The sequence below is a fragment of the Oryctolagus cuniculus genome, chromosome 9 (assembly GCF_964237555.1).
Source record: "Oryctolagus cuniculus chromosome 9, mOryCun1.1, whole genome shotgun sequence".
In the NCBI taxonomy this organism is placed as follows: Eukaryota; Metazoa; Chordata; class Mammalia; order Lagomorpha; family Leporidae; genus Oryctolagus; species Oryctolagus cuniculus.
Genome location: NC_091440.1, coordinates 31,613,666 through 31,902,023, shown reverse-complemented (window position 1 = coordinate 31,902,023; position 288,358 = coordinate 31,613,666). Strand labels below are relative to the sequence as shown.

General features: G+C 38.4%; 2 long non-coding RNA genes and 1 pseudogene across 4 annotated transcripts; 2 read left to right on the top strand and 1 right to left on the bottom strand.

The window, feature by feature from the left end:
- Positions 1-125,829: 125,829 nt before the first annotated feature.
- Positions 125,830-145,909, top strand: LOC138843638 (large ribosomal subunit protein eL6-like; annotated as a pseudogene).
- A 4,150-nt stretch (positions 145,910-150,059) lies between these two features.
- LOC138843685 (uncharacterized) lies at positions 150,060-282,149 on the top strand. Of its 3 annotated transcripts, none has more exons than XR_011378617.1 (4): positions 150,060-150,147; positions 173,537-173,760; positions 177,465-177,551; positions 212,808-215,453. It is a non-coding gene; the product is annotated as an uncharacterized lncRNA (long non-coding RNA). The 3 variants fall into 3 exon arrangements; XR_011378616.1 differs by lacking the exons at positions 150,060-150,147; positions 173,537-173,760; positions 212,808-215,453 and adding exons at positions 175,083-175,131; positions 240,028-240,072; positions 282,019-282,149; XR_011378615.1 differs by lacking the exons at positions 150,060-150,147; positions 173,537-173,760 and adding an exon at positions 175,083-175,131 and having other exon boundaries at positions 212,808-212,945.
- Positions 239,847-244,068, bottom strand: LOC138843686 (uncharacterized). The gene is made up of 3 exons (XR_011378618.1): positions 243,725-244,068; positions 240,446-240,556; positions 239,847-240,206 (listed from the first exon to the last, which is right to left on the bottom strand). It is a non-coding gene; the product is annotated as an uncharacterized lncRNA (long non-coding RNA).
- Positions 282,150-288,358: the final 6,209 nt, after the last annotated feature.

The window sequence follows — 288,358 nt, the reverse complement described above, 5'->3', positions numbered from 1 at the left end:
GAAGCCATTGTAATCAACATTCTGTACTTTGGAAATTTATATTCATTAAATAAAAGTTAAAAAAAAAAGAAAAATAAATAAATAAATAAATAAATAATATGGTAAAAAAAAAAATACAGTAGCCACTAAGGGCATGAGGCTATTGAGAATTTGAACATGCTGAAGTATTCATTGTATTTCAAAGATTTGGTACAAAAGTAATATGAAATATCTCAATATTTTTCACATTGAATGTATATTAAAGTGAAATTTTGTGGGCTAAATTAAACACTATAGAAGCCGATTTCATTCATTCTTTTTTACTCTTTCATTACTCAATGATTTTAAGTTGGAGTGGGTATTTAAACTAGTGGTTATAATACCTGTGTCCCAAACTGGAGTTTCTGGTTCAATTTCCAGTTCTGACTCCTAACTCCAACTTTTAGCTAAAACAGACCCTGGGAGGCAGCAATGATGGCTCAATAATTGGGTTCTTGTCACTTTCATGGGACACATGGATCACATTTTTGTCTCCTGGCTCATTGTAGGCATTTGTGGAGAGACCCAGCTGCTGTTGTGGTGTAATGGGTAAAGCCTGTGGTGTTGGAATCACTTATGGGCACTGGTTCCAGTCCCAGATACTCTTCTTCCAATCCAGCTCTCCGCTATGGCCTGGGAAAGTGGTAGAAGATGAAGTGGGAGACCTGGAAGAAGCTCCTGGCTCCTGACTTTGGATCGGCCCAGCTCAGGTTGTTCTGGCCATTTGGAGAGTGAACCAGCAGATGGAAAATCTCTTTCTGCCTCTGCTTCTTTGTAACTCTACCTTTCAAATAAATAAATAAATCTTAAAAAAGAATAAAAATGAAAAACATTAAAGATTTGTAAGTTGCTCATGTGGCTTACATTATATTTCTATTGGAGAGAGCTTCTCCAGATCAATAGTACTTAAACTTTCTTGAATAAATCATAGATTCCTTTGAGAATCTGATAAAAGCTCAATAAATCATAGATACAGATAAATGCTGTTAGTTTCCGCACACCCAACATGAGTTCCTAAGAATGATCATGCAATGCAAAATCATTCAATAGAAATTACAGGACCAGAATGAGGGGGAGGCCATAATAATTTGGTCATCCATATGTAAAAAAGATAGAAACATAATGAAAATGGTAGCACAGTTTTATCCATGGTAAGTGATGAAGGTACAAAGCAATATCACAATAATGATGACATTTTACCTTGAAAAGTGTCTTATTTGTTTCTGGGAATGGGTACTTGCTACTATTCTTCCCAGGTGTATGCCTTCTGACCACCCTTGTGAGAAGAATGAGAAAAATCGGGAGACAGTAAACAAATGAGGGAAAGAGAGAACAAAGAGGAAAAATACAGAATAGGCTAAGCAGAAAGGGGATAAAATTTAAAAAGGAGTGTATTTGGCCATATGCCAATCCTGTAGGTTTGCAGGTTGTAAGTTACCCTAAGAAAGATGATCTGAAATATGGCAGTGAGTTTTAAAAGTAGATGTGGAGGAATGGTGGTAGCTCATTGTCTCCATTCATTCTTGTGGATCTGAACAGTTCCATTGGGTGCAGCTGTCTGTGTTGGCTCAGTGATGAGATTAGATGAAATTGGCATAAGCAAATGTGAATTAGCACTGTGCTAAAAGTTTCCCTAATATATTAGTCACATTGGGACTGATTCCCATTTTCAAAACAAACATTATAGCACAGCAGACTATAGATACACAAACCACAGTAGATTTGTTGGCAGTTCTTGTTGGCGGTCTCCAGTCTGGGGAATTTGAGGAAGGCAAGCATTAGGCATCAATGCTGAAATGCCAACCTTAGATTTTTTTCAAGATCTTGTAGTCACCAGGAACAATGACAGTGGCAACCTGAAGAGTGATTTGCAGAGATCAGTGGAGTGTAGAGAGTGAATATGTGTTATGGAAGTGGGATCCATGCCCCAGGTAAGATATATTAGCTATCAGCCCAGAATGATCTATCTACTCTAGTCTTTCTAGTCTATGTCAAAGTTGTCCAGGAAAACCCATTTATGAATAGGAATACTAAATTGTTTCCAGTGACAGTGAATGAATACTTGGTGAGTGGGGAAATTCCAAGAGGTACAAGAGAAAAGAGCATATTCTGCCCCAACTCTCTTCTACCTGGTTTTGGATTTAGTTGTAATGCATAACATTTGGTTTTGTTCCTGTGGATTTTTAGAAATAGGCCCAAGTTTTTTTCAAAGGGAAGTGAATTGAGAGATCTTCAAGTCACTAGCAACAGTGAAGTAATTTTGAAAATTAAATAAAAACCATGGGAAGTGGTTTCCACTTAAACCTAATGATGTTAAATGATCATTTATTTGGTTCTTGGTATATGCTAAGAATAGCATTATGTGATTAAAACTAATTTTTGGGAGGGGATGTGAAGAAGGCTGTCCTGTCTTCTTATTCTCTACCCAAATGCCCACAATGGTGAGGGCTAAACTGGCACTAGAGCCAGGAGCCAGGATCTCAGTCCAAGACTCCCTTGTGGTTGATAGGGACACAAGAACTTGAGCCGTTACCAGCTACATCCTAGGAATGCAGAGGCTTTAATCCACTGTGCCACAGCACAGTATGTAGGGCATGCATTGTCAGGAAACTGGAATTGGGAGCAGAGCTGGGAATTGAACTCAGGCCTCAGAATTGGGTAGCAGGCATCCTAACCACTAGGCTGAAGACTGACTCTCACCACATGATTTTTGTGGACTATTCATGACAATTTGAGGTAGGTTTTATTGTTATCTCTTTTCATGGCTATAGGTAGCTCAACCAATATCACATTGGAAGCAAATAGATTTGGGACACGAACTTAGTAGTCTAAAGTCAATGTTTGCATGGGTACCACTGAAATCTTTGGCTTTGTATTGTTACTGGGAGCTTTCATACTCTACCATGTACATGTTCCCATACAGTTTTAATGGATGTAATGACTCCAATTGCTTTTTTTTTGAACAGGAAGAAAATATTGAAAAACAAATTTAAACAAGGAAACTTCCAAAATAATTTTAAAAAGTAGATGGGAAGTTTAAAATTTTATTCCAACATTTCATAGCACATGTATGAGGAATCTTCAGAATATTCACAGAAAATGCACATTATATATTTCCAGCAACTTTTTTCTTTTCTTTTTTTTTTTTAGTTTGGATATGACTTGTACTGAGTTTACCACCTAAGTGGAAATAATGTCTCTACACAACCAAACATTTGTTGGGGCCCGTGCTGTGGCACAGTGGGTTAAAGCCTCAGCCTGCAGCGCTGGCATCCCATATGGGTGCTGGTTCAAGTCATGGCTGCTCTACTTCCAATCTAGCTCCCTGTTATTGCTCCTGGAAAAGTAGTGGAGGATGGCCCAAGTTCTTAGGTTCCAGCACCCACTTGGTAGACCTGGAAGAAGATCCTGGCTCCTGGCTTCGGATCAGCTTAGCTCCAGCCATTGCAGCCATTTGGGGAGTGAACCAGCGGATGGAAGAGTTCTCTCTCTGTCTCTACCTCTCTTCCTAACTCTGTCTTTCAAATAAATAAAATAAATCTTTGAAAAAAGCCCAAATGTTTGTTACTGTAACTTCTGCATCACAATTAAAATCCTAACAGTTTACTCTTTACTTTGTGTAGGATAACTTTATGATCATTAAGTGAAATGAAAGTAGATCTTTGTAATAATTAAGAGTGGGAATGGCAGAGGGAGGACAAAGAAGGATTGGAGTATGGGTGGGAGGGAGTGTAGGGTGGAAAGTATCACTATGTTCTTAAATTTGTATATTTGAAATACATTTAACATGTGTAACTTACATACAATTAAAAATAAATAACAAAAAATAAATAAAAAACCTTGAAAACAGTCAACTCAATCAAAACATACTACTTCAGAATCAATGGCTTCTATGAAGCCACAGTAACACTTGAACATGGTTAAGATTTGATTGCAGCTATTGTGTTGGGTTGAAAGCTATTTAAACTTCCAACCTGCTCAAATAGAATTGGAAAAAGGCAGAATTGTGTTTTTCACAGAGATACAGTCCACTGGAGTCACCATCACTGGGAACCTGTTAAAGTATATAGAATCTTGGAGCCGGCGCCATGGCTCACTTGGTTAATCCTCCGCCTGCGGTGCCGGCATCCCATATGGGCACTGGGTTCTAGTCCCAGTTGCTCCTCTACCAGTCAAGCTCTCTGCCGTGGCCCAGGAGGGCAGTGGTGGATGGCCCAAGTGCTTGGGTGCCTGCACCTGCATAGGAGACCAGAAAAAAACACCTGGCTCCTGGCTTTGGATCGGCACAGCACTGGCCGTAGCGGCCATTTGGGGGGTGAACCAACGGAAAAGGAAGACCTTTCTTTCTGTCTCTCTCTGTAACTATCTAACTCTGTAAAATAAAAAAAATAAAGTATATAGAATCTTGAGATGATAAAAAATTTGGGTATCCTTAGTCTCTGCTGGTCTTTCTTCACAATCAGAGGATTTGTGGATGTATGACACCACAACCAGCATTTTTTTTAAGTGGAAAGGAAAATAGCAAGGTTTATTAAGGTAGGGACATTCATAAGAATGAATGGGCACCTCTCCAGATAGAACCTGAAAGAGAGTGCCCAGTCGCTCAGACTAGGGGAGAGTGAGATTACATGGTTGAGTGGAGAGACTACACCAGGCAAGTGGCTCAGCAGAGAGGCAGAGGGCTGAGCACACAGTCCGGTTGAGGCTGGGATTTTTAAGGGGATGTTTCTTATCTTCCCGCCTCTTCTCCTCCTGGAACAAAGGACTTTTGGATGTATTCTTCTTCTTCTTCTTCTTTTTTTTTTTTTTTGATGGGCAGAGAGAGAGAGACAGAGAGAAAGGTCTTCCTTTTCCGTTGGTTCACCCCACAATGGCCGCTGTGGCCAGTGCACTGCAGCTGGTGCACCGCGCTGATCTGAAGCCAGGAGCCAGGTGCTTCCTCCTGATCTCCCATGTGGGTGCAGGGCCCAAGGACCTGGGCCATTCTCCACTGCCTTCCCGGGCCACAGCAGAGAGCTGGACTGGAAGAGGAGCAACGAAACAGAACTGGTGCCCCAACTGGGACTGGAACCCCGGGGTGCCTGCGCCACAGTTGGAGGATTAGCTAAGTGAGCCACGCGGCCCTTTTTGGATGTAGATACGAAAAATTCCTTTCTGAGTTTTCCCCCTGAAGTTTTCAGACAGGGGGAAGCCTGGCTGGTGTCATCCTACTTTAGAGGAGCCTTAGAGGAAGGATGGTTATCAGGTAGAAGGGGCAAGGGGTTCACCTGGAAGGTTATTGGGATGACTTTGAAATGTAGATGCTGGACCTGGATGTCAATGCTTTAGGCCTTTGTCACACACACATAAGCTCATTTCTGACTTCCTACCTAACATTCCCCCTCAAGAGGAACACCCATAATTCTTTTTGGGATAAATGAATGGAGTTCCATCTTCTATAGCTACTTCAAAGCTGACAGACATATGGGCGTTGAGATGGATAAGGGCATTTCCTCTAGCTATCTGTCCTATGGTGTGTGACAGTGGCCTTGGAAAAACTGTCCTGCTCAGTCCAGAAGGCTGCTCAGGTCGTCCAATGGAATGGGCTGGAACCCTTGTCTGATGACCTTTTGGAGTTTGACAGCCTTTATTCTGTTAGAGACAAAACAAACAAGGGTATTAAAAACACATGGTGCAAAGAGAAGCAGCAAGATTACAGAAGTTATAGGGCCAAGGAGTGGAAATATCCAGGATTTCCATGACCAGATGTCAGGCCAGAAATCTCAGCCCGCTTGGCCTGGTCCTGGAGCTGTTTGGCTTTGTCCAGGAAAGTACGAATTTGGGTTTGTACTTGTCCAGTCTAATTGACCTAGAAACAACATTCTTCCTGGAACATGGCACAGATACCTCCCTGAGTGGCAGTTAGCATGTCCAATATTTCTTTATTTCATAACCTTTTGTGACTTCCACATACCCTCTTCAACTTACTTGAAACATTCCATCATTTCCATTCCAGTCCAGAGTAAACTAGCCATCAGGATGAAGTCATTCTCAGAAGCCATGTCCTTTCTTTATTCAAAAGAGCTCTTTCCTTCTTAACCTTTCTTACCAAGTGCACATTTCTATACTTGTGATGTTTTCCATAGAGTCTGGTTGGCTCTTTCTACCTTACTGGAAGACTGAGGTCTCCATGCACAGTGAAAGTGCTGGGTTATTCCTAGGGCCTTACAAATCCCTTGTGTAATTTGGCAGATGAAGGAAGACCCCTTGTCACTTTGTAAAGATTTTGGGAGACCAAAGCATAGAATAACTTCCTTCAGGAGAATTTTGGCCATCTCCTGAGCTCTTTCAGTTCTGGTTGGGAAGGCTTCTACCCATCCAGTAAAGGTGTCTATAGGTACAAGCAGGTACCTATAGCCTTGACAGAGGCTGTGTAAAATCTATTTGCCAGCCTTCCCTGGGGTAAGTTCCCTTTCACTGCATAGGTTTAATTAAAGGTGGAGATAGAGACCCCTGGGAGTTATTTTCTCTTGTCTTTACCTAGTTCTAGAGCTCTGGTTAAGGTGATCAGTTCTGCTAACTGAGCAGAAGTTCCTGGGGGCAGAGCACGAGCTTCAGTAATGTGCCAGGCCGTAACTACTGCATACCCTGAGAAGCAGGTTGCGTCCCTGACAAAGCTGCTTCTTTCTGTGAACCAAACTTCATCTGTGTAAATCAGGGGGTTGTATTTTGGGTCCCTTCTGACAACTAGCATTTGTATTCTTGATGAGTCCAGTTCTTCATCTCCATGAATAGCAAGTTTGCAAGTGCCAAGGGGTAAGATGCTTTACCTTAAGTCTTTTGATGCATCTCTTGCCAGTTCAAGCACCTCTGCAGCGAGGTGCTCCAAGATGGCTGTGCTGTACTCAGTGATAGTTGTGTCCAAGCATCCATGGTTGGTAGTCCTATATTTCAGGTGTAGGTGAATGTGGCACACTGGGAACCAAAAGCTGGCTCACTGTGACCAAGAAATCGCTTTTGTCTTGGCATTTCTGGAGTCTTTCCCATCTTTCCCTGTCAACCATTTAAAATTCTGCTGAAGCTCAGATAAATAAGGGAGAGAAAGGGCTAATCAGAAATGCAGCAAGATCCCATCACCTACTCTTTGGTTGCTCTGTGATTCAAGCTGTTTCCATGAATTTTTTGAAGTACTTTTGTGTTTGAATAGCATGACTAGGAAGTCAGACTATTTTGTGCATGGAACAGAAATTCCTCTATGTGTAATCTCCTAAGGGAATTCTGTTTCCCATTAAATGGATGTACTGTTGCCACCTTTAAGTGAGTAACTGCAGGTAAGAGAATCAATTTTATATTGCTGTTCAGTTTATAGAATATTTGAAGTTAGGCGAAAGTTGTCAAATGCTATTCTTTGTTTTTTCAGAAATGTTAGAATAATCATATTTTCATGTATCCAGTTCAATTTGGATGTGTGATAAAAGTGAGTGTATCAAAGGAAACACGATATCCTCATACCCTAAATTATATGTTTGTTGAAATTATTTTCCATTTTATTATCTTTGCTCTAGACTATAATTTACAGTAAACATATGTAACAAAAGATTTCATATTCAAACTACATCTATTTCAAATGAAAAGATTTTTCCTCAAGTAGCTACAACTGATAACTCCTTTCATTTCCTTTGTTTTATAAATCTGCCTTTTTTTCTAGATAGTTGGGTCTTGTGATGGATCAGAAATGGGTGATTCAGAAATTACAGCAGAAAATCATTCTTTTTCTTCCTTCCCTTTTAATCCATAGTTTCTTATATTACCTGGCTTGGACATATTATTTCACAACGTTTATTGTTTTGTCTGTTGTGTGAGAGAACTCGGAATGCACAGTTCTTGATGAGATTTATGAGATTTCCTTAAGGCCCTCTCTCTGTCTTCCTTAGAACCTCAGTGGGAGCATGTATGCACTTATGACTGGACAGCAAATGCCTATGGAGGCATTCTCTTTCACTTCCTTGGACGCCTCCTGAGATTTCCCTATAGAAGAAACACATACTTGATTTCCTCTGTGAATCCCCTTTCTTAACTCCAAAAACACTCTTTTTCATACTTCCTTGGAAGATGGAAGGTCTGGGACTACTCAAGGGAAACTCTTAGGTGCAGCTGCTCTCCGCTCTAGTACTGGATACAGCTCAGTTTCCCTGGAGGCGATATCCCTGGCTTCCCAAGTGGTGTAATGGAGCTCTTCTGCCAGCAGCCTTGGCCAGGAGCCGAAGGAGAGAAAGGAGGAGGGGGTGAAGAGTCTGTAGCTACCCTAGAGATATTTTCCTATCCTGAAGGCCTGAAGCCAACTGAGTTCATCTCATAGTACTTGGATGAAAAACAAGAGTGGTAGATGTGGGCTAAGACTTAATAAAGGAGGATGCCTTTTTGAAAAATAGAATACTGGCAATTTGAGATAAGATTTCAAGTGAAATAAAGGTGATGCCCATGTATGAAAGTTTTTCAAAAATTTCATGGAAAATATATATTATGAATGAACTACACATGGATTTCAATTTTTTGTACAAAAATCAACTTATTTTTAAATTCAGTTTCTCCATAAACTTTTTGAATTCCTTTTTTCCTGTGATCTCAAGCAAGTAGACCTCAGGCTTCCCGTTTTCTTGAGAGTCTTGGAAGTGCTAGCATTTTTTTTCAGAGTCTGAGCCTCCTTCTCCAGCTTCAGCATGAACTGAGGCACTCCTTGGTCACCCTGGCAATACAGTTTATCTTGCCCAGAAGACTGAGAAACTGTGTGTTGCCGAACTCTCCCCTTGACAAAGGAAAACAAAGCTGGTAATGGAGTTGGAGGGTAGATATTCATCTCTGGACCACCCTCGCCCCCTAGCCTCTCCTGTCCTTTTTTTCTCTTCCACAGGCTCCAGTGGATGTTCACCTTTAGGATGAGGATCTCAGGCTCTAGGCAGACAGACAAGCTTATGTATTCTTATAATCATCTTTCCCATAATGATCACACGGGGGAAAGGATGGGGGCTTATGCATTTCTCCAATAGCTAAATAATGATAAGTCTCAGCATTGTTGGAAAACAAATTGTGGGGTCGGCGCCCCGGCTCACTAGGCTAATCCTCCGCCTGTGGCGCCAGCACCCTGGGGTTCTAGTCCCGGTTGGGGTGCCGGATTCTGTCCCGGTTGCTCCTCTTCCAGTCCAGCTCTCTGCTGTGACCCAGGAAGGCAGTGGAGGATGGCCCAGGTCCTTGGGCCCTGCACCAGCATGGGAGACCAGGAGGAAGCACCTGGCTCCTGGCTTCGGATTGGCACAGCACGCTGGCCGCAACGCGCCGGCCTTAGCGGCCACTTGAGGAGTAAACCAATGGAAAAAGGAAGACCTTTCTTTCTGTCTGTCTCTCTCTCTCACTGTCTAACTCTGCCTGTCCAAAAAGAAACAAATTGTGGAAACAGAGTAATAACTAGTACAATCTTCCTGCCAGCCCAGAGCATGCAATCAATGAGTGGAGTACGAGGAGGAATAGTTTTCTGGGTCAAATTTTGTGTTCACCAGAGAAAATAATAAGACTGCTATGTTAATGCAAGGTCATTGAACATGTTGAACATGTAAAAATAGATACTGTAGAAGGCTATGAGTATTTGTTAAATTTCCATCCTGCATGTTAGCCACTAAATAAAGAAAGCTCTTAAATAAAGCAGAAGAATGTGAGCTTCTGAGACCAACTTCAAAATTTTGGACTATATTTAGGATAGGCAGTTTGTAGACTTCATTTGTTATTGATGTTTTCCCATAAGAAACTATCCATTTTTCTGAGGGAAACTGCAGTCGTGGGTATCCTTCAAGTCACAATTAAACTAAATGTCTGCTTTTAGTTATTTTTAAAAAATATTTATTTATTTATTTGAAAGGTAGAATGACAGAGAAGGAGGGAGGGAAGGGAGAGAAGGAGAAATCAAGAGAGAGAGAGAGAGAGAGAGAGAGAGAGAGAAAGGTATCTTCCATCTACTTGTTCATTGCCCAAATGTCTGTAACATGCAGTTCCAGGCCAGGCTGAAGCCAGGAGCCAGGAACTTCTTCCAGATTTCCCATGTGGGTACAGGGACCCAAGGTCTTGAGGCATCTTCTTCTGCTTTCCCAGGTGAATTAGCAGGGAATTGGATTGGAAGTGTAGCAGTCAGGACTCAAACTGGTGCTCTTATGGGATGCTGGCATCACAGGGGGTGGCTTAATTCACCATGCCATGATGCTGGACCCAGAATGAATTTTTTTAAAGGTCTTACATATGAGGAAGAAAATGTATTTGTCTTTCTGTGCCTGGCTTACTTCACCCAGCATGATGCCCTCCAGTTGTATCCATTTTGCTGCCCATGACGGGTTCTAATACGTTATGATAGGTGAATAGTATTCCACTGTGTATGTACCACATTGTCTTCATCCACTCATCTGATGATGACACCTTGGCTGATTTTATATTTTGCCTATTGTGAACAGTACAGCTATAAATGTGATCATGCAAATATCTCTTTGATACAATGAGTTCATGCCTTTTGAATATGTACCCCATGTTCTAATAGATTATACCCAGTATATTGGATATATATCCATAGATAGTTTGACAGCAATATTTCTAATTTTTTAAGATTTATTTTATTTATTTGAAACTCAGAGTTACAGAGAGAGAGAGAGAGAGAGAGAGACAGACAGACAGACAGACAGACATATATTCTATCTCCTGCTTCACTTCCCAAATGGCTGTAATGGTCTGGATTGGCCCAGGCCAAAGCCAGGAGCCAGGAGTTCATCTGGATCTCCTACATGGGTGCAGGGGGCCTAAGCACTTGGGCCATCTTCTACTGCTTTCTCAGGCAGATTAACAAGAAGCAGCATCAGAAATGGAGTAGCCGGGACTCGAACCAGTCCCATATGGGATGCCAATGCTGCAGGCAGAGGCTTCTATTCCCTACACAACAATGCCCACCCCTATTTCTAGTTTTTAAAGAAACCTCCAAAGTGTTTTCCACAGTGATTACACTAATTTACATTCCCACAAACAGTGTGTAAGTGTTGCCCTTTCTCCATATGCTCCCCAGCATTTGTGTTTTGGATAATAATATTCTGATAGCGGCAAGGTGATATCACAATTTTGATCTACATTTATATTTTGATGGCTAGTGCTATTAAGCATTTTTTCATTTATTTATTGAACATTTGTATTTCTTCTTTTGAGAATTGTCTATTTAGGTCCTTTATTCATTTCTTAACTGCATTGATTGCTTTTTTGTTAAGTTTTTTGAGTTGCAGGTATATTCTGGATATTGATCTTTGCCTGATAAGGAAGTTTGAAATACGTAAATGTTTTCTTTCAATCTGTCAGATATCTTTTCAAGTTATTGATTGTGTCCTTTGCTGTGCTGAAGTTTGTGAGGTTGATACAATCCCTTTTGTCTAGTTTTGATAGAGATAAGCTCATGGCTGGGTAGGCAGGGACCAGGGGATCCCTTCCCACCATCTGGAGATGAATCTTGGAGGACCTGAACAAAGCCAAGAAGCAGTTTCTGTGAAAGAGTTTTGTGATTGGAGGCTTAACTTTCACTCAATTAACCAACCAAAGCTATCACTTCTCAATGTCTCTCCTGGACAAATCATGAGAACTTCTTTCACAGTCTATAAAAACCCCTGGACTGTCACCAGTCAATAGTTCCCTCCTTCAGGGATCACTCCCAGCTGCTGTGAACTTTCTCTGCTTCTTTGAATAAACTACTTCTTCTTTTATAGTCTTCCTTGTCCATAATCCTAAAATTCTTCGTGGTCATGGGACATGAGCCTGAGCTATCAGAACTCTGATGATCCAGCATAAGAGTTGTAACATGTAAGAGCTATAAAATTTGGTGGAAAAGAGTGAGAAGAGGTGCTGCTTCTTTGTTCAGCAATTCCTGTTCTCCTCCACAGTCAACCATCAGTGAAAAACCCCAGGACTCTGTCAGCCAGTTAAAAGTGATTAATGTGGCTGCTGGCCTTAAAGACTCAGAGGGCAGTCTTGCCTGGGCAGATCTAATTCACCCCCCTCCACCTTTTGGTGATGTGAATGTTGGTCTCGTTCTGCCTCAGTTTCTTTACATGGAAATTCATCCAGTGCATGAGACTGGAGTAAGATCTTGAAGGAATTGAAGGTTTTTTTTTATGGCTAGGGCTTCTGCCTGTATTAGCTCCTGAGCTAATCCGGGTATTGAAATAAAATCTGCACTCCTTGCTCTATCTTTCCCCTTCCTGTTTACTATCCCTCCTCAGTCAGGCTCAAATGTCAAGAGTAGAGGCAGGGGATGCCTCTGGCTACATCTGGCCAGACTGGTTTCCCCACCTAAACCAGCAAGAGAGAGGTTTTAATCCATTAACCCTTTTAATCTGATACATTTATTTCTCCCCTCTCTGCAATTTACATTTTGTTGATAACATTTTTTTCAGCTCTTGACAACAGGACTACCTGATTCTCTACTGCTTTGTTCTATTATGTATTAAACTGCCCTAAATAATGGGATCATATGTTAATGGTGTGCCCTAGTCCATTTGGCTTATTATTTTTTTAAGTTTTCATTTAAGTATGCAAATTTTATGTATTTCATGTATACAGATTTAGGAACATAGTGATAGTTCTCATCCTACTGTCCCTCTTATCCACACTTCCACTCTTTCTTCTCCTTCCTCTCCTATTCTCTCTCCTAATTTTTAAAATGATCTACTTTCAGGTTACCTTATAGTTATAAGATTAACTATATACTAAGTAAAGAGTTCAACAAATAGAATAAAATTATTGTTTCTCAGCACTAGAGACAAGGGCTTTAAACAATCATCAGATCTCAAAATGTCTATTTCACTCCAATATATTACATTTTTGGTACACTATTAGTTACCCCAGATCAGGGAAAACATGATAGCTGTCTTTTGGGACTGGCTTATTTCACTAAGTATAATGGCTTCCAGTGGCATCCATTTTGTTGCAAAATGCAGGATTTCATTTTTTTTTTTTTACAGCTGAGTAGTATACTATAGAGTATATATACCATATTTTCTTTATCCAGTCATCAATTGATGGACATATGGGTTGATTCTATATCTTAGCTATTATGAATTCAGCTGCAATAAACATGGGGGTACCAATAACTCTTTCATATGCTGATTTCTTTTGCTTGGGTAAATTCCCTGGAGTGGGACTGCTAGGTGAATTGGTAGATCTATTTTCAGCTTTTTTTTTGTCCTTTTTAAAAGAATTTTATTTAAGTTATACCAGTTTTATGTGCTTGATATATATAGATTTAGGAACATATTGATACTTCCTACCCTACCCTCCCTCCTGCCCAAGCTCTAAATCTTCTCCTGCCTCCCTAATTCCTACTCTTAATCTTTTTTTTTTTTTGACAGGCATAGTGGACAGTGAGAGAGAGAGAGAGAGAAAGAGAGAAAGGTCTTCCTTTGCCATTGGTTCACCCTCCAATGGCCGCCATGGCCAGCACGCTGCAGCCGGCACACCTCGCTGATCTGAAGGCAGGAGCCAGGTGCTTCTCCTGGTCTCCCATGGGGTGCAGGGCCCAAGCACTTGGTCCATCCTCCACTGCACTCCCTGGCCACAGCAGAGAGCTGGCCTGGAAGAGGGGAAACTGGGACAGAATCCGGCGCCCTGACCGGGACTAGAACCTGGTGTGCCAGCACCGCTAAGCGGAGGATTAGCCTATTGAGCTTCGGCACTGGCCCCCTACTCTTAATTTTTACAAAGATCTATTTTCAGTTGACTTAGTGATCGTAAAATTACCCTACACTAAGTAGAAGAGTTCAACAAATAGTATAAAGAAAAATAGAACACTGTTCCTCATCGGAAGAGAGAACGGCTAGAAACAATAATGGAATCTCACAACGTCCATTTCACTCCAATACATTACATGTTAGGTACTCTATTAGTTACCTCATGCCAGGGGAAATATATGGTATTTGTCTTTTTGGGACTGGCTTATTTCACTAAGTATGATGGTTTCCAGTTTGTCCATTTTGTTGTAAATGACAAAATTTCATCTTTTTTTCTTTTACAACTGGGTAGTATTCCATATTTTTTTATCCAGTCAACAGTTGAGGGACATCTGGGTTGATTCCATATCTTAGCTATTGTGAATTTTGTTGCACTGAACATGGGGGTACAGGTACCTCCTTAATACGCTGATTTCTTTTGGTGTGGGCGAATTCGCAGGAGTGGGATTGCTGGGTCATATTTTCAGCTTTCTGAGGAATCTCCATACTGTCTTCCATGATGGCTAGCTATAGTAGCTTGCATTCTGATCAACTATGGATTAGGGTACCTTTTCCCTCATATAATTGGCAGCATTTTTTTTTTTTTTTTGATTTCTGTATGAGAGCCATTCGAACTTGGGTGAGGTGAAACCTCACTGTGGTTTTGATTTGTATTGCCCTGATGGCTAGTCATCCTGAGAATTTTTTCTTGTGTCTATTGGCCATTTGATTTCTTCTTTTGAAAAATGCCTTTGCCCATTTCTTAACTGGAAAGTTTGCTTTGTTTTTGTTGAGTTTCTTGGGCTCTTGTAGATTCTGGATATTAATCCTTTATCAGATTCATACTTTACAAATAATTTTGCCCATTCTGTCAGTTGCCTCTTCACTTTGCTGAGTGTTTCTTTTGCAGTGCAAAAGCTTCTCATATTGATGTAATCCAATTTGTCTGTTTTAGCTTTGATTGCCTGTGCTTCTGGTGTCTTTTCAAAGAAGTCTTTACAATGACAATGTCTTGCTCAGTTAGCCCAAAGTTCTCCTCTAGTAATTTTTTTTCCTCTAGTAATTTGATGTTATCAGGTCATAGATTTAGAATCTTGCTCCATTTTGAGTTGATTTTTGTATAAGGTGTAAGATAAGGTTCTTATTTCATACTTCTGCATGCAGAGATCCAGTTTTCTCAGCATCATTTGGTGAAGAGACTGTCATTTCTCTAGGGATTGATTTTAGCTCCTTTGTCAAAGATTAGTTGGTGTAGATTGATTTCTGGAGTTTCTATTCTGTTCCATTTGTTGACATGCCTATTTTTGTTTCAGTACCAGCCTGTTTTGATTATAAATGCCCTTTAGTTTGACTTCAAATCTGGTTTTGTGATGTCTCTGGCTCTGTTTTGTTGTATAATATTGCTTCAGCTATTTGTGTTCTTTTGTGTTTCCATATGAAATCATGTTTTCTAGACCTGAGAAGAATGTCCTTGGCATTTTGATTGTCATCACATTGAATCTATAAATTGCTTTGGTAGTATGGACATTTTGAAGAAATTCTTTCAATCCACAAATGTAAAAGATCTTAACATTTTTTGTTGTCTACTACTATTTCTTTCCTTAATGTTTTGCAATTTTCATTGCAGAGATCTTTCACCTCCTTGGTTAAATTTGTTCCAAGATATTTAATTTTTCCCCTGTAGCTATTGTGAATGGGATTGATCTCGGAAGTTTTTTCTCAGCCATGGCTTTGTCTGTTATACAAATACTATTGATTTTTGTATGTTAATTTTATTTCCTGCCACTTTACAAAACTCTTTTTTAACTTCTAATAGTCTCTTAGTGGAGTCTTTTGGTTCCCCTATATATAAAATCATGTCATCTGTAAACAGGGGTAGTTTGACTTCCTCTTTCCAATTTGTATCCCATTTGATTTTTTTTTTTTTTTTTTTTTTTTTTTTTTTTTTTTGTGCTTAATGGCTCTGGCTAAAACTTCCAGGACTACATTGAATAGTGATGTTGAAAGTGGGCATCCTTGTCTGGTTCTGGATCTTAGTGTAAATGCTTTCAACTTTTTTCCCATTTAATAAGATGCTGGTTGTGCATTTGTCATAAATTGCCTTGATCGTGTTAAGGAATGTTCCTTCTATACCCAATTTGCTTAAGATTTTCATTGTAAAAGGATGTTGTATTTGATTAAATGCTTTCTCTGCATCTATTGAGATAACTATATGGACTTTGTTCTTCAGCTTGTTAATATGATACATCACATTTACTGATTTTCAAGTGTGGAACCATCCCTGCGTACCAGGGATAGATCTCACTTGGTCTGGCTGAATGATCTTTTTGACGTGTTGCTGGATTCGATTAGCTGGTGTTTTGTTGAGCATTTTTGCATCTATGTTCATTATGGATATTTGTCTATAGTTCTTTTTCTCTATTGTGTCTTTTTCTGGTTTAGGAATTAAGGTGATGCTGGCTTTGTAGAAATTTGGGAGGATTCTGTCACTTTCAATTGTTTTGGATATCTTGAGAAGAATTGGAATTAGTTTTTTTTTTTTTTTTTTTTAATAGTCTGTTAGAATTCCACAGTGAAACCATCTGGCCTTGGGATTTTCTTTTTTGGGAGGGTCTTTATTACTGATTCTATTTCTGTCCTGATTATTGGTCTGTCAGGTTTTCTGTGCTTTCATGACACAATTTTGATAGCTTGTATGTGTCCAGGTACCTCTTTATTTCTTGTAGATTTTCCAGTTAGTTGACATGTAGCTCTTTGTAGTAATTCCTGATGATTCTTTTTTATTTCTGTGGTTTCTGTTAAATTCCTTTTCGTCACTGATTTTATTATTTTGGGTCTTTTCACTTTTTTTTTTGTAAGCCAGGCCAGTGGTGTATCAATTTTGTTTATTTTTTCCAAAAACTAGGTTTTCATTTCACTGATATTTTGTATTTTTGGGGGAGGGTCAATTTTGTTTTATTTCTTCTCTAACTTCAACTATTTTGTTTCTTCAACTAATTTTGGGCATGGGTTGTTGTTTTTCTAGGTCCTTGAGGTGCATTCATAGCTCATTTAGCATCTGATGCCTTTCTAATTTCTTGATATAAACACCAATTGCTATAAACTTCTCTCTTTTTTATAGAAAGCTTTTATTTAATAAATATAAGTTTTGTAAGTACAACTTTTGGATTATAGTGGTTCTTCCCCTCATACCCCTCTGCCCGCCCCAACCATCCCACCTTCTACTCCCTCTTCATCCCATTTTTTCATTAAGATTCATTTTTGATTATCTTTATATACAGAAGATCCACTCTATACTAAGTAAAGATTTCAACAGTTTGCACCCACACAGACATACAAAGTATAAAGTACTGTTTGAAGACTAGTTTTACTGTTAATTCTCATAGTACAACACATTAAGGACAGAGGTCCTACATGGGGAGCAAGTGCACAGTGACTCTTGATGTTTATTTAACGATTGACACTCTTATTTATGATGTCAATAATCACCCAAGGCTCTTGTCATGAGCTTCCAAGGTCATGGAAGCCTCTTGAGTTCACAAACTTTGACTTTATTTAGACAAGGCCATAATCAAAGCGGAAGTTCTCTCCTCCCTTCAGAGAAAGGTACCTCCTTCTTTGATGGCCCCTTCTTTCCACTGGGATCTCACTCACAGAGATTCTTCATGTAGGTCCTTTTTTGCCACAATTTCTTGGCTTTTCATACCTGAAATGCTCTCATGGGCTTTTTAGCCAGGTATAAATGCCTTAATGGTTTATTCTGAGGCCAGAGTGCTGTTTCAGTCGTTTGTCATTCTATGAGTCTGCTGTTAAACTTCCCTCTTAACATTACTTTTGCTTTTGTACCTCGTATGTTGTATTGTCATCTTAATTCATTTCCAGAATTTTTTTGACTTCTCTTTTGATTTCGTCTATGACCCACTGTTTATTCAGAAGCATATTGCACAGTCTCCATGCTTTTGCCTGTGTTGTAGAGATTCCTGAGTTATTAGCTTCCAGCTTCATTCCATTGTGGTCAGAGAAGATGTATGGTATGGTTTCAATTTTTTTGTGTTTTGAATTTGCTGAGGCTTTCTTTCTGGCTTAGCGTATGCTCTATACTAGCAAAAGTTCCATGCACAATGAAAAGAATGTGTACTCTGCAACTGTGTTTTGAAAAGCTCTGTAAATATGTTAGCTCCATTTGCTCCTTAAGTAGATTCGCTCTGTTGTTTCTTTATTGAATTTTTGTCTAGTTGATCTGTCCATCGATGAAAGTGTGGTGTTGAAATCCCACATTAGTATTGTATTGGAGTCTATGTCTTCCTTTAGATCCATTAACATGCACTCTGGCATTGGTTTGATATAAATCTTCCTGTTGAATTGATCCTTTCATCATTATATAGTGCCCTTTGTTATCTCTTTTAGAAGTTTTTGTGTTTAAGTCTATTTTGTCTGATACTACTATAGCTACATCTGCTTGTTTTTGCTTTCAATTAGCATGGAATATCTTTTTCCATCCTCTCACCTTTATTTGGCAGGTATCTTTGTTAATTGTTGATGATGTGTATCTTTTGTTAGCAGCAAATAGAAATGTCTTTTTTTTAAAATCCATTCAGGGCTGGTGCCACGGCTCAATAGGCTAATCCTCTACCTTGCGGCGCTGGCACACCGGGTTCTATTCCCAGTCGGGGCGCCGGATTCTGTCCTGGTTGCCCCTCTTCCAGGCCAGCTCTCTGCTGTGGCCAGAGAGTGCAGTGGAGGATGGACCAAGTGCTTGGGCCCTGCACCCCATGGGAGACCAGGATCAGCACCTGGCTCCTGCCTTCGGATCAGCGAGGTATGCCAGCCGCAGCATGCTGGCTGCGGTGGCCATTGTAGGGTGAACCAACGGCAAAGGAAGACCTTTCTCTCTCTCTGTCTCTCTCTCTCACTGTCCACTCTGCCTGTCAAAAAGAAAAAAAATCCATTCAGCCAGTCTGTATCTTTTAATTGGAGAATTAAGCCATTTACCCTCAAGGTTACTATTGATAAGTAATGACTAGGCCCTGCCATTTTCCCATAAACATTGCTATTATTTGCTTTGGATTTCCTTTGTAGTTTTATTGGGATATTTTCTGGCTTCACATTCTTTCGTAATGATAACTATCCTTCTGGGTTTCTCTGTGTAGCACATCTTTAAGCATCCTTTATGAAGCTAGATGAGTGGTGACAAATTCTTCTAATTTCCATTTGTTATGTAAGATATTTATTTCACCTTCATTCGTAAATGGGAGCTTTGCAGAGTACAATATTCTGAACTGATGATTTTTTTCTTGTAAGACTATGTCCCTCCATTCTCTCCTAGTCTGTAGGGTTTCTGATGAGAAGTCTGCTGTGAGTCTAATTTGAGATCATCTGGCAGTAATCTGGTGTTTTTCTCATGCCCATTTTAGAATCTTTTCTTTATGTTTTACTGTTGAAATTTTGACTACAATGTGTCACTGTGAAGATGTTTTCTGGTCATGTATATTGCTTTTTAGGCATTTCATCAATCTCTGTCTTCATAGTCTAATACTGAAGTGTTATTGTGTTTCTTTGGAGTAGTCATACCATCTTCCTTGTTCTTGTTTCTTGTATTTCTGCATTTTGTTTTAGGCATTTGTGGTAATACTTGTTGGTTTTGTCTTCTGATGGAATTCATCTTTGAACTACTCCTATGTGGCTTAGAGGAGTATCTGCTCTTTCAGTGACTACCCAAAGGCATGTGTGGGGTATGGCCAGGGAGCTCTGGTCAGTGCTCCAGGGTAGGGCAGGTATCCAGGGTGACACAACCAATTTAGGCTTGGTAGATGGGCTCTGTTGTCAACAGGGTAGAGGGCATGATCACCTCTACTGGATAATCACATCCTCACCTCCTCTCTTTGAAGATGATCAACGCCTTGGGTTAGCCCTCAGTGGGTACAACGCTCTCTTGCATTGCCACAGGAACTGCACAAAGGGTCTTTGCAGTTCTTATGTGAAAACGGATCCCACTACAATGGTCCATCCCAGGCAAATCAGAGAACTCTCAGTTTTAAGAGTCACACACAGTGATTGCCCAGAGACCTGAACCCTATCATGCAGTCACAGAGTGACTCAGCCCTGCATGGGTTCCGAGCCCCTTGTCAACCCTCCCAGTCAGACTCAAAGTCAGTGGGGCATGTGGATTCTTCTCTTTGGTAAAATCCCTGGATTACACGCATGCAAAAGAGCTGCTGCAGCTGCTACTCATTTCAAAATGGCAGCTTCTCCCCAGCAGTTGCCACAGCCACTGCTGTTGTCAAGATTGTACTTTATCCCTGTCGCTTGCTGGGCATGTGCACAGGAGCCAGCATAGTTGCTACTGATGTAACAAATGACATGCTCTCCCAATTGGTTTTCATGCACTGTTTTTTTGGGAATGGAGAGAGAGAAACTTTCCCTTTTTTTCACTGGGTTATGTTGGTACCCCATCCCTCTTAGTGCTCTGGGCCAGACTCAAAGAGAGTGTACTTCACCAGGCTCTCCCTCCAGCAATATCACCAGTGCCATTTGCTACTGCAGTCTGATGGTTTCCCTGGCTCTTGCCTGTGGGGGTCTTGTGTTGTGTTCAGTACTCATTGCTGTGTGTCCCCATTTTCCATGCTGATCCATTGCTTCCCTTTTCCATTTATAGAACTCCCTCTGCAAATTTTTCTCTAACTCTTCCCTGGGAATACACTTCCTCCATTGTTTTGCTGCTACTTTTCCCCAGTCTGAAGCAGTACATCATTCCCCTAGTCCTCTATATTGGAATAAGTGTTCAAGTCTTTTGAGTTTATAACAAGTTATGGGATTGCTAGATCATACGGTAAATTTATTTCTAGTTTTTAAAGAAATCTCAACAGTGTTTTACACAATATCTGTACTTATTTACATTCCCACCAACAGTTTACAAGTGTTCCCCTTTCTCCATATCCTTACAAGAATTTGTTACTCTGTATGCTTTGGAATTTTTGCCGTCCTGACAGGGATAAGGTGATATCTCACTGTGGCTTTGATTTGCATCTCCCTGATGGTTAGTGATGTTGAGCAGGTTTTCATATATTTATTGGACATATGTGTTTCTTCTTTTGAGGACTATTGAACTCTTTTGCCTATTTCTTAACTGGATTGGTTTTTTTTGGTTGAGTTATTTAAGCTGCTGATATATTTGGGATATTGATCCTTTGTCAGACAGGTGGTTTGCAAATATTTTCCCAATTCTGTTGGATATCCATTTGCTGTGCAAAAGCTTCTGAGTTTGATATAGTTTTGTTTTGTTGTATGTGCTTTGAGGGTCTTGTCAAAGACGTCATGTGCTACACCAAGGTCTTGGAGTGTTTCCCTTACATTTTATTCTAACAATTTCATAGTCTGAAGTCTTAAATTTAAGGTCTTTGTCCATCTTGAGTTGATTTGTGTTAAATGGTGAGAGGTATAGATCTAATTTCATTCTTGTATATATATATATGTATATATATACATATATATGTATATATAGTTATATATACAGATATATAATATATACAGTTATAAATAATTATATATATTATATATACAGTATATATATATAACTGTATATACATATACAGTTTTGCCAGCACAATTTGTTTAAGAAATTATCTTATTCCATTGTACCGTTTGAGCAATTTTGTTAAAAATCAGTTGGCTGTATGTATATGGATTCATTTCTTGTGTCTATTCTGTTCCACTGATCTATGTATAAGTTTCTATGCCAGTACTAAACTGTTTTAAATGTTATAGCTTTGTAGCATGCTTTGGAATCAAGTATTGTGATGCCTCCAGCTTGGTTTTTTTGCTTGGAATTGTTTTGGCTATTTGGATTTTTTTGTGGTACCATGTGACTTTTAGAATTGATTTTTCTAACTCTATAAAGAATGCCATTGATATTTTGATAGGGCTTGCATTGAATCTGTAAATTGCTTTCAGTAGTGTGAATATTTTAATGATATTGATTATTCTGAGCCATGAGCAAGGAATAGCTTTCCATTTTTTTGTGTGTGCTTGATGCTTTCTTTCATCAATGTTTGATAATTTTCATTGTAGAGATCTTTCACTTCTTTGGTTAAATTTATTCATAAATATTTGAGGTTTTTTGGCTGTTATGAGTGGGATTTCTTTTTTGATTTCTTTTTCTGTGAGTCCATGATTAACATACAAAAAAGCTACTGCTTTTTGTATGTTTATTTTGTAATCTGCAGCTTTACTGAATTAGCTTAACAATTCTTGCAGCTTTTTGGTGGAGTGAAAAACCAGTTTTTAATTTTCTTTAATCTTTCTTATTTTTAAAATTTTGATTTCATTTAATTTTGTCCCATACCTCTCTATTTTTTAAAGATTTATTTATTTATTTGAAAGTCAGAGTTACAGTGAGAGAGAGAGAGAGAGAGAGAGAGAGAGAGATGGCTGCAACAACCAGACTGGGCCAGCCCTTCAGGCCAGGGCGTTAACCCACTGTGCCACAGCACCAACCCTAGATCTTTCTACTTGTTAATGTAAGCAACTATTATAATAAACTTTCCTCTTAATGCTGCTTTTGCTGTATCCCACAGTTTTTATATGTTGTGTTTTCTTTTATTTGTTTCAAGAAAGTTTTTGATTTCCTTTTTAAGATTTTTGAGGGGCCGGCACTGTGATGTAGCTGGTAAATCACCTCCTGCTGTGCCAGCATCCCATATGGGCGCTGACTTGAGTCCTGGCTGCTCTATTTCAAATCTAGCTCTCTGCTATGGCCTGGGAAAGCAGTGGAAGATGGCCTAGGTCCTTGGGCCCCTGCACCTGCATGGGAGACTCGGAAGAAGCTCCTGGTCCTGGCTTCGGATCTGTGTAGCTCTGGCGGTTGAGGGCAACTGGGGAGTGAACCAGTGGATGGAAGACTCTCTGTCTCTTTCTCTCTCTCTCTCTCTCTGTCTCTCTCTCTCTGCCTCCATCTATCTTTACTGTAACTGTGACTTTCAAATAAATGAATAAATCTTTAAAAAAAATAAAAAAGAAACCTTATAAAAAGATTTTGGATTATCCACTTGTCATTCAGAAGCACATCATTTAATTTCTATGTACTTGTAAATTTTCTGTGGTTCTTGTTGATTTCTAGTTTTATTCTTTTATGCAGAGACTATACATGATATGATTTCTTTTTTTTAAAGATTTATTTATTGGAAAGACAGAGTTACAGAGAGGCAGAGGCAGAGAGAGAGAAAGAGGTCTTCCATTCACTAGTTTACTCCCCAGCTGCACTGATCCAAAGCCAGGAGACAGGAGCTTCTTCCAGGTCTCCCAAGCTGGTGCAGGGCCCAAGGACTTGGGCCATCCTCCACTGCTTTCCCAGGCCATGGCAGAGAGCTGGATAGAAAGTGGAGCAGGTGGGACTGGAGCCTATGCACCCAGTTCCCACATGGCATTCAAAGGTGATGCTGGGGCATGAGACCTCTTCACCCAGCATCCTGTGCTATGAGCTGCAGATGGAGATTGACTTTATCATGTCTGTCCTCTGGGATTATGTTTGGACTGCTGCTGGCACTGAGTCCCAAGGAGCCAATGAGAACTTCCCTAGGGGCCAGCACTGTGGTGTGGCTGGCAGAGCCGCTGCATGCAATGCCGGCATCCCATATGAGCACTGGTTCAAGTCTCAGCTGCTCCACTTCTGATCCAGTTCTCTGATATGGCCTGGGAAAGCAGAATAAGATGGCCCAAGTCCTTGGGCCTCTGCACACACGTGGGAGACCTGGAAGAAGTTCCAGGCTCCTGGCTTTGGATTGGCCCAACTCTGGCCGTTGCAGCCATTTGGGGAGTGAACCAGTGGATGGAAGATCCTTCTCTCTCTTTCTATCTCTCTCTTTCTCTGCCTCTGTAACTCTATGTTTCAAATAAATAAGTAAATATATTAGAACTTCCCTAGATCATGAAGAGTGAGTAAGTATAGTGCAGAGTTTATGCTCAAATGTCTTGCAGATGCAGGATTAAGAGGGGCCTACTTCTGCCCTGAAAAGTGCCCCTGTTCTTGTTCTGAGTGTTTCTGGTAGTTACAGAACTGCTTGCTGTCTACTAAGACAGATGGAGTTTAGCAGCTCTCTAGTAGCAATGTTGGAATGGCACTTTGGGGACAGTGGATTCCTTTTTTGGAAAAAAAAAACAAAACTAGTTAGTTGGACCAGTCAGCTTTTAGATGAGACCTAAAGTCAGTGAGCACTGCGGAGTTTTCCCATAGTTAGGCCTGCCTATCTGTGGTGGCAGAGCTTCCTGCTTACCATTTCTGGGCAAGATGGTGCCCCCAGGACCAGGATGTTGGGATAGGTGCTGCAGCATGCTTTGCTGCTTTCTCTCTGCTGGTTTTCAGGTCCCATTACTTCTTTACTGAAGTTTTCCTAAAATGAGATTTTTCCTTTGTTGTTCTGGAACTTATCTGTAGCTACCAGTCTTGTAATCATCCGTCTTGATCTCACTACCAGGGTTGCTTCTCCTGAGGTCTCCCTCCTTGGTTTTCCAGTCGATGCTTCCTTCCTGGTCCTCCCAAGGTTTCTTTCTAGTGTATCCCTGGTGTCATTAGATGTGTTGTAACCTCTTTTAAAGACACCAGTCAGATTAAATTAGGGCCCATCCTAATGGCCTTATTTTTAACTTAGTTACCTTTCTAAAGGCCCAGTCTTCAAATACAGTGGCATGCTGAAGGCCTGGAGGCTAGGATTTCCACATGTGGATTTATGGAGAATACAATTCATCCCTAGCAGGAATAATTTTCCTTTATTCCTCACTCGGACCACCCAAGCAGTAGTAGGCATGGGCACCAGGCCCTTGCTTTAAAAAGACAGGATGGAGCATGAACTTTGAAATTAGACTGTTGTGAAATTCTGATTTGATTGTTTACTCTATTCTTCACTTTGGGCTCTCCTGGCCTCAATATTCTTATTTGTAAAATCTGTGAAATATCTACTTGGGTATAACCTGTGCAACATGCCTGGAGCAGCAGGGAGGGCAATAAGTTTGGTTCCAGTTCCTTGTCTTAAAAAATAGGTAAAGGTTTCTGTTGATATGAAGAAAAGACATTCTTCTCTGGCTCCCTGTGGGAATGCAACACATTTACCTGAGGGAATGAACAGATCCTAGGAGGTATTACGCTTTTGTTGGTTGGACTGGAAACTAATAATCACATCATGTAGAGTATTTTGGGGAATGGTATTTGGTGTGAGAATGAGAAATAAAGTATTTGGGCTAAAGATGGGGCTAAGGGTTGGCAAGAATGGATAGGAAATTAAGGATCCAGATAAATGGTTGTTGTACAAACTAATGTAGAAAAACCAGATACTGGGCCAAATGTTGTGGTGCAGCAGGTTATACTCACATTATATATCAGAGTGCCTGGTTTGAGTCCTGGCTGCTCCACACTTTCAGCCCAGCTTCATGTTAATGTTTCTGGGGAACAGCAGATGATAGCCCATGTACTAGAGTCTCTGTGATCTGCATGCAAGATCACAGTAGAGGTCCTGACTTCTGGCTTTGGTCTGGTCTAGACCAAACTGTTGTAGGCACTTGGGAAGTGAACCCATGGATGAAAGGTCTCTCTTTCCTTCACCCCTCCTCAACCCCCCACCCCTTACACTGCTTTTCAAACAGATAAATAAATCTTTAAAAAGAAACAGGTATTGGGGCAGAGCATACAAGGTGTGTTTAAGAGACAGCTACAACTCATGGATTTCAAAGAATTCTACTTTTGGGATCATAAGACAAGTTTCAGCTTGAACCTATTGGCAGAGCGAAGTTTATGATATGCTACTCACAAAATCTGGGAATGCTCATTTTGCAGTAGTAAGGGTCTAGAAATTGTTTGAATAAGGCCAAGGAAGACAGGATTTGGATAGTGGTTTTCCATTTGAGGACAAGAAACAGCATTTTTGGAGCATAATTATCCTTCTCACACTTTGACTTTTTATTTCATTGTAAAAACAACAGATGGGATACATAACTTACAGTTTATAATCATGTTTTCTTGCCACTCAGATTACTTCCAGAAAATATTTCTGATGATAGCTTTTTTCTCCTATTAAACCTAGTGGTTTACAGCAAAACAGCATGAAGAAAAAATAAAGGAAGTAAGTAGAACATGCAGGCATCCTATCTTCTGGTAATTTTCCACTACTTAAGAGGAAATGTCTTTTTCTTCCAAACAATCCAGTTCTTCTCTTATCACCAACGTACATAAGATAATTGATATTGCATATCTTCTACATAAACATTGCTTTAATTTTTTTATTACTTTTGCCCAAGTGACCCTGAGTGAATGTAATATCTGGCACAAGGTGCTAGAGTTATGGCATTGTTTCAAACCCAGTGGCTTTGTTGCACAACATGAATCCCTCAGAGCTTTGGCATAGCTAGAGTTTTTTTCTTTTAAAAATATTTTTTTGAAGATTTCACCTTTATGATTCGTAAAGCTCTATTGCTTAGTGATCAAACCTTGAAGACTAAAGGGAGCCAAGCAAATGATTTATCTCTAATTTTCTAATGGGGGCAATGATTTAAAAATAGCAAGCATATGCATGTGACTAGCACCCAGCAGTTGGCAAAAGTATTTTCACACACACAGATACATACACACACTTCCCTTAGGGTAGAAACAGGATTAAGAAGAATAAAACCACTTTTAAAAAGGGGGAATGCCATCCTTTCATTATCTTCCCATAAGCGTCCTCATATTAACTGATATTAATGACTGGAGAGAATTTCTAACCCCCTAAGTCCTCTGCACTCTGGCTACCATGACAGGCAGATTGCAGGAATGGGTTTCATGGAATCAAAACATATAATTCATTTTTTTTTGGTTAAAGTGGGAAATTAAATAGAAAATGTTCAGACACAATTTTTAACAATCCATTTTCTTTTTTTTTTAAGATTTATTTTATTTGTTTGAAAGACAGAGTTACAGAGAGAGGTAGAGACAGAGAGAGAGTCTTCCATCCACTGGTTCACTCCCCAGATGGCTGCAACAACCAGAGCTGCACCGATCAAAAGCCAGGGGCCAGGAGCTTCTTCCGGGTCTCCCACACAGGAGCAGGGACCCAAGGACTTGGGCCATCTTCTACTGCTATCCCAGGCCATAGCAGAGAGCTGGATCGGAAGAGGAGCAGCCGAGACTAGAACTGGCACCCATATGGGATGCAGGCACTTTAGGCCAGGGCGTTAACCTGCTGAGCCACAGCGCCAGCCCCTTTGAATTTTTTTTATAGGATGATTTAGTATTGAGATCAGGCTTGAAACAGGATTTGAATAATACTTTCTCAGAGAGTAATGCTAGGGAGAGGGCAAGATTAACAAGGAAATTAGTAACTAACTCCATTTGGTGCTGGTCCTGGAACTCTCTTGTGAAAACTAGGCAGAGAGGTCAAAGATTTCTTTGTATGAAAGACTCAAGTCTAGCTAATTAAGAAATTATGCGGCAGGTGTTGTGGTGCAGCAGATTAAGCTATCATTCCATATTGGAGTGCTTGTTTAAGTACCGGTTGCTCCACTTCCAATACAGCTTGCTCATGCACCCAGGAAGGCAGTGGATGATGGCTCAATGTACTTGAGATTCTGAGATCCATGTGGGAAACCCAGATGAAGTTCCTGGCTCTAGATATTGTCCTGGCTCTTTCTGACTGTTGAAGTCATTTGGGGGAGTGAACCAGAGGATGGAAGATCCCTCTCTCTCTCTTTCTCTCTATCTCTCTTTCTCTGTTACTATGCCTTTTGAAGAAATGAATAAATAAATAAACATCTTAAAAAATAAGTGACCAGTAAAAGTATAAACATGTTAGCGAGAAATTAAAATTTTTAAAATGTATTTGAGAGATATAGAAACAGGAAGAGAGAGAGGGAGAGAGAGAGAGAAAGACACACACACACACACACAGAGCTTTCACCTGCTAGGTCACTCCCAAATGTCCACAGCAGTTAGGGCTGAACTGGGCTGAAATTGGGATTTGGGAATGAAATTCAGGTCCCCTATCTAATTGGAAGAAACCCAGTTACTTGACCTATCACTGCTACTTCTCATTTGCATTAGCAGAAAGTTGGAGTTAGGAGCCTGAGCAGGAAGTTGAACCCATTAAACCCAGGTACTCTGATGTTGGACATGGTTTTCTATACACTAGTCTGAACAAACCCTTCATTAGTGACCATCTTTAACTCTTATTTCTTTTAATTGAAGCATATTTAAAACTCAGGTATAAATGACTTCTAGAGAACATAATATGTGATTGTTGATAATATAATCCAACACAGCAGCTCTAAATCTAATACTTAATTCTTACTAACATCTTTTTTAAAAAAATTATTTATTTGAGAGGTAGAGTTACAGACAGAGAGACAGAGATTTTCTATCCACTGGTTCACTCCCCAAATGGCCACAATGGCCAGAGCTGGGTTGATCTGAAGCCAGGATCCAAGAGCTTCTTCTGGGTCTCCCACATGGATGCAGAGACCAAGCACCTGGGTCATCTCTACAGCTTTCCCAGTCCATAAGCAGAGAGCTGAATTGGTAGAGGAGTAGCCAGGACATGAACAGGCTTCCGGATGGATTGCTGGTGCTGCAGGCTGAGGCTTAACCCATTGTGCCACAGTACCAGCTCCTGATATCTTTTATATCAGTAAATTTTTATATTACTAAATCATTGATAAGGTTGTTTTTATATGAAAAATCCAAAGGGATTATGTGTCAACATTTTGAGCAGCGCCATACATTTGCACTGATTTTAAACAGTTACAAAAGATACAGTGATTTTTGGATTGTTTAGTTTTCCTCAGAAAGTAGTTACCCTAGCTCTCTAATTCTGTAATCTTCCTACTTCAGCTCTTGAAATTACTTTGTGCAAACAACAAGTTTGTTTGGCTTTTGGCATGTTTTAATAAATATTCTGCTCTTTAGCAATAGAAAGCAGGCAAGGAGTCAGAAGACCTTCAACCAGATAGCCTTTTATGGTTGTGAAAAATATTACCCTGCATTTTCTCTCTATTCTGTTTCCGACAAAAACTGCTAAATGGAGGATAAGATTATAAGGGACTCAACAGATTCAGAACCCTTATCCCTGAAACTCAGTAGAGAAGGGGAGGTGCAGTGTCTGAAGAGGTTCAAATTTCCTTACTTTTCATTATTCAGTGAAGGCAGTGTGTTTGGTGTACTTGTGACTGGCATTCCATCTGAGGCTCTGTGTTACCCTTTCTGACAGGTAGAAAACATTAACATGATCACAAATCAGTAGTTGGAGAGACTGAAGAACAAGTACAATCCTGTCATGGTATTCACGAGGAATGGGTTCCAGCGCTCCCTGAAGACAGCAAAATCCATGGGTGCTCAACTCTCTTATATAAAATGGCATAGTTAGAGCAAGTATGGTGGTGTACTGAGTTAAGCTACCACTTGGGATGGCCATAGCCCTTATTAGAGTGGCAGTTTGAGACCTAGATACTTCATTTATGATCCGCCTTCCTGCTAATGCATCCTTAGAGGAAGCAAACAATGGCTTTAGTGTTTGGGCTCCACTCAAGTGGGAGACCTGGTTGGAGTGCTGGACTCCTCACTTCAGCCTGGCCCATCCCTGGCTGCTGCAGACATTTGGAGAATGAACCAGTGCTCCTTCCTTTTTTCTCTGTCTAAACTTCTGTCATTTTGCCTTTCAAGTAAATAAATCTTTTAAAGTAATAAAACTACATTAGTATTTGCATATCACCAATATACAACCTCCTAGAAACAATAAATCATCTCTAGGTCACTTATACACCTAATGCAATGTAAATAATATGTATATAATTGTTATACTGCATTGTTTAGGAAATAATGACAAGAAAAAAATCTCTATATTCAGTACAGATGCAATTTTTTTTGATATAGTGTGGTTGAATACACAGATACAAAACCAATGGACAGGGGAGGTCAACTCTATTTTCTTTATTTTGAAGTATATTGAGCTCTCCTAAAGAGAGTGTCTAAAACAGTCAATATCAGATAATGTTGACATTTTTAACTTGGAAGGATATCTCCTAATCAGTAACTAATTGAGAAAATTTTCTTCAATTTTTTTTTTTTTTTTTTTTAGAATTACAGAGAGAGGTAGAGACAGAGAGAGGTCAAACTAGAACCCGTATAGGATGTTGGCACTGCAGGCCAGGGCTTTAATCCCCTGTGCCACAGTGCCAGCTCCAGATTTGTTTAACTTTTAAGATTGCCTCATCTTGTGGTAATAGCATTTTAACTTTACAGGAACCTTCCTTTCATCTCCTCAGTTAGTCTGTATGGATACAGTGGGCTAATGCTACCTTGGAGTGTAGGGGTATGTTTGACTATATCCTTGCTAATTTGCATGACAAAGTGATTGAGAAAATGTGCATATAAACCAAGTGGGAACCAACTGAAGTCAGGAGGCAGGAACCAGGAGCTTCTTCCACATCCCCTTCACAGGTACTCATAGCCAGGAGCCAGGAGCTTCCTCCGCATCTATCACATATGGATGCAGGGGTACAAACACTTGGGCCATCCTCCGTCATAAACAAAGAGCTGGATTGGAAGAGGAGCAGCTGGGACTTGAACCAGCTCCTAAACGGGATGCCGGCATTGCAAGTGGAGGCTTAGCCTACTACTCCACAGCACTGGCCTCTATCAGTGTTTTATAATTTTCATTGCAGAGATCTGTTAGAAGCTCAGTTAAGTTTATTTCAAAATATTTTGTATTAGACTTTGTAGCTATTATGACTGGGGTTGCTCTTAAAATTTCTTTTAAAGTGAGTTTATTATCGATGTATAAAATTGCATGCATGTTGATTTTGTATCCTGTAATTTTAATGAATTAATTTATCCTGTATCCTTAATTAATTAATTAATTAATTTAACGAGTGGATTAAAGTTTTTTTTTTTAAAGATCCATTTTATTTATTCAAAAGACAGAGTTACAGAGAGAGGTAGAGCCAGAGAGAGAGATCTTCCATTCCATTGGTTTACTCCCCAAGTGACCGTGATGGCCAGAGCTTAGCTGATCTAAAGTCAGGAGCCAGGAGCTTCTTCTGGGTCTCCTACGTGGGTACAGGGACCCAAGCACTTCGACCATTGTCCACTGTTTTCCCAGGCCATTAACAGAGAGCTGGATAGGAAATGGAGCAGCTGGGGCTTGAATTAGTGCCCATATGGGATGCTACCACTGCAGGCAGAGACTTAACTACAACATAGCACTGACACCAAATTTATCAGTTCTAATATTCTTTTGATGGAGGCTTTAGGTTTCTCTGTCTGTTGAATTTCTCTGTCTGTTGAATTTCTGATCTACAATCAGAAATAATATGACGTCTTCTTTTCCTACTTATTTCTTTCTCTTGTCTAGTGATTCTGTTAAAACTTCCAGTATTATAAGGAATGAGAGTAGTGACAGTGGACATGCTTGTCTATTTTTTGATCTTTTTTTTTTTTTTTTTGACAGGCAGAGTTAAACAGTGAGAGAGAGAGAGAGACAGAAAAAATTCTTCCTTTTCCGTTGGTTCACACCCCATATGGCCGCTACTGCCGGCACGCTGTGGCCAGCGCACCACGCTGATCCGAAGCCAGGAGCCAGGTGCTTTTCCTGGTCTCCCATGTGGGTGCAGGGCCCAAGCACTTGGGCCATCCTCCACTGCCTTCTAGAACCACAGCAGAGAGCTGGACTGGAAGAGGAGCAACCGGGACAGAATCCAGCGCCCCAACTGGGACTAGAACCCAGGGCGCCAGTGCCACAGGTGGAGGTTTAGCCAAGTGAGCCGCGGCACTGGCATATTTTCAGATCTTAAAGGAAATGCTTTTAGCATTTCCCTGTTTACTATGATGTTGGTTGTATGTTTATTATATATGTCCTTTTTTGTTTAATTAATCATTCATAATTTCTTTTGATGAAATAAAACTAATGACATTGTGACATCTAAATATTTCGTGTGTAATTGTAAGATAATAATTAAGTTCATTTAGATTTTAAGCCATTTTCTCTGAACAGCTTATGCACAGGAATAATTACGTAGACAAAGACACAACAAAAGAAAACAGTAGACCAAATATCCCTGAAAAGCATAGTTGCAATAATTCTCTATAAAGTACTAGCAAATCAAAACTAATAACATCACAAATATCATCATCATAATCAAATGGGATATTTACCATGGATGCAGGTATAGATCAACATATGAAATCAATACACAGAATATATCACATCAGATTGCTGAAATAGTAAAATGAGTTTGGAAAGTTTGTTTCCCTTTCAAATTTTAAAAAAGATTTATGGGACCATCTCTGTGCCACAGCAGGTTAACACCCTGGCCTGAAGCACTGACATCCCATATTGGTGATGATTCTAGTCCCAGCTGCTCCTCTTCTGATCCAGCTCTCTGCTATGGCCTGAGATAGTAGTAGAAGATGGCCCAAGTCCTTGGGCCCCTGCACATGCGTGAGAGACCTAGAAGAAGCTACTGGCTCCTGGTTTTGGATTGGCACAGCTCCAGCCGTTGCAGCCATCTGGGGAGTGAACAGTGGATGGAAGACCTCTCTCTCTGTCTCTGCCTCTGCCTCTCACTGTAACTCTTTCTTTCAAATAAATAAAATAAATTTTTTACAAAATATTTATTATTTATTTATTTGAAAGAGAGAAAGAAAGAGAGAGAGAGAGGAAATAGGGAGAAAGAGAAAGACACAGACACACACAGAGAGAAAGAGATCTTCCTTCTATTGGTTCACTCCCCAAATGTCTACAATAGGCAGGTCAGGGTCAGGGCCAAGCCCTCTATCTGGGTCTCCCATGTGGGTGGCAGGGAGCCAAGTACTTGGGCCACCATCTTCTGCCTTTCAGGTGCATTAGCAGGAAGTTGAACTGGAGGTGGAGGAACTGGGACTCTAATGGGGACTTGATCCAGGTACTCAAGCAGTATGGGATGTGGAGGTCCCAAATAGTGACTTAATCTTTTTGTCACAAGGTCTGCCTCCCTTTTTTTTTTTTTTAACTTTTATTTAATGAATATAAATTTCCAAAGTACGACTTATGGATTACAATGGCTTCCCCCCCATACCGTCCCTCCCACCCACAACCCTCCCCTTTCCCACTCCCTCTCCCCTTCCATTCACATCAAGATTCATTTTCGATTATCTTAATATACAGAAGATCAGCTTAGTATACATTAAGTATGGATTTCAACAGTTTGCTCCCACACAGAAACATAAAGTGAAAAATAATAGATGATTTTTTTTTAAATGATGATGAAATCAGATCAGACCTATTGTCATGTTTAATCCCAGTGAGAGTCAAGTTGGGAATTGATAATTTCTTTTTTTTTTTTTTTTTTTTACAGAGGATCAGTTTAGTATGCATTAAGTAAGGATTTCAACAGTTTGCACCCCCATAGAAACACAAAGTGAAATATATTGTTTGAGTACTCGTTATAGCATTAAATCTCCATGTACAGCACATTAAGGATAGAGATCCTACATGAGGAGTAAGTGCACAGTGACTCCTGTTGTTGACTTTACCAATTGACACTCCTGTCTATGGCATCAGTAATCTCCCTATGCTCCAGTCATGAGTTTCCAAGGCTATGGAAGCCCTCTGAGTTCTCCGACTCTTATCTTGTTTAGACAAGGTCATAGTCAAAGTGGAGGTTCTCTCCTCCCTTCAGAGAAAGGTACCTCCTTCTTTGATGACCTGTTCTTTCCACTGGGATCTCACTCACAGAGATCTTTTGTCAGAGTGTCTTGGCTTTCCATGCCTGAAATACTCTCATGGGCTTTTCAGCCAGATCCGAATGCCTTTAGGGCTGATTCTGAGGCCAGAGTGCTATTTAGGACATCTGCCATTCTATGAGTCTGCTGAGTATCTCACTTCCCATGTTGGATCACTCTCCCTTTTATTTACTCCATCGGTTAGCGTTAGCAGGTACTAGACTTGTCTATGTGCTCCCTTTGACTCCCAGTCCCTCCACCATGACCAACTGTGAACTGAAATTGATCACCTGGAACAGTGAGATGGCATTGGTACATGCCACCTCGATGGGATTGAATTGGAATCCCCTGGTATGCTTCCAACTCCACCACTTGGGGCAAGTCAGCCTGAGCATGTCCCAAATTATACATCTCTTCCCTCTCCCATTCCCACCACCATGTTCAACAGGGATCACATTTCAGTTAATTTTCAACACTCAAGAATAACTGTGCATCAATTACAGAACTAAACCAGTCATATTAAGTAGAACAGATAAAAAAACTACTAAGAGGGATAATGTATTAAGTTGTTCATTAACAGTCAGGGCTATGCTGATCAAGCCACCGTTTCCCATAGTGTCCACCTCACTCCAACAGGTTTCCCTCTTGGTGTTCAGTCAGTCGTCACCGATCAGGGAGAACATATGGTATTTGTCCCTTTGGGACTGGCTTATTTCACTCAGCATGATGTGTTCCAGATTCCTCCATTTTGTTGCAAATGACTGGATTTCGTTGTTTCTTACTGCGGTATAGTATTCTAAAGAGTACATATCCCATAATTTCTTTATCCAGTCTATCGTTGATGGGCATTTAGGTTGGTTCCAGGTCTTAGCTATTGTGAATTGAGCTGCAATAAACATTAGGGAGCAGACCTCTTTTTTGTTTGCCAATTTAAATTCCTTTGGGTAAATTCCAAGGAGTGGGATGGCTGGGTCGAATGGTAGGGTTATCAATTTTTGGAATTGTTTGAGAAGAAATAGTATTAAATCTTCTTTAAAAGTTTCATAGAATAATGAAGCCATCAGGTCCCAGGCTTTTCTTTGTTGGGAATCTTCGATTATTGATTCATGTCTATTTCTACTTGTTGTTGGCCTATTCAGATGTTTTACCTTCATGATTCAATTTTGGTGAGTGATATATTTCCAGAAATTAATCCATTTCTTGTAGGCATTCCAATTTGTTTTTCATAGACATCTCTAATGATCATTGAATATTTATGGTATCAATTGCAATAGTATTTTTATTTTATTTCTGATTTTATTGACATGAGTCTTCTTTTAACTTGGTTAGCTTATCTAAAGATTTATCAGTTTTGTTTATCTTTTCAAAGAAACCAACTCTTCATATCATTGAGTTTTTTTTTAAGTTTCAATCTCATCTTTTTTTTTATTATTTATTTCCTTCTACTGAATTCTTGTTTGTTTGGTTCTTATATTTCTGTGTCCTTGAGATCATGTTGGGTTGTTTATTTGATATTTTCCTATTTTTAAATTTTATTTATTTATTCATTTGAAAGGCAGAGTGACAGAGAAGAGAAAGGAAGAGGAGAGAGAGAGAGAGAGGAAAGAGATGTTTTCTATCAGTTAGTTCACTCTCCAAATGGCCAGTACATCCTGGTCTGGGCCAGCTTGAAGCCAGGAGCCAGGAACTGCTGCATCCAAGCTTCCCATGTAGGTGCCAGGGAACCAAGTACTGAATTCATCATCTGTTGCCTTTCAGGATACACTTGAGCAGTAAGCTGAGTCAGAAGCAGAGACAGGGCTTGATCCTAGGTATTCTGATATGGAATATGGGCATGTCTATTGGTGAGTTAATCTGTTGTGCCACAAAGGGCACCCTAAGATTTTTCTATTATTTTGATGTAGGTAATTATTGTTATAAAGTTCTCCTTTGTATTGTTTTTGGTGAATCCTTTAAGTTTTGATGTGTTGTGTTTCCACTTCTATTAGTTTTAGGGAATTTTAAAATTTCCCTTTTGATTTCTTCAATGAGCTTTTATTCATTCAGGGACATGTTTTTCTTTTTTTTAACTTTTATTTAATAAATATAAATCTCCAAAGTACAGCTTATGGATTACAATGGCTTCCCCCCCCATAACTTCCCTCCCACCCGCAACCCTCCCCTTTCCCACTCCCTCTCTCCTTCCATTCACATCAAGATTCATTTTCAACTATCTTTATATACAGAAGATCAGTTTAGTATATATTAAGTAAAGATTTCAACAGTTTGCACTCACATAGAAACACAAAGTGAAAAATACTGTTTGAGTACTAGTTATAGCATTAAATCTCAATGTACAGCACATTAAGGACAGAGATCCTACATGAGGAGTAAGTGCACAGTGACTCCTGTTGTTGACTTAACAAATTGACACTCTTGTTTATGGCATCAGTAATCACCCTAGGCTCTTGTCATGAGTTGCCAAGGCTATGGAAGCCTTTTGAGTTCACCGACTCTGATCATATTTAGACAAGGTCATAGTCAAAGTGGAAGTTCTCTCCTCCCTTCAGAGAAAGGTACCTCCTTCTTTGATGACCTGTTCTTTCAGGAACATGTTTTTCAATCTTCACATATTTATGTGATTTCTAGAGTTTGTTTTGTTGTTGACCTCCAGTTTTATTTCATTGTGGTCAGAAAAAATGCACAATATGATTTCAATTTTTAAAAATATCTTTAGGGTCCAGCATTGTGGCATAATGGGCAAATCCAGCAGACTATGTAGTCTAGCTTAGAAAATATTTTATGAAAAGAATGTGTATTTTGCAGTTGTTGGATGGAATGTTGTTGTTGAATGTCTGTTACATCCATTTATTCTACAGAGTTGCTTTTTTCTGGATGGTCTATCCACTGATGAAATTGAGATGTTTAAGTATTCCACTATTAATGTACTAAAGCTTATCTCTTCCTGTAGATCTAATGTTTATTTCATAAAATAGCATTAGGTACATGCAGATTTACAATTGTCATATTTTATGGTTGAATTGATCCATTGATCACAATATAATGGCTTTCTTTGTCTCTTTTTTACAACTTTTGTCTTACAATCTATTCTAAGTTTAGCCACTCCTGCTTATTTCCTTTTTCATATAAATATTTTTCCATCTTTTCACTTTCAGTTTATGTGTGACTTTACTAGTGAAGTGAGTTTCATGTATGCAGCATATCATTGGGCTATTTTTAATCATTTAGTCAGTGTCTTTTAATTAAGTAATATTGGCTATTTACTGACAAATAATGAGCCCTGCCATTAATTTTTTATTCTGTTTATTTTAAATATCCTTTATTCTGATTCCTGTAGGTTTGATAGATGTTTTCATGATGGTTGCTATTTTTCTTTTGCTTCTGTATGTAAGGACTACCTTTAAACAACTTTTGCAAGGATGTTTTGATGGTGATTAATGCCTTCAGTTTTTACTAGTTATGGGAAATTTTTCTTCCTTCTTCATTTACGAAAGTTAATTTTACAAAAAGAAATTATCAACTCCCAACTTGACTCTCACTGGGATTAAACATGACAATAGGTCTGATCTGATTTCATCATCATTTAAAAAAATCATCTATTATTTTTCACTTTATGTTTCTGTGTGGGAGCAAACTGTTGAAATCCTTACTTAAGGTATACTAAGCTGATCTTCTGTATATTAAGATAATCGAAAATGAATCTTGATGTGAATGGAAGGGGAGAGGGAGTGGGAAAGGGGAGGGTTGTGGGTGGGAGGGACGGTATGGGGGGGAAGCCATTGTAATCCATAAATCGTACTTTCGAAATTTATATTCATTAAATAAAAGTTAAAAAAAATAAAAAAAATGAAAAAAAAAAAGAAAGTTAATTTTACAAAGTAAAATATTCTTGATTGGCAGCTATTTTCTTCCTGAATTTGGGATATATCATTCCTGTCCCACCTTGACTGTAGGTTTCTATTGAAAAGCCTAGTCCTTTTAATGGGTTTTCTGAGTGCTAGTCTCTTGCAAATGTTAGAATTATTTCTTTGTGTTGTATAGCTGAGAGTTTGGCTATCACTTATCATGGGGTGGATCTTTTTGGGTTATATCTGTTTGTGTCCTTTGGCCCTCCTGTACTTAAATGTCCATATCTTTCTTTAGATTGGGAAATTTTGGTGTAGGTTTTCTAAGGCTCTAATCCTTTCTTCACCCTCAGGAATCCACATTATTTGAATATTTGTTCACTTAATGCTATAAATGTCACAGAGGCTGTCTTCATTTGTTTTTATCTTTTTTTTTTGTCTGATTGGGATATATCAAAGGATCTGTCTTCAAGTTTAGATGTTTGTTCTCCTGCTTGATCTAGTCTGTTGTTGAAATTTTGCTATGTATTTTTATTTGATTTATTGAGCTTTTCAGTTCCAAGTTTTCATCTTTATTTTCAACATTTCTATCTCTTCAGTGAATTTCTCATTCATGTCATGCATTGCTTTGATTTTGTTCAACAGTCTGTCTGCTTTAACATTTCTTTGAACATTCATATAATTATTCTTTCATCTCATTTTTTAGATATTTGATTAATCTCTTTCTTTATGGAGCCTGTTATAAACCATTATTGTATTGATTTGGGGGCATAATTTTCCCTTGCTTTTTTATACTCTCTGGAGGGTTAGTTTCTATTCTTTTAAAATGTGGCTTTTATGGATAAAAACTTTTTCCTAAAGATGTGTCGTCAGGTGTCAATTTAACAGCTATTTCGGATTTATTTCCATTTGGATGTTGCAGTACAGTCTCTGTTCATTTTCATCGACACAATTGATGGCAGCAGCACAGCCCTTGTGTGACTCAGCAGGAGTATGTGGGTCTTGGTAGCACCCTGTTAGGCAGAGTCTCAGGTCACAGGGGTGCTGGCCTTCAGTCCACTGTGGCTGGCTTTTGGCAGGCTGTGCCTGGAATCCTGCAGGGGTTGCTCAGAGACCCACATTGGCAGGGTGTGGTCAGGGTCATGTTCTTGCAGAGGCATTTGAGTCCCCACAGTTTCTATGCAATTTCTTGGCACCTACTTCCTTCTTTTTCTGCCAAGAAGATAATTACTCTCTCCATATTGTGTTGAGGTTGGGCAATTAATAGAGTGACCTATTCTGTGGCTATCAGTGCTAGATTCCACCTGGAGTTCATATCTTTTCTTTTCTTTCTTTCTTTCTTTCTTTTTTTTTTTTTTTTTGACAGGCAGAGTGGACAGTGAGAGAGAGACAGAGAGAAAGGTCTTCCTTTGCCGTTGGTTCACCCTCCAATGGCCGCCGCAGCTGGTGTGCTGCGGCCGACGCACCACGCTGATCTGATGGCAGGAGCCAGGTACTTCTCCTGGTCTCCCATGGGGTGCAGGTCCCAAGTACTTGGGCCATCCTCCACTGCACTCCCTGGCCACAGCAGAGAGCTGGCCTGGAAGAGGGGCAACCAGGACAGAATCCGGCGCCCCGACCAGGACTAGAACCCAGTGTGCCGGCGCCGAAAGGCTGAGGATTAGCCTGGTGAGCCGCGGCGCTGGCTGTTCATATCTTTTCAAGAACAGTATAGCATGGGTTAGAACCAAGGCCACTTTGCTACTGGCTGGTTGCTTCTGAGCAGGTCTTATAGCCTGATGTTACTGTAACCTATCACATGCTGGTGGCTGGGATATAAGCCCACTGAGTCAGGTCACAAGTCTCTACTTGGAACCAGTGCAAGTTCAGTGACTGGAAACCATGACTGGGAAGTTCTGCCCTGTGATGATTTTACCAGATACAAAATGCCAGTCTTGCGCCCACTTAGGTGCCCTATTCAGCAATGGCTGGAGCTCATTTCTCACAGTCCGCTCACATTGGTGGAGGGTAGCTATAGAGGCTTTTGGGGTTTATCTGGTGCTTGATTTCACTGTGGAGCTCTGAACTTCAAGGGAAAGCCCTAAATTCACTTTACAACTGTATTGCTGAGCAGCTAGAGTCTTGCTCCTTGTTGGCCTGTGGTTGATAGAGAGATGGTGTAGAAAGTCCCCTGGTTTCCAAGGCTGATGTTAAACTCATTCACATCTGAGTTTCATAGTCACTAGGTCCTATGCCATCTCGATGTGTACTCCAGGCTTATATAATGTTGGTGGTAATACAGGCTGAAACAAGTCCATTCCACCGGGGTGCACATCTCCATCTGATATGGGGAATGAATTTCATTGCAAAGTCCTAAGTTCACTTTCCTTCTCTAATCTCCAGGGATTGGAATTTTGTTCCACTGTCTGCCAGAGTTTGTGGAGGGGTCATATGGGTGGACCATCACCCAAAGGCCTAGTTGCAGAGGCCATGGGGCACTGTCCTACTCTAGGTTTCACTGTAGCGGGCCTGGCACTGGCTAGTCTAGGGTCTGATCTTTATTCCCTCTTCCTCTGCAAGATGGGAGATACCACTCTTTCCATACTATTCTACTCAGATTTGGGGTGACATGAAAATCTTTCTTCTTTCAAAGTTTTTTTTTTCTTATTAGCATACCAAATCCAGGCAATGTGGTCTCTCACCTGGTTTCCCTGATGTTGTCATGGTGACTTAGTACATGGATGGCTATAAATGTTGGTGTCTCCATGGAGAGATTGCTAGAGCATCTTGCTCAGTGGCCATATTACTTGCCCTCTTGTTCTTCCTTCAAAGTACTTTTTGGTTATAAAATATCCTTTTCACTTCCACATCAATTTTATATTTAGTATGTCAAAAGAGAAAAGTGTCCTAAAAATTTGATAGCAGCTACATGTGACCTATTGATCAATTTGTGGAAAATTGACATCTTAATAACATATGATTGCAGAGTCTTTACTTTCCCTCATTAGTGTGTTTTATTTTAAGACTTTTTCCTAATCACCTAATTTTTTAATGTTATTATGAATGGTACTACTTCAATGACAATTTGCAATTATTCAACTTACTGTTTAGACTTACAGTGATATTTGCTTATTATCTTAATACCATGCAAACTTGTTTAGGTCATTTATTAGTTGTGGTGCTTTTTTGTTTATCCCATTCAATGTTCTTTAACCAGGACATTTGTGAATGACAGTCTTTCTTCTTCTTTTCCAGTTTGATTTCTTTTTGTTTCTTTTTTTTGACTTTTGGCACTAACTAGAAGCTAGAAAATGTTGAATAAAAGGTATGAGGCTAGAAATACTTGCTTTGTTTCTAATCTTACATTGTAAACATAGCTTTCTTTAAAGGCAGTTTTGGTGATATATTAAATCTCTCTCTTAAACGTTCAAGAGTTACCTTATATTCTTAGCTTGTTGAGATTTTTTTTAAAATCAAATGGGCATTGATTTTGACTCATTTTTTCTGTGTCTATTTAGATAATTATGTGGTTTTTCTTTTTTGTTTGTTAGTAAATTATATTGATCGATATTTTAATGCTAAACCAAACTTGCATGTCTGTGATGAAAACCACTTAGTCACGAGTATTATTATTTTAGTACACTGGGTGGTCTAAATAATGGAATACAAAAGTATTCACATACTAAATCTTAAATCCTATACATGTTGCTTATGACAAAAGAGACTTTCCAGATGTGCTCAAATTCAGTATATTGAGATGAGCTAAATAATTGTAATTACAAGCATCCTCACACAAGGAAGACAAAGACAGGTTTGGCTACAGAGAGAAGAAATTGATGTGATGCTGGACATAGGCTGGAGTATTATGCTTTGAAGATAGAAGACGAGTCCACACCAGGAATATGGGTAGCCAAAAAAGCTAGAAAAAGGAAAGACATGGATTTTCTTTCAGACTTTCCAGAAGGAGGAAATCCTACTGACACCTGGACTTTGGCCCTGTAAATCTTATTCTGGACTTCTTACCTCCAAAAGTTTATGAGATATAGTCATATTTTTAAGCTACTGAGTTTGTGGTAATTTATTACAACAATGTTAGGAAATTCATATATATTTGCATAGAGAAATGAAGTGCTAAATCAATACAAATGTGGCATTGGAATTAGACAATGGGTAGAGACTGGTAGAATTTTAAGAAATGTTATAGAAATGTGCTATATTTCCTTGAATAGTCTTAGTAGGAATATAAATATAAGAGGCTGTGCTGAATTGCTGAACTCTTTACTTAGTTTAGAGTTGGTCTTCTGTGTATAATATTAATTGAAAATGGATCTTAGTGGAGAATGGTACTGGGAATGGGAGGAGGAGGAGGAGGAGGAGGAGTGGGAATGTGGGTGGGAGGGCAGATATGGTGGGAAGAATCACTATATTCCTAAAGTTGTACATATGAAATGCATGAAATTTGTATTCCTTAAATAAAAAGTTTCTTTGGGAAAAAAAGAGGCTGTGCTGGTGAGGACTTATAAGGAAATGAGGAAGTTGTTATTAGAAATGGAATGAAAGTCAAAGAAGGAGGTACCTTTCTCTGAAGGGAGGAGAGAACTTCCACTTTGACTATGACCTTGTCTAAATATGATCAGAGTTGGTGAACTCAAGAGGCTTCCATAGCCTTGGCAACTCATGACAAGAACCTAGGGTGATTACTTGATGCCATAAACAAGAGTGTCAATTTGTTAAGTCAACAACAGGAGTCACTGTGCACTTACTCCTCATGTAGGATCTCTGTCCTTAATGTGCTGTACATTGTGATTTAATTCTATAACTAGTACTGAAACAGTACTTTACACTTTGTGTTTCTGTGTGGGTGCAAACTGTTGAAATCTTTACTTAATATATGCTAAACTGATCTTCTATATATAAAGATAATTGAAAATGAATCTTGATGTGAATGGAAGGGGAGAGGGAGCGGGAGAGGGGAGGGTTGTGGGTGGAAGGGAAGTTATAAAGGGGAAAAAGCCATTGTAATCCATAAGCTGTACTTTGGAAATTTATATTCATTAAATAAAAGTTAAAAAATTAAAACATTAAAAAATTGGATTAATACAAAAATATGTACAACACTTTCTGTTAAAGCTGCTGTTGATATGGCAGTATTTCATAAAGTTCATGAACAAGCTGAATGAAAAGATACATTTATTTTGGTGCAAACAATGAAATTCATGCATGGTATTTTCATAATATGCATTTTCCATGAACAGTTTGAAGGTACCTCATACTCATGGATTTCACATTGCTTGTATGAAATTAAATGTGTCTTTTAATTGCATTTTTCTGTTAGCTTTTTGCAATTGTCTCATAGAAGAGACAACTTATCTTGGGTACCTGAAGTCATCAATCTCATTTGTAACCTCTATTCCATGCCTGAAGTTTCACATTTTATTTTTCTCTCATACTAGTCAGAAATAAAATAATAGTAAAGGTAGGAGCAAGAATTAAAGATGACAATATGTTGGACATTTACCACTTTCCAGTTTAAAAGAATAGTGCTTTAAAATCTCACTTATCTAACACCAAAATCTCTTTACACTTTAGAGTCAACCATTGGCTGAATTGTTCATTTACTATGTTTCTTAGAGTTTTACTACATAGATCAGTGTCACTACAAAGTCATCATTTCCAAAAAATTGTATTTGAGGCTTCATAGACACAGAATAATGTATCTGTAGTCTTCTTTTTTCTTTCAGTAATGTTTTTGATATTCAACCCATTGATTGAATGCAGTAATTATTATTCATTTTTTCAGATATATAGAACAATTTCGAGTGAGTGATTATACTACTCTTTATTTATCCAAGGTACTCTGTATTGATTTCTATTTTTACTTTCATACAGATTTCTATTTTTATTTTCATATTTTGTGAACTCTAATTCAATAAATTTTTATTTTTTTCTGTAAGTTTATATCCTTCCATAGTGGTTTTATTTTCTAAACCTGACTTGTAGAGAAATATGGAGGAATAAAAGAAACCACTGTAAAAATGGGAAAAAAAAAGAAATGGAATGAAAGAGTACCCTTGTTATACAGTGACAGAAAGTTTAACTGTTCTTAAAGTTATGCAGAAAATAAAACTTGTAAATGATAAACTCAGATATTTAGCTGATGAAATTTCCAAGCAAAATTTTTGAGTTGTGGTATGGCTTTTTTTTTTCTGCTTAGTATCAAATGGTAGAGGAAAGATAAATTGAAGGAAGGGTCATTAAAGAAAAAAAAAAAGAATCTAGCAAGTGATGATTTTGGAAACAGTCTATCTAGATTGTGAGAGAAGCTAAAATGAAGAGTGAGGCAAGAGTGTGCTCAAGAGCAATCAAAAGGATAGGTATTAAAAACTATGCAGTTGGCTGGCGCTGCGGCTCAATAGGCTAATCCTCCACCTTGTGGTGCCGGCACACTGGGTTCTAGTCCCGGTCGGGGCATCAGATTCTGTCCTGGTTGCCCCTCTTCCAGGCCAGCTCTCTGCTGTGGCCCGGGAGTGCAGTGGAGGATGGCCCAAATACTTGGGCCCTGAACCCCATGGGAGACCGGGAGAAGCACCTGGCTCCTGGCTTTGGATCAGCACGTTGCACTGGCTGCAGCGCGCTGGCCATGGTGGCCAGTGGAAGGTGAACCAATGGCAAAGGAAGACTTTCTCTTTGTCTCTCTCTCTCACTGTCCACTCTGCCTGTCAAAAATAATAAAAAAAAATAAAAAAAACCACAAAAAACTATGCAGTGTCTCAGAAAGATCAAAAGACTAAAGTATTAAGTGACATGGTGGGTTCTTTGAAAAGATTAGGAATGAGACATTTGGGTCCTAACACACCTATAAGAGAACCACATGCTTTTCTGAGAATACTGTCAGGAGAAACTGCCAACTTTTTCTGAAAGGGCAGGTATAGGGATGAAGGAGGTTGATGAATGTCCTCAGTTGCTAGCATGTGACGCTCTTCATATAAAAAAAATGGACAGCACAAAAGATAGAGCTTTGGCCTCCGAAATTAGATCTTTGAGCCAAAGAAGTTTAGTCCCAGGCCTTGAAATCTAATGGAGTTTTCTCACTTGTCTCCCTTGCCCCATTAGGTGAGACAGGGAGGTTAGAGTGGACTGGAGAGTGAGAATGCCCCACTCAACACATCAGGTAAGGTGCTGTTAACATCTTTTGCACTGTTGAAGAAATCTTTAAAAGGAGAATTTTCTGGGTGAATCTCACAATGGTTATTTTTCTATCCCTGTCTGAGCTTTTTTTTTTTTTGAGCTCTTTATATATTCTGGATATTAATATTTTATCAGTCGCATGGTTTGTAAATAATTCTCCCATTCTGTCAGTTGTCTCTTCAACTTGTTGAGTGTTTCCTTTGCAGTGCAGAAGCTTCTCAGGTTGATGTAATCCTAGTTCTCAATTTTGGCTCTGATTGCCTATGACTCTGGGATTTTTCCCAAGAACTCTTTGCCAATGCCAATGTATTGCAGGGTTTCCCCCAATGTTTTCTAATGATTTGATGGTATTTGGTAATAGATTTAGGTCAATCCATTTTGAGTTTTTTTATATAAGGTGCATACATAATTCATAATTCTGCATATAGAGATCCAGTTTTCCCAGTCCTGTTTGTTGGAGAGACTGTCTTTGCTCCAGGGATTGATTTTAGCTCTTTTGTCAAAGATAAATTGATTGTGGATGCCTGGATTGATTTCTGGAGTTTCTATTATGATCCATTGGTCTATCCATGTGGTTTTGTGCCAGTACCAGGATGTTTTGATTATAATTTCCCTGTAGTATTTCTTGAAATCCAGTGTTGTGATGCCTCCAGGTTTGTTTTTTGTTGTATAAGTTTGGTTTACCTATTTGGAGCCTCTTGTATTTCTTTCTCAGCTGGGCCATTGTCTGTATACAAAGACTGTTGATTTTTGTGTGTTGATTTTATAACCTGCCACTTTAACAAACTCTTCCATGAGTTTCCATAGCCTCCTTGTGGAGTCTTTTGGATGCCCTATATACAGGATACTATTTTCTGCAAATGAGGGATAGTTTGACTTCCTCCTTCTCAATTTGTATCATTTTGATTTTTTTTCTTGCTTAATGGCTCTGGCTAAAACTTTCAGGCCTATATTGAATAGTAATGGTGAGACTGGGCATCCTTATCTGGATCCAGATCTTAGTAGGAATGCTTCCAACTTCTTTCCATTCAATAGGATACTGGCCATGGGTTTGTCATAAATTGCCTTGATTGTGTTGAGGAATGTTCTTTCTATACCCAATTTGCTTAAAGTTTTCATCATAAAAGGATGTTGTATTTTATCAAATGCTTTCTCTGCATCTATTGAGATAATCATATGGTTTTTGTTCTTCAGTGTTTTAATGTGATAAATCACGTTGATTGATTTGTAAATGTTGAATAATCCTTGCATATCCAGGATAAATCCCACTTGGTCTGGGTGAATGATCTTTCTGATGTGTTGTTGGATTTGATTGGTTGGTTTATTGTTGAGAAGTTTTGTGTCTATGTTCATCAGCGAAATTTATCTGCAGTTCTCTTCCTCTGTTGCATCTTTTTCAGGTTTAGGAAATCAAGGTGATGCTAACTGCATAGGAGTTTGGGAGGATTCCCTCCCTTTCAATAATTTTGAATAGCTCAAGAGGAATTGGAGTTAGTTCTTCTTTAAATGTCTGGTAAAATTCAGCAGTGAAGCCACTCAGTCCTGGGCTTTTCTTTTTGGGGAGGGTTTTTATTACTGATTCAACTTCTCTCCTGGTTATTGGTATGTTTAGTTTTCTGTGTCTTCATGGCTCACTTTAGGTAGGTTGTCAATCAATTTCTTTTAGGTTTCCATGTTTGTTGACATACAGCTCTTTGTTGTAATTTCTGATGATTATTTTTGTGCTGTATCTGTTGTTACATTTTCTTTTTCATTTCTGATTTTGTTGGTTTGAGTCTTCTTTCAATTTTTTTGTTAGTTGGGGCAGTAGTATGTCAATTTTCTTTATTTTTTCAAAAAAACCAGCTCTTTGTTTTGCTGATCTTTTGTATTGTTTTCTTGGTTTCAATTTTGTTTATTTCTTCTCTAATTTTAATTGTTTATTTTGTCTTACTAGTTTTGGGTTTTGTTTGCTGTTATTCTTCAAGGTCTTTGAGATGCATTGATAGATCATTTCTTTTTTTTTAACTTTTATTTAATGAATATAAATTTCCAAAGTACAGAATATGGATTACAATGGCTTATCCCCCATAACGTCCCTCCAACCCGCAACCCCCCCCTTATCCACTCCCTCTCTCCTTCCATTCACATCAAGATTCATTTTCGATTCTCTTTATATACAGAAGATCAGTTTAGCATACATTAAGTAAAGATTTCAGCAGTTTGCTCCCACACAGAAACAGAAAGTGAAAAATACTGTTTGAGTACTAGTTATAGCATTAAATCTCAATGTACAGCACATTAAGGACAGAGCTCCTACATGAGGAGTAAGTGCACAGTGACTCCTGTTGTTGACTTAACAAATTGACACTCTTGTTTATGGAGTCAGTAATCACCCTAGGCTCTTGTCATGAGCTGCCAAGGCTATGGAAGCCCCATGAGTTCACTGACTCTGATCATATTTAGACAAGGCCATGGTCAAAGTGGAAGTTCTCTCCTCCCTTCAGAGAAAGGTACCTCCTTCTTTGATGACCCATTCTTTCCACTGGGATCTCACTCGTGGAGATCTTTCATTTAGGCTTTTTTTTCCCCCCAGAGTGTCTTGGCTTTCCATGCCTGAAATACTCTCATGGGCATTTCAGCCGGATCCGCATGCCTTAAGGGCTGATTATGAGGCCAGAGTGCTGTTTAGGACATCTGCCATTCTATGGGTCTGCTGTGTATCTCACTTCCCATGTTGGATCATTCTCTCCCTTTTTTATTCTATCAGCTAGTATTTGCAGACACTAGTCTTGTTTATGTGATCCCTTTGGTTCTTAGTCCTATCATTATGATCAATTGTGAACAGAAATTGATCACTGGGACTAGTGAGATGGCACTGGTACATGCCACCTCGATGGGATTGAATTGGAATCCCCTGGTATGTTTCTAACACTACCATTTGAGGTAAGTCAGTTTGAGCATGTCCCGAATTGCACATCTCTTCCCTCTCTTATTCCCACTCTTATATTTTACAGCGATCACTTTTCAGTTAAGTTTCAGCACTTAAGAAGAATTGTGTATTGATTACAGTACTCAACCAAAAGTATTAAGTAGAACAAACAAAAAAATACTAAGAGGGATAACATATTAAGCTGCTCATCAACAGTCAGGGTGAGGGCTGATCAAGTCACCGTTTCTCATAGTGTTCATTTCACTTTAACAGGTTTCCTTTTTGGTGCTCAGTTAGTTGTCACCTATCAGGGAGAACAAGTGGTATTTGTCCCTTTGGGATTGGCTTATTTCACTCAGCATAATGTTTTCCAAATTCCTAATAGGGATCACTTTTCAGTTAAAATGTAAACACCTAAGAATAATTGTGTGTTAATTACAGAGTTCAACCAATGGTACTAGAACAAAAAAAAATACTAAAATGGATAAAGTATTACAGTGTACATCAACCATCAGGACAAGAGCTGATCAAGTCACTGTTTCTCATAGTGTCCATTTCACTTCAACAAGTTTCCCTTTTGGTGCTCAGTTAGTTGTCGCCAATCAGGGAGAACATATATGATATTTGTCCCTTTGGGGCTGGCTTAATTCACTCAATTTTCCAAATTCCTCCATCTTGTTTCAAATGACTGGGTTTCGTTGTTTTTGACTGCTGTATAGTATTCTATAGAGTACATGTCCCATAATTTCTTTATCCAGTCTACTGTTGATGGGCATTTGGGTTGGTTCCAGGTCTTAGCTATTGTGAATTGAGCTGCAATAAACATTAATGTGCAGACTGCTTTTTTGTTTGCCAATTTAATTTCCTTTGGGTAAATTCCAAGGAGTGGTATGGCTGGGTTGAATGGTAGGGTTATATTCAGGTTTCTGAGGAATCTCCAGACTGACTTCCATAGTGGCTTAACCAGTTTGCGTTCCCACCAACAGTGGGTTAGTGTCCCTTTTTCCCCACATCCTCTCCAGCATCTATTGTTGATAGATTTCTGAATGTGAGCCATTCTAACTGGGGTGAGGTGGAACCTCATTGTGGTTTTGATTTGCATTTCCCTGATTGCTAGTGATCTTGAACATTTGTTCATGTGTCTGTTGGCCATTTGGATTTCCTCTTTTGAAAAATATCTATTGAGGTCCTTGGCTCATCTCTTAAGTGGGTTGTTTGTTCTCAAACTATCCCTCTTTGCATATGATATGATTCTTTATTTACGGGACCCAAAGAACTCTACTAGGAGACTTGGAACTCATAGAAGATTTTGGCAAATAGAAGGGTATAAAATCAATGCACAAAAATCAACAGCCTTTGTATACACAGACAATGCCATGGCTGAGGAAGAACTTCTAAGATCAATCCCATTCACAATAGCTACAAAAACAATCAAATACCTTGGAATAAACTTAACCGAGGACGTTCAAGATCTCTACGATGAAAATTACAAAGCCTTAAAGAAAGAAATAGAAGAGGATACCAAGAAATGTAAAAATCTTCCATGCTCATGGATTGGAAGAATCAATATCATCAAAATGTCCATTCTCCCAAAAGCAATTTATAGATTCAATGCAATACCAATCAAGATACTGAAGACCTTCTTCTCAGATCTGGAAAAAATGGTGCTGAAATTTATATGGAGACACAGGAGACCTCGAATAGCTAAAGCAATCTTGTACAACAAAAACAAAGCTGGAGGCATCACAATACCAGATTTCAGGACATACTACAGGGCAGTTGTAATCAAAACAGCATGGAACTGGTACAGAAACAGATGGAAAGACCAATGGAACAGAATTGAAACACCAGAAATCAACCCAAACATCTACAGCCAACTCATATTTGATCAAGGATCCAAAACCAATCCCTGGAGTAAGGACAGTCTATTCAACAAATGGTGCTGGGAAAATTGGATTTCCACGTGCAGAATCATGAAACAAGACCCCTACCTTTCACCTTACACAAAAATCCACTCAACATGGATTAAAGACTTAAATCTACGACCTGACACCATCAAATTATTAGAGAACATTGGAGAAACCCTGCAAGATATAGGTACCGGCAATGACTTCTTGGAAAACACCCCAGAAGCACAGGCAGTCAAAGCCAAAATTAACATTTGGGATTGCATCAAATTGAGAAGTTTCTGTACTGCAAAAGAAACAGTCAGGAAAGTGAAGAGACAACCGACAGAATGGGAAAATATATTTGCAAACTATGCAACTGATAAAGGGTTGATAACCAGAATCTACAAAGAAATCAAGAAACTCCACAAGATCAAAACATACAACCCACTTAAGAGATCATATCTTTGGTACTTTTCCAATTTTTTGATGGGGGTGCCAATTGTAAACTTTCCTACTAACACTGCTTTTTTTGTATCTCATAAGTTTTGACATTTTTATTGTGATCTCCATTCGTTTCCAGAAATTTTTTGATTTCTTCTATGACACACTGTTCACTCAGGAGTATGTTGTTCAGTCTCCATGTGTTTGCATATGTCCCAGAGATTCTTGAGTTGTTGATTTCTAGCTTCATTTCATTTTAGTTAGAGAAGATGCATGGTATGATTTCGATATTTTTGAATTTGCAGAGACTTGTTTTATGGCCTAACATGTGGTCTATCCTAGGAAAAGTTCCATGCACTGGTGAGAAGAATGTGTATTCTGCAACTGGAGGACGAAAAATTCTGTAAATATCCATTAGTTCCATTTGGCCTATAGTATCAATTAACTCTATTGTTTCCTGGATTATTTTCTGTATTGTTTATTTGTCCATTGTTGAAAGTGGGGTGTTCAAGTCCCCCAATACTATTGTATTGGAGTCTATGTCTCCCTTTAGATCTATTAACATTTCTTTTAAATAACCAGGTGTCCTATAATTAGTTGCATATACATTTATTATAGTTACATCTTCCTATTGAGTTGATCCCTTAATCATTACATAGTGCCTTCTCTGTCTCTTTTAACTTTTTTTTTTTAATTAAAATCTATTTGTCTGATATTAGGATGGCTACTCCAGCTCTTCTTTGATTTCTGTTAGCATGGAATATCTTTTTCCATTCTTTCCCTTTCTTTTCTTTTTTAACAGATTTATTTATTTGAAAGTCAGAGTTTATACAGAGAGAAGGTGAGGCGGTGGGGGGGTGGGTTGGGCTTCCATCTACTGGTTCACTCTCCAACTGGTCACAATGGTCGGAGCTACTCCAATCCGAAGCTAGGAGCCAGGAGCTGCTTCTGGGTCTCCCACATGGTTGCAGGGATCCAAGGATTTTGGCCTTCTTCTACAGCTTTCCTAGGCCATAGCAGAGAGCTGGATCAGAAATAGAGCAGCCAGGGCTCAAACCAGTGCCCATATGGGACACCAGCACTACAGCTTTACCCACTATGCCAAAGTGCTAGCCCTGATCCTTCCACTTTCAGTCTGCAGATATCTTTGTTGGTTAGATGTGTTTCTTGTAGACAACAAATAGATGGGTCTTATTTTATAATGCATTTAGCCAGCCTGTATCTTTTTATTGGTGTGTTGAGGCCAGGAAAACAGGATCTTGACAAAAGTACTAAGACCCTAGCCAGTGGGCTACGAATGGTAATTATCATGTGAAATTTTGCAGGTGGCTGGAAATACTCCAGCGAGCAGATTCCATGTATAGTGTTACAATAACAGAATGAGAAAGCTTCTTCTGCAATCTTAACCTTTTCTAAACACATTAACTAAGATATTAGGCATTAACTCTGTTAATGGTCCCTATTGCCTCTTTTATTTTTTCCTGTGATAGTGCCCTCTCACAGGGATTCCAGGATTGTCCACATGACTTTCTCTGGCCAATAGAACAGTGGCAGACATAACATAAATAGAACTTTGAAAAAATACTTGAGTGATTCTGCTTCTTTTGCAATCATGATACTTGCATGAAAACAAAACTGTGTAGTTTGCTAAAGGATCAGACCATGTGAAGTAGGAATATCATCCCAATGATACTAGCCTAGATTTTTTAGCCCATATTACTTCAACCGACTACAAGCATATGAAGGAACCCAATTAAGAACAGCTAAGTCCAGCTCAGATCAATAAAACAATTCAACTGATTTGTAGACAGGATTCAAATTCCAAAAATAGGGGAAACTGGTTCTTTAGAGGCCAAAAAGCATTTTTGGCTGCCCTCTAGCTCCACAATTGGTTCACTTAAACTGTAAAGTGAGAGTTTGGCTCCGTGTTCTCACTTTCAGACCCAGGTATTCCGTGCTAGATAGACTGGCACATATTCAGTGCAATCTCTCTGAGAGGAGAAGAAAAAACACACTTGAGAAGAACACATTGTAGAAATACATGATTTTTGAGTCCTGAAACACTTCTAATCCTCTATGGACTCATTCTTAAGAGATGTCATTGGCTGCTTCAGATTAGGAATCTCTTAAGGAGATTTTTTTCAGTTAAATGTGAAAGCAGAATGAAAATTTAACTTGGAGGCTTTTTAAAATTAATACTTTAAAAAAATTTATATAAAGCAAATAGATATATATTTTATATATACAATTTAAGAACATAATGATTCTTCCTAGCTTCCCTCCAACCTCTCCTTTATTTCTTATTTTTATTTTAATTTTTGCAATGACATACTTTCAATTTGCTCTAAATCACAACCTTAATATTTAACTTGGAAGTTTTAAAAAAGTTCCTAAGCCATTCCACAGTGAAAACAGTATAAACTGAGTATAAAAACTGAAAATGCATAATCACAAGAATTTGTGGATTCCAGAGAGAATCCATATTAAGTTTTACATTGATCCCGAGAGAATCTATATTAAGTTTTACATTGAATTGAATGAAAAGTAAGAGGATTTGAGTATTTTTGAAAGGAAATTAAAGGGAGATCAAACGAGATCAGGGGACCAGGGCTGCCTCTACTGTAAATTTCTTTCTTTGCAAGGAGCAGCATACACAACAGGATGCACTAGATAAGACTTCAGCAACAAGCAACCCCCAGTTTCAGTGGCTCTGACAATACAATCTTATTTCTTTGCCTTGCCACATGTGCTATGTGGGATGGAGGGACTTTGCTCAAGAGTCTTTCCAGGACATAGACTGGCAGATGCTCCATCTTAACACTGGTTTCTGTAATCACCAAACTAAAAAAAAATATAAGAATAAAAGAGAATATGGAGAATTGCATACTGATGCTTAATGCTGCCACATGGAAGAAACATATGGCACTTCCATTCACATTTATTGGCCTAAGAAAGTTATATAGAGGAAGGAAATACAATCCTTCTGCTTGCCTGGAAGGAGAGAGGAAGCAGAACATACTCTAATAACTTCCACAGTCATTCTGTGCAACAAAATATTTGGTCAGTCTCCATTTTGTGTGCAAAATACATTTACTTCTACCCCAAGGGAAAAAGCTCACAAATCTCCATAGAGTAATAATACCAAATGAAAAGTCAAGATATCTTTCAGTGTGCTGTTGTCTCTACAGCAATTCCCGATAAGGTGCTTTTGGTCCAGAGACTTAAAGTGGTAAGTTTTCTCTATTTTACACATTCAATATAAAGTGATAGAATTTGTGGGACAATTTCAATAACCAATAAAATTTGGGAAAGGAATAATTGGGAGATGCAAAGTAGAACGCTTCTAAAACCTCATTGTAAATTTTGAGATTTTCATTCAGAGTGAGCTTTGACATTCATTCCCATGAGTGTTTAATTAGTATAACCTGTAGCATTTATTCCACCCTCTTTTCCTCACTGTACCCCAAGAAGGTATAAATAATTTTGGAAAAATAAATAAATTGAGGATGTTTATATCACCTCTGTCTCTCTTTCTCATGGAAGTTTACAGCTTTAGGGAACAAACATTCATCTCTGATTTTCTGTGCTCTTCTTTGATACCCCATGCTTGGCCCCTAGGTGGATGAATTACCCTGATTCAGCACTGCCTAGCAAGTAAGGTAAGCATCCTGAATGTTGTGATTCAGATAGTATGTCTATTGAGCCACACAATCAAACATCCTTGGCCTTCAAAAATGGAGATAGTTTGTCTATCACTGATCTGTTTTTAAAAATTTTTATTTTATGTATTTGAAAGGCAGAGAGACAGAGATAACAAGGAGACAGAAACAAAGATGCCCCATGTGCTATCTCATGCCCCAAATAACTACAACAGATAGGGTTGGGCCAGAGCAAAATCAGCATTCAGAAATTCAATCCAGGTGCCCACATGGGTGACATCACCTGCCACTTCCCAGGAGTCACATTAGCAGGAAGCTGAAATTGGAAGCAGAGTCAGGACTCAAACCCAGACACTCCAATACGGGATGGGATGTGGGCATCCCAAGTGGCATTTTAATCACTGTGTTAAATGCCTGCTCCATCACTAAGTGTTTTGCTTCTTATTTTATTTTTAGATAACAGTGTTTGTATAAGTTTATTTTAGATAATTCATCAACTGGGCTTTCTATTTTAGCTATATGTTGGAACATCTTTACCAACAGTGTATATGTTCTTTTCCCTAATTGCTTTGATATGTTTATTGTATTGTACTCTCATCCATGATCATGCTGGGAATTATACTTTTAGCATGCCTATTATATTTCTGTTTTTAATTTTTTTAGTTCTATGATAGTGTTAATTTGGTACTTAATTTTTTTGCAAGCCCCTCCTTTACAGTTTCCTGATATTTGAATCATGGTCCAGGTATAGAAGAGAGATGAGATAATTTCTGCAAATCTTGACAAAATGAAGAAGGACAACAAGGGAGACGGAAGCATAAAGATACTCCTAGATGTCTGGCTTCAATGACTGGGTGGTGCTGCTCATTGATACCGAGGTTTCAGCAGGGGGAAAATATTTTGATTTTTATAAATAAATTTCTTTAGAACACTGGACTTAATTATTTTCCCAGTAATGCCTTAGACCTGAAGAATAAGGAATTTTGATTAGTGAAAGAGAGGGAAAACTGGATCACATGCCAAACATGAGTGAGTTGCTTCAGTTACAATAAAAGTACTTAAGGCCGGCGTCGCGGCTCAATAGGCTAATTCTCTGCCTAGCGGCGCCAGCACACCGGGTTCTAGTCCCGGTCGGGGTGCCGGATTCTGTCCTGGTGGCTCCTCTTCTAGTCCAGCTCTCTGCTGTGGCCCGGGAGTGCAGTGGAGGATGGCCCAAGTGCTTGGGCCCTGCACCCCATGGGAGAACAGGAGAAGCACCTGGCTCCTGGCTTCGGATCAGTGCGGTGCACCGGCCGCAGCGTGCCAGCCGCGATGGCCACTGGAGGGTGAACCAATGGCAAAAGGAAGACCTTTTTCTCTGTCTCTCTCTCTCTCACTGTCCACTCTGCCTGTCAGAAAAAAAAAAAAAAAGAATAAAAGTACTTAAGATATCTGTAGACACTGAGTTCCTAAAGAGGGACCCTAAAATGTTGGTAAGGGGTGTCAAAGTGATCAGAAAAGTGCTAAAGAATAACTTAATATATCTCCCACAATTTAAATCAGTTTTTAAAATCTTGCAGTTTGGTAAAAGAAACCTCCTCCCTCTTTTTTTGTGTGTGTGTTTTCTAATTTGTGTTCAATATAATTCCAAGCTCCCAGAATCTAGTATTTCTGTAATAACATAATTTATTCCACTTGTTACTTCTAATAACAAGTGGCTAATATTTGAGTCCAGGAACTATTTCTAAAATAGAAAAAATGAGTTTCAATGTCAAGGCAGCCAATGTAAAGGAAATTGCTGCTGAATTGCATGGAAGATGAGCCAAGAATTTAGAAAAGGAGCTTGAGGTCTGGTTGTTCTGTTTGTCACCTCCGCACCTTCCCATATTTTAAATCGATCGTTATGTGTTAAGCTGGGGGTGGAGGAGGTGGTGGTAGTTTTCAAAGTGTTATGAAAAATCATGGAAAAATATTAAAGAAAATTTAAAGAAAAAACTCATTGATAGTCCCCATCACCTTCATGCATTATTGGAATATTTTACTCATTTAATTCTAGACATTCTTGGTGGATTTATATTTTTACATGGCTGCAACTTTAGATGAGTTCTCCTCCCTTCCCACGCACTTAATCAGTGATATAAGTATTTTAAAAAAATACTGCATAGTCTCCATACTTACCTCATAAAAGTGCTTTTAAATATTCTTTTGAGTGGAGCTATGGTTGGACACTAAGTTGGTGATGTGAATACCCCAAATTTGACACATTGGTATTAAAGAAGACAATAGAAACAGGCAGGTCTTTCCAGCTTTCTCCTATCTGCTTGGAAGCAGGGGATAAAACCCAGGCAGGTCTCTCTGATCATCCTTATCCCTTCTACCTGGAAGAGCCTCAGTTGTCAGGTATTGGTGCTCTATACCCGCAGTGAAGGAATGTCACAGAGGGATGCCGAAGAAAATCTGAGCAAGCAGGTTTGCTAAGTTCCCCCCAAGTTATTACCCTTAGATCATACCCTTTGTCTTCTAATCATACTTTTGAATTATCGCTTACAAAAATGTGTCACATAAAACTTAGATAACTTTGTATACTTCTTTCTGTCTGTCTTTTGTTATGGGGATTTCAGTCATGAACCTTGTGATAAGTGAGGAAACTACATTGTTTTTCCTCTCCATTTTCTAGTATCTGGTGGAGGGTGGCTGGGACACCCAACTTGCCCTGGGTCAACTGATACAAAGTTGGCAGAAAGGTAAGAATTCTGACCAATGTCTGTTGTCCCAGATCTCTCTCTGTAGTGACCTGTTGCAAGTGGATGGTAAAAAAACTTTCTTTGTCTCTTCCTTTCCAAATTCAGATTAGCAGGAGGAAAAAAAAACCCCTTTTTTTAAAATTATGATTCTTGTGTCCTGTGCTGCATGTGCTTTTCTTTTGTTAGTCTGTCTTTTTTTAAAGAAGTCTCATCTATGAGCCATGTCATAGATAAGGAAATGATACATTTGTTATCCTCTATAATACAAATACAGAAAGGCCTTTTCTTCTCTTAGCATTTTACACAGAATAAAATTACCACAAGGAAGGCACAGAATAAAATTACCACAAGGAAGGATTACTTGGAAGAACAATGGGTATAATTCTTTTTACTATGTTCTGGCAATTTATTTCCTTGTATGTTTTCTTAGAATTACTTATTTAACTTTAAAAATACATAATTGATAATTACCAGGCAAAATTATTATATAACTGGAAATATTAGTCTTAAAATGTTGTTGTTAGAAATGATTGCATAATTTATTAGTGCTGAGATAAATCCCTTAATATTATATTTATTTATTTATTGTATTTTCCTTTTTGTCAATTTCTCATTCATATTTTTGTTCAATTGTCTGCCTTATTACTTAATAATTTGATTATTGTTTACTAAAATGTTTCGGGTTTTGTGTGATTCACTGTTACTTCTTTTTATTGTTTCTACTATATTTAAATTTGTAAAGTCATTCTCTTTCCAATTAACTGAAAAAATATTAATATTAATGTATTTTCTAGCTTTATATGATTTTAATGGATTTATAAGATACAGCACTCACTGATACAATTGAAAATATTTTTGAGTATAATATAAAGCGATCTCTACTTTTTTCAAGCCCAATTTTTACCATTAAAAACTATGGACAAACTTTGGCAATAATTTTTTTTTTTTTTTTGACAGGCAGAGTGGACAGTGAGAGAACAGAGAGAAAGGTCTTCCTTTTGCCGTTGGTTCACCCTCCAATGGCCGCCATGGCTGGCACACTGCGGCTGGCACACCACGCTGATCCGAAGGCAGGAGCCAGGTACTTCTCCTGTTCTCCCATGGGGTGCAGGGCCCAAGCACTTGGGCCATCCTTCACTGCACTCCCTGGCCACAGCAGAGAGCTGGCCTGGAAGAGGGGAAACCGGGACAGAATCCGGCGCCCCGACCGGGACTAGAACCCGGTGTGCTGGCGCCGCAAGGCGGAGGATTAGCCTAGTGAGCCGCGGTGCCGGCGGCAATAATTAGAATTGTAGAGAAATGGTGTGGTTTGCTGTTCGTCAAGGGAGACCAGACATCTGCAGTGGGCACTAATCCTATTGTGGGTTTCAAAGATCAAATAGATTGAGTTGGAAGATGTTTTAAGAACTCATTCGAATGGGAAATTCAGAATCAATGTGAGTATAGAAGCTAAATTAGATGTCTATATTGGTTATTTGTAGATTTCCTAAGAAGAATACATGTTAGGGCTGACATTGTGCTATAGCAGGTTAAGCTTCCAACTGTGACTCTTCCATTCCAAATGGGAACGAGTTTGAGACCCACTGGCTTCATTTCTGATCCAGCTCCTTGCTAATAATGTGTCTATGAAAGTAGAAGAAGATAGCCCAGGTCCTTGTGTCCCAGCACCCACGTGGGACACCTAGATGAAGCTCCTGGCTCCTGTCTTCTCCCTGACCCAGCCTTGGCCATTGTGACTATTTGGGAAGTGAACTAGCAGATAGAAGATCTCTCTCTTTCTCTTCTTGTCTCTCTGTAACTCTGCCTTTCATACAAAAATCTTAAAAATAAAACGGTGTTTGACATATGTAAATATCTAAAAAGAAGAAGAAATTTTTTATTGCTGTCAAGTGAATAATTCAAAGGCTTGTGAATTGCAAGATCAATTACAAAGCTAAATGATGGATTTCATTTTTTTTCTTTTGACAGGCAGAGTTAGAGAGAGAGAGAGACAGAAAGAAAGGTCTTCCTTCCATTGGTTCACCCCCGAAATGGCCGCCACGACCTGTGTGCTGTGGCCAGCATGCTGCGCCGATCCCAAGCCAGGAGCCAGGCGTTTCTTCCTGGTCTCCTATGTGGATGCAGGGCCCAAGCACTTGGGCCATCCTCCACTGCACTCCCGGGCCACAGCAGAGAGCTAGACTGGAAGAGGAGCAACTGGGACAGAATTCCAACTGGGACTAGAACCTGGGGTGCTGGCACTGCAGGCGAAGGATTAGCCAAGTGAGCCGCGGCGCCAGGCAAGATTTCATTTTTTTTTTTTTGAAAACATTTTTTCTTCAAAAAGAACTATGCTGCCTAAAGTCACAAATCTAAGACTGATCTGATGTCAGTGTTCACAGGGACTGCCTTTAAAATGCTCACTAGAACCCCTGCTGTTGGATTTGCCAGAGAAAAAGGCAGTGATGTAGGTTGTGGACATTTATTGGGAAAACTTCTTTGATCCTGCAATGAATTCTTTCTCTCATGATGAAGGGGGTGGTCAAACTGCCTGGGGTATGTGTGTGTATGTGTGTGTGTGTGTGTGTGTGATGCCCCTCATGAGGCTGCCCACATTCACTTCTGAGTGTGTACTGTCTCTTTGGTCTTTTCAAATGAATTATGCTCCCTTTCTTGCACATTGTCTATGTCTCTGCTTTGAATTCATTTCTTATGTACAGACAGGAACGTTGGAATCAATACATCTGGGGACATGATGCTTCCCCAACTTAACTATGAGCTAAATACATGTATTTTGTGTATGAGGTACCCAGATCTAACTATTTAATTATAGAAATAAAAAACAGACTGTTATAAGCTTTCTTTGAAATTCCCTTATCTGACCAAGGTAAATAGTTCTAGAAGGAATACAGTTATCTTGAACCCCTTCTCTATAATCTCATCAAACAGAGGAGATTAACTCACAGGAAAGGGTATTAAGGTTGATGTTGCTGATTCTTATGAGGACTCCAACTGACAGACTTTATCTGCATAATAAGGGAATCTTTGTTCAACATGTGTTCCCTTTCCTCAACTTATGTTGTTGCCACTTTCCCACCAGAAATTCTTATTTCTTTTATAACTCAAAATGCTGTGTAATTTACACCACATAGTCCCTTGAGTTCCGTTCTTTGTGTGGCTCCTGTGCACATTTATGTGTAGTAATATCTATGCCTATTTCTGCTACTAGCTTGTTTCATTGATGTAATAAGTAGTGATTATTATTTCTATTTGCAGTAATATATAATAATATTATATATTATATTATGTATTATATAATATATAATATTATATATTAATAATAAAATGAGCATAAGAAGACCAAAGTTTGACTTTATTCTCAGCAGAAGACTAATTTATTTTATTGAAGTAACATTACATAGTTATTATTATGTGCCAGATGTGTTGCAATCCTGTATGGTGGGCCTTATTTTTATACCTACTTTAAGATGAAGAAACTAAGGTTCAAGGAACCTAACTCTCCTGTCACTGAGTCTGGTTCCAGACACACTGTGGTTCACCAATCAATAAAGCTAGAATTAGGAATAATATACTTTAATTTGTTTAGCTACTCTTCTTTACAGTAAAGTAAGTGTTCCGTCAGTAATCAATTGAATAACAAAAACTACATTCATAATGTACATACATACATACATACATGTGCATACATACATACATGCCTAAAGGGGGCCAGTGTTGTGGTACAATGGGTTAAGCTGCTACCTGCAATGCCAGCATCCCACATCTGTGCAGTTCAAGGATTCAAGTCCTGGCTGCTCCACTTCTGATCCAGCTCCCTGCTAATGCACCTGGAAAAGCAGCAGAAGATGCATGGTCCAAGTCCTTGCTCCCTCCTTCCACCTCATCATCACCACCCCTTTGGAGATCAGGATGGAGTTCTCCCACCCAAGTACTAACCAGGCCCAACCCTGCATAGCTTTGGAGATCAGACGAGCTCTGGTGTGTTCAGGGTGGTATGACCATAGACCAAGATGGAGTTCTATTACTCTGGATTCCTCTTGGCCGAGCCCCACCACCCATTGCAGCTATCTGGGGAGTAAACTAGAGATGGAAGATTTCTCTGTCTCTTTCAAATAAATAAGAAAAGAAGAAGAAGAAGAAGAAGAAGAAGAAGAAGAAGAAGAAGAAGAAGAAGAAGAAGAAGAGGAGGTATACCTTGTGCAGTTGTGTGAGTACAACCTGTTGAAATCCTTGCTTAGTATATACTAAGTTGATCTTCAGTATATGAAAGTAATTGAAAATGAAACTCGATGAAGGGCGCGATGGGAGAGGGAGTGGGAGAGGGGAGGTCCACGGGAGGGAGGGAGGTAGGTTGGTGGGGGGAAACCACAACAATACAAAAGTTGCACTTTGTAAATTCACATTTATTAAATAAAAAAACTATATAGCAAACAAACAAAAAAAGAACTTTATCCTTTTAGTATTTTTTATGTTCTACTTAAAACTACTGGTTGAACTCTGTAATTAATACACAATTATTCTCAGGTGTTTAATTAATGCTATAACTAGTACTCAAACAGTATTTTACACTTGTGTTTCTGTGTGGGTGCAAACTGTTGAAATCTTTAATTAATATATGCTAAATTGATCTTCTGTATATAAAGATAATTGAAAATGAATCTTGATGTGAATGGAAGGGGAGAGGGAGTGGGTGAGGGGAGTGTTGTGGGTGGGAGGGAAGTTATGGGGGGGAAGCTATTGTAATCCATAAGCTGTACTTTGGAAATTAATGTTCATTAAATGAAATAAAATAAACATAAAAAATTAAAATAAAAAGAAGAGGAGGAAGAAGAAGAATGCATTTGTCCAATGTACTCTTTGGAGGAAAATTGCTTCCTTCTACTCTTCTAGGTTCTTTGGCTGGTGTATGAATTAAATTTACAGAAGACAGATTAACAGGAGAGAACAGGTTTAGTTAAGTATATGTGTATGGGAGTCCCACACATACATGAGACTGAGTGAAGCAGCTAAATGACTGAGGCTTGTGCATCATCCTGAGACACAGGAAAAAAGGAACTTGGGACTTCTGGGGGGTGCAGGTGGTAGAGGTAAATGTGAGAGGGTGAAAGGAAAGCCCAATAAAGAGAAGATGGTAAGGAAAAAAGCATCATAAAGGTAAAATGAATTATGCAAATTTCAGTAGATCTCTTCATTATTGGTTTCCAGTCTAGTCATTCAGTCATCCCTGCCCTTCAGGTGTAGACAGCAAGAGAAAGGGACGTTTTTCTTTATAGATGTACATTTTCCTAAACAGCATTCGCTTTTCTGGAGCTGGTGTTGTGAAGCCACTGCCTACAATTCCAGCATCCCATATGGAAGTACCTGGTTCGAGTCTTGGCTGCCCTAATTCTAATCCAGCTCCATACTCATGTACCTGGAAATGCAGTGGAAAATGGCCCAAGTGCTAGGGACCTACCCCTGTACGCGGGGGACCAGGATGGAGTTCCTGGATCCTGGTTTTGGCCTGGACCAGCCTGGGCTGTTGAGAGCCTTTAGGGAGTGCAGGGATGGAGGATCTCTCTCTCTCCCCTTCTCCTCTCTCCTTCCCTCTCTCCCTCCCCGCTCCAGTCTCTTGTCATTCTGCCTTTTAAAGAAACACAATAAATCTTTTTTTTTAATTAACTTTTCTGAGCTTCTCCAGTTTCTTAAGGAACAAGTTTAAAATAATCAATGTGCCAAAGACCATATCCTGGTCTCTTACAGTCACATTTGGGGATGGGTGTCCTGTACCACTTCAGTACCAACTCTATCAGTTTTCTTTTAGTCAAGTATTTTGGCCAATCATAGTTTTAGTTGATCTACTGTTGGCTTTATACATGACTTTATAAAAAAAGAAAAACAAAATCAATTCCCTTCTATAAAGAGCTGAATCACTGGTACATGGAGTCAAAAAGCACTAAAATGTTATACTGGAAACTGGGTTTTTTAAGGATACATTTATTAAAGCAGAATTTCTTGGTTGCCTGAATTAAAGAGACAAAGGAAATGAAATACAAATGTGGTCAGGCTGAAAGGAATGGCGTGCATTCCTTTCTATGGGTGTTTGGAAGAGGACACTTAAATCCTGTTTGCATGAAAGTACTTATTCAAAAATGATACAGTGCAAAGTTAATCTCTTGACAACTAAAAAATAGACTATGAAATAGCATGAAGGGAATAATTCCAATGCTTTTACCTATTTCTACATTAATCTACACTTGATTGCTACAACTATAAATGGTCAATAAAATTTGCTTTGATTAATCTGTAAGAGAAGAAATCATGAGCTTATGAAAATAATCCTCAATTTTCATGCAGCTGGATCTCTCACTTTCTTCTTAAATGAGTGTAAAACTTAAAGAATGTTGCAAGAAATGATCATTTCAGGTTTTTTTGAAATATCTAATTTTTAGATTTTTTTGGTTTAAAAAACATCAGAGAAAACTAATCACCAATTAAAAATCAATGTTTACAACAGAGCTATCAATATTGTTATTACTATACCATTTCCTCATAGTGTGATATTTAAAGTTTCTGTATAATAAACACAAATCTTTCTTTAACTAGGACTTTGAGCTGCTTTCTTACGAGAATTGCAACATATGGTTTTCCTCTTCCACTTTTTAATATTTTGGTCTCCGGTGAATCCGCATAAAAAGCCTCCTTCCTTTAGCTGGAGTCCACAAATGAAAGGCTTTTCTTTTCCTGATTGTAGATTAGCCTGCCAAGAAACAAACATGAGCTGGAGAACATCACTTTAATTTATTGATGGGATACAGATGACAAGGAAGTCAGTCCTCTTCTTGGCTTTTGGGAACGCTTCAGGCTGACCCAGCACAGCTGAGTTCATACGGCAAAGAGAGACTTTGCCAAAAACTGAAGCCAATAGTCATTGCAAACCTCTGAACCAAAGCATTCCTTTAGTGCTTGAATTTCCCTATAATTTGTGTATATTCCCTTTTTGTCAATGAAGCTAGTAGTGGATAACTAGCTTTGTGCAATCAGACAAAACAACTGCACCATTCATTCAGTAATTAGATGATGGCGGCACTGCATGCTTTATGGTTTCTGTTCTTCATTCTTTCCTTTTTTTTTTCTTTTTTTCCTTTCCTTTCTTTTTAAGTCTTTGGAGACAAACTCTGGGATGTTTGGCAAAGCAGAGGTTCTTGTTGAAAAATATCCTGTCTTTTTTATTTTAGGATTGCTAATAAGTTCTATCCTCAGAGGCAAACCATTCGATGCACATAGCTGGGGACAAACAGCCAAAGGGTTCTTTTATTTATTTATTTATTTTTCACTTTTGGTTCTTATATATTTTACCTTGAGCTTTTACAGTTTTGTTACTCAACAGAGAAGAAGGTTTCTACTCTTCTTGTATCTAACAGCACATAAATGAACTTGATCCTTAAGTTAAACATTATGAGCAGGCCTTAAATAAATTGTTGAACTTTCAGATGTGAAAATTTTACAAAGAGTGAAGCAGACAGGGAAGTAGGACAAATAAATGGAGAGGAAGCCTGAGTGACTGAAGAACACATGACAGATTAAATTTCTGCATGCTGATACTTTTCCTTCTTTTTCAAACTGTTTTTTATCTTTTACACTATTAGGAAAGAAGGGAGAGGAAGTTTCTACAGTCAAGCAGTAATAGTATTCCGGTTCTGTTGCTTCCTTTTAAAGGCATTGCATCCACAAAGTTGGTGTGGTTTGCTGCCTTCACTGGAGACTGGCCTGTTAGCTAGGAATCTTGTTTGCAAGTGACACAGCTTTAGTTATTTGAAGGAAAAGAGGTTAGTTTCCCTGTTAAAATTATACATAGGGCAGAATGCAGCTATCTTTAGAGATGTCTGGAATCAGAGAACTAGATCCTTGTCAAGAATCTTCCGCCTTTTCCCATCTCTTGGCTTCTTCTGTAGCCTGACCATTTTTCTTTGACCACCTGGAACCAAAAGTGGAAATACGGCTAATGAAATTCAAGCTCAATTATAATTCTGAGGTCAAAAGTTTGAACAAAATTCAACTGTTTAGTACACAACTTGGGACATGTGCATACCATATCAGGGTACCTGTATTTGAGTCTAGATTCTGTTCCCAATTCTAGGTTCCTGCTAATGTGGCATGCTGGAAAGCAGCTGGCAATGGCTCAAGTAGTTGTATTTCTGCCACCTGGAAGACCCGGACTGAATTCCTGGCTCCCCTCTTTGGCTTGGCCCAGATTGGCCCTTTGCAGGCATTTAGGGGTAAACTAGCAGATTGGGGATTTTCTGTCTCTGTCTCTTCACCTTTTAAAAAAAATTTGAAAAAGGCTAGTCTGTTCTGAAACTCCACTTCTCCAATCTCTACTTCAATTATTCAACTTTGCTCTTGAATTGGGAAAGTAATGAAAGGTAATATATAAATAAATGACCATGTTGCAATAAAACTTTATTTACTAATACAACATGTGGATGGTAGCTTGACAACTTTGACATATACAAAGTTATTTTTTTTGACATGCAGAGTGGACAGTGAGAGAGAGAGAGACAGAGAGAAAGGTCTTCCTTTTTCCGTTGGTTCACCCCGCAATGGCTGCTGTGGCCGGTGCGCTGTGAATGGCGCACCGCGCTGATCCAAAGCCAGGAACCAGGTGTTTCTCTTGGTCTCCCTTGTGGGTGCAGGGCCCAAGCACTTGGGCCATCCTCCACTGCACTACCAGGCCATAGCAGAGAGCTGGGCTGGAAGAGGAGCAACCGGGACAGAATCCAGCACCCTGACTGGGACTAGAACCTGGAAAAAATAGAATTAGAAGATAATGTACTTTTTTTCTTAAATTTTTTTCAAGACTCCTTGTACAGCAAATGTTAAAGAGGTGTTTAAAAGAAAATATTAAATAAATCCTAGATATTATTATTAGAAGTGTTCTTTTTTAAAATTTATTTGACAGGTAGAGTTACAGACAGTGAGAGAGAGAGACAGAGAGAAAGGTCTTCCTTCTGTTGGTTCACTCCCCAAATGGCCGCTACGTCTGGAGCCAGGTGCTTCCTCCTGGTCTCCCACGTGGGTGCAGGGTCCAAGCACTTGGGCCATCCTCCACTGCCCTTCTGGGGCACAGCAGAGAGCTGGACTGGAAGAGGAGCAGCCAGGTCTAGAACCCAGCGCCCATATGGGATGCCGGTGCCACAGGTGGAGGATTAACTTACTGCGCCACGGCGTCTGCCGTGGAAGTGTTCTTGAATGACCTTAGAGTAGATTTACAAAAATAGTTTGATTAGAAGAATGTCTATTAAATATATTAAACAGGTATTTAAAAGAGTAAATCTTGGGTAAAAACATAACCTCAAACTGTTTCCATTATTGAAAAGTGCTTACAGATGCACTGCTTATTTTATATTAAACTGTTTTCAAAGAATGTACATAACATTGATTGAATATAAAATCTTATATAAATCTCTGGAATCAGATGTGCTTTTCCCAGAGAGTGTGCATACCTAACTTTTTACCTGTTTTACTTCTGGGACAAATGGTTCCTGGCAACATATATTGTGAGCAAATTTGTTCATTTACTTGTAACGCTTGTGAGCTGTGTGTGTACTATTATTATTTGACATTTGAAATATGTCTCAATTGAAACCTGAAACTTTTTATGAACTGAAAAACTTGGAAATCCTTCAGGCAGAGGATTATATTTATAATATAACATTTACTATTTTTATTATATCCCTTTATTTTTAAGCATTTATTAGGTAGCTACAAAAATCACTTTGGGATCAATCTTGATGGTTTTTCTGAATGTGATGATTGCACCAAATAAAAAATGTGTTTTCCATATTTTATTAATTTTTAAAAAATATTTACTTATTCATTTGAAAGACAAAGTTACACACATATATATGTTTTATATATATACATGTGTATATATATACATATGTATATATATATACATATGTATATATATATATATATATATATATATATATAGTGGTCTTCCATTAGCTGGTTTGCTCCCCAAATGGCTGTGATGGCCAGAGCTGAACCAATCTGAAGCCAAGAGTCAGGAGCTCCTTTTGGTCTCCCACGTAGGTGCAAGGGTCCAGGGACTTTGGCTGCCTTCCGCTGCCCTCCTAGGCACATTGGTAGGGAGCTGTGTCAGAAGTGAACAGCCAGGACTCAAACCCACTTCAAACTCAGGGCTTTAACCTTCTTCACCACAGCACCAGGCCCCATATTTTATTAATTCTAATTGTCTTATTTTTTAAAGATTTATTTTATTTATTTTGAAAGACATAGTCACAGAGAGAGGGGGGGAGAAGCAGAGAGAGAGGTCTTCCACTTACTGGTTCACTTGTTCACTTCCCAAGTGGACATAACAGTTGAGCTGGCTGGGCCAGGCTCGAACCAGGAGCTAGGAGCTTCTTCCAGGTCTCCCATGTGGGTGCAGGGGCCTAAGGAATTGGGCCATACTGTGGATTAGCAGGGAGCTTTATTGGATGTGAAGCAGCTGGGATTAGAACTGGGTTGATGGTACTGCAGGCTGGGGCTTTAACCCACTGGCATAGCACCGGCCCAAATACTTTTTCATCTTTTTTAAAATGTGGATCAATAGATTCGGTTATTGGTATCTGGAAGTGAGATTTTATTACTCCAATAAATAAAATATACCAGGGGTTTTGAAAACAGACAATGTGTGCAGGCTCAAAGAATTTTGAGCAATGTTCTGGAAGAAGCCTAAATTTCCTTTAATACTGTCAGTAAAAATCTGAATTTGGTGTAACCATCAAGTGAAGACTGAGAAGGGAGTGGAGAACACATTAGTGGGACTAGAGGAAGAAAGACCTTGGCTATGCAGTACTAAAAAGCTTAGCAAAATTGACTCTTACAGTTATGTACAAATTAGTAATTAGTGGTAAGGACATTCCAGTCAAAGTGCTGAAGGAACTGGCTGCTTTTTATTTTTCATAGTAAAAATCTAAGAGAGATAGATAAATTGAGATAACATATCAAACAAAGGGAACACGACTTGATGATGTTGAAATTTCTCAGCCTCTCCTGTAACAGTTACCAAATGGCTTTGGAGCAGTGTTAGAAGAGCATACTGAAAAGGCTGAGTGTAACATTACAACTTTTTTTAGAAATCTTTTATTTAATAAATATAAATTCATAGGTACAGCTTTAGGAATATAATGGTTCTTCCCCCCCATACCAGCCCTCCCACCCCTACTCCTTTCCCACTTCCTACTTCCTCTCCCACTCCATTCTTCAAGATTCATTTTTAATTATCTTTATATACAGAAGACCAACTCTATACTACCCCAAAATTTCAAGAGTTTGCACCTCCTACTCCACAAGTATAAAGTACTGTTTGAAGATAAGTTTTACTGCTAATTCTCATAGTACAATTCATTCAGGATAGAGGTCCTACATCGGGAGCAAGTGTATAGTAACTCTTGTTGTTGATTTAACAATTGACACTCTTATTTATGATGTCAGTGATCTCCTGAGGCTCTTGTCATGAGCTGCCAAGGCTATGGAAGCCTTTTGAGTCCACAAACTTTGTCAGTATTTAAATAGGGCCATAGTCAAAGTGGAAGTTCTCTCCTTCCTTCAGAGAAAGGTACTTCCTTTCTTGATAGCCCCTTCTTTCCACAAGCGTCTCACAGAGACCCTTCATGTAGGTCCTTTTTTGCCACAGTGTCTTGGCTTTCCATGTCTGAAATGCTCTTGTGGGCTTTTTAGCCAGATCTGAATGCCTTAAGTCCTGATTCTGAGACCAGAGTGCTGTTTAGGGCATTTGTCATTCTATGAGTCTGCTGTGTGGCCTGCTTTCCATGTTGGATCATTCTTTCCTTTTTAATTCTATCTGGTGTTATTAGCAGGCAATTGGTCTTATTTATGTGATCCCTTTGACACTTATTCCTATTTTATCAGTTATAATGATCACTTTAACTAGTAAGATGGCATTGGTACCACCCAGCTTAATGGGATTTGGAGTCCCATTGCTCATTTTTAGCTTTATCCGTAGTGGTAAGTCCATGGGAATGTGTGCCGAATTGTTCATCTCCACTCTCTCTTATTCCCACTCTTATTTTTTACTGGGATCAATTTTTAATTGGATTTAAACACCTATGAATAATTGTTTTAAGTAAAAAGTTCAACCAATGTTGTTAAATAGAAAAAGAAAATAGTAAAAAAAATAAATAATAAGCTCTTCCTGGACAGTCAGGACAAGGGATGATCAGTCCTTGCTTCTAATAGTGTCAATTTCACTTCTACAGGTTTCCTTTTAGGTGCTCAGTTAGTTGTCCCAGATCGGGGAGAACATATGATATTTGTCCCTTTGGGATTGGCTTATTTCACTGAGAGTGATGTTTTCTAGATTCATCCACTTTGTGACATTACAACTTTTGCTACCAAGAGAATGATAAACAGAGTATTTAGTCTACACAAAGGGCCTTTCAAGAGGTTAAGGATATATGTGCCCTGGAGATCCTCTCACTCAAGCTAGGGTAACTCTAAGAGGCTTAAGGCTTTGTCTCTAAGACATCCAAGGAGGCTAAAGCAGAGACAGTCTATCTCATGAATAACTGTAGGCATATATTTTCTCTAATGGAGTGAATTCCAGAATTCCATTAAAACCTACAGGAAATCCACAAAGTTCTTGAGACAATTATTCAACAGAAAACCGTCATCTTGTAATAAAACGGACAAAAAGACTATACAATGAAAGATAGTAAAAAAAGAAGGCTGTCAGATCATCAAAATGCCATAGCAGTGAGTAGATTGATCTACTACTCATGCAAACAAGTGCTACTTTTCATTAAAAAGGAAGCAGAAACAAGAGCCGAGAGGGTAGTCACATTATACACAAAATAGAAATCACGAGAATGGTGCTTTACACTGGAGTTATTCCTAGACTTCAAAATGTGAAAAAGAAATTGGATTTCAGAACTTCCTTGGGTCAGTGACTCATTTTTTTCCTTTTATTTCTGCCTTTATAACATGAATACTTATAGCTGTTAGCTGCTGCTATGCCACTATATATTTAGGATATATTGGAGGCAGATAACTTGTCTCTCTAGTTTCACAGGTCCAAAAATAGAAAGGGATTATGTCTCAGGTAGTACATAAAGGATTGTATACAGGATCATCTTCTGAATTTGGATCAGATTAAGATGATAAAAGTTTAGATATTGAGCTTAGTCTTTAATGGGATGAGATTTTTTAAAAAATTATTTATTTGAGAAGAAGAAAGAGGGGGAGAGAGGGAGAGAGAGAGAGAGAGGGAGGAAGAAAGAAGGGGAGAGAGAGAGAGAGAGAGAGAGAGAGCAAGCGTTTTCATTCACTAGTTTACTCTCCAAATTCCCACAAGGGTTGAGGTTGGGCCAGGTCAAAGTCAGGACCTTAGAACTCAATCCTGGCCTCTCATGTGGGAAGCAAAAATCTAAGTACTTCAGCCATTACCTACTACCTCCCGGGATATGCATTCGCAGGAAGTTGAAATTAGAAGTGGAGCTGGGGCTCAAACTTAAGCACTCCAATGTGGGATGCAGGAAACCCAAGAAGTGTCTTAATGCAAGATTTTTATAAACCTTGAAAGAGTGTGAACATGTTTTACAAGGGAGATATTTCAAGCATTGGAAATCATGGAACATTGATTTGCATTCCCCTGATGGCTAATGATTCTGAGCATTTTTTCAAGTGTCTGTTGGTCATTTGAAGTTCTTCTCTTGAATAATGCTTGTTCAAGTCCTTTGCTCATTTCTTAACTGGATTGTTCGTATTGTTGTTATTGAATTTTTTGAGTTATTTACAGATTCTGGATGTTAACCTTTTATCAGTTGTATAGTTTGCAAATATTTTCCCCTGTTCTGTTGGTTGCTTCCTCACTCTGCTAAGGGTTTCTTTTGCAGTGCATAAGCTTCTTAGCTTGATGTAATCTCATTTGTCAATTTTGGCTTTGATTGTCTGTGCTTCTGGGATCCTAAGTCTTTGCCAATGTTTTGCAGAGTTTTCCTAATGCTTTCTAATAATTTGATGGTACTGTGTCAGATGTGGTGTTTTGATCCATTTTGATCCATTTCGAGTGGATTTCTGTGTTAGGTGTAAGGTAGAGGTCTAGTTTCATACTTCAATGAGGTTTCACCTCACTGCAGTTAGAATGGCTCTCATATAGAAATCAACAAACAACAAATGCTGGTGAGGATGTGGGAAAAAAGCAACTTGGTCCCCCATTGGTGGGAATGTAAACTGGTGCAGCCACTATGGAAGACAGCATGGAGATACCTCATAAATCTGAATATAGACCTACCATATGATCTGGCCATCCTGGTCCTGGGAATTTACCCAAACCAAAAGAAATCAGCATATGAAACAGGTATATGTGCCCTTATGTTCACTGCAGTATAATTCATAATATCTAAGATATGGAATCAACCCAGATGTCCATCAACTGTTGACTGGAAAAAGAACTTATGGTGTATATCTATATATATAGATATAGATATACATACATAAATATATGCATATATATGGTATGTATACATGGAGTACTATTCAGGTATTAAAAAAATCCTGTGTTTTGCTACAAAATGGATGCAACTGGAAATCATTACTTAGTGAAATAAGCTAGTCCCCAAAAGATGGATACCATGTTTCACTGATCTGAGTCCAGAAAATGTAACATATTGGAGTGAAATGGACATTTTGAGATCTGATGATTGTTTATAGCCCTTTTTTGTTGAGGAACAGTGTTTTTTTTCTTCATACTATTTGTTGAATTATTCTACTTAGTGTAGGGTTAACCTTATGATCATTAAGTACACTGAAAGTAGATCTTTGTAAAAATTAAGAGTGGGAATGGGAGAGGGAGGAGAAAGAAGGGTTAGAGTGTGGGCAGGAGGGAGGGTAGGCTGGGAAGTATTACTATGTTACTAAATCTGTATATATGAAATTCATGAAACTTGTCTAACTTAAATAAAATTAAAAAAAGAAAGAAATCATGGAGCATACTCTGAATGCAGAATTTAAGTTAAACCCTCATGATTTCCACTTGTTGGTACTCAGGCCTTTGTGTAATTCCGTCTCATTGAGTGTGGACAAGACTTGAAACTTACTTCTAGTCTACAGGAAAGGCTGGAATATGCAGAGTATATCACCTGTCTGAAGTTTCTGTCTCTTCTTGTTACTGACCTAGAGTAAGTAAGCTGCCATGAGTCTTTTTTTAAAAGAATATTTTATTTATTTATTTGAGAGGTAGAGTTATAGACAGTGAGAGGGAGAGACAGAGAGAAATGTCTTCCATCTGTTGGTTCACTCCCCAAATGGCTGCAACAACCAGAGCTGAGTCGATCTGAAGCCAGGAGCCAGGAGCTTCTTCCGGGTATCCCATGTGGGTGCAGGGGCCCAAAGACTTGGGCATCTTTTACTGTTTTCCCAGGCCACAGCAGAGAGCTGGATTGGAAGAGGAGCAGCTGGGACTAGAAACGGCATCCTATATGGGAGGATTAACCTACTGCACCACGGCGCTGGTTCCCTGCCATGAGTCTTACAACTAAAAACCTACAATTTGAGACAGCTTGAAAGAGGATCCTTCCTAAGCTGAGATTTTGATAGGAATGTAGCACAAGTCATGACAGATTTAAGGTCACTACTCTGCTGCAACTAAATAGTTGATTAGTTTTCTCCATATTTCTCCAGAGCTAGATGCTGTGACTTCAAAGTGTCCCCCAAAGTTCATGTGTTGGAAGCATAATCCCCAATGCAATATTGTGGAGAGGTGAGATCTTTGACAGATAATTAGGTCTTCATTGCTCTTCCTTCATGCATGAACTGAGATCATTATTGTGGGACTAGGTCTGTTATTGAGAGAGTAAAGTTCTTAAAAAGGATGAGTTTGGATCCTCTCCCTTATGTGATACCTTCCTCCATGGGATGATGCAGTAAGAAGTCCTTTATCAGGTACAGAGTCTTATTCTTGGACTTCCTAGATTCAAGGGCATTACTGTTTACTATATATTAGCCACTCTGTGATATTCTGTTATAACATCATTAAACAGACTAGAACACTAGAAAAGAAAAGAACTTACTTGCTAGCTGTTCTTGAATCCTATGTAAAAACTCAGTTTTATAAATGGGCATCATTCAGTTTTCCTAGGAGTTACTAGTATTTTTTCCTATGCTGACGGCTGTGTTGAGTGCCTGTGTGTGCGTGCGTGTGTGTGCGTGTGTGTGTGTGTGTGTGTGTGAGAGAGAGAGAGAGAGAGAGAGAGAGAGAGATTGTGTGTGTTTGTGTATGTCTGTGTGTGAGAGGGTACATTTTCTTTTGGTAGATGAATGTCAATTCATTTACTGCTATACAAAGAAACATTTCTCTGTATAAAAACTTATGATGACTGCCTCTTTGGGTTTGTGGAAATTCACTTTTTATTTTGTACATTAGATGATTAGACTTACTGATAATATGTTTGCAACTCACTAGCTTTGTTAATTTCATGAGATATCTACTCTATGTTCTTGGATTCTGCATGTCCTGGAATTTGGTAAATACTGCAGCTCTGAAGTAATGACTGGCAGCAAAAATGAAGTTCAACAAACCCAAACATTATATCAACTCTTAAAAGATGAAGTAGATAATTGAATTTACTATGCATTTGTGTGTGTGTTTATTCCCCTAGAATGATAGAACTGGGAAACGTGCATCATGACATGTCTCTGAACTTCATTATACATCGTTTCCCCTTTGAATTACTATAGTCCATCTCAAAGTACACATTGCTGACATATAAAAACATGTCTCAATATACTTGATTTGTGATTACTTCTTCATGAGCCTCCATCAAACTTTAGCTTTAAAAAGATGTTTGCATTTTTCCTCAACCTCACTCCTTCCTATCTTTTGAGAAGGGTTTCTGTTAAAACCTTTTATCAGACTGAACTTGAGGGGATATGAATACAACTGAGACTTGAGCAATGTTTGCATATGGATGGACAATTGCTCAGTGCTTTCCCTTCTATTGCCCTTTTCTCTGAGTTCTTTCAAAGATCCAGAAACAATGAAATAGAGAGTGATTAGGTGTATTGTACAAGTGCAACTAGCAAGTTTGTACAGATTTCAAGTGAAGCCTCCTTCTTAAATCTATGCTAGATTCTATACTGTGTCTTATAGTAATATAATTTGATTCAGAAAAATAAGCAACTCTATGCCAGGAAGAATCTTTTGCTCTCCAAACATTGTAAAGAAAATTCCCTCAAGGGCTGGTGACGTGGTGTAGGAAGTTAAGCTTCCACCTGTGCTGCTGACATCCCCTATGGGTGCTGGTTGGAGTCCGGCTGCTCCACTTATGATCCAGCTCCTTGCTAGTGGCCTGGTAAAGCAGTGGAAGATGGCCCAGGTGGTTGGATTCCTGCACCCATGTGGGAGACCTGGAATAAATTCTTGGCTCCTGGCTTCAGATTTGCTCAGCTCCGGCCATTGTGGCCATTTTGGGAATGAACCAGCAGATAAAAAACTTGCTTCTCTCTTTCCCTCTCTCTGTCTGTAACTCTGCCTTTCAAATAAATAAATAAATAAATCTAAAACAAAATGTTACCTCTGACCCGGTCTTCAATTTGAACTTTTACTTGCCTTTATCATTAAATAGATGGTCTTGGGGTGAGCATATGGTACATTAGTTGAATTAACACTTGGGATGCTTGCATCCCCTGTAGGAGTCCTTGGGTTTGAGCCCTAACTCTGCTTACAATCCAGAAGAACAGAAGCAATTAATTTTTCTTAGAGGCTTGGTTGTAGTATTTCCAGTGTCTTGATATTAACATTTTGATAAGATTGTGACTACATAGTTGGTTCTTTGATAGTTGAATAGTTATGACAAACTTTCTTTCTGTTGGAGTATCAATCCATGGAGATAGACTTACTGCCCTCATGATATATGTTAATGTGTAAGTGTATACCTGCACTTAAATGTGTGCATACATATATGTAACACATAAGCATATAAAATAGAAGGTACAGAATTTTTTCAAATTAATGAGTTATTTGTACAAAAGAAGTACAATTTAAGACATTTTCTTATGTAGTTAAAATTACCTTTAGTTATTAAGATTTATATTTATTGAATCCTTTTGAAAGAATAATATTTAAGAATTCGTACTTAGTTTATTTTTTATTTCTAAAACATTTTAGAAAGATTTATTTACTTATTTGAAAGTCACAGAGATTCCAAATTGGCAGATTAGGGAGCTATGTGATTTGCTAGGGATAAACAATGAAAGAAAGGGGTGTAGGAAGTATGCGCTTGGGGGAAAATTGGAGAGAAAACCAAACTGGAAATCCTACCAGAGGAGAAAGAACACTGTGGACCTGTGTGGAGGGTGCAGATATGCAGCATGAAAGCTGGTGCAGCACACGACTGCAGTGGCTGAGAGCCGGAGTGGGTGACAGTTTGGAAAGGGCAGCAACCAGGGCAATAAAACAGAGGGAGAGCATGATGTGAGCTCAGACTGGAGCCCTGGGGGCTAGTGGTTGCTAGTGGTTGACAGGGACCCAGTGGAAGTAGAGGGGGTACACTTGTCTTACCCTGACTTCCCCACAACAGCTCCTGCTGCCAAGATGAGAAAGGGTGGATGCCGTTTTGGGTTTGGGTGCAGCTGCGCAAGCCTTTGAGCATGCACACAGCAACTGGCTGAGACAGAATACCACCTTCATAGCAGTACTGGTGGCAGTGGCAGAGCAATATTCAGTGAGTGGCTCTTGTGTACCCATGTAATACAGTGTTTCTAGTGAAGGGAACAATCGGCAGTCCCCAGTGAGCTTGAATCTGGCTGAGAGGTGGCTGAGCAACCACGTATGTAGGACAATGAGGTGCCTGCAACCTCCCAGGATCAAGACTCCAAGGTGGGCTGTCTCAGGGGAACATCTGCCTCTCTGTTGACTGGGAAGGGTGGCAGGACAAGCAGAAACCTCTGCATATAGCGACTGTAGAAGCCTTGTGTGCTGAGACTATGGGGATAATTCACAATAGCAAAAATAGGGAATCAACCCAGATGTCCATCAAATGTTGATTGGATAAAGAAAATATGGTATATATAACTCAGTTGTTAAAAAAATGAAATCCTGTCTTTTGCAACAAAATGGACATAACTGGAAACCATTATACTCAGTGAAATAAGCCAGTCCCCAAAAGAGATAATAGAGTACCTTAAACGTAATGTATTGGAGTGAAATAGACAAAATAGACATTTTGAGATTCGATGATTCTTTTCCATTGAGAAACAATTTTTCTTTCTTAATACTATTTGTTGATATCTCTTACTTAGAGTAGGACTAACTGTATAGTCATTAAGTAAATTGAAAACAGACCTTTGTAAGCATTAAGAGTGGGAATGTGAGAGGGAGGAGGAGGAAGGGATGGAGTGTGGGCAGGAGGGAGGGTAGGGAGAAAAATATTTTTAAATTCCTAAATCTGTGTATATGAAATATATGAAATGCATAATTCAATAAAATTTAAAAAAGAAAGAGCTACAAGAAGAGAGGGAGAGACAAAGAGAGAGATTTTCCATCTGCTGGTCCATTCCACAGATGGCAACAACTTCCAGAGTGGAGCCAGGCTGAAGCCATGAATCAGGAGCTTCATCTGTGTCTCTCACGTGAATGGCAAGGTCCCAAATACTTGGGCCATTAACAGAGAGCTGTATTGGAAGTGGAGCAGCTGGGACACAAACCAGTGCCCATATGGGATGCCAGTGTTGCATGTGGTGATTTACCCAGTAAGCACAACACTGGCCTCCAAAAATATTGTTTGTTTTATTTTTCATTTTATTCTTTTAATTAATTTTTTTTTAGTTTTTAACAGATTCAATGTGCTTTGTAGATACAATTTTAAGAACATAATGATATTCTCTTCCTCTCTCATTCCCTCCTTCCTCCTCCCCTTTCCCTCTGATTCTTTTTCTCTCTTCCTTTCTTTCTGTCATTTTTTTTTTAGTTTTTGAGATAACATATTTTAAATTTAAATTACAGTAAAAAGTTTAAATAATTCACTGAATAAGAAGTTTAACAAGCACAAAGCCAAAAGACTCTACTTTAGTGGGAATATAGAAAATGGCTATAAAAATAATTGAAAGGTAAAATGACTATTTTGGGAGTACATCAGGCTGAGAAGCTTTTGCACTGCAAAAGAAACACTCAGCTAAGTGAGGAGACAACTGACAGAATGGGAGAAAATATTTGCAGACTATGCAGCTGATAAAGAGTTAATATCCAGAATCTATAGAGTTCAAGAAAATAAACAACAACAAAACAATCCAGATAAGAAATGGGCAAAGGACTTCAACAGGCATTTTTCAAGAGAGGAAATCAAATGGTCAACAGTACTTGAAAAAATGCTCAGGATCATTAGCCATCAGGGAAATACAAATCAAAAGCACAATGAGGTTTCACCTCATCCCAGTTAGAATGGCTCTCATATAATAATCATAAAACAGTAAATGCTGGTGAAGATGTGGGAAAAAAGGTTCCCTAATCCACTATTGGTGGGAATGCAATCCAGTACAGCCATTGTGGGAGACAGTATAGAGATTCCTCAGAAAACTGAAGATAGATCTACTTTGTGATCCAGCCATTCCACTCCTGGGAATTTACCCAAACAAAATCAAATCAGCATATGAAAAAGTTATCTGTACTCCCATGTTCATTTCAGCTCAATTCACAATAGCTAAGGTATGCAATCAACCTGGGTGTCTATCAACTGATGAATGGATAAAGAAATTATGGTATATATACACACTATGGAGTACTACTCAGCTGTAAAAATAAGTGAAATCTGGTCTTTTACAATAAAATGGATGTAGCTGGAAACAATTATACTTAGTGAAATAAGCCAGTCTCCAAAATACAGATATCATGTTTTCCTTTATCTGGGGTAACTAATACAGTACCTAACATGCAAAGTATTGGAGTGAAGTGGACATTTTGAGATTAAATGATTGCTTATAGCCCTTGTCTCTACTGTTGAGGAACAGTGTTTTTTTTTTTTTTTTTTTTATACTATTTGTTGGACTCTTACTTAGTGTAGGTTTAACCTTATGAGTATAAAGTATACTGAAAGTAGATCTATGTAAAAATTAAGATCAGGAATAAGAGAAGGAAGAGGAAGAAAGGTTGAAGTGTGTGTGGGAGAGAGGGTAGGGTGGAAAGTATCACTGTGTTCCTATATCTATATGTATTAAGTACATGAAAATTGTATACCTTAAGTAAAAATAAAAATAAAAATGGCCATTTCATTCATACACAGTAAATAATCACAGATCATTAAAATTATAGTAGTATAACATTGTTAACCATTGATTTAACAAAGGTATAGAATAAAGTTATTTTTTTAAAGATTTATTTATTTATTTGAAAACCAGAGTTACGCAGAGAGAGAGAGAGCGAGAGAGAGAGAGAGAGAGAGAAAGAAGTCTTCCACCCACTGGTTCATTCCCCAATGGGCCATAACAGCCAGAGCTGTGCTGATCTGAAGCCAGGAGCCAGGAGCTTTTTCTGGTCTCCCATGCGGGTGTAGGGGCCCAAGGACTTGGGCCATCCTCTATGGCTTTCCTAGGCCATAGAAGAGAGCTGGATTGGAAGTGGAGCAGCCGGGACTCAAACCGATGCCCACATGGGATGCCAGCACTGCAGGTGGTGGTTTTACCCAAGATGCCACAGCACTGGCTCCCAAAGTTTTATAAGACTATATTTGCACCAATAATGATACACAAACATTTCTTTCTTTTTCCTTTTTTTGTGTTTTTAAAATTTTAGCTCTCACATATAGGAGAGAACACATGGTATTTGTCTTTCTGTGTCTGGCTTAGTTCACTCAACATGATGTCCTCCAGTTGCATCTATTTTGCTGCGAATGGTAGAATTTCATTTTATATATATATATAGCTGAATAATACTCCATTGTGTATATGCACCAAATTTTCTTTATCCATTCTTTTAATGATGGGCACCTTGTTTGATTCCATAATTTGGCTACTATGAACAGTGCTGCTATAAACATGGTGATGCAGATATCTCTTTGATACATTGTGTTAAATTATTTTGGGTTTATACCCAGAAGTGAGATTGCTGGATCATATGGCAAGTCTATTTCTACTTTATAAAGAAATCTCTACACTGTTTTCTACAGTGGCTGCACTAATTACATTCTCACCAACAGTATATGGTATTTCCTTTTGTCCACATCCTCTCCAGGATTGAAATCTTGTGTTTTAAACAACACAATTTATCTCAACTTTGGTTGATTTTGTTTTGATGACTAAAGGCTAAATTTTTTGTTCATTTTATTTTATTTGGATGGTAGAGATAGAGAAAGAGAGAGAGAGATAGGAAGAGAGAGAGGGAGAGAGAGAGAAAGGCATATATAGAGAGATCTCCCATCTGGTGGTTCCCTTCCCAAATGCATACAACTGCTGGACTATGCCAGGATTCAGCCAGGGAAATGAAACTTGATATGGTTCTCCCATGTGGGTGGCAGGAACTCAAATACTTGTGTCATCTCAGCTGCATCCCAGGATGTGCATTAACAGGAAGCTGGAAGCGAGATGGAGCTGGATGTTGAATGCAGATCCTCCAATATGAGAATCCAGTGTTCTAAGTGACACTTTAGCCATTCTGATAAATACCCACCTTTCATATAATCTAAATGTAAAATATTATTTTTTAAAGATTTATTTATTTATTTGAAAGGCAGAATTAAGGAGAGGCAGAGGTGCAGAGAAAGAGAGAGAGAGGGAGAGAGAGAGAGAGAGAGAGAAGTCTTCCATCTGCTGGTTCACTTCCCAAGTGGCCTCAATGCCAGAGCTGGACTGGTCTGAAGCCGGGAGCCAGGAGCTTCTTCTGGGTCTCCCACATGGGTCCAGGCGTCCAAGGGCTTTGGCCATCTTCTGCTTTCCCACACCATAGCAGAGAGCTGGACCGGAGATGGAGCAGCTGGGACTCAAACTGGTGCCCATATGGGATGCTGGCACTGCAGGTGATGGCTTTACCTCCTATGCCACAGTGCTGGCCCCAAAATATTAATGTTTTAAGCAGGACTTTGAAATCACTTGAAAGCACATTATGAGCATGCTTGCTAATGTATGTCTGCCAAGCCATGTCCACCAGTATTCTGCCTAATTTACCCAGCAATTTCTAGAAAAGTTGTTAGAACAAGGCCTTTGTTTAAACAATGAAATTAATTAGTCAAGAAATATGTGACCAAATCTGCTAGAGCTTGGTGCTAATGTGATTACTTATATGAAGTCAGTCTATGAATTCTTTCATGATACTCAGATTAACTTGTACAAAATTTGGCCCAGTTTCATATTCTTATTTTCTAGTACTTCTGGGCAGTACTTGAAACATAGATCAGCTTCTCCTGTCACTGAGTAATTTTAAGATTGTTCAACTTCAGTGTGATGACTTCTCTTTTCCCCACTTTCCTCCTTCTCTTTCTTTTTCTTTCTCTCTCTACAGAAACACATACAAAGGCACAAACATATACACACATATAAACACATTTTCAACAATTGTGTAGATACTATATCAAACTTGGGAACTTCTTGAGTAACTTCATTGGGAACCATTGCTCATCTCACTTGATATCACTGATATTTAAAATTCATTGTTCCTGATTAATGATGTAAATCCTTGAGCATCTTAACATGTTGTGTTTTTTTTTCTTGGCCCCTAGAAACAGAGAGGAATTCTTATTCATTTCCACTCTAATTATTGTGAATATTGTAGGTTGATTCTCTCATTATCCTTCGGATTTCTTTTTCCTGGACTTATTTGCCTACATAGTCTAGGGGAAAAATAACACTCAGAGTTTCATTTCCTGGAAGTCAGAGTTGTCAACTAACACAGTTCTGAATGATGAGCTATCGAAGGAGGTCATGAGGGAGGACTTCCATCCTTGCCTTGCCAAATATAAGGACAAAGATAGATAAGGAAGAGTTTCATCTTTCACTATGCATGCTTCCCCTCTTTTCTTGCTTAAAATGCACAGAGGCATAGCAAATGTAGTAGCTTGTCTCATTACTGAGGTTGCAAGTCATTTGCTAGAAAATGGTAGAACAGAAAAACAAAAGCATCTTGATGTTAGAGCAGTAGGTACTTGTTATTTGATTGACGCACACTGCTTCCTTTATTTTTTCCCCAAATAAACAATTTATTTAATGAGTACAAATTTCTTTTTTGTTTCTTTTTTTTAAACTTTTATTTAATAAATATAAATTCCCAAAGTACAGTTTATGGATTACAATGTCTCCCCCCCCCCCCATAACTTCCCTCCCACCTGCAACCCTCCTATCTCCCATTCCCTCTCCCATTCCATTCACATCAAGATTCATTTTCAATTGTCTTTATATACAGAAGATCAATTTAGAATATATTAAATAGAGATTTCCACAGTTTGCATCCACACCGAAACACAAAGTGTAAAATACTGTTTGAGTACTAGTTATACCATTAATTCACATTGTACAACACATTAAGGACAGAGATCCTACATGAAGAGTAAGTGCACAGTGACTCCTGTTGTTGACTTAACAAATTGACACTCTTGTTTATGGAGTCAGTAATCACCCTAGGCTCTTGTCATGATTTGCCAAGGCTATGGAAGCCTTTTGAGTTTGCTGACTCTGATCTTATTTCGACGAGGTCACAGTGGAAGTTCTCTCCTCCCTTCAGAGAAAGGTACCTCCTTCTTTGATGACCTGTTCTTTCCACTGGGATCTCACTCACAGAGATCTTTCATTTAGGTCATTTCGTTTTTTTTTTGTTTGTTTGTTTTCCCAGAGTGTCTTGGCTTTCCATGCCTAAAATACTCCCATGGGCTCTTGAACCAGATCTGAATGCCGTAAGGGCTAATTCTGAGGCCAGAGTGCTGTTTAGGACATCTGCCATACTATGAGTCTGCTGTGTATCTCGCTTCCCATGTTGGATCATTCTCTCCTTCTTAATTCTATCAGATAGTATTAGCAAACACTAGTCTTGTTTATGGGATCCCTTTGACTCTTAGATCTATCAGTGTGATCAATTGTGAACAGAAATTGATCACTTGGACTAGTGAGATGGCATTGGTACATGCCACCTTGATGGGATTGAATTGGAATCCCTTGACACATTTCTAACTCTACCATTTGGGGCAAGTCAGATTGAGCATGTCCCAAATTGATGACTACAAATTTCATAAGTACAACTTTAGGAATATAGTGACTCTTCCCATCATACCCTCCCCTCCTCTCCCACCTCACTTCTTCCTCCCTCTCCCATTCCCAGTCCCATTTTCCATTAAGAAAAAAAAAAACAACCTGTTTTTTGACAGTCAAGACAAGTGCTGTTCAACTTATTGTTTCTTGTTTTTTCAGTTTATTTGATTTATTCTATATGCTTTTAAAACAATATTTCCAAAAAATAGATTTTGAATATTCCTTCACAACTCCTAGTTTATTAACCTTAATTTTGTATGCCTATCAATAGATAGTTTAAATTAGACTTTTTCTTTTTTAAAACTTATTTAATAAATACAAATGTTAATGAACAACTTAATACATTATCCCTCTTAGTAGTTTTTTTGGCTGTTCTACTTAATATGACTGGTTTAATTCTGTAATTAATACACAGTTATTCTTAAGTGTTGAAATTTAACTGAAATGTGATCCCTGTTAAACATAAGAGTAGGAATAAGAGAGGGAAGAGATGTATAATTTGGGACATGCTCAAGCTGACTTGCCCCAAATGGTAGAGTTAGAAACATACCAGGGGACTCCAATTTAATCCCATCAAGGTGGCATGTACCAATGCCATCTCACTAGTCCAAGTGATCAATTTCAGTTCACAATTGATCATAATGAAAGGACTAAGAGTCAAAGGGAGCACATAAGCAAGTCTAGTACCTGCTAACACTAACCGATAGAATAAATAAAGGGGAGAGTGATCCAACATGGGAAGTGAGATACTCAGCAGACTCATAGAATGGCAGATGTCCTAAATAGCACTCTGGCCTCAGAATCAGCCCTAAAGGCATTCGGATCTGGCTGAAAAGCCCATGAGAGTATTTCAGGCATGGAAAGCCAAGACACTCTGGCAAAAGATCTCTGTGAGTGAGATCTCAGTGGAAAGAACAGGTCTTCAAAGAAGGAGGTACCTTTCTCTGAAGGGAGGAGAGAACCTCCACTTTGACTATGAGCTTGTCTAAACAAGATAAGAATCGGAGAACTCAGAGGGCTTCCATAGCCTTGGAAACTCATGACTGGAGCATAGGGAGATTACTGATGCCATAGACAGGAGTGTCAATTGGTAAAGTCAACAACAGGAGTCACTGTGCACTTACTCCTCATGTAGGATCTCTGTCCTTAATGTGCTGTGCATTGAGATTTAATGCTATAACGAGTACTCAAACAATATATTTCACTTTGTGTTTCTATGGGGGTGCAAACTGTTGAAATCTTTACTTAATGCATACTAAACTGATCCTCTGTTAAAAAAAAAAAAAAAAAAAAGAAAAGAAAAGAAACTATCAACTCCCAACTTGACTCTCACTGGGATTAAACATGACAATAGGTCTGATCTGATTTCATCATCATTAAAAAAAATCATCTATTATTTTTCACTTTATGTTTCTGTGTGGGAGCAAACTGTTGAAATCCTTACTTAATGTATACTAAGCTGATCTTCTGTATATTAAGATAATCGAAAATGAATCTTGATGTGAATGGAAGGGGAGAGGGAGTGGGAAAGGGGAGGGTTGTGGGTGGGAGGGACGGTATGGGGGGGAAGCCATTGTAATCCATTATTCGTACTTTGGAAACTTATATTCATTAAATAAAAAAAAAACAAAAAACTTATTTAATAAATACAAATTTTTCTCAAAGTGTCAATTTCACTTATTCAGATTTCCTTTTAGATGCTCTAGTAGTTATCCCGGATCAGGGAGACCATATGCTGTTTGTCCCCTTGGGATTGGCATATTTCATTAATATGATGTTTTCCAGATTCATCCATTTTGTTGCAAATGACTGGATTTTATTTTCTTTTTTACTGCTATGTAGAGTACACATCCCATAATTTCTTTATCCAGTCTTCCAATGACAGACATTTAACTTGATTCTGTCTTAGCTGTTGTGAATTGAGCTGCAATAAACATGGGGGTGAAGGTACTCTTTTATTTGCTGATTTCATTTCTCTTGGGTCAATTCCTGGGAGTGGGATGGCTAGGTCATATGGTAGGTGTACATTCAGATTTCTGAGGTATCTCCAAACTGATTTCCATAGTGGTTTTACCAGTTTACATTTCCACCAACAATGGATTAGGGTACATTTTCCCCCACATCCTTGCCAGCATTTGTTGTTTGTTGATTTCTTTATGAAAGCCGTTCTAACTGGGGTGAGATAGTTTTGATTTGCATTTTCCTAATGGCTAGTGATCTTGAACATTTTTTCATGTGTCTTTTGGCCATTTGGATTTCCTCTTTTGAAAAATGTTTGTTTAAGTCCTTGGTCCATTTCTTAACTGGGTTGTTTGTTTGGTTGTTGCAGAGTTTCTTGATCTCTTTATATGTTCTGGTTATTAATCCTTTATCAGTCGCATTGTTTGCAAATAATTTTTCCCATTCTATTGGTTGCCTCTTCACTTTCCTGACTGTTTCTTTTGCAGTTTCTTTTGTAGAAGCTTCTCAATTTGATGTAATACCATTTATTGATTTTGTGTTTGATTGCCTGTGCTTCTGGTTTTTTCTAAGAACTCTTTGCCTGTGCCAATGTCTTGCATAGTTTCCCCAATGTTCTCTAGTAATTTGATGATATCAGGCCATAGATTTAAGTCTTTTATGCATTTTGAATGGATTTTCATATAAGGTTTAAGGTAGGGGTCTTGATTCACACTCCTGTATGTGGATATCCAGTTTTCCCAGCACCATTAGTTGAAGAGACTGTCCTTGCTCCAGGCATTGGTTTTAGAACCTTGGTCAAATATAAGTTGGTTATAAGTGCTTGGATTGATTTTTGGTATTTCTATTCTCTTCCATTGGTCTATCCATCTGTTTCATATCAGTACTGGGTTGTTTTGATTATAACTGCCTTGTAGTTGATCTTTTTTAAAAGATTTATTTTATTTATTTATTTGAAAGTCAGAGTTATGCATAGAGAGGAGAGGCAGAGAGAGAGAGAGAGAGAGAGAGAGAGAGGTCTTCCATCCATTGGTTCACTCCCCAGATGGCCGCAATGGCTGGAGCAGTGCCGATCGAAGCCAGGAGCCAGGAGCTTCCTCCAGGTCTTCCATGTGGGTGCAGGAGCCCAAGGACTTGCACCATCCTCTACTGCTTTCCCAGGCCACAGGAGAGAGCTGGATCGGAAGAGGACCAGCTGGGACTAGAGCCAGAGCCCATATGGGATGCTGGTGCTTCAGGCCAGGGCTTTAACCCACTGCACCACAGCACCAGCCCCTTAGTATATCTTGAAATCTGGTATTGTGATGCCTCTGGCTTTGTTTTTGTTATGTAAGATTGCTTTAGCTATTCGAGGTCTCCTGTTCCTCCATATGAATTTCAGCATCATTTTTTCTAGATCTGAAAAGAATATGTTTGGTATTTTGTCTGGTATCTCATTGAATCTGTAGATTGCTTTCAAAAGAATGGATGTTTTTATGATATTGATTCTTCCAATCTGTGAACATGGAAGATTCTTCCATTTTTTATATGTCTTCTATTTATTTCTTTAATGTTTTATAATTCTCATTATAGAGATCTTTGACATACTTGGTTACATTTATTCCAAGGTATTTGATTTTTTTTTTGTAGCTATTGTGAATGAGATCCATCTTAGAAGTTCCTTTTCAGCAGTGGCATTGTCTATGTATATAAAGGCTGTTGACTTTTGTCTGTTGTTTTTTATATCCTGCTACTTCACCAAACTCTTCTATGAGTTCCAAAAGTCTCTTGGTATAGTCTTTTGGATTCCCTATATATAGAAACATGTAATATGCAATTAGGGATACTTTGAATTCCTCATTCTCAATTTGAATTCCTTTGATTTCTTTTTCTTGTCTAATAGTTCTGGCTAAAACTTCCAGGACTATATTGAATAGCAATGGCAAGAGAAAGCATCCTTGTTTGGTTCTGGATCTCAGTGAGAATGCTTCCAACTTTTCCCCATTCAATAAGACTCTGGCCGTGGGTTTGTCATAAATTTCCTTGATTGTATTGAGGAATGTTCCTTCTATACCCAGTTTGCTTAGAGTTTTCATCATGAAAGGAGGTTGTCTTTTATCAAATGTTTTCTTATATAGTTTTATTCTTCAGTTTTTTTAATGTGATGTATCACATTGATTGATTTTAGAATATTGAACCATCCCTGCATACCAGGGAAAAAATCCCACTTGGTCCAGGTAAATGATCCTTCATGATGTGTTGTTGGATTTGATTGGCCAGAATTTTGTTGGGATTTGGCATTTATGTTCATCAGGGAAATTGGTCTGTAGTTCTCTTTCTCTGTTGAATCTTTTTCAAGTTTAGCAATTAAGGTTATACTGGCTTCATAGAAAGAATTTGGGAGAGTTCCCTCCCTTTCAATTATTTTGCATAACTTGAGAAAAAGTGGAGTTAGTTCTTCTTTAAATGTCTGTTAGAATTCAGCAGTGAAGCTACCTGATCCTGGGCTTTTCTTTGTTGGGTGGTTCTTAATTACTGATTCAATATCTGTATTTGTAATGGGTCTATTTAGGTTTTTGATGTCATCATGGTTCAACTGAGGTAGGCTGTTTGTATCCAGCAGTCTATCCATTTCTTCTAGTTTTTTGGCATACAACTCTCTGTAGTAATTTCTGATGCTTTTTAAAATTTCTGTGGTGTCTGTTACATTTCATTTTTCATCTCTAATTTTATTGATTTGGGTCTTCTCTCTCCTTTTTTTGGCTAGTTGGGCCAATGGTGTGTCAATTTTGTTTATTTTTTCAAAAAACCAGCTCTTCATTTTGCTGTTCTTTTGTATTTTTTGTTTCAGTTCTATTGATTTCTTCTCTAATTTTAATTATTTCCTTTCTCCTCTAATTTTGGGTTTGGTTTGGTGTCGTTTTTCTTGGTCCTGAGATGCATTGATAGCTCATTTATTTGGTGCCTTTCCAATTTCTTAATGTAGGCAGCAATTGCTATAAACTTTCCTCTTAACACTGCTTTTTCTGTATCTCATAAGTTTTGACATGTTGTGTGGTTGTCTTCATTTATTTCCAGAAGTTTTTTGATTTCTCCTATGACCCACTGTTCATTCAGCTGTATGTTATTCAGTCTCCATGTGCTTGCATATGTTCTAAGAATCCTAAATTTCTGACACTGCTTCCTTTAGTCATTGTTTGGTTTTCTGTGGTTTGCTGTCAAGAGCAACCTCACCTGACTCACTGGTGTTGCTCTGATCCTTCTGTGTTGGCATTTGTTTTCTTCGGATGTTGTGTTGTCACGTCTTCACTTTCTCCATTCTGAGGAGCTGTCAATCAGAGTGACTGATGCTCTTCTACTCCCATTTCTCATCACAGCATATAATGTCTAAAAACAGTGGGGTCACAGGGAGCATGATGAAGGCAAGTTTTACTTTATTTTTTTAACTTATGCGATATTTTTCATTTGTCTCCTGGCCAGAGAGTAATTTTCTCTCTATAGCCTATGCACTTAGTCACTTAATGTCTCTCTATAGTAATATAACCTGTATTTCCACTTGTTTCACCCAGAAGTATTCTCATATGAACTACACAATTGTAAAGAAAATAGTTCAGATGCAATAATGGAGGAGGAAATTGGCTATTTAAAGTTATAAACCCATTTCAGGGGAAAAAGGATGATGTTGGGTTTTGGTAAGCTTGGATTATGTAAATGAGTGCCAAAACTGGATAACAGGGTAAAAAGAATGAGGAACATGAGGTTTATACAGATGGATGGATAATAAAGAGAAAAAGACAAGAAATGAAAGACCACAAAGAAGGTTGAAGCAAGAATCCTAAATCGTAAAAAATGCTTTAAGGGAAAAACATAAATTTTCGGGCTCATCAAAGGACTTTTGAATAATATGGCTTAGGGCTGCTGCTGTGGCACAGTGGGTTAAGTCATACCCCCTTTTTAATATCAGCATCCCATATGGAATACAAGTTTGAGTCCTATCTCTTCTGCTTCCCTTGCAGCTTTCTGCTAGTGTGACTGAGAAGACAGTGAATGATGGCCTAAATACTTGGGCCCTTGTCACCCTCATGGGAGAATCAGATGGAGTTCCTGGCTTTGGCCTGGCCCATCCCTAGCTGTTGTGACCATTTATACAGTGAAATAGTGGATAACAGAGTCCCTATCCCCCTCTCCCCTAATGCCCCTGTGTGTGTCTTTCACAATCCCTAGTGCTCTATCTTTCAAATAAATAAATAAGTGTTTAAATATAATGTGGATGCAGTATGTAGTTTCAATTGATGCTTTGCTTGAATGTGAAAGCTCTTCTATGTATTTTTCTCACATTTTTCAGTTAAATCTGCCGTATTGCTAGATGACTATTGAAGAGAACTACAGGAAAGCTCTGACAGACAACCCTAGTTCATCCTAATTCTAAATGGATGATGGAAAAGAAGAACAACTCCAGGAATTCACGAAACTGCCATCTACAGCCAATATTCTAAGACTTAATGAAACTCAAAGAAATCCACTGGAGTGGAGTTTGAGAAATCTATGTACCTTCAATAACTGTGTGAACTCAGGGGGTATCTGAGTAAGTCTGAGAAAAAAAATGACTAAATAATACTAACAGAAGATTATTCCACTAGTGAAATAAAAAAAAATTAAAAAAAGATTTATTTGAAAGGCAGAATTACAGAGAGAGACAAAGAGACATAGAAAGAGATATCTTGCATTTGTTTGTTCATCCCCCAAATGGCTGCAAGTGCTGGGGTTGGGCCAGAATGAAGCCAGAAGCCTGGAACTCCATCCAGGTCTTCCACACAGGTGACAGGGACCCAAGCACTTGGGTCATCTGCTGCTGCTTTCCCAGGCATGTTAGCAGGGAATGGGATAGGAAGTGGTGCAGCTGGGACTTGAACAAGTGCTCATAAGGGATGCTGGTGATGCAGGCAATAATTTAACCCACTGTGCTACAATGTCAGTCCCAATATAAAAATTTAATCAAATACTGTTTCAGATGTGAGATTATTATTTTTATACCCATATAATCTTTTGCTTTTGACTTCGACATACTGTAAATTTATTGAGGGTAGTAAACTGTCAATTTTGTTCACCAATAGATTCATAGAATTTAGAGCTATGTCATTCATCTATTACATCTCAATGTGTATTTTTTTGCACGAATAAAATTTGTTTAGAAATGAATTCTAGGGGGCTGGTGCTGTGGTACAACAAGTTAATGCCCTGGCCTGAAGCTCCACTGTCCCATATGGGTGCCAGTTCAAGACCTGGCTCCTGCATTTCCCATCCAGCTCTATGCTACGGCCTGGGAAAGCAGTAGAAGATGACCCAAGGCCTTGGGCCTCTGTACCCACGTGGGAGGCCCGGAAGAAGATCCTGGCTCCTGCTTTTGGACTGGTGCAGCTCTGGCCATAGCTGCCAATTGGGGAGTAAACCATTGGATGGAAGACCTCTCTCTTTCTCTCTTCTCTCTCTCTCTCTTCCTCTCCTCTCTCTGTTAAAAAAAGAAATGAATTCTAATTCTAATAGGAAGAGTATACAACTTGGTAAGAAGTTTAGACTTCTTTTGTTCTACCAATCATTTAAAGACAATTTCATTGAAGCAGCAGAATATATAGTTCTATAGATGAATTTGGAATCTTTGATGAAGCAGAATGAAGCTTTCTGTGTTTTTGCAAGACTACATTCAGGGGCTGGTGCTGTGGTGCATCAGGTTAAAGCCTTGGCCTGAAGCACCAGCATCCCATATGGGCACTGGCTCTAGTCTCAGATGCTTCTCTTCCAATCCAGCTCTCTGCCATGGCCTGGGAAAGCAGTGGAAGATGGCCCAAGTTCTTGGGCCCTGCACCTGCGTGGGAGACCTGGAAGAAGCTCTTGACTCCTGGCTTCAGATTGGTGCAGCTCTGGCTGTTGCAGCCATCTGGGGAGTGAACCAGTGGATGAAAAACCTCTCTGTTTGTCTCTATCTCTTTATGTAACTCTGTCTTTCAAATAAAAAAATTAAAAAGAGACTACATTGGATGAAAAATATTTGCTGGTTGTCCCCCTTTTTTTTGAAAGCAACTGCTTTAACAAACCTCCTTCATGGTAGAGTTTTTGTTTCTCACTCTCTGTACTTATTTTGATGTTTATGTCAGCAGCCTGACTTAGAGATGGTTCAGTAGTGGAGGGAGGACAATCAGATATGACAGGGCCCCAGAGACTTTTGTAGGAATTCAAGGTGTCTGTGGTTTGCAAACATGTAAGTTGCATCTACTTTTTCTCTACAATAGAAGGCAGCCAGAGGATGAAGTTCATGTATGGAAATGTACACATCTGAAAGACTGTGGTGGAATGAGAAGGCTGTGCCAAGATGGCCACTGGCAAGCTAGTGTTAGTTACTCAGGAAATGGCTTTGGAACCCACCTGGCAAAGGAGCCTGCCTGGCAACAGGCATTGATTGGTTATGGTATAAACCACCCCTTGACCAGATTGGCTGCCTGGGCTATATAAGCTGCTGCACCAACTGAAATAAAAGAGTCTGCGAGCTGCTAGCCTCTAGCTCACTTTTACCTGACTCCTGTTGTCTGTGTCATGACTCTGCGCCTCTTGCCCCCACCGTCCTCCTCCTCTCAGAACGAATCCACAGCAACATCTGGCACCCAAAGTGACAGAGAGAGACAGCATGTCGGACCTGGTGAGGTCCCCCTTTGATTTTGGCAAGTAGGCCTCTCGGTGTTTTGTGTGCTGTTTGGTTCCGTGAGGGTGAGCACAGAACCCCCTCCTATGCCCCTTTCTTTGTCCTTGTCCTCGGTCTCAATGACCCAGGTTAGGCACACACTGCCCAGAAGTGTAATGCCGCTTCTTGGCCCCTGCTTTTACTTTTGGTTCACCCAATGAATTCTCATAAGGAACTGATCACCCCAGAATTCGGAACCAAGACATCTTCCCTCACTCAAGAGAGGTGACGCTCTGTAGACACTGTGTGGGCATTTAGCCTTGATCTAATGAATCAAGGAAGTCCCCTACTAAGTCTTGACTCTGCGCCTCTTGCCCCCACCACGCTTCTCCTCCCAGAAAGAATCCACAGAGAAAAAGGAGCCTTTATCCAGAGCTAAGTGAAGTCTATTGTTCCTCTGGACTTTTGCAAATGTATGAGATAAACAAACAAACAAACAAAAAAACTCCAACAGAGTTCCCACTTTATTATTGTGACATATCACAGTATTGGACTAGACTGATGCTGAGTTTAATAATAGAGAGAAGTTATTGTGAGTAAAAATGTGGAACTGGCTGAACCAGTAAGAAGTAAGCAGTGAATAGAATTGCTCAGTCTTATGCTAGAAAGTTAACCTTCCTTATTTGTAGCTACGAAGGAGTGTATTAAACTTTGGCCTATTGAACTTTAGGATAAGGATCATGTAAGAAAGGTCAAAGTGCTAACATGTTTGAAGAATTCCTTTATTAAAAATTATTTATATGAAAGGGAGAGAGAGAAAGAGAGAGAATTAGCTAGAGAAAATTTAGCAATACTTAAAAAAAATTTTTCTCTATGTGAACACAGTTATTCAAAGTGTGGTGCTTGCTTAATTTCTGTAATCCCTCTTTCATTCACTTAAAAATGCACTGATTTCTACTTTCCTTGTCTATGAAAAGAAACTGCTATTGATAAGAACATAAACGGCTATATAATAGTCAAAGTAGTGGATATATTTCAGTTTGTAAACTCAATCTCAGAGTCAGTAGAAACTATCTTTTTTCCTTTTTTCTTTCTTAGTCTTATATTCTGTTGCATTTCTTTAAAATAAACATTCTCAAACAGCTTCTGCTTAATCTCTCTTTTCTTCTTCTGCCTATAAATTGTTTTCCAGAGATTCATTGATGATATTTCCCTTTCCCATTTATTATTTTTTTTAACATGTATTTATTTGGAAGGCAGAGTTAAGAGTAGGAGAGGTAGTGGCAGAGAGAGAGAGAGAGAGAGAGAGAGAGAGAGAGTCTTCCATCTGTGATTCACTCCCCAGATGGCTGCAACAGTCATAGCTGTGCCGATACGAAGGCAGGAGCCAGGAGCTTCTTCTGAGTCTCCCACGTGGGTGCAGGGGCCCAAGCATTGGACCACCTTCTATTGCTTTCCAAGGCCACAGCAGAGAGCTGGATCAGAAGTGGAGCAGCTGGGACTTGAACCGTTCCCATATGGGATGCTGGCACTGCAGATGGTGGCTTTACTAGCTACGCCACAGTGCCGGTAACCCCCCTGTCCCCATTTATTTTCAGTGAGCCAAATATCACTATACATCCTTATAAAAATTATAAATACTTCCTAGATTTAGAGAAAGCCTCAGAACTTCTGCCCTCTTTCAATCTGTTTAATTGTAACCTGAAATCTTGACTCTGTGATTTGAAATTTTATTTTATTCTCTGGCACTACTTAATTTGCTATGATTATGTGCATTTACATTATCTGAATCTCAACTTATCACTTCTCTTATCAGTTTTTCCCATTGCATTGTTTAAGTATTCTTTTCCCTATTTTAGGACTGTAGAATACAGCTGCTTCTTTATCCTCCTCAAATAACAACACAAAGGACAGAGGGAAGAATTGAACACAAATTTATTTTTTTTTCTTATCATCTGCTCTCTATCAACTAGAATTTCTGTCTTGAAGCAACTGTTACATCTGAGAAGACCATTGGAAGCTCTAAGAAATATAGAGGGGTGGCCTCATAACTGTTGGGCAAATTTAAAAAAAAAGATTTATTTATATATTTTAAAAGAGTTTAAGAGAGAGAGATATTCCATTTACTGGTCTATGCCCAGATGGCTGCAATAGCAGCTACTGGGCCAGGTGAAAGCCAGGAGCCAGGAGCTTCTTCCAGTTCTCCCATGTGGGTGCAGGGGCCCAAGCACTTGGGCCATTTTTTGCTTCTTTCCCAGGCACATTAGCAGAGAGCTGAACCTGGAGTGGAGTAGCCAGGAATTGAACTGGCAGCCATATGGGATGCCAGCATTGCAGGTGGTAGCCAAGGCAATCTTTTAAGTCAAAACAGCCCCTCCCAGCCTTTTTAATTAGCAATATTGGTTTGATACAATGGAACAGACATTGGAAAATCATGTTCAAAGCTGAGAGAGTAACTGGCAGGGTGTCTTGTGGGTCAAATAGATTCTCACTGGATGACTGAAATAGGGTTTTATTTTTTTGAAATCCATTAACTCATTAACCAAGGAAAAGTGCAGAAACTACATTAAGAAATTTATTAGAGAGTGACAGTTTAGTGTCAGGCAGCCCCTTCATTGTGTTATTTTAGAAATTTACTCTGTGACAGAATCGTTGAAAACAGAGGTATTTCTTACCCTTCAATCCTTAAAGGTAGCAGTTCGCAGAAAAGAATGTGGGGCTTGAATCACGGGTTGGAAACCTGAGACCGAAAATAATTACTTAAAATCATCACTCACAGGGAAGGAGTTTCCAAAGACAGGAAAATGATTTTCAAGTGTCTGTAAATGTCCAAAAAAAAAAAAAAAAAACACCCTTAGACAGATTGATTAAAGTCAAACCAGCTCATCAAGACAGAAACTGTGCTCCAGAATGATGTGATTTATTTTCTAGTCTTGTCCCCCTAAGTTTTTTCTTAAATTATGGTGTTCTCCAGATGTCCATCCTCGACCCACTGTTCTCATGCTGTGAACTCTTCCAGAGTGATCTCATTTCCTCTCATGATTTCAGTTCCTGATGACTTCAATTCTCTATCTTTATCCTTGACATTTCCAACAGATTCATCCATCTGTCTCCTCTATGTCTCCTGTAACATTATCTTAAAGTCTCATACTCAGCTTTCATAAGATGGTAATTATTCCCACCCTCAAAATCTCCCCCATTCCAGCCATCTGCTCAACTCTTTCATTATTATTTCTCTATTTTTGTTGTGTTTGGAAGTACTAGCACACACTTCATTCACTAAGGCTAAAAATCATTTTGTGTTACTCGTTCTTCCCTCTATCCTAATAAGCAATGATGCCTATGAATTTCAATTCATATTTTCAATACACCCTTTCCATCATGCTGTCATTGTTTTAATTCACAGCTCTTCCTTCTTTTATCTTTAATCTTGTAACTGGTCTGTGTCAGACAGAATTTGAATTATAAAACATGGAACATGATTTTGACTAGCTCAATGCAAAGGGAATTTTTCATACAAATTTGGGAATACGTATTAGAGTAAACAAGATAGCTGGAGATCTAGACTCAGAAAACATGACAGAACCAGTGAAGTTTAGCACTGGCACTGCTAAAAAAAATGTACCTTTCCCACCTTTGGCCCTGTGGACATTCCATCCCCCAAATAGTCCTGTTGTTGAGTATCACAGGTAAATATCCTTTGAAATTATTTGCTACAGAGTCGAACTTTTGAGTAGAAGTATCAAATTGACCAATGATAAGTTGTATGCTATGCTTTCAGTACTACAGAATGGGAAGAAACTGCTCTTCAATTACTATGTGGGAAATTGGAGTCTTCCTTTTCTAAGCTTCATACAGTGGGCCATATCTCTGAAAATGGGAATACTGAAAAATTAGACAACAATAATGAGGAGGAGGAGGCAGAGAAGGAGGAGAAATGGCCAATAGTCTCCTTTAGTCATTTCTCTTCTAGTCCATGGACACTATGGGTAATAAAGAGGGCAGGGGTGCTAATTGGAAATCAGTTTAAGACTGATTAAGGTGAGAAATTATGACTTGCTGAAGTAGACATTTGAATAGAGTATATGAAGAAATGGGTAGAATGGAGAGATACTGGAGCTAAAATCAGTAATTAGTCTGTTTAAAGATGTGTGACATAAGAGAGAGAGGGAATCAAAGATTGATGTTGATACTTCTTTCTCAAGTAATTGTAAGGAAATGAGAGATTCTTTTTATTTTGAATGTATTTAATTTCTCTACTGGGGAAGATGTCAGTGAGGATGTTGTATAGGTGAATTGCTTTGTGGGATTTGGAGGACAGAAAATTGGTAGAGATATTTCTTTGTGACATATTAACTTATAATTGATCATGAAGTGTTAGTGTCTATCAAGGTCACTCAGGGGTATCTGCAAGGAAGAAAGCCTAACTTCAATGAAGTTCAATCAGGTTCAAGCACTCATTATGGTAGTGACTCCTTGTGGTGGTCATCCAGAAACATTTAGGCTATATCACCCCAACTCTTTAAGATTTAGCACTCAATGCATTGCTTCTATTGAATTAATGTTAATCTTGCCAAACTCCTCATAATTCCAGTTTGTCTCCATTGAGTGTATTTCTACTATGCTGGTCTTTGAAATCTTTGACCTCCTTATTTTCAGAGATCTTTTCCTTCTCCTGTCCTTCCTTGCTGTCACATCAGTCCACCCTCTTTCCATGGTCACAGCCTGGATTTCCTAGTAAATTAAGAAAAGCAAAGTCTTCAGAAATGGGGCAAGGGCAAGAGGGATATAAGTGGTTAACTGGGAATGGAATCCAGTGTTCAGGCATTATTAATATTATTTCTACAGTTCTATTTTTCCTGCATTTGATTAATTTTCCTTATCTATAAGATTATTCCCATCTACATACCATAGACAGAGGCATAATATTTATACTCCGTGTCTGGAAAAAATGCCCTAAATAACTCCATATCCTACTTAAATTGCTTCATTTCTGTTTTTATTCACAGAAAGTTTTACTCAAAGAATTTTGTGTACTACTCATTATTTCTTTTCCCTCTTTCTTCAAAGCTTCCTGTGCCCATTGCAGTTAGATTGTCATTTCCAACACGCCACCAAAACTGCTCTAACAATTCTCTGTTCTACAAACACAGTGAACATTTGATTCTTCAGCAATGTTTGACTGTTGACACTGTCTCCCCTTTGAAAGCCTTTCCTAACGGAACCCTGATTCTTTGCCATTGTCTATTCTCACATTTCACTGGCCACTCCTCTGTAGCATTTATGGGTTAACCACTTCCTCCAGCTTGAAAGAGTTGTTTCCGTTAGCTTCAGTGAAGCCAGCTCTTCTGGTTTACTTGCCTTCTCACTGAAGGCTACCCAATATTCTTTGCATACTTCTCAATTTTATTTCCTATATCATCAAATAGCATGGTTCCTTCAGGAATTCAGTCCACAAGAAAGTATTTGTAAAATTCATAGGGAAACACAAACTAAATAATAGCTAAACGATTTATACAACAAAATAAATGACAAATACAACAAATAGCTGAACAATCTTATACAACAAAAATAAAACTGGAGGCATCAAAGTACCAGACATACTCCAAGGCACTTATAATCAAAACAGCCTGTTACTGGCACAGAAATACACATGTAGAAATACACATGTATTCTGTTTGGAACAGAATAGAATCTCCAGAAATCACTCCACACATTTACAATCAACTGCTCTTTGATGAAGGAGGTAAAAATTAAGAGCTGGAGAAAGGACAGTCATATTCACAAATGGTGTTGGGAAAATTGGATTTCCATGGACAGAAGTATGAAACAAACTACCTTACACCTTATGTAAAAAATCAATTGGATCAAAGATGTAAGTCCATGGCCTGATACCATCAAGTTACTAGAGGAGAACATTGAGGAAACTCAGCAAGACATTGATGTAGGCAAAGACTTCTTGGAAAAGACCTCAAGCACAAAGCCAAAATAGACAAAGATTACATCAAGCTGTGAAGTTCCTTCATCAAAAGGGAAACACTAATCAAAATCAAGAGGCAATCTACAGAATGGAGCTGGAGCTGGGCCCACCCAAAGCCAGGAGCCACAAGTCTCATCTGGGTCTCCCACATGGGTGCAGGGTCCAAGTACTTAGGCTATCTTTCATTGATTTATTTCAGGTGCATTAGCAGGGAGCTGGATCAGAGTGGAACAGCTGGGACTCAAACAGGTGCTCATATGGGATTTCAGATTCCATTGAACCAGTCTGTATCTATTAATTGGAGAATTTAGGCCATTTACATTCAAGGTTACTAATGATAAGCAGTAATTTGATCCTGCCATTTTTCCATAAATATTCCTATTGAATAGTTTGGATTTCCATTGTACTTTTACTAAGATATTTCTTTTTTCACATTCTTTCATAATGATGATTATCTTTCTGTGTTTCTGTGTAGCATATCTTAAAGCATCATTTGTAATGTGGAGTAAATGGTCACAAATTCTCTCAATTTCTATTTGCTATGGAAGGTCTTTATTTCACCTTCATCCATAAATGAAAGCTTTGCAGAGTACAGTGTTCTGTGTTGACAGGTTTTTTTTTTTTTTTTCTCTTAAGGCTTGCACTAAGTCTCTCCATTTTCTCCTAGTTGGTAGGGTTCTGATGAGAAATCAGCTGTGAGTCTAATTTGGGATCCTCTGAAAGGTAATCTGGCATTTCTTTCCTGCACATTTTAGAATCTTTTCTTTATGTTTTACTGTTGAAAGTTTGACTACAGCGTGTTGCTGTGAAGACTTTTTCTGGTCAGGTCTATTAGGAATTCTATGTGCTTCTTGAAATTGGATGCCCTTTTGTTTCTCCTAATTAGGGAAGTTGTTATTATTTCACTGATCAGGATTTCTAATCCATTCTCTTTCCACACCAACAGGAACACCTAAGACTCAGATGTTGGGTCTTTAATAGTATCTCATTAATCTCTAATACTGTTTTTAATTTTTCTATTTCCTTTTTTTATGTGTGACTGAAATATTTCCAAAGATTTGCCTCCTAGCTTGCACATTGTTTCTTCTGTGTCACCAAGTCTGTTGCTAAGGCTTTCCACTGTATTTATGTTGAATTCTTCATTTCTAGTATTTCAATTTGATTTCTCTTCAAAATATATATCTTCTGGGAAAATTTTTCATCCATTTCATGTATGGATTTCTTTATATCATGAATTTGCTTCTTATTGCTTCTAAGTAATCCTATTATCATTCTTTTGAATTCCTTTTCAGGCATTTCATCAATCTCTTCACCGTCACATTCTAATATTGAATTTTTATTGTGTTCCTTTTGGGAATTTTTATTGTGTTCCTTTTGTTGTCTTCCTTGTTTTTGTTTCTTGTATTTTTGCATTTATTTTTAGGCATTTGTGAAAATGCTTGTTGGTTTTCTCCATTGATGGGTTTTATCTTTGAACTATACCTCTGCAGCTTAGTGGAGTATCTGTTTCTTCAGTGGATACCTAGAGGTGTTTTGGGTGTTCCCTAGCCTCTAGTCAGTGCTCAAGAGTGGGGCTAGAATCCAAGGTGACACCCACGTGGGCATGGTAGATCTCCACTATTTTCAGTAGAGTGGGGATTATGTTATCATCTGTTGACATAATCAGAACCTTACCTCACCTCCGCTCTTCCAAGGTAATCTATGCCTGGGTTTAACCCATAGTTAGTTCAACCTTCACCCATGCTGGAACTTGGACTGTGCAAGGGATCTGTGAAGTCCTCAATGTGAGCACAGAACCTTCAGCAATGATCCACCCCAAGCAGTCAGGGGCCTGAGACCCTGATCTGATACAGTGATTGCCTAGAGACCTAGCTATACCACACACCCTTTCATTGCAATCCCAGGATTCCCACAGTCACAGAGTGTAAGGCTCCCATAGCCATGGAAAGAGCAGAGTCATTTTCAGAGCCAGATGCTTATGAGTACTCTGCCTCGGCTATTTGAGCCCTGGGGCCTGTGATAGGTTGAGGGGATGGGGACACCTCATAATCTTAAGTGGCTTCCAGCTTCCTATCAGCCCTCCCAGCCATACTCAAAGACGGTGGGAAATGTAGATTTTTTCTCTGCTAAAATCCCCTGGTCACAGATGTCACAGCCTTTACTTGTGTCAAGATGGTGCTTTCTCCCTTCTGGTTACCATGTATCCTTGTGGAGGGATGGGGGGAAATAAATGTGCTTTTCCTTCACTGAATTGGGGGTGCCCAGACCCTCAATGGGTTCAAGGCCAGACCCAAAGACAGTGCAGTCTGCAAGGCTCTCCCTCAGGCAATATCATCCATCAGTGGCTCTGGCTACCACAGTCTGTTCTCACCTCCATCTCACCTACTGGCATCTCCTCCAGCCTCCAGCTGCAGGAGTCATGGATGGTGTCTCTATTCACTGCTATGTGTCCACACACTTTCCATACTGCTCCAAGGCATTTTTCTTCTTTCTGTAGAATTTCATCCACAAAGTTTTTTCCAACTCTTCTCTGTAAACAACTTCTCCACTTTTTCCTTCCTCTCTTTCCCTGGACAGAATCAGCATGTCTTTTCCCTATTCAGCCATCTTGGAATACCAAATAAATGAATCTTTTTTTTTTTTTTTTAAGATGTCATTGAGTTTTGTCAAATCCTTTTAGAGCAGCTCTTTTAAGAAGGGATGTGGAGGATGAAGTTTACCAGCAATGTGAGTTCATATTTGAGGCTGCTTGGATGTCAATCCCCTTGTGGCCATGCTTTCAAGATTGCCAGGCCAGACTGGACTCATTCTGAATGAGCAATCTGGTGGATCTTTTTATTATATGAAAAGATAATATGTGGGAATTGGAGCCTGGAATTATGTGCTTTTGGGCTTCTCCACTTTGGGTTGTGGTCACATTAAGACTTCTCTACTCATTGCTGTTCCTTGTGTTGCCTTTGGCTAGAATCCCTTCTGAGGTTGCATGTCTTCTGGGTTCTGGCAGGTGGTTCAAGGGCCAGATTTTGTCAGCAGCATGGGTGGAAGCATGCCTGTTGGCATGAATATATCATGACGATGTCAGTTAAAGGAGCCACACTTACTGCCTTGGAGTTTAGAGTGAAATCCACACTTGTCTTGTCAAAGATCTAAGATCTATAATGGTACATGCATATTTTGGCAAAAAGATTTTTTTAATAAATTTGAAGAATTGATAAAATAATAAATTATCAAACTGAGATTCTTGAATGAACATATGGATCACAAAAAGCAATCAGCCTCTGAAAATATGTAATAATTAACTGTGAATCAATGACATTTGGAAAGTGTTCTTCAGTGTGTTTAACTGTGAAATGAGCAAGATGTTAAATATTTTGTGGTAGATAATTGTATTTAACCAAAAATTAAGATGTAATAATGGTTTACACAAAAGAAGAGATTTTGGGGAGCCAATTATGCCAATTTTATAATATAGTATCTAGGCTCTAGAGAAATCCAGTGATAACAATTTTGGACTAACTACCTCACAGGGACCTCTAGAAAATTACCTCAGTAATTGTTCAAAGTCAGAAATATGAGTAATTGAAAACTTCAATATCAACTGTTATATTGTCTTTATTTATTTATTTTTGACAGGCAGAGTTAGACAGTGAGAGAGAGACAGAGAGAAAGGTCTTCCTTTTTCCATTGGTTCACCCCCCAAGTGGCTGCTACAGCCAGCGTGTTGCAGCCGGTGCACTGCGCCAATCTGAGCCAGGAGCCAGGTGCTTCTCCTGGTCTCCCATGTGGGTGCAGGGCCCAAGCACTTGGGCCATCCTCCACTGCACTCCCGGGCCACAGCAGAGAGCTGGACTGGAAGAGGAGCAACCAGGACAGAATCTGGCGCCCCAACCAGGACTAGAACCTGGGGTGCTGGCGCCGCAGGCGGATTAGCCTAGTGAGCCGTGGCGCCAGCCTATATTGCCCTTTATGAACAGAAATACTAGGGATTGGCAGAGAAAAGGGACATTTAAAAAGATTTATTTATTTGTTTAAAGACAGTCTCTCTCTCTCTCTCTCTCTCTCACACACACACACACACACACACACACAGAGAGAGAGAGAGAGAGGCAGGCAGAGAGACAGAGTTCTTCCGTGCACTGGTGTATTTCCTAAATAGCCACAATGACTGGGGCTAGACCAGGTCAAAGCCAGGAGCCAGGAACTCTATCCAGGTCTACCATAAGGGTGGCATAGGCTGAAGCACTTGGGCCATTTTTCTGCTGCCTTGCCAAGCACATTAGCAGGAAGCAGGACCAGAAGCCAAACAGCTGGGACTCATGCCGACACTCTGATATTAGATGCTAGCGTTCCCTGTGTGGCAGCTTAACTCACAAGAGTGCCTTCCCCTATGCAGCATTTTGATGTTCTTAATTTAAAGATTTAAATTATGAAGATGGATGACATGGAGTCTACAATTTGAAAGGCTATATGAATCCTGTGTATTTTGTCAAGTTTCAAAACAGTGAGAATAAACTTTCCTAATGGAAACAACATAGTTGAACACCATTTCCTCCTAGAATTTTTAAGCTTGAAAAAATTTTATCCTGGAGCCACTTCTGTGGTGTAGTTGGTAAAGCCACCACCTGCAACACTGGCATCTCATATGGTCACCAGTTCAAGTCCTGGCTGTTCCACTTCTGGTCCAGTTCCCTGCTAGTGCACCTGAGAAAGCAGAAGATGGCCCAAGTCTTTGGGCCCCTAAACCCATGTGAGTATTAAGGCCTGGCCCAGCCTTAATAGTTGCTGTCATTTGGGGGAGTCAAACAGTGAATGAAAGATCTCTTTCTCTCTCTCCCTTTCTCTCTCTCTGCTTCTTCCTCTCCATAATTCTTTTAAATAAATGTTAAAAGAAAAAAAGTGTCCTTCAGAAACAGAATGTTTGGGGCCAGTGTTGTGGCACAGTGATCCAAACCACTGTGGGCAACACTGGCAACCCCTAACAAAGAGCCAACTTGATTCCCAGCTGCTCACTTCCAATGAAACTCCCTATTAATGGGCCTGGGAAAACAGCAGAAGGTGTCCCAAGTGCATGGGCTCCTTCACCCTTGTGGGAGAGCCAGACGGAGTTCTGGGCTCCTGACTTCAGCCTGCCCCAATTATTGCCACCATTTGGGGAGTAAACCAGTGGATGGAAAATCTTTCTCTGTATGTCCCTCCCTCTACCTCTGTCTCTTTGCCTTTTAAAAGTTTTAAACTAAAGAAAGGGCTGAAATTCTTCATATTTATTCTAGTTGAAAATTTGAGTCAGTACCTATAGAGAGTCATCGAAAATTTCTTCATAGGGAATTTCTATGAGATCCTTAATGCCTATAACTCAGAGAGGTCCTAGAATTAGATATCTTTCATGTTTTTGACATTCCAACTACATTAATCATTTGTGGTTTATTTTAAAAGGTCATTTCTTTTTTAAAATAAAGATTTATTCAGTGTTTTTTTTCTTCTTACTATTTGTTGAATTATTTACTTAGTGAAAGGTTAAGCTTATGATTATAAAATAAACTGAAAGTATGTCATTGTAAAAATTAAAAGTAAAAATAAGAAAGGAGGGAGGAAGGAGAGTGGGAGCATGGTGGGAGGGAGAATAGGGTGGGAAGCATCACTATGCTCCTAAATCTGCATACATGAAATGCATGACATTTGTTCACTTATGTAAATTAAAAAACTTTAAAAATTAACTCCTTTATTTGAACAGTTACAGAGAAGAGAGACATACAGAGAGCTCTTCCATCTGCTGGTTCACCCCCAAGGTGGCTGAAATGGCCATTTATGTCTCTTATGTAGGTGGCAAGGATCCAACCACTTGGGTCATCTTCCACTGCTTTTCCCAGGCCATTAGCAGGAGTTGGGTCAGAAGTGGAGCCGTTGGACAGTTTTACCTGCTATGCCATAGCACTCACTCCCCAAAAACTCATCTCCTGATAGATTATTGGCAGTATTTCCTGGCTTTATTAGCTTATATACTCATATGCCTATTAACTAATTGCCTGGGATCCTACCTGTCTAAATTATACCAAGAAACTCAGTATCAACATTTGGGCAGAAATCTTTCCACTTCCCTCTGAATTGTACAAAAAGAATGTTTTGCTTTTCTGATACAGACAGAAAAAAAATTACCACATCTGAATAGTTCTTAGCTGCTCTTGTTTCTGTTTCTATCCTGCAAACTTTGTCTGTGTCTTCAGTGACACCATGGTTGTCTTACTGCCTTGTGAAGTCCACTGTCATGCCCTGCCCTTAGCCATTCATCTCTTAAAATTCTCTCACTAGTATGTCCTTTATTGCTAAAGAGTAATTACTATTTTAGTAAAGGTTTTTAGCTTAAAGGCCATATAAAATTTCAAGAAAGAAACTAATTGAATGAATATTTCAAGTTCCAAAATTGCTGAGATGGTAGAATAAAGAAATTTATATTTAATGCAGGAAGAATCACAAGTAAAACACATCATCTAATTGACTCTTCTGGAGAAAACACAATTGCTATCACTACTGAGAACTATCTCTTGATGTGTTCCCACCTACACTGCAGCTGGTTATCCCTGGATTTGGCCGCCAAGCTTTTGCCATCTGATTCTTGAAAAGCAGGTACTGATGCCACTAACATCAGAGTGCATTTGTAGTGTCTCTTCTTTTTGTCATGAATTTCTTTTTTTTTTTTTTTAAGATTTATTTATTTATTTGAAAGTCAGAGTTACACAGAGAGGAGAGGCAGAGAGAGAGTGAGAGCAAGAGAGAGAGAGAGAGAAAGGGGCCCAAGGACTTGGGCCATCTTCTACTGCTTTCCCAAGGCCATAGCACAGAGCTGGATCAGAAGTGGAGCAGTTGGGACACGAAGTGGCACCCATATAAGATGCCGGCACTGCAGGTGGCGGCCCCACCCTCTACGCCACAGCGCTGGCCTCTGTCATGAATTTCTTACTCTAAGTCAGATATGGGTGCATCCACCTCATACAGTCTTGCCAATACTCTGGCTGCAAGAAAGCCTGGGATGATGAGTTGCTAGCATCTTCTGCTTCTATAATTGGATATGCTTCCTATCAAGATTTGTAAGTTTTGAAATTTCCTAAATGTGTTCAAGAAGGTAAGATGTCAGGCAGCTTAAACAAGGACAAATTTTTATAGTGTTATATCATGGCTTGGCTGTCTAAAATCAACATGTATTTTCTTCTACACTGATACTCCTAAAAGAATATTGCTTCTGTATATTATAATGCAATTATTCCGCATAGAACTGAGGATGCACTTCTTGCTTGCTGAAAGGAAGACAACCCAAAATCTTAATGTTTTTATATTAGCGCAGACCATGCCTCTCTGTAATATCAATTCCTTCTGTTTTGCTGTAACCCTGACCAGAGAGTCTTTTTTACCAGGGATTCTATTGTGAACTTAAAACTGCTTCATATAAGACAGGTGGGAAAGGGAACAAAAAGAGTATGAAATCCAGTTAAAGTGTATACATATGTTTGTGAAACCAAGAGAAAGCCTTTTATTAAAAGAACTAACCTTGGGGCCAGCATTGTGGCTCAGAGAGTTAAGTCTCCACCTGTGACACTGGTGCTTCTTCACTTATGGATGCCATTTTGAGTCTCAGTTGTACTACTTTCAATCTAACTCCCTGCTAATGTGCCTAGGAAAACAGTGGAAGATGGCCCAAGTGATTGGGTCCCTGCATCCCTCTGGGAGACCTAGATGAAGCTCTTGGCTCCTGGCTTTGGCCTAGCTTAGGCATTGCCTTTGCTGCCATTTGGTGAGTGAAACAGTGGATGGAAGATCTTGCTCCATGTCTCTGTGTTACTCTGACTTTCAAATAAATAAATATATTTAAAAAAATCTAAAGGTCTTTCAAAAAATAAGAATTAGCATGCACTTATTTATTTTATTTCGTTGAAAGACAGATGTACATACACACATATACAGAGAGAGATAAGTAGAGATAGAGTGGGAGAGAAATCTCCTATTTGCTAGTTCACTACATAAATACTTGTTACTGCTGGGGCCAGGGCAGAAGCAAGAGGCCAAGAAACAGTTCACAGAGAAGGGTTCACTGAGACCCTCTGTAACTCCAATTTTATAAATTTGTCTTTTTTTCATCCAGCTCTGTCTGACACATGTATGAAAACTGTCATTGATAAGACTCTCTCAGTTTATCATCCCGTTGTTTACATTATTTTCCCCATAGCCATTCCCATAGATAAAGATGTTGGAAAACCTCAGAAGCCCCAGGACATTTTCTCTTTTTCCTCCCTTTTTAACCACAAAGTTATTTCCAAAAAAGCTTGTTATCTTAAATAGACACATCTAATCATGTATCTCCCAGTTTGTAATTACTCCTTGGAGAAAGTCCACAGTTCTCAGCATGACTTAGAAAAAGTCTTCCTCTTTAGACTTCTGCCTTCTCCAGTCTTATCTTTTTCTCTCACTCTTTGTGTTCCAGTTCTCAATTGGTGTCTCAGAAACACCACTCTCTTTCCAACCTCAGGGCCTTACAATAGAATTCCCTTTGCTTGGAGTATTCTTGCAAATACCTCTCATCCTTCAACTCCTTGGGTCTCAGCAGCATTTCAAATCTTCTGGTCTCTATCACATGTTTCTCCCAAACTCAGACAAGTCAAGTCCTCATCTCTATTGCTATTAATACCCCTGATTTTCACAGACATCATTTCTATTACTTTTGCCAAGTGCCTATCATTTCTCGTTAACTAACTAATTAATGCTTATCTCTCTCCATAAATACATGCCTGGCTTCATTGCTCCATAAAAAAATAGGCAGTGTCACCCTTTTGAACTTATGTCCTTAAAACCTATTAGGTGCCCAACAGGTAAGTGGTAAACAAATGAGTAAGTGACAAAGTAACCATTACCTGCTTTGGTAACCATTAGGTCGTATGTAACTGTTTTGAGCTTTCTGTTTTCTTATGATAAGACTCCTCAACTATTTCATCATCTGATTTCTCAAGTAATTAAGATTTGGCTGGGAAGATATAGGTAAAAGAATTTTGTCTATGTTAGGGTGGGAAGCTCATATTTGTCATGGAGAGGTAGGACAGCTTGGCAACAAACCAAATGTAATTTTTTTCCAGCAATAAACTTTTTTAAGAAAGCTTTTATTTAATAAATATAAATTTCATAGGTACAGATTTAGGAATATAGCAGTTCTTCTCCCATACCCCCCCACCCCCACAACCATCCCACCTCCTATTCCCTCTCCCATCCCATTCTTCATTAAGATTCAATTTTAATTATCTTTATATACAGAAGATCAACTCTATACTAAGTACAGATTTCAACAGTTTGCACCCACACAGACACACAAAGTATAAAGTACTGTTTGAAGACAAGTTTTACCATTAATTCTCATAGTACAACTCATTAAGCATAGAAGTCCTACATGGGGAGCAAGTGCCCAGTGACTCCTGTTTACTTTTTTTTTTTAATATTTATTTATTTGAAAGTCAGAGTTACACAGAGAGAGGAGAGGCAGAGAGAGAGAGAGAGAGAGAGAGAGAGGTCTTCCGTCTGCTGGTTCACTCCCCAGATGGCCACAACAGCCGGAGCTGCGACGATCTGAAGCCAGGAGCCAGGAGTTTCTTCCAGTCTCCCACATGGGTGCAGGGGTGGAAGCATTTGGGCCACCTTCTACTGCTTTCCCAGGCCATTGCAGAGAGCTGGATTGGAAGAGGAGCATCTGGGAATAGAACTGGTGTCCATATGGGATGCTGGCGCTTCAGGCCAGGGCATTAACCCGCTGCGCCATAGCGGCGATCCCCCCAGTTGTTGACTTAACAATTGACAATCTTATTTATGACATCAGTGATCACTAGAGGCTCTTGTAATGAGCTGCCAAGGCTATGGAAGCCTTTTGTGACCACAAACTCTGTTAGTATTTAGACAGGGCCCTAAGAAAGTGGAAGTTCTCTCCTCTCTTCAGAGAAAGATACCTCCTTCTTTGATGACCCCTTCTTTCCACTGGGATTTCACTTACAGAGATCCTTCATGTAGGTAATTTTTTGCCACAGTGTCTTGGCTGTCCATTCCTGAAATGCTCTCATGGGCTTTTTAGCCAGATATGAGTGGCTTAAAATCTGATTTTGAGACCAGAATGCTGTTTAGGGCCTTTGTCATTCTATGAATCTGCTTTCTGGCCTGCTTCCCATGTTGGATCATTCTCTCCTTTTTAATTCTACCTATTGTTATTAGCAGACAATTGGTCTTATTTATGTGATCCCTTCGACACTTATTCCTATCTATATGATCAGTTACACACTTAAAATGATCACTTTAACTAGTTAGATGGCATTGGTACCACCCAGCTTAATGGGATTTGGAGTCCCATGGCTTTTTTTAGCTTTACCCTTAGGGGTAAGTCTGCTCAGCACTAAACTTTGGAATGAATATTTCCCTGATAATTTGAGTGACCAAGAATTTATACAACTTCCTCTGAATAAAGTTATCCTTTTGAAAAGAGGAAGAAATATTTTATTCACTTCACCTAAAGTTAAGCATTTTTACCAGGTTCCATTTCTTCTTGCACCTGATTTGCTTTTTTTCCCCTTACAGAACCAACTGTATCTGCTTTGTATAAAACTCCCATATTTAAAATTTGCCTTTCAAATGCATGATGTCTTAGGATGTGTATATTGAACCACCAGAAATAACTCAGTGACATATTCTTCTTGCTTATTTCATACATATTTCCAACTTATGACTCATTGGTTTAAATAGGACAAATGTGAACTAAGAGCAAAACAGAGGACTTGATGTACTTGTGCCTTAGCGGAAGATGAATCACTATGCTGCTGGCAAAGCATCCCAGGTCAGGGTTGCCTGTCTCATGAGTTTGAATGACCCCCACTGTTCCCCATCCTGGGCTCACTCACACACTCACATGCAACCGTGCACAAACACACATCCAAAACACCACTGAATTCTTACTTTAGAAGCTCTGTGAAACTATTTTTGCTCAGAAGGCATGTGTATAATAAAGAAAGTGACTGTCTTGGAGTCTATAACTTGATATAGGAACACGTCAGAGGGACCCAAAATGTTAGCAGTGGCATTTTCATTCTCAGTTTTCAGTTTTATTTTCTTCTCTCCTTCTACCATCTGTTTTTCTTACTGTGGCAAATGTTATTTCCTCTGAAGTTTATTAATATGTGAAGTAAGATTGTTTTACAGTGAATTTTGATGTAGCTCCACTATTTTCTAGGGAGTTATCTTCCTTCCTTCCTCCCTCCCTCCCTCCCTCCCTTCCTTTATTTTTCCCTCCCTCCCTTCTTCCCTATTTCCTTCTTTTCTTTCATTTTACTCAGAACTATAGAGCTAGCTTTACCACTGTATTAATGATACCTTCAAATTTGTTTCTAAATCCTGGACTGAAATTTGTGATGAAACCAAATTTTAAAATATGCAAATTTTTATTTTGTTCATAGCAAGAACATGTTTGTAAGTAATGTAAAATTGTTAAACAGTAAATTCAAATGGCAAGCTACAGGTTTAATTTCTATTGGGGTGTGTGTGTGTGTGTGTGTGTGAGTGTGTGTGTGTGTAAAAGTAAAATACAAAATGAAGGGAATAATGAAAGGGGATTATTCTTGAAGGAATAATGGCAGCACTCTAGAATATAAAATTTCCTAGGTGTCCGGCACTGTTTAAACTCTACCTATATTCATTTATTTAGTTTTGATCATGCTACACACTGGAGGTATTATTACTTTCTCCATTATATATCAGAGGAAACAGATACAAGGCGAGGTTAAGGTAACACAGTCACTAAGTGGCAGAGATAAATGATTGACATACCAAGGACTGTATGAGAGGTCTTCAAAATGCTCATGGAACATGTATTTTTTTTTTTTTTTGACAGGCAGAGTGGACAGTGAGAGAGAGAAAGACAGAGAGAAAGGTCTTCCTTTGCCGTTGGTTCACCCTCCAATGGCCGCCGCGGCCAGCGCGATGAGGCCGGCGCACCGCGCTGATCCGATGGCAGGAGCCAGGAGCCAGGTGCTTTTCCTGGTCTCCCATGGGGTGCAGGGCCCAAGCACCTGGGCCATCCTCCACTGCACTCCCGGGCCACAGCAGAGGGCTGGCCTGGAAGAGGGGCAACCGGGACAGAATCCGGCGCCCCAACCGGGACTAGAACCCGGTGTGCCGGCGCCGCTAGGCGGAGGATTAGCCTAGTGAGCCGCGGCGCCGGCCTGGAACATGTATTTTTTTAAAAAAATACATATCTATTTGCCTAATTTTTGTCCCCAAGTAAACTCACCATCTAATTCTATTTTCCATGAACTTTTTGAAATCTCCTTGCACTAAGCTGCTTTTTCTCCACTGAAACTCTAGCATGAATTCACAGCATCATGGAGGAGAGATTCTTTCATGAAATGCTTAGAACTAGATTTGCTTTTGTTGAGAGGAAAAAAACGGAAAACAAGAATATTGGAAAGCTTTTTCCATAGCAAGTGAGGAGAACTGCAGGGGGCAGGAGCATGGTGGGCCTGAAAAGGAGGCTGTATGGCAGATGGAGGATGGAGGGGAGAAGATGAGAGAGCTGAGGATGTCCAGAGAATGAGATGTGACCACTGGAGCTCCACTGGAAGTGGACATTGACTTTAAGGAGTCACATTGTGATGTTTATGATGGGGAGAAAAATCGACTGCCTCAACTCTTCTCTGTCCATGATTGATTCAATGAAGGTTTACTTTCTCCCATGGAGAATGGAGATTAAGATGGGAGGACAAGACTTCATCTCTTGAGAAAAGCTCAAGTTTGTGGCACTGCTGGGAAGAGAGGTGCTATGGGAAGACAGTTTGTTAAATTTTACAAACTCAGGGAAGTGTGAAATGGAAATAAATTTATTAATATTTTAGGGATATAGTTTAGGATCAACTACTATACTTTTCTCCAACTTTCAAAAAAATCTTTTAGAATCATAATGGGCTTCTCTTCCTAATTAGAATTTAATACTTAAAGGTAGTTCAATGATGGAGTCAGTATCTTGGTTTGAGGATGCTGCTGCTCTTCATGGTTTTTTTCTACTTGTTCAGGATGTCTAAATTTGGTTCCAGATTTCATGTTGGGACTACTTTCTTACAAAATGTTCTTAACTTTTGCAAACACTGTGGAAACAGGAATTTTGAGAGTCCTCATTCACTCTAAATTTAAAGCTTTTATCAAGAAGGCTCAGAAAAATTGACAAGCCTATAACTACATGATAAATTTGTGGAGCCCTATACAACTTTTGGGTATGACTTTACCTGACTTTACCCTTGCACGTTTTAGGGTACACAAATCTTATTGATTTGCCAACAGCTTTGGTGCCTTTTCTTTCTTTAAATATTTATTTGAAGAGCAGAGTGATAGAGTGAGAGAAAGACAGACACACAGGGAGAAAGAGAGATAGAAGTTGAGATCTTCCATCCATTGGTGTATTTCTCAAATTCTAGCAACAGCCAGGTCTGCGAGAGGCCAAATTCAGATGCCAGGAACCTCATCCAAATCTGCCACATGGGTGGCAGGGGCCTAAATAATTGGGTCATTGTCTGCTGCTTTCCCAGGGGTACAAGCAGGGAATTGGATAGGAAGCTGAATAGCCAGTACTTGAAATGACACTCTAATATGGGATGCTGGCATTGCATGTTTGGCTTAACCCACTGTGCCATGATGCTAGCCCCTTACTGATTCTGTACAGGCAAAACCATGTCAGCATTGACTGAGAGAAGAAAAATATTTTTTTTCTTTGTGGCTTAATATTCAATATAAAAAATCAGACAGTACGTTATTTCTTTATATACACTTAAAGATATTCCAGTTTCATCCTTCAAAACTGGAAGATAATGCACCCATAAAACTGGGTATTCATCCTGCTGTGCAGCAAAATCATTGATCATGGCTACAGAAGCATAACAGTGTCGACTTCCATAGGAACTGAGCAGAAGAAAAACAAGCAATTCCATAAACAAACAAACCAATACTTTCCCTTCCCCCTCCAAGACCCTAGGAGACTGAACATGTTCTAAATGGATATGGCATATTAACAATCTTTTAGGCAAACCAAATTAACCAAAATGAGGGAATCCCTTGTCTTTTAGTTTCATATGGATACTGGTGCAGTTCAATGATCACAAAAAGTTGAAAATTGTGAGCTTAAACTAAATTTAATACCATTGAATTTATTCCCTCCTTCCATTTTCTCTTTCTGCCACTTAACCCTTACCTCCACCCTGCCATGTGCCATGTTTGTTTAAATTCATACGCTTTCTCTAAATGGCAAAGACTATTGGACCACTGAATTCTTCAGGTTCAAATCCTTCCAGATTAGCAAACTTTGCCTAGAAAGAACTTCTTTTGCAAAGTTGGCACATCAATCCTTGGGAAGGTCTTTGAGTGGCTTGTTTGAGTGGCATGTCTACCTCTGAAGTAGTGCAATGGAATTAAAGTTTGCTAGAGGTTGAAGTTGTATTACAAAAGTAATGGTCACTCCTTACCCTAAGCATATAATTTATTGTGATAATGTACATGGAAAAATTAATACTCACTATTTGACAATGCTTCTTTTATGAAATTTTATCAAATTTACTTAAATTTGCATTATATAAAATCTGAACTATATGTCTTCAAAGTGTTCATGCAAAATGTAAACGCATATTAAGAAAAGATATACATGTATTTAAAGAAATTTTTGCACCAAAATAAACTTACCTTTTAATTTTATTTTCAAAGTACTCTCATATTTATGGAATACTTGTAGAAGTAATAAGTTTTTCTTTTACAAGGTAAAATCCTTGTTTGTTCCCTCAGAGTTCAGAGAATTTAAATTTTTATCATAAATGTAAACTCATTGGCTAGTGTTGTGGCATAGTGTGTTAAGCTAACACTTGTGATACCAGCATCCCCTATTTAAGTGCTAGTTGGATTCCTTTCTGCTCTGCTTCCATTCCAACTTCCCGCTAATGTGACTTGAAAAGCAGCAGAAGATGGCTCAAGTACTTGTGATCCTGTCATCTGTGTGGGAGAACTAGATGGAGTTCCAGCCTTCTGGCTTCAAACTGGACCAATCCCAGCCATTGTTGCCATTTGGGGAGTGAACCAGTGGGTGGAAGATCTCTCTCTCTATTTCTTCCATTCTCTGTGTTACTATGACTTTCAAATAAATAAAATAAATCTTATAAAATGTAAAGAGGAACTTAATGAAAGCATTGAAGCTATATACATAATAATATATTTAAAATAATATGCTCATTTGATTGGTTTTATTCCTTTCTAAATAGTGCAATTAAAAATGTTTACTGTGTCTACTTTCAATGAAGTTCTGTTGGATTATTGATTTCCATCAATACCTAGGAAAGAAGGTAGAAATCATGGTCATCTGAAAACAAAACAGTATATAAACTTTATAATACTATAGCCATCAATATTTTATGAAGTGCATTATTTCAGCTCTTGAAGTGGTGCAGAGATTAAAGACAGGCCAGAATTACCATTCACCACAGGCTGAATGCTGGACTTTGGGTAGTGGAACAGATGGAGAGAATCCAGCTCATGGATCACTGCAGACAGGAGAGCAATGACTGAGCAAAAGCAAATAAATGCATGATGCACAGCCCCGGAGGACAGAAGTGCAGCATTCAGAAGTTTGACCATGTTATTAGAGCTGGTATTTGAGTTCTAAGTAACATCTGAACACTTGGAGCAATTTTCTCAGAAGTCTCAGTTGTGCTAATGGGTTCCATTCGTTAATCCCTTTATTAATTCCCTCGTTTAGATACAGCCAGTTCTGTAGTATATACAAATTTTTCAGACAGCCATGCACTACTGTAGAAGTCTTAAAGAGAAAGAGTTTGTCTACTTTTAATCAGACTAAATCAGAGATAATATATTTTACTGTATGTGTTTCTCTCTCCTGCCCCTTTGTGTAAGCCCTTGAGAGAGCAGGATTTCCCTGACAAGAAGGATCCATTGTTTAAATTGTTTTTCTCAGAGCATTGTTCATGTACCACCAACATAGAAGATATTCAGGCTCAACTCCAGAGCTTCTGACTTGGAAGTGGCATTTTAACAAGACCCACTGGTGCTTAAAAGTGACCCTAGGGTATGGATAAGGTCACTTCAGAAGTGAGGCTTAGAGGCAGCATTGGATGTTGGATTTACAAGTCCCTTGTGACTGATCTTGATGTGGCTGAGTTTTAAAACGAAGATAAGTTAAACCAAGTGGTGTTGAACAAAGAATAATGTGACTCTACCATGTATGTAAGTGTGGAGAAACAGGTTGGAAGAACTGAGTACAATTAGGAAAATATTGCCCAACACTGAAACAAAGGCATATTGGGGTCTGGTATGAGCTTTGGCAAAAGGGGTAGCAAGGGAGGGACTTTATGACATTCTGAGTTACTTGATTTAAGTGAATTATTTAAGTGAGTGGAATGAGTTAGCACTACCCTAGGAAAATGAAATAGGGTGTTAGTAGTGGGTAGTTCTAATACCATGGTAAACCAGTGAAGCCTCACTCTGTTTCTCAGGCTTCCACTCCAATACAGTTATATACATGATTACTCCTTGGCCTGGTATTCCCTTCACAGCTAAAAACATATTTTAAAAAATGGGAGGGGGCAGCTATATAATTTCCAAGAAACTGACTTTACCTTTTTATGAATATGTGACTTAGGATAGAAAAATATTACTTTTATTACAAAGGACTACTTAAATATCTATTTTCTAAATATTATCCAGAAGTATTTAATGAGTGCTGACTATATTATAGTGCCCCTCTTTAATTTTTAAAAATTAATATACTGAAATAATTCAAGTTCATTATTTGAAATGAAAAAAAAAATAGCTTTGAAAAAATCATGTTTGGTGGGTCCGGCGCTGTGGCATAGCATGTTAAGCCTCTGCCTGCGGCCTTGGCATTCCAAATGGGCACCAGTTCCTGTCCTGGCTACCCCTCTTCTGATCCAGCTTCCTAATAATGGCTTGGGAAAGCAGTGGAAGATGGCTCAAGTACTTGGGGTCCAACACCTATGTGGGAGACGTGGAAGAAGCTCCTGGCTCTTGGCTTTGGATTGGCCCACCTTGGGCTGTTGCAGCCATTTGGGGAGTGAACTAGTAGGTAGAAGACCTCTCCGTGTTTCTCCCTCTCTTTCTCTGTAACTGTGTCTTTCAAATAAATAAATAAATCTTTAAAAGTATCTTGTTTGACAATGTTTTTCTTTCATATTTTCCCCATGAAAGCCATAAAAATAGCTTATTAATTTTATAATTATAGTGAATCTAACATAATAAAAAATGGGGAGTAAACTTGTATTTTTTCAATATAAGATGAAAGCTAAAAATATATATTTTTCATACCATTTAGCTCAAGGAATTCAAAGAAAAAAGCATTTGGAAAGTAGGTATTCCTGACAGTGTGCTCTATGATTCATAAATTCTTGGTTTTTGGCTTTGACTGAAGTGTTTGACATTTACTGTGAATAAGTGTTGCTGCATTATAGATGAACATGGCAAAGTCTACATATAAGCACAAAACCAAACAACTCCCCATTTCACAGCACGTGCCTCCCATTGTTCTTTCCTGGACTCTTCTCATTTGCTCAGGGTGAATGAGTTCCTGCCTTACAGGGATAACTGCAAATTGTGGTCAGATGAGAAGTTACTTAATCAGGTCTCAAAACCAGGCCTTAATTAGAAAAGAAAAGCAAATGAAATTCATTAAGCTGCACACTTGGTTCCCATTTCTAATTTTAGAGCAGAAATCATACATTAATCAAGCTATGCGTTAGAGCTTGGAGGCATGTTTTTGAAATATCCCAAAAATAATGAAGAGATTTTTTGTTCTGTTTTGATAAAGTCACCCTTGGCTATGTGCTATGTCTTAAATGGTACACAGTGTGCTAGAGGACAGTATACTTGTACATTTTTGTAGGATACAGTTCAATATTTCAATACATATGCACAGCATAAATCAATCAAACCAGACAACTCGTCTCTTTATTTCCTTATCTTTTCTTTCTGTTTGGAGCCTACCACTACCTCTATTCAAGTTCCTCATACAACACATACTGCATTATTATGAACTATGGTCAGCCCACTGTATGATGCAATACTAGAACTTGTTACTTCCATCTGGCTGTGTTTTTGTTTCCCTTATCCAATCTCCCTCTATCTCTCCTTTTTGCCACCTGTTGCAATCTCTAGTAGTCACTCTTCTAAATTCAGATAAACTATTTTTTTAACTTTCACATATGAGAGAGAACAAAAATCATTTGTCTTTCACTTTTTGGCTTATTTCATTTAACATTATGACCTCTAGTTCTATTTGTTTTGCTACAGAAGTGAGAAATGAATTTTTGTTAACCAATATTTTATCATAGTTAATAGAATCCCATTTGTCTATTTTTGCTCTTGTTAACCATACTTTTGGGATCTTACACCAAAACTTGGAGTGTGTGCCAATGTCTTCAAATGTTTCCTTCTGTGTTTTCTTCTTGTAGATTGATAGTTTCATGTCTTACCTTTAGAATTTATTTTTTTTTAAGGTTTATCCATTTACTTGAGAGGCAGAGTTACAGACAGAGGTCTTCTATCTGCTGGTTCACTTCCCAAATGGCTTCAATGGCCAGAGGTGGACTGATCTGAAGCCTGGAGCCAGGAGCTTTTTCTGGGTCTCCCACGAGGGTTCAGGGGCCTAAGCACTTGGGCCACCTTCCACTGCTTTCCTGGACCATAAACAGACAGCTGAACCAGAATAGCAGCTGGGACATGAACTGGAGCCCACATGGGATTCTGGCGCTGCAGGTGGAGGCTTAATCCACTACACCACAGCAAAGGCCCCACATTTAGATATCTGATCCATTTTGAGCTGCTCATTGTATTGAGTAAGAGATGGAGGTGAGAATTTGTGTTTCAGTCTTCTGCATATCAATATCCAGTGTTCTCAGCCCCACTTTTTGATTAGACTGTCCTTTCTTTAGTCTTTGTTTTTAGCACCTTTGCCAAAGATCAGATAAATAGACTCATTTCTAGGATATCTATTCTGTTCCATAGGTCTCTGTCTGCTTCTTTGCCAATTCCATGCTTTTTTGGTTGCAGTTACTCTTTAGTATGTCTTCAAATTTTGCCAGCTTTGTTATTGCTTTTGCTATTTGGGACTTTTTTGTGCCCTGTATTGATTTTAGGGTTGCTTTTTCTAGTTCTGTGAAGAATCTCATTGTTATTTTGATAGGGATTGCATTGAACCTGTAATTGTTTTGGGTACTTTGGATTTTTTTTCAGATTTTATTTATTTATTTGAGAGGTACAGTCACAGACAGTTATAGGTAGAGACAGAGAGAAAAGTCTTGCATCTGCTGGTTCACTCCCCAAATGGCCGCATCAGCTAGAGCTGGGCTGATCCGAAGCCAAGAGCCAGGAGCTTCCTCCAGGCCTCCTATGTGGCTGCATGGGCCTAAGTGTTTGGGTCATCTTCTACTGCCTTCCTAGGTCATAGCCGAAAGTTGGATCAGTAGAGGAGCAGTGGAGACTAGAACTGTTGCCCATATGGGATACTGCACTGCAGGTGGAGGATTAGCCTACTGTGCCACAGCACCAGGCCCTAATTGAGATATTTTAACAGCAAAAATTCTTCAAATCCATGAACATGGGTGATAATTCCATTTTTTAATGTTTCTTCTGGGTCTGGCACCATGGCACACTAGGTTAATTCTCCACCTGCGGTGCCGGCATCTGGTATGGGTGCCGGTTCTAGTCCCAGTTGCTCCTCTTCCAGTCCAGCTTTCTGCTGTGGGCTGGGAAAGCAGTGGAGGATGGCCCAAGTCCTTGGGCCCCTGCACCTGCATGGGAGATGAGGAAGAAGCACCTGGCTCCTGGCTTCGGATCGGTGTAGCTCGGCCATTGTGGCCATTTGGGGAGAGAACCAACGGAAGGAAGACCTTTCTCTCTGTCTCTCTTTCTCACTGTCTGTAACTCTACCTGTCAAACAATTAAATAAAATCTTTAAAAAATAAAAAAGTGTTTCTTCTTCAATTTATTTCATCAGTATTATGATTTTAATTGTAGTGATCCTTCACATTCTTACACTTATTCCAAGTATATTTTTGTAGTAATTTTGAATAGGATTACTTATGATTTCTGCCTTACTGAGTTTAATATGGGTGTATAAAATGCTATTGACTTTTTTGTGTTCATGTTTTATTTGCAACTTTCGGATTTTGTTTATCAATTAGAATAGTCTCTCTTCTTAAAAAGATTTATTTATTGGCCAGCGCCGTGGCTCAATAAGCTAATCCTCTGTCTGCGGCGCTGGCACACCGGGTTCTAGTCCTGGTCTGGGCACCGTATTCTGTCTGGGTTGCCCCTCTTCTAGTCCAGCTCTCTGCTGTGGCCCGGGGAGTACAGTTGAGGATGGCCCAAGTGCTTGGGCCCTGCACCCGCATGGGAGACCAGGAGAAGCACCTGGCTCCTGCCTTCGGATCAGTGTGGTGCGCCAACAGCGCGCCAGTTGCAGCAGCCATTGGGGGGTGAAACAACGGTAAAGGAAGACCTTTCTCTGTCTCTCTCTCTCACTGTCCACTCTGCCTGTAAAAAAAAGAAAAGATTTATTTATTTATTTGAAGGGCAGGTTGTAAATACACACACACACACACACACATACACACAGAGGGAGAGAAAGAGGTGGGGCGGAAATCTTCCTTCTGCAGGTACATACTGCAAATGGCCACAATGACTGGGGCTGGGCCAGGCTGAAGTTGGGAGCCAGGAGCTTCTTCTGATTCACTCATGTGGTTAGGGGTCCAAATACTTGGGTCATCTTACACTGCTTTTCCAGTTGCATTAACAGGGAGCTGGATTGGAAGTGGAGTAGTTGGGACTTGAATTGCCACCCACATGGGTTGGTGACCTTGCAGGTGGTGGTTTAAGCTGTTTGGCAACAAAGCTGGCTTCTATAATAGTTTCTTGATGGCGCTTTTTGGATTTCTGTCTACATAGAATCATTTCATCCACAAATAGGGATAATCTGACCTCCTCCTTTCCTAGTTGTATATATTTTATTTACTTTTCTTGTTTAAGGACTCTGGCCAAAAGTCCCGAGTCCCAGGACTATATGAAGTAAGATATGTGTTTTTGTTATATATAATCTTTATTATGTTGGGGTATGTTATTTCCATACCCAATTTGAGATATATATATATATATATATATATATATATCCCAAATGATTGGATGATATATCTACTGAATGCTTCTTCTGTGTCTGTTGAGATAGTCATATGATTTTTATACTTAATTCTGTTGATGTGCTCTCTTATGCTGTTGATTTGCATATGTTGAACTACTCTTGCATCCTTGGAATCGGTTCCACTTGGACAGGATGAATGAATGATCTTTATGATCTGTTGCTGGATTTGACTTGCTGGTATTTCTTTGAGAATGCTTGCACCTATCTTCATTAGAAAAAGGCACCTGTAGTTTTCTTTTTTGGTGTGTACTTCTCTGGTTTTAGAATTCAAGATAACACTGGCCTGGTGGAATGAGTTTGGAAGAGTTTCTTCCCTTTCAATTTTTTGGAATAGTATAAAGAAGAACTGTTGATATCTCTTCCTTAAAAGTTTGATAGAATCAATGAAACTGTCAGTCTTGGGCTTTTCTTTGTTGGAAAACTTTTTTTAAAGGTTTATTTATTCATATGAAAGGTAGAGAAAGACAGAGAGAAACAGGAAGAGAGAGAAGTTCCACACACTGGTACACTTCCCAAATGCCTGCAACAACCAGAGCTAGACCAGCTGAGGCCAGGAGCCAGGAACTTCATAGAGGTCTCACATATGGGTGACAGGAACTCAAGTACCTGAGCCATTATCTGCTGTCTCCAAGCACAACAGCAGGAAGATGGATCTAATGCACATGGTAACTGAGACTCAAGTCAGGCATTCACTATGGGATGTGGGTGTCCCAAGTGGCAGCTTACCCTGTTCCACCATGATATCTGCCCCTGTTGGAAGACTTTTGATTACTGATTTAATCTCATTACTTGCTAATGGGCTCTTCAACTTATCTGTGTCATCATGGTTCAGTTTTGGTAAGTTACATTTATCCAGAAATTTAGCCATGTCATCTAGATTCTCCAACTTGTTGACATCTAGTTCTTCAGAACAGTCCTTAATGGTTCTTTGCAATTCTGTGATATTAGTTGTAATATCTCCTTTTACTTCTTATTTAATTCTTTGAGTCTACTTTTGTTTTTTCAAAGGTAGTATGGCTAATGGTTTATCAACTTCATTAATCATTTCAAAAATTTAACTCCTCATATTATTTTTAAATTTTCAATCTCACTTATTGTTGTTCTGATCTTTCTTATTTTTTTCTTCATACTCATTTTCAGTTTTTTTTTTTTTTTGACAGGCAGAGTTAGACAGTGAGAGAGAGACAGAGAGAAAGGTCTTCCTTCCGTTGGTTCACCCCCCAAATGGCTGCTATGGCTGGCACACTGTGCCAATCCGAAGCCAGGAGCCAGGTGCTTCTCCTGGTCTCCCATGCGGGTGCAGGGCCCAAGCACTTGGGCCATCCTCCACTACACTCCCGGGCCACAGCAGAGAGCTGGACTGGAAGAGGAGCTACTGAGACAGAACCGGTGCCCCAACCGGGACTAGAAACCAGGGTGCCTGCACCGCAGGCGGAGGATTAGCTTAGTGAGCCGCGGAGCAGGCCCATTTTCAGTTTTGATTTGTTGTGTTACATTTTCATTAGTTAGGAGGGATTTTTGGTTTTTCATTTTGTTTCTTCAATGACTCATTTCAAAAAAGGATTTATTTTATTTACTTGAAAGGTAGAGTTACAGAAAAAGAAAGGGATATCTCTCTCTCTCTCTCTCTCTCTCTCTCTCTCCATATACATGAGAGAAAGAAGTCTTCCACCTACTGGTCTACTTCCCAAATGTTTGCAATGGCCAGGGATGGGCCAGGCTGAAGCCACAAGCCTGGAACTCCCTCCAGATCTCCCATGTGGCTGTCAGAGTCCCGGGTACTCAAGCCATCTTCTGCTGCTTTCCCAGGAACTTTAGTAGGGAGCTAGATTGCAAGTAGAACATCTGGAACTTGAACTAGAACTCATATAGGATGATGGCACAGCATGTGGTGATAATTCACTGAGCCACAAAAAGATAACCATTTTAATGACTCATTCATTCATGAGCTTATTGTTCAGTCTTAAAATATTTGTATAATTTCTAGATTTATGGTAAAAATTGAACAGTAAAATAAGGTACATCATATAATTTGAATGTTTTTGAGTTTTTTAGGATTATTTTTCAGTCCAAAATATGACCAGGAAGGCAGGCATATATGGCCTGGTTGTTTAAGATGCTAATTAGAAGGTCCACATCACCCACAAGTGCCTGGGCTCAATTATCTGACTTCATCTCTGGATTCCATCTTCCTGGGGGTCAGCAGTGATGGCTGAAGTAACTGGGTCCCAGCATCCAGTAAGAGATGTAAATTAAGTTCCTGGATCACAGTGTGCCACCCCCCCACAGATGTTAAAGGCACTTTAGGAGTGATATAGCAGAGAGGTCTCTGTCCCTATCATCTTTGCTCTCAAACATATTTAAAAAATTTCCTTAAGTGTTCCTGCACTTTCCTCTTGAAATTTTAAAAATTATCTCTTTATGTTTCTATAATGTAACTACAATTTGTCATAGTGAAGGTCTTTTTGAGTTCATGTCTGTTTGAGAGTCTATGGATCTCCTGTACTTAGATATCCACATTTTTCTCCAGTTTGAGGAAATTTTAGCTATCATGGCATCATAGGTATTCTAAATCTTTAATCATTCTTTGCCCTCAAGCATTCCTACAATTTAAGCATTTGTTCATTTGATGATATCCCAGATATCTTAAATGCTGTCTTCATTCTTTTATTATCTCTTCTTCTTTTTCTCTGTTCTGACTAGGATATCCTTTATTCTGCTTGACGAATTTTCCAGTGATGCTTTCAACTCTATTTTTTATTTGATTTATTGGGGTCTTAATTTCCCAGATTTCTGTTCTTTTGTGAAATATACATCTATGCTGAAATTCTCATTTATATCACACATTACATTCCTGATTTTGTTCAATCATCTGTCTATATTCTCTTGAATCCTTTTGAGCATTCTTACAGTCATACTTTGTATTCTTTATCAGGTATTTCATCAATCTCCTTCTATTTAGTGTGTTACTAAAGTATTTATGAGTTCTTCTGGGGGCATAATATTGCATTACCTTTTCATAATACCTGTGTTTCTACATTGACATCTGTGCATAACACAGGCTGTTTCCATTGCTTTTAACAAGTGGCTTTCTTGGTAAAAGTGTTGTTCCTAAAGATGTGTCTTTAGGTGTAAGTTTGGTAGGCTATTTTGATTTTATTTCCTGTTGGTTGATAATGTGGTCTTTCTGTTATCTTCTTCCACAGCAAATTATGACAGTGGCAGTGGGGTATGCAGTGTTTCACTTTGACTGAGGAGGGTGTTTGGTTCTCAGTGGCAGCTTGTGGGGCACAGTTTGGGTTCATGGGCCTTCTATTCCTTGTCCACTGAGCTAGGGTTGTGAGATAACTTGCCTAAAGTCTAGCAGAGGTTTCTCAGGTACCCACATTGGCAAGGACATGGGCAGTGTTACTAGCCCAAATACGGCAGGAATGGGCAAGTCTCCATGGTGCTAACCTCATGTTTCTTTGCAATGTTTTTCCATCCACCTGTCTTCTCCAAAGTAAGAAATTGCTCTCTTCATGTTATACTGCCTGCGGTTGGAGGTAAGAATGGAGTGAGCAGTCCTGTGTCCATGTACGTCACATTTCTAGATTGCATGAGTTTCTGAGACCATAACAGTAAGGCGTTGAACTACTGCTCTTTTTGTTATGTGTTGCCTGCTGCTGAGGTGGACTTTAGCATGAAACTGCTGTAGTCAGCCACAGGGGATTCTGGGTGGGCTATAGGTCAAATTGACTGTGTTATGGGTCTTTATGTAGTACTGGGAAGGTCTGGGGGTTCCATTCATAGACATTGTCCTAGGGACAAGGAATGTTAGTGTCTGTTCAGTGATGCTTCTAGAGATACAAGACATAGTCATGTGTTCACTTTGGTGTTACTCTGTTAGGTGGCTGAAGTCTTGCTTCTTGTTGTCTGTGCATGGCTGAGAAAGAGTTAATGGACGATATTTCATGGCTGCTTAGACTTTCCTTGAGCTGAGTTGCACTTAAGTTCTGCTGGGCTCTGTGGTATCTTGTAGATTGACATACATCTTTTGAAAGGGCGTGGGTGACAAAAATTGAAACCCTTATCTGTCCGACCAGGATGTAGGTCTCTGCCTGATACTGGGCAGTTATAGAATCTGTGTCTTTGAGCACTGGCATGAATATAAAGTCCTTTGGACTTTATATAGTGGTAGGTATCACTGTGGCAGGCCTGATCCTGAACTTCAAGACAAAGATTTAATTTGTTTCCCCATTTTATTCTCCAGTGGTTGTGGTCTTGTTCTGCTGCCAGACAGAGTTTGGGAGTGGAATGGTGGATGTGGTCACTTGGCTACCTGATTAAGGAGGGCCAAAGGGCTCAATCTGAAGGCATTGAATTGAAGGCAGAGGCTGCAGGGCCCTGTCACCTGGTTCTGGTACTTAGCATGTGTAAGGTTGGACTTCATTACTTGTCCATTCTCCAATTGGGAGGTGTCTCTCTCTGTGCTATGCTATTTGAGCTGGGAGTAGAGGGACATGACAACTCTTTCTGCCTTGTATTCTTTATCACATCTTTTCCTTCTTTTAGAAAGAAATTTGAGTGAGAGATAGATAGATAGATACATGCATGCATGCATACATACATATATACTACCTCTGGGTCACACCCCAAATGCCTGCACCAGGAGTTTTGAAGCCAGGATCCAATAACTCTATCCAGGTCTTCCACAGGGGTGGCAGGCATGCAAATGTCTGATCCATCATGCTGCATCTTAGTGTCCACATTAGCAGGAAGCTGAAATCAGGGGCCCGAGCCCGGATTTGAAGCTGGGAACTCTGATGTGCGATGCACGTGTTCTAATTAGCATTTTAATCACTATGCCAAATATCTGCACCTCAATGTACATTTCATTATTATACTACAGGTAGACACTATAGCCTTTCATTGACTGCCATAGCTGTTGGTGCATGAGTAGTTGTTCAAGTTGGTGAGTCTATGACTCTGGAGAGATGATTGCCACAGCTTCCTAGCTGCTCTTTAGCTCCATTGTCATAACAGATTTTTTTTTTAAAAGAGAAGAATCTTCAAGAGAGAGTATTGCCTTTTTTATATAACAACTTTTAAATTTATTTGAGAGAGAGAAAGAAGGAGAGAGAGCGAGAGAGAGCGAGCACTTCCACTTACTGGTCTACTCTCCAAATCCCCATATCCTGGGACTGTACCAGGCCAAAGTTGGGAGCCAGGAACTCAGTCTGTGTCTCCAATCTGGGTGGTGAGGTCCCAGTTACTTAAGATGTCACATGCTGCCTTACAGAGTGTACATTAGGAGGAAGATGGAATTGGGAGAAGAGCTGGGACTGAAACCCAGATACTCTGATATAGGATGTGGGCATCTCAACTGGTGGCTTGACCAGCAGTTCAAATACCCACTCCTACACTAGCATTTCATTTTATTTAAAACTTTATTTAAAAGCAGGAGAGAGAGAGAGAGAGAGAGAGAGTCTTTCATCCACTGTTCAACTTGCCAAATGCCTGCTACATCTGAGGATAGGTCCAGCTGAAACCAACATCCATGTGCTCTATCTGGGTCTCCTATATGGGTGGCAGGAACCCAGGTACTTAGGCCATCATCCATTGCCCCCTAAAACTCATCATAAGGAAGTTGAGTAGCTGGGACTTGAATCAGTTACTCTGATACGGGATATGGACGTTCCAAGTGGCAGATTAACCTGTTGAGCCACAGCTCCTGCCTTCTACAATAACATTTTAAATATAGTAACTATCCAAAGAATATTTACCAGCTGATTGTAACTATAGATGCGACATCATCTATATTAAGGAATATACTTAGAAATTATGAAGTATGATTTGTTAAGAAGAAGAAAAATAGAGTAGGAAAATTATGAATGCATAACTCTTTAGGTGAAATTTTAATAGGCAGATATTCAAATTGTTGCATTAAATAGGTAAAGTCATTCTATCCTTAATTATGAAAGGCATTATGAGAATTTTTTAATTCTCTTTCATAAGATTAGCCCTCTGTGCCAACAAGTTGGTTGGTTTGTTTTCCTAGAACTTTATTTCAGGTATTTTCCCCTTTGGGACATTTTTTTCTGAGATTTTTACAGTCTGGAGTAAAAGATTCCAGGGTTTTCCACTAGCCATGTGTCCTCTCATCCTCCCCAAGCCTAAACATTGTTTAAAAAAACCCAAAACAACGCCAAATAAAACAAAAACAACACAGTAAATATGTTTCCTTTATATCCTTTTGGAAGCCAGTTATCATGACCCTGTTTTACCAGGTTCTGTTTTCCAGGGCTTTCCCTAGTCTTTAACACAGTGTCATAGTCTCTCTTCTTCCCTCTCTCTCTCCCTCTCACTCTCTTTCTCTCTGCACACTTTTGTCCCTTTAGCTCACTAGTTATAATATCTGCTGAAAGGAAGGGTAGAACAAGCAGCAACAGGACTTATCCTTGCAATGATACCAGCTTTTGGCCTCCCAGTAAAGAGTTTGCTGTTGAATGAGTAACAAATTATAAACACACCCTGTGGTTGGAGGACAGCAGGCGTGGTGCTGGCCTGCAGCTTGTGAAGGAGACACTTCCACAGACGTGGGTAGTCACCCCATTGGCGCTCATCAGGCCCAATTTAAACCTTCTCTTTGGGCTTCCCCTCCTGTTTACTTCCCTGGACTGCAGATCTGAAAGGGCCAACCTTGCCCACGCTGTGGTCTATGTTCATATTGGGTAGCAAGTGAGAAACCCTTGTTTGGAAAATTAGGTATTTTTAGTCACAGTGCAGTAAGTGTAAGGGGTTTGTGGTTATCGAGTTCAGTATGTGAAGGCTCACGGAGAGGCTGACGCAGAAGTGTGGTCACAGTGAAGCCCAGAGGGGGCAAGGATGTTCGCAAGAGTAAGCCTATAAAGCATATGCCTGTTCTTATAAACAAAATACTGCATTTATTTCTTAAAGGAACTGAAAGATTCTAACACGTGGTGGTGGGTTCACGTCATCATCTATTCAAGTTGATATTTTTCAGAGAAATGGGTCTCATACTAGGTGTTAGGTATTCTTTTTGGCTTATAGGTAATTTGCATTCCACAAAACATTATGATCCAACTATGTATTAGACATATCTCCAAAGCCAGGGATAAAAAATTAAGCAAAGTATGACTTCTGCCCATGAGGAATTCAGACTGGGAAGGACCACAGAGTCAAACACATATACTATGTAACATCCTGATTCTGGTGCTGTGATGGAAATAGTTGTAAATCCCAACTAACTGGTGCAGGCAAATATTACCATTGGGGGTTGGAAGTGAAAAAGAAAGTTCAGGAGAGGAGGGATTTTGAATGATTCAAAAGAGGTTGCGGATTCATGGATATCACATCAGGGGAACAAGTTACCTGTGAGCTTATAGCTGTGGTTTGGAACCCATGCTCCCTGTATCAGCAGCATCAACATCACCTCGAACTTGGTAGAAATAAAACTTGCATGTTCCAACCCAGGCCTACAAGATCAGGGAATCTGGAGGAGGGAACCAGCAGTGTGGGTTTAATAAGACTTCTGAATGGCTAGGGTACGTTTTATGGTTTGGAAGCTACTAGCTTTAGAGCATGAAAAATCAAATTAGGCTTTATATTAAAATCACCTGAGAGTTTAAAAATATGCTATCTGGGTCCTCTGCCAGAGAATCTGATTTAATTGGTTTGAAGAAACTGAGAATCATGGCCGGCACCGTGGCTCACTTGGCTAATCCTCCGCCTGTGGCGCCGGCACCGCAGGGTTCTAGTCCAGGTTGGGGCGCCGGATTCTGTCCCGGTTGCTTGTCTTCAAGTCCAGCTCTCTGCTGTGGCCAGGGAAGGCAGTGGAGGATGGCCCATGTGCTTGGGCCCTGCACCCACATGGGAGACGAGGAGGAAGCACCTGGCTCCTGGCTTTGGATCAGTGCAGTGTACTGGCTGCAGCACGCCAGCTGTAGCGGCCATTTGTGGGGGTGAACCAACAGAAGGAAGACTTTTCTCTCTGTCTCTCTGTCTCACTGTCTAACTCTGCCTGTCCAAAAAAACAAAAACAAAAACAAAAACAAAACAAAAAACTGAGAATCTGAGGGACTGAATCATTTTCTCACAGTCACACTGCTAATATGTAGGAATTAATGCCTAGATCATCCTGATATCAAGGACCACATTAGTTCATATGTGTTGCATAGACCTCTCAATCTGTGTGGGAGCGGAGACTGAATCACTTCTCTCCAGGATATTCTGGACTCATTTTAAAAGGTCTCTTACTATTTATTTCTGTTGCATCAAAGGCAGGAGATTTTGAACAATAATGACACTTGAAATGTGGCTTTTTTTAGATTAATTTATTTGAAAGAGTTACAGAGAGAGAGAGAGAGAGAGAGAGACTCTTAGTCTGCTAGTTTACTTCTCAGATGGCTGTAAGGGCCAGGGCAGGGCCATGCCGAAATCTGGAGCCAGGAGCTTCATCTGGGTCTCCCATGCAGGTGGCAGGGATTCAAACAGTTGGATCATCTTCTGCAGCTCTTCCCAAACCATTAGCAGTGAGCTGGATCAGAAGCAGAGTAGCTGGGACATGAACCAAAGCCCATATGGGATGCTGATGTTGCAGACAAAAGCTTTACTGGCTGTACGACAATGTCAGTCTCTGACAATGTGACTTTGCATGTGAAGAACAAGGTATAAATATGCTTCATTTATGTTACTGTATGTTACTTTAAAAAATACATTTGTAAGTGCATGAACTATATAGAATTGTTAGAATGTATTCCTGTTTTCAGCAAATCCAATATACAAGAATAAGAATTCCACATAGAACCAAAAAAAAATGAAATCACCCTCAATCAGAGTAATATTTTTACTGCACGAAAGGATTCACACAGGAGTTCAAGGTGCTCAGGTATACTGTTTACCAAAATACTGTGTGGTTAGTAAGCCCTTCTAATTGCTCTTGAGTTGTTTTTTAATAGACATTATTTTTAGAGTAGTCCACAGGAGAATTGAGTGAAAGATACAGAGTTCTGTATGTATCCAGACACTCTTCTTGCATAGTCTCCTCCATTATCAACAATCCCCACCAGGGTGCTACATTCGTTATGGTTGATAAAATTATATTGGCACATCATTGTCACCTATAATCTGTAGTTTATGCTAAGGTTCACCTTTGTTTTGATCATTACAGAATCATACAAGTAATAGTATTTTCTTTGCCTTTCAAATCCTCCATTCTCTGCTCATGCTTCCTTCTGTACACCCTAACCCATGGTAACTACTGATCCTTTCTCTATCTCCATAAGATTGCCTCTTCCAGAATGCTGCATAGTTGAAATCATACAGTATATCACATTATTGACTGACTTCTTTTTCTTAGTCACAAGCATTTAAGTTTTCTCCATGTTGCTTCATGGCTTGCTATCTCATAGTTATTATATGAATAATAATCTACTCTCTGGATATATTACAATTTTTTTTACAATTCATCTATTGACGTTTTGGCAACCCGGAATAAAGCTATTACCAATGTCTGTGTGCAGGTTTTCCTATGGACATACGTATTCAACTCCTTTGGGTGGACACCAAGGGGTGCAATTACTGAATCATACTGTAAGTGTATATTTAATTTTGTATACTCTTGAGATTTTTAGTGGCATGCAAATGAATATTCAGATGACTAATAGGCATGATTTAATAACTTTTTCTAAGTAATTATACTATCTGACCTTGATGCTAGGTATTCTGCATGGATTATATCATTGGATTATATCATTTATAACCAGCCATGAGATACTTAATATTGTTCTACTTCTTTGACAGGCTCTTAGGAACATCAATTCACCTTTATTATCTGCATGAGCTTAGATGCAGCAAATTCAGGTTATAATTCAGACCATGTGAAAATAGAGTCCATCTTCAAACCGCTTTAGATTCCGTGACATTCTTAGGATCTGGGTATCACAGCTCTTCTTAGCAGAGCAACCAGAGGCAGTTTCCTTTCTCATGGATTACTGATACAGACTGGGCAGCCAGGGACTGTGTGATCTAGAAGGTGCTCTAGGGTCTAGAACCCTGCCTTATAAGAATGCTTTCCAAGGCGTGTTACCTAATTACTCTAACTAGATATTTTCTCTCCAAGAATTTTCAAGTATATCAATCACACAGTAACTTGCTTAGAAGCTTGAAGAGGCACAGAGAGGCAGCAATCCATCTGACTCCTGCCCAGACGGTTTGCTTGTTTACCCACTTGTGGGTATTTTCTTATAAAAACTGCTATTATGTGAGGGAAACTTGCTATATCTCTTTTTCTTGTCATGTCAAAGAGCCTGACTAATATAATCTTAGGAGAGTTCAATGAGGTATGTATAAATGGGTGTGGAAACTTGAAACTCTAGCCCTGAGCCTCTATATGACTCACAGACGATTTTGTCAGCCTGGGGACATGAGTATGACTCTGCTCACCATCTTCAAACTACTCGCATTCATACCTGGGATGGTGAAAGGGAAGAACTGAGTGCCTTCATTTTTCTCTTCTGTTGAAGTTTTGGGTGCCCTGAGTATTCAGGGTCTAGTTGCACAGCACATTTGAGCAATGGTGGAATCCTCAGGATGACAGAAGTTCATATCTAAGCAGCTTTTATTAAAAACAGATTTTTAAAAAAATGTTTCTGTTGTGTAATTTCTTTGGTACGAAGCATAGTTCTTCAAATACCTGGGTAGAGAGAGGATTACATGTTTCTATTGTGTAGTTACTGTGATTCTTCATACACCTTGGTAGAGACAGAATTATTATTTCTTAGGTATCATACACTCATGATTTTTCTACTTGTTACGTTTAGTTCAAATTTAGGTCACAGATTACCTATTATGCCAAAATTGTAAATAGTCAAACCTCTCTTCTGCTCAAATACCTGGAATCATAATTACCTTCTTTAAAACTTGGCCATGGGCAAAAACTTTGAACAACACATTCTCACATTCTTATTCAGTGTACCAAGTCAGAAATCAGAGAATATAGAACAAGGTCTTTCTCATGGTATTGCATGAAAGTGTAATATAACTTCAATTTAACTCCTTTTAAAAATCAAATGTTGGGCCTTACTATGTTATTAGCTTAACTATCCAAGCCATTAGCTTTTTATTTTAATCATAGTTAGGATAATTGGCAAGATATCTGCAGATTTTTAAATCCTTGCAATTTGCTTAGACTATGCTGTGTTAACAACTGAAAGCTTTATGGTATAATTACTGGAACAAATTCAGGTATTGTTTTCATAATGTATACCCATACAATGTAATATCCAAAATATCCAGAATAGACATTTGGTATATAAAATACTTTTTCATTAGGATGGTGTCACAAAATCCAAAGAATGTTTAAAATACATAAGAATAACATTTTAAAGAGTTCTAGAAAAGATGTATTTATTGGGGAGAACTCATATGTTTTACTGTTCTGTAAATCTCAGGACAAATTCAACAAGCATATTTTGGTCAAAATTCAAGTGCTTCTCTGAACAATTTTGTTACTGTTAGATTAGCACTTACATAGAAGAAGATAAATAAGTCTGTTTTGTGTGTTTTTCAAAAAGAAAGATGGGTCTAACACACGGAAGTTAGTGAACTTTGGCGCACAAAGCCTATGTGCTTGCCTATATCCCAGTTAAGCAAAGAGTTTACTGGCTCTGCAAGCAGACGTTGATGATCCTGTTATAATTTGCTTTGGCAAGAGCTCTCATTCTGTATTTACTTTTCCTCTTGTTGTGGGTCATTTAAACATCTGTTCTTATGACACATGAGTTTTCCAGATGGATATGTGTTTGTTGTTCTGTCAGAAAAATCGGATTTTATAAAGGAAGTAGAATATGGTCAATGTGTTCTTTATTCTTCTCTACACCCTGATATTAAGGAGAAAAATCCTCTGGCTATCTCTTCATTAAAGCTAACCAACATCAGTCTTCCTCATTTCATAACATGACCTTGTTACTATGAGATCGGTTGTCCTTAGCCTTCCTCTGCATACTTTCCAATTTCCCTTCTGCTAGGGACTTGTTTCTTTTTTTTTTTTTTTTTTTTTTTTTTCTTTTTTTTTTCTTTTTTTTTTGACAGGCAGAGTGGACAGTGAGAGAGAGAGACAGAGAGAGAAAGGTCTTCCTTTTGCCGTTGGTTCACCCTCCAATGGCCGCCGCTGCAGCCGGCGCACCGCGCTGATCCTGGCAGGAGCCAGGAGCCAGGTGCTTTTTCCTGGTCTCCCATGGGGTGCAGGGCCCAAGCACCTGGGCCATCCTCCACTGCACTCCCTGGCCATAGCAGAGAGCTGGCCTGGAAGAGGGGCAACCGGGACAGAATCCGGCGCCCCAACCGGGACTAGAACCCGGTGTGCCGGCGCCGCAAGGTGGAGGATTAGCCTATTGAGCCACGGCGCCGGCGGACTTGTTTCTTTTCTTTGTGATTTCTTTAAAGTGTAATTTATTAGAGGCCTAACCAAAGACATCTTTAGTCATTCACTGAGGATATTTTACTAATGGCAGTACATTTAGAACAGAAAGAACAAGGACTTTGCAGTCAGATGATTCCAAGCTTGATTTTTTGATTCACTACTGACATAAGAGTCATTAGGCAAATTTCTTAATCCTTCTGAAGGCCAATTTTCTCATCTATAACACAGAAGTAATATCTGTCTTATAGAGATTTTGTAAAGATTAGATGAGATGAAGTTGGCCTGGCATTCAAATTGTGGATGCCAATATTATACTATTTATGATGAATTTTCCCTCAAGCAGAAGAGAATTTATATAAAGTTCATTTATGTCTGTGGTTGAAATATCTGCATTGTTATGTAAGGTTTATTTGTGACACACACTATATTCTTGCTTATCTTCCTGCTAGTGGTATGCACTTTTGACTCTTGCAGCTATTTCTTTTTGTGACAACTTCCAGATACCTTACAAATCTTACTTCTTGTTTTTATGATTGCATGTGTCACATGTTTGTTGATATAGAAGATGAGAAAGAAGATTGTTTCTGTAGTGCCTTGTTTTCCTCAACATACCTGCAGGTTCTCACATGCTGCCCCTTCTCTTCTTTTTGTTAATAATAATTTTAGCTAGATCAATATTCAGCTCTTTACTGATTTGACTGTGTAAATATTAACCAAATGTCATGGACATAAGATATACCATAACTTCTTTGCTATCTAAGGCTGAGTTATTTTCTCTGCAGTTGTTAGATGTCTTGTTTACTTATTTTGTTTTGTTTTGTTGTATGTGTAAAATTTATCAAATCTCCATCATATGAGCAAATGACTTATTACCTTCATATACTTGGAGAAATGTCTCCTGGAGCTTTCTGATCTGCTGAAATCTGGGTAAGTTACCCTCTGGGCATGGTGTGTAGCTATTGTCTTATGATCTCCACCTCCACCATGACGCTAAGTAATTTTCTTATCCTTTTCCTGCTTTAATTCTCCTTTATACAGTACATGTTTAATTTTCTATTTGTGGAGGATATTCCTAGGAATTTTTTGAACACAGATGGGCCTATGGATATAGGTTTATTGACAGTTATATGTACCATGAGTTTTGTATTTAATCTTTTCAGCAATTTACAGTTTTACTGGATCAAGTCTTTACATATGAAAATGGATTCAGAGCTAACCCATGCTAATAAAGTTGAATGACAGAAATTCTTTAGTGTATTGTGGAATAAAGTATTTAAAATTATAGAGAGATAAGATTCATCTATTTATATATAAACAGCTTGCTCGTCCTAATAGGGCAAAAAGAAATTATCTTCAGGGGGCGAGAGCTGTGGTGCAGTAGGTTATTCCTCCACCTGTGGCGCCGACATCCCATATGTGCGCCGGTTCTAGTCCCGGCTGCTCCTCTTCCCATCCAGCTCTATGCTGTGGAGGATGGCCCAGGTCCCTGGGCCCCTGCACCCACGTGGGAGATTGGCAAGAAGCTCCTGGCTCCTGGCTTCTGATCGGTGCAGCTCCAGCTGTTGTGGCCATTTGGGGATTGGACCCACAGATGGAAGACCTTTTTCTCTGTCTCTCTCACTGTCTGTAACTCTACCTCTCAAATAAATAAATAAAATCTTTAAAAAGAGAAATTATGTTCATTCAGATATTAAATATACTATGATGGAAAAAATCTCAAGAACCTCTAGAAAGCACTGTAGATGATATTGCCTAGGGTTGCATCTGGTGATGCGCATATCCACATTATCACTGAAATAAGATATCTGATTCCAGTGTGATTGTTGAGATTCTGTGGGGGTTGGGGGAGAGGCAAACAACATTACTTGTAAGCCAGAGGCAAGGTGAAGACAGTTACTCTATTAGTCAGGCCTACAATAATCTTTGATGACAGCTAACTAATCATAGAGTCCTTGGATAAAAAGAGATGTCTGGGGGCATTGAAATCCCAATGAGCTCTACTGAAACCATATACAATTCTAAATTTGCTAAGTAGAAGTGTGACATTCAGCCTTGAGTCATCCATCTCACAAAGCGAGGGCTCCAAGAATAAATAAGAGGGTGGTTGCAAATCTTCCTTCTAGGTTTCCATAAAAGGATTTGTAGCAACTGTGCCTTGAGGAAAGAGAAATAGTCATGCCCTTTGTATGGTTGTTGGATTTAGATTGAGATTGACACCATTTCCCAGTAGCCAAAATGTCACTGTTATCCACTTTTTTTTTTTTTTTGACAGGCAGAGTGCACAGTGAGAGAGAGAGACAGAGAGAAAGGTCTTCCTTTGCTGTTGGTTCACCCTCCAATGGCTGCCGCAGCCGGCACGCTGCGGCCGGCGCACCGCGCTGATCCGATGGCAGGAGCCAGGTACTTCTCCTGGTCTCCCATGGGGTGCAGGGCCCAAGCACTTGGGCCATCCTCCACTGCACTCCCTGGCCACAGCAGAGAGCTGGCCTGGATGAAGGGCAACCGGGACAGAATCTGGCGCTCCGCCCGGGACTAGAACCCGGTGTGCCGGTGCCGCAAGGTGGAGGATTAACCTAGTAAGCCACTGCGCCGGCCTATCCACTTTTAATGTGGAAGTTAGAAGACAAATAAAATTCTGTTGGATCAATAGATTCCCAAAGTTATACAATGATTATATCCTTAGTTTCAAAGCATGTAATTTTACTAGGAATATTTAAAAATGGCAGATTTCCCAATATTTCTCTGGCACACATTGAGATTATGATAGTGGGAAAGACAAAGAAGAGCCTTGTGGAGTATACCCCCTAACAAAATAAATTAAACATGATCCTTGGGAGACTTTCTGAAATTGGAGATACTATTAAGACCTTAACAGACATAACAGTGGTGATTGGTAGGAGATCTCCATTAAATATATTTGTTTGGTTTCTGAAGATGGCAGGTTTTTAGGTCTTATGAAATGATAGTGAATTTAATAGTAAGTATAAAGGTGTCAGGACTCTCTTCAGCTGCTGTTTCATACACTTTGGTGGGTACAGTATCTGGAAGTTGAATTGCAATGTAGCTATTAATGTATCAGTTTTTGAGTCCCAGTTCCAGCAAGTAGAAATCATCTGAACAAATTAGGTTTTACTTGGTAGGGATAAATGTAAAACTTAATACTCATTTTTGTTTGCTCTCTAGCTTTGTGACATCATTTAATCTTGTAGGCATTTTAAAAATAAATAATTGGTTTATAAAAATAATAATTGGTTTATCATCCTGTCAACCTCTGGGATATAATTGTAATATATTACATTGATCATGATATTAGATATGTAAGCAGAATATAGCCATAATAATAAAATAAACATTTTGGTAACACCTATATGTGAAATAGGATTGAAGACATAACAAATAATATTCAGAAATCCACTATTTCCCTTTCCAAAAGTCCAGTTGTCTTGGGTTTCTTGGAATATCTCCTTTAAAGTGAAAGCCAGTAATGATCCTTTTTATTCTCCACTATTGTGGAGGAAGCCCTACTGTTTTTAGATTATTTGGATTAATATGTAATGCATGTGAATATGTGGCTTTGACATGTTTATAAAGTGAACTGCTTATGAAACTGTTTACAAATAGTGAGAAGAGAGCAAAGAAAACATTCTAGCTGCAGTACAAGCAATTCTCCCCCTTGGCCTGTATGACTCAATCGATCCAATAGGGCATGTGATATCTTTGCAGATTGGTATGCTATATAGAAAGTTTGGAAGCTTAACTAAGAGAACTACAATGGGGGCCACCAAGGTTTTATTGTAAATTAATGCCATTTTGATTTGTTACTGATCTTGGGTAGATACTATAAGCAGGTGGCTGAATCCTGAGCTCCTATAATAATCTGTTTTCTTATCCTTCAAGCAAAAAGTCAGATATACGAAGCCATTTTCCATCAGCCAATAGAAGCAGTGAGCATAAAATCTAGATTTATCATGTTTGGAAAGCACAAGAAATTTGCATGAGTAGATGACTGATACCAATGTACCTGTTTCTATGGCTGCACATGAGATCTCTAGGATGTCCTAAAGAGAGCATTCCTATAAACACATGACTTGGAGTAGGGGAACCAAGTATGTGTCACATATGGTAAATTAAACTGGTAGCACTAAATGATACAGACCTACTTTCCTACAAATTTGAATGAGGTATAGAATTGAAGGGTGAGGTGTGAGAGTTACTCATTTATACTTACTTCTCTTGATGAGAACAGCTACCAGTTTAGACCAACTAATAAAGAGTGATTGATATTGGATATTCAGGGAGTTGGAAAGACTAGGACAAAAGGAACAGTAATAGATTGGCTTAGGGAAGAGAAACCTGAATGGGTCTGTGAGACTGAGTTCAAAATACAAGAACATTTGTGTTCTGGTGAAAACTCACCAAAAGTACTCCTCTGTGGAAGACTCTTTCAATAATCATTTTTACAAGATTTTTCCTGTGGGTGTCAGTTACAGTTTTACTCATCTAATCCAGTGCTTTCTAAATTGTCTTATGATGAGGTGGTCATCTTAATAGATACAGTTGTCATGTACGGACCCCTAGGTGCTGCTGATGTCATTACTATTAAAAATGGGAGTCCAGCTTGCTAAAACAAGCAAAAAAAATTTGAGTACCTCCTATGTCATTTCCTGGAAATACTGGCCTACCTTTGGTAACTGATATACTTAATTTCTTCTTTCTTTCTTTCTTTTTTTAACTTTTATTTAATGAATATAAATTTCCAAAGTACAGCTTATGGATTACAATGGCTTCCCCCCCATAACGTCCCTCCCATCCGCAACCCTCCCCTTTCCCTCTCCCTCCCCCCTTCCATTCACATCAAGATTCATTTTCGATTCTCTTTATATACAGAAGATCAGTTTAGCATACATTAAGTAAAGATTTCAACAGTTTGCTCCCACACAGAAACATAAAGTGAAAAATACTGTTTGAGTACTAGTTATAGCATTAAATCTCAATGTACAGCACACTAAGGACAGAGATCCTACATGAGGAGTAAGTGCACAGTGACTCCTGTTGTTGACTTTAATAAATTGACACTCTTGTTAAGATTTGTTTATTTATTTGAAAGTCAGAGTTACATAGAGAGAGGATAGGCAGAAAGAGAGAGAGAGAGAGAGAGAGAGAGAGAGAGAGAGGTCTTCCATCTGCTGATTCACTCCCCAACTGGCCACAATGGCCGGAGCTGAGCGGATTCGAAGTGAGGAGCCTGGAGCTTCTTCCAGGTCTTCCCATGAAGGTGCAGGAGCCCAAGACGTGCACCATCTTTTACTGCCTTCCCAGGCCACAGCAGAGAGCTGGTTTGGAAGTGGAGCAGTCGGGACACTAACTGGCCCCCTTATGGGATGCCGGCACTACAGGCGGTGGCTTTACCTGCTACGGCCACAGCGTCGGACCCTGATCTCTTCTTTTTTTATTTTTTTATTTTTTGACAGGCAGAGTGGACAGTGAGAGAGAGAGAGAGAGAGAGAGAGAGAGAGAAAGGTCTTCCTTTTGCCATTGGTTCACCCTCCAATGGCCGCCACGGCCGGCGCGCTGCGGCCAGCCCCTGATCTCTTCTATAATAGGTCTAGTGACTTGTTTTAACCTAACTAGACTTTTAGGATATACATTTGTTTTCCTCATCCATTATGACTCCAGTACCACTAACAAGATCTTTTTTTTTTTTAAAGTTAAATTTATTTGAAAGGCACAGTTACAGAAAGAGAGGGAGAGACAGAGAGATATATCTTCCATCTGGTGGTTCATTCTCCAAACGGTTGCAACAGCTGGGGCTGGGCCAGGATGATGTTAGGAGTCAGGAATTCCATTTTGGTCTCCTATATGGGTGTCAGGGGCCAAGTACTTGAACTATCTTCCCCTGATTTCCCAGGCGCATTAGCAGGGAAGTAGATCTGAAATGGAGCAGCTGGGCTCCACCTGGTGCTCATATAGGATGCCAGGGTTGCAGGTATTGGCTTAAAATGTTGTTTCATAATGCAGCTTCCTGCAAGGTCTTCTTGAGTGTCTTATGCATGAGTATAATGTCAAACATTACATTACTTATGACCAAGGAATTAATTTTATAACAAAAAGGAAACAATAGGCCAACATTCAAAAAATTCCCAGGCTTTATCATGTATTCCATCTTCTAGGAGTAGCTGGCCTTATTGGTTGGTCTTTTGTTAGTGAGCAACTAGGAAGTAACTAAGCATGCTCTGAAACCTCCCAAACGCGAAGCTACTTATATTTGAAGCTGACATCAAGGAGGGTTGATGGTTTATACTTCTTTCTTTTAGATCTAATACCCTACTTTGTAGTTCAAAACTGGATGTTGCTGGCTTAAATATTTCAGTACCAAAAGTGGAATATAAAATGGTGCCATCACATCTCATGTTGGAAGTATTTCCTTTCCATCTTGCACTCTCCATGCCACTGAACAAATGGGCAACAAAGGAATTAATCATGCTGGTAATGAAGAGATATCCTGACTGTCAGGAAGACATAGGATTGGTGCCATGGAGTGGAGGATGGGAGGAGCTTAAAAGAATGAGCTCCTACAAATGCAATTTCGTGCTAGATTTCTAGAAATCAAATACTGGCAGGACTATCAAAGACTCATATTTATTATTTAAGATGACTTGAGTCATCCCTGTCAGTTAAAGATTTTGGAACAATGTATGGATGGACGACAAAGAATAATAGATGAATTTAGTCATAAATATGAGCTATTGTCTGGTAATCAACCACAGAAATGTCTTAATCCTGCTACCATCCCCTTTCTATTTTATATAACATGTCATGTTGGCAGTTAAATCAGTTTAGTCCCTGGGTTAGACTGTAAAGGCACTAACATGAGAAAAATTGAGAAAAATGGACAGTACCCCAAGATTCTGTACTTACAGCTGGATTCATTTCTCATATATGATGTTTAATTACTTACATATTCTATAATTAGCTAAGCACATCATGATTTGTTTCTTCTTGAAATATCTGTTTGCACACCCTTTCTTTTTTCATTCTTCTTTTAATAAACATTTCATTTTGTAATAATTTTAGATTTACAGCAAAGAATTGCAAAAATAGCTTACCAAGTTTCTGTGCATGTTATATACTTCCCCTCTAATATTAACATCCTTAATTTACTGTTATTTTTGCTAAAACTAGGAAAACAGTATTAACACATTCCCATTAACTAAATTTCATACTTTATTCATACTTTTCCAGCTTTTGGGTGCATCTCATTTTTTCTGTCCCAGAATTCACTCCAGGATACCACATTGCATTTAGCTTTCACATCTCCTTAGTTCCTTTGATAAATGACATTTTTCCTGTCTTGTTTTTCATGACATTTACATTTTGAACTGCACTGGTTTGCTAATTTTTAGAATGTCTCTCTGTTTGGGTTTGTGTGATGCAGTTCTCATAGCTAGACTAGTTTGTAGTTTCCTTTGGGAAGAAGAGAACAGTGAGGAGATGCCCTTTTCATCACATGTTATCAGTATTATTTAACACTGATGTTGTTATCATTAATGTTAAGGTGATGCCTTCCAGCTTTGTTCATTGTAAAGTTATTCTTTTCCTCTTACTGTACTTTTTGGAAGTAAGGTAGGAAGTCTCAACTTCATTCAAGTTCCCTCATTCCACCAAGTTTGAACAGAACACCAAAGCAGGGTTCATTTTTATTTCTAAAAGGGGGAGAGAAACCACACTAATAATTTATTGAAATCAAGATTTTATATGGAAGTTTACCAAACATTTTGGACAATTTTATTTCATAGACAAAAAAGAATAATATGAGTAATGATTTATTTTGATTCTCTGTGAAAGTTATGGTAGATCCATCAGTTTTTTCATTATTTTGAAATCTGAGAACCAATTGTTTTAAGGGGTGCTATCAGCTTTGTGTATCTGCTGGTTCTACATCAACCAATGGATTCAACCAAATTCAGATTGAAAAATTTGGAAAATATGTGCAGACTTTTTTCTTGCTATTGTTTCTCAAACAATGCAGTACAATAATCATTTACATAGAATTTACACTATATTAGTTATTATAAGTAACCTAGAGATGACTTAAAGTACATGGTAAGAGGTGCAATAGGTTATATACAAGTTCTAAACAAGATATATAAAGGAATTGACCATCCTGGATTTTGATATCTGAAGGGGACTTTTAGAACTAGAACCCTGTGGAAACTGAGGGATGACTGAATTCTAAAATATATTCCTGAAAAATGATACTGGGAAAACATCAAACTAGACCAGATTTCAGCTCAGTTTTGATTTCCTAGAGATTCCATAACCACATTAATTTCTTTCATCATAGATACAATTTTTATTGGCTTTAAGTAATAAAAATAGAGACTGGCGAGCCGGCGCCGTGGCTCAATAGGCTAATCCTCCACCTTGCGGCGCCGGCACACCGGGTTCTAGTCCCGGTTGGGGCGCCGGATTCTGTCCCGGTTGCCCCTCTTCCAGGCCAGCTCTCTGCTATGGCCAGGGAGTACAGTGGAGGATGGCCCAGGTGCTTGGGCCCTGCACCCCATGGGAGACCAGGAAAAGCACCTGGATCCTGGCTCCTGCCATCGGATCAGCGCGGTGCGCCGGCTGCAGCGGCGGCCATTGGAGGGTGAACCAACGGCAAAAGGAAGACCTTTCTCTCTCTGTCTCTCTCTCTCACTGTCCACTCGCCTGTCAAAAATTAAAAAAAAAAAAAAAATAGAGACTGGCATTGTGTAAAGCCACTGCTTGCAAAGCTGGCATCCCACTTGGTCCCAGGTTTGAGTCCCAGCTGCTCCACTTCCCATCAAGCCTGAGAAAAGCAGCAGAGGGTGTCCCAAGTTTTTGGGCTCCTGCCACCCACGTGGGAAACCAGGAAGAGGCTCCTGGCTCCTGGCTTTGGTCTGATGAAGCAGTGATCACAGTGCTGGCCCCAGAGATATAGAAAATAATGTTAATAATGATAAGAGACTAATTAGAAGTAAAATTGATATCAGTTCAGAGTTAACAAAATTTAACATGTATTTCTCAGAATAAAAAATTATATTGGCTTAATTTATACTGTAATTTATTGTTCCATTACATTGAAATAGATTTTAATGTTTGTTAATTTGATGTTAACATGAAGGCCCTTTATTAATTCCATTCTTTTTATTTAGCTTTCTCTGTCAAAATTATTTTTTTTCAAAAGTGATGAATAACTACAAAGTGACAGTCTTTTACTACTAATGATAAGATTTGGACTAGCATATTTCCTTGTCCAAAAAAATGTATTTTCTATTCTAAGTTGGAGGAAAACTGTTAGATTTCTTGGCTGTTGGAAACACATGTTGAGCTGTTTTTTCTTAGCTGCATTTGTAGTTAATTAACTGAAAGAGCTCATAGAAATTGAATTTTAAAATAGCTATTGTATGCATTTTAAAAAAATCATTCATTATTAACCTTTTTTTAGCAATGTTAAAAATAAGAATTGAAGAAGATTTACACTAGGAACTTATTAAAAATCATTTAATAGCAAGACATATATATGAATTTAGGAAAATGTTAATTTTAATATGAATTGAGTCAGAATGAATTAAATTATAATTCTTATATTTTTCATTAATTTTCCTGTTATTGTTTTATTTGTATTTATTCCATCACAGATTATAAAAATGGTAGCATTAAGTTTCTTTTTTCTTCTCCTTTTTAAAACAAGATTTATTTATTTTATTTGAAAGGCAGAACAACACAGAGAGAAAGGGAGAGAGAAAGTGTGAGAGAGATCATCCATCAGCTGGTTCACTCCCCAAATTCCCACAACAGCTAGGCTGAACTAGGCTGCAGGTGCCAGGAACTCTATCCTGGTCTCCCATGTGAGTGGAAGGGTCCCAAGTACTTGGGCCATCTTCTCTGCCTCCCAAGAGCTTTAGCAGGAAGCTGGATTGGAAGCAGAGTAGCTAGGACTCAAACTGACACTCTGAAATGGGACTGCAGCATCACACATGGCAGCTTAATCTGTTGCATTCCAACACCATCCTAAAGTTTCTTCTTAATGATAGAGTACAGAAACACTACTTGGTTACCTGTAGATAAATTCTTAGATATTCTTTTAAAAATAGTGACAACAGTAAGTATGTATGATCTGCCTGGTAGATGAATGTCCTTTTATGGGGTTAACATTAAAATAATCATAGTTTTTGCTGTCAGGGAATTCTTGAGGTAACTAGCTTGTAATACACATAGCAAAGCAGCATTTAAATAGTTGTTTAGGTGAGGGTAGAGGAAATATCAAGGCTGGTAATATGTAAGTCAAATCTACTTATTCTATATGGGTGAAGAGATGACTCAGTCTTCTGCCTGTGGCGCTGGCACTCCAGATTCTAGTGCTGGTTGGGGCACCGGATTCTGTCCCGGTTGCTCCTCTTCCAGTCCAGCTCTCTGCTGTGGCCTGGGAGAGCAGTGGAGGATGGCCCAGGTCCTTGGGCCCTGCACTAGCATGGGAGACCAGAAGAAAGCACCTGGCTCCTGCTTCGGATCAGGACAGCATGCCGGCCGCAGTGCGCCGGCCGTAGCGGCCACTTTAGGGGTGAACCAACAGAAAAGGAAGTCCTTTCTCTCTGTCTCTCTCTCTCTCACTAACTCTGCCTGTAAAAAAAAAAAAAAAAAAAAAAAAAAAGAGAGAGAGAGAGAGATGACTCAGAATGCTTGTGTTGGTGGATAAAATATAAAAACTCTTTCTTCTGGCCCCAGTCATTCAACATCAATATTGTCTGGTACATTTCTCCTTCCAAAAATTGCCTTTTTGGATATCTCTTCTTATTTTAACCAATATATTCTGGATAATCAGTTGAGTGATTTCAGCATTAAGGTAATAGGTAACCTGCTACCTGAAATAGACATCTGACTGAATTTCCAGAAAGATGAAGAGAAGTTCTCATTGTATTGTCAGATCTTCTCCTTCATTTAATTACTTTTAAAGGGAGAGGCACCACAACACTGTCTTCTGTTTCCTGGGTCAAAAAAGTCACTTTCAGAGTGTGGTCTCTCAAGGACTCTGTTATCCATTCTGAAGACAGCCTTATACTCTAAAGACCTCAAGATCTATCTTGCTTTTCATTGGAAAAGCTGAGCATCTTGTTTCAATCCTGATTTCCTCGGATAGAATGGTTAAGCAGTCAGAGCATTGTGTGTAGGTTCTGAAATTTCTTGACTAAAGATATTTTAGAACATTCATTTTGGAAATACTAATGTTGTCTCAAAACACAAAATGGATAGTAAAGATACTGAACTCCTAGAATTTTAGTTCTTATCAATTCACAAACAGAGCTCTTGGTTGAGGTCTAGGATGATTTATGCCTCTATTACAAATTACACACAGTCTTATTTTGTTAGTTTGTTCTTGTTATGCATTTGATTTTGCCCATGTTTGGTCAAGTTGACAAGTTTCTAAGAACTTGACATTTCAGGATTGTTGCTTGTTAAGGGCTTGACGAGACACTGAGCACACATGGCTGCTTGTGGCAAAGCATTTGCTTCAATACATATTTTCTTTCTCTTTCTTAAAAAATTAATTTCAATAATTATTTTCAAATGTGCCAGAAGTACCAAGCTTGAGAACTCAAGTTGTTAGGTATTTCAATCAACATTGTAAGTTATATGTGAAAAAAAAGGTAGAAATGTGACCTAGTTTAAGGTGATGAGCCATGAGGATGTTAAACTGGTGCAGGTGTGATTCAAGTAGGGTCTGAATGATAGTATTTGTTAGATTTCTATGTCCACAACATAGCAGTATTTAAATAATAAGTATGTATTTAGCTAACAAACCATCAGACCAGTGATTTCATCTTGGCTTAGCTGGGCAGTTCTCCTTATTGTGTCTTGGCTCATTCACATGTCTAAGTATCAACTAGAAGGATCGGGACTTGGGCTGCCATTGTCTCTTGCCCTCCAGCAGGCTAGCCTGGGAAAGTCTCAGGGCAAATGCAGAGGACTGGGAATGAGCACAGGAAAATAGAAAATGACTTCTGGAGGTCCAGCCTCAACACTAGGACACTTTTCACTTTGATAACATTTAATTGGCCAGAGCAAGTCACAAAGCTAGATTGGATTCAAGGAATAAGGAAAAAATCTTCTCCTAATGGAAGAAGTGATTAATTGGGACCATTAATGCACTAGATCTACCAATAGTTCCCAAGTTCCAAAAAGGAATACCACATCCCTAAGCTTCTATGTGGTTAGCCCAGATGACTCTGAAATGGGATAACCCAGGCCATATGACTACAGGACATGAAATTTAATTGCTAGTAATTTTTCATCCAGAATAGATAAGTAAGGATTTCTTTTAGATTTACATGATGGCAGATAATAACCAGAGGTATATGTACATGGTATTATGATGAATATGAATGATGTTATATTTACTAAATTAAATTATAGTTGAACATCATTAAATATATTAAATATTAAAATATGCATATCTTTCCAAATGGAGTTTTTAAAGGGGGAAAGGAATTAGAAATTGTGTTATTGTGCTTTTTATTGTGTTACTAAGTATGACTGAGAGAGAATCATTTTTAAAAACATATTTGTTGAGTATTTTTCATGTATCAAGCACTGAAGAAAGAAAGTCAAAGGGAAGAGAATTGTCAGTTGCTCAGATTAGCTAGGTGCTGCATATTTCAGGTGTGTTTTGCTTTCTATGTCTCCTCCCATGGGTGTCATTTACTTTTTCCTATTAGCATATTTTCTCCCCCAGCTACAGTGATTGGTTCAAGGATGGGTGTGTGATTCAGAGCAGGCAAAAAAGTATCTTTTCCATGTGCTTTTGCAGTTGGAGCTATATGGTAGCATCTCTTATTAATTTTTTTTGGCTAGAATTTGATAGGGTTCAGTCCCATACTGGCAATATATGATTCCTACCTCAGAGAAAGTTCTTTGCTGAAGGAAAAAAAAAATGGGACTTGTGTTCAAAATGAAGCAGAGATGATAAGTGGTGTGAAATCTTGTTTTGAATACACATTCTTTGTGAAAGCAGCTACACTTCTTACTTTTGTACTATTTGGTTATATAACAATATCCCCTGCTCCCCAAAAAACAAATCTCACTTTTTGGATGAAGATAGCTTGAGTTGACTTTGTTTCACTTGAAACCAAAAGCTGTGACCAATATGGGAACTAGCATTTAGTAAATATATTTATGTTTATTATCATAGATTTAACAGAAGACTATCACCCTCTAGCAGGATGAAGTCTAACTGAATGACTGCTGCATGATGTTGGTGGTGATGATGATTAGAAAAGGCATAAGGAGGAGTAATATGAAGAGTTGTAAGAGGAAACCATCAACAATAATCTAGCTAACAACTAGGATTGAAAATTTATGAAAAAGAATTCTTTTAAAATATGTTGCTTGTTTGAGCTCATTTATTCTTGTGGATATGTATTTTTTTATAGCTGATGAAATTGAAAAAGAAGGTAAATAACTTACTCAAAGCCACATGACTCATACATGTCAGAGGTAGAGCTAATATTCCCTATAGTGGGCTCTCAAAGAATATTTGTTGGTGGAATGACAGCATGAAAGAGCCATGAAGACAAATAATTATATTGCAATGTGATAAGTGTGCTATTTAGTCTTCAAGACATTACTATAAAAATCTTGCTGTCCATATTTCATAAATGTAGAAATTGAGGTTAGTGAGTTTAGTGGGGCTCCCTAGGCCATTACAGAGCTACAAAATAGTGGAATTGGAATGTATACCCAACTTTACTATAATGAGTCTTTGAATACTTTTGTATAAGGTGAGAACCTAAGTAGGGGGATGCCAGAATAGGAAGTGACAAGTAATGGTGATTTATACATTTTTGGATCATTCTTCTTACAAATTTATTGTTTCATTAAAAGATTTAAAAATGCATTTACTTGAGAATCAAAGGTATAGAAACAGACATAGATATTTAGTCTCTGTGTTCACTTCCCAAATGCCCTTAATGACCAGGATTGTGCTGGGCTGTGCTGAAGCCAGTAGTCAGTAACTTAATCCAGGTCTACCTTGTGGATGGCGTGAACCCAACTACTTAGATATGGGAGTGAAACTCAGGCACTCCAAAATGGTATGTGGGTATCAACAGGCATTTAAAAATATGTATTTATTTGAAAGGCAGAGTGACAGAAAGAGAGGGAGAGACAGCCACACAGAAATCTTCTGTCTGATGGTACACACCCCAAAAGGCCATGATAGCCAGATATGGGTCAGGATGAAGCCAGAATCCAGAAATTTCTTCCAGGTCTCCCACAAGGGTGACAGGGTCTAAGCAATTAGGGTTATCTTTGGTTATCTTTCCTGGAAGACTAGAAAAAAGCTAGATTGTAAATAGAGCAGCCAGGATTTGAACCAGCATTCTATGTGATGCCAGTGTTTTAAAATGGCAGCTTAAACCCACTGTACTACAATGCCAGTCCCTCAACCAGCATCTTAATGGCCAGGTCAAATGCCTTCCTTGGGATTTCTTTTTGAAGGCAGTTATCATAATACTTATTCTTTTTTTTTAAGATTCATTTATTTTACTTGAAAGTCAGAGTTACACCTAGAGGGAAGAGGCAGGGAGAGAGAGAGAGAGAGAGAGAGGTCGGTCTTCCATCTGCTGGTTCACTCCCCAATTGGCCACAATGGCTGGAGCTGCGTGATCTGATGCCAGGAGCCAGGAGCTTCCTCTGGGTCTCCCACGCTGGTGCAGGGGCCCAAAGACTTGGGCCATCTTCTACTGCTTTCCCAAGCCACAGCAGAGAGCTGGACAGGAAGTGGAGCAGCCTGATCTCGAACCAGTGTCCATATAGGATGCCAGCACTTCAGGCCAGGGCTTTAACCCGCCGTGCCACAGCACCAGCCCGTCATAATACTTATTGTTACCCTTAATGAGCATCCTAACTGCTAGGACAAATGCCTCCCTCCCCACAATTTTTTTCAGTAAAGTTTAAAGTTCTGTGTTGCTAATATCCTTTTCAAATGGAGAGTTACCACCTTTTTGAGGGTTTTCATCAAAATTAGAGCGTTCAAACATTGTAAATACATACTTCTCTCCATTTTAAACCAGATTTCATGAAAATTTCCAATGAAATATTTTTGAAAATTATTGCTATTGGTCACATTTACCAATATAATGGAGAACATGAAGCATTTCTGATAAATGTGGTAATTATAAAGCACTATGAGATACTAACAGTATTTTAATAGGATCATACATACCTAAGATCCTCTTCCCCAGAAGTCCATGTTCAAATCAAAATAGAATTTGATTCAATTTAAATGACTCTATGGAGTAAAAACGGCAACCTGGAAGAAATATCCTTCAATTGGCTATTTATTCAACTGGTCTTGCCATCTGGCATTCCTCTCACTGACTCATTTTCTTACTAGATTTGAATGGTTAAAGTATCACGAACACTTTTCCATCTTGCAAGATGGCAGGTGAAAAGTTCCAGCTCCACAACCAGACACTAAGAAAAAATCTCCAGCCAAAAAGGCAGATAATGCTAGAGGCAAAGTTATAAAGAAGAACCCCAAGATAAAAATCCCCGAAGGGGAAGCCACACTGCAGCAGAAACTCTGGGCTCATGAGTGGGACTGGCGAAGACTTCCGGTCAACCATGTATTCCAGGATCACCCTGTCCAAGAGAACTGCATGGCTCCCAAATCCAAGATTGAAAAGAAGGGAGTTTCTTGTTACTCTCACAAAACCTGATGGTGACAAGACTGGTGCCACCAGGGTGGTTTAGCTTCCCAAAAAGCCTTGATACTATCCCATCAAAGATGTCCCTTTAAAGCTTTTGAGACATGGCAAAAAGCAGTCAGCACATGAGGTAACTGCTGGCCAGCGTCACCCCGGGACCCCTCAAACCATCCTCGCTGGGCACCACAGAGAAAAAAGGGTGGTTTTCCTGAAGCAGCTGAGCAGTGGTTTGCTGCTTGTGATTGGCCCTCTTTTCCTTAATAGGGTTCCTGTACGAGAACACATCAAAAAATTTTTCATGGCCACCTCCCCGAAAATTGACACAAGCAGTTTGAAAATCCCAAAGCATCTCACTGATACTTTTTTTTTTTTTTTTTTTTTTAAGAAGCAGCAGCTGTGAAAGCCCAGACACCAGGAAGGTGAGATCTTCGACTGGGAGAAAGAGAAATCCAAGATAACAGAGCAACACAGGGTTCATCAGAAAGTTGTGGATTCACAAATATTGCCAAAAATCAAGGATGTTCCTTAGCTCCAGGGATACCTGCAATTGTGTTAGGTTCAGGACTACCTGCTATCTGGTTTGATTTGTTTTGGAATTTCCCTTCACAAATTGGTGCTCTGAATTTCCTAGGAGAATTGCATTAAACAACTAATAATGCCGGCTGGTGCCACGCTCGATAGGCTAATCCTCCACCTGTGGTGCTGGCACACCGGGTTCTATTCCCAGTCGGGGCGCCGGATTCTGTCCTGGTTGCCCCTCTTCCTGTCCAGCTCTCTGCTGTGGCCAGGGAGCGCAGTGGAGGATGGCCCAAGTGCTTGGGCCCTGCACCTGCATGGGAGACCAGGAGAAGCACCTGGCTCCTGGCTTCAGATCAGCGTGGTGCTCTGGCCGCAGTGGCCACTGGGGGGTGAACCAACAGAAAAGAAACACCTTTCTCTCTGTCTCTCTCGCTCACTGTCCACTCTGCCTGTCCAAAAAAAAAAAAAAAAAAAACAAAAACAAAAACAAAAACAAAAACAAAACAAAACAAAACAAAAAAAAACAAAAAACCACCACCACCACCAACAAAAACCTAATAATGCCTTAAAAAAAGAATCATGAACATACCTATGCAGACAGCTTATTTAGTCACTCCATTATTCAGTTTTTTCTTTGCTTAGGTATTGCTTTGTGCTGGCTTCATATCAGTTCATGAAGTTGTCTGGTGAATTCTAAGACTGTGGTACTTTTTGAACACAAAAAGCTGTTTTCTCTAGAAGATAGTTCATTTGTAATATGTGAACATTATTTATTTTTGTTTAACAGGACTATTACAAATTGCAGCCTGTATTTCTGATTCTTTTCCTCAAATAAATGTTTGAAAATAAATCAGTGTACTATTTTCACAGCTTACATCATATAACCCTGACATTTGAATCATTACAAAAATGTGTCTTGGAAATAATTTCAGTATCTTTTTAGTCAGTGTTTTATACCCTAATCCCTATATGGGCAATCACTGACTTTTTTCTACATTTTTTTCAGATTATAACTTTACAATTAAAAAAAAATCCATAGTCTGTCTTTTATATCAATAAGAGAAAGAAGTTAACATGCTCTAATATGCTAAAGTAGAGAATAATTTGTTGCTTGTCTGAAGATCTTTTCCTTTCCAAGGTCTTTTGGGAAGAGAATAGATTCAAGATTGCCATGATGGAGATTTTTCTTTTTTCCTTTTTATTTTACTGCATTTTCTCCTTTCACTTTTTTTTCCTTTCACTTTTAAACATTAACTTTTCTCCTACCTGAAGTTATTAATTCTCCACTCTTTCCATATCTATAATTGATATAATCTAGGTGTCCTGGTTTTTGTTCCCATAAAACCCTATTCTATATTTTGTACCTTTTATCTTGTTTACGTTCATGTCTTTGATGCCAACATTTTATTCTGTTTTGCCTTCTCCTGACCAGTCTTTTTCTGTCACTCCTGTATGAGTTTTCTCCAGTATTAATATTTTTCTATAGAATCATCACAATATGTATTTAGAATGCAAAGTAATTATAATTATTATTATTAACCAGTTCGGTATTATATGTAAAAAATCCACAGGACAAAGATCTGGCTAGTGTCACAAGTAACAGCAGAGCCAGGTCCAGAGGTAAGATTCTCCAGACCCAGGTCACTAAGTAGGGCTGCCCTGTCTTTTCTTCAGGTTTCCATTCTACGAAAGGGTAATCCTTGACATTTTGAGCTGTAACTTTAGTTTATTTTAATTTTCTATAAATTCATGACTGTGACCTCTGATCTCTTATTTGATAAGATGTTAAATCTTGTCTTCAGGGATTCCCGTTTCAAGCATTGTTTCCCACATGATACTTATCTGAAGAAGGCAAAAGAAGCCAAAGTACTGGGTCAGGCCTTTTTGACTTAGTAAATTTGTTCAAACTAGGTAGAGGATGTGCTTAATCTCAATATATCTTTTAAAATAAACAGCTTATCCCAACTGTTCGTGTTCAGTCAATCATCCTAGGAATCAAATTACTTCCAATTTGATGGTTTTTTATCCTATCACTGAGTGGAATGCCTCCCCACTCCACCTTCTCACCATCTGATGCTTAGGTATTGCTTTGTGCTGGCTTCATATCAGTTCATGAAGTTGTCTGGTGAATTCTAAGACTGTGGTACTTTTTGAACACAAAAAAGCTGTTTATCATTGGTTATCATTGGTCTCTGATGGAATGAGGAACCCTCTGATTTGTTTATACAGCTTCTGATAAGTTTAAAAATAGTGAATACTTGATTTTAAAAATGCACTGGGAAAAGAGCATATGATTATATTTATTAGTGAATTCTATGAATAGCATTCATGAATTACTACTTTTCTTTTTTATTTTTTTAACTTTTATTTAATGAATATAAATTTCCAAAGTACAGCTTATGGATTACAATGGCTTCCCCCCACCATAACTTCCCTCCCACCCGCAAACCTCCCCTCTCCTACTCCCTCTCCCCTTCCAATCACATCAAGATTCATTTTCAATTCTCTTTATATACAGAAGATCAGTTTAGCATATATTAAGTAAAGATTTCAACAGTTTGCACCCACATAGAAACACAAAGTGAAAAATACTGTTTGAGTACCAGTTATAGCATTAAATCACAATGTACAGCAGAATTACTACTTTTCATTTAACAAGGAATTATGATTTCTACATATGCAGATAGATCCTGAACTAGGCTTTTTCTGGGCAGTGTGCTTCCATTTTTGTAAGAATATAATGTCTCATGAAACCATGGGAACAAAACAGAACTGATTTATAATTTCAGGCCACTAACCCTTTAATATATTCCTGATGTTTGAATCTCAGAAACTCGTTAAGCTGTCTGGACAGAATACAGTTACTGATCCTTACTATTTTGGAGGTTGAATTCCTTATTTTAAAAACAACAAAAAAGGTGATTCTTCCTTTTGTCTTGAGCTATTGCACAAAATGTACTTCTGCAAGTATGAAGAGGGGACTTTTCTTCAAGCCACTTTTTTCTTCTTTGATTGAATATAATAAAAGTCACCATTTATTTATTTATTTACTTCAATCATTCAAAAAGTTTCCTACGTTACTGATGATGCCTTCGTGCTTGTATTCTCCCTAATTTCACAGCACCTTCAGGAGAGCTCCTTTCTTCCTTTCATTAAGTCTTTTGGCTCCAAGACAGTAAATTTGTTTAATGTGCAATATAAAGGGGATTACTCATGCTTGAGTGACATAGAATTGTGATATCATTTTCCCCCGGATTTTGGACTAGAACTTAAATATCAACTGTTCTTGTATCTTGACAGTGCTAGCCTTTGAATGAAGGTATAGCATTAGGTCTTCCGGTTCTCAGGTCTTCAAACTCAGACTTAAAGACAGTGTTAGGGAGCCATTGCCTGCAATGCTGGTATCCCATATGGGCAATGGTTTGAGTCCCAGCTCCTCCACTTCAAATCCAGCTCCCTTCTAATGCTCGTGGGAAAGCAGCAGAGGATGTGCCAAGTCCTTGGGACCCTGTTCCCATGTGGGAGACCCAGAAGGAGCTCCTGGCTCCTGGCTTTGGACCGGCTTAGCTCTGGCTGTTGCAACCATTCAGGAAGTGAATCAGTGGATGGAAGATCTATCTGTCTGTCTCTTTCTCTCTGTCACTTTCTCTGTAACTCTGCATTTCAAATAAATAAATAAATCTTTTAAAAAAAGTACAGTATCAGTCTTTTTGGTGTCTCCAGTTTGGCAACTGCAGATCCTGGGACTTGTAAACCTCCATAATCACACGAAACAATTCTTTATAAGTCTCTATCATTTATATAGATTGGATTGGTTTTGTTTCTCTGTAAAATTCTAATACATCAGGTTAATCAATCCTTTGCAAATTTGACTTCATTATGTGTGAAACGGATAATATTACACATTTGCAAGGCTGTTGTAAGGTTTATGGAATGAGGAAAGTAAAGCATCTTGCATAAGATAGTTATACAGTTGTTGCTACCAGAGAGATACTTGTGCAGAGCACAGAGCTTTCCTTAAAGCTATAATCTTTTTTTCTTTGTTTTAAACAGTTTATTTATTCTTTAGTTCTTCCAAATGGAAAATATCAAATTCTGCTGCTAAGAAAGTCAAACAAGCAAACAAATAAAATCCAAGACAACTCCCTTCCTTTTCTCCAAGTCACAGAATATAAAGGAACTGCAATGGAACAAATGAGTGCAGAAAATCAGGAGGGGAGGGTGGCAAGATGAGCTCTCCCAATACTTAAAACACTGTGATACATACAGCACAAGGTAAGACAAATGAAAATGAGCGGTACTAATGAGCGACTGAATTGTTAGGGAATAATGAGAAGAAAAAGTTATGTTCAGAACAGATGCAGCTTTGTTTTCAAATATTTTTAATCCATAGTTGGTTGAATCAACAAATGGGGAATCTGCAGATATGGTGGTCTGGCTGTATATATACTTCGGGACCAAACAAGGTCAGAGATTGGACTGTCTGGTAAACAGAGGCAGAGGCAAAAATACTAGAGATGGTTTGTATTGACTCAGATTGTTAAGAGGGAGTAGAGCAGCATAGTCCTTGTATGGTCAGAAGGGTTCAGACCATGGGCAAAGTCTTAAACTAGATCATCTGGCAAACTTGTAAATTGCCAGGGCCAGGGGATGAAGGATTCTGGGTACTCAGCCATAGGCTTCTTGCTCTTTGCCCTGGTAGTAGCATCTACTTAGTCAGATGGGTATGCTTGACTGTTATACCTGAGAATCAATCGGCTTTTTCTGGATCATGCAGCATGTAGAGAATTAGAATTTGATCCTAGAACTTACAAGCACCAGCTGTTCATCAGAGCTAGCATTTCAATACACATCAAATTCCTGGAGTGCACGCTTCATACTAAATCTTAAGGAAACAGGAGGGATCAGAGTTAACTTTTCAGTAGCATTCTCATCAAAAGGCCATAAATAAGAGAATGGTGTTCAGAGAAGTTTGAGGAGAGGTTATCTGAGTATAGGCACATAATGAATATGATAATGGAATAATCAGCTTTGAAAAAAATTGAAATTCCTTTGCTAAAAAATATAAACATTACTGGAAGAGCACTTGCAGAGATCATTAGAATATTTTAAGTAGGAATGACATGACTAGGTTTGTGTTCAAATGTGTAGTGAATAAATAGGAAGGGAATTAAACAGAGGCTAGTAGTTAAATAGGAAATAGTTCAATAAATTATAAGAAATGCCAAGAAGTTTAATTTAGAAGATGTTAGAGATGTAGAAGGGAAGGAATAACTTTGTCAGGTGCTCAATGCAGGGAGAAACCATTATTTGAGGTAATAAGCATTTGGAGAGGAAGAGCTTCTGCCACCAAGAGAATCACCTTTTGCTTTGAAATCCTGTTTCAGGGGCCGGCGCCACGGCTCACTAGGCTAATCCTCCGCCTAGCGGCGCCGGCACACCGGGTTCTAGTCCCGGTCGGGGCGCCGGATTCTGTCCCGGTTGCCCCTCTTCCAGGCCAGCTCTTTACTGTGGCCAGGGAGTGCAGTGGAGGATGGCCCAGGTGCTTGGAGGGTGAACCAACGGCAAAGGAAGACCTTTCTCTCTGTCTCTCTCTCTCTCACTGTCCACTCTGCCTGTAAAAAAAAAAAAAAAAAAAAAAAGAAATCCTGTTTTGTCAGGAGTGTTTTGGCAGATAATTAGCACCTTGCTAGAACTTAGCCCACTGCCTAGATTTTTAGGAGAAATCCAGTTCATGGCCTTCTTAACCTGTGAACTAAGATAAAACTCTCAGATATTATTTTAAATGCTTATTCATTTTTTATTTATTTTGAAAGGCAGAGTGACAGAGAGTCAAAGAGGGCAAGAATGCAAGTAGGAACTAGAGCAAGAGAGATGTCTTCCATCCACTGCTTCACTCCACAAATGCCTGCAACAGCCAGAGTTAGGCCAGTCCAAAGTCAGGGGCCAGGGACCCTATGTAGGTCTCCGATACAGGGTGACAGGCACTCAAATATGTGAGCTACCACCTGCCACCTTCCAGGTGCATTTGCAGGGAGCTGGACTGGAAGCAGAGGTGGAGGTAGGACTAGATCCCAGGCACTCTGATATGCGACGTGGACATTTCATGTGGCAGCTTAACCTCCTGCGCCACAATGCTCACCACAGAGCTTATTGAATAAGGATTTTTTTCTGTGTAATATTGTATTTGGGTTACACATTCTCAAATCATTGATTATCTCTCTAGATATAGTGTCGTTGAACTCTAAAGCATTTTTGATTGAAAATCATAGTTTAACCTTTAAATTGTCTCTGAGAACAAAGATGAAATTTTCACTTAAAATAATATTTTAATTGAAGAATAGGCAATTCTAGCAGATTGTAGCATCCTATAGGTGCTTATTCAATTTATATTTCCCATCTATCTTCTTAAAAATTATCATCTGCCATGATACACTCAGAAAAAACTGATTATTTTAGTAGGTATCAAATAGATGTACATTTGTGTTTGTGTTTATGATTAAATGTTATTGAGAATTAAGAAATAAAATTCTGTATGATTTTTTTGGTAAAATCCAGTACAACGTAGTATCAGACTTAATACCCTAATTGCAAACTAAGAAGAAATGCTTTTACAATTACTTCAGTGTTTGTAAGGTTATGACTCATGAACAAATTACTTTCATGGTTGAGTTGCGTTCATACAAGACAGGGTGTGAATTTTAAAAGTGGATCAACAAGATGGGACAGATTTAGGTGTGGACATATTTACGTAATATGTTTAAATATGGGCATACAGAACCAGAAAAACAAACATCTCTTTTGGCATGTTTAATACTTAAAGAAGATTTTATGCATTATTATATTAATAAACATTTATGGAGACTGAATGAAAATTGACATATGGTAGGATCCTGGCAAAGAATTCTTGAGTGGAACAAATTGAAAACTAGTGACACCTTCAATCCTTAAGAAAATACAGATAATGCCCCTTGCAAATCCTTCATTTACCACAGATGCAATGTAAGCTCATTCCAAACGGCAGGCTGTTGAACAGTGACAAATGAAATGAAACCAATAATGACAGTTTGAGTCTGTGAAGAAAGGAAATAGCCACATAACCAAGAAATTAAAATAGAATTTTAATTTTTTCACTCCTAGCAGTGTACCCTATCCATAGGTGATGTTCTTACTCGGTCTGGAACTGTCAGTCATATTGTTTTGTCTTGTTCTATGTTGAATTGCCCCTTTGAAACAAACACTTGTTATGTTATGCATTTTACCCACTTTTGAGTCCTGCATCTCAGATAGATTTTAAGAGCAGATGAGCAGACACTATGCCCAATGCAGTCCTGATACACAGTGGCCTCTTTTAAAGGCTGACAGGGTCTTAATATCTCCTCCCAGTACATGTAAGAAGGAACACCTGAACCTTCCCTATGGCTCTAACACTGTACCAAGAATATCCTAACCAACTCTGCCCATGGATAAGTCTGGCTGGCTCATAGGCAATCTTTGAGCAAGTTCAGAATTGTGCAGTAAATAAATAGAACATTTTGAATTACCATTTATATTACAGCTAAATTGGCCTTATTAAGAGATTAACTGCAGGACAAAGGATAATTCCTAGAGGAGTATGAACCTGCTTTAAAAAATGTATTTCTAAGGAGGAGTCTAGAAAAAAGAAATATCATCCAACAAATAAAATGAGGTGGGGGAGGGGCAGGGCATCGGGAAATTATATAACAAGGGAGAGGAACTCACTCAGATGTACTACAAAGATGTGCACCCAACGAAACATTCCTCTCTGTTTCTCTCTTTATATATATATATATACATATATATACACACACACACACACACACATACATATATATATGTTTGTATATATGTATATATAGATATACACATAAGCATAATATATATTTATGCTTGCACAATCAATATATATGAGAGACTTCAAAAAGATCGTGAAAATAGATTTCAAAATAAGTTTATTGTGGTGCAGATTTTTTTTAAAGATTATTTATTTGAAAGGCAAAGTTACAGAGAGACTGAGGCAGAGGCAGATAGAGAGAGATCTTCCATCTGCTGGTTCACTCCCCAGATGGTGCAATGGGAAGAGCTAGGCCAATCTGAAATTAGGAGCAAGGAGCTTCTTCTGGGTCTCCCAAACATGTGTAGGGGCTCAAGTACTTGGGCCATCTTCTACTGCTTTCTCAGGCCATAGCAGAGGGCTGGATTGGAAGAGGAGCAGCCGGCACTAGAACCAGCGCCCATATAAGAAGCCGGTGCTTCAGGCTAGGGCGTTAACCCACTGCGCCACAGCGCCAGCTCCAACACATTTTCTTTACCAGTCATTTGTCGATAGACGTCTAGGTTGATTCTATGTCTTAACTACTATTAATTGAGCTGGTATAAACAATGGAGGTCAAAAAGTATTTTTTTCATATGCTGATTTCATTCCCTTTGGATATATTTCCAGGAGTGGGATGGCTGGGTTATATAGAAATTATATTTTTAGTTTTCTAAGAAATCTCCACACTGCCTTCCATAATGGTTGTACCGGTTACATCCTAATCTACTAACAATGGATTAGGTTACATTTTTCTCCACATCCTTGAAAGAATTTGTTATTTTTTGATTTTTGGATGGTAGTCTTTATAACTGATTTAAGGTGATACCTCATTTTTTTTTATTTGTATTTCCCTCATGAATATTGAACCTGAGCATTTTTTCCTGTGTCTGTTGGCCTTTTGCATTTTATTCTTTGGAAAATGATTCTCTTGACATTTCCAGAGGGCAGCAGCTAGATTAGTGATCTCAGATGCACAATCATAAACTACTAACAAAATGAATGACTACAAAGTATTATCCTAATGATCTGTTCGGATTTACTTGAAAGCAATGATCACAGCTTTCAACATTTACTCCGTTAAGTTCTTATATTCTGAAAAATATCTTCACAGGTATTGAATTGCAAAGGTATGCAAGATAGGTGTCCAGACTCAGGTACCCATGAAATAAGTGAGAATCTGATAGATTTTTCCCATGTCCCTGCCAGAAATCAGTTGGGCATTCTGGACATCACTTTCTTTCTCCTCGATGTCCACATATTCAGTCCTGTTAATTATACCAACTTAGCAATCTCTTGAATCCTCTCCAGTCAAGAACCCTCAAATTATCTGAACTATGGATGTTGTAAAACCCTCTTTGAGTTCCTCTACCATCACTATTCATATAATAATCAAAGCAACTTTACCATGGTACAGGTCCCATTATATTTTTTTCCTAGTGATATCTGTTCCAAAATCACCTAAATATTAAGAAATATAAAGTCATTAATGTGTGTATGAGTACTTGCCTAATCTATGACCTGTCTATGTCAATGGCCTGATATTTAGAATTGCTCTCTCTTGAACTTTGATCACTGGTAGTCATCTAATATTTTACTCCTGTCTGCCTGAAGACATTTCTGTATGTTCTTCCTTTTTAGGGGAATATTTTTCTGTACCCCTCTGACCACTGCTTCATCCAGCTACTTCTGATAGTTCACATTTTAACTTCACTAACCCTTTCACTTACTCCAGTTCTCACCTTTTGAATAGGAAGATCATCAATTACATACTCTCTGTACAGCACACTTCATTGATCAATCATAATTAGTATTAGTTGTTATATTAGTATATTAGTTGTTTTATACTTTTCTTTTAGACTTTTAGAGTTTTCCTTTAGAATTTAAGCATGGAACATATCTTGTTCTTTTTACTTTATGTCACCAAATTATTCTTAGATTTAAGCATTGCATCTAATAGGTGCAAACTAAGTGTTTATAACTTGCTAGAGTTTCTGGAAGTGTAGGCATATTTTCTATTATAACATAGTAAGCTTGAGCAATGACTCTGAAAATTCCTGTTTATATTTTTTAAAAATTTTGATTTTCTCTTATTGTTTTATATGAAGAAAACTTCTTGTGTTAATAGGGTATCTCTGTAAAGTTATGTCTTTTTCTTTTATTCTCATATGATACTTATACAACATATACACAAATACATGATGATTTTTAATAATGCTTAAGAGGGCTTTCCACTGCCTTACTTCTTTGTGTTCTTAAACATCCTTAGAAATTAGTTTCATTTGATTTCTCTTTTAGTTATTAACCTCTCCTACTAGGTACTTGATTCAGGTTTCCTAAGGAACTCAACTTGAATATACCTTATTAATTAAAAAAGGAATTCATTTTTATTTATTTGAAAGGCAAATCTATACATATACACAAATATATATATTAAAATATATTTCATATACTTATATATAAAACAGAGATATATTACATCTGCTGATTTACTACCCAGATACCTGTAAAAATCAGGGCTGGGCCAGGCTGAATTCAAGAGCCCAGAACTCAGTCCAGGTGTATCATGTGGCTGGCAGGAACCCGAGTAATTGAGCCATTCCCTGTACCTCCCAAGGAACACATTATCAGGGAGTCAGAATTGGAAGCAAAGCTGAAGCTCCTACCCAGACATTCTGATGTGGGATGAAGGCAACCCAAACAGCGACTTAGCTGCTGTACCAAAAGCCCATCCCTGGAAGATACTTTAAATGACACACCATCACTTTCTACTCTATTTGTTCAAGAACCACATTCAGGAAATTTTATCCTTTTCCATTGAATGAATTACTTTCAAAATAGGCACACAGTCTAGAAAAGTATGTGTGGTGACCCCATCTTATCAAGTCAGCCCCAAAGTATCTGTTTTGTCTCTGCCAAGTGGCTTACTAGATTTCATGCATTAAAATCTATACTTGAATCATCCTTAACAAACATTATGATGATGCTACCCACATTAAATTCTAACATCTGAACAATAGATTCAGATCCAAATCCATGCTTATAATTCTTCCTTGTCTTATTCATGTTATAGTCTGAAAGAGTTTATATGTATGTTGAAAGAAAAAACCACAAGAATCTTGCACCTGATTTAAGTAACACTTACTATCTGTATGTGATTATCCTGATAGCAGGATACTCACGTTTGGACCTGCATATCAGACTGCATCTTTATAAAAATTATTGCCAATAGGATTGCTTCTGTTTATTTCTGAATTATATGATGCAAGAGAAATTCTATTTCTCTGGCTTCTTTCCCCTTTATGTTATTATTCTTAGTCTTAAAATTAGCAAGTGTTGGTTGAATTTCTTTTTTTATTTTATTTTATTTTTATTTAATAAATGTAAATTTACAAAGTTCAACTAATGCATTGCTGTGGCTTTTCCCCCCGTAACCTCCCTCCCACCTGCAGCCATCCCATCTCCCACTCCCTCTCCCATCCCACTCTTCATCAATATTCATTTTCAATTATCTTTATATACAGAAGATCAACTTAGTATATACTAAGCAAAGATTTCAACAGACTGCACCCACACAGACACACAAAGTATAGAGTACTGTTCGACTGGTAGTTTTACCATTAATTCTCATAGTAAAACACATTAAGGACAGAGATCCTACAGGGGGGCAGGTGCACAGTGACTCCCGTTGTTGATTTAACAATTGACACTCTTATTTATGATGTCAGTAATCACCCAAGGCTCTTGTCATGAGCTGTCAAGGCTAAGGAAGCCTCTTGAGTTCACTAATTCTGAACTTACTTAGTCAAGGCCAAATCACAGTGGAGGTTCCTTCCTCCCTTCAGAGAAAGGTGCCTCCTTCTTTGATGGCCCATTCTTTCTGCTGGGATCTTGTTCACCGAGATCTTTCATTCAGGTCTATTTTGCCACAGTGATTGGCTTTCCCTGCCTATGAGACTCTCACAGGCCTTCTAGCCAGATCCGAATGCCCCAAGGGTTGATTCTGAGGCTGAAGTGCTGTTTAGGGCATTTGCCATTCTATGAGTCTGCTGTGTATCTTGCTTCCCCCACAGGATCATCCTCTCCCTTTTAATTCTATCCTTCATTATTTGCAGACACTGGTCTTATTTGTGAAATCTCTTCGACACTTACCCTATCTTTTTGATCAATTATGTACTTAAACTTACCACTTTAACAAGTGAGATGGCATTGGTACATGCCTCCTTGATAAGATTAAATTGGAATCCCCTGTCACATTTCTAGCTCTACCATCGGAGTTAAGTCCGAGTGAGCATGTGCCGACATGTATATCTCCTCCCTCTCTTATTCCCACTTTTATATTTAACAAAGATCACTTTTCTGTTAATTTGAAATGCCTAAGAATAATTGTGTATTAACTACAGAGTTCAACCAGTGGTAGTAAGTAGAACAAAACAACAACAACAACGACAACAACAAAAACACTAAAAGGAATAAAATATTAAGTTGTTCCTCAACAGTCAAGACAAGGGCTGATCCAACTCATTGTTTCTCATAGCGTCCATTTCACTGCAACGGGTTTCCTATTAGGTGCTTGGTTAGTTGTCATCGATCAGGGAGAACATATGATATTTGTTCCTTTGGGACTGGCTTATTTCACTCAGCATGATATTTTCCAGATTCCTCCATTTTGTTGCAAATGACAGGATTTCATTATTTTTTTATTACTGTATAGTATTCCATAGAGTACATATCCTATAATTTCTTCATCCAGTCATTTGCTGATGGGCATTTAGATTGATTCCATGTCTTAGCTATTGTGAATTGAGCTGCAATACACATTGAGGTGCAGACAACTCTTTTATTTGCCCATTTAATTTCCTTTGGGTAATTCCTTTTTTTATTTTATTTTTTATTTATTTATTTATTTATTTTTTGACAGGCAGAGTGGACAGTGAGAGAGAGACAGAGAGAAAGGTCTTCCTTTGCCATTGGTTCACCCTCCAATGGCCGCCGCGGCCGACGCGCTGCGGCCGGCACACCGCGCTGATCCGATGGCAGGAGCCAGGAGCCAGGTGCTTTTCCTGGTCTCCCATGGGGTGCAGGGCCCAAGCACCTGGGCCATCTTCCACTGTACTCCCTGGCCACAGCAGAGAGCTGGCCTGGAAGAGGGGCAACCGGGACAGAATCCGGCACCCCAACCGGGACTAGAACCCGGTGTGCTGGCGCCGCTAGGCAGAGGATTAGCCTAGTGAGCCGCGGTGCTGGCCCTTCGTTGGGTAATTCCAAGGAGTAGGATGGCTGGGTCATGTGGTAGGGCTATATTCAGGTTTCTGAGGACTCTCCAACTGACTTCCATAATGGCTTTACCAGTTTGCATTCTAACCAACAGTGGGTTAGTGTCCCTTTTTCCCCACATCCTCTCCAGCATCTGTTGTTGGTAGATTTCTGTATGTAAGCCATTCTAACTGGGGTAAGGTGAAACCTCATTGTGGTTTTGATTTGCATTTCCCTGAATGCTAGAGATCCTGAGCATTTTTTCATGTGTCTGTTAGCCATTTGGATTTCCTCTTTTGAAAAATGTCTGTTAAGTTCCTTGGCCCATCTCTCGAGTGGGTTGTTTGTTTTGCTGCTGTGGAGCTTCTTGATCATTTTATAGATTCTAGTTGTTAATCCTTTATCAGTTGTGTAGTATGTGAATAATGTCTCCCATTCTGTTGGTTGCTTCTCCACTTTCCTGACTGTTTCTTTTGCTGTAAAGAAACTTTTCAATTTGAGGTAATCACATTTGTTTATTTTATCTTTGAATACCTGTGCCTCTGGGGTCTTCTCCAGGGATTCTTTGCCTGTTCCAATGTCTTGAAGGGTTTCCTCTATGCTCTCAATTAATTTCATGGTGTCGTGGTGTATTTCCATTTCTTAGATCATGTTGAGTGGATTTTTGTATATGGTGTAAGGTAGGGGTCTTGCTTCATACTTCGACGTGTGGACATCCAGTTTTCCCAGCACCATTTGTTGAAGAGGCTGTCCTTGTTCCAGGGGTTCGTTTTAGGTCCTTTGTCAAATATGAGTTGGTTATAGATGTTTGGATTGATTTCTGGTGTTTATATTCTGTTCCATTGGTTTATCCATCTGTTTTCATACCAGTACAGGCTGTTTTGAATACAACTGCCCTGTAGTATGTCTTGAAGTCTGGAATTGTGATGCCTCTGGCTTTGTTTTTATTGTAAATGATTGCTTTAGCTATTCACGGTCTCCTGTTTCTCCATATGAATTTCAGCATTAGTTTTTCTAGATCTGTGAAGAATGACTTTGGTATTTTGATTGGTTTTGCATTGAACTTGTAAATTGCTTTTGGGAGAATGGACATTTTGATGATATTGATTCTTCTAATCCATGAGCATGGAAGATTTTTTCCATTTTTTGTGTATTCTTCTATTTCTTTAATGTTTTGTAATTTTCATCATAGAGGTCTTTGACATCCTTGGTTAAATTTATTCCAAGGTACTTTTATTGTTTTTGTGGCTATAATGAATGGGATTGATCTTAGAAGTTCTTCCTCGGCCATGGCATTGTCTGTGTATACAAAGGCTGTTAATTTCTGAGCATTGACTTTGTATCCTGCTACTTTACCAAACTCTTCTATGAGTTCCAATAGTCTCTTCTAGGAATTTATTGGATCCCCTATATATAGGATCATGTCATCTGCAAATAGGGATAGTTTAACTTCCTCCTTTCCCATTTGTATCCTTTTAATTTCTTTTTCTTGTCTGATGGCTCTTGCTAAAACTTCTAGGACTATATTGAATAGCAGTGGTGAGAGTGGGCATCCCTGTCTGGTACCAGTTTTCAATGGAAATGCCTCCAAATCTTCCCCATTCAATATGATCCTGGCCATTGGTTTATCATAAATTGCCTTAATTGTGTTGAGGAATGTGACTTCTAACCTCAATTTGCTTAGAGTTTTCATCATGAAAGGGTGTTGTATTTCATCAAATGCTTTCTCTGCATGTATTGAGATAATCATATGGTTTTTGTTTCTCAATTTGTTAATGTGATGTATCACATTGATTGATTTTTGAATATTGAACCATCCATGTATACCAGGGATAAATCCCACTTGTTCTGGGTGAATCATCTTTCTGATGTGCAGTTGGATTCGGTTTGCCAGAATTTTGTTGTGTATTTTTGCATCTATGTTCATCAGGGAGCTAGGTCTGTAGTTTTCTTTCTCTGTTGTGTCTTTTCTGGGCTTAGGAATTAAGGTGATATTGGCTTTATAGAAAGAATTTGGGAGGATTCCCTTCCTTTCAATTGTTTTGAATAATTTGAGAAGAACAGGAGTTAATTGTTCTGTAAATGTTAGAATTCAGCGGTGAAGCCATCTGGTCCTGGACTCTTCTTTTTCAGTAGTGCGTTTATTACTGATTCAATTTCTTTCATAGTTATGGGTCTGGGTCTGTTTAGTTTTTCTATATCTTCATGGCTCAGTTTAGGAAGGTTGTATGTGTCCAGGAATCTATCCATTTCTTCCAAGTTCCCCAATTTGTTAGCATACATCTCTTTGTAATGGTTTCTGATGATTCTTTTTATTTCTGTTGTGTCTGTTGTTACATTTCCATTGCTACCTTTGATTTTACAGATTTGGGTCTTCTCTCTCCTTTTTTTGGTTAGTTGGGCCAATGGTGTGTCTATTTTGTTTATTTTTTCAAAGAACCAGCTCTTGGTTTTGTTGATCTTTTGTATTGTTTTTTTTTCTTTCTTTTTTTTTTTTTTTTGGTTTCGATTCTGTTTATTTCTTCTCTAATCTTTAGTATCTCTTTCCTTCTGCTGTGTTTGGGCTTGATTTGCTGCTGTTTTTCTAAATCCTTGAGGTGCATATAGAGGTCATTTGTTTGGCACCTTTCCAGTTTCTTGATATAAGCAACTATTGCTGTAAACTTTCCTCTTAGCACTGCTTTTGCTGTATCCCACAGGTTTTGATAGGTTGTGTTGTCATTTTCATTTGTTTCTAGAAATCTTTGATTTATCTTCTGATTTCTTCTATAACCCACTGTTCATTCAGAATCATGTCCATTCTCCATGTGTTTGCATATGGTGTAGAGATTCTTGGGTTGTTGATTTCGAGTTTTATTGTTCTATGGTCTGAGCAGATGTATGGTATAGTTTCAATTTTTTTGAATTTGTTGAGGCTCCCTTTATGGCCTAGCATATGGTCAATCCTAGAATATGTTTCATGTACTGGGGAGAAATAAGTGAACTTTGTGGCTGTGGGGTGGAAGGCTCTGAAGATACCTATTAGGTCTATTTTGTCTATAGTGTCAATTAGCTCTGCTGTTTCCTTGTTTATTTTCTGTCTGGTTGATCTGTCCATTGGTGAAGTGGGGTGTTGAAGTCCCCTGTTAGTATTGTATTTGAATCTATATCTCTCTTTAAGTCCTTTACTAATTCTTTCAAGTAGCCAGGTTCCCTGTAATTAGGTGCATATACATTTATAATAGTAATGTATTCATGTTGGATTGATCCTTTAATCATTATATAATGCCCTTCTTTGTCTCTTTCAATAGTTTTTGTGTTAAAGTCTATTTTGTCTGATATTAGGATGACCACACCAGCTCTTTATTGATTTCTGTTAGCTTGGAATATCTTTTTCCATCCTTTCACTTTCAGTCCGCATGCATCTTTGCTGATAAAGTGTGTTTCCTGAAGGCAGCATATAGACGGATTCTCTTTTTTGATCCAATCAGCTAGTCTGTGTCTCTTGGTAGTAGAGTTAAGGCCAATCACATTCAGTGTGACTACTGTTAAGTACTGTCTTTTTCCAGTCATGTTTCCTAAAATGAGCTGTTTATGTATTTTGAGATTTGTCTGTAACTTAGTTGGGTCATTTTCTACATTCACTTTTTTTTTTTGTAGTAAAGTTCTTGTTTTTGTATTTCTGTGTGCAGCACATCTTTGAGCCATTGTTGTAGGGTTGGACTTGAAGATACAAATTCTTTCAGTTTTTGTTTGTCGTGGAAGATCTTTATTTCCCCTTCATTCATAAATGATAGCTTTGTAGGGTATAGTATTCTAGGTTGGCATTGTTTGTTTTTTAAAACTTGGAATATATCGTGCCATTGTCTCCTTGCCTATAGTGTTTGCGATGAGAAGTCTGGGGTGAGTCTGATTAAATTACCCCTGAATGTGATTTGTTGTTTCTCTCTGGCACATTTTAGGATTTGTTCTTTGTGTTTCATTGAGCTGAGTGTTGCCACAATGTGTCACGGTGAATTTCTCTTCTGGTCTAACTTGTTGGGGCTCCTATTTGTTTAATTTGGTTGTTACTATCAATCTGCCTCTGTTGGAAGTTTTCTGATATTATTTCATTGAAAATGCCTTCCAATCAATCCATTCTCTCTTTCCACACCCTCAGGGACTCCTATTATCCAAACATTACAATGCTGGATTGAATCTTGTAGGTCTCCTACTGTGTTTTTTAATTTTCTAATTTCTTCTTCCTGTGTTTGATCTGAATGCATTATTTTTGGAAGTTTTTCTTCGAGTTCTTATATTTGCTCTTCTATTTCATCTGTTCAATTTCTGAGGGATTCCACGGTGTTTTTTATATGGTCAATTGAGTTTTTCATTTCCAGTATTTCATTCTGACTTCTCTTTAGGATCTCTAATCCTTGGGTGTGCTTTTCATTCAGACCTTGAATCTTTTTCTCATTATTTCTAAATAATCTGATTATTAATTTTCTGAATTCTTTTTCTGGCATGATTTCAAATTCTTCTTCTTCAGCCTCTATTATGGATGGTTTAACCTCTTCCAATGATGAGTTCATAGATTCATCTATATTCTTATTCTGGATTTTTCCTTTGTTCTTCAGCATTTCTGTTTGGCTTAATTTTCAGGTTGATTTCCCTCTGCTATGGGCTCTATGGGTCTGTACCAATATCCAGTGTAAGCAGGCAGCTCTACCTTCTAGAGTTTGTTTGTTTATTTATTTATTTATTTTTGGTAACTTGAGTAGGCTGGTGTCAGGGCTTTGAGGTACCAAGCTCCACCCCTTGGGGCCAGTTTCCCTGTTCCTTTGTTCACCCTAAAGTGCCTGGGCCTTGTTGATCAGCTGCCCGCCCCCCCCCCCCCCGCACTGTGCCCCTGCATGAGGAGTATGGAGTAGCTCCAAACCACCTTGCTCCCCACCACTGAAGTTTCCTCCTTCGGAGGGCAAAAGCAAAGCCTGCCCTTCTTATGCCTGAATGTAAACAAACAAGATGGCTGCTCTCCACTCACTACAGCTCTGATTGGGGGGATGGAGACACTGAGGGATCCTGGTGTGTTCAATCTTTTAGTTTGTCCCCCCTGGATCGTGCCCTCTTCCCGCGGGTGCTATTCACTTTGTTTTGATTTCGATTTCCTTCCCCACTCAACCGTGCGTGTCTCACCTGTCCGTCACAGGGTGGGTTGGGGGCAGTGGCAGCGGTGGCGGTGGCGGCAGTGGCGGTGGCAGCAGGGGCAGCAGCAGTGGTTCCCTTGCTGGTTCTTTTTTTTTTTTTTTTTTTCCATTCTCTTTCTGCAGTTCTGGGCCCCTCTACCTGCCCCAGGGTGGACCCCTACACTCTGGCATGCTCCTGTGTCACTCTAACCAACCTTTTGTGGTTCTGTCACCTGACTGTCCCCTCTATTCATCAGTTTCTCTGTGTGTGACTCTGCACACCTTGCTGCTATACCGCCATCTTGGAACCCTTCCCCTGGTTGAATTTCTTTACCTATTAGTACACATATACTGATTTAAACGAAATCAAGATGAATGCACCTTATTATTTTTATTCCTGGATTTCATTTTATTTAAAACCTCTAAATATATGGATACTGAAATCTGCTCTTATATACATCTTGTGACTTTCTGAAAAAATATATTTGGACTGAGTCTGATTTTCAATGACCTATATCTCTGTTTGGAGCCTAAGATTTCCTATAGTTATTGATACTATTTTAAAATTTAATGTCTCAAGTCATACAGAAATATGTTCTCATTGCAAATCATGTGAACCATAAAGACAAAACAAAATTCCCTTTAATAACTCCATATTTGTCTCTTAATCTTATTTATTTTCCTAACAGTGATTTGAGGTTTGATATTTATTTTTGCTGAAGTTTAAAACAATTTATTATACATATCCACATAAAATATTTATATACAAATTCATATTCATATACAAATAAACAAAATTGTGTGTTTTTTTAAACTTAAATGATATTATATGTACAAAGTGTATTGTTTCCCTTATAGTGTCTCTTAGAATTTTTTAGGTCTTCATATCCTATTAAATGCTGCTTAGTTTTATGTTTTGTATACCTTTTCAATTGTTAATGAGATTTAGATTGCTTTATGGTTTATGTCATTACAAACACATTCATATTTTTGTGCATGAAGACATCATAATATAATAGGGTAAATGGGAATATGTGTTTTTAAAATTTTTATAATTACTGTCAAATTACTATATGTGCAGTCCATTAATGGTTTACTCTTCAATCCAAAGCTTATCAGAAGGTCTGTTTTAACACATTTTCATTTACTTGATATTTCCATTTCACGAACATTTTTCCAATATAATTGTTGAAACAAATGTATGTATTTATTTATAATTCCTTAATTTCTTAGTTAATATTTTTCATTTATTGCCATTTGTTTTCCTCTTCTGTGTATTTTTTACAATTTCTTTGTAGTGGGTTGGCTTAATTTTAATTTTATTATTGGAATATGGAATTTAATTGAATATTTTGAGTATTACATAGTTCAATACTTTTCTTCTATTCTTTCCTTTAAAAAATTTTATGCTTTTTATGCAGAAAGTTTTTACACTATGGTAAAATTTATCATTTTATTCCTTATAAAGTTTGTGTTTTAATTAATTTTTCTTCTCAATTATAAGGTTATAAATATTATTCTACATTTATCACCTTTTTATGCTATACTTTTATTTTTGTATTTTTTATATAACTTTCTGATTTTTTTATTTTTTATGCAGTAGGATCCTAGTGCATTATGTATTTATTTATTTTAATTTTACATTTTTATGGAATACAATGTGACATTTCAATCCATGTATAAAAAATGCAATGATTGGATCAGGGTAATTGGTATATATATCAACTCAGACATGTATCATATTCCCCTTGTGTAGGTTTAAAAACTGGACACTTCCAATTTTTAAAAAATTACTTTAAAATTGTCATCCTCCCATTTTTAAACTTTTATTTAATAAATATAAATTTCCAAAGTACAACTTTTGGATTATAGCAGCTTTTTCCCCCCATAACCATTCTCCCACCCACAACCATCCCATCTCCCACTCTCTCTCCCATCCCATTCTTCATCAAGATTCATTTTCAATTATCTTTATATACAGAAGATCAATTTAGTATATACTAAGCAAAAATTATAAGAGTTTGCACCCACACAGACACACAAAGTGTAAAGTACTCTTTGAGTACTAGTTGTACTGTTAACTCACATAGTACAACACATTAAGGACAGAGATCCTACATGAGGAGCAAGTGCACAGTGACTCCTGTTGTTGATTTAACAACTGACACTCTTATTTATGAAGTCAGTAATCACCAAAGGCTCTTGTCATGAGCTGCCAAGGCTATGGAAGCCTCTTGAGTTGCCAACTCTGATCTTATTTAGACAAGGCCATAGTCAAAGTAGAAGTTCTCTCCCCTCTTCAGAGAAGATACATCCTCCAATTTTTAATAAATTTGTGGAATGGAAAATTAGAAAACTTTAGCATGGTATCATTAGTTATTTCATTATAGTTTAAATATGATGAAAAAATTGTCAGCCTATATTGCATGTAAACTTAAAGCTTTCTAGATCTCATCAACTTTATTTAGGTATCTTTCCTTTCAGTAGCATGCATTTTTCTGACCCCACATACATATTTCATTACCCAGTTAGGTTGCCTTCAAGAATAAATAAAGAGAAAGGAAATTCTTGTTTTAAAGAAATTTTAATCATCTAAGATCTAACTCTGTGAACAAAAATGGGATTGATGGTATTATATGCCATGCAACAATCCACCAACTCTTGAGAATTTGAATTGATAGCTGAAAAATGGGCTGCTAGAAGCAAGCCCCAGGAAGTAAAATGAAGGAGGATCACTGATAGGTTTCAGGGGAAGGTTGGAAGAGATTGCTAATATAAGCGTCAGGAATAGAATATATATGATGATGTAATCTTAGCACGATAGTATAATACAGATGGAATTCCCATGAATCACCAAAATTGCTTCTAAGAAAGTTTCTAAATTGTGGCTCTGCCTTCCTGCACCTTTGTTCCTTCAGTCAAAAAAGTACAGCAAGCTTTTGGTATCCATCTGCTTTTTAAGTAATATTATAGTAGCAAGGGTGAGAAGTGGGTTATGATAGAAAGATCTCACTGTATGAAAGGATATCAGTGATTATCAGTATGTCAATTTTGTTTCATATTTCAGGCTCAGAAATGTTAAAGTCTTGTTTTCAGGTCATGCCATTAGTGGTAAAGTTGGAACTACAGACTTCCCTTTCCATTTCCTTTTCCATGCTCCTCTTAGGTCATACAGCTAATAAAATAAGAGCCCAATCTATATTGCTAACAACAGATGTCACAAACTGCTTCTCCACATCTCTGTTAAAGATACTGCCAAGAAATAAGTTGCTTGGACTCAAACTATGAGTCACCTTTGATTCCTCTCTTATTCTAATTACCTACATCCAATCTTAGTGACTCTCATCCAACTATTGAGTATACATACTCAATTGGCCCTCCCACAATTACCCTGTCAAAGCCACCATCATCTCTTTCTTAAACTACTGCAAAATTATTATCATTGGTTTTTTTTTATTCTCCTCTTGCTTCCTTTAATCCATTTGTCACCTAGAAGCCAGAATGAGATGTAACTCTCTATATCTATTTCTATTTCTATATATCTATAATTCTCTCTTTCATTCTCTCTCCTTCTCTCTCTCTCACCTACACACACACACACACACACACACAACATTTAATGTGGCTCACATCTGATCAAATTAGTCCCTTTCTTAAAAGCTTCCTGTTTAGAAGTTTCCTGGGGCTTCCCATACTCCATATCCATGGAATTTACATTCTGGGATTCACCAGTCTCAAGTGGAAAATATTTTCAGTGAAAAATTGTATCTACTGAACATATACAAACTTTTTGCTTGCTGTTATTCTCTAAACAATACAGGGTGAAACTATTTACATGTAATTTACAGCATATTATATATTGCAAGTAATCTAGAGATGATTTAAAATACACAGTAGGATGAGTGTAGGTTATATTCAAATATTATATTATTTTATATAAGGATCTTGAGCGTCTATAGATTTCTGTATTAAAGGGAATCCTGGAACCAATTCCTCCAAGGATTCTGAGGGATGAATGTGTTTGTTCATGCACCTCCCTCAGAACTGCAAGGCCCTTCATGATCTGGTCCTCACTATGTCTGTAACTCATTTCCTATACACTCCCATTTGTTTACTGTAGCTCAGGCACACTGGATCATTCCTTATCTTTAATATGCCATCTGTGTTCCTTATTCAGTCAATATTTATGATTTCTATTCTCTGTCTTGAGTAGTTTAAACTCAAACCTTCACATGGCTGTTAAATTCTCATCATTCAAGTCTTAGCTCAAATACCATTTCCACTGAGATATTTTCTCAGGGGCCACTTTGACTACGTTGCCTCCTACCAGCTACTTCTACTTCTACTTCTACTTCTACTTCTACTTCTACTTCTACTTCTATTTCTATTTCTATTTCATTATCCTGTTTGAATTCACAGAATGTACAACTATTAATAGTTACATACTAAAAAAACACTATTATTATCTACTTCTTATACTAGAATATAAGTTTTATGAGGGCTGGGTCTTTCCATGGCTTGTTCACTTATTCATATCTCCTGTGCCTAGACTAGTTCCTGGTACATAGCTAATTGTTGAGCAATAAATACTGGAAGGTGAAGAGCTGCTGTACACAAAATAATTCACACCAAGATCTTAAAAGTCAAATATATCTGTGTGCAAAGAGTAGTTCACTTAATTCTTTAAATTTTCTCATTTTATAATAGTAACAATGATTATAGAACTATCTTCTTCAAATTATTGTCAGAGTATTAACTAGCATAATGCATGCAAAGTGCTTGGTATATAGTACAACAAATAAAAGAAAAACAGTAAGGAAATAAAACTAGGTTTATAATTTAGTGCCAACTCATAAAACTGAGGGTTCTCAATTTTTTCTTTACTACTTCTTATGAAGAGATAGTAAATATATATGTATATATATTTCTGATTTGCTTTGATAATTTGAGATACAGGATGTATATATCAGAAATCTTCCCATTGGCTTGATCTACATCCTGTCTCTCATATTATCAAAGCAATTTAGTTATGAAGACAGAAAGATATCAGGAGACAGAGCATATTAAAATTCCCTTTTTTCTTTACCATATGGTGTGCTGTTATTGGAATTTACCACTCTACACAGTTTAGTCTACCGTCAATGAGCAATTAACCGTATTGTAAGCAGCAAACCTGAGCTGGAGACAAGATCGTATATTCGTTAGTTCCAGACTAATGCTGGTCATTTATAGTACACAGTATTTAAGTTTATCTAAAACTGTAGACAAGCTTTTCCTACCAACCAAATGATCTTCTGTTGTTTACAAACCATTACAATTTAAAGTTCATTGAATTCTTCATGAAGACAAACAGGAAAGGAAAGAACTGGAATTCTTAAAGCCTTGCAACATAAACAGTTGACCAACAAAAGACACAGGTCTTTATGCCAGGTGCTCTTTAGCCCTCTTTTACTGTCTTCTTTTCCTGGACCTAAATCAGAATGAAATTAATCAGACTAGTATAAACTTCTCTTGTTTAAAGATTATTTAAAATTAAGATGGAAAGTGCACAAAGTGTTTTCTTCATGAAATTCTATAAGATGAAAATCTCCAAGTTTCAATCTCTTCTTCAACTAACTGTAACAGTGCTTGTTGGAGCACTGTGGGGGTAAGAATGGAAGGGTTTTACTCTAGAAGACAGTAAAATAAGATTAGGAGTTGTGACCTTAAAACCTGGAATAAGAAATCTACTATATAAGTAAACTCAGCATGTCCAAGTTTCAGAAACTATAAACATTTTTCAGTAAATTCTCCTCCAAATTCCTATTTTTCTCTAGCCAAAAAGTCAATGAAATATTTAGCTTTATATAAGATCCGGAGATCTTATAGTTTTAGATTTCTCTTCTTGTTTTATCTAAGTTCTATTGATTCTTTTCTTTATGTATCCTGGTTTTTTAACCCTCCCCTCCCCTCCCCTCCCCTTGCTTCCCTTTCCTTCTCTTCCCTTCCTTTCCCCTCCCTTTTCTTCCCTTCCCTCCCCTTCCCTTCTCTTCCTTCCCCTCTCCTCCCTTCCCCTCTCCTCCCTTCCCCTCCCTTCCCCTCCCCTCCCCTTCGCTTGCCATTTTGACCTCTGCAATGTGTTCATAAGAAGAGTGTGTGGTGGTGCCAGATGCCAGGGATTTGCCTCCACCTTGGCCACTTCCTGTGTAGGTTACTTTAGGTGAGCCATATTTCTTCTAAATGGGATTTACCTGAAAACTTCATTGGATTGAAGTGAATATTAAATAAGTTAAAAACAAAAAAAAATGTTTAGAAAGATTTCTGACCCACAGGAAGTATCATTTAAATTTTGGTTATTATTATTTCCAGTACAAGACTAGGTTAAGCTTCATTTAAATTTGTTTGGATTTCACTTTTATTAACCAGTGTTTTCAACAATATTCTCAAAGAGGTTGTTCTCAGCATTATGTTCTGTTCTTCCAACTGCCTCTGCTAATTGCTTATTGCTCTAGAAACAGTAATGGACCTTTTTTTTTTTTTTTAACCTGGGGAAACAAATATCTTACCTTATCCTTTGAATAATAGTTAAAGTTTCCATTTGGGAGAGTCTTTCACCACCTTTAGATATAGTTTGTGAATGTATTGCTTTCTTCATCCTTTCAAGCCTAATTGGACATGGTTTGAGTTTGAGTGGAAAGCAACACAAACATTGAAAGTGATGGATCAATTCACCCAATCTGTGGAATCCGAGTGAACTTCTATCCTTCTAGCTCCTTCTATCACAGATGCTCTAAAATTTACCTGATAGTTAACCAAGTTTTCCTTTTCTTCTGCGTGTTGCCACTATATCCTAATGAATTATTAAAAAAAAAGCAGTTTACTTGAAAAACAGAGTAGCAGAGAAAGAGAAAGAGAGAGATAGGGATTTTCATCTGCTGGTTCACTCCTCAAATGCCCACAACAGCAGTGACTGGACCAGGCCAAAGCCAGTATTCCATCCACATATCTCACTTGGGTGGCAGAAACCCAAGTACTTGAACCATCCTCTGCTGCTTCCCAGGGTATACATTAGCAGGAAACTTGATAAAATCAGGCGCTCTGATATGGAATTCAGGCTTCCCAACTGGCAGCTTAACCTCTTGTGCCACAGTGCCCAACCCTGAATTATGTTCTTGTTGAGGTAAGACTGAGTGAATTTTTTCCACTCACAACTGAGGCATCCTGTCTGATACAGATTCCTTCTGTTAGTGCTGCAATTGTGCTCTCCAGTCCATAGATTCTATGCCCACTGTAGTGTTTTGCTCTGTTGTTGTCTGTGTGCCCTGGCTCACTGCCTCTGTGTTGTTTCCCACTGCAGCAATTGCAAGCATATTTTGTTCTACTGCATTTGGCACAAAGAATTCTTCCTTGATTAGTATCTAAGTTGAAAATAGTTTCTCCGTTGAGCAAAATTATCAAAGCTATACTAGACTTGTTTATAATGGCCTGTTATTTTCTCTGCCCCTTCTAAGTGAAGCCGTGGAGGCCACTGCACACTAATGAGGGGGGTTTGTTATGGGGATGTACCATCTGGCTGTTAGCTGTTTGGGCTGGTGGTGTGCATCTACCCCAAGGCGGCAATTCAGTGTTTCAGCATGGCAAAAGCCTACCTATGGCTTGCATAGCCCAGCTCAAAAAAAAAAAAAAAATGGGAAGAAAGCCAATCAGATCCATCTCTTAGGAATTTAGAATTAGGAAACATACCTGCCTAAGGAAATTAACTGTAGGGAAATGTATCAAAAAAGTGTATGAGTTGGCATTGCGTAGTGGGAACTGTAGTACTAATTCAAAGACATGTGCAAACCGAAGCAGGGAAAGACAACTGGAAGAGAGACTGAAAAGCAAAACAAACAAACAAAAAAACAAATAAAATCAAAAGAAAAATAAGTTAGCAAAAAAGAGCCAAAGCCAAGTACTTGAAGTTAAGATTTCTGTGGAGGAGGCAGAGATACTTTTGCTCATATCATGACTTTCCTGCTGTACTTCCTCTGAGCCTTAACTAAATTGTACTACTGTTCTCAAATTCTGGGATCCTCATGTATCCTTAAAATATGCCATCCTATCACCTTTTCATCATGATTTATGAAACCAAATGTTTCCTCATTAAAGCTGGTATTATAACACTTCCTATGTAACAGCAATGAATCTACTCTTTGTCAGTAGGAAGTCAGATTTATTTCTGTTAAATCATTTTACAATCATTGAACTAAAAAAATTGAGGATTTTATTGTTATTTTGTGTCAGTTTATTATATTATTGACTTTATATTGCTTCCTCCTTCCTAAATTACTTCTTTTTTATGATTTATTTATTTATTTGAAAGGCAGAGCTACAGAAAGCAGAGGCAGAGAGAGAAAGAGAGAGAAAGAGAGAGAGAGAGGTATTCCATCTGCTGGTTCGCACCCCAATTGACCACAACTGCCAGAGCTGGGCTGATCCAAAGCCAGGAGCCAGGAGCTTCTTCCAGGCCTCCCATGCAGGTGCAGAGGCCCAAGGACTTAGGCCATCTTATACTGCTTTCCCAGGCCACGGCAGAGAGTTGGATAGGAAGTAGAGCTGCCGGGACTTGAATTAGTGCCCATGTGGGATGCTAGCACTGCAGGAGGTAACTTTCCCCACTACACCACAGCAACAGCCCTTAGATTACTTTTTTATCTGATCGTCAAATTCTTACTCATTTTCAGATTGTGTTTACTCTCCATGTCTTCTATGAAGTCATCTCAGATGATTTGCCAGTTACCCATTCTTTGCTTTGTGTTATCATTGTATCTTATCTATTCTAGTATTATTTACTCAGACATCTTGCAAAAATTGGTTCAGTAGTAGGGTATTGAGGTAAATCCTCAAAGCTTTCAAAAGACAATTGGTAAAGCCACTATGGAAAACAGTTTGGAGATTCCTCAGAAACCTGAATATAACCCTACCACATGACCCAGCAACCCCACTCCTTGGAATTTACCCAGAGGAAATTAAATTGCCAAACCAAAAAAGCTGTCTGCGCCTTAATGTTTTTTGCAGCTCAATTCACAATAGCTAAGACATGGAATCAACCCAAATGCCCATCAACAGTAGACCGGATAAAGAAATCATGGGACATGTACTCTATAGAATACTATACAGCAGTCAAAAACAATGAAATCCGGCCATTTGCATCAAAATGGAGGAATCTGGAAAACATTATGCTGAGTGAAATAAGCCAGTCTCAAAGGGACAAATATCATATGTTCTTCCTGATTGGTGACAACTAACTGAGCATCTAAAAGGAAACCTGTTGAAATGAAACTGACACTATGAGAAACAACGACTTGATCAATTCTTGTCCTGACTGTCAAGGAACAGCTTACTATTTTCTTCTTTTTAGTATTGTTCTATTTAATACCTTTGATTGAACTCTTTAATTTTTTTTTCACAGGCAGAATGGACAGTGAAATGTCGCTCCCCGTCTTCGTGGAGGAATGACACAGGACCCTGCGCTGTTCTTTTGTCTGCTCGGCCCTCCCTGGGTTTGCTGCTGGTTCTTCCTGGGTTGGCTGCCATCCCTTCCACCTCCGTGGAAGGGCGGTTCCCCCTGGCCACTTTCCCCACTTCCGCAGGGGAGCGGCACACCGCCGGCCGGCTCTCTCGGGGGCTGCACAGGTGTTCCTTCAGATAGATGTTCCCCTTAGATGTTCCTGGTGCATGTTGTCTCTCTCCTCCTTTATAGTCCTCTTCCACCAATCCCAACTCTGCTACCCACACGCCGAGTACGCTGCTCTCCTCCAATCAGGAGCAGGTCCTACAGTTTATTGGTTGAACTGGAGGCAGCTGTGTAGAAGCTGTTACTCCCTTCTCAGCGCCATATTGTGGGAGAGCAGATGCATAGAATAAGTCTTAATTCCAGTAACTTAGTCTAGTCCGAATTGCTCCCCACAGTGAAAGAGACAGAGAGAAGGTCTTCCTTTGCCGTTGGTTCACCCTCCAATGGCTGCCGCGGCTGGTGCACTGCAGCCGGCGCACCACGCTGATCTGATGGCAGGAGCCAGGTACTTATCCTGGTCTCCCCTGGGTTGCAGGGCCCAAGCACTTGGGCCATCCTCCACTGCACTCCTGGGCCACAGCAGAGAGCTGGCCTGGAAGAGGGGCAACCGGGACAGAATCCGGCGCCCCGACCGGGACTAAAACCCGATGTGCCGGTGCCGCAAGGCGAAGGATTAGCCTATTGAGCTTCAGCGCCGGTGAACTCTTTAATTAACACACAATTATTCTTAGGCGTTTCAATTTAACTGAAAAGTGATCCCTGTTAAAAATGAGTTGGAATAAGAGAGGGAGGAGATGTACAGTTCAGCACATGCTCACTGAGACTTACCCCAAATGATAGAGCTAGAAAAGTGCCATGGGATTCCAAATCCCATTAAGGTGGCATGTACCAATGCCATCTCACTAGTCCAAGTGATCAGTTTCAGTTCATAATTGATCATGAAGATAGGATTAAGTGTCAAAGGTATCACCTAAACAAGACTAGTGTCTGCTAATACTATCTGATAGAATTAAAAAGCAGAGAATGATCCAACAAGGGTAGCAGGATACACAGCAGACTCAGAATGGCAGATGTCCTAAACAGCACTCTGGCCTCAGAACCAGCCCTTAAGACATTCAGATCTGGCTAAAAAGCCCATGGGAGTTTCTCAAGCACGGAAAGCCAATGCACTATGGCAAAAAAAAAAAATGACCTAAATGAAAGATCTCTGTGAGTGAGATCCCAGCGGAAAGAATGGCCATCAAAGAAGGAGGTATCTTTCTCTGAAGGGAGGAGAAAACTTCCACTTTGATTATGGTCTTGTCTAAATAAGGTCAGAGTTTTTGAACTCAAGAGGGTTGCATAGCCTTGGCAGCTCATGACAAGAGCCTCAGGTGATTACTGACGTCATAAATAAAATGTCAATTGTTAAGTCAACAATGGGGGTCACTGTGCACTTACTCCCCTTGTAGGTTCTCTGTCCTTAATGTGTTATACTATGTGAATCAATGGTAAGACTAGTATTCAAACAGTACTTTATACTTTGTGTGTCTGTGTGGGTGCAAACTGCTGAAACCATTACTTTGTATATACTAAATTGATCTTCTTTATATAAAGATAATTAAAAATGAATCTTAATGAAGGATGGGAGCCAAAGCAGGAGATGGGATGGTTTGCCAGTGGGAGGGTGGTTATGGGAGGACGAACCTCTATAACCCAAAAGTTGTACTTTGGAAAGTTATATTTATTAAATAAAAGTTAAAAAAAGGACAATTGCTATTGTCAACTTTTTTCAAAAATATTTAGTTGACAAGTGGAGGTATGCAGGTGATGATTTGCTATATATATATATAATATATATAATCATGTAATGTTTAACACATATAATTAATAAACTCACCCATCACCACCAAGCTGTACTGTTGATTATTATACATTGATTCACTGATTGTTGGACATTTAGGTTGACTCCAAATTATGACTAATACTGTAATGAACATGGAATGAAGACATTTCATTTCCTTTGGATATGCATTGAGGAGTATGATTGTGCAGTAGCAATCTTTAAATTTTTGAGGAAACTGCATATCTTTTCCACTATGATTTTACTAATTTATATTTTCACAGAGTGTGCAGAGGTTACCTTTTCTCCACCATCATTCCAACACGTTCTATCTTTTGTCTTTTTATAATAGCCATTCTAATAGATGTGAAGTGATATCTCATGGTGACATTTTTTTGGTGATATGTTATAATATCTCCTATCATTGTTAGCCGTTTGTATGTCTTTTTAAAAAATATCTACCAAGGTCTGTTGCCCATTTAAAAATTTTATTATTAGTTATTGATTTGGAAATGTTTCTTATATATTTCGGATACTAATGCCTCATCAGATAGACTATTTATAAGTATTTTCTCCCATTTTGTGGATTACTTCTTCATTTTGTTTGCTTCCTTTGCGCTAAAGAAACATTTTTAGCCGGCGCCGTGGCTCAATAGGCTAATCCTCCACCTTGCGGCGCCGGCACACCGGGTTCTAGTCCCGGTCGGGGTGCCGGATTCTGTCCCGGTTGCCCCTCTTCCAGGCCAGCTCTCTGCTATGGCCAGGGAGTGCAGTGGAGGATGGCCCAGGTGCTTGGGCCCTGCACCCCATGGGAGACCAGGAAAAGCACCTGGATCCTGGCTCCTGCCATCGGATCAGCGCGGTGCGCCGGCTGCAGCGGCGGCCATTGGAGGGTGAACCAACGGCAAAAGGAAGACCTTTCTCTCTCTGTCTCTCTCTCTGACTGTCCACTCTGCCTGTCAAAAATTAAAAAAAAAAAAAAAAAAAAAAAAAAAAGAAACATTTTTTTATTTTAGGTAGTCCCATCTGCCAATTTTTCCTTTTCTTGCTTGTGTTTTTGGTATTACATGAAAAAAAATTACAGATCAATGTCAAGAAGCTTTTTCTTATGTTCTCTCTTATGACTTTTAGTTTCAGATCTTTGATTTCAGTCTTGATCTATTTGAGTTAATTTTTGTATATATGGTAAGGAAAGGGTGCACAGTCAATCTTTTGCTAATATATAGCCAGTTTTTCCAATGCTATTAAAAAGACTTCCTTTTCCCCTTGTATACCCTAGCACCCTTCTCAGAGATTCACTTACAATACATAGTTAGGTTTACTTCTGGGCTCTCTGTTCTATTACATTGCTCTATATTCCTATTTTTATGCTAGTGCCATACAGGTTTAATTACTGTAATTTTATAATATAATTTGAAAGTATGTGGAATGATGCCTCCAGATTTATTCTTTCTGAAGATTGCTTTGGGAATTTGGAGTTTTCATTATTTCCATCTGAATGTTATGATTTTTTTAAATTTTTGTGAAAAAATACCATTGTTATTTTATAGGAAGTACATTGAATCTACTGATCACTGTGGATACAACCAGCTTCTGATTTGTCTTTTTATTTTGCTGTTCATGCCTCATAAATTCAAAATAAATAAGTATAAGGTTGTTTTAGCCCTATTCCTCTCTTATTATTTCTTTTCTATTGAAAATAATAAGTATGTGTGCTATACATGCTACCTGGTGTACATAGATGGACACTAGCTTAACCAAAAAAAGAAAATGAAAATCTTACAGTTTTCCAGTACTTATAATTGAAAGTCCAATATTACCCTATCATAAAGGACTAGAATATTGTTTGGATATATCCTATTTGCTAAGACATTAGTGATCTACACCAAGACCTATCATACTGTTAGGCAATGTTACCTACAGATCATTAATTCTGTGTGACTCACTCAAATGCACCATGGTTCAATTAGATGTTTAATGCTCTTCAATTTTTTCCTTTAGAGAAAAAGATAAATTCAAGAATTCAATGGAATTGGGACAGTTGCTTCACTGAGTTGTTATATAGCTAAACTCAACCCTACTTCCTCTGTAAGTACCAAATACCTTTGACAAACATTGTGGAAATCTTTTGAGAGTTTGCTGCAATCGCATTGTTACAATAATAGAATGTCTTTTATAAACTCTAACTTCTAAGGTAGCATTTGTATGGTGGTCAGTTTCATGGATTCTGTAGTCACATTTGGTTTGACCTCAAACTTTACTACTTTTTTTTTTTACTAATTAATTCCTTAATTACATTTCTTAATTTCTCTGTGCACATATTGAAAATGTAATACTGACAGTACTTCTATGTATTAGTAAGGATATAGGGTAATATAGGGTAATATACTATAGCAACAAGACATATAGCTACATTGGATTAAAAACACAGGAATTAATCTCTCATTCACATAATAGTTGAAAAATAGGGGGAAGTTTAGGACATTACTTATTTACTTGGGCTGGCATTGTGGTGTAGCAAGTAAAGCTACCACCTGCACTGCCAGTATGACATTTGGGTGCTGATTGCTCTCCCAGCTGCTCCACTTCCAATCAAACACTCTGATAATGGCATGGAAAAAGCAGTAGAGGATAGCCCAGGTACTTAGGCACCTGCCATCCATGTGGGAACCCCTGGTGAAACTCATGACTTTGTAATGACTCAGTCCCAAGTTATTTATTTATGTATGATATAATCTTTTAAAAAAAACTTTAACTTTGGCCAACAAATATCTTACTGAATCTAGTCACTTTAAATTTTCCTTTTCAGGAGACAGTAGTAGTACAGTATTGGAGAAAGTTGTCAATATGCCTTCTCATTTTGGCTTGCCATGACAAACCTTTTTACTTGTAGCATGTACATGCCTAATTATTTCACTTCCAACTTACTTTTGGGGAAATTTGTAATCAGCAGTCTTGTATCCTAGCATTTTCAAGTCTTTAAGGAAAGGGATGGATTTTCAAAGAAGTTGAACAGTTCATATTACATCATTCAAATTTTTATAGCAGCTTCTGAAAATTCTGCGGTAGAATTATCTGTATTTGAAGTTTTGTATCCACTCCTTTATTTATTTATTCTTATAGTTTCAGAAATATTTGGCAGATTATTTCCAAAGATGGCAAAAGCACTTCTTCTTACCCTACCAATCCCTTAGTATTGTGACTTTCTCATGCTTACCATCAAGAGATGAGGTCTCTCTCTCCTTTTTGCTTAAAGATTTATTTATTTGAAAGACAGACTGAAACAGAGAGAGAGAGAAAGAGAGAAAGGGAGAGAGAGAGAGAGAGAGAATATCTTCCATCCATTGGTTCACTCCCCAAACAGCTGTAATGGCAGGAGGTGAGTCAATCCAAAGGCAGGAGCCAGGAGCTTCTTCCGGGTCTTCCAAGTGCATGCAGGGGCCCAAGCACTTGGACCATCTTCCACCACTTTCCCAGGTGCGTTAGCAGGGAACTGGATCAGAAGTGGAACAGCTGGGACTTGAACCAACCAGTACGTGATGCTGGTACTCCAGGTGGCGGCTTTACTGGTTATGCCACAGCGCTAGGCTCGAGGTGAGATCTCTTCCCCTTTGAGTGACATGTGCTGATCCTGTGATCTGCTGTGTTTAATGGACAATCTGAGACTCCTAGGCATGGAAGGCAAAAGGGGGAGTGAAGGAGGAAAGAGAGGTGAATGGAAGTTTTTAAGCCACTAAGTTTTGGAATGGATTACTATGCAGTAATAGATCACTGGAATGTTGTTTTCTTCCCTTTGGTCTCATATTGTCTTTTAGGTTTGGAACCACGTCTATTGCATTTTTTCGCTATCTCTCTACAGTGTAATGTATTGGTTATGTAATTGTTGTAACTGACTGAATTAATTCTTCTTTGTATAACTGGAAAAAGTATCTCAAGATTAGTTTGACAAAGATTAGTGACTGTTAATGTACTTTTGCAAAGCAGTTGTGTTATAATTTGATAATTCAATGCATGATCTTATATAAGTCATATGAGGTCTTGGTGCTGCTAATCAAGCTGTCTGAGACAGTCTTCCACTCTCAGATTTGGTGAAACCACAAAATTGTAACTAGTCCCAGTTAGAATCACTAGTAAAATGGATAATAAAGATACATAGAGAGCAATGGAGGAAAGTACAGAATGTACATTTAACCATGACAAATTTTTTAAAGATTTATTTATTTATCTGAAATCAGAGTTACACAGAGAAAGAAGGAGAGGCAGAGAGAAGGAGATCTTCCATCTGCTGGTTCACTTCACAATTGGCTGCAATGGCTGGAGCTGTGCCGATACTAAGCCAGGAGCCAGGAGCTTCTTCAGGGTCTCCCAGATGGGTGCAGGGGCCCAAGGACTTCTACTGATTTCCCAGGCAATAGCAGAGAGCTGGATCAGAAGACTCGAACCAGCGCCCATATGGGATGTTGGCTCTGCAGGCAGTGGCTTTACCTGCTATGCCACAGCACCAGCCCCATTTCAAATTTTAAGACAGTTTAATACACTTGTCCTCACTTGTGTACATTGTTCTTCTATTTCAGAGTAAAATCAATAATATCAAAAAAGGCAAAAACAAGTAGTTTATGAGTGACAATGTGATTCCTATGCAATTTCTTCTTTTCTTTTTTTTAACTTGTATTTAATAAATATAAATTTCCAAAGTACAGCTTTTAGATTACAGTGGCTTTTTCACCCCCATAACTTCCCTCCCACCCTCAAACCTCCCATCTCCTGGTCTCTCTCCCATTCCATTCACATCAAGATTCATTTTCAATTATCTTTATATACAGAAGATCAATTTAGCATATATTAAGTAAAGATTTCAACAGTTTGCACCCACACAAAAACAAAGTGTGAAGTACTGTTTGAATACTAGTATTACTGTTAATTTGCATAGATTAACACATTAAGGACAGAGAACCTACATGGGGAGTAAGTGCACAGTGACTCCTGTTGTTGATTTAAGAATTGACACTCTTGTTTATGACTTCAGTAACCACCCTAGGTTCTTGTCATGAATTGCCAAGGCTATGGAAGCCCCTTGAGTTTGCCAGCTCTGATCTTATTTAGACAAGGTCATAGTCAAAGTGAAAGTTCTCTCCTGCCTTCAGAGAAAGGTACCTTCTTCTTTGATGTCTGTTCTTTCCACTGGGATCTCATTCACAGAGATCTTTCATTTAGTTTTTTTTTTTTTTTTTTTTTTTGCCAGAGTGTCTTGGCTTTCCATGCCTAAAATACCCTCATGGGCTCTTCAGCCAGATCTGAATGCCTTAAGGGCTGATTCTGAGGCTAGAGTGCTGTTTAGGACATCTGCCATTCTATGAGTCTGCTGTGTATCCCACTTGCCATGTTGGATCATTCTCTCTTTTTTAATTCTATCAGTATTATCAGACACTATTCTTGTTTATGTGATCCCTTTGACATTTAATCCTATCAGTATGATCAATTGTGAACTGAAACTGATCACTTTGACTAGTGAGATGGCATTGGTACATGCCCACCTTGGTGGGTTTGAATTGGAATCCCCTGGCACGTTTCTAACCCTACTGTTTGGGGCAAGTCCGATTGAGCAAGTCCCAAACTGTACATCTCCTCCGTCTCTTATTCCCACTCTTATATTTAACCGGGATCATTTTTCAGTTAAATTTAAACACCTAAGAATAATTGTGTGTAATCAAAGAGTTCAATCAAGAGTGTTAAGTAGAACAAAAAAAAATACTAAAAGAGACAAAGTATTAAGTTGTTCCTCGACAGTCAGTACAAGGGATGATCAAGTCACTCTTTCCTATAGTGTCCATTTCATTTCAACAGGTTTCCTTTTTGATGCTTGGTTAGTTGTCATCTATCAGGGAGAACATATGATATTTGTCCCTTTGGGACTGGCTTATTTCACTCAGCATGATGTTTTCCAGATTCCTCCATTTTGTTGCAAATAACTGGATTTCATTGTTTTTACTGCTGTATAGTATTCTATAGAATACATGTCCCATAATTTCTTTATCCAGTCTACTGTTGATGGGCATTTGGGTTGATTCCATGTCTTAGCTACTGTGAATTGAGCTGCAATACACATTGAGGTGCAGACAGATCTTTTATTTGCCCATTTAATTTCCTTTGGGTAAATTCCAAGGAGTGGGATGGCTGGGTTGTATGGTAGGGTTATATTCAGGTTTCTGAGGAATCTCCAGACTGACTTCCACAGTGGCTTGACCAGTTTGCATTCCCAAACTGTCCCTTTTTCCCTACATCCTTGTTGGTAGATTTCTGAATGTGAGCCATTCTAACCGGGTTGAGGTGAAACCTCATGGTGGTTTTGATTTGCATTTCCTTGACTGCTAGTGATCCTGAACATTTTTTCATGTGCCTGTTGGCCATTTGGATTTCCTCTTTTGAAAAATGTCTATTGAGGGCCAGCGCCGCGGCTCACTAGGCTAATCTTCCACCTAGCGGCGCCGGCACACCAGGTTCTAGTCCCGGTTGGGGCGCCAGATTCTGTCCCAGTTGCCCCTCTTCCAGGCCAGGTCTCTGCTGTGGCCAGGGAGTACAGTGGAAGATGGCCCAGGTGCTTGGGCCTGGACCCCATGGGAGACCAGGAAAAGCACCTGGCTCCTGGCTCCTGCCATCGGATCAGCGCGATGCGCCGGCCGCAGCGCGCCGGCCACGGCAGCCATTGGAGAGTGAACCAATGGCAAAGGAAGACCTTTCTCTCTGTCTCTCTCTCACACTATCCACTATGCTTGTCAAAAAAAAAAAAAAAAGAAATAAAAATGTCTATTGAGGTCCTTGGCCCATCTCTTGAGTGGGTTTTTTTGTTGTTGTTGTTTTGGAGTTTTTTGATCTCTTTGTAGATTCTGGTTATTAACCCTTTATCAGTTGCATAGTTTGCAAATCCTTTTTCCCATTCTGTCGGTTGCCTCTTCACTTTCCTGACTGTTTCTTTTGCAGTACAGAAACTTCCCAATCTGATGCAATCCCAAATGTTAATTTTGGCTTTGACTGCCTGTGCTTCCGGGGTCTTTTCCAAGAAGTTTTTGCCAGTACCTATATCTTGCAGGATTTCTCCAATGTTCTCTAATAATTTGATGGTATCAGGTCGTAGATTCAGGTCTTTAATCCATGTTGAGTGGATTTTTGTGTAAGGTGAAAGGTAGGAATCTTATTTCATGCTTCTGCATGTGGAAATCCAGTTTTCCCAGCACCATTTATTGAATAGACTGTCCTTACTCCAGGGATTGGTTTTGGATCCTTGATCAAATATAAGTTGGCTTTGGATGTTTGGGTTGATTTCTGGTGTTTGTATTCTGTTCCATTGGTTTATCCATCTGTTTCTGTACCAGTACCATGCTGTTTTGAATACAACTGCCCTGTAGTATGTCCTGAAATCTGGTATTGTGATGCCTCCAGCTTTGTTTTTATTGTATAAGATTGCTTTAGCTATTCACTGTCTCCTGTGTCTCCATATGAATTTCAGCATCATTTTTTCCAGATCTGAGAAGAAGGTCTTCGGTATCTTGATTGGTATTGCATTGAATGTATAAATTGCTTTTGGGAAAATGGACATTTTGATTATATTGATTCTTCGAATCCATGAGCATGGAAGATTTTTCCATTTTTTGGTATCCTCTTCTATTTCTTTCTTTAAGGTTTTGTAATTTTCATTGTAGAGATCTTTAACGTCCTTGGTTAAGTTTATTCCAAGGTATTTGATTGTTTTTGTAGCTATTGTGAATGGGATTGATCTTATAGTTCTTTCTCAGCTGTGGCATTGCTTGTGTATACAAAGGCTGTTGATTTTTGTGCATTGATTTTATATCCTGCTACTTTGCCAAACTCTTCTATGAGTTTCAATAGTCTCTTAGTAGAGTTCTTTGGATCCCCTAAATAAAGAATCATATCATCTACAAAGAGGGGTGATTTGACTTATTCCTTCCCAATTTGTATCCCTTTAATTTCTTTTTCTTGCCTGATGGCTCTGGCTAAAACTTTCAGAACTATATTGAATAGCAGTGGTGAGAGTGGGCATCCCTGTCTGGTCCCAGATCTCAGTGGAAATGCTTCCAACTTTTCCCCATTCAATAGGATGCTGGCCATGGGTTTTTCATAAAGTGCCTTGATTGTATTGAGGAATGTTCCTTCCATACTCAGTTTTCTTAGAGTTTTCATCATGAAAGGGTGTTGTATTTTATTAAATGCTTTCTCTGCATCTATTGAGATAATCATATGTTTTTTCTTCTGCAGTCTGTTAATGTGGTGTATCACATTGATTGATTTGAGAACATTGAGCCATCCCTGCATACCAGGGATAAATCCCACTTGGTCTGGGTGGATGATCTTTCTGATGTGTTGTTACATTTTATTGGCCAGAATTTTATTGAGGATTTTTGCATCTATGTTCATCAGGGATATTGGTCTGTAATTCTCTTTCAATGCTGCATATTTTTCTGGCTTAGGGATTAAGGTGATGCTTGCTTCACAGAAAGAATCTGGGAGGATTCCCTCTTTTTCTGTTGTTCTGAATAGTTTGAGAAGAATTGAAGTTAGTTCTTCTTTAAATGTCTGGTAGAATTCAGCAATGAATCCATCTGGTCCTGGGCTTTTCTTTGTTGGGAGGGACTTTATTACTGTTTCAATTTCTGTCTCAGTTATGGGTCTGTTTACGTTTTCTATGTCTTTCTGGTTCAATTTAGGTAGGTTGCTTGTATCCAGGAATCTATCCATTTCTGATGATTTCCCTGTTTGCTGGCATACAAGTCTTTGGAGTAATTTCTGATGATTCTTTTTATTTCTGTGGTGTCTGTTGTTACATTTCCTTTTGCAACTCTGACTTTATTGATATGGGTCTTTTCTCTTCTTTTTTTTAGTTAGTTGGGCCAATGGGGTGTCAATTTTTTTTTTATTTTTTCAAAATCCAGCTCCTCTTTTGGCTGATTTTTTTGTAATTTTTTTTATTCAATCCTGTTGATTTCTTCTCTGATTTTTATTATTTCTCTTCTCCTAGATTTGGGTCTTGTTTGCTGCAGTTTTTCTAGATCCCTGAGATGCATTGAAAGCTCATTGATTAGGTGTCTTTCCAATTTCTTTATGTATCACCTATTGCCATAAGCTTTCCTCTTAACACTGCTTTTGCTGTATCCCATAAGTTTTGATATGTTTTTCTATTATCCTCATTTACTTCCAGAAAGTTTTTGATTTCTCTTTTGATTTCTTCTATGACCCAGTGTTCATTCAGGAGCATGTTGTTCAATCTCCATGTGTTTGCATACGCTCTAGGCATTCTTGAGTTGCTAATTTCCAACTTCATTCCTCTATGGTCTGAGAAGCTGCATCATATAATTCTAATTCTTTTGAATTTGCTGAGACTTGCTTTATGGCCTAGTATGTGGTCAATCCTAGAGTAGGTTCCATGTACTGCTGAGAAGAATGTAAATTCTTTATGTGTAGGATGAAAAGTTCTGTGGATATCTGTTCGATCCATTTGGGCTGTAGTGTCGTTTAAATCTAGTCTCCTTGTTCATCTTCTGTCCTATTGATCTGTCTATTTCTGAGAGTGGAGTATTGAAGTCCCCCAGTACTATTGTATTGGAGTCTAAGTCTCCCGTTAAGTCCCTTAACATATCTTTTTTTTTTTTTTGGACAGGCAGAGTGGACAGTGAGAGAGAGACAGAGAGAAAGGTATTCCTTTGCCATTGGTTCACCCTCCAGCCGGTGCACCGTGCTGATCTGAAGCCAGGAGCCAGGTGCTACTCCTGGTCTCCCATGCAGGTGCAGGGCCCAATGACCTGGGCCATCCTGCACTGCACTCCCAGGCCACAGCAGAGTGCTGGACTGGAAGAGGGGCAACCAGGACAGAATCCGGTGCCCCACTGGGACTAGAACCCGGTGTGCCAGCGCCGCAGGCGGAGGATTAGCCTAGTGAGCCGTGGCACTGGCCCCTTAACATATCTTTTAAATAAACTGGTGCCCTGTAATTAGGTGCATATACATTGATAATCATTATATCTTCCTGTTGATTTGATCCTTTAATCATTATATAGTGCTCCTCTGTCTCTCTTAACAGTTTTTGTGTTAAAGGTTATTTTGTCTGATATTAAGATGGCTATGCCAGCTCTTTTTTGTTTTCTGTTGGCATGAAATATCTTTTTCCAGCCTTTCACTTTCAGTCTGTATGGATCTTTGTTGGAAAGATGTGTTTCTTGTAAGCAGCAAATAGATGGGTTTTGTTCCTTAATCCATTCAGCCAATGTGTGTCTTTTAACTGGAGAGTTGAAGCCATTAACATTCCATGTGACTATTGATAAGTAGTGACTTTGCCCTGCCATTTCCCCAAAGATATTTCTAATATATGCTTGGAACTTCCTGTGATATTTTACTGGGAGGTTTTCTTCCTTTACCTTCTTTCATATTGATGGCCGTGTTTCTATGTTTCTGTTTGTAACACATCGTTGAGCATCTTTTGCAGGGCTGGATGAGTGGTGACAAATTCTTTCAATTTCTGTTTGCTATGAAAGGTCTTTATTTCACCTTCATTCTCAAATGAGAGCTTTGCAGGATATAATATTCTGGGCTAGCAGTTTTTTTCTCGTAGTATCTGGGCTATAGCTCACCATTCCTCCTAGCCTGTAGGGTTTCTGATGAGAAGTCTGCTGTGATTCTAATTGGAGATATTCTGAGAGTAATCTGACATTTCTCTCTTGTACATTTTAGAATCTTTTCTTTATGTTTCACTGTGGTGAGTATGATTACAATGTGTCATGGCAAGGATTTCTTTTGTTCATGTTTATTGGGGGTTCTATGAACTTCCTGTACTCGGATGTCTCTTTTTCCAAACCCAGGATGTTTTCTGCTAGTATCTCACTAAAAGAGCCTTCTAATCCTTTCTCCCTCTCCATGCCTTCAGGAACTCTTAGAACCCTTATATTATTTTTTTAATTGTATCCTGTAGATTCCCAACAATATTTTTTAGATTTCTAATTTTCTCTTCTTTCCTTTGGTTTGACTGTATACTTTCCTGTGCTCTGTCTTCTAAGTCCGATATTCTCTCTTCTATCTCACTGAATCTGTTTTTAAGGCTCTCAAATGCATTTGTCATTTGATCTTTTGAATTCTTCATGTCATTTTGATTTCTATTCAATATCACAACTTCATGTTCTACTAGATTCCTCATTTCATTTTGATTCCTCCTTAAGATTTCATTTTCATGAGAGAGATTTTCTATCCTGTCTAGTAAGGATTTCTGTTGTCCATGAATTTCATTTGAGAACATCTAAATGTTATCATAAATTTTTTGAAATCTGTATCTTGCATTTCTTCTATCTCGTCATCTTCATAATCTTGTGTTAGAGTGTCATGTTCATCTTGGAGCATCATAATGTCTTCCTTGTTCTTGTTCCCTCGGTGTCTGCATTTGTTGTTTGGCATTGTGGAGATATTCTTTGATTTCTTCTTTTTTTTCCCTTACTATCATGGCTTTTCTCGTTATACTATGACTCTTGATTAAGTGGACTGTCCGCTTTTGGTGGATCTTTAGGGTTTGTTATGTATGTGGTCAGAGAGCTCTGTTCAGTTCTTCAGGGTTAAGGGTGTGCCAAAGGTGACACCCCCAGGTTTGGTGTGGTAAGTCTTCTCTCTCTCTCTTTTTTTTATTCAGAAGGGGAATAATTCCTCACAGTTGAGCTATTCTCCTTGAAGGCAATCAGTGCCTGAGTGCTAGCCCCTGTGAGGATAATATTCATCTGCTCTGTCCCAAGGACCACACAAAGGGTCTTTGCAGTCCTCAGTGTAAGCTCAGATTCCCCTGCAATCTCCCACCGGGTTGCCAAGGTTATCAAGTTTGTGGCGTCTCCCACTGAGTATTCACATCTCAGGCACTCCATGAGTTCTCCCACACACTCTCAGTTTTTTTTCCACAGTCCCAGTTCATAAGCTCCACACATTCACTAGGTTTTAACCTCCTGTTATTTCTCCCCACCAGAGTTAGGTTTTCTGTTTGGTTGAGGTTGGGCGCAGCCTTGAGGAGGCACAGCTGTTATGTATGTCCAAAACGGAGTCTGCTCTTTGTCTTGCTCTCCTTTGTAAGGTGAGTGGAGAGAGAGAATCGTGTCTGTAACGGTCCCTTTTATTTTTTTCTCTCCTCTTTAGCCTGGTGAACTTTCACCCATAGGACTTCAAGCCTCATTCCCTCTAGGCTCTTCCTGTCACTTCCCCACCAGTGTCTTGGGCTACTGAGGTTTTGCCTCACCTCCCTTTCCAGCGCTGGTGCATAGATTTGGCAGCCAAGGTCCTAAACCGTGGGTGCCCATGCCCTCCACGTAGGTCCACCATGTCCACTAGTTCTGGAAGCTTTTCCTCTGTAGTTTTTTCCCTAACTCTTCCCTGAAACTACAGTATCTCCACTTTTATTAAACTATCTTTTTCTGGACTATCAGCGTGCTCCCTCCCTATTCTGCCATCTTGGAGCTGCTCCCAACTTCTTATTTTCCATGAGAAAAAGCCCCCTACAAATTGAGCAAACAACTACTAAATAACAAATAAAGCAAAATGCAACACAAATATATGGCACAAAATCTGTGATCTTTAATCTGAAGACAAAATAAAAGTTAACATCTGATAAAATATATTTCAAGGCATATATGTGCATAATTAAAATTTCACTGTTGGATTCCCTTCATTTCTTTCTGCCTGCCTCCCAATAGGAGAAAAGAATAGAATTGCTGGGGTGAGTTTCTGATCACTCTTATTTAAGTAACAAAGCTCAATGTTATAATTGGTTGGAAATGAGTTTCTATCTTACTATCACCTCTGACAACTACAAATGGGAAAATGTGTCTTTATTTTTATTTATTCCTTTAGTGTCCAAATAACAATAGCATGTACTGAATGACTGTAGGGATTGTCTCTCTTTCAAAAGACAGTCATTCATCTGGGTGCCTTACTTTTACTAAGAGGCATGTTCTCAGCTACATGATGGCTGGCAGCCAGAGAAGCAATTTCCTTTCCATTTAAAGGAGTTGGAAAGCTTCTGATTATATCAGGAAGAGGTATTTCATTTTTCAAGGTGAAAGACATTTGCTTATTTTATAGATAATGAAAGAAATAAGATACATTAGTGAAAGACAGAGGGCATATCAATTAAAAATATCCAGGAAGGGTGGAACATAGTCTTTTCAAATTGTTATACTAATGCAAATTAGCAGAGCTGGAAACAATACCAGTTTACTCCTTTGCTACTTTGTTCAGCTTTTAAGACAGATTTTATTGAATGTATGTTCTATATAACAGCTGTTATAATTATTTTCCATTAAGAAGTTCTTAATTTTTGTTTCCCTGTTTCAGACTTATCTTAAACATTGACAACCAGAGGCACAATGCAGGGGAAAATATTATAATTAATTAATTATTTAATTTAAGATTTATTTTTATTTATTTGAAAGACAGTTAGAGAGAGAGAGAGAGCTTCCATCTGCTAGAAGGGCTAGACCAGGTGGAAGCCAGGAGCCAGGAGCTGCTTCTGGGTCTGCCATATGGGTGCAGGAGCCAAGAACTTAGGCCATCTTCTGCTTTCTCAGGCACATTAGCAGGGAATTGGATCAGAAACAGAGCAGCTGGGACTAGAAATGTCACCCTTATATAATGCCAGTGTCACAGGTAGAGGCTATGCCATAGCACCAGCCCCTGTTTAATTTATTTTGTGCTAACCTTTAAATATTATTTAAGAGAAAGAAAGCATGGAAGTTCTTGGAGCTAGCAGACATGAGCATAGTAACTATTGGAAATGTGTTTAATTACTGTGAATCTAAGATAAAACAACATAAATGAAAATGCTCGACCCATGTATGGTATCAATTACAATTTGTTGTTTATCCTCTTCCACATACATTTTACCCAGGCACTGTCAAATAGAAATATAATATGAATCACAAATGTGAGCTATCTATGTATTTTTAAATTTTCTGATAATCAAATTTGAAAAAAAATTTACACATGGACACTATTTATCACTAATGTCCATTGTCATTTATTTTTCAAAGGAATTATTTGACATTTTGCCATTCAAATTCTCTGAAGATTGGTTTGGAAATTTGTAAAAAAAAGTTTTTTTAATTAGATGATTTCAAGGTTTTCTTTATGTTTACTACTTGTCCACGTTCAGGTTCTTTATATTGACTATTTGGCAACACTCTGAAGATTGCTGCCTGTCTCAATGCCATGTCATATTATAGCAGGTTGTTTCCATGTGCTCTGGGTAGCCTAAGAAAAGATACTTCCTTACCTTCTATATTCCACTTTGCCTTTGTCATTTGTCAACTGTATCTAGACCCACAACAATCTGTACAGTATTGTTGGATTTATTTTTCTATTTGTCACACTATCTCTCTAGAGTTTAACCATGTAGGATTTGTCATCACCTCTAACTTGGCTTATTTATAGAGATTTAAAAAAAGGACAGGTTCTAAGTTTATAGATGTAAGAGAATACAAACTAGACTTTGGGGAAACAAGATCCTAAGTTCAAGACCAAAATCTCAAGAGTCAATAGAAATAAACAGTAAATATTGTCCTGGTATAAAAGAGAAACAGATACTTACTTTATCTTTTTTTCTCGTATCAAATAGATTTTATATCTTTAATGTAAAAATTATGAGTCTCTGAAAGTGAAATACTTTGAATGCCAAAAAGTTTAAATTTTATAATCTATTACCTAGGTCCAGTCTGTGAAATTTATATAGCCATCTGTGATCATGGAATATTTTCAAAATATGCCATATGGCATTGCCTCAAATTCAGCATAGCCATGCTCCATAGAGAACTGAAACATCATTTGTCTTTTCAGTATAAAGGTACAGCAGCCATTTCAAGCTCAATAACATGACTTACCATGTTATTATTTCTCAGAAAGTCCTTCCTCTTATGGCCACTGGACAATATTCATGATTCACAAAATTGATATACTATTGGTGCAACTAACTAACTAAAAAAAGGGAGATGTCCCAAATCAATGAAATCAGAGATGAAAAAGGAAAGGAAATGTACAGAGATCATAGAAATAAAAAGAATCATCAGGGATTACTACAAAGAGCTGCATGCCAACAAACTGGGAAACTTAGAAGAAATGGACAGATTTCTAGACACATATCTATCAAAACTGAGTTATGAAGACATAAAAAACCTAAACAGACCAATAACCAAGATTGAAATTAAATCAGTAATAAAGACCCTACAAACAAAGAAAAGCACAGGAGCAGATGGCTTTACTGCTGAATTCTGCCAGACATCTAAAGAGGAACTAATTCCAATTATTCTCAAACTACTAAAAACAATTGAAAGGGAGGGTATCTTCCCTAACTCTTGAAGCTTGTATCACCTTAATTCCTAGGCCATAAAAGATATTGCAGAGAGAGGACAATAGACCAATATCCATGATGAACACAGGTGTATAAATCCTCCACAAAATATTAACTAATCAAATCCAACAACACATCAGAAAGATCATTCACCCAGAGCAAGTGGGATTTATCCCTGGTATGCAGGGATAGTTCAACATTTGCAAATCAATCAGTGGGATACATCACATTAACAAATTGAACAACAAAAATCATATGGTTGTCTCAGTAGATGCAAAGAAACCATTTGATAAAAAAGAATATCCTTTCCTGATGAAACCCTCAAGCAAATTGGGTATAGAAGGAATGTTCCTCAACACAATCAAGACAATTTTTTTTTTAACTTTTATTTAATGAATATACGTTTCCAAAGTACGAATAATGGATTACTATGGCTTCCCCCCCATACCGTCCCTCCCACCCACAACCCTCCCCTTTCCCACTCCCTCTCCCCTTCCATTCACATCAAGATTCATTTTCGATTATCTTAATATACAGAAGATCAGCTTAGTATACATTAAGTAAGGATTTCAACAGTTTGCTCCCACACAGAAACATAAAGTGAAAAATAATAGATGATTTTTTTTAATGATGATGAAATCAGATCAGACCTATTGTCATGTTTAATCCCAGTGAGAGTCAAGTTGGGAGTTGATAGTTTCTTTTCTTTTTTTTTTTTTTTTTTTACAGAGGATCAGTTTAGTATGCATTAAGTAAAGATTTCAACAGTTTGCACCCCCATAGAAACACAAAGTGAAATATATTATTTGAGTACTCGTTATAGCATTAAATCTCAATGCACAGCACATTAAGGACAGAGATCCTACATGAGGAGTAAGTGCACAGTGACTCCTGTTGTTGACTTTACCAATTGACACTCCTGTCTATGGCATCAGTAATCTCCCTATGCTCCAGTCATGAGTTTCCAAGGCTATGGAAGCCCCTTGAGTTCTCCGACTCTTATCTTGTTTAGACAAGGTCATAGTCAAAGTGGAGGTTCTCTCCTCCCTTCAGAGAAAGGTACCTCCTTCTTTGAAGACCTGTTCTTTCCACTGAGATCTCACTCACAGAGATCTTTTGCCAGAGTGTCTTGGCTTTCCATGCCTGAAATACTCTCATGGGCTTTTCAGCCAGATCTGAATGCCTTTAGGGCTGATTCTGAGGCCAGAGTGCTATTTAGAGCATCTGCCATTCTATGAGTCTGCTGAGTATCTCACTTCCCATGTTGGATCACTCTCCCCTTTATTTATTCTATCGGTTAGTGTTAGCAGGTACTAGACTTGCTTATGTGCTCCCTTTGACTCTTAGTCCTTTCATTATGATCAATTGCGAACTGAAATTGATCACTTGGACTAGTGAGATGGCATTGGTACATGCCACCTTGATGGGATTAAATTGGAGTCCCCTGGTATGTTTCTAACTCTACCATTTGGGGCAAGTCAGCTTGAGCATGTCCCAAATTATACATCTCTTCCCTCTCTTATTCCTACTCTTATGTTTAACAGGGATCACATTTCAGTTAAATTTCAACACTTAAGAATAACTGTGTATTAATTACAGAATTAAATCAGTCATATTAAGTAGAACAGACAAAAAAACTACTAAGAGGGATAATGTATTAAGTTGTTCATTAACAGTCAGGGCTATGCTGATCAAGTCACCGTTTCCCATAGTGTCCCTTTCACTTCAACAAGTTTCCTTTTTGGTGTTCAGTCAGTTGTCTCCGATCAGGGAGAACATATGGTATTTGTCCCTTTGGGACTGGCTTATTTCACTCAGCATGATGTGTTCCAGATTCCTCCATTTTGTTGCAAATGACTGGATTTCGTTGTTTCTTACTGCAGTATAGTATTCTAAAGAGTACATATCCCATAATTTCTTTATCCAGTCTACCGTTGATGGGCATTTAGGTTGGTTCCAGGTCTTAGCTATTGTGAATTGAGCTGCAATAAACATTAGGCTGCAGACCGCTTTTTTGTTTGCCAATTTAAATTCCTTTGGGTAAATTCCAAGGAGTGGGATGGCTGGGTCGAACGGTAGGGTTATCTTCAGGTTTCTGAGGAATCTCCAGACTGATTTCCATAGTGGCTTGACCAGTTTTCATTCCCACCAACAGTGGGTTAGTGTCCCTTTTTCCCCACATCCTCGCCAGCATCTGTTGTTGGTAGATTTCTGAATGTGAGCCATTCTAACCGGGGTGAGGTGGAACCTCATTGTGGTTTTGATTTGCATTTCTCTGATTGCTAATGACCTTGAACATTTTTTCATGTGCCTGTTGGCCATTTGGATTTCCTCTTTTGAAAAATGTCTATTGAGGTCCTTGGCCCATCTCTTAATTGGGTTGTTGGTTTTGTTTTTGTGGAGTTTCTTGATCTCTTTGTAGATTCTGGTTATTAACCCTTTATCTGTTGCATAGTTTGCAAATATTTTTTCCCATTCTGACGGTTGTCTCTTCACTCTCCTGACTGTTTCTTTTGCAGTACAGAAACTTCTCAATTTGATGCAATCCCAATAGTTAATTTTGGCTTTGACTGCCTGTGCCTCCCGGGTCTTTTCCAGAAACTCTTTGTCTGTGCCAATATCTTGAAGGGTTTCTCCAATGTTCTCTAGTAACTTGATGCTGTCAGGTCGTAGATTTAGGTCTTTAATCCATGTTGAGTGGATTTTTGTGTAAGGTGTAAGGTAGGGGTCTTGCTTCATGATTCTGCACGTGGAAATCCAATTTTCCCAGCACCATTTATTGAATAGACTGTCCTTGCTCAAGGAATTAGTTTTAGATCCTTGATCAAATATAAGTTGGCTGTAGATGTTTGGGTTGATTTCTGGTATTTCAATTCTGTTCCATTGGTCTATCCTTCTGTTTCTGTACCAGTACCATGCTGTTTTTTTTTTTTTTTTTTTTTTTTTTTTAATTTTTGACAGGCAGAGTGGACAGTGAGAGAGAGAGACAGAGAGAGAAAGGTCTTCCTTTCCCGTTGGTTCACCCTCCAATGGCCGCCGCGGCCGGTGCACCGCGCTGATCCGATGGCAGGAGCCAGGATCCAGGTGCTTTTCCTGGTCTCCCATGGGGTGCAGGGCCCAAGCACCTGGGCCATCCTCCACTGCACTCCCTGGCCATAGCAGAGAGCTGGCCTGGAAGAGGGGCAACCGGGACAGAATCCGGCGCCCCAACCGGGACTAGAACCCGGTGTGCCGGCGCCGCAAGGTGGAGGATTAGCCTATTGAGCCACGGCACCGGCTCACCATGCTGTTTTGATTACAACTGCCCTGTAGTATGTCCTGAAATCTGGAATTGTGATGCCTCCGGCTTTGTTTTTGTTGTACAAGATTGCTTTAGCTATTCGAGGTCTCTTGTGCCTCCATATAAATTTCAGCACCAATTTTTCCAGATCTGAGAAGAAGGTCTTCGGTATCTTGATTGGTATTGCATTGAATCTATAAATTGCTTTTGGGAGAATGGACATTTTGATGATATTGATTTTTCCAATCCATGAGCATGGAAGATTTTTCCATTTCTTGGTATCCTCTTCTATTTCTTTCTTTAAGGTTTTGTAATTTTCATCGTAGAGATCTTTAACGTCCTTGGTTAAGTTTATTCCAAGGTATTTGATTGTTTTTGTAGCTATTGTGAATGGGATTGATCTTAGAAGTTCTTCCTCAGCCATGGCATTGTCTGTGTATACAAAGGCTGTTGATTTTTGTGCATTGATTTTATACCCTGCTACTTTGCCAAACTCTTCTATGAGTTCCAATAGTCTCTTGGTAGAGTTCTTTGGGTCCCCTAAATAAAGAATCATGTCATCTGCAAAGAGGGATAGTTTGAGTTCTTCCTTCCCAATTTGTATCCCTTTAATTTCTTTTTCTTGCCTAATAGCTCTGGCTAGAACCTCCAGAATTATATTGAATAGCAGTGGTGAGAGTGGACATCCCTGTCTGGTCCCAGATCTCAGTGGGAATGCTTCCAACTTTTCCCCATTCAATAGGATGTTGGCTGTGGGTTTTTCATAGATTGCTTTGATTGTATTGAGGAATGTTCCTTCCAAACCCAGTTTTCTTAGAGTTTTCATCATGAAAGGGTGTTGTATTTTATCAAATGCTTTCTCGGCATCTATTGAGAGAATCATATGGTTTTTCTTCTGCAGTCTGTTAATGTGGTGTATCACATTGATTGTCTTGCGCACATTAAACCATCCCTGCATACCAGGGATAAATCCCACTTGGTCTGGGTGGATGATCTTTCTGATGTGTTGTTGCATTCTATTGGCGAGAATTTTATTGAGGATTTTTGCATCTATGTTCATCAGGGATATTGGTCTGTAATTCTCTTTCAGTGCTGCATCTTTTCCCGGCTTAGGAATTAAGGTGATGCTGGCTTCATAGAAAGAATTTGGGAGGATTCCCTCTTCTTCAATTGTTCTGAATAGTTTGAGAAGAATTGGAGTTAGTTCTTCTTTAAATGTCTGGTAGAATTCAGCAGTGAATCCATCTGGTCCTGGGCTTTTCTTTGTTGGGAGGGACTTTATTACTGTTTCAATTTCTGTCTCAGTTATGGGTCTGTTTACGTTTTCGATGTCTTCCTGGTTCAATTTAGGTAGGTTGCATGTGTCCAGGAATCTATCCATTTCTGATAGGTTTCCCTGTTTGCTGGCATACAAGTCCTTGTAGTAATTTCTGATGATTCTTTTTATTTCTGTGGTGTCTGTTGTTACATTTCCTTTTTCATCTCTGATTTTATTGATTTGGGTCTTTTCTCTTCTTTTTTTAGTTAGTTGGGCCAATGGGGTGTCAATTTTGTTTATTTTTTCAAAAAACCAGCTCCTCGTTTGGCTGATTTTTTGTAATGTTTTTCTTGATTCAATCCTGTTGATTTCTTCTCTGATTTTAATTATTTCTCTTCTCCTACTAGATTTGGGTCTGGTTTGCTGTAGGTTTTCTAGATCCTTGAGGTGAATAGAAAGCTCATCTATTTGGTGCCTTTCCAATTTCTTGATGTAGGCACCTATTGATATAAACTTTCCTCTTAACACTGCTTTTGCTGCGTCCCATAAGTTTTGGTATGTTGTGCTGTTATCCTCATTTACTTCCAGAAAGTTTTTGATTTCTCTTTTGATTTCTTCTATGACCCAGTGTTCATTCAGGAGCATGTTGTTCAATCTCCATGTGTTTGCGTATGCTCTAGGGATTCCTGAGTTGTTCATTTCCAACTTCATTCCTTTATGGTCTGAGAAGCTGCATGGTATGATTCTAATTCTTTTGAATTTGCTGAGACTTGCTTTATGGCCTAGTATGTGGTCAATCCTAGAGTAGGTTCCATGTACTGCTGAGAAGAATGTATAATCTTTAGCTGTAGGATTGAAAGTTCTGTATATATCTGTTAGATCCATTTGGGCTATAGTGTCGTTTAAATCTACTGTATCCTTGTTGATCTTCTGTCCTATTGATCTGTCTATTTCTGAGAGTGGAGTATTGAAGTCCCCCAGTACTATTGTATTGGGGTCTAAGTCTCCCTTTAAGTCCGTTAACAAATCTTTTAGATAAACCGGTGCCCTGTAGTTAGGTGCATATACATTGATAATTGTTATATCTTCCTGTTGAATTGATCCCTTAATCATTATGTAGTGTCCCTCTTTGTCTCTCTTAATGGTTTTTGTGGTAAAGTTTATGGTGTCTGATATTAAGATGGCTACGCCTGCTCTTTTTTCATTTCTGTTGGCATGGTATATCTTTTTCCAGCCTTTCACTTTCAGTCTGTATGGATCTTTGTTGGAAAGATGTGTTTCTTGTAAGCAGCAAATAGATGGGTTTTGTTTTTTAACCCAATCAGCCAAACGGTGTCTTTTAACTGGACAGTTCAGGCCATTCACGTTCAATGTGACTAATGATAAGTGGTAACTTTGCCCTGCCATTTGCCAAAGATAAGTTCTAATATATGCTTTGAATTCCCTGTGATCTTTTGCTGTGAGGTTTCCTTCCTTGGTTTCCTTCCTTTACCTTCTTTCATATTGATGACCGTGTTTCTGTGTTTCTGTGTGTAACACATCTTTAAGCATCTTTTGCAGGGCTGGACGAGTGGCAACAAATTCTTTCAATTTCTGTTTGTTATGAAAAGTCTTTATTTCACCTTCATTCACAAATGATAGCTTTGCAGGATATAATATTCTGGGCTGGCAGTTGTTCTCTCTTAGTACCTGGGCTATATCTTGCCATTCCCTCCTAGCTTGTAGAGTTTCTGATGAGAAGTCAGCTGTGAGTCTGATTGGAGATCCTCTGAGAGTAATCTGACGTTTCTCTCTTGCACATTTTAGGATCTTTTCTTTATGTTTCACTGTGGAGAGTTTAATTACAACGTGCCGTGGTGAGGGTCTCTTTTGGTCGTGTTTATTAGGGGTTCTGTGAGCTTCCTGTACTAGGATTTCTCTGTCCTTCTCCAATCCTGGGAAATTTTCTGCTAATATCTCACTAAAAAGGCCTTCTAATCCTTTCTCCCTCTCCATGCCTTCAGGAACTCCTAGAACCCGAATGTTGGGTTTTTTAATAGTATCCTGAAGATTCCCGACAATATGTTTTAGATTCCTAATTTCCTCTTCTTTTCTTTGGTCTGACTGTATCCTTTCCTGTTCTCTGTCTTCTAAGTCCGATATTCTCTCTTCTGCTTCTCCCGTTCTGTTTGTAAGGCTCTCTATTGTGTTTTTCATTTGATCTATTGAATTCTTCACTTCAGTCACTATCCCAGTTTCCTGTTGTACTAGTTGTTTCGTTTCATTTTGATTCCTCCTTAATATTTCATTTTCACGAGAGAGATTTTCTATCTTGTCCATTAAGGATTTCTGTAGTTCAAGAATTTGTTTTTGAGAACTTCTTAATGTTCTTATCAATTTTTTGAGATCTGCTTCTTGCATTTCTTCTATGTCATCATCCTCATAATCTTGAATTGGGGTGTCTTTTTCATTTGAGGGCTTCATGGTGACTTCCTTGTTTTTATTACCTTGGTTTTTGCGTTTGTTATTTGTCATATTGGAGATATTTGGTTTCTTCACTGTGGTGCTTTTTCTTGTTATACTATGACTCTAGATTAAGTGGACTATCTGTTTTTGATGGAGCCTTAGGGCTTGAGATGGGTGTGGCCTGAGAGCTCTGTTTGGTGTGCCAAAGGTGACACTCCCAGGTTAGGCATGGTAAACCTCTCTCTCTCTCTCTCTCTCTCTCTCTCTCTCTCTTTTTTTTTGATTCAACAGGGAAGTTATTCTGCACAGCTGAACAAAGTTGGAGGTAGTTAGCAGGCAAATGATATACCCACAGGAGCCAGAGATCAGAAGCTCTTTCCCAAGGACCACACAGGGAATCTGTTCGGCCCTTAGAGTGGGCTCAAATTCTCCTTCAGTCTCCCACTGGGTTGCCAAAGTTACGGAATTGTAGCGTCTCTGGAGAGTGGTCACGTGAATTCCGTGAGTTCTCTCCCCCACCGTCTCTTTTTTCACAGTCTCAGTTCAGTAGCACCATAATTTTACTAAGTCCTAATCTCCTGTTAATTCGCCCCACCCAGAGTCAGGTTTTACTGCTAGGCTCAGGGCCGGTGCAGACCTGAGGTCGCTCTGCTTATGACGTATGTCCAAGATGGCGCCTGCTCTTTGTCTTGCTCGCCCTTGAGAGGTGAGCGGAGAGAGAGAAACCCGTGTCCATACCAGTCACCTTTTTTTTTTTCCCTCTCTCTCTCTTCCAGTTAGCTTGGTGAAGTCCCCCCCGCCCTGGGGGTCGTTCCCTCTAGTCTCCTCTCTCCGCTTGCCTGCCGGTGTCTCGGGTTATTGAGGTTCGGCTCACCTCGCGTTCCAGCGCTGGTGTGTTGAGTCTGCCACTGATGTCCCGAACTGTGGGCTCCCACGCTCTCCACGCAGGTCTGCTCCCCTTCCAGCGCCGATGTGTGGACTCGGAGCCCTGGACTTCCCAAGTCTCCCCGCTGTTGCACTCCCCTTCGAGCACTTGCGCGCAGACCCTGCAGCTTGCGCAGCTCAGTCCCGCGGCTCGGTCCTGCGGTTCGGCTTTCGCGCGCGGTGGGCGACCTTGTTCTCCCAGTAGGTCCTCCGATTCACGCCCACTGGATCCAGAAGAGTTTTGTCTGCAATATTTTCCTGGTCCTTTTTTCTGAGGCTACCGTAACTCCCCATTTATTAAACTAAATTTTCCCAGACTATCGGTGCACGCCCTCACTATTCCGCCATCTTGGCTCCCCACAATCAAGACAATTTATGACAAACCTATGGCTAGCATCCTATTAAATGGGGAAAAGCTGGAAACATTCTCCCAAAGATCCAGAACCAGACAAGGATTCCCATTTTCTTTTTTTTTTTTTTTTTAAGATTTTATTTATTTATTTATTTGAGTGTTAGAGTTACAGACAGTGAGAGGGAGAGGAAGAGAGAAAGGTCTTCTGTCTGCTGGTTCACTCCACAAATGGCTGCAACGGATGGAGCTGTGTCGATCCAAAGCCAGGAGCCAGGAGCCAGGAGCTTCCTCTGGTCTCCCATATGGGTTCAGGGGCCCCAAGAACTTGGGTCATCTTCTACTGCTTTCCCAAGCCATAGCAGAGAGCTGGACTGGAAGAAGAGCAGCCGGGACTAGAACTGGAGCCCATATGAGATGCTGGCACTGTAGGTGGAGGATTAACCTACTGTGTCGCCCCAGACAAGGATTCCCATTTTCAACATTGCTATTTAATATAGTCCTGGAAGTTTTAGGTAGAGACATTAGGCAAGAAAAATAAATCGTAGTGATACAAATTGGAGAGAAGGAAATCAAAGTATCCCTATTTGCAGACAACATTATTTTATATATAGGGGATCCAAAAGACTCCACTAAAGAGACAACTGGAAGTCATAAAACAGTTGATAAAATGGCAGGATATAAAATCAACACACAAAAATCAACAGCCTTTGTACACAGAAATGACATGGCTGAGAAAGAAATTCAAAGATCAGTCCCAGTCACAATACCTGAAAAAGAATTAAATACGTTGGAATAAATTTAACCAAGGGCCAAAGATCTTGTCAATGAAAATTACAAAATACTAAAGAAAGAAATAGAAGAAGACATTAAAAATGGGAAAATCTTTCATGTTAATAGATTGGAAGAATCAATATCATCAAAATGTTCGTATTACCAAAAGCAATTTATTGATCAATGTGGTCACAATCCAAATACCAATAACATTCTTCTCAGATCTAGAAAAAATGATGCTAACATTCATAGGGAAAAACAGGAGACCCTGAATAGCTAATCCACATTGTATGACAAAAACAAATCTGGAGGCATCACAATCTTAATTTCAAGACATATTATAGGGCAGTTACAATCAAAATAGCCTCATATTGGCACAAAAACAGACTTGTAGATCAATGGAACAGAATACAAACTCTAGAAATCAATCCATGCATCTACAACCAACATACCTTTGACAAAGGAGCTAAAATCAAATCCTGGAGCAAGGACAGTCTCTTTAACAAGTGGTGCTGAGAAACTGGATCTTTGCATGCAGGAGTATCAGACTAGATGCCTACCTTAACCTTTCTCAAAAATCCACTAAAAATGGATCAAAGATCTAAATCCATGACTGATACTATCAAATTACTAGAGAACATTGGGGAAACTATGTAAGACATTAGCATAGGAAAAGGCTTCTTGGAAAAGACCCCAGAAGCACAGACAGTCAAAGCCAAAATTGGCAAATGGGATCACACCAAGCTGAGAAGCTTCTGCACTGCAAAAGAAACACTCAGAAAACTGAAGAGACAGCCAAAGAATGGAAGAAAGTATTTGCCAAGTAGCCAACTGATAAAGGCTTAACATTCAGACTCTATAAACAGCTCAAGCTCAAGAATTTCAATAACAACACAACAAACAGCCCAGCTAGGAAATGGGCAAATGACTTGAACAGGCATTTTTCAAGAGAGGAAATTCAAATGTCCACTAGACACTTGAAAAAATGCTCAGGATCCCTAGCCGTTAGGGAAATGCAAATCAAAACCATAATGTGGTTTTACCTCACTCCAGTTAGAATAGCTCACAAACAACAAATGCTGGTAAGGATATGGAGCAAAAGGTACCCTAGTACATTGTTGGTCAGGTGGTAAACTGGTGCAGTTACTGTGGTGGATACTATGGCGATACCTCAGAAATCTGAAAATAGATCTACCACATGATCTAGCCATCACACTCCTGGAAATTTACCAAACCTAAAGAAATAATCATATGAAACAGTTGTCTGTACCCCATGTTCTATTTAGCAAAATTCACAGTAGCTAAGATATGAAATTAACCCAGATGCCCCACTGTTGACTGTATAAAGAAATTATGGTATATATGCATTATAAAATACTACTCATCTGTAAAAAAAGCATGAAATCCTGTCTACAACAAGATGGATATACTGGAAACCATTATACTTAGTGAAATAAGGCAGTCCCCAAAAGACAGATATCATGTTTTCCCTGCTCTAAGGTAACTAAAGGAGTACCTAAGGAGGAGGAAGGGGTGTAGTACAGGCAGGAGGGAGAGGGGGTGGAGACTGTCACTATGTTCCTAAATCTGTGTATATGAAATAAACAAAACTATTTTAACAAATAAAATTTATAAAAAGTTGATCTTTCCTTAAATTTTATTTATTTTTAATGAATTTCCTTTATTTTTTATTTTATTTTTTATTTTTTTTTAAACTTTTATTTAATGAATATAAATTTCCAAAGTACGACTTATGGATTACAATGGCTTCCCCCCCATACCGTCCTTCCCACCCACAACCCTCCCCTTTCTCACTCCCTCTCCCCTTCCATTCACATCAAGATTCATTTTTGATTATCTTAATATACAGAAGATCAGCTTAGTATACATCAAGTATGGATTTCAACAGTTTGCTCCCACACAGAAACAAAAAGTGAAAAATAATAGATGATTTTTTTTAAATGATGATGAAATCAGATCAGACCTATTGTCATGTTTAATCCCAGTGAGAGTCAAGTTGGGAATTGATAATTTCTTTTTTTTTTTTTTTTACAGAGGATCAGTTTAGTATGCATTAAGTAAGGATTTCAACAGTTTGCACCCCCATAGAAACACAAAGTGAAATATATTGTTTGAGTACTCGTTATAGCATTAAATCTCAATGTACAGCACATTAAGGATAGAGATCCTACACGAGGAGTAAGTGCACAGTGACTCCTGTTGTTGACTTTACCAATTGACACTCTTGTCTATGGCATCAGTAATCTCCCTATGCTCCAGTCATGAGTTTCCAAGGCTATGGAAGCCCTCTGAGTTCTCCGACTCTTATCTTGTTTAGACAAGGTCATAGTCAAAGTGGAGGTTCTCTCCTCCCTTCAGAGAAAGGTACCTCCTTCTTATTTTTAAGAGTTAATTTTTTATTTGAAAGTCAGAGTTACAGAGGGAGAAGCAGAGAGACTTTTCATCTGCTGGTTCAGTCCCCAAGTGGCCACAATAGCCAGGACTGAGCCAGGCCAGAGCCAAGAGCCAGGAACTTCATCTGGGTCTCACATGTGGGTTCAGAAGCCCAAGCACCTGGTTCACCCTCTCCTGCTTTCCTAGGTGCATTATCAGGGAGCTGGATCAGAAGTGGAGCACCCTGGACTTGAACCAATATCAGATACCAGCACAGCAGGCAGAAGCCTAACCTGTTATGCCAAAATGCCAACCCCAGAAAATTGATCTTGAAGAAGTCTTAACTAGGTTAAGACTCAGTTGGTGGTAGAGATGAGGAAAGAAAGAAGAATGCAATTCCAGAATGATGATGCAATCTGAATGTATATGCAGATATGCATTCCAGAAGCTGGATGAAAAGTATTTTGGTTAGAGTGTAGAATGCAAATGTGGTACAGCAAGAGATAAGATAAAATAAATCACTACTGGTTTGGCCATGGATAACCATGTGCTAATGGGTTCAGATTGTAATCTACTGATAATGGAAAATATTGAAAGATTTTAAGCCATTGAACAGAATAATAGAATATGCATTTTAAGAATAAAATATGTATTTTAATATCATGATATCAATAAATAAGATGTGCTAGAGACACAGGAGATTTGAGGAATGGCATAGGGCATGGAGGTGCTTCGATTGTGTTTGGAAATGCTATTGAGATGAAATTTATAAAAGCGTCAATGGTTACAAAGAATTGGTTAGCTAAGCAAAAAGAGAAGGGTTATGACCGGCGTCCTGGTTCACTTGCCTAATCCTCTGCCTGTTGCGCTGGCACCCCAGGTTCTAGTCCCAGTTACAGCGCCAGGTTCTAGTCCCGGTTGCTCCTCTTCCAGTCCAGCTCTCTGCTGTGGCCTGGGAAGGCAGTGGAGGATGACCCAAGTGCTTGGGCCCTGCACCTGCATGGGAGACCAGGAAGAGGCACCTGGCTCCTGGCTTCGGATCAGCACAGCGCGCCGCCCATGGTGGCCATTTGGGGGGTAAACCAATGGAAGGAAGACCTTTCTCTCACTAACTCTGCCTGTCAAAAAAAAAAAAAAAAAAAAAAAAAAAAAGAGAGAGAGAGAGAGAGAGAGAGAAGGGTTATCAACACATCAACACAGATTGATATGGTGCTAAGGAAGCTAGGATTATTCCTCAGTTTTATTCTCTTTCTATGATAATTATGCTTTCCAAGAAAATGGGGAACTCAGACAGGCTAACTAACCTGGAAGAGCAATTTGTGCATACTCCTAGTTATTCCAAGAGCTTCAAGGAAGGAAGAACAGTTGATGATTAGGCATATAATTTAGGTAATGATGTGGAGGAGATTGTTAGATAATATCTAGAGAAAAGAGGAGAACACTGAAGACAAAGTCCTAGAGGCTTTAAGATGTAAGAGGTGGGTCAGCAAGAAAGACTGAGGAATGTTTGGAGTTAGTAGAGAACCAAGAAAGAGTAGCAAAAATTTTAACAATGACAAGGAGTGCACATTGGTCAAATGAGATAAGGACTTAAAATAACACATTAGAAAATAGTGACATTTACTGAAATATTTGTAGGGCTATACCGATTCTAAAAACTTATTTGATGAAGCACATTTGAAAAAGTAAAGATAGCAATTTCAGGCCTCCTTTATTATTTTGAAGAACTTGTTTGTGAAGGAACTAGTATATTTTATTTGTATAATATAATATATGTTTATAGAATAAGAATCAATGGAGATGAGGCAGGGTCTGATTTTAATTACATCATTAGCCTATAGAATATGGGAGCACTTCCAAGCATGTACATAGCCTAAAAGCCCAAAACAGGAGATATAAATTATATAGAAAGAACATATAACTGTTAGATCAAGTTTACATAAAGAGTACAAGTTATCCTTGAGGAGAAAAAAAGAAGGCAACTGACTTTACTATTAGCAGGAGATGATGTAGGTACTTGTAAACTCTTTTATTTAAATGTTAACCACTTTAAAAAGTAATTCCTGAAATGATATGAACAAAAGTAATCACTACACATAAAATGATTAATACTGATCTACCTATGTGCTCTAATACTAAATTTTTTTTCTTTTCAGTTCCTGGTTCTTATAATCTTTCCACCACAAGAAAATATCCCTCTGAAAAAAATCATTAGTATTAAGTCTCATATCAACTGCTACCATTGCCCATTATTTCATCAATCTCAATCCTCCATAGCCACAAACCAGCTTAGTTTAGGATGATCTCCTTTCTCCAAACTTAGAAATTGCTGCAATATGGAACATCATTTCTTCTTAAAGCTCACTGCTCTTGGGGTGGGCGTTGTGGTGAAGTGGATTAAGATGCTGCTTGGAATGCCCACATCCCTTATCAGAGTGCCGGGGATCCAGGACCACTTTTGCTTCTGACCCGACTTTCTGCTCATACACTTGGGAGGCAACAGATGATGGAGTTCCTGTCACATATGTAAGAGAATAAAATGGAGTTCCTGCCTTCTGGGTTTGGCCTGGCCTTGCATTGGCTGTTGCAGGAATTTGGCTAATGAACCAGGGGATGGAACATCTTTCTCTTTCTATCCCTTCCTGTCATTGTGCCTTCCAAACAAATAAGTAAATAAACCTTTTAAAAAACTCAATGGTTAGAAGTCTTGTAAAATATTTGAAAATAAATATAGTGATAAGTAAATTATTACAATAAGTAATTATAATTTTTATAAAAGCTTATATTCAAGTATTTCTACATTTTTAAAATTTATTTATTTGAGAGGTAGAGTTACAGACAGTGAGATGGATAGATAGAGAGAAAAGTCTTACTTCTGTTGGTTCACTCCTCAAATGGCCGCAACGGTTGGAGCTGTGCTAATCTGAAGCCAGGAGCCAGGTGCCTCTTTCTGATCTCCCGTGTGGGTGCAAGGGCCCAAGTATTTGGGCCATCCTCCACTGTTTTCCCAGGCCACAGCAGAGAGCTGAACTGGAAGAGGAGCAGCTGGGACTAGAACCGACCCCCAGATGGGATACTGGTACAGGCAGGCAGAGGATTAACCTACTGCGCCATGGTGCTGGCCCCTCTAAAACTCTTTTTTTATGAAAAAATATCTATCTTACCAAATTTCAAAGCATTCATTCATTAATTCTTTTGATATTTATCTGCATATTGTTATTAAAAAGTCTTATACTACTTTAATGGTACAACTGTACTTTTCTAGTTTTACACACTATGTATTATTGATTTACTACAGTGAAACCTAAATATGTAACTATTTTATATCCCAACTCACCTTCACAGTTTTATTCCATTTTCCATTATATTCATTTTCTTATTTGATAAGTATTAAGCTTTTACATTACTATGCAATTAGAAAATAAATTATTTCATTCACGGTTCACTTGTACAACTTACTATGTTTATATTTCTTTTCTTGAAATTTACCTTTTATTTAGTTTCTAACAGTTAAAATGTGTGTATATGTCTTGTTTGCTTTATTTTCTATGTGTTATCAATAATTCTTATTCAAACTCTATTAAATTATAAATATCATCTCAATATTTTAATCTTATAATTTTCCATTAATTGCATCCTTTTTTTTTCTTTTAACTTTTATTTAATGAATATAAATTTCCAAAGTACAGTTTATGGATTACAATGGCTTTTTACCCCCCATAAATTCCCTCCCACCCTCAAACCTCCCCTCTCCCTCTCCCCTTCCATTCACATCAAGATTCATTTTCAATTCTCTTTATATACACGAGATCAATTTATTATATATTAAGTAAATACTTCAACAATTTGCACCCACACAGAAATACAAAGTGAAAAATACTGTTTGAGTACTAGTTATACCGTTAATTCACATTGTACAGCACATTAAGGACGGAGATCCTACATGAGGAGTAAGTGCACAGTGACTCCTGTTGTTGACTTAACAAATTGACACTCATGTTTATGGCGTCAGTAATCACCCTAGGCTCTTGTCATGAGTTGCCTAGGCTATGGAAGCCTTTTGAGTTGCCAACTCTGATCATATTTAGACAAGGTCATAGTCAAAGTGGATGTTCTTTCCTCCCTTTAGAGAAAAGTACCTCCTTCTTTGATGACCTGTTCTTTCCACTGGGATCTCACTCACAGAGATTTTTCCTTTAGGTCATTTTTTTTTTTTTTTTTTTTTTTTTTGCCAGAGTGTCTTGGCTTTCAAAATTGCATGCTTTTTAAGATTTTTTTTGGACAGGCAGAGTAGAGAGTGAGAGAGAGAGACAGAGAGAAAGGTCTTCCTTTTTCTGTTGGTTCACCCCCCCAAATGGCCATTACGGCTGGCACACTGCACCGATCCAAAGCCAGGAGCCAGGTGCTTCTCCTGGTCTCCCATGCAGGTGCAGGGCCCAAGCACTTGGGCCATCCTCCGCTGCCCTCCCAGGCCACAGCAGAGAGCTGGACTGGAAGAGGAGCAACCAGGACAGAATCCGGCGCCCCAACCGGGACTAGAACCCAGGGTGCCAGCGCCGCAGGTGGAAGATTAGCCAAGTGAGCCATGGTGCAGGCCTAAGATATTCTTTTTTAAAAAATATTATTTATATTTTAGACACAGATCTACAAATGGAGAGAGGGAGAGACAGAAAGGTTTTCCATCTACTAGTTCACTCCCCAAATGGCCACAACAGATGGAAGTGGGCTGATCTGAAGCCAGGAGCCAGGAGCTTCTTCCCCATCTTGCACATGATTTCAGGGTCCCAAGGACTTGGGCCATCCTCTACTTCTTTCCTAGGCCATAGCAGAGACCTAGATGGGAAGAGGAGCAGCTGGAACTTGAATTGGCACCCAAATGGGATGCATGTGCCTAGGGTAGAAGCATAGCATATTACATCACAGAGCTGGCCCCTTGTAGAGATTCATGTAGGAGAAATTATCTTCCTCTTTTCTTCTGGACTTATGCCTCACTTGGTCCTTTGTGAAGTTATTATTTTCTGCTCTCTCTAAAACTTTATCTCAGAAATCGCAACAATTTTACTTTCCTTGCATTCTCTGTATAATATTTTCCAAGTCTTTCTTTTTCTTAGTTTATACCTTCATTTTGGTAAGAAGTCTTTCATTAATTTTCTCACAGAGTTTATGTTAATTTTTAGGTATCAAAATATCTTTATTCTACTCTCACTGTTGGTCAGATATCACAGTGTAAGATAGCAGTAATACTCACTCATAAGTTTAAAGTCACTGTTTTGTTAGTTTGTACCTCGTGTTCTCTGACAAATTTGATTTTAACTGTTGTCTTCAGAAGTTTTGTCCCTGTGTTTTTAATTTTAAAGTCATGACTTCTGTGTGGGTCTTTTTGTTTGTTTTTTTTTTTTTTTTTTGTGGCATTGGGAGTTCTGTGGACTTTCCACTCTGAAATTTAGTATTGGAATGCTTTGTTGAATGATTTGTTGATAATTCCTGTACCATAATTTCCTCTGTTCTCATCTCTTGGATTGATGCTGCATGTTTTTCTTCCTTCTAAATTTTATATATTTAGATCCTTTATTCAAATTTATTACATATTTCTGTAAGTTAAAATTGAAGATTTTCAAATTGATTTTTTAATTTTTGCTATCATATTTAGGTTATACAAGTTTCATGTATTTCATATATACAGATTTAGGAACATAGTGATACTTCCCCCTGCCTCCCACCCATGTACCAACCCTTCTTCCTCTTCCCTTTCCCATTCCCACTCTTAATTTTTACAAAGATTCATTTTCAGTTTACTAATGATCATATAGTTAACCCTACACTAAGGAAAAAGCTCAACAAATAGTATGATGGAAAAAAAGCATTGTTCCTCAACAGAAGAGACAAGGGCTGTAAACAATCACCAAATCTCAAAATGTCTATTTAACTTCAATACATTCCATTTTAGGTACTCTATTAGCTACCTCAGAGCAGGGAAAACATGATATGGGTCTTTTTGGGACTGGGACTGGCTTATTACACTAAGTATAATGGTTTCCAGTTGCATCTATCTTGTCACAAAAGACAAAAGACAGGAATCTTTTTTTTTTTTTTTTTTTTTTTTTTTACAGCTGAGTAGCACTCCATTGTGTATTCCCTGTCAGTAGTGGATGGGCATCTGGGTTGATTCTACATCTTAGCTATTGTGAATTGTGTTGCATAAAACATGGGGGTACAGATAACTCTTTCATATGCTGATTTATTTTGGTTTGGATAAATTCTCAGTAGTGGGATGGCTGGATCATGCGGTAAATCTCTGTTCATATTTCTGAAGTATCTTCATATTGTCTTCCATAGTGACTACACCAGTTTAAATTCCCACCAACGGTGGATTAGGGAACATTTTTCTCCATATCCTTGCCAGCATTTGTTGGTGATTTCTTTATGAAAACCATTCTTACCTGGGTGAGGTGAAACCTCATTATGGTTTTGATTTGCATTTTTCTGATGGCTGGGGATCTTGAGCATTTTCTCAAGTGTCTGTTGGCCATTTGAATTTCCTCTCTTGAAAAATGCCTGTTCAAGTTATTTTCCCATTCCTTAACTAGGTTGTTTGTTTTATTGTTGTTGAAGTTCTTGAGCTGTTTATAGATTCTGAATGTTAAGCCTTTATCAGTTGACTAGTTTGCAAATATTTTCTCCCATTTTTTGATTATCTCTTCAGTTTTCTGAGTGTTTCTTCTGCAGTGCAGCAGCTTCTCAGCTTGATGGAATCCCATTTGTCAATTAAAGGTGTCCTGTGTGTGTGTGTGTGTATACATATATACATATATGTATACATGCATATATATGTATGTATATATGTATATATACTAATATATATGTATAATATATATACTAATATATAAATACATATACATATATACATATATATACTAATACCATTGTGTACTTTTTAATGGAAGTAAAATTTCTTTGGGTGGTTAGAAATGAAACACATGCACTAAGTTTTCTTCTACTTTATTATTTTATACAAATTTGTTATTTCTATGTCTGATCTCTGTCCTTAAGATTAGAGGCTCTCCTCAAGTGTCTGGGGATCCTTGAGTATCTATAACCATTAAGACTGAGTCATTCAATGTCTGATTAGGATCTCATGGTGTTGCCAGTTGGGGTTCTTCTCTGTTGGGTGATCTGTCCTTGCTACTGGGTGAATGACCTACTGACTATTAGTATTTTTCAGATTTTTTCTCTTAGTCTGTTACATTTCCCAGAGAATTATCTAATATTCTACCAGGAGGATTTAAAACTGGCTGCTAGTATTTTTAGAATTAAGGGAGGCAATCAGGAGATCTCATAATTCACTGTGCAGTACATTAAAATTAATGAGCCCTCCCCAGTGTTCCATGCTCTCTGATCCACTTTCTCTTTGACTTATCATCTATAGAAAGTAAATCTCAGTCTTCGGCAGAAGACCAAGAGACTTAACTGCAGTGTGTTTAAGGACCTGGTTATCCACTTGTAGATGTTTATCAATATTGGTTTTACCTCAGTTTATCTTCAGGTTCATGGGAGCCTGGTACTGTCAATACTGGAGGACTTTTGAGTTTTGCAATGGAGTTCAATTGACATCTTGTTGCTGGACTTTCTCTAAGGTTGTCTAGGGATTCACTTTCTTCAGGTTAACTTTCTATTTGTCTTTTTATTTTTGAGATCTCAAATTTGTGTTACTATTGTGTTCTGTTACATGCCACTGGCATTTATGGTTTACTGTCTTACAGCACATTTACTCTTCTTTTAGGAGTGTGTCATGAAGAGCCAGAACAGTATATGTTTTTTTCTGTACAATTTAGATTTGAAATATACAATATCTGATATAGTCTCTGAAGATTTGACATTATTTATAAGTATTATTCTAGGCATGGAAATCACAACTTCTGAATATTTTGTAATATTTAAACAGTAAAATAAGTTTCTAAAGGTGATAAAAATGAATCATGAACCCCTTTTGTAAAAAATAATCTACAACTATTTTTATGTGCTTCACACATCTAATAACTGTGAAGGGATTACATTATTCTCAGTAGATTAATTCCATACTTCTTATTAATCATTCTAACTTTTATAATGCTGGAAGTGCCAAAAAATCTCAGTGCAGCTGCATGTTCATGATCCAAAACATTCTTTCCAGTATGACTTGATTATCCTCATCAGCTTTGTTAACAACCTTCATATGTGAGGTGAGAAAGTAAAGAAATCAATCTTGCCACCAACAAGAGTAGATGTGGAATGTGAAGTTGGATTTGAAACAGTTCACTAGTGGTAGAAGAATTAGTTGGATAGCGTTCCTCATTCTATAGCAGAAACACTAACAAGCATGAAAAAAAAGCTTTTAAAATATGACTTTTTATTTTCAGGAGTTTTATTATGTATTTAATGTTTCAAACAATAAATAAATATTGAATCATAGAAGTAGATATCATAAATATTAAAACCAAGGCAAAGAAGAGGATGACAAAATCTGTATTTAGTTATGTCAGTATGGGTGCAAATCAATATGCTAGTTCAGAAGAGTAAACAACATGTGAGTGGGATAGAAGAACTGTCTCCAGGGCCAGCATGGTGGCATCGTGGGTAAAACCACCCATCTGTGATGCTGGCATCCTGTATGGGCACCGGTTTGAGATCCAGCTGCTCTACTTACTATCTCGCTCTCTGCTAAAGTGCCTAGGCAAGCACAAGAGGATGGTCCAAGTGCTTGGGGCCCTGCATCCATGTGGGAGACCTGGAGGAAGCTCCAGGCTCTTGGTTTTAGCCTGACCCAGCTTTGGCCAAAGCAATCATTTGAGGAGTGAATCAGTGCATGGAAAATCTCTCTTTTTCTGTCTTTTGCTCTTTATGTCTTTTGCTCTGCCTTTCAGATAAATAAATACATCTTTTATTTTTTTAAAGAACTGTCTCTTATCATAAGATACAACTCTTAGGTTTACATAATTTCTGTATGAGTTAAAATAATCCATAACACTGAATGTTTCTATAAGCAACTTCTACATGGCAAAAGATTTGGGGAAGAGGGCTGGCACTTGATGCAGTGAGTTAAGCCACTACCTGCAGTGCCAGCATCCTGTATGGGCACTGATTCAAGTCTTGATTGCCCCACTTTTGTTACAGCTCCTTACTACAGTGCTGGGAAAAATACAGGATGATGGCCCAAGTCCCTGGGCTTCTGATACTCATGTGGGAGACCTGAATGATGCTCCTGGCTTCTGGTTTCAGCCTGGAACATTCTTGGCTGTAATGGCCATTTGGCGAGTGAAACCAGTGGATGGAAGATTTCTCTCTCTCTCTCTCTCTGCCTCTCCCTCTCTTTTTGTTACTCTGCCTTTCAAATAAATAAATAATACCTCAAAAGAATTGAAGAAGGTAATAGAGTTCTCTGAAGGCTAATGAGCCATATTCAAGTTAATGGGATATGGACTCAGGTATTAAAAAATGAGATAAAATATGAAGTTAAAAGAATACCAATTTTCCAAATAGCCTTCTTCAAAATGAGCAGTTTATTACAAGTTCTTTTAAAAAATTTTACATGAGCTCTTCTTTTACCAAGAGCTTGCCTGTTTTTCTGCCACTTGTCCCAATGTAAAGAGAACTATACCTTATTTTTCCCATAGCATAGAATAGAAATCAAGAAAAATTGTGGGCAATATGTAAATGTTTTGAGGTGTTTTGAAATTAAATTAGAATGAGTGGAACATATTTCATGCCCTCTTAAATTAGCATATAAATATATATTCTATAAGATACATTATTAAAAAGTGAAAGATACATTTAATTATACCTTACTATGAATTTTTCTTTTTTTAAATATTTATTTATTTATTTGAAAGTCAGAATTACACAGAGAGAGGAGAGACAGAGAGAGAGAGAGAGAGAGAGAGAGAGAGGTCTTCCATCCAATGGTTCACTCCTCAGTTGGCCGCAACGGCCAGAGCTGTGCTGATCCAAAGCCAGGAGCCACTAGCTTCTTCTGGGTCACCCACGTGGGTGAAGTGGACCAAGCATTTGGGCCATCTTCTACTGCTTTCCCAGGCCATAGCAGAGGGCTGGATTTGAAGTGGAGCAGTCAGGTCTCAAACTGGTGCCCATATGGGATGCCAGCGATTCAGGCCAGGGCGTTAACCCACTGCACCACAGCGCAGGCCCCCTTTACTATGAATTTTAAAGCCAAGAGAGATAGCTAAGTACACAACTTAAAAACATATTTTGAAAATGATTAAAGTGCAATACAGAGTCAATTTTAATATAAGAAAAATATTCCAATTAAATATAAGTGGAATAGTTTTATCATGCCCACTCATGACTCAGCTTTAAGAAACAGCAAATGCACAATAGTAAATCAATCACCAAAGTTGGTCAAATTGTTCAATTTCATTTAATCTAACATGGTGAAATTGCACAATGTTGACCACGATTGAAACAGTTAAATATCTGTCATTCATTCATCCATTTATTCATCCTTCTTCCAAATAACTAATGAGTGTTTTTTTTTTTTTTTTTTTTTAAATCAGGTTCAGGACATTCAAGAGGAGAGCATCTTGGTCATTCCTTTTCAGGAACCACTACTTATGGGGCAGACACATCCAAGAGAATGAAACAATAGAGCTGCCATATGACCAGCAATTATATAGATGGGATGTCAAGTGTTGTGAGGATGATAGAGGAAATTTTCAAAATAACTGAATTTTGATTTCAATATATCTTTGACTAAATTCTAAATGATAAACTAGTGAAGGGAAGTATTTCCTGTAGGGAAAAAAATATACAAGGGCACAGATCATGAAAGGGCATGGATTGTTTTGGAAACTGCAGTCTAAAGCATTGCAGATTTTCAGCAAGTGGTAGGAGATGAGATAAAACAAAGGCATTTGGAGAATCTTACGTTTGCTAAACCAAGAAGTTAGTACCTCAATAAAGATATTGGGGAGTCATAGAGATTTTAAGGGGGAGATAGACATGGCTGAATTTACCTTTGAAAGAATACTCTGAAACTTGAATGGTGAACTTGAAAAGGTTGAACATATAGGCAGAGAGAAGTCATCAATAGTTGTAGTAAGGCTAAAAAGAATATCTTTGAAAATACTCAACAGTTAGAGCTATCAGGTCTTTATCTATCATAAATTCCATTCAGAGGTAGGGGAGAAAGAAACAAGAGTGATAGCTATGTTTCTAGTTCGGTCAAATGGATGTCCTATCTATTATAGAAACAACAGGAAAAGCAGAAGCAGAGGCAAGGCAGTGTATTTGTGTAGAGTATATTGGCTACAATAGCAATGAATAGTAAAATAGCTTGCTTAAACACAAACATGAGGAGAGATTTTGGGAAAATAGTTTATCACTTTAAAATAAATGTGCTTTTCTTTTTAAAAAAAATCCTTGAAATGTGTTACTAATAACACTTGATATGTGCATATCTGTATATCTACTTCCCTCCATTGCTGGAATGGGGCATTATTTAAGTTGCTTTCTCTGGAATGTTGCCTTTGGCAAACAGCCTGAAGAAGTATATAGACTTAGGAAAGTTTTTGCAGATGGAAATTCTGCTCTCTCTATTTTATTACCATTAATATTTTTCTTTTTTCTTGACCACAAAAAGGAAGATTTCAATTAGAGGGTGCCCTTAGGTTTAAGCTTTGCTTATAATAACTTGATTTATTTAGTTATTGCTGGACTAACAGATGTGCCTAAAAACCAGCTTATGCATCCTAATGCAATGTTGTTGACCTCTATTATTTTTTACATTTTGGACCATGGGCCAGACAAATGGTGAACAGACAGTCCAGTCTAGAAAGGCATAATTGCCAACTCTGACTTCAGCGGGGGTGGAAAATCTCCTCAGAGGAAAATGGGAATTTAGCCTCAAGATAGTAGTTTCCATGTGTGAGTGGGTTTTGAACTCTCCCAAGGAAAAGGAAAAAAAGAAAGGAACAGTAGAAAAAAATCTGCATTTATAGATCACCTACAGGATTTAGGATGATGCTTATTTTTAGGTAATCTTTTCAAAATAGTTATTTCTTGTTTATGTATATTTGTACTTGGAAAAAAATTCAAAAAATTTTCACAGACTTTAGAGTTTCTAATCAATATTTTACGTTAATTGAGCTGACAGATTTGATTACTCCAAGTGGTCTGTCTAATTTTTTATTTCACTTTGACATAAGACTTGGCATGGATCTGCTTCAACCCATGCACATTTATTGCTGCACTTCGAAGATATAAATCTGGTTTACATCTATGGAAAATGTAGTGTAGAATTGAAGACATGTCCAATTATCTGGGCAATTTGTTTTATGAACTTATACCAAATTAAATAGGAAGCATCGCCAGTGTTTGTTCTTCCTCTGTGGGCTGCAAATCAGCTGGAAAAATCTTCTTGAACAGGGGCATTGAAAGTTCTGGCTTTTCAGACTGTTTCCTGAATGGGTTTTGATTAAAACAGGATCTGAAAGTCTGATTGATAGTCTCTGTTTCAATTCTTAATGTAACAAATGCATTCAAAATGTTGACTTCTACGAAAGGTAGAACAGCTGAGCTGGATGGCACTGCCTTGAGCATTTCTTCATATTAGAGGAAATGATTTGGCTAAGGAATATTTAGAGCTAGTTTTCTCAGGAAACAGTTAATGAAAGGGATTTTATCTCTCATCTATAAAAATGAAATAAAAATTCAGCTGAGGATGTGCAGTCAATTTTTAGTACTGGATGTATATATACCCTTTTGGACTTTGACAAATATAGTGAATTCTGTTATTAGTCATAAATTATGTAGGTGAATTGTCAAACATTCAAGTGCTGGGGCCATCATTGTGGTACAGTGGAGTAAGCTGCCACCTGTGATGCCAGCATCCCATATTGGTGCCAGTTCCAGTCCCTGCTGCTATGCTTTATTCCAGTTCCCTGCTAATGTTCCTGGGAAAGCAACAGAAATTGACTCAAGTGCTTGGTCCCCTGCACCCATGTGGGAGTCCTGGAAGAAATTCCTAGTTCCTGGCTTTGGCCTGGTCCAGCTCCTGCCATTGCCCCCATTTGGGGGATGAATGGGCATTTGGAAGATCTCTCTCTCTTTCTCACTCTTTCTCCCTCTCTCTGTAACTCAGGCTTTCAAACAAATAAGTAAATCTAAAAAAACCCAAGAAACAAACAAACAAACAAAAAAAAAACATGAATACTATCTTAGGAATTTAAGCCTGTGACAGTACTAGGGATATTGGAAGCTCTGTCATCTATCTTTTGCGATTCTATTCCACATTTGGAAGGAGACTGATGAATTGAAAAGAAAAATAGAGAAAGAATCAGTGGGATGATCTTAAGCTCATGAAAATTTGGAAAATTTCTGATGTAGAAGTAACAGCTAACTTTTAAAGACTCAAATACAAGTTAATTTGCAGTCAATGCTTGGAATTTTTTTTCCCTTTGTGAAGTAAGATTGATTCGTTTAAAAACATTTATATAGCAACTTTTTTTTATTCCACGGGTAGAGTTATAGACAGTGAAAGAGAGAGACAGTTGGTTCTGTTCGTTCACTCCCCAAATGGCCTCCACGGCTGGCACTCTGCTAATTCAAAGCCAGGAGCCAGGTGCCTCTTCCTGGTCTCCCATGTGGGTGCAAGGACCCAAGCACTTGGACCATCCTCCACTGCCCTCCCAGGCCACAGCAGAGAGCTGCAATGGAAGAGGAGCAACCAGGACTGGAACCTGGTGCTCATATGAGATTCTGGCACTGCAGGCGGAGGATTAATCAAGTTAGCCACGGTGCTGGCCCGCAACTTTTTTATATGAAAATGTTTCTCTAGGTTTCTAGGAATATTATGCTTTTTAAAAATCTTGTTCTGATCATTTCATCAGCTTTGCTTTGTCACCTGTACATTATTTTCTTGGTTGGGTCTACATCTCTTTCATTGTGTTGCTTTCTTTTTTGTGTGTGATATGATTCACAATTGTGTATGTTTGTATCAATATTGCTTATTAGAATTTCTGCTGCACTCATTTGCACAGCCTGCTTGGCAGAAGTGTAGAGAGCTTATGCTAAGGCTTATTTGCTATTCTGTGTTCAATTATATTTAAGGAGACGTGTATTTCCTTAGAGACTCTTTCCCTGGGATGTCTTCCATGCTCAGACTCCACTATTCTCAGGACTGGATGAACACAGTGCAGCCTGGCGTCTTCAGTATGATGTTCTACTTTGTATTCCCATGTTTCAATCTCTCCTGCTCATTCTCATTATCATTTCACCTCTCAGAGAGTCTGTGTGGTTTTTGATCCATGAAGGGCTTCTCTTTTTATTTTTGTAATACTTACGTTCATTCATTCAGAGGGTTGTTTTTGTAGTCTGCAGGGATTTGCTATTGCTCAGGCTGATGAAATCAATATTTTCAGTCTTAGTTTGAGTGGGCTTACCCAGGAATTGTTGCTGCTTTCTAAGTACATATTCAACTTGACAACTCACCCTGGATGTTATACTTATTGAAGATGGTGACAGGCTTGTCCATCTAAAGACTGACCAGAAAAGAATATAATTATTTCTATTACTTTTAACTACAGCAATTAAAAAATCTCAAGGATTTATGCATCAAAAGTACTAGGCTAATCCTCCGCCTGCGGCGCCGGTACCCCGGATTCTGTCTCGGTTGCTCCTCTTCCAGGCCAGCTCTCTGCTGTGGCCTGGAAGCGCAGTGGAGGATGGCCCAGGTCCTTGGGCCCTGCACCTGCATGGGAGACCAGGAGGAAGCACCTGGCTCCTGGCTTCGGATCAGTGCAGAACACCGGCTGCAACGCACTGGCTGTAGTAGCCACTTGTGGGGGTGAACCAATGGAAAAGGAAGACCTTTCTCTCTGTCTCTCTCTGTCTAACTCTGCCTGTCAAAAAAAGTAAATAATTGAAAAAACACACTGTTATATTTATTTCCTTTAGTTTGTAGTTATTCAGGTCTTAAACATAATCACTTTTATTTATATATTTTATTTAAGTTATACAAATTTTGTATATTTCCTTTATACCATTTTAGGAACATAGAGGCACTTTCCCATGTAACCTCCCTCCCATTCCCTTTCTATACCTTTGTCCCCCTCCCTATTGGATTCCCACTCTTAATTTTTACAATTATCTTTTTCTAGTACATTCAATGATTGTATAGTTAACCCTACTCTAAGTAAAAGAGTTTACCAAATAATATGAAGAGAAAACAAAATAAAACAAAAAAAAGGCTGTTCCCCAATGAAAGAGACAAGGGCTATAAACAATCATTGCTTCTCACAATGTCTGTTTTACTTCAATATATTCTATTACAGGAACCTTATTAGTTACTTCAGATCATGAAGAAAATATGATATCTGAATTTTGATACTTGCTTATTTCACTAAGAATAATTGCTTTGATTTGTGATCATCTTGTTGTGAAAAACAGGATTTCATTTTTTTACAGATTAGTAGCCTTCCATAGTGTATTGATCCCATAGTTTCTTTATTCAGTCAATAGTGGATGGGCATCTGGGTTGATTGCATATCTTAGCTATTATGAATTGTGCTGCAATGAACACGGGGTTACAGATAAATCTTTCATGTACTGTTTTCTTTTGGTTTGGGTAAATTCCAAGGAAAGGTATAGCTGGATCATATGGTAGGTTTATATTCAGATTTCTGAGGTATCTCTGGACTTTCTTCCACAGTGGCTGCACCAGTTTAAATTCCCACCAACAGTACCAGGGTACTTTTCTCACCATATCCTTGTCAGCATTTGCATTTTATTGATTTCTATGTGTTAGCCATTCTAACTGCAGTGAAGTGAAACCTCACTGTAGATTTGATTTGCATTTTCCTGATGGCTAGGGATCTTGAGCATTTTCTCAAGTGTCTGTTGGCCATTTGAATTTCCTCTCTTGAAAAATGCCTGTTCAAGTTATTTTCCCATTCCTTAACTAGGTTGTTTGTTTTATTGTTGTTGAAGTTCTTGAGCTGTTTATAGATTCTGGATGTTAAGCCTTTATCAGTTGACTAGTTTGCAAATATTTTCTCCCATTATTTGGCTGTCTCTTCACTTTGGTGAGTGTTTCTCTTGCAGTGCAGAAGCTTCTCAGCTTGATGTGATCCCATTTGCCAATTTTGTCTTTGACTGTCTGTGCTTCTGGGGTCTTTTCCTAGAAGCCTTTTCTTATGCCAATGCCTTGTATAGTTTCCCCAATGTTCTATAGTAAATTGAGGGTATTGGGTCATAGATTTAGTCGTTGATCCATTTGAGTGGATTTTTGTGTAAGGTGTAATGTGGGATCTTGTTTAATACTTTTGCATGCTGGCTTCCAGTTTACTAAGAATTGTTTTCCAAAGAAACTATTCTAGCTCAAAGGTTTGATTTTAGCTCTTTTGTCAAAGATAATTTAGTTGTAGATACCTGGATTGATTTCTGGTGTTTCTATTCTGTTCCATTGGTCTACAAGTCTGTTTCTGTTCCAATACCAGGCTTATAACTGCCCTGTAGTGTGTCTTGAAATCAGGCATTGTGATGCCTCTGACTTTGTTTTTGTTGTATAATATTGCTTTAGCTATATGAATTTTATCATCATTTTTTCAATATCTACAAAGAGAATCATTGGTATTTTGATTGGAATTACATTAAATCTGTAATTGGTAGTATGGACATTTTGATAATGTTGATTCTTCTAATCCATGGGCATGGAAGCTTTTCCCATTTTTTAATTTCTTCTTCTATTTCTTTCTTTAGTGTTGTGTAATTTTCATTGAAAAGGTCTTTGACATCCTTGGTTAAATTTATTCCAACATATTTTGTTCTTTTTGGAGCTATTGTGAATGGGACTGATCTTAAAAGTTCTTCCTCAGCCATGACCTTGTCTGTGTACAGCAATGGTAAAAGCTATTAATTTTTCCGTGTTCATTTTATATCCTGCCACTTTACCAAACTCTTTCATGAGTTCCAACAGTCTCTCATTGGACTTTTTTGGATCCCCTATATAAAGGATCATGTCATCTGCAAATAGGGGTAGTTTGATTTCCTTCTTTCTAATTTGAATCCCTTTGAATTCTGCTTCATACCTAATGGTACTGGCTAAAACTTCCAGGACTATATTAAATAGCAATTGTGAGAGTGGGCATACTTGTCTGATTCCAGATCTTAGGGGGAATTCTTGCAAACTTTCTTAAATCAGTAAGGTTCTGGCTGTGGGTTTGTCATAAATTGCCTTCACTGTGTTGAGGAATGCTCCTCTATACCCAATTTACTTAAGGTTTTCATCAGGAAAGATGTTGTTTTTTATGAAATGGTTTCTTTACATCTATTGAGATAACCATATAGTTTTTGTTCTTCAATTTGTTAATGTGATATATCCCATTTGTGTGGTCCTGCCGCACCAGTTGAATGGAACCTGAAGGAGGGAGTGGGAATGAAAAGAGGGACAAGCACGCAGAGAATGGAGCCAAGACAACAAGGCTGATCAAGGCTCATTTATTCCAGTGTCTCAGAGATATTTATGCATAAACAGTTGCAGCTCAAGGCAACTCAGAAATTAACAACATACACAAGCAACTTATTGGGCTTTCTACAACACAGTCACAACATAGTTAATTTTAGCAGAGTGTTCTTGTTTGATCATTCTCCTTCAACATGGGAGTATGGAACTTTTTCCCCAGGAATTCCACAAGCCAAGACTGACCTTGATTTCTCTATGATTTGTCTATGGGCTGCCTACACCCATTGATTGATTTGCAAGTGTTAAACCATCGCTGCATACCAGGGATAAATCCCACTTGCTCTAGGTGAATGATCTTTCTGATGAGTTGTTGGATTTGATTAGCTAATATTTTGTGGAGGATCTTTGCAACTATGTTACTCAGGTATATTGTTCTATAATCCTCTTTCTCTGTCATATCTTTTTCTGGCTTAGGAATTAAGGTGATGCAGGCTTCACAGAAAGAGGTTGGAAGTATTACTTCCATTTCAATGTTTTGAATAGCTTGAGGAGAATTGCAGTTACTGCTTCTTTAAATGTCTGGTAGAATTCAGCAGTGAAACCATCCATTCCTGTGCTTTTCTTTATTGGAAGTTTCTTTATTATTGTTTCAATTTCCATTTGGTTTTTGGTCTGTTAAAGTTTTCCACATCTCACATCTTCCTGACTCAATTGTGGTAGATTGTATGTGTCTAGGAATCTTCACTTTTAGGTTTCCCAATTTGTTGGCATGCAGTTCTTTGTAGTAATTCTTGATGATTCTTTTTATTTATCTGGTCTCTGTTGTTACATTTCCTTTTTGATCTCTGATTTTATTTATTTGGGTTATCTCCCTTTATTATTATTATTTTTTTTTTAATTTTTTTGACAGGCAGAGTAGACTGTGAGAGAGACAGAGAGAAAGGTCTTCCTTTGCCGTTGGTTCACCCTTCAATGGACGCCACAGCTGGTGCACTGCGGCCGGCGCATCACGCTGATCCGAAGCCAGGAGCCTGGTGCTTCCTCCTGGTCTCTTATATGGGTGCAGGGCCCAAGCACTTGGGCCATCCTCCATTGCACTCCCGGGCCATAGCAGAGAGCTGGCCTGGAAGAGGGGCAACCGGGACAGAATCCGGTGCCATGACTGGGACTAGAACCTGGTGTGCCGGCGCCACAGGTGGAGGATTAGCCTCTTAAGCCACAGCGCCAGCCTTATCTCCCTTTTTTTTAGTTAGTTGCACCAATGGTGTCTGAATTTTGATTATTTTTTCAAAAAACCATCTCTTCATTTCAATGTTTGTATTTGTTTCAGTTTTGTTTATTTCTTCTCTAATTTATTTTTTTTTGACAGGCAGAGTAGACAGTGAGAGAGAGAGACAGAGAGAGAAAGGTCTTCCTTTGCCGTTGGTTCACCCTCCAGTGGCCGCCGTGGCCGGCGTGCTGCGGCCGGCGCACTGTGCTTATCTGATGGCAGGAACCAGGTGCTTCTCCTGGTCTCCCATGGGGTGCAGGGCCCAAGTACTTGGGCCATCCTCCACTGCACTCCCTGGCCACAGCAGAGAGCTGGCCTGGAAGAGGGGCAACCGGGACAGAATCCGGTGCCATGACTGGGACTAGAACCCGGTGTGCCAGCGCCGCAAGGCGGAGGATTAGCCTACTGAGCCACTGCGCTGGCTTCTTCTCTAATTTTAATTATTCCTTTCCTCCTACTAATTTGGGGTTTGGGTTGTTGTTTTTCTAGGTCCTTGAGATGCAGTGATAGCATTTATTTGATACCTATCCAATTTTTTTCATGTAGGCATTGACTGCTATAAACTTCCCTCTTTATAGTGCTTTTGCTGTATCCCATAAGTTATGATATGTATTGTTGTCTTCATTTGTTTCCAGAAATTTTTTGATCTCTCTTTTGATTTCTTCTGTGAATCACTGTTCATCCAAGAGCATTTTGTTCAGTCTCCATGTGTTTACATATGATCTAGAGATTCTTGATTTTTTTATTTGCAGGTTTATTCCCTTGTAGTCAGAGAAGCTGCATGGTATTATTCTGATTTTTTTGAATTTTCTGAGACTTGCTTTATGGCCTAGCATGTGGTCTACTTAGCAAATGTTCCATGTATTTATGAGAAGAATGCATATTCTGCCGCTGTGGGATGAAAGGTTCTGTAGATATCCATTAGGTCCATTCAGTGTCGATTTACTTGTTTCCTTGCTGATTTTCTGTCTGGTTGATCTGTCCATTGCTGAAAGTGGGGTATTGAAGTCCCTTGTATTGGCACCATATATCCATTAACACTTCTTTTAAATAGCCAGGCATCCTGTAATTAGTTGCATGTACATTTATTATAGTCACAACTTCCAGTTTAATTGATCTCATCCTTTAATCTTTCCATAGTGCCCTTCTTTGTCTCTTTAAAAAGTTTTTGTGTTAAACTCTATTTTGTCTGATATTAGGATGGCAAGACCAGCTCTTTTTTTTTTAACTTTTATTTAATGAATATAAATTTCCAAAGTACGACTTATGGATTACAATGGCTTCCCCCCCATACCGTCACTCCCACCCACAACCCTCCCCTTTCCCACTCCCTCTCCCCTTCCATTCACATCAAGATTCATTTTCGATTATCTTAATATACAGAAGATCAGCTTAGCATACATTAAGTAAGGATTTCAACAGTTTGCTCCCACACAGAAACATAAAGTGAAAAATAATAGATGATTTTTTTTAATGATGATGAAATCAGATCAGACCTATTGTCATGTTTAATCCCAGTGAGAGTCAAGTTGGGAATTGATAATTTCTTTTTTTTTTTTTTTTACAGAAGATCAGTTTAGTATGCATTAAGTAAAGATTTCAACAGTTTGCACCCCCATAGAAACACAAAGTGAAATATATTGTTTGAGTACTCGTTATAGCATTAAATCTCAATGCACAGCACATTAAGGACAGAGATCCTACATGAGGAGTAAGTGCACAGTGACTCCTGTTGTTGACTTTACCAACTGACACTCTTGTCTATGGCATCAGTAATCTCCCTATGCTCCAGTCATGAGTTTCCAAGGCTATGGAAGCCCTCTGAGTTCTCCGACTCTTATCTTGTTTAGACGAGGTCATAGTCAAAGTGGAGGTTCTCTCCTCCCTTCAGAGAAAGGTACCTCCTTCTTTGAAGACCTGTTCTTTCCACTGAGATCTCACTCACAGAGATCTTTTGCCAGAGTGTCTTGGCTTTCCATGCCTGAAATACTCTCATGGGCTTTTCAGCCAGATCCGAATGCCTTTAGGGCTGATTCTGAGGCCAGAGTGCTATTTAGGACATCTGCCATTCTATGAGTCTGCTGAGTATCTCACTTCCCATGTTGGATCACTCTCCCCTTTATTTATTCTATCGGTTAGTGTTAGCAGGTACTAGACTTGTTTATGTGCTCCCTTTGACTCTTAGTCCTTTCATTATGATCAATTGTGAACTGAAATTGATCACTTGGACTAGTGAGATGGCATTGGTACATGCCACGTTGATGGGATTGAATTGGAATCCCCTGGTATGTTTCTAACTCTACCATTTGGGGCAAGTCAGCTTGAGCATGTCCCAAATTATACATCTCTTCCCTCTCTTATTCCCACTCTTATGTTTAACAGGGATCACATTTCAGTTAATTTTCAACACTTAAGAATAACTGTGTATTAATTACAGAATTAAACCAGTCATATTAAGTAGAACAGACAAAAAAACTACTAAGAGGGATAATGTATTAAGTTGTTCATTAACAGTCAGGGTTATGAAGACCAGCTCTTTTTTATTTTCTGTTAGCATAGAATATATTTTCCACCCTTTAACTTTCAGTATGCATGCATCTTTGTTGGTGAGGTATGTTTCTTGCAGGCAGCAAATAGATGGGTCTTGTTTTTTTATCCATTTTTCAAGTCTTTATCTTTTAACTGGAGTTCTGAGGACATTTACATTCAAGATGATTATTGATAAGTAAGGATTTTGCCCTTGCATTTTCCCATAAATATTCCTGTTGTTTATTTTGCATTCTTTTTATACTTCTACTGGGGGATTTTCTGCCTTCTCATTCTTTCATAATCATGTCTATCTTTCTGTGTTTCTTTGTTCACCACATCCTTAAGAATCTTTTGCAAGGCTGGATTTGTGGTGACAAATTCTTTCAATTTCTATTTGTTATGGAAGGTCTTTATTTCACCTTCACTCATAAATGAAAGTTTTGCATGGTACACTATTCTGGATTGACAGTTTTTCCAGATTTCTCCATTTTGTTGAAAATGACTGGATTTCATTTTTTTAGTGCTGTATAGTATTCTATAGAGTATATATCCCGTAATTTCTTTATCCAGTCTACTATTAACATCATGCTGAGTGAATTAAGCTAGTCCCAAAGGGACAAATATCGTTTGTTCTCCCTGATGGGTGACAACTAACCAAGCACCAAAAAGGAAATCTGTTGAAGTGAAATGGACACTATGAGAAACAATGACTTGATCAGCCCTTGTCCTGACTGTCAAGGGACAACTTAATACTTTATTCCTTTTAGTATTTTTTTGATCTACTTAACACTATTGGTTGAACTCTTTAATTAACACACAATTATTATTAGGTGTTTAAATTTAACTGAAAAGTGATCCCTGTTAAAAATGAGTGGGAATAGAGAGGGAGGAGATGTACAGCTTGGGACATGCTCAATTGTACTTGCCCCAAATGGTAAAGTTAGAAACGTGCCAGGGGATTCCAATACAATCCCATCAAGGTGTATGTACCAAGGCCATCTATCTCACTAGACAGAGTGATCAGTTTCAGTTCACAATTGATCATAATGATAGGATTAAGAGTCAAACGGATCACATAAACAAGAATAGTGTCTGCTAGAACTGATAGAATTAAAAAGGGAGAGAATGATCCAGCATGGGAAGTGGGATACATAGCAGACTCACAGAAGGGCAGATGTCCTAAACAGCACTCTGGCCTCATAATCAGCCCTTAAGGCATTTGGATTTGGCTAAAAAGCCCATGAGAGTATTTTAGGCATGGAAAGCCAAGACACTCTGGAAAACAACAACAACAACAACAACAACAACAAACACCTAAATGAAAGATCTCTGTGACTGAGATCCCAGCAGAAAGAACGGGCCATCAAAGAAGGAGGTACCTTTCTCTGAAGCGGGGAGAAAACTTCCACTTTGACTATGACCTTGTCTAAATAAGATTGGAGTTGGCAAACTCAAGAGGCTTCCATAGCCTTGGCAACCCATGACAATAACCTTGGGTGATTATTGACGCCACAAACAAGAGTGTCAGTTGTTAAATCAACAACAGGAGTCACTGTGCACTTACTCCCCATGTAGAATCTCTCCTTAATGTGTTGTACTATGCAAATTAATGGTATAACTAGTACTCAAACAGTACTTTACACTTTGTGTTTCTTTGTGGGTGCAAATTGTTGAAAGCTTTACTTAATATATACTAAATTGATCTTCTGTATATAAAGATAATTGAAAATGAATCTTGATGTGAATGGGATGAGAGAGGTAGCGGGAGAGGGGAGGGTTGCAGGTGGGAGGGAGGTTATGGGGGAAAAAGCCATTGTAATCCAAAAGCTGTACTTTGTAAATTTGTATTTATTAAATAAAAGTTAAAAAATGATTTTTTTTTCTTTTTAAGACTTAGATTATATTTCACTATTCCCTTCTAGCCTGTAGGGTTTCTTATGCGAATTCTGCTATAAGTCTAATTGGAAATCCTCTTAAAGTAATCTGGAATTACTCTCATAGAAATTTTAGAATCTTTTCTTTATGTTTTGTTGTGTAGAATTAGACTATAATGTTTTGTGGTGAAGATCTTTTCTGGTTATGTCTGTTAGGAGTTCTATGTGCTTCTTCTACTTGGATATACCTTTTTTTCTCTGAATTGATGAAGTTTTCTGTAATTACTTCACTAAGTAGATCTTCTCCATTCTCTGTTTCCACACCTTCTGGAATTCCTAAGACCCATTGGGTCATTGTACAATCACATCATATCAGGAGGAGTGAAAATAAAATCCAAAGAGCAAATATTTAACATGGAAAAGGAATGAACACTTTTGCTGACAGAATAATCTGCTGATAAAAACAATCTCTTAGATTCAAATCCAGTCATAGTTAGCAAATTGGTACAAATTGACATATTTGAAACAGTAAGATTTATTATTATGAGTATAGATTTTGTTCTTCAGAGGATGTTGAGTGATTCTTTTTCTTAACATTTTATATCTGAATAGAAAATTGTTTCTCAGGAGTTTTACTGTGGAAAACTTGAGAGGCATCGTCTGTTCCCATACACATTTCTGACCTATTTTTCTGCTGTTATACTTAAGTGAATACTGTACTGAAACTTAGACCTACTGTTTTTTTCTCTCTCCAGAATTCTTTACATCATAGTCAATTTTTCTAAATTTATTATACTACTTTTCTTTCACTTCAACAGTTTTCTTCATTTTTTACTGTATTATTTTGACAGTGTTACTCAGCAATTTTACTTGAAAACAGATAATGATAATTCAAGTTCCCATTCATCATCAGACCACAGACAAATGGGGCTACCTTATCTTAAACAGTGAACCCTCAAACTAAGAAGAAGTAAAATTCTATCATAAGTAGCTTCAGTTAGGTATTTGCTTTTGATGAAAATTTTCTAACACAGTAGAGCAGCTTGGAATAGAATAGAGGCTGGTACAGAATAGTTTTCTGCTGAAACAAAGTCCACATTGGGGCCCACAGAACCCAAGAAAACAGCCTTTGCTCCTGTCTCAAGGACAATTATGGAAAAAGGCTGAAAGTGTGGGTTTTATGGACACAATAGGAACTTCCACTTAATATTTAAGTTTTATAACCCTTATTTTCATGGTGATAAAATATTTAATTTTGGAATATTTTGGGGTCACAATGGTTGTACTAAATTTCATGTTAATATGGTAGAGAAAAGTTATAACTCTTTGTGTAGCTTTTTCCATTTTTACACCATTATATATCATCTAATTGAAATTCTTATGGCTGGCACCGTGGCTCACTAGGCTAATCCTCCGCCTGCAGCGCCGGCACTCCAGGTTCTGTCCTGGTTGCTCCTCTTCCAGTTCAGCTCTCCGCTGTGGCCCAGAAATACAGTGGAGGATGGCCCAATGCTTGGGCTCTGCACCTGTGTGGGAGACCAGGAGGAAACATCTGGCTCCTGGCTTCGGATCAGCACAGCACTGGCTGTAGCAGCCATTTGGGGGGTGAACAAACGGAAGGAAGACCTTTCTCTCTGTCTCTCTCTCTCACTGTCTAAATCTGCCTGTCAAAAAAAAAAATGAAATTCTTATGAAATTGTTAGTACAAATATTGCAGAATATGGAAGGAGTAATAACATTATTGTACTTTTAAAATTATTGTTAATGAGATCATCATATTTAACACATAGCTGCTACATTACCACACTCTGAAGCTTATGTTCTAAACAATAAATGGTGAAAATCATTATCATTCATAAAGGTCAATTTTTTGACAGGCAGAGTTAGACAGTGAGAGAGAGAGAGAGAAAGGTCTTCCTTCCATTGCTTTACCCCTCAAATGGCTGCTGTGGCCGGTGCGTCGTGTTGATTCGAAGCCAGGAGCCGGGTGCTTCCTCCTGGTCTCCCATGCAGGTGCAGGGCCCAAGCACTTGGGTCATCCTCCACTGCCTTCCTGGACCACAGCAGAGAGCTGGTCTGGAAGAAGAGCAACCGGGACAGAATCCGGTGCCCCAACCGGGACTAGGGCCCGGAAGTGTCGCAGGCAGAGGATTAGCCTAGTGAGATGAGGCGCCAGCCCATAAAGTCAATTTTAACTCAATGGTGCAAACAACCCATTTACTTTAAAGAAAATCACTACTCACTAAAAACATTTAGACAAAAATTCATTCCAAACGATGCAGTTAAATGCCACCGTTTGTTTTATTTTCATGCTAGGAACATTAAATAAAATAATAAAAAAAAAAAAGCAGTGGACAGAAGCCCTGTTAGTCTTTATTCACACTAAGATGCCAACATTTATGCTTAAGTTATTAATATCATTTTTTGAAGCATATGAATATGTGGGTGTCACACTTGGTTCTTTAGAAGCCTTTGTCTTTTTCTTTGGCCTGGAATAGTCACTGGCTGCAAAAGAAGCATACTATACTGAAGTGTCGGTTGAGCACTGGCTGCCATCCTTCACATCCAGCTTCCTGCCAATGTTCCTGTGAAAGAAGCAGGTGATGTCCCAAGGACTGCACCTTGTCATACTTTATTGTCTAAAGGTATCATTTTATTATGTAATATTTGGTTAGTTTCAAACTGGACAAATTGAAGTATCTTATTCCCTTGGATTCAGATCAATTGGTCTATTTATTGGTCCATGATCATACATCTTTTCCCTGGAATTGTCTTACACAGTATATTTATTGTGGATAAAGTTGTGATATATAAAAAACTCAACAGCTTTGAGCAGACTCATGTCCTGTCTCATGGACCAGAGGAATAAAGGTAGGCTCTCTGAAGAAAAGGGAGACAGGAGAAAGAATGAGAGAGGAAAGAAGAATGCAAGGGTGGATAGGAGAGGAAAGAGGAAGAAGGAGGAGAGAAGAAGGTGACTCAAGAGGTGGAGGAAAGAAGGGAGATAGCAGATCCTGATAGCACCTGGATTACTTCAGTTGCTGGTTCTCTGATTTGCTTCTAAGCTCGTTTGCTCTGTAACATCACCCAATATTCTTCCAATAAAAAGTCATAATGAAGTTTGTTCTTACTGAGTATCTTTATTACCACCAGATTTTTAAAAAAAGAGATTTATTTATTTTATCTGAAAGGCAGAGTTACAGAGAAGCAGAGGAAAAAGAGAGAGAGAGAGAGAGAGAGAGAGAGAGAGAATGTGAGAGGTCTTCCATCTGCCAGTTCACACCCTAAATGGTCGCAATGTCCAGATCTGGACCTATCTGAAGCCAGGAGTCTGGAGGTTCTTCCAAATCTCCCATGCAGGTGCGGTGCAAGGACCCAAGGACTTGGGCCATCTTCTACTGTTTTTCCAGGCCATAGCTGGGAGGTGGATCATAAGTAGAACAGTTGGGACTTGAACCGGCACCCATATGGTGTGCTGGCACTGCAGGTGGTTTCTTTACCTACTGTGTCACAGCGCTGGCCCCCCCCCCCCCACCAGATTAAAAAAAAAAAGATTGTAAATGATATATTTTATTTTATAGGATTCATTTATAGAAAGTTTCATTTGAATTAAAAAATATAACATATGTTCAAATACAAAGATCTTTACAAAATTAATGTGTGTTTAATTTTTAAAGAAAATTAATAGCAAAAGAAAAATTCTTGATTCAATTAAGAGATACTTAGAAATTTTTAGGCTTTGAAACTCAGGCTTTCTTTAATGAGTTAGAAATATACAGTGATAAAAATTACTGCATAAAAGATTTGCTTATTTGATTTACCTCATGCAGGCCAAAATAATCCTATTGTTTTTTCGTATCTTAATAGAATCACTACATTACTAAAATGAGTTTTGCTTATTTCACTAAATAAATCCATTTCATCATTATTGGTAAAGTAAGCTCTTATACTCTAAATGTAAAGTCCTCTCATTTGAACACTTTTGTAAGGTCTTGCCTTGTAAAATGCGTGTTCTCAGTTATGTGTTGATAAGAAAACATGTTTCCCCTTTCCTCCTTTTCTTAGAAAGGGACAAAAGAAATGCCCAAGACCTTTTTATTTTGTTTTATATTTGTTTATTTATTTGAAAGGGAGAATTACAGAGACAGAGGAAGAGGCAGAGATTTTTCCATCTATTGATTAGCTCCTCAAATGTCTCTAGTAGCCAAGGAAATCAAGCCAGGAGCCAGAAGATTCTTCTAGGTCTCTCACATGGGTGGCAGAGAACTAACCACTTGGGCCATCTTTTGCTGCTTTCCCTAGGCCATTGGCAGAGTGCTGGATCAGAAATGGAGCATCCAGGACAAGCACAAGTGCCCATATTGGATGCTGACTTTGCAGGCATTGGCTTAACCTGCTGTCCCACAACAATGGCCTCAGAAGACACGGTCTTTGCATACTACAATTTCTATTTAATGGAAGGGGTCATTGAAATATGTCAATATAATACTAAATTAACTATTAAAAGTCCAGAGATTTACTTTAAGTGTTTAGGAATGCTTGGTATTTTATAAATTACCCATATTGCCTTTTTGGAAAATTTTTGCTATTCTCTTGGCTTTAACCCACAGCCAGAAAACTGAAAAATAAAACATATTGGGCCTATCAAGTCCTAATTTAAATTTTATAGTTCAAAATACTTTTTAGGATAATGTTTATGCAGAATATTTTGGCAAGATTGCACATCAGTGCAGAGATTTGCCAATTTAAGCTAGGCTGAGGAACACATTAGTAAAATAGCCAGTCTTCCAAAAGAACTTCCACTGATACTCCCAGACATTGCTGATGCCACTCCAGTTCTTCAGAATCATTTCACAGTAACTTTGACTTATTTCTTTATTGAATGCTGCAACTCTAGTTCTCCAATTGCTCCCAGAGCGCTGCCTTGCTGATTTGTTTGCTTACTTTTGCTCTGACGTGGCTTTCCTGCTGTTGGTTTGTGTTCATGCCTTCCAGACGATGGCGTATTCCATGCTCCCTACTATCTGAGATTGATTCACACTCAGCGTTGGCATCTCTGTACTTCTGTTCTCTGGACTTCAATCTGGAAGAAACTGCAATTTGCAAATCATTTCTTCCTTGGTTTTCTTATAAAATTTAAATTAATCTTCTGAAATTTAAACTTACTCTATTTAAATTCATTTACTTCTCTTTCAGAAATCTACAGTTGGTTTATAGATTATAAGTAACAATTTTCCTATTTTCAATAGGTTGAGGAGGAAAATTGACAATGTTAAGTAGAAGAGTTTAAGGATAAGAAGTCACTTAAAGTAAATTTTTATATTCTACATTTTTCTTATTTCTCACAGTTTAGGTACCTTTCTGAGGGTTTTTTCATTCAATTAACACATCTGAAAAATATTGATGACAAATCATATTTCAAGAAGTAAATGAAAAAGGTATAGTGAAAGTTTAGAAATGTGAGTTGAAGAAGGAATCATAATAGTTATTTGTCATCTCTTTGAAAAGATTAAGGAATTGAAGAAGTTCAGACTTTTCCTTCAATTTTGAGTTGGTATTTCTGAGTGTTGATGGTAAGATTGACAAAATAAGGGATGCAAAGAACTCAGCAAGTTCTGAAGGTACAGATGGTCATTTGATTTTTGTCACATTAAGCTTGTGATATCCATGGAACATCCAAAAAAGAACTGTCCAATAAGGAGATAGATGTTTGGATCTTGAAATAAAGAGAAAGATTGATGTTGGAGATTTGGGTTTGATGATAGCTTTAGATGGGGGAGGATCCAAGTATTTAAAGAGTGAATTGCAAGATTAAGCTATGGATATGGAAAAATGATTGATCAAAGAACTGGAAAGGTAAAAAAAAAAGAATAGTGCCATGGAAATTTAGAGAAGAGAAAATTTTAAAAGCTATAAGAAAATGCATCAGCAGACTTCATGCTCTGCTCCAGTGGTTTGATCTATCCATTTAGGAAATGCAGAACAAGAGTACTTTTGTAATATATAGGTAGAGAATCTTCCCACACTGGCACTGCCCTGCAAGCCACACCCCCTCTTCATGGGGTTGACTGCAGAAACTTTGAAGGACAGGCGTTGTTAACATTTTTCCTTTGAGTGGAGAAGAGGAACACTGCTATCTTCTTGATGAAAGTTTCATATTTCCTTTTCTGTAGTTGGAAAATATTTGTCCATTTGGCAAGGTTGTTTTTTCTTCAGATTAAAAAATTGCTCTTCTGAGCCCTTAAAATATACTCATTTGTGGGGTGAGTGTCATAGTGGTTAAGATGCTGGTTGGAATGCCTGGATCTTAGAGTGAAGGGCTTGGATTTGAGTCCCAGGTCTGCTTTGGATTCTGGTTTCCTGCTAATGCATACAGTGGGAGCAATTGGTGACAGCTCCAGTAGTTGGGTCCTTGAAAACTATGTGGGAGACCCATTTTGAGTTCCTGGTTCCTGACTTCAGCCTGATCCAGCCCTGCCCATTGCAGGAATTTGGGGAGTGAACTAGAGAATGGCTGGTCTTTATCAGTACCCGTCTGTGTCTGTTTCTGCCACTCTATACCTCACAAATGGGAATAATAAAAATAATTAAATGATCACTTTAGCCAAACATTTAATCCAAAATTCCCACTTTAGTCAATAGTGACTTGTATTAATAAATAGTATGTGAAAATAGTTTAGAGCAAAATGTTTTATAGTTTGTGACTGCCTAGAATATACCAAATGCATGAATGGTGCTATCAGCTCTTATGTTTATTGATATTTGTTTTTAAATATTTATTTATTTTACTTGAAAGTCAGAGTTACACAGAGAGAGGAGAGGAAAAGGGAGAGGTAGAGGGAGAGAGAGAGAAAGGTCTTCCATTCGATGGTTCATTCTCCAATTGGCTGCAACGGCTGGAGCTGCACCTATCTGAAGCCAGGAGCCAGGAGCTTTTTCCGGGTCTCCCACTTAGGTGCAGGGGCCCAAGGACTTGGGTCATCTTCAACTGCTTTCCCAGGCCATAGCAGAGAGCTGGATCGGAAGTGGAGCAGCCAGGACTAGAACCAGCTCCCATATGGGATGTCAGCACTTCAGGTCAGGGCATTAACCAGCTGCGCCACAGCACTGGCCCCTATTGATATTTTAACATTACTTTTATAAGGCTGCTTGCATTGAACGTGAATATTTTAACAATATACATGTGGGCAAGTTTCCTAGTCAACTGTGCATATTTTCCACAAATTATTTTTGATTATTTTAATGTGGATTTGGCCTTTGAGATGAAACTGATAAAGAAAGTAAAAAATTATGAGCTCAGTGAATAAACTGTTCACTTCAGATATCCTGCTTTTTGGTAATTTTAAGACTTTCATTACCATTTCTGTGTTTTTTGATGTTGGAAAACTGAGTCCACTTGGACGAAGGCCATTGGTCTATTTTGTTCCCAATTTTTGCAGATTGGAACATTATATTGAATTTCAGACTTCCTAAGCCAAAAGTATATTAAACTCCCCATTTGCTCTTTCCTAATGAAAAAATGGAGTGGTCTCCAATGGAGAGGGACTCCCTCTCCTGCAGGGTTGCCTGAAGAATAGGGGACCATTTGTACATGAATTCAGCATCATTGTGCCAAAATGGTGGTGTGTTTTGATATATTCTATCAATCATTTAATTCTTTTGCTAAGATTTTTATTTTGAGTTTCATGGAATATAAATCAGGCTTATTGCCTTTAAATATTCATGCTGAATCATATGTTATCTTAAAATTTTCATGTTTCTGTTGGCATAATTCTTAGTTTGGAATTGAGAGCTTCTAGAATTTATGAGCAAAACAATTAAGTTTATGAACATAAAATAACATCAATCAAGCTACAGAATGAAGATGTATAAGTCAAGTCAGGTTGTTCTGGAAATGACTGTTAGTTGCTAATATTTGAGAATTGTATCCTTTGGCTAGAACAAAATAGACTACTTCTGAGACATTTATAGAGTAATCTAACCAAACAACCAAGCAACGTGCTCTTTATTGTGTTAAAGGGACCCCCAATTTGGAATGTGACTGTTGTGGAACAAACATTTGTGTGTCCTCCATCCCAAGTGATGGTATTTGGAGAAGAGATCTTTGGGAGGTAATTAGAATACTTTAGGTTGTGGGAATGGCACGCTTATGATGGCATTAGTGGTTTTATAACAAGAAGTAGAGGAAGAACTGTCATATGAGAACATGATAAAGCCCCAGTCTACAAGCCAGACAATGAGCTCTCACCAGAAATGGAATTGGCCATTACTTTTATCTTGAACTTCTAAATCCCAAAACTGTGAGAACAGAAAAAGTTCTGTTGTTTAAGCCACCTCCAGCTTGTGATCTTTTGTTATGGTAGCCTGAACAGACTAGAATAACTATGGTAATCTTTTAGCTATTTCATTGTTTTTTTATTTTGACAATTGTATGTTGTATTGGTCAGCTTTTTACTAAAACTGTCAAGGCAACTAACTTTATACACAAAGGAGGATCCTTTCTGCTCATGGTTTTGGAGAGTCACAGTCCAAGATTGGGCAGAGCCCACTATTTGGCCTCTGGTAATGGCATTCCTGCTGGCATTTGCCCAGGGGTGCATAGAACATCATGGCAAGAGGAAGCATGTGTGCGTGTGTGTGTGTGTGTGTGTGTGTGTATGTGTCTGTGAATCCCTTTATAGACCCTAATGACTTAATTCAATCTTATCATTGCAAAGGTCTCATCTCTAAACACCACAATTGATTAGGTTCTATAGTCTTAGTATCATTACTTTATGATTTTAGGGGCTATTTACATGAGTTCAGGAGCTAAAAAAAATGTTCAAACTATAGCATATGTCATTCTTCATATTTTAAAAATGCAGATAAACCAACAAGCAAAATATTCAAGATTGCTAGATATTGGATAGGACATCAACAGAGTAATGTGGTAGAGACAGAAGAATGAATAGGGAAGCATTCTTTGGTTATTATTGTCAAGGAGAAAGTAGTTTAGTTAGTGCTGTGAAAGTCAGAGGTGGAAGTGTTTCAAGAAGAGGGACCAGCCATGTTGTTGCCCCTCTATATGCCCTAACATTTTTTATGTATTCTAAATACTGAGTAGAAACATTGTAAAAGGTAGATAAAATTGTAGTTTGCTTTGCATTTGTTTGGGATGGAGAGGGACTTTGAAAATACCAAATTTTCTGGGCATATGTACAAATTCTTTAAAGAAATATGCTTTAGTATTGAAAATTGGAAGAACTGTTGAAAAAGGAGTTTCTTGATAATAAAATCTACATTGTGACTTTACACTCTTACTCTAGTCACTACTTTTGTACACACTACGATTTTGTATGTGTCTGTAGATCTACATTCACTATAGTGAATGCCTCTCTGAAATCCAGAAAACTGTGAATGGATTTGGGAAATCAGTATACATTGGAGTGAAGTGTTTTATTTCTACTAGGTAAGTTAAGGTCTAACCTTTGGTGCCAGATATCTGCACCCATTTCCTGGCTGAGGCTCTGCAAATGTGGTTGGCATCATATGAGGTGGCTCAGGTAGCCAGAAACTGAGATTATGTTTACCATTTTCACAAACCCTCATGGAATAAATATAGACTCCAGTCACCCTTTCTCCCACCCTCCGCCCTCTCACTATAGCCTTAAGCAGGAAGGAAGTATCGTTTTCATCTCTTGGTACAATGAAAGCTCTGAGAACCTAGTTAAAATTTCTCTTAGCAAATGGAATCCCAGAAGTATCTGCATGTCGCTAAAATGCATGTGTATTCCCTTGTTTGGGCTTTTTTTTTTTTTTAGACTGTGGTTGAAAAATATCTGTTCTTTAAATTATTCCATTGCTTTACAGAGGAAGTATTAATTACATGACTGCAAGCATAGATCAGACTGGGATGTAATTACAGGGCTGACTTTGTCTCTGTTGTCCAACAGAATTAGGCAGGAAGCATTCATGACACCAGCCATTTAAGGTGTTTTGGAGCCCATTATGTTTCTGGTTCTCAAGAACTTCAGCATGGATCAAGTGACATCTATGTTGCCCACTTGTCTGGAAATATAACAAAGCAACTATTACTAAAGATACACTTTTGCAAGTTTTATGTTTGTACATTGATAGAAAATGTTATATACAAGCTACAAATGTAATCTTCTATAGCATCTCTCCTGTTATCTGCTTTTCTGTTTGGTGGCAGGAGAGTCCATTACTGCCTGAACACTTGGTTATCATGTTAAATGACAGACCAAAGATAAACACATGCATGTGCTTTAGAGTTTTACTCCTTTCCAGTTGTATTTCTATATAAAATTATTCCCCTTCAATGTCTAGTTCCAAATTAGATTGTTAGAATAGCAAATTTCTAAAACAACCCTTCTGTCTTCATCGTTTTCTTTTTGTATATTATTTTTATATTTGCGTTTCCATCAGTCATAAAAATTGATGTATTTAAGATGTAAAATATTACTTGATAGTTCTCTCACAATAATGTTTGCTCTCAGCTTTGAAGTTTTCTCAATTTGTTACAGACTTTTTTGCTTTTCTGCTGCATTCTGTCTTTTGGCATTCTCTCTCTTTTAAAAATTCTTACAGTTCCAGTTTCTTGATCATCTCCACTACCATTGAAAACATTACATTTCCAATATGGTTTCCCTGATACTAAATAATTAATAGAGTAGCTAATAGAGTACCAAAATGTAATATATTACAGTGAAATGGACATTTTGAGATTCGATGATTGTTTACAGCCCTTGTCAGTTTTGTTGAGGGACAATGTTTCTTTTTTCTTCTTCATACTGTTTGTTGAACTCTTTTACTTAGTGTAGGCTTAGCTTTATGGTTATTATGTAAACTAAAAATAAATCTTTGTAAAAACTAAGAGAGGGAGGAGGAAGAAGGGTTGGAGGTTGGGAGGGAGGAAAAGTAGGGTGGGAAGTATCACTATGGTCCTAAATTTGTATATGTGAAATATATAACTTAAATAAAATTTTAAGAAACAAGAAGGAAAAAAGAAAACATTATATTTCCAAATATTTTTCTTGTCACGATTTGGCAATTCCTACTATATCTCTACTACTCCCCCAGAATATAATATTATGAGTAAGCTTCCTCTCCCTACAACCTACCCAAAATAGATTCTGAGTACATCTTTGTCTTGAACTGTATGTGTATGTAATCACCTTTAGTCCCAGTTACTCTACTCAGACCTTGTTACTTTTTGCGATCATGTCTGTTTCCTGTTCAAAGATTTGTTTTTTACTTTTTTTCCTTTTAAAACACAGTAAGAATTTCCATCACAAATTGGAGGAGGAGAATCCTAGTTTTGCATGTATCTTTTCCCCCTTCTCACTCCTCATTACTCCCTTTAAAAGAAAAATAATATTAATCAAAGCTATCACTCAAGATACAGATTTGAATTCTGACTAACATCTTCATTATTTGCTTGGAGAATAACACTGATATTGACTGGTTGTTTTGCTTCAGATGCAAATGAAAAAATACTATTTAATGTATTTGTAAAACTTGAAATCTAGGTAAACTTATGTTTTAAGAAACCAAGGAGAGATGTTTAGCCAGAAAACAGTGAGTTCTAGGAGGCTCTCATAATACAGCAGCAGGATTAGTGAGGCACAGCTAAAAGGCCTGGGTGTGAGTTTTGGCTCTGTCCCTTACTCGTATGATACAGCTAGGTACATCATCAAAGTTGCCTCACATTAAATAGAAAATGTTATCCATTTCAAAAGATTGACATATTAAAAATTAAATGGAATAATTGATATATATGCTTCATGTTCTTTTATTAGCTTCTATCTTCTATCATTATGCTAGACACCTTGTGCTTAATTTAATTAAAATTATTTTTGGTTGTTGTTTTTAAACCCATGCTTTTCCTGGAACAAGAAGCACTGATGCACTTTCAGTGAAGGTCATTCAGTGGAACCATCTGCAGTGCTGAATCAATGGTCAGGCAGATCTGTGTTGGTATCTGAGCTTTCTTACTTCCTTAGGGCGTGAACTTGGACAAGATGCTTAACTTCTTTAAGTCTCAGCTTCTACATCTGTAGATTGGGAATGATAATACTGTATGCATTTAACATAGCAGCTGGTGCATAATTTGTAAATAATCAGTCAATATCAGTAATCAAAAATCAACTATTATCCTAACTGCTACTAGTCAACAAATCCATTGCTAAGCACCATACGATCAGTCAGGAATTCAGTGTTGCAGCTGTTTTCTGTACAACCCAATGTACTGGTGTCACTTATGTATGCATCCTAATTCTATTAAATAATATAAAGTTGGTATGTTTACCAAGTTAATTAAAAGTGTGAATGTTTAGTTTTGTTTAAAGAAATGAAAATATTCACATAGTTTATATTTAATTTCTCTTTTAACACACCACATGTGACTATTTGTAATGAAGTTATCATATCAATGATTGTTGCTCAATCAATGAACTTCATATCAGAAATCTTGATTTTGTAAACATTTATTCCACTAGAAGTGAGACTATGTATGAGTTTGAATCTAAATTTTTGTCTTTAAATTCGTATAATCCCTATTCATTGCATTTGTTTCTCAGGTTAAAGAAAATAAAAACAATTTTATGCACTAAAAAATACATAGAGTCAGAAAATTGAATTCCTAAAGGTGTTTTGCAGAAGTTACCATGTACACAAATTTTAGTAACTGGATAAGGATTATTTTAATAGGTATATGAATATCTAACATGTGTACACATCTTTCCCCAATTCTTGAAAGTAATTTAAGTTAGTTTGTATTCAGTTGTATTTTGTATATATTATTGACTGTTTAGCATATTCATTTTGCAAAAGGCTAAAAGTTTGTTTTGGTAGAAATAGTATTTAACAACAATAAGTGATCTCCCTTCTTCTTTTTCTTTTTTAAAAATTTTTATTTAAGTTATACAAGTGTTGTGTATTTCATATATACAGATTTAGGAACATAGTGACACTTCCCCCCTATTCTAACTCCTGTGCACGCTCCACCCATTCCTTCGCCTACCTCTCAACATTCCCACTCTTTACTTTTATAAAGATCTAGTTTGAGTTTACTTAATGAGCATATAGTTAACGCTACACTAAGTAAAAGAGATTAACCAATACTATGGAGAGAAAAGAAAAACACTTCCTAATGGAAGAGCCAAGGGCTGTAAACAATCATTGAAATTCCAAATGTCTATTTTACTCCAATACATTACATTTTAGCTGCCTTATTAGTTACTTTGCATCACAGGAAATGTATGATTTTTTTTTACAGCTGAGTAGTACTCCATGGGTTATATATATCATAATTTATTCATCCAGTCAACAGTTTGGGCATCTGGGTTGCTTCCACATCTTAGCTCTTGTGAATTATGCTGCATAGAACATGGGGGTATAGATAACTCTATTATATGCTGATTTCTTTTGGTTTGGGTAAATTCCCAGGAGTGGATGGCTGGATCACGTGGTAAATCTCTGTTCATATTTCTGAGATATCTCCAACTGTCTTCCACAGAGGCTGTACTAATTTGCATTTCCACCAACAGTGGGTTAGGGAACATTTTTCTCCATATCCTCACCAGCATTTGTTTGTTGATTTATGTATGATAGCCATTCTAACCGGGATTAGGTGAAACTTCATTGTTGTTTTGATTTGCATTCCTCTGATGGCTAGTGATCTTAAGAATTTTTTCAAGTATCTGTTGATCATTTGATTTCCTCCCTTGGAAAATGCTTGCTCATTTTAATGTCTTTCTGCTTTTGTTGGCAATATCTATAATTCTATTATGTATTTTAAAATCTTATTCACCTGGGCTGGCACTGTGGCGTAGTGGATAAAACCACTGCCTGCAATGCCGGCATCCCATATGCGCACCGGTTTGAGACCCGGCTGCTCTACTTCCAATCCAGCTCTCTGCTATGGTCTGCAAAAACAGTGGAAGATGGCCCAAGTCCTTGGGCCCCTGCACCCACGTGGGAGACCTGGAGGAAGCTCCTGGCTCCTGGCTTCAGATTGACACAGCTCCGGCAGTTGTGGCCATCTGAGGAGTGAACCAGTGGATGGGAGACCTCTCTCTCTCTCTCTGCTTCTCCTTCTCTCTCTGTGTAACTCTGACTTTCAAGTAAAAACTAACTCTTTAAAAAAATCTTTTTTACCTTTCAGGACTCACATGAATACTCACTTCTTCATAAATGTTTTCCTTCATCTTTCAATTGACATAGTCTCATTTTTAACAAAGTTAGTTGTAGTTTTTAATTTTGTCTTATATTGTGGTTAGTGGGGGTACTTATGATAATCCATTTACTATTGAAAATTTTTAATCCAGACATTTGAATGAACCTTCTTTGCCTTAGAAAGAAAAGGTTTCTTTTGGAAAAGACTTATACGGACTTTATGTGACCCAATGAGAAATCCAGACATTTTCAAATTTTCTTCAGAAGAATCAACTCACACACAATATTTGCTACAAATTGTGGCTTTACTGAACATTGCATTTAGGCTTTAGTAGAGGGATTTATGGAAAAATGCAAACAGCTTTTTGTGAGCTCCCAAGGTGGTAGTAGTGTTCTCACCACAGAATCCCGTTTTCACCATGTGGACTCCACTTTAACATTTTTCTTCTCCTTTTGCTCATTTTCAGATGCAAAGCAGTAATATTCCACATCCTTCCACCATGTTGTTTTGAGTAAGTTCTCTCCTCTGAAGCCTTGGCACAGGCTAACATCCTCCTGATACATTTTGCTACATTGTAGGCGAGAGCTGGGTCTTTCCCTTCTGAGCATCAGCAACTGAATGATTGAGATGTTGAGTGTCCTATTGCTTCAATATGTAAAAGAAACATAATGCCAGAAACAAAGCTAGCAAACTATATCAATATTTAACTGTGTCTTAAACTCCAGCTTTCCCTCTGAGATTGTATGCAAGCATGTTACCCCTCTGTGAGATATGGTAAAGTGAAAGGTAATTAAGCATGTCATATGAATGAAATCAACAGCATGAGGAAGGGTTACACATTCATATCATAATGTCTTATTAGCTTAATTCCTGGTTGCACTTACCTATTGTCAGTGTCTTCCTCTGAAATACTTTTCATGTCTGGAAAGAGCTTTAATGAATTATCTTATTTTCCTAAGTTTGAAAGAAGAATTAATTTTTCAAGATGTTCAAACCTAGGAAATAGATTCAATGATTAGAAACACAAAGCTTGCCCATGTTCTAATTAAGAACATTGTTCTCTTATGATCCATTAGTTTCTGCTTGGATGTAATTTTCAGAATGATCTGATGGAGGAAATCTTCATTTTTTAATGGTTTTATATTATTAACATATTACTCATGGGAAACTTTTTAAATATAAAATTATTTGACGAGAAAGAAACTGAAGAATCTCAACCTAAAGCACTAAATCTGGTATTTTCTTTCTTACCACCACAAAATTTAACTGGTTACATGTAACAAGTATATTTTATTAAGTACTCCTATAACCCCCTTGAGTATAACAGGTGTACATGTTTCTTTAGCCAAGTTTGGATCAGAATAACAGAGCCTCTAGGAGTGATAGGGATTAGTGGATTTATCAGAGCTTTAACATTACATGTTTCTGGGAGCTGGTTAAATAGATTGGCATAGCTTGTTGATTCTCCAATAGAAGCTAGGCCTGAAGTCAGCAAGGCTGATCATGCTGAAGGAAAGAAGGTGAAATGGGGGAAAGTCAGGACAAATCATAACACCTGAGAGTCAGCTGGACTTTTTGGATGTCTTGCCTCATCTGAACCTCAGCATCAATGCTGCTGCTGGAAGTTTAATATAAAATCGGTGCCCTTTACTGTGGAGCTAAACACAGAACTGGCACAAGAGCCACAGAAGCAAGAGGGAGAGACCAGCAGAAGCTGGATGGGCAAGTGCTTTTGCTGCTGCAGAAGCTGCACACACTGACCCATGATTTGCAGATGCTGAAGGAGATCCTGTGCTTGCTTTAGTGACCGAGGACTGGCTTCCGCCCTTTTCAGACCAGGGAAACCAGTCTCTTGGCAACAACGGCCCTGAGTGGAAACACACTTGACGCTTTGCTTTGGCTTCTTAGTGTGAAAGCATAAGGCATGCTGCTTCACTTTCACCTTTGAAATGTAACTGCAGATATTTCTTGTGGCCCACGGGAATTTGGATTTATGCAGGGAAGGGGATTCTGAGGATCATATTTCCAATGCAGATGATAGTATAAATCACTTTTCATATGATAAAATAAAAATGAGACAAGAACCCAAACAACCCCATCCTCTCTACAAAGCAAAGCAACTGAAAAACGTTTTGAACATTTTCATTTTAAAAATGAAAACATTAATCCCTTCATGTCAATATTACTCTTTTATTAGATTCTCATCACAGCTTCAGTGCCTGCATCAGATAACATCTTAGGAAGTCTCATCCAGATCACCTTTCCTCCAGACACACTGGATATGATCTTAATTGCAGAGGGAATTAAGAAAAGATAATAAGATAATAAGGGAAGCAGTAAGCATGTGATGTGGTAATTGTCAGTCTGGGAGCTGGAAGCTTTAGAAAAGACATTAGGTAATAAGGAATTGGAGACTCGACGTTTAACTTCTTCCTCCATAGTTAATTTGATGGGTTTATGTATTATGATGGTAAAGAGCTCATGCTTATATTCAGAACCCATCTGGGAGGACTGTCAGACTATTTAAGTTGTCAGAATAACCTGATAGTGACCCAGGGCTGTTTGCAAGCCATTAGTGGAAAGTACAAAGATATATGTAACATATACTCTAATAAACAGAAAGAACTTTGTGCGGAGTGTAGAGGAAGCATAATGCCTACAAACTAACTGCTTTGAAAGTTTACTGAGAAAGCATGTATTGTGACCTACTTTTTGCAGCCACTGATAGTTAACAAATAATTCAGATTGTATTCAACTAATTTCAGCAAATTTTCTTATGAAATTGCAAAATTTTTGTTTCTATGTCATGATAACATTGGATGAGTGTCTTCAGCTGCAGCACAAAAGCACACAGGCCTTGATTCATGATCATGTGGGTAATGGCTGAAGATCAATATTTTAAATGATGTAATAGAAAATCAGCAAGAAATATCTTATAAGTAATAAACAGAAATGGGGCCTTCGCGGTGGATATATGGAGTCATTATGAATTTGTCCAAGTATATAGATTAATATTTATACAAGTTACTTAGTGATAAAAGATACAATGATTTCTCATAATGGCAAAACAGTATCGTAACTTATTCAATATCAGTTTTCTTCATGTAGAACACCAACGAATTAGTCTACACAGTTATATACAATAAGTCTGAATGTAGTAGCTGATATTTCTGTCTTTAGGGATGCACACTATTTTTCTGAATCTTAGTGTGGATGTGAAGTTGCTGTATTCATACTGTGTGGCACTTGGGAAGAGGAACCTCCTTAGCATGAGTTTTAGTTTCTGTAAAGTGGCACTGGGGCATGGGTCACCTCCCAAAGAATCACCTAAGTGAGTAGAGGGCAAAGTACATTGTAAACAGGAAAATGTTATGAAAATAACAGTTAATTTCTGATTCACACCTCAGGTTTGCAGCACTTAAGGGCCTGTGATAAAAGACGTTTGTTTATGAAGTGTTCCTAAATGTCTGTTTTGTTTGTGAGATTTTTCACTTTCTGCTTTTGACATAGTCTTCCTGATGCTCACTGAGAAGACCCATCATGTGATTGCTTCCTTTTGGCTGATTTTTTTTTCCTTTACAAGAACTAGCATCATATTCTTTCTTTGTCCATTTTCTTTATTCTAGCTGCTCATGTGCAGTGGAAACTTCAATTGTGAATCACAAACCATTTGGACATTTATCTACTTCTCAGTAGATAAAACCACCTGTTTCACTCTCTGTCCTCCACTTACCTCTTAAGCCACCGAGTTCCCTACTCTCTAGATTCTCAGCTGACTTCTGCTAACAGCACATTCTCTAGCTTCCCTGGATCATTGTTTTAGTTAACTTTTTAAGATTGTTGTCCAGGTAATATCAAAAACTGAGTTATTCCAATTATATGATTTCTTTATTTCTGCTTCAGGGCTTTGCGGTTTGCTAGAGAAAATAATGAATCCTGTATCCACAAACACCCTTGTAAGTGTCTTGTCTGGACCAAGCTGGAACTCAACTTACCATCAGTAAAATGAACGCAGCTGTCAGATTGCTGCATTTGCAAAATGTGTTTGAACCAAGCCTACACTGACTACAGGGTTTACTAATTCTGCTCAGGTTCTGACCTTTGCCTCCTCATTTATTTCTGTTTACCCCATTAACAACTTTGGCATCTTGGCTTATTCTTACCTGTTTCATCTTCTTGCTTCAAGCTGTTCTCCATAGGTTGTCATATTCAAGCTGATTAATATTTGGAACATCCTTTGTCCCAAGACTACAGTTCATTGCCTTTCCCCATGAATAACGTTGGAAAAGTTGGTGTTTTCAGGACTTACTCTTTTCTGAGAAGATCCAGAGTCATGCAGTGGCTTCCAACTTGGCTGCAACTATGATTCTCCTTGGCAATACTCCCTCTGGGTTCTAATCGATGTTGTTTTCCCAAAGCAGATGCTGAAGAGCCTGCCACTCTTCTCCAACAACTACACTCACCCTTTCACTTTTAATCAGGGACTTTATCTCTTGCCTCCCAGAGAAAAAGAACCCATGAAAGTGTGTATTCATATCACCCAGTCTCTCCCTAACCTGTTCTTCAATTCCTGACTGACCACTACACTTTTTTCTTCAAAACTTTGAGCATCAGATTTTCTTTGTACTCGATCAGGGTATCCTTTTGTTTTTTTCCTTTGTTCTCATTCTGACATCTTATTTTCAGCCTATAAATATGTTGAATTATTTACTCTTGTTTGTAACACACATACCTACCACCTTTACTCTCCTTACTCTTACCTTATTTGCTTGTTGCTTTTATTTCCTAAGTGCTTGCAGAGTAGATTTCCTTAACTCAGCTTTGTAATTTGTCTATTGTTCCTCTCTAACATGAACATTCTTCTGTGACTTATTTGCTCACCCTAATTCTAGTAACACTTATTGAATTCTTGTTATATATCAATCTGGCCTCTTATCCTGCACCAGCTAATTTTCCATAATGCCAGAATCATTTTCCAAATAGTTTTCTTCAAGGTGGGTGTTTGGCATAGAATAAATCCAGCTTGTAATGTTCCCATTCCATATTAGAATGGCTTAGAATTCCTATTGCAACCTACGTGGGAGCTCTGGATTGAGTTCTCAGGTCCTGGCCTGGCCCTGCCCCAGCTGTTATAGATGTTTGTAGAGTGAATGAGCAAGTGAGAAATCTCTTTTTGTTTCTGTCTCTATCTCTCTCTGTGTGTCTCTGCCTTGTAAATAAAATTAAGAAAAAAACAAAAAACAAAAAACGTTGTTGCTCACTCAATTAAAAACCTTCAGTGGCTCTCACTGATTTTCAAAGTTCAATTCCCAAGGCCAGTGCTGTGGTGTTGCTGGTAAAGCTGCTGCCTACAGTGCCAGCATACCATATGAGTGTTGGTTCATGTACCTGCTGCTCACTTCTGATCCAGCTCGCTGCTATGGCCTGGGAAAACAGTAGAAGATGGCCCAAGTCCTTGGTCCCCTGCACCTATGTAGGAGATCCAGAAGAAACTCTAGGCTCCTGGCTTCGGATTGGCCCAGCTCTGGCCGTTGTGGCCATTTGGAGAGTGAACCAGTGGAACCTCTCTCTCTCTCCCTCTCTTTCTCTCTCTGCTTTGCCTCTCTGTAACTCTGCCTTTCAAATAAATAAATAATAAATCTTTTTTTTTTAAAGTTCAATTACTTTCCTTGTCTTCACTGGCAAGGTTCTTCCTTTCATCAGTTTTGCCTTGCCTTTTCCAAAAAGTCCCTTACAAGAGGGTACTTCAAAAGTTCATGAAAATTGGAATTAAAAGTATGAATTTATCTTGGTGGGAAAATTTCTTTTTTAATATGTGGATAATGTGTTTTATAAAAAAAACCTACTTGTATTTAAAATTTTTATTCCAAAATAAACCCATACCTTAGTTCAATGTTTCTATAATTTTTTGAAGTACCCATATAGTTAAGTGTCCTCAGGAAGCCTTTGTATTCCTTCTCCAGTTCATCTAGTATTCTGCCTACACACTGTTTCAGCAAGGGAATTCGATATGTGTAGTTTATCTCTTACTCTCTTATTGGTCTGTTTACCAGTCTATCTTGCCACCACATCATGTGGTCATGTGGTCAGGGACTTCTTTCCTTAGCTTACCGTTTTGTCTTCAGATCAGGGCAGAAGACCTTACTTGTAGAAACTCACTACATGATTTATGAATCAATAATTGAATCTTTGAACAAAGTAATCTGTTAAATGAGAATACCACTTTCTCATGAAGTGTTACAAAAGGTCTTTTTTTTTTTTGTAAAGATTTATTTATTTATTTGAAAGGCAGAGTTACAGAGAGACAGAGAGAGAGAGAGAGAGAGAGAGAGAGGTCTTCCATCTGATGGTTCATTCCCCAAATGGCTGCAATGGCCAGAGCTGGGCCGATCCGAAACCAGAAGCCAGGACTTCTTCTAGGTCTCCCACACAGGTGCAGGGGCCCAAGTACTTGGGCCAGCCTCTGCTGCTTTCCCAGGCCATAGCAGAGAGCTGGATAGGAAGAGGAGCAGCTGGAACTCAAATCAGTGCCCATATGGGAAGCCAGTACTGCAGGTGGTGATTTTATCAGCTACACTGCACTTGGCCCCTTACAGAAAATCTTACACATACCTGGGAGACTTTAGAGAGCAAGGATCTTTTCTAAAATTAAAAATGTAAAGGGGATCAGTTTTAAGAAATTTTGAGAAGTAGCAACAACTAGATAAGACTTTCCATTCAAGGATCATAATTCTCTTTTAATGTTGGCATTTTCTACCCCAGTGTCAGCTTTCTCACTGTGTTCCATGGAGGTCTAGTTCCCTTACTGAGCAATTCCACTCAGATTCTCCCATTCAGATGACACCTCACCAAATCCCTCTACATAGTCAAAATCTCTTTGCTGCCCATTCGCCTTTTGTTGGTTTATTTATTTATTTAACTTTTATTTAATAAATATAAATTTCCAAAGTACAGCTTTTGGATTACAGTTGCTCCCCCCCCATAACCTCCCTCCCACCTACAACCCTCCCATCTCCCGCTTCCTCTCCCATCCCATTCACATCAAGATTCATTTTCAATTATCTTTTTTTTTTTAATTTTTTGACAGGCAGAGTGGACAGTGAGAGAGAGAGACAGAGACAGAGAGCAAGGTCCTCCTTTGCTGTTGGTTCACCCTCCAATGGCCCCCGTGGTCGGCGCGCTGAGGCCGGCACACCGCGCTGATCCAATGGCAGGAGCCAGATACTTCTCCTGGTCTCCCATGGGGTGCAGGGCCCAAGGACTTGGGCCATCCTCCACTGCACTCCCTGGCCACAGCAGAGAGCTGGCCTGGAAGAGGGGCAACCCGGACAGAATCTGACGCCCCGACTGGGACTAGAACCCGGTGTGCTGGGGCCGCAAGGTGGAGGATTAGCCTAGTGAGCCGCGGCACCGGCCATCAATTATCTTTATATAACAGAAGATCAATTTAGTATATATTAAGTAAAGATTTCAACAGTTTGCACCCACACAGAAACACAAAATGTAAAGTACTGTTTGATTACTAGTTATACCATTGATTCACATAGTACAATGCATTAAGGACAGAGATCCTACATGGGGAGTAAGTGCACAGTGACTCCTGTTGTTGATTTAACAATTGACACCCTTGTTTATGGCGTCAGTAATCACCCGAGGCTCTTGTCATGGGTTGCCAAGGCTATGGAAGCCTTTTGATTTTGCCAACTCCGATCATATTTAGACAAGGTCATAGTCAAAGTGGAAGTTCTCTCCTCCCTTCGGAGAAAGGTACCTCCTTCTTTGATGGCCCATTCTTTCTGCTGGGATCTCACACAAAGAGATCTTTCATTTAGGTTTTTTTTTGCCACAGTGTCTTGGCTTTCCATGCCTGCTTTTGTTTATTTATGACACTGCTTGGCCTTATATTAAGTGAATGCTTTATTATTAATTTTAATTTATTTATTTATATTTGTATTTATTAAAGCAACATGCTTTGGGGCTGGCACTGTGGCTCAGTGGGTTAATGCCTTGGCCTGAAGCATCAGCATCCCATATAGGCACCGGTTCGAGTCTTAGCTGCTCCACTTCCAATCTGGCTCTCTGCTATGGCATGGGAAAGCAGTGGAAGATGGTCCAAATCCTTGTTCCCTTTCACCTATGTGGAAGACCAGGAGAAGCTCCTGACTTTGGTTCAACACAGCTCTGGCCATTGCGGCCAATTAGGGAGTGAACCATTGGATGGAAGACCTTCCCCCCCCCCCCCCCCGGCCCCTTTCTCTCTCTCTGACTATCTATTTCTCTCTCTCTCTACCTCTCCTCTCTCTGTGTAACTCTGACTTGCAAATACATAAATAAATCTTTTAAAAAAAAGCTTTAATAAAGTCACTAAAGTGGATAAATCCCAAAGGATTACTGATGTGGACATGTAATACAGAGATGATTTTTTTTAATGTGGTCCTAAATCACACTATCAAGCCGCTTGCTTATTTTGTAAGTGGTTTACCTTTTTCTTGAGAAGCTTGCATGAAAACAGTATTAGAAAGATGTAGCAGAGAAAATTACTATCTTAATGATTTCCTTTTTCACTTGTTGTCTCATTTCTCCCCCTCATTTTCCTCAAATTTTATATTTTAATTTTATAACACTTATTTCTAAATAATCTTCCTTGTTTACTACTTGTATGTCGCTAAATGTCATCCTGGCTTCCTAGTAAAAGTTTCTTCACTGTGGCTTTCAGATAATCCTTCCCTAGTGGTGCAAAATAGGTGTCTAATATGTTTCCATGGAAACATATTGATTGCAAACAGATGTAAGTGACCAAGAAATTATTTGTAGAAAGATAAAATGTAGTAAGCATCTATCAAGGGCTCATTTCTTTAGTTGTAGCTGTTCTAATAAAACATGAGAACAAAGAAGATATGTGGAGTAAACTACATAGTGGCGTAAATAGGGGATTTGTTGCTGTGAGTTGTGATCAGTCTAGACAAGATCATTTTTTTCTCATCTGTGAGTTTGCTGAACATTTTAATATGTATGTGAAGTCTATTGAGGTACACATAATTATTTTCATGTTTAAGTTGAAAACTTAGAGGCTAACAAAAACTATGAAATTTTAAGCACAAGTTGTAAGCTAAACTTCTTAAGGGTCAGCAGTGATGTCTTATCATAGCCTGCTTTCCTGCACATGGTATAGCTTCATGGTGTCTGCTCTCAGTAAAAGCTCTTGGACTTAAAATGCATGGAACTGGTGCTAGTTTTCTTGACCTACTGCCTAGAGTTCTTTCCACAAAACTACTTTGCTCTATAAAGATGGCATTACTAATTGGAATTAGGCTCCTTATTAAATTTGACCTACTACCTGTAGCTTTGGGCAATACAAGATTGAACAACAGTCTTTCTAAATAGGTACAGGGTTAGAGTGGGAAGGGTATTTTGCTTCAATCACTTCTTTCTGACTTTGGCATATGGGGCTAGCCATTTCTAGTTGGTAATGTTTGGCTCCTCTCATTCTTAACAGAATCTAAGTCATTACCAAGATGTTGATTATAACCAACATTGCTGATCTCCAGCCAAATTTATACAGCTAATGACTTTTTGCTGCCACCACCTCTTACTTTTAGCAACTATTCGTGGCCAAATTTCATATTGCCTTCAGGGAAGTATGCTAGATGTTGAAATGGAAATAGGTGAAGGGGGGATATGGGGTAAGGGAACACATTTCACAGACTGAGATTTAAGGGCATTTCGATCATGTTATAAACCAGAACAAGTTATCAAGAATTGGTTGCAAGTAGCATGGTTAGAGAAGCCAACACTCTGAATATGATGCTGCCGTAACAGGGACTATCAAATAAAACAACTAAATGCAAATGTGCATTGTATTTCATTAACATGAATCTTGAAGGTTTTTAAGAAATTTTAAGATTGCCTAAAGTATGTACATAAAATTGATTTAATGTACTTTCTGAATGAGGTGATTAGCCATTTGTGTACTTGATATGACAAATTTTAAAATTTTCTTGTTCTGGAGCAGTTTTGGCCTAGTGGTTAAGATGCTGGTTATGTCTTGTATTGGAATCCCTGAGTTTATATCCTGACTCTGGCTCCTGATTCCAGTTTCCCATAAATGCAGGCTCTGGGATGCAGCAGCGATGGCTTAAGTGGTTGGTAACCTGTCCCCCTTGTGATGTACCTGGATTGAGTTCCCAGTTCCCCGCTTCTGATCTGCCCAGCCTTGGCCATTTGGGGAAATAACCAGCAGGTGGGATCTCTCTCTCTTTCTCTTTGCCTCTCAAAGACATACATAGCAATTAAAAAGAAAGTAGTTAAACTTATTCTTTTTTGTGCTATAAATGTTAAAATCAAAACAAGCAAACAAGTCCGGCGCCGCGGCTCACTAGGCTAATCCTCCACCTTGCGGCGCCGGCACACCGGGTTCTAGTCCTGGTTGAGGTGCCGGATTCTGTCCCGGTTGCCCCCCTTCCAGGCCAGCTCTCTGCTGTGGCCAGGGAGTGCAGTGGAGGATGGCCCAAGTGCTTGGGCCCTGCACCCCATGGGAGACCAGGAGAAGTACCTGGCTCCTGCCATCGGATTAGCGCGGTGTGCCTGCCGCAGCGTGCCGGCCATGGGGGCCATTGGAGGGTGAACCAACGGCAAAGGAAGATCTTTCTCTCTCTCTCTCTCACTGTCCACTCTGCCTGTTAAAAAAAAAAAAAAAAAAGCAAACAGAAAACAATCCAGGCATTCTGTACATTAGCTTAATATTTAAACACTTATCATTCTGCTATAGAATAGAAGAGGTAGGCATTTTTTGATCAAGATTATTTTTTTATTTATTTGAAAGTCAGAGTTACACACGGAGAGAAGGAGAGTCAGAGAGAGAGAGAGAGAGTGAAAGAGAGAAAGAAATCTTTCATCCTCTGGTTCACTCTCCAATTGGCCGCAATGGCTGGAGCTGCGCCCTTCCAAAGCTAGGAGTCAGGAGCTTCCTGTGGGTCTTTCCACGCAAGTGCAGGGACCCAAGGACTTGGGCCATCTACTACTGCTTTTCCAGGCTATAGCAGAAAACTGCATTGGAAGCGGAGCTGTCGGAACTTGAACGGCACCCATATAGGATGCTGGCACTACAGGCAGCAGTTTTACCGGCTGCATCACAGCACTGGCCCTAGGTAGGCATTTTTAAGGATTTGTTTATTTGAAAGGCAGAGTGAGAGATAGATACATAGATAGATAGATGATAGGTAGATAGATGATAGGTAGAGCTCTTCCATCCTCTGGTTCACTTTCCCAGTGGCTGCAAGGCCAAGGCTTCTCCAAGCCAAAACCAGGAGCCTGGAATTCCATCCAGGTTTTATGCATGGGTGGTAGGAGCCCAAGCACGTGGGCCATAATATGCTTCATTGCTAGGCCAACTAACAGGAAACTGGACTGGAAGTGAAGCAGCCAGGACTCCAACCAGTGATCTGATATTGATTATCAGTGTTTCATGGCCCATTAATAAGCTGCACCTCAATGCTGGGTCTAAGAGGTGGCTTTGAATAAATAATGTTTAGTGTTCTAGGGATAGAAAATTCTTTTTGATAAAGACACTAATTTACAAAGTTCAAATTATAACATAAGCTATAGACTTCTAGATAGATTCTTATGAAGTCTCTAAAAAGGCAAATCTTTAAAATAATCATTTCTCTAGGTTGAAGCATAGGCAGTCAATCTATATGGGTATAGATATAAGGATTTCAATGGTACTGAGAGAATTATTTTTCCAAAGCCCAAGTGTCAGAACGTACAAGGATAAACACGTTGCTTTATAATCTTCCAACTGAGAAAAAGTGTTTTGCATATTAAAGACTTTTAACTCATCTTAATGCTATTATGTGTGTGTGTGTGTGTGATACCATATTCATTAAAGTTGAAGCAGTTTAAGATTCAGATTTCTCACCATTTTGTTCCAGTATTTATCCAGTTAGTTTATTGTCTTGCTAAAGGAGCCACAATACCCCTTAATTCTATCATCAAAACGTAGTCGGCAGCAGATGTATTGTCTATTGTAAGCTTCATATTTTGAAGACCAGGAATTTTAGGGAAACAATGAATAACCAGTACATAAAGAAAGAGAAGACAAATGCAATAAAAAACTTAAAAATGAATATCAATATTAGCTATCAAATATGTCCAGGAAAAGTTTATAGGTATATAAGTGAGCATGAAAATTGGATCAAACAATCAATATCTTTACAAAAAAAGATATTTAGTAATGAAAAGAACTTGCTTTTTACTTTGGAATATTGAGGATTATTAACTATAGCTTTCATCTTTACTTCATTTGTCATTAATTTATAAAAATTACATTAGGTATTTAATTTCTAATATAATATGTGAGAGTACATAGTTTTATCATTCCTTCAGTATCTCTTCATAGTATCTTTTAAATTCTCCCCCCTTTTAATGAAAGTGAACTAAATCTCAAGTTTCTATATATGCCGTTTTGTCTCACTATAACCCCTTAGAAACAGGCTGATAGTAAAACGGAACAAGTAGTGAATGCTACTCAGTGGTGATTTTAGAGAGACTCAGGAAAACCAAAAGAAGTTAAAGGAAGTATCATGGTGTCACATCCTTCCTCTGGGATATTCCTTTGCATGATCTCATATGCAGCTCAGATGGCATAAGATTCTTTCAAGACATGACAGAGACAAAGATGCATGAGTGCGAGAGGCCATAAAATTGCGGAAGGGAATGATAATTGTGGCTGGATGATATTTTGCCAAAAAATAAAACATTATTGGTCTTTGAATCAACTGAAGCAAAAAAGGAACTTGTTTCACATACAGACTGTGAAACATAAATTGGTGGAGGAAGGGCACAAAAGAAGACCACTATCCCCAGTGAAACTGAATTTCCACCTCTGTGCATTGGAGCTCTTACTGTAAACTTATTCCAATGCTGTGAATTAATCCTCAGTCTATTGTTAGGCTTTGGGTGTATGGCAGGGCCAGTTAATGGTGCCCATTAGTGACATTCTGCTCCCATAAATATTACTTGAATTACTTGCAATGAATGTCATTACTTCTTTGAATCCCATACAATGAAAAATTTCTGCATTCAGTTTTTAGACATCAAGGCATTATGTAATTTGAATTGTTATAATAGGGCCTCCAGTGCAAATTCATACATACCTATATAATGTATCTAAATAGGTGAGATGACCACCCAGGGGTGACTGGCACAGGAACAGTGCCAACTGCATGAAGGAAAACACAGTGTTTTATGAGACAAATACACCAGTATTTCCAAGAATGTGCACTATGTGTAGCACTAAGTAAAACAATATGATTCAAAAAATCAAGGAAAATCAACCAGAGGGCCAATAGAGTAAAATAAAGGATGTTTTTAAAAATATAAACTCAAACTTGGTTAATCTGTGTAAAATAATAGAAATAATAATTTTCCAAGTTTATAATATATTTTCCCTAAAGTTCTAAGTCTGAAGAGAAGGACTCAGGAGAAAAAAAACACATCTGTTTAAGTGAGTCTTGATTTCTTTTTCATACGCATTTGATTGTCAACATATTGAGGATTTTTAGCTATAACATATGCTTGAAATAATATTCACTTTACATTTTTCTAAGATTTACTTTATTTATTTGAAAGAGTTACAGAGAGAGGTAGAGACAGAGAGAGGGAGAGAGAGGTCTTCCATCCAATGGTTCACTCCCCAAATTGCTGCAATGTCCAGAGCTGAGCCCATTTGAAGCTAGGAGCCAGCAGTTTCCTTCAGACCTCCCACACAGGCATAGGGGCCCAAGGACTTGGGCCATCTTCTGCTGTTTTCCCAGGCCACAGCAGAGAGCTGGATTGAAAATGAAGTAGCTGGGACTTGAACCGGCACCCATATTGGATGCTGACTTTAATCTATTGCAGGCCTGGGACTTTAATATGCCAGCCCCATAATATTCATTTTAATATAGAAATTTAGAAAATATTAAAAATACAAATATACACAAAATTCAGAAGTAATCTCTTAATGGTTTTATTGAATATATTTCTAATAATTTTCTTTGATGTAAAACTTGTGCATTTAAAAATTGGATAGAGATCAGGTCTTCCCTTTTTCTCTGAGAAATGATTTTTAGAAGACCAAGAGATTGTGGAATGTCTTTTATTGGACACAGGAATTATACTGGCATCCTCAGGCAAGAGATTTAGTTCATGAAATTACTTTTAGGTCTACCTTTTATTCAAAAATACATTGTGTGGGAAAACTAGCCTTACCACTGTTCCCTAAATCCAAAACTGACAACCTTCTGCTTGAGCTAAATTGCAGACAATCTTTTCTCTGTGTTTCTGCCACAATTTTGAATATTGCAGGATATTTTTGAAATGAGGAAATACTATCTTTGCTATAAGTTATAGCAAGTTGTTTTGTTCATATGGCATTTTTTGTCATAATTCCTCAAATAATCATGGCATTTAAAGCATAAATTTGAGATTGGAGCAAGATAATAGGTGAGTAAGGTACTCCAGTGATCTCACAAATATCAATTTGAATAGCCACTGACACATCAAGTCAGCCAGGTGGGAGCCACAACGCCTCATTTCAGCATAAGAAAACGTCCTCCACCACCTCTCCCTCAACTTCAGATAGAGAGCAAGGAGGAAGGTTTCAGTCACAGAAAAGGAGGGGAAGAGAGTGAGCCCAAGGTTTTGGCTTAAGAGTTCAGGGCTTGTCCACTGAAGTGAGACTCAGAACTAGAAAGAGAATAGAAGTGCTTATACCCAGGCCACCACTCACCGACAAACCCTCAAGACTTTTCCTAGCATCAGGAGGTAGGACAAATGAGTGCTTCGGCCTGGATCACTACTGCTCCATTCCCTGCCTCTTGTTAGCTTGGTATGCATCTGCAAGCATGGAACACTGTAGTTGTGACTCAGGTGCACACAAATTATTGGGTGACTAAGAAACTGCCTTTATCACCCTTGCCCAACCAGGAGTGAGACTCTGGCCCCTGGGCAGCAAAATAATCACAGGACTGTCTCATAGATCCGATAAAACCATCACCATGCAGACTATAATGATCATGGTCCTCTCCAGGCTAGCTAGGTAATGTAAGTCAACAGGGCCTTACCTAATGAGGTTCACACCTCCCTGATGATGTATCCCGTGTGAAGAGACAGATAGGCTGGCCTTAGTAACTGGCAAGGCCTTAAAGCCCACCTGATTATTATCATGTCCCCTTCTGTCAGTTTCTATTTGCCTCTCAATGGGAAAACTTGCTTGAGGTTTATACAAAAACTTTTTTAGGTCCTCTCTGTCTTTTGTTTCAGATCCTGTGAGTTGAAACTGCTTGTTAAATTCATTTTCACCATACTTGAAACAGTGAAAAACAGTGAAATTCTAGGTTGCCATGCACATGAAACCTTGGATGGAAGTGGTTTCTGCAAGCCAGCACTGCTGTCTCCCATGAGAAGCTACCTCTTGCTGGAACCCTGTCTTGACTGCCCTTCCCAACTATGCCCCTTTTCAGCATGAAGAGCCATAAGATTATTGTCCAGTCCCCCTAACAGAAGTTAGGCTCCTTTCTTGTTGAGGGGGAAATGTGAGAAGTCATGGGTTAATAGGCAAGTCTGGAAATTGAGTGGAAAGTGTTCCCCCCAAAAAGTTATCCTTAGCAAAGTCAGCAGGGCCTGCCTGCCCATTCCTTGGGAGCTTCCAATCTTATCATGAAAGTGGTGACTTCACCCTTCTGAGTTCTCAGTTTATTGTGAAAACAAATTAGGTATCCCACCCTTGTGATGGTTTTTTGTTTTATCATGAACAAGCCAGAAAGGATAAAGAATTGCAAAACATGTCTCTTGTTGGGTTTGTCTCCACCTTACTGATTGACAATTTTGTCCCCAAAATTGTACTTAAAAACTCGAGTGCCACAAAGCTTTTTGGGTCTTTTCCTCTCTTGGAAGACCACCTCCATTCACCATTCACTCTGTCTGGAGGTCTTTGACTCTAATAGATAAAAACAACAACAACAACAAAAAACCGCTGTCTTCAAGTTAGTGCCTGTGGATGGAGCCACAGGACTTGCTCTGGTCCCAAGTAGAGACTTCTGGCCCCAGTCAATTGGTCTTGTACCCAACCAGCATCATCAGTGGTTGGTTAGAGTGGCCTTGGGTTGGCAGTGCACCTCAGCAGTAGACAGCCAATAAAAAGGTGAGTCTTGGCCCTACCCTGTGCTGCACTGGTCTTGAGTGGCAATAGGTTCTTTTCATCTTGTAGTGTTAAAGAATAGGTGGTTATAGGACTGCTCTTTCCATTCTTACCCCAATGCAAGAAAACATAACATGGAGAGAGTAATTTTGAAGAAAAAGCAGGTAGATGGCAAGTCATGTACAGGGCTAGCACTGTAAGGACTTGGACACCCTTGCCTGAATTTGAGCTGGTGCTACTATGACCCTGATCATGCTCCTACCAATGATTGTACCAATATAACTGTTCTGGGATTCTAGGCATGCATTTCCATAACCCTAGCTCCAATGGACTGAGAGATGGTGACCCTGCAATCCCTAGACATGGTTCCACAGGCTGCTACTGAGACCTACACAATACTGCTGGGTGTGAAAGGAACATTCTGTGTCCCTATTACCACTGCCATCCATGGCTGTGAAAGAAGATAAAGGGATAGTAAGCAGTAGTATCCAACTGGAAGTTCAAAATAGCTTACCAACCAAAACCTAAAGACATATCTTCAGAAAAAATGTCTTTTCCTATGAGTAGCATTCATTAAAATTGATAGAGAAAACTAATCTGTGAATACAGGGATGCAGCAAGTATGAAAAAGCAAGGTAATGTGACACCCACAAAGGAGCACAATGGCGCTTCAGTAACAGACTCTAAAGAAATCAGATTGATGAAATGTCTGGTAAGGAACGCAATGGAATGATTGTAAGGATGCTGAAAGAGATACCAGAAAATAAAGATGGTTGAATGAAATCAGGAAATCAATGCATGATATGAATGAGAAATTCAGTGAAGAGATAGAGATCCTGAAAGAGAATCAAACAGAAGTCCTGGAAACAAAGAACTCAATAACTCAAACAAAAAATACAGTTGAAATCTTTAAAAAAAGACTAAATCAAGAGAAATGTCTAAACCTGAGGATAGAAATCTTGAAATATCTCAGTAAGACAAAAAAAAAAAAAAAAAGGTAAGAAGATAGAGAGCAATGAGATGGTCTCTGAGACTTTGGGATACCATTAAAAAAGGATTAGAAAACATATTCATTGACATGATAGCTGAAAATTCTCCAGGTCTGGAGAAAGACACGGATATCTAAGTTTGTACAGGAGGTACATAGGACACTAAAGAGGTGACCAATAAAAGAGCCTTCACCATGGCTCTAAAAATTACAACACAAAAAGAGATTTCTCAAATTCACAAGAGGAAATACTAGGAATTCCTTTTAGATTAGAAGCCAAATTTTAACAGAAATCCTGCAGGTCAAGAGGGAATATATGGATGTATTCCAAGTTTTTAAGGGAAATAGCTTTCTACCAATTACACTTTAACTAGTAAAGTTTTCTTTTGTAAATGCCAGATAACAGACTTCCCAAGACTGAAAGAAGCTGAAGCAATTCACCACCAGACCATTTTGAAACTATAACAGAAAAAACAGCTTAGTCCTCAATAATTTCTTAAAATTTGTTTACAACTACGATTAAATTGAACGTGAGTTTAGCAGTGATATCATAGAAACCATCATTCTTTAGTCAACTTTGTATTTAATATTGTCTTAATTTTCTCAGACTGATTGGATTAAACATGTATTTTTTTCACTGTTTTTGAAAATTCAAAAATTATAATTGAGGCTGGCACAATGGCTCACTTGGTTAATCTTTCACCTGTGGCGCTAGCATCCCATATGGGCTCTGGGTTCTAGTTCTGGTTGTTCCTCTTCCAGTCCAGTTCTCTGCTGTGGCCCAGGAGGGCAGTGGACGATGGCCCAGGTGCTTGGGCCTCTGCACCTGCATGGGAGACCAAGAAGAAGCGCCTGGCTCCTGGCTTCGGATGGGTGCAGCGCCAGCTGTGGCGGCCATTTGGGGAGTGAACCAATGGAAGGAAGACCTTTCTCTCTGTTTCTCTCTCATTGTCTGTAATTCTACCTGTCAAATAAATAATAAAAATTATATTTGGTATTCATACTATTTTCCATTTTTATAAAGATTTATTTATTTATTCGAAAGGCAGAGAGTAACAGAGAAGCAGAGACAGAGAGAGACAAGTTTTCCATTTGCTGGTTCACTTCCCAAACTGCCACAATGGCCAGAGCTGAGCCGATCTGAAGCCAGGAGCCAGGAGTTTGTTCTGGGACTCCATCTCTGGTGCAGGGGCCCAAGAACTTGGACCCTCTTCTACTGCTCTCCTAGTCCATAGCAGAGAGCTGGATCAGAAATGGAGTAGCTGGGACTCAAACTGGCACACTTATGGAATGCTAGCACTGTAGGTGGCAGCTTTACCTTCTTCTCCACAGCGCTGGACCTTATCTTCCATCATTTTAGTAGATGTCTTCCACAACATGTATCCGTGGGAATTTTTTTTTTTATTGTTCAGTATTAGTGCATTCTAGGTGAGTTATAAAGAGCTCATTTAATTTTAAAATTCTATCTTTTTTGGAAGGTGGGGAATTTAGTGTATATTTTAGCAGGATGGGAAGAAATTTTAGCAAATATATGAGACCACCTCATACTCTATTTAAATGTCTTCTGCTTTATATATTGAGTTTTAATATTATTCTTTTCTAAAATTAATACTAGAGCATGAAATTCTAGAAAAAGGCTTATCTAAAAATGCTTGTATTGGACATATGCTAGGAATTTTTATTCTAAATCTATAACTTTCCAACACTCTATGTTCTCTCCATTGGTTATAAATAACTTTTATACTGTCATCCTCAACAAAAAAAATTGTTATAGTCTATTTTAGAGAAATTCCTAGGAGATTTGTGTATATTTTATATTGAATTTTTGTGTAGTCAGCTGCATCCCAAGTGCCTCGGCTTTTGGAGCTTGGTTACAGATGTTACAACCATTCTAGAAGCTCTGAACTTATGTATTCCAGAAAACTTTATAAACAGGAAGGCACCTATTCCTGAGTTGTTGAAGGGTTATATCTACTGTCATCAGAGCGTGTTCTTCATCAGCTCATCCATATTAATCAGCTTTTTCTTACTTTAAAATACCTCAGAGGTGCTTCTTGAGAATGAAAAGGTTTATTTTAGCTCACAGTTTGGAAGTTACAGTTCAGGATTGGGCAGCCCCATAGTCTAGTGTCTGCTGGAGGTTGGTCATGTCAAGTGTGGATGGATGATCACCTGCTGAGCCAGGAAACAGAGAGAGGGGGAGAAAGAGAAAGAGAGCATGTGCTCAGATAATCAGCCTTCTTACTGTTCACATCAGGAGTATACAAATGACAGGTAATCAGAAAGAACTATTGTAGGTGCTAGTGGGTTCTTGGCAGATTTCTGCCTTTTATTTTAGTGAGAGAGGTAGCAAAAATATATGAGTATGAATTAATATCAGAAATTAGTAGGGCTTATGAAGAAATGGAAAGCAGGATAAAGACAGAGAGAATGGAGAAGATGCACCAACAGATGTGGTGTTTAAAGGAGTTATATCTGAGGGGAAAAGCAGGGGGGAAGACTGATGTTACTGCTGTAATAATCAATCCTTTATCACAGTACCTCCTGTTTGCTTTTTGGATAATATAAGTGAACATAAATATTAAAACCTCATTTCTTGGGGCCTGGGCTGTGGAGTAGCAGGTAAAGCCGCCGCCTGCAGTGCTGGCATCCCATATGGGTGCCAGTTCGAGACCCAGCTGCTCTACTTCTGATCCAGCCCTCTGCTCTGGGATAGCAGTAGAAGATGGCACAAGTCCTTGGGCCCCTGCACCCACATGGAAGACCTGGAAGAAGCTCATGGATCCTAGCTTCGGATAGGTGCAGCTCTAGCCATTGCGGCCATCTGGGGAGTGAACCATCAGATTGAAGACGCCCCCCGCCCCTGCCTTTCTGTAACTCTGCCTTTCCAATAAATAAATAAATCTTAAAAAAAAAAAAAAAACAAACCTTATTTCTTGACTCCATATCCCCTGCAACACTGGTATATATCTCTCTAAAACTCTCCATAATCATTCTGTATCCCACAAAACTGTATTTTCCACTCCTTCTTCACAGAACTCTTATTTAAGGTTATCAACCTTACTATCCCAGAATAATTGATATTGCAACATCTGAGTCATTGTGCATTTATTCTTCTTTCTTGGCTTTCTTTTATCTATTTTTAACTTCAATTTTGCATATTTTCAAACTCAAGAAAAGCCTACATTCTCCAAAAATCATTTTTTGATCATTTTGTTTTTGAAGCCTATCCTTGGATTTCATGTGATTCTTATACCTAGTGTTCATTATCACAATATGTTGTATTTTCCTTCTTGTGTGCTATCTCTGGGTTTTAGCTCCTGAAAACAGATGCTGTTTTATACCTTTTAGTTTTTCTCTAGTAGTTATAATATTGAGCCCATATAAATTATTTTTGAATTTAACTTTTTTCTGAGAGAATGTGTGTGAGAAAGAGAACATTTCCACCTACTCACCAAATGCCTGTAGTGGCTGGCACTGAAAATGTTTTGTTCATTTATCTTTGCAAATTCAAAAAAATCAGAACATCCATTTCAAGAAATTGATGGTGTTTCATACCAATATGTTACAAAATATAAATTTAATTTTTATTGCTCTATCAAGGTGCATTGACATTGAGTAGAAAATGATTCTAGAATGAACTTTGCAGTCTTGGTAGTGTGAGACTTGATATGAGTCTCAGGTTGACATCCAACAGACAAGCTCATCAATGGGCAAAGGATGATGCCACACTGAGACAAGATGTCATATTTTCAGCACTACTGGCTCCACCAGCTCTGATGCAGCAAGCAGAGCAAAGGCAACATTCTGTCAGCAGCTCTTGGGTATCCAGAGACTCTTATCAGAGGGAAAAAAATCTTTAGTTCTGACTGAATTTGAGTATGGCTGGAAGGATTGATAGGGGGCTGGGCACCCATAAGACTGAGAGGCACTGTCAGCCTCCCCACATACCACAGGCTATTTTACTCAGGGCCCCTTAGGTGGAGTAGCACCAAGTTCTTAAGGGATCTTACACCAGGAATATCTGCCTCTCTGTGGACACATAGGCTGGCAGGGTGGAACAGACCCTCTGCACCCAATGACAATGGGAACTTTGTGTGCTGAGAACGTGGGGACTCTGGACTTCTGAGAGGGCAAGGGTATAGATGGGTCTCTGGGCAATCACTGTGTATGGCTGCACATACTCGAATCTCCCTGGTTACCTGGGGTGTGTCACTGCAGTGGGATACATGCTCACAGTGAAGACTATTAAGATCCTTTGTGTGATTCATAAAGTAGCATGGATGACTGTTGTACCCACTGGGAAATAACACCTGGGAATTAATCACCTTGGAGGAGAAGAAGTGAGGGTATGATCACACCAACAAAGTTGATCATAACATCTCTTCTGTTAACAAGAGGAGAGCTACCATGCCCAACCTGGGTGTCATCCTGGATTCTCACCCCAGTCTGGAGTACTGGACAGAGCTTTGTGGCCACACCCACTATACATTTCTGGGTATTCATGGAAAGGGCAGAAATTCCACTAAGCCACAGAGGCATAGCTTGAAAATAAAAGCCATCAGAGGAAAAAACCAACAAGTATCTCCATAAATGCTTAAAAATGAATGCAGAAATTCAAGAAACAAGAATAAGGAAGACAACTTGACACTCTCAAAAGAGCACAGCAACACTTCAATACAAGAGTTTGAAGATGGAGATTGATGAAATGTCTGAAATGGAATTCAAAAGATTAGTCACAGGGTTATTCAGATGCAATGAGAAACAAATCCAAGAATTAACAAAGTCCAGCATGACATAAACAAAAAATTTTCTCATGAAATTAAGATTTTAATGAGATATCAGAATATATTAGAATTAAAATATTATAAATGAATAATTCAATAGAACAAATACAAAATATGGTCGAAAGCCATAACAACAGACTTGGGGAGGCAGAAGAAAGATATCCGAGCTAGAAGACAAATCTTTGGAAATTTTACAGTCAGGCCAGAAAAAAAAGAGAGAAGAAATCAGAAAAATTAAAAACAGTGTTGGAAATTGATAAGATACTATTAAATGACCCAACATAGGGTCTCACGAGTTTCTGAAAATGTGGAAAGAGAGAATGAATTAGAAGGACTATTTAGTGAAATAATTACAGAAATATTCCCCAATTTGGAGAAAGGAACATCCAAATACACAAGGCACATAGAACTCCTAATATACATGACCAAAAAAGATCTTCACCAAAACACATTGTAGTCAAACTTTCCACAGTAAAACATAAAGAAATGATTCTAAAATGTGCATGAGAGAAATACCAGATTACTTTCAGAAGAACTCTAATTAGAATCATAGCTGAATTATCATCAGAAGCTCTGCAGGCTATGGCAGAATGGACATACTCCAAATCTTAAGAGAAAAGAACTGTCAATCCAGAATAACATACCCTGTAAGGTTCTCATTTATGAGTCAAGGTGAAATAAAGACTTTCCATAACAAGCAGAAACTGAGAGAATTTGTCAGCACTCACCCAGCCTTCCAAATGATGCTTAAGGATGTGCTACACATAGAAAATAGGCAAAAAATCAGCTAGTGAAAGAACAACAACAATCCAAAGCAAACAATAGGAATATTTATGGAAATATGGCAGGACCAAGTTGTTACTTATTAATAGTCACCTTGAATCTAAATGAACTAAATTCTCTCATTATAAGTTACAGACTGGTTGAAAGGATTAAAAAATAAGACCCATATACTTGCTGCCTATAAGAAGCACACCTCTCCAACAAAGATACAGACTGAAAGTCAAAGGATGGCATAAGATATTCCATGCTAATGGAAAGCAAAAACTGGCAGGTGTAGCAATCCTAATATCACACAAAATATACTTTAACACAAAAACTGTTAAAAGAGATAAATAAGGGCACTATGTAATGTTTAAGGGATCAATTCAACAGGACGATGTGACTTTAATAAATATATATGCACCCATTGCAAGGGCACCTGGCTCTTTAAAAGAAATGTTAATGAATCTAAAGGGAGACATAGACTGCATTACAATAACAAACACTAGACAAGGATGCCTGCTTACACCATGGCTATTCAATATAGTCCTGGAAGTTTTAGCCAGAGCCATTAGCCAAGAAAAAGGTATCAAAGGGCTGCAAATTGGAAAGAATGAAATCAAACTACCCCTATTTGCATTTTACATGATTCTATATACAAGGAATCTAAAGACTCCACTGAGAGATTATTGGAACTCATAAAAGTGCTTGGTAAAGTGGCAGGTTATAAAATTAACAGACAAAATATCAATGGACATTGTATACTCAGATAATGCCATGGCTAAGACAGAAATTCTAAGATCAATTTCATTCACAATAGCTAGAAAAAATACCTTGGAATAAATTAAACCAAGGATGTTAAATGTCTCTACCATTAAATTGCAAAATATTAAAGAAAGAAATAGAAGACACAGAAAATGGAAAAATCTTCCATGTTCATGGATTGGAATAATCAATATCATCAAAATATCCATACTACCAAAAGTAATTTGTAGATTCAATGCAGTCTCAATTAAATACCAAAGACATTCTTTTCAGATCTAGAAAAACTGGTGATAATATTTATATGGAAACACCAGAGACTCCACAGAAATCTTGAACAACAAAAACAAAGCTAGAGGCATCACAATACCAGATTTCAAGACACACTGAGACACACAATTTTAATCAAAACAGCCTCAGACTGGTACAAAAACAAACTTGTAGGACAACAAACAGAATAGAAACTCCAGAAGTCAATGCACACATCTACAGCCAACTTATCTTTGACAAAGATGCTAAAATCAAAACCTGGAAATTGACAGACTTTTCAACATATAGTTCTTTTTTTTTCAACTTTGATTTAATAAATATAAATTTCAAAAGTACAACTTTTGGATTATAGTGGCTTTTCCCCCTATAACCTTCCTCCCACCTGCATCCATCCCATCTCTCACTCCCTCTCCCATCCCATTCTTCATAAAGATTCATTTTCAATTATCTTTATATACAGAAGATCAACTTATTTTATACTAAGGAAAGATTTCAACAGTTTGCAACCACACAGATACACAAAGTGTAAAGTACTGTTTGATTACTAGTTATACCATTGATTCTCCTACATGGGGAATAAGTACACAGTGACTCCTGTTGTTGATTTAACAATTGACACTCTTATTTATCATGTCAGTAATCACCCGAGGCTCTTGTCATAAGTTGCCAAGGCTATGGAAGCCTCTTGAGTTCACAAATTCTGATCTTATTTAGACAAGGCCATAGTCAAAATAGAAGTTCTCTCTCCCCTTCAGAGAAAGGTACTTCTTTCTTTGAAGGCCTGCTCTTTCCACTGGAATCTCACTCACAGAGATCTTTCATTTAGGTTTTTTGTTGTTGTTGTTTGTTTGGTTTTTTTTTTTTTTTTTTTTTTTTTGCAATAGTGTCTTAGCTTTCATTGCCTGCAAAATGCTCATGGGATTTTTAGCAAGATCCAGATGCCTTAAAGGCTAATTCTGAGGCCAGAGTGCTGTTTAGGATATCTGCCATTTTATGAGTCTGCTGTCTATCCTTCTTTCCGTGTTGGATTGTTCTCTCCTTTTTAATTCTATCAGTTAGTTCTAGCAGACACTAGTCATGTTTATGTGATTCCTTTGACACCTAATCATATCATTATGATAATTATGAACTTACACTGATCACTTTGACTTGTGAGATGGCATTGGTACATGCCACCTTGATGCGATTGAATTGGAGTACCCCGGCACGTTTCTAGCTCTACCAATAGGGGTAAGTCTTTGTGAGCAAGTGCCAAACTGTAGATCTCCCCCCTCTCATATTCCCACTCTTACATTTAACAGAGATAACATTTCAATTAAATTTAAGTGACTAAGAATAATTGTGTGTTAATTGAAGAGTTCAACCAATGTTATTAAGTAGAACAAAAAAAATATTAAAGGAATAAAATAGTAAGTTGTTCCTTGACAGTAAGGACAAGGGCCGATCATAGTGTCCATTTCACTTCTACAGGTTTCCTTTTAGGTGCTCAGTTAGTTGCCACAGATCAGGAGAACATATGATATTTGTCCCTTTGGGACTGGCTTATTTCACTCAGTATGATGTTTTCCAGATTACTCCATTTTGTTGCAAATGGCCAGATTTCATTTTTTTTACTGCTATATAGTATTCCATAGAGTACATATACCATAATTTCTTTATCCAGTATTCTGTTGATGGGCATTTAGGTTGATTCCATGTCTTATCAATTGTGAATTGAGCTTCAATAAACATTGAGGTGAAGACAGCTTTTATTTGCCCATTTAATTTCCTCTGGGCAAATTCCAAGGAGTGGAATTGCTGGGTCATGTGGTAGGGCTATATTCATGTTTCTGAGGAATCTCCAAACTGACTTCTATAGTGGCTTAACCAGTTTGTATTCCCACCAACAGTGGGTTAGTGTCCCTTTTTCCCCACATCCTCGCCAACATCTGTTGTTGGTAGATTTCTGTATGTAAGCCATTTTTTTTTTTTTTACAGAAGAGTGGACAGTGAGAGAGAGAGACAGAGAGAAAGGTCTTCCTTTGCCGTTGGTTCACCCTCCAATGGCCGCTGCGGCCGGCGCGCTGCGGCCGGTGCACCATGCTGATCTGAAGGCAGGAGCCAGGTGCTTCTCCTGGCCTCCCATGGGGTGCAGGGCCCAAGCAATTGGGCCATCCTCCACTGCACTCCCGGGCCATAGCAGAGAGCTGGCCTAGAAGGGGCGCAACCGGGACAGAATCCGGTACCCCGACCCGGACTAGAACCCGGTGTGCCAGCGCCGCTAGGCAGAGGATTAGCCTATTGAGCCATGGTGTTGCCATGTAAGCCATTCTAATCAGGGTGAGGTGAAACCTCATTGTGGTTTTGATTTACATTTCCCTGAATGCTAGAGATCCTGAACATTTTTTTTTTCATGTGTCTGTTGGCCATTTGGATTTCCTCTTTTGAAAAATGTCTATTGAGGTCCTTGGCCCATCTCTTAAGTGGGTTGCTTGTTTTGTTGTGGAGTTTCTTGATCTCTTTGTAGATTGTGGTTAATCCTTTATCTGTAGCATAGTTTGCAAATATTTTTTCTCATTCTGTTTGTTGCCTCTTCACTTTCCTGAATCTTTCTTTTGCAGTACAGAAAATTCTCAGTTTTATGAAATCCCAATTGTTAATTTTGGTTTTTACTGCCTGTGCCACCAGGGTTTTTCCAAGAAGCCTTTGCCAGTGTCTATATCTTGCAGGGTTTCTCCAATGTTCTCTAATAATTTGCTGGTGTCGGGTCATAGATTTATGTCTTTAATCCATGATGAGTGAATTTTTGTGTAAGGTGTAAGGTAGGGGTCTTGCTTCATGCTTCTTCACGTGGAAATCCAGTTTTCCTAGCACCATTTATTGAATAGATTGTCCTTTCTCCAGGAATTGGTTCTAGATCCTTGAACAAATAAAAGTTGGCTATAGATGTTTGGATTGATTTCTGGTGTTTATGTTCTGTTCCATTGGTCTATCCATCTGTTTCTGTACCATTGCCATGTTGTTTTGATTATAACTGCCCTGTAATATGTCTTGAAATCTGGTATTGTGATGCTTCCGGCTTTGTTTTGTTTTTGTTGTACAAGATTGCTTTAGCTATTCACTGTCTCCTATGTCTCCATATGAATTTCAGCATCATTTTTTCCAGATTTGAGAAGAATTTCTTTGGTATTTTGATTGGTATTGCACTGAATCTACAAATTGCTTTTGGGAGAATGGACATTTTGATGATATTGATTCTTCCAATCCATGAGCATGGAAGATTTTTCCATTTTTTGGTATCCTCTTCTATTTCTTTCTTTAAGATTTTGTAATTCTCATTGTAGAGATCTTTGGCATCCTTGGTTAAGTTTATTCTAAAGTATTTGATTGTTTTTGCAGCTATTGTGAATGGGATTGATCTTAGAAGTTCTTTCTCAGGTGTGGTATTTTCTGTGTATATAAAGGCTGTTGATTTTTGTGCATTGATTTTATATCCTGCTGCTTTGCCATTCCTCCTAGCCTGTAGGGTTTCTGATGAGAAGTCTACTATGAGTCTAATTGAGATCCTCTGAGAGTAATCTGGCATTTCTCTCTTGCACATTTTAGAATCTTTTCTTTATGTTTCACTGTGGTGAGTTTGATTACAATGTGTCGTGGTGAGGATCTCTTTTGGTCATGTTTATTGGAGGTTCTATGAGCTTCTTGTATTTGGAGGTCTCCTTTTCCATACTTTGGGAAGTTTTCTGGTAGCATCTCACTAAAAAGGCCTTTTAATCCTATTTCTCCATTTCTTCAGGAACTCTTAGAATCTGAATGTTATTTTTTAAATAATATCCTGTAGATTCCCGACAATATTTTTTAGATTTCTAATTTCCTCTTCTTTCCTTTGGTTTGACTGTATACTTTCCTGTGCTCTGTCTTTTAAGTCCGATATTCTCTCTTCTGCCTCACTGATTCTGTTTTTAAGGCTCTCAAATGTGTTTTTCATTTGTTCTATTGAATTCTTCATTTCATTTTGGTTTCTTTTCAATATCTCAATTTCATGTTCTACTAAATTCCTCATTTTATTTTGATTCCTCCTTAAGATTTTATTTTTATGAGAGAGATTTTCTGTCATGACTTGTATGGATTTCAGTAGTTTCTGAGTTTGTTTTTGATTACTTCTAAATATTCTTATCATACATATTTTGAGTTCCATTTCTTGCATTTTTTCTGTCTCATCATATTAATAATTTTGTATTGGAGTGTCATGTTCTTTTGGGAGTGTCATGTTGTCTTCCTTGTTCTTGTGTCCTTGGTTTTTGCATTGGTAGTTTGGCATTGTGGAGATATTCTTTGGTTTCTTCTTCTTTATTTTTTCTTTGAATCTCTAGAGGCTTGTGTTCGGTGTAGCCAGAGAGCTCTTTTCAGTTTTTCAGGTTTAAGGGTGTGCCTAAGGTGACACACCCAGGTTTGGCATTGTAAATCTCTCTTTCTCTTTTTTTTAATCAGAAGGGAAGTAATTCCACTCAGCTGAGCTCTTCTCCTCGATGGAGATCAGTACCTGAGCACTAGCCCCAGTAGGTATAATATTCATTTACTCTGTCCCAAGGACCACACAAAGGATCTGTGCCATCCTCAGTGTAAGCTCAGATTTCCCTGCAGTGTCTCTCACCAGGTAGGCAGGGCCGCTCAAGCTTGTGACATCTCCCACCAAGACTACTCACTTCTCAGCTGCACTGTGAGTTCTCCCACACACCTTCAGTTTGTTTTTTTTTTTCCCACAGTCCTGGTTCATAAGCTCCACACATTCACTAGGTCATAGTCTCTTGTTATTACTCCCCAAAAGAGTCAGGTTTTTCTGTTTGGCTGAGGGTGGGCACAGCCCTGAGCTGCTGCAGCTGTTATGTATGTCCAAAATGGTGCCTGCTTTATTGGCTTGCATGCCTTTGTAAGGTAAGTAGAGAGAGTGAATGGTGCCTGTGCCCTCCATATAGATCTACCATGTCTCTCTAATTCCGGAAGAGTTTCCTCTACCATTTTTTCCCTAAGTCTTGTTTGAGACTACACTATCTCCACTTTTAATAAACTATGTTTTCCTGCACTATCAGTAAGCTTTCTCCCTTTTCCACCATTTTGGAACCTCTCAACATATAGTTCTTTGTAAACTGGATCCCAGCATGCAAAAACAAGATCCCACCTTACACCTTGAACAAAAATCCACTCAAAATGGATTAAATACCTAAAATCTATGACCTGATGTCCTCATTGTACTCAAGAAAATTGGGGAAATTGTACAAGACATTGGTATAGGCACAGAGATCTTGGAAAAGACCCCGGAAGCTCAGGCAATCAAAGCCAAAATTGACAAATGGTTTTACATAAAACTGAGCAGCTTCTGCACTGCAGAAGAAGCATTCTGCAAAGTGAAGAGGCAACTGAAAGAATAGGAGAAAATATTTTCAATCTATGCAGATGATAAAAGGCTAACATTCTGAACACATAAAGAGCTCAAGAAATTCAGCTACAACAAAACTAACAACCCAGTTAAGGAATGGGCGAAGGACTTGAACAGGAATTTTTTTAAGAGAGGAAACCCAAATGACCAACAGACACTTGAAAAGAGCTCAGGATCACTAGCCATCAGGGAAATGCAAACAGCACATGAGGTTTTACCTTGCCCCAGTTAGAATGGCTCTCATACAGAAATCAACAAGCAACAAATGCTGGTAAGGACGAGAGGAAAAGTTATCCTCATCCACTGTTGGTGGAAATGTATACTGGTGCAGCTAATGTGGAAGATAGTATGGAGATGCCTCAGAAATATGAAGATAGACCTACCATATGCTACCATATGATCCATCAATCCCATTCATGGGAATTTACCCAAATGAAAAGTAGTCATTATACAAAAGAATTATCTGTACCTCCATGTTCACTGCAGCTCAATTCACAATACCTCAGATATGGAATCAATCAAGATATCCATCAACTGATGACTGGATAATGAAATTATGATATATAATATATACATTATGGATTACTACTACTCAGCTGTTAAAAAATGAAATCCTGTGTTTTGCAACAAAATGGATTCAACTGGAAGCCATTATTCTTAGTGAAATAAGCCAGCCAGCCCGCAAAAGACAGATCTCATATGTTCTTCCTGTTCTGGGGTAACTAATAGATTATCTAATAAGTAATTTATATGAGTGAAATGGACATTTTGAGATTCAATGATTGTTTACAGTCCTTGTCTCTACTGTTGAGGAACAGTGTTTTTTCTTCATACTACTCATTGAAATATTTTCTTAGTGTAGGGTTGGTTAACCTTATGAGTATAAAGTAAACTGAAAATAGACCTTTGTAAAAATTAAAAGTGGGAAAAATAGTAGTAGGAGGAAGAGGGGTTGGAGTGTAGCAGGAGGGAGTATAGGGTGGGAAGTATCACTACATTCCTAAATCTGTGTATATGAAATATGTATAATCTGCATACCTCAAATAAAATTTAAAAATGGAAAAAGTAATTATAAAAAATTAAAAAAAATTGCAAAAAAAGAATGGTGCCACAAGAAGGAATCCAGAGATGAGTTCATGTGTGTGTCTTTATTTGGGTGCTTGATTAGACCATAATCTGAATGTTAGAGGAAAAGTTGAATAAGTGAGTTAGATATTGAAAGGATGAGCTAGTTAGAGTGATATATAGACAACATTTCAGAATTAGGGATATATTAGAAAGTAAAAAAAGAACAGTTTTCTGTCAAGGGAAAGAACAGACATAAATAGTGCACAATTATGATCAGAACTGTAGTACACTCAGAAAAATTCTCACTAAGGCAATAGAACTTTCTTCTGCTGTAAAAATAGAAGGAAAATTACTAATGACAACATGAGGAAATGACTTATATACTGTATTGTTAGAAAGCTACATGCAAAAGTTAGCAAGTTTGGTCATTGTCCAGACCAGTGGAACGAGGCTGCCACAAAAGAAATTTGAAGGTCAAGACTGAAGAACAGGCACACTGGAGTATAAGTAGAGGGAAACTGTGTGTAAAAATGAAGTATAGAGAGACTCAAGTTCAAACCTTCATTGTTCCGTTTTGTCTAGATACGACTTACATTTGATAAGGGACAACTAAATATGTGGATGGCATAGTCACTTTTATTAACTAGTTTATAAATCACATAACTTTGCCCTTTCTTGTTTCATTTGTGACAACTCTTAGAAAATTGGTTCCAAAACGTCAAAGATGATTATTATAATGACAAGGTAATTTTAAAATGTGTGAAATATGAATTGCGTTTATGTGTATGTGTGTGTTCTGTGTAGTATATGTCATGTGGTAAGATGTTTTCAAATTCAACAAAGATTTGAACTGCAGTTCTATATGCAAAGCTCTTATGTGATCTTGAGGAGGTACTTAATCTTTTTGATAGTCAGTGTTCATATCTGTAAAATGTGAAAGATATTATTTATATTAGCATCTTGTGTTATATGAGTTCATATATAGAAAAACACAGTGTTGGATTTAGCAAATACTGGGTGCTCAATTAATATGATTTATTATAGTCACATTATTATGTATTATTTTAGCATCAAGATACGATACTTCTTCACCTTGTAAATTCATCATGTTCTTAGAGTGGCAGTACTCAGTAGTTGTAGAAACCCAATAATGTATACTCTTATCTCCTTACTCATTATTCTTGGTAAAACCTTAAATTCTGCTTCTCAGGTTTCCTTAAAAGTGCCTGAATGTTATCCTGCAGGTCCTGGTCAATCATCTTAATACACTTGCAGTTAATTCAGAAGTTTAAAAGTTAATAGCCAATTTGTAAATCCCTGACATTTTAAACTTAGCCAAAAAAGCAACCAGGAGAGTATTTTAAATGACTTCTCCAAACAGAGAGGGTTATCAGGTTCATTTACATGTTTACCAAGGCTGCCAGCCACCCTGACTTGTTTGGTGAAGCACTATTTTATATGCACTGAACTCCATTTCTGATGGTTTGTTGGTGGTAAAACGGCATGAAATTTCATTCCTCATCATTATACACTCAGTGGACCTGTTTTCCTTGAGTCAAGTTTGGCATTTAATTGGAGTTTGGATGCATCATTTCTGAACATGTATATGGTGCTAGAGGCCAGAAAAATCATTAAAATTTGGCTTTTGGTATATGAGGTGTATGAACGGGGTGGAAGTTGTAAAGGACTATAAAACTGTTAAATTTGTGGTGTGAGAGGAAGAAATTATTTGTAAACCCCATAAACTTCTTCAGCCAAAATATCTATTACATGTTAAATTGCACTAATGGCCTGTTCTAAAATCCAGGACACTAAACTATATATTTGCATTTTTTGCTTGCTGAATAAACTAACATTATAAATAAAAACTGCCGGTTTTCTTTACTATTTTAGAAGGGAAAACCATATAACCTTAGTACAACAAATTTAAGGCCTATGCCACATTAAAAAAGTTATTGTTTTTAGATACTGTGATTCAAAACCAAGAATTGCACATCAGGCTTTGCACTGAAAATTCCTAAGTAATTTTCTTTTTTTTATCAATATAGTGAGTTAAAATATGAATTGAAGTACTTTAATTTAAATATTTATTTAAAATATTGTAATGACTTTAAATAGAAACACTTTGAATATACAAGTAAAGCATATTGGTAGATTAGATGATAATTTATTTTTAAAAAGATCTAGTTTATTTGAAAAGCAGAATTATAGAGAGACAGGGAGAGAGGGAGGAAGGAGGGAATAGAGAGAGGGAGGAAATAGAGAGAGTGAGGGAGAGAGAGTCTTCTATCTGCTGTTTCACTCCCTAAGTTGGCTGCAATGGCCAGGGCTTGGCCTGGCTGAAGCCAGGAGCCCAGAACTCCATCTGGTTCTTCCACATAGGTGGCAGGAGCACAAGCACTTGGGCATTCATAGACTGCTTTCCCAGGAACCTTAATAGGGAGCTGGATTGGAAGCAGAGCAGTCAGGACTCAAACTTTTGATCATATGTGATGCTGATGTTTCAGGCAGCAGCTTGATCTGCTGAGCCTCAACACTAGCCCCTGAATGATAATTTAAATAAATTAGAAACTCAACATTTGCTATATGTATAACTATGTCTATATCCATTTCTATATTCCTATACATATCCATATCTCAATAGGTATGCAAAGCTACTTCAAGATGGCCATGAAAAAATGGTACTAAAATTAAAAAACAAGTTTTGGAGGTGGGTGTTTAGTTCAGCTGTTATGAAGGTGATTTATATATCGGTATCCTATGATGGAGTACCTGGGTTCAATACCAGACTCTGGCTCTTGATTTCAGCTTCATGTTAATGTAAATCCTGGGATGCCCTCGTGATGGCTCAAGTATCTGGGTTCTTGCCACTTGTGCAGGAGACTTGGATTGCATTTCCATGTCTCAGCTTCAGCTCGTCCCATCCCTGGACTTTGCAGGCATTTGGGACTGAATCAGTGAATAGGAACGCTTTCATTCTAATTCTTTTTAAATTTTATTTTATTTATTTTTAAAATTTTTAGTTTTTAATAGACTCAATATAGTCCATAAATGCAATTCTAAGAATATAGTGATATTCCCTTCATCTCTCCTTTTCCCTTTAGCTGTCTCTCTCCTTTTCTATTTTTAGTTTTTGAGATAAATTATTTTAAATTTATAGTACAGTAAAAAGGATTAATTCTTCACCAAGTAAGAAGTTTAATAAGCAAAAAAGCAAAAAAATACTAGTTTAGTGAGAATACAGTCAATAGCTATAAACAATAATTGAATGGAAAAATGACCACTTCATCCATACACAGTAAATTTTAAAGTAATCACAGATCATTAAAAGCATAGCAGTATAGCATTTTTTTTTTTTTGACAGGCAGCGTGGACAGTGAGAGAGAGAGACAGAGAGAAAGGTCTTCCTTTTTCCGAAGGTTCACTCTCCAAACGGCCGCTATGGCCGACGTGCTGTGCCGATCTGAAGGCAGGAGCCAGGTGCTTCCTCCTGGTCTCCCATGGGGTGCAGGGCCCAAGCACTTGGGCCATCCTCCACTGCACTCCCTGGCCACAGCAGAGAGCTGGCCTGGAAGAGGGGCAACCGGGACAGAATCCAGCACCCCGACCGGGACTAGAACCTGGTATGCCGGCGCCGCAAGGCGGAGGATTAGCCTAGTGAGCCATGGCGCCGGCCAGTATAGCATTCTTAATAACTAGTTTGACAAAGATAGAAAATAAAGTTTTATAAAACAATATTTGCACCCACCAATACTGATACAAACAGGTATCTTTTTCTGTTCTTGTTTTTGTTTTTGATTTTTTTCTTTTTTTAATTTTAATTCCCACGTATAAGAGAGAACATATGATATTCCTCTTTCTGTGTAAAGCTTATTTCTTTCAACATAATGTCCTCCAGTCGCATCTATTTTGATGCAAATGGTAGAATTTCACTTTTGTATAGCTGTATAATATTCCATTGTGTATATATACCACACTTTCTTAATCCATTCACCTGATGAGGAACACCTTGGTTGATTCCATAATTTGGAATATGGTGTTGCTATAAACATGGTGGTGCAGGTATCTCTTTTATATAAGGTGTTAATGGTTTTTTGTGTATATTCCCCGGTCATGAGATTGGTGGATCATATGGTAAGTATATCTCTTTTTTTTTTTAATATTTATTTGAAAGTTAGAGTTACACAGATAGAGAGGGGAAGAGAAGTGGGGGAAGAGTGGTCCTACATCTGCTGGTTCAGTCCCCAGATGGCTGAAATGCACTGATCCAAAGCCAGGAGCCAGGAGCTTCCTCCTGGTCTTCCCACGTGGGTACAGGGCCTCAAGGACTTGAGCCATCTTCCACTGCTTTCCCAGGCCATAGCAGGGAACTGGATCAGAAGTGGAAAGCCAGTACTTGAACTGGCACCTATATGGGATGCTGGCACTGCAGGCAGCAGTTTTACCCACTACACCACAGTGCTGGCCCATTGCAAGTACATTTCTAACTTTTTAAGGAATCTCCACACTGTTTTCCAAATTTGTTGCACTAATTTACATTCCCATCAACAGTGTTTAAGTGTTCCCTTTTCTCCAGACCCTCACTGGCATTTGTAACTCTCTGTTTTTCGGATTTTCGTCATTCTGACAGGAGTGAGGTGATACTTCATTAGTATTTTGATTTGCATTTCCCTGTTGGCTAATGATTTTGAACATTTTTTTGTCTGTGTATTTCTTGGCCTTTTGTATTTCTTCTTTTGCAAACCATCTGTTGAGGTTCTTTGACTATTTCTCAACTAAATTTGTTTTTGTTGTTGATTTTTTATGTTGTTCATGTATTCTTGATATTAATCCTTTGTCAGTTTGTTGTCACGAATACTTTTTCCCATCCTGTTGAATATCTCTTTACACTATTGATCATTTCCTTTTCTGTGCAAAAGCTTCTGAGTTTGATGAAGTCCCAGTTGCTTAGTTTTGCTTTTGTTGCTTGTTCTTTGGGGGTCTTGTCCAAGAAGTCACCCCCTACACCAATGTCTTGGATCATTTTCCCTACATTTTCTTCCAGCAACTTAATAGTCTCAAGTCTTAAATTCAGGTCTTTCACCCATCTTGAGTTGATTTTTGTATACAGTGAGAAGTATGGATCTAATTTCATTCTTCTACATATATATATCCAGTTTTACCAGTACCATTTGTTGAAGAGATTATCCTTATTCCAGTACATGGTCAAGCACTGTTGTCAAAAATCAACTGGAACACATCATGCTGAGTGAAATAAGCCTGTCCCAAAGGGACAAATACCATATGTTCACCCTGATCGGTGACAACTGACTGAACACCAAAAAGGAAACCTGTTGAAGTGAAATGGACACTATGGGAAACGGTGACTTGATCAGCATAGCCCTGACTGTTAATGAACAACTTAATACATTATCCCTCTTAGTAGTTTTTTTGTCTGTTCTACTTAATATGACTGGTTTAATTCTGTAATTAATACACAGTTATTCTTAAGTGTCGAAATTTAACTTAAATGTGATCCCTGTTAAACATAAGAGTAGGAATAAGAGAGGGAAGAGATGTACAATTTGGGACATGCTCAAGCTGACTTGTCCCAAATGGTAGAGTTAGAAACATACCTGGGGACTCCAATTTAATCCCATCAAGGTGGCATGTACCAATGCCATCTCACCAGTCCAAGTGATCAATTTCAGTTCACAATTGATCATAATGAAAGGACTAAGAGTCAAAGGAAGCACACAAACAAGTCTAGTACCTGCTAATACTAACTGATAGAATAAATAAAGGGGAGAGTGATCCAACATGGGAAGCGAGATACTCAGCAGACTCATAGAATGGTAGATGCCCTAAACAGCACTCTGGCCTCAGAATCAGCCCTAAAGGCATTCGGATCTGGCTGAAAAGCCCATGAGAGTATTTCAGGCATGGAAAGCCAAGACACTCTGGCAAAAAACAAACAAACAAACAAACAAACAAACACACACACAACCCTAAATGAAAGATCTCTGTGAGTGAGATCCCAGTGGAAAGAACAGGTCGTCAAAGAAGGAGGTACCTTTCTCTGAAGGGAGGAGAGAACCTCCAATTTGACTATGACCTTGTCTAAGCAAGATAAGAGTCGGTGAACTCAAAAGGCTTCCATAGCCTTGGAAACTCATGACTGGTGCATAGGGAGATTACTGATGCCATAAACAGGAGTGTCAATTGGTAAAGTCAACAACAGGAGTCACTGTGCACTTACTCCTCATGTAGGATCTCTGTCCTTAATGTGCTGTACATTGAGACTTAATGCTATAACGAGTACTCAAACAGTATATTTCGCTTTGTGTTTCTATGGGGGTGCAAACTGTTGAAATCTTTACTTAATGCATACTAAACTGATCTTCTGTAAAAAAAAAAAAAAGAAGAAGAAATTATCAATTCCCAACTTGACTCTCAATGGGATTAAACATGACAATAGGTCTGATCTGATTTCATCATCATTTAAAAAATCATCTATTATTTTTCACTTTATGTTTCTGTGTGGGAGCAAACTGTTGAAATCTTTACTTAATGTATGCTAAACTGATTTTCTGTATATAAAGAGAATCGAAAATGAATCCTCATGTGAATGGAAGGGGAGAGGGAGTGGGAAAGGGGAGGGATGCGGGTGGGAGAGACGATATGGGGGGGAAGCCATTGTAATCCATAAGCCGTACTTGGAAATCTATATTCATTAAATAAAAGTTAAAAAAAATCAACTGGCTATCTGTACATGGACTGATTTCTGGGCCCTGTGTTTTGTTTCATTGATGTATATGTCAGTGTTTATGCCAGTACCTTGCTGTGTTAGTTACTATAGCTTTGTAATATGCTTTGCAGTCAGGTGCAGTGAGCCCAACTTGATTATTCTTGCTCAGAATTTCCTTGGCTATTCGGTGTCTTTGAGAGTTTTAAGAATTTTTTTCTAAATCTGTAAAGAATGTCATTGATATTTTGATAGGGATTGCACTGCATTTGTACATTGCTTTAGGTAGTGTAGACATTTTAATGATACTGATTCTTCCAATCCATGAGGAAGGGATATCTTTCCACTTATTTGTGTCCTGGGTGATTTCTTTCACTAATGTTTGATAATTTTCATTGTCAAGATCTTTCACTTCTTTTATCTAATTTATTCCTAGATAATCAATTTTTGTGGGTATTGTGAATGAAATGTCTTTCTTGGTTTTTCTTTCAGTTGAGTTCATCACTAATATACAAAAATCATTGTTTTGTGTATATATTTATTTATTTTTTTGACAGGCAGAGTTAGACAATGAGAGAGAGAGAGAGAGAGAGAGAGAGAGGTCTTCCTTCTGGTGGTTCATCCCCAAAATGGCCACCACGGCCGGCGCTCTGCGCCGATCCGAAGCCAGGAGCCAGGTGCCTCCTCCTGCTCTCCCATGCGGGTACAGGGCCCAAGAATTTGGGCCATCCTCCATTGCCTTCTCAGGCCACAGCAGAGAGCTGGACTGGAAGAAGGGCAACCGGGACAGAATCCGGCACCACAACCAGGACTAGAACCCAGGGTGCTGGTGCTGCAGGCGGGGGATTAGCCAAGTGAGCCATGGTGCTGGCCTATTTATTTTTGATTAAAGATTTATTTATTTGTTTGAAAGTCTGAGTTACACACAGAGAGAAGGAGAGGCAGAGAGAGAGAGAGAGAGAGAGAGATCTTCTATCTGCTGATTCACTCCCCAATTGGCCGCAATTGCCGGAGGTGCGCTGATCCAAAGCCAGGAGCAGGGGGTTCTTCTGCGTCTCTCACATGGGTGCAGGGGCTCAAGGACTTGGGCCATCTTCTATTGCTTTCCCAGGCCCTAGCAGAGAGCTGGATCAGGCGTGGAGCAACCAGGTCTCAATCTGGTGCTCATATGAAATGTTGGCACTGCAGGTGGCAGCTTTGCCCACTCTGCCACAGTGCCAGCCCCTGTATATTTATTTTGTAATCTTTAACTTTCTCAGTAATATTATTTTCAATAACTTCTGAAAATGAATATAAAACAGAAAAAAGAAATAAAAATTCTCTATCATTACATTGTCACCATTCCAGTAATTCATTTTAATGTGTTGCCTTGAATAGCATCTGTGCAAAGTGTGATGTAAGTAAAATGTAGGCTGTAATGTACATTCTAGTTTGGTTACATGTCACTATAGATCTTCAGCTCATAGGTCAGACCCAAAATGCTTCTTAGGAAAATTAGATCCATCCACTCAATTCTATTAGCAAATCATCCCTAGTGAAATTGTAAATTATCCAGCTACTTTTAGTTATATCAAGTGGAAAAGGATAACTCATCTTTGCGCCAGTAAACACACTCCAGATCTTCAGAGTTGGAAGGCTAGTCAATCAGCCATTTCTAGGCATAGTCTGAGCAGAGATAACAAGATCAAGCCAATCCATCAATTAACAGAATAAAATTTTAAAGGATTTAAAATCTATAAAAGGATTTTATAATCATTTTTAGATTCAATTTATTTGTTAAAAGTGGGATCATTGACAAAAAGATGAAAGATTTTTTTTTTTTAAGATTTTACTTCTTTGAAAGGCAGAGAGGGAAGGAGAGAAGAGAGAGTGATCAAGAGAAAGATTTCCTGTGACCACTTGTTCTCCCTCCAAATGCCTCCAACAGCTGGGGCAGGATGGACCAGCTGAAGCCAGGAGAATGGAATTCCATCCAGATCTTCCCCTTGGGTAGCAGTGGGAGCCAACTACTTGAGTTATCACCTGCTGCCTCCCAGGGTGAACTTTAGCAGGAAGCTGGAACTGGGAGCAGAGCCAGGACTTGAAATCAAACACTCCAGTATAAATTGTGAGCATCCGAAGTGGTGTCTTATCTGGTTTGCCAAATACCCACCGGGAAGATATTTCTGTGGATAAAAAGCTTTGCAAGCATTAAACCTATTAGTATAATTTTTGAGTTGCTAAGGGAAGATTACTGAAAACCATATAAGACAATTTTGCAAGTCTTTAAAAACAGCCTCAAATTTTGATTCCTGCCTTATCTGTTCTTGACACAATTAATATAGTAATATGAGTCAGGACAAAAAATCTCCACATTCTGGTCTTGGCCTGCTCTGAAAATTTCATCTGTTTGACTTAGATGTATTGAGTGATTTTTTTAAGTGTCAAGACTTCTGCTAGGTGCTGGGACTACCATGACACACAAGGCAGACACATTCCTTGTCCTCTTGGAGTGCATATGTCAAATTTGAATAAATAAAAGCAACTATCATATAATATAATATAATATATATCATAATATTATGATATGGAAGTTCTGGTTAGGGGCTTTGGCAAGACTTATGGCGACAAAATCTAAGTTGAAATCCAAAGAACAAGTTGGAATTAACAACTCATGAGCATGAAGGTGGGTTGAGTATTTCCTCAAAACACTCATGGGAGACCAGGATAAGCACCTGGCTCCTGGGTTCCGATCAGCCCGGTGCGCCGGCTGCAGTGCGCCGGCCACAGTGGCCATTGGATGGTGAACCAACGGCAAAAGGAAGACCTTTCTCTCTGTCTCTCTCTCTCACTGTCCACTCTGCCTGTCAATAAATAAATAAATAAATAAACAAACACACACATTATGGAAGGACAGACTTACAGGGTGTGGGATAATTTCAAAGAACTGCAGAAAAGTCAAGGTGATTGGCCTTAAATTTAATGGGAAAGAGGTTACAGTAATGAGGTTACAAAGGCAAGCAGAGTTCCATGTGATCATAAATATCTTGTTAAATCACTTCAAGTTGTTTGAAATTTTTCAAAGGGTATGGAGATGTTACTGAAGAACTTTAAGACATGGAGAGCAGAGTTTCAGGAAGATCATGTTACAGTTTAGAAAATTCATTGGAAGGAAATAGCAGCATCATTGGAAAATGGACAAATATTTGGGTGTAGGCAAACGATTATTGCAATCTGGAATTGGGAAGTGATAGGTAAGAAAAATGGGTGTGTTTGTGCTAGAGGTGATATGCATGTGGTTCAGATTGTTCTCAGCTCACCAGATTGGGCAACAGAGTAGAACCTGGGGCAATTTCCTGGTTTAGTAGTTTAGTGGGAGAATACAGACACACATATTTTAGACAAGTCGATTTTGAGATGCATATGAGGTAGATGGGTTTTATGTAGTTAAATATAAGGGTCTGGAGCTCAGGAGAATATTTAGGGCTACTTATACAGATTTATGAGCTATCTGCATGTCCATGCTATCAAAGCCGTGGGAGTTTTGAAATAGTCTGGAAGGTAGAGTACATGCAATGAAGGAAACAGAAAGAGAAAGAGAAGAGTTCAGGAATATCAGTTCTCTCAGTGAGTTATGCTCCTTTGATCATATTCCTCTCTCATGGGGAATGTCACAAAAGGTGGCAAATATACAACACTTTAAATTACTTAGAAGGAAAGGGAATACAAAAAAGAGAAATGGTATTAATGGGTAGGGACATGGACTGCACACATAACAATTGACTATTTTCAGAGATATTTTCTAAAGAGGACATTGTTCAAATTGAGAGTACTTTCCTGTCAAAACTGTGGTATATGCATGGCAAACCAATTAATTGAAGACATAACAGGAAATGTTCTGAAATTACAAATTGATCTCTGATGTGGCCTTGTGATCCTTAATAAACTAAAGACATTATTTTCAGGGCTTGGTATTTGATTTATGGCATTCATCCAAAAGAACAGTCTAAGAAGTCATCTGTGATATTTCTTCAATAGTCACTCATTTATCCAATTTTTTTAGCATTTTAAAGACAATTTTGCATACTTGATTATACATTTTAAAATGAAACCAGTACACATGTTTCCAAACAGCTTTTTTAAAAAAATTCCATTCTGGAATAGTCATTTTCCTTTTTGCAATAGTTTACCAGTTTATAGAAAACTTATCAAGTACCCTGTGGTTTATGAGAAGCCTAAAGGCTTTTTATTCCCAGGAAATAAATCTACAAACACTTTATAAATTAATACGTAAAATGACAATGGAGCATATGTCATTTAAATGATCATTGAGCTTTGCATGCTAGTGAACGCATTCAGTTAGAGTGTTATTTATATGTTTTATTCTAAAGAAGCTATGATGGAAAAAACTGCCATGTAGACATTAGCAAATGTCACCAGAGAAAGAGTCCTACTACAATCAGACCTAAGGCAATCAGTTCTGAGTGAATGTTCTTTACTAAATGGGAAGGTTTACCTTGCCAATCAAACTAAAGAAAGACAGTGAACAGGGCTTGGCCTGTATTGAAGTGAAGATCTTTTGGAAGCCTTCATTATTATCCTCTTTTATAATCTTTTTGTTCTCTTTGTTTTTGTAATGTAACATTTCTTATTTCCAAATGGAATAACCCCTGCTTCTTTTTCTACTCTTCTTTTAGAAGAAAAAATAAACTTTCCATCAGTTCTGGGACATGAAAAGATAAACCTGTCAAGGAAGTGGTAAAGCATATAATGGGTAGTGATATTGTGTCTTTCTTCTGGGTTTGAAGACAAAAAATTGACATGCCATTCATTGACCTAGGACTCAGCAGGGGTCACTTGACATTTGATAGGATCCCCTCCCAAAGCTCTATTCATGTTAACTCTTCACTCAGATGATCATGTGGGGAACTGGTGACTCTCAAACTCCCATCACAAAGATTCTACTGAGCTGAAAGTAAAAATAAAAATCTCCTATTAGTCAAAATGAGTGTTAAGGGATAAGTGAGGGAATTCTTTGGAAATAAATTCATATCTCTCACAAAAACATTCCTTGTTAAATTTTGGTCTTCCTTGCTATTAAAAGAAGACTTTTTGTTTTGTTTTGTCCCATTTTGGTATATGTTCTATTAGGTTATTTGAAATACTTTTTTTTTTTGCTGTGGAATAAATTTAAACATCACAAAGGAATTTAAATATAATGTGGAAGGAATCAAACAATGCAGAAAGTTACTCACAGATATTTTATATTTGTGCAGAATGTGAACATTTTTGGTAAAATTTTAGAACAAGATATTCCATTACAGGTTGCTTATCATTTCCCATCAGGCATTAGAACATTTTCTATTATTCACTATTTTAATTAGCGGCGGTGATAAAAGCTTTTGAATAAAAATAGGAAACTAAGGTGGAAACAAAGAAATATATGTAATCAAATGGATGTGGTGAAGTGGTATTTTGCTTTTTGCACCGACATGTATAAAAAAAGTATTCAATGTTTCAGGAGCTAATCAAAATGAAGAGACAATTAAGTACTATGGTGGAACTGCTGAATAGAGCAAACTGATGAAGACCATTGAAGTCAACGCAACTGTACCCAAATGAAGTGAAAACAGCGAGACTGGAGCATAGGCTGAGGGTGAGCTGACGTCATTCCACACGTGCCTCCTGTGGCTGGGATGTCTATTCATGAAGACAAGAACTCTAGCTGGAGAGGATGGGGTGGATTTTTAAGGAATAAGGCTAGATTTTCTGATTGAGAATAATCATGCTATATGTTCTTTGAATGGCATGTAAAAAGTAAATTTTATTGGAATGGCAACTCTTCATTGCAAATTTTAAGGGATGTTTTTTATTATACTTATTAAGTGGTTCTAGGGGAATGTTTTAATCCTGAAAACACCCATTTCAAAACTGTAGTTTTGAAACCTGGGGGAGAAGTGTCTTCATTGACTTCCCCCTTTTACATCATACATGCTTATCTAGTCCTGTTTGTTTTTTTCTGAATAAGGTTCCTCCAGTATATCACTATTCCAACTCCAGTGTCATACTCCTTACTTGAAATATTTAAGTATTTAAAAGGTATATCAAACAAAGAAGTTTGGTATAAGTTTCATGATCTTGTCTCTCTTACTAGTTTCATTTCTCCTAACTTGCATTCCTGTACCCTTACACAGAATGATTCAAATCACACGTATTTCTTGAATACACATTTCCCCTATATTTATAATGCTCCTCTACTTCCTAGGGTATTCTTCACTAATAATTCAATTGCATTCTTTTTTCTGCAAAGCCATTTATGCTCTTTTAATTTGAACGAGGTGTTCCCTCCTTGTACTCCCATTATAAGACTTAACACAACATATTTACAGTTTCAGTTGATTTTATCTCCCCTACTTTATTTTGACTGTCTTGATAGCAGGATCTATGTTCTTTACCTTTGAAATTATTAGTCTAGTGGTTAAGATGCCTGCATCCCAATTCTCAGTGCCAGGTTCAAGTCCCAGCTCTGCTCCCCATTCCAGCTTCTTGTTAATATGTACTTTGGAGGCAGAATGCAATGGTTCAAGTAGTTGGGGCCCCACCACCCATGTGGCAAGTCTGCAATGAGCTCCTGGTACCTGACCTTGCCTGGGTTGTGGGAATTTGAAGAGTGAACTAGGGGATAGAAGCTCTTTCTCTATCTCTCTGCTTCTCAAAGACAAAACAAAAAATTTAACTACTCAAGTCTTTAAAAAATCTACTTATGTTTTCTTAGGAACAGGAAACAAATTGGATTCTTTCAAAAGTATTCAGTTCACAATGTGGTAAAATTCTTTTGAATTCATTATAAATATTTATTACAATTATTTCCAAATATGCACTACCAGAATCCAAGCTGATGTGTAAGGAAACAATTAGGGGACAAAGACAGGCTTGTAAATTGCTTCCAGGATTAAAAATATATGTAAGAAACATTTGGTGTTTATTGATAATAAGGATGAAAAAATGTAAGGAATTTTCACTTTTAAATGTAACCAAATCAACTCAAAGTTATAATATTACTCATTTTATCTTGCTCTGAATGTACATGTCTGTACATACATATATACCTATATGCAATATGTATTTTGTTAATAAACCTGAAAATAAATGAATTATTTTAAATTTATGCAGCATATAGTTTTCAAAAATTCTAGTGGAAATGTTTTTGGTATTAGTGTTTTCAAGACAGAAAATTTGAATCTGTGATTATGTTTTAAGAAGACTGAGTTCAGTTCCCCTGATTATAAATTATTACCTGGTTATTACAACTTCAAAAGGTTTCCCTTGTTTTTTTTAGAAAATTTTTAGTTAAGAAATATAAATTTCAAAAGTACAACTTTTGGATTATAGCAATTTTTCCCCCCCATAACAACCCTCCTACCCTCATTCATCCCATCTCCTACTCCCTCTCCTATCCCATTCTTCATTAAGATTCATTTTTAATTATCTTTATATACAGAAGATCAACTTAGTATTTTACTTAGTATATACTAAGTAAAGATTTCAACAGATTGCACCCTCACAGACACAAAGTATAAAGTATTGTTTGAAGATTAGTTTTACTGTTAATTCTGATAGTACAACACATTAAGGAGAGCGATCCTACATGGGGACTAAGTGCACAGTGACTCCCGTTGTTGATTTAACAATTGACACTCTTGTTTATGACATCAGTAATCACCCGAGCTCTTGTCATGAGCTGCCAGGGCTATGGAAGCCTCTGGAGTTCACAAACTCCGACTTTATTTATACCAGGCCATAATCAAAGTGGGAGTTCTCTCCTCCCTTCAGAGAAAGGTACAAAAGGTATCCTTAATTCATCGTGGTTGATAAGATATAGGCTGGAAGAACTATCTATGCAGCTTACTGCTTTGTAACTATGCCTGTGGATAAGGTTGTCTTTGAGATTCTCATGCTGATAACACCTCTTCTGCATTTACCACCTGCAACAGCCTTGCCAAGGGAGCCGTGTCCTCCGGCTTTTTACCTTTATATGAACACATAGTACAGTTAAGTTATAAAACAAATACAATTTCATTCAGTTGTGTCAAATGGTTATTTACTGTCTCCTCCAATTTAATCAGAAAGACTAAAAAACTTCTGTGATGCATAATTCGAATGTTGGATAAAACAAATGAAGGAAAATCTATGTCTGGAAGAAAACAAGTCTGGAATTTTGTTTTGCTCTTCTGGCATTCAAGATTCTCACCACGCTTCCGTGTCTTTTAGTTTCAGAATGTGTGTTCAGCAATTCTGGCCACCAGAGAGTTTCCTCACTCAACAGCCCAGCCTCTTTGGTTAGGAGCCACAAACATCTGCAACTCTGTTTTTGTGTGGTACTTGGATGCAGTCATTACTCTGTCCCTTTGGTATAAGCATGACATGCTAAAAATGGCAAAGTTATGCATTTTGTCTATTTGTCCTTGCTTAAATAGAAATTATATGGTATCACCAAGAAAAGAGAGATATTTGGATTTTTAAAAAATTTGATAGACACACACATACACACACATACACACAGAGAGAAACAGAGACAGAGAGAGACAGAGAGAGGCAGAGAGAACTCCCATCAGCTGGTTCACTCACAATAGCTGGGACTGAGCCAAGTCAAAACCAGGAGATGGGATTTCAATCACTGTCTTCTGTATGGGTGTCAGGCACCCAGCCAGTTAAGGAATCACTTGCTACCACCAATGGTGAGCATTTGCAGGAAGCTGCAATCCTGAACACAGCTGGGACTTGAACCCAGTCACTCTGTTAAGACATGTGAGCATACCAAGTGGCATCTTTATCACTAAGCCAAATTCTCACTACTTGAAAATTTTACATTGTTCTTATTGATTATCTGCATCTATGTTTTTGATTTCATGACAATATAAAATGTTATGGGTTTCTTATATATTTATGAATATACCAAGAAATGGATATGTTATTAAAAGTATTAAGAAGTGGGACTGGTATTATGGCAATATGGATTAAGCTACCTATTACTTACAACTTTGGTGTCTCAAATTGGAGTGCTGGTTGGAGCCCTGGCTGCCCCATTTCCAATCCAGCTTCCTGCTATATTGCCTGGGAAGATAGTAGATGACGGCACAAATACTTGGGCCCCTGCCACCTGTGTAGGAGATCTGGATGGAGTTCCAGGCTCCTGGCTATTCCCTGGCCCATCCCTGGGTATTACGGCTATTTGTGGACAGAATCAGATGACCAACTGACAGAAGATCTTTCTCTCTTCTCTCTCCAACTCCCTTATCCCTGTTCTCCCTGTTTCTTTGTCACTCTGCTTTTCAACTAAATAAGTAAATAAATGAATCTTTAAAAACGTTTTTAGTAACTAAAGGAAATAATATCTTAACAAATTGCATTTCTTTTTAACTAAAAAAGAATTTGAATGAGTTTTGTTAGAGAAAGTAATGTACAAAAATTTCATACTGTGAATTACATATGACTTTAAGCAATTCCTCTCACTGCAGTTTGACAAAATTTTCCATCAGTTGAGAATGAAGCACAGTATTCATACCATCTCAAGTTGTAAAGGGCATGATAGTAATCGAGGATGGGGACAAAAATGAGGTACTGATGACACCACACGATTTTAATCAAAACAATCAGGATTAAATTCTCCTTGTATCAACCAAAAATAAGTGAACTGATTCAATTGAATTTAAAATGAACCCTATTTTTTGAGATTTTCACACTGTAACATAAAGAAAATACAATTACCAAACAGAAGTCATGGGGTTACATTTTGAGACTTTTAAGTCATACTCAAATTTTGAATTAGTTTTTAACTCTAACGGTTTCTGAGTTATTTGGTATTTGCTCCTATATATGTAATATCATAGATTGCAAATATCATTCAGAAATCTGACACATGGTAAGGATTTTAAGCTATTCCTTGTGAGAGTGAAAAAGATAAAATTGAACCTCCTATAATCTTCATATATATGTTTAGGATTTTTTTCATAAGAAGAAAGAAAGTCTGTAGGCTCTGAATGATCAGCTTGAACAAGGCAGATCAGATTGAGATTTTGTTATTGCTTTGGATTCTAATTCTTTATTTGATTTTGATTTAATTGCCAAAGAAATAGGAGATACACACACATACCTATTTTTAAATCCATTTTATTTATCCTGTTTTCCTAGATATGTTGTTCATTCGCTAGGATAGCACACAACTTGTCTTTGCACCCAAGATGTAGACTTTGATGAAACTAGGATTGGTATATTGGAATTTTTTTAAAGATTTATTTATTTATTTGAAAATAAGAGTTGCAGAGAAAGAGAGAGAGAGATGGTGGAAGAGAGAGAAAGAGAGAGGTCTTCCACCTGTTGGTTCACTCACCAAATGGCCACAATGGTCAGAGCTGGGCCAGGTCAAAGCTAGGAGCCAGGAGTTTCACTTGGGTCTCATACATGGGGGTAGGGGCCAGGGACTTGGGTTGTCTTCCACTGAAGTCCTGGGCACATTAGCTGGATTGGAAGTGGAGCAACTGAGACATGAACCTGTGCACATATGGGACAACAGCACTGCAGACAGCAGTATTACCCACTACGCCACAGTGCCGGTCCCTTTGTGGCAGTTTTTTAAAAAAAGTCACAAGTGCTGAATATTTTCCTGTATACATTTTGTTTCTTCTTTCTTTCCTTTTCACTCTGGAGAGTTACTGTGAAGTTCTATTCCTTGGAGACATTTATCTTTCCTGTTCCTTGATACTTACACTATTTCATATAAGTTCAGAGACAATCACATTGGCTGCCTTCATTGCACATTGTTGGACTAGATTTCCATTTCATTGTAAATTTGTCATTGGAGAATTCTTTTCTTCCTTTAGGCCAAACAGATGTTTTTGTTTTGTCTTTTTTTTTTTTCTTGTTTTCCATTAAGGAGGTCAAGTTCCTTTGGGGTGGAGGGGAACTTCAGTTCGTTATGTGATTTTCTTTTCTAGCAACATGTACCACAACAAAATACAAATTGCTTTTAGGCTGAGAGTTGTTGCTGGTAGATTTAATAGTATTCATTTAAACATCTTTGCATTTCCAAATCGTAGCACTACTTCCAAAACTCAATAGAGTTAGTAGCTCAGTACTGTTAATTTCTGTTAATATGAAAATATGGCAAATACATCACTAGCCACACACATTAGAGAGTTGCTACAAAGAATGACATTTGTTTAGCTTTGCTGTGCTTTCACATTACCTTTATTAGTAATTAAGTCTGATTAGCAGAAACCATTAACCAAAAGTCCACTTCAGAGGCTGTTGGTGTTTAGGCACTGCCTATTCCATTTAAAGGGTGTCCAACATCATTGACTTGAGTCATTCATTGTGTCTTCCTCGTCAGAAGAGTTCTCTTGAGATGAAACTATGTAATCAAAATGTGTGACTAACAGCAGGGATTCTGTTCAAGTGCAGAGGACTATCAATAATATTAGTGAGATAAGTACTAGCTTATGCTTAGCTTGAAGAAAAATATTTGAAATATTCATACCCACAGATGTTTATTCTATCTTTTTGCAAGTCAGGTTATCATCCAGTCCTAAGTGATATTGTCTCTGCTTCATAAAAGGAAATAAGACATATAAAAATCTCAAAAAAAGCAGTTTGTTCCCCCAAATTTAGTGTACAGTTTAATTTAATTCAGTCAGATACATTTTATAGATATATGCTCATTGAGAAAGCAGGTTTTTGCTTCTTAGTAACATTGTAATCATTTGATAAGGTTTGAATGTGAGTGGAGATTGCCAACAATGGATTTTTTATTAAAAATACAGTTTTTTTTAACTAAAACTGTTTTCTTCTTAAAATTGTAGAGA